This window comes from Mustelus asterias (genome assembly GCF_964213995.1).
Source record: "Mustelus asterias chromosome 26 unlocalized genomic scaffold, sMusAst1.hap1.1 SUPER_26_unloc_28, whole genome shotgun sequence".
Lineage (NCBI taxonomy): Eukaryota > Metazoa > Chordata > Chondrichthyes > Carcharhiniformes > Triakidae > Mustelus > Mustelus asterias.
Window position 1 is genome coordinate 1 of NW_027590096.1, and position 247,500 is coordinate 247,500.

At 51.5% G+C, this 247,500-nt stretch overlaps 1 long non-coding RNA gene across 2 annotated transcripts; it reads right to left on the reverse strand.

Annotated features, from left to right (window-relative positions):
• Positions 1 to 25,798: 25,798 nt before the first annotated feature.
• Positions 25,799 to 209,180, reverse strand: LOC144482133 (uncharacterized). 2 transcript variants are annotated; one of them, XR_013495869.1, is made up of 3 exons: positions 209,124 to 209,180; positions 208,569 to 208,707; positions 25,799 to 25,857 (listed from the first exon to the last, which is right to left on the reverse strand). It is a non-coding gene; the product is annotated as an uncharacterized LOC144482133 (long non-coding RNA). The 2 variants fall into 2 exon arrangements; XR_013495868.1 differs by lacking the exon at positions 25,799 to 25,857 and adding an exon at positions 26,062 to 26,266.
• Positions 209,181 to 247,500: the final 38,320 nt, after the last annotated feature.

Sequence of the window (247,500 nt, forward strand, 5' to 3'; positions counted from 1 at the left end):
CTTATTGAAAGAAATGTCAGAGGTAATAGTGGATGCGTTCGTGATTATTTATCAAAACTCGTTGCATTCTGGGGTAGTGCCGGTTGATTGGAAAACGGCTAATGTTACGCCGCTGTTTAAAAAAGGAAGGAGACAAAAGGCGGGTAACTATAGGCCGGTCAGCTTAACGTCTGTAGTCGGGAAAATGCTGGAATCCATTATTAAAGAGGAGATAGCAGGGCATCTGGATAGAAATGGTTCGATCAATCAGACGCAGCATGGATTCATGAGGGGAAAGTCGTGCTTGACGAACATGTTGGATTTTTATGAAGTTGTGACTAGGGCGGTTGATGGAGGAGAACCGGTGGATGCGGTGTTTTTGGATTTCCAAAAGGCGTTTGATAAGGTGCCCCATAAAAGGCTGCTGAAGAAGATTAGGGCACACGGAGTTGGGGGTAGTGTGTTAAAGTGGATTGGGGACTGGCTATCCGACAGGAAGCAAAGAGTCAGAATAAATGGGTGTTTTTCTGGTTGGAGGAAGGTAACTAGTGGCGTGCCGCAGGGATCGGTACTCGGGCCGCAACTGTTTACCATTTATATAGATGATCTGGAGGAGGGGACGGAGTGTAGGGTAACGAAGTTTGCAGACGACACAAAGATAAGTGGAAAAGTGAATCGTGTGGAGGACGGAGAAGATCTGCAGAGAGATTTGGACAGGCTGAGTGAGTGGGCGAGGATATGGCAAATGGAGTATAACGTTGAGAAATGCGAGGTTATACACTTTGGAGGAAATAATAACAAATGGGATTACTATCTCAATGGAAACAAATTAAAACATGCTACCGTGCAAAGGGACCTGGGGGTCCTTGTGCATGAGACGCAAAAGCCCAGTCTGCAGGTACAACAGGTGATCAAGAAGGCAAATGGGATGTTGGCCTATATTGCGAAGGGGATAGAATATAAAAGCAGGGATGTCTTGATGCACCTGTACAGGGCATTGGTGAGGCCGCAGCTGGAATACTGTGTGCAGTATTGGTCCCCTTATATGAGGAAGGATATATTGGCATTGGAGGGAGTGCAGAGAAGGTTCACCAGGTTGATACCGGAGATGAGGGGTTTGGATTATGAGGAGAGGCTGAGGAGATTGGGTTTGTACTCGTTGGAGTTTAGAAGGATGAGGGGGGATCTTATGGAGACTTATAAGATAATGCGGGGGCTGGATAGGGTGGAGGCGGAGAGATTCTTTCCACTTAGTAAGGAAGTTAAAACTAGAGGACACAGCCTCAAAATAAAGGGGAGTCGGTTTAAGACAGAGTTGAGGAGGAACTTCTTCTCCCAGAGGGTGGTGAATCTCTGGAATTCTCTGCCCACTTAGGTGGTGGAGGCTACCTCGCTGAATATGTTTAAAGCGCGGATGGATGGATTCCTGATCGGTAAGGGAATTAAGGGTTATGGGGATCAGGCGGGTAAGTGGTACTGATCCACGTCAGATCAGCCATGATCTTATTGAATGGCGGGGCAGGCTCGAGGGGCTAGATGGCCTACTCCTGCTCCTATTTCTTATGTTCTTATATTCCTTCTTCACCACCTTCTCCACCTCTACTGCCGCCTTCAAGGATTTGTGGACTTGCACACCGAGGTCCCTCTGTGTTTCTATACTCTTGATGGCTCTGCCATTTATTGTATACGGCCCCCCGACATTTGTTCTTCCACTGAGAGACAATTGTGCATGGCCAATGCATCTAACCAGCACGTCGGTCGGACTGTGGGAGGAAAGCAGAGCACCCGGAGGAAACCCATGGAGACACAGACATGGGGACAACGCGGCACGGTGGCACAGTGGTTAGCAGTGCCGTCTCACAGCGCCAGGGACCCGTGTTCAATTCCAGCCTTGGGTCACTCTCTGTGCGGAGTCTGCATGTTCTCCCCCTGTCTGTATGCGTTTCCTCCAGGTGTTCCGCTTTCCTCCCACACGCCAAAGATGTCTGGGTTACGTGGATTGGCCATGCTAAATTACCCCTGAGTGTCAGGAGGACTAGCAGAATAGATATGTAGGGTTGCGGGGACAAGGTCTGTGTGGGATTGTGGTCGGTGCAGATGTGATGGGCTGCATGGCCTCCTTCTGCTGTGTAGGGATTCTGTAACTATTCTCTATCAACATGCAGATTCAGCACAGACATTGACCCAAGCCAGGAATCAAACCCAGGTCCCTGGCGCTGTGATGCAGCAGTGCTAACCACTCTGGGATAGCAGCATTTGATGCACAGTTTGTGATAAATCTTTTAGAATGTGAGTTATTGTTTACTGTATCAGACAGGTTCTGATTACATTGCAAGGTCTCAAGCGCCAGTGAATGACTGGGCCATACGGTGACACAATGGTTAGCACTACTGCCTCACAGCACAGGAACCCGGGTTCAATTCCCAACTTGGGTCACTGTCTGTGTGATGTCTGCACGTTCTCCCCGTGTCTGCGTGGGTTTCCTCAGGGTGCCTCAGCTTCCTCCCACACTCCAAAGATGTGCGGGTTAGGTGGATTGGCCATGCCTAAATTCCCCCTCAGTGCCAGGGGGCACTAGCAAGGGTAAATAGGGATTACCGGCATGGGGGCTGGGTGGGTTTGTGGTCAGTGCAGGCGTGACGGGCCGAATAGACACCTTCTGCACTGCAATCGGCATGTCTTTCATACTGTGGGAGGAAACCAGAGCACCCGGACAAAACACACGCTGATATGGGGGAGAACATGCAAACTCCACACAGTGACCCAAGCCGGGAATCGAACCTGGGTCCCTGGCGCTGTGAGGTAGCAGTGCTGACCACTGTGCTGCCCCAATGAAGTCCCCAGTGATTTTGCACTCTATGTTTCAAGTATTCTCAAACTTGAAACAAACTGAGTGAATTATTTGAGCGCTTAATCAATCACCTCACGAATTTATTGGAGGAGATGAATGGCAAAATGTTCAATGAAGTTTGTTATCCTCACTGTAATATTTAGGGACATATCCTGATACAGAACAAACAGATTTATGTTAAAGTTTGCAGGAAATGATGTTGAAACGAACAATATTTGTGCATTGAGAGGCGTTCAGGTCTTCACATTTAAATATTAACTTTGGTCTTAAAAGAAAACATGTCCGCGGATCATTCCAATGCAGATAAGATGCTCTGTCAGAGAGTCGGTGCAGACTCGATGGGCCGTAGGGCCTCCTTCTGCACTGCCGTGGGTTCGATGGTTCACGGGAATGGTGTGATCTTGGAATTCAGCATGTATAATGCACTCTTTAAGATTCATCTCTTAGATTGTGACTCGCTTTTGCTAAGTGAATATGTGCTGGTCACATTGTCGTCTTTTCACACTCCAGTACCAGTCAGTTAAAGGAAACTGAGTAGTTTACAGAGATTATGATGCCGTTTATATTTCTTCACTGTCTGTCTGAATGTTGTGAAATCAATATTGTGCAATAAATATTGTACAATCAGTATTGTGTAATCAATGTTGTGTAATCAATGTTGTGTAATCAATGTTGGATCGTCAATATTGTGTAATCAAAGTTGTGTAATCAATATTCTGTAATCAAAGTACTGTAATCAATACTGTGTAATCAAAGTTGTGTAATCAATATTGTTTAATCAATATTGTGTAATCAATATTGTGGAATCAATATTGTGCAATCAATACTGTGTAATCAGTATTGTGTAATCAATATTCTGAATATTCCGGGGTACAAGTGTTTTAGGCGAGACAAAGGAGGGACCAAAAGAGGTGGGGGAGTAGCAGTATTAGTTGGAGAGCATATTACAGCGGTGCAGAGGGAGGACAATTCAGAGGGGTCGTGTAACGAGTCACTGTGAGTGGAGCTTGGAAACAGGAAGGGCACAGTCACGGTTTTGGGGGTATACTACAGACCCCCCAACAGCCCAAGGGAAGTGGAAGAACGGATATGTCAGGAGATACTGGATAGGTGCAGGAAAAATAGGGTTGTTGTAGTGGGAGACTTCAATTTCCCTGGTATAGACTGGAAATCGCTAAGGGCTGGGAGTCTGAATGGGGAGGAATTTGTAAAATGTGTACAGGAAGGTTCTTTGGAACAATATTTAGATAGCCCGACTAGAGAGGGGGCTATACCGGACCTCGTACTGGGGAATGAGCCCGGTCAGGTCTTCAAAGTTTCGGTAGGGGAACATGTGGCAAATAGTGACCACAATTCTGTTAGCTTTAGGATAGTGATGGAAAATGATGAGTGGTGTCCCAAGGGTAAGGTGTTGGAATGGGGGAAGGCTAACTTAAGTGGGATTAGGCAGAAATTGGCAGCTGTTGATTGGGAGAGGCTGTTTGAGGGTAAATCCACATCTGGCATGTGGGAGCCTTTTAAGGAAGATTTGTTAGGGCTGCAGGATAGGCATGTGCCTGTGAAAAAGGATAGGAAGGGTAGGATTCGAGAACCGTGGATAACCAGGGAAATTGAGGGATTGGTCAAAAAGAAAAGAGTGGCGTACATTCGGTCCAGGCAGCTAAAAACGGAGGGAGCTCTGGAGGAATACAAAGAAAGAACGAAATAACTCAAACGAGGAATTAGAAGGGCAAAAAGGGGTCACGAAATGTCCTTGGCAGACAGGATTAAGGAGAATCCCAAGGCATTTTATTCATACGTTAGGAACAAAAGGGTTGTCAGGGAAAAAATCGGACCTCTCATGGACAAAAGTGGGGAATTATGCTTAGAGCCCAAAGAAGTAGGGGAGATCGTAAATGAATACTTTGCGCCAGTATTCGCAAAGGAGAGGGATGCGTTGACTGGGAGTGTCTCGGAGGGGAGTGTTGACCCGTTGGAGAAAATCTCCATTACAAGGGAGGAATATAAAGACTGACAAATCCCCAGGGCCAAATGGGATCTATCCAAGGCTGCTCAGGGAGACAAGAGATGAAATCGCTGGGCCTCTGACGCAAATCTTTGTCTCGTCACTGACACAGGTGAGGTCCCAGAGGATTGGAGGATAGCTAATGTGGTCCCGTTATTTAAGAAGGGTAGGAAGGATAACCCGGGAAATTATAGGTCAGTGAGCTTGACATCCGTGGTAGGGAAGTTGTTGGAGAGGACTCTTAGAGATAGGATGTATGCGCATTTAGAAAGGAATAAACTCATTAACGATAGTCAGCATGGTTTTGTGAGAGGGAGGTCATGCCTCACTAACCTGGTGGAGGTTTTTGAAGAATTGACGAGAATGGTTGACGAGGTTAGGGCCATGGATGTCGTCCATATGGACTTTAGTAAAGGGTTTGACAAAGTCCCTCATGGTAGGTTGGTGCAAAAGGTTGGATCTCATGAGATAAAGGGGGAGGTGGCTAGATGGGTGGAGAACTGGCTTGGTCACAGAAGTGGAGATACCGGCGTTGGACTGGGGTAAGCACAGTAAGAAGTCTCACAACACCAGGTTAAAGTCCAACAGGTTTATTTGGTAGCAAATACCATAAGCTTTCGGAGCGATGCCCCTTCATCAGATGGAGTAGTTATCTGTCCTCCAACAGTACACAGACACAAAAATCAAGTTACAGAATACTAATTAGAATGCAAATCTCTACAGCCAGCCAGGTCTTAAAAGGTACAGATAATATGGGTGGAGGGAACATTAAACACAGGTTAAAGAGATGTGTATTGTCTCCAGACAGAACAGCCAGTGATATTATGCAAGATCAGGGGGAAAGCTGTGGCGAGCTGTGGGGGTTACTGATAATGTCACATAAATCCAACATCCCGGTTTAGGCCATCCTCATGTGTTCGGAACTTGGCTATCAGTTTCTGCTCAGCAACTCTGCTGACAGAGGGTGGTAGTGGAAGGGTCTTTTTCCGGCTGGATGCCTGTGACTAGTGGTGTTCTGCAGGGCTCTGTATTGGGACCTCTGCTATTTGTGATGTGTATAAACGATCTGGAAGAAGGTGTAATTGTTCCACAGGAGCAGGCTGAGGGTAAGGGAGCTTGTTTGTGCACTAATGTATTTAATTATTTTTCAGTTAAATTTGTGAAAAAAATCGGAGGTTTTTTTTCAAAACAGGAAATAGGCCCAGCAGCAGCCTGGGAAGGTTTTGGAGGGTTTAAAAGTAGGCCGCACCTTTGAGCGGGCAGCGTCGTGAGCGGGCAGCGGAGTGAGCAGGGGACAGAGTGAGAGCTGAAGGGCTTTGGCTCACAGGGCTTCGGCGAAGGCGAGGAAGGTTGTTTGTTTTTCTTCTGTTACACCCCCTTTTTTGTTTTATCTCCCAAAAACTAAAAAGGACATGGCTGGTATGAGTGGGAGGCCAGTATACTGCATTCAGTGTTGGATGTGGGAGTTCCTGGAGACAACTTGCCTCCCGGAAGTCCATATCTGTGCCAGATGTGTGGAACTGCAACTCCTGAAGGATCGTGTAAGGGAGCTGGAGCTGAGGCTCGATGAACTCAGTTTAGTTAGGGAAAATGAGAGATTAATAGATAAAAGTTATAGTCAGGTAGTGACACCAGGGTCTCGGAAGGAAGACACGTGGGTCACAGTTAGGAGGGGTAATAGTCAGAAGGGTGATGTGCCAGAAAGTACCGCAGTGGCAGTCTCCCATAAAAGAAAGGGATGGGCAACAGATGGGAGAAGGGAAGGGAGTGAGCAGTCTGTGGAGGGAACCCCTGTTTTTGTCCCCCTCCAAAATAGGTATATTGTTTTGGATTCTGTGGAGGGGGATGACCCTCCAGGGGTAAGCCACGAGGACCAGATCGCCTCCACGGAGACAGGCTCAGGGGTCCAGAAGGGAAAGAAGGGGTTTCGGAGAGCGATAGTTGTGGGGGACGCAATGGTTAGAGGCACGGACAGGCGGTTCTGTGGGAGTGAACGAGAATCCAGGATGGTAGTCTGCCTCCCTGGTGCCGGGGTACTGGATGTCTCCGAGAGGGTAGGAAGCATATTTAAAAAGGAAGGTAGTTAAACGAATGTGATTGTACACATTGGTGAAAATGATGTAGGTAGGAAGAGCAGGGGGGTCATACGAGAGAAATTCAGGGAGTTGGGTGCTAGGCTAAAAAGTAAGGCCTCCAGGGGAGCAATCTCTGGACTGCTCCCGGTGTCTAGTGCAAGTGAGGCTCGGAACAGGGAGATTCTACAGTTGAACGCGTGGCTAAAGGACTGGTGCAAGAGGGAGGGTTTTAAATTCATAGATAACTGGGAAATCTTCAAGTCAGGATGGCAACTGTACAGAAAGGATGGGTTAAACCTTAACTGGAAGGGCGCAAATATCCTGGCTGGGAGATTTGCTAGAGTGTTTCAGCAGGATTTAAACTAGTGTGGCAGGGGGGTGGGGAACAAAACAGGAGGTCAGTAAATACTGAGGCTGGGGTTGAGCTGGGGGCCAGGGCAAGGCTAGCTAAGAAGAGGAGCACTCTGGAGGAGGATGTCCTGACTGGGCCTGGAGGTCTGGAGTGCATCTGCTTCAATGCGTGGAGCGTAACGGGTAAAACAGACGAACTTAGGGCCTTAATGCTTATGCGGAATTTGGATGTGGTTGCGGTGACGGAAACTTGGTTAAAAGAAGAACAGGACTGGCAGCTGAATATTCCAGGGTATAAGTGTTTTAGGCGAGACAGAGGAGGGGCTAAAAAAGGTGGGGGAGTAGCGATATTAGTTAGGGAGCATATTACCGCGGTGCAGAGGGTAGACAACTTAGAGGGGTCATGTACTGAGTCGCTGTGGGTGGAACTCAGAAACAGGAAGGGTGCAGTCACTATGCTGGGGGTGTACTACAGACCACCCAACAGCCCACGGGAAGTGGAGGAAAGGATATGTCAGGAGATTCTGGATAGGTGCAGAAAAAATAGGGTTGTTGTAGTGGGGGACTTTAATTTCCCTGGCACAGACTGGAAAGTGCTTAGAGCTGGGGGTCCGGACAGGGAGGAATTTGTTAAATGCGTACTGGAAGGTTCTTTGGAACAGTATGTAGATAGCACGACGAGAGAGGGGGCTATACTGGACCTAGTTCTGGGAAATGAGCCCGGTCAGGTCGTCAAAGTTTCTGTAGGGAAACATGTGGTAAATAGTGACCACAACTCTGTTAACTTTAGGATAGTAATGGGCAAGGATGAGTGCTGTCCTACGGGCAGGGTGCTAAATTGGGGGAAGGCTGACTATAGCCGGATTAGGCAGTAATTGGTGGATGTTGATTGGGAGAGGATGTTCGAGGGTAAGTCCGCGTCTGGCATGTGGGAGTCTTTTAAGGAACTATTGATAAGGCTGCAGGATAGGCATGTGCCTGTAAAAAGGAAAGATCGGAAAGGTAGGATTCGAGAGCCGTGGATAACCAGGGAAATTGAGGATCTGATTAAAATGAAAAGGGAGGCGTACGTTAAGTCCAGGCAACTGAAAACAGATGGAGCTCTGGAGGAATACAGAGAGAGTAGGAAAGTACTCAAACGGGGAGTTAGAAGGGCAAAAAGAGGTCACGAAATGTTCTTGGCAGGCAGGATTAAGGAGAATCCTAAGGCATTCTATTCATACGTTAGGAACAAAAGAGTTGTCAGGGAGAAAATCGGACCTCTCAGGGACAAAGGAGGGGAATTATGCTTAGAACCCAAGGGAATAGGGGAGATCCTAAATGAATACTTTGCATCGGTATTCACGAAGGAGAGGGGCGTGTTAACCGGGAGTGTCTCGGAGGGAGGTGTTGAACCGTTAGAGAAAATCTCCATTACAAGAGAGGAAGTGTTAGGTTTTTCAGGGAACATTAAAACTGACAAAGCCCCAGGGCCTGATGGCATCTATCCTCGACTGCTCAGGGAGACGAGAGATGAAATTGCTGGGCCTCTGACGGAAATCTTTGTCGCTTATTTGGACATGGGTGAGGTCCCTGAGGATTGGAGGATAGCGAATGTGGTGCCGTTGTTTAAGAAGGGTAGCAGGGATAACCCACGAAATTATAGGTCGGTGAGCTTGACGTCCGTGTTAGGGAAGTTGTTGGAGAGGATTCTTAGAGACAGGATGTATGTGCATTTAGAACGGAACAATCTCATTAGTGACAGACAACATGGTTTTGTAAGAGGGAGGTCGTGCCTTACAAATTTGGTGGAGTTTTTTGAGGAAGTGACAAAAACGGTTGATGAAGGAAGCGCCGTGGATGTCGTCTATATGGATTTCAGTAAGGCATTTGACAAAGTCCCACATGGCAGGTTGGTTAAGAAGGTTCAGGCTCATGGGATACAAGGAGAAGTGGCAAGATGGGTGGAGAACTGGCTTGGCCATAGGAGACAGAGGCTAGTGGTCGAAGGGTCTTTTTCCGGCTGGAGGTCTGTGACCAGTGGTGTTCCGCAGGGCTCTGTACTGGGACCTCTGCTATTTGTGATATATATAAATGATTTGGAAGAAGGTGTAACTGGTGTAATCAGCAAGTTTGCGGATGACACAAAGATGGATGGACTTGCGGATAGCGAAGAGCATTGTCGGGCAATACATCAGGATATAGATAGGCTGGAAAGTTGGGCAGAGAGGTGGCAGATGGAGTTTAATCCGGATAAATGCGAAGTGATGCATTTTGGAAAAAATAATGTAGGGAGGAGTTGTAGAATAAATGGCAGAGTCATCAGGAGTATAGAAACACAGAGGGACCTAGGTGTGCAAGTCCACAAATCCTTGAAGGTGGCAACACAGGTGGAGAAGGTGGTGAAGAAGGCATATGGTATGCTTGCCTTTATAGGATGGGGTATAGAATATAAAAGCTGGAGTCTGATGATGCAGCTGTATAGAACGCTGGTTAGGCCACATCTGGAGTACTGCGTCCAGTTCTGGTCGCCGCACTACCAGAAGGACGTGGAGGCATTGGAGAGAGTGCAGAGAAGGTTTACCGGGATGTTGCCTGGTATGGAGGGTCTTAGCTATGAGGAGAGATTGGGTAGACTGGGGTTGTTCTCCTTGGAAAGACGGAGAATGAGGGGAGATCTAATAGAGGTGTACAAGATTATGAAGGGTATAGATAGGGTGAACAGTGGGAAGCTTTTTCCCAGGTCGGAGGTGACGATCACGAGGGGTCACGGGCACTAGGTGAGAGGGGCGAAGTATAACTCAGATATCAGAGGGACGTTTTTTACACAGAGGGTGGTGGGGGCCTGGAATGCGCTGCCAAGTAGGGTGTTGGAGGCAGGCACGCTGACATCGTTTAAGACTTACCTGGATAGTCACATGAGCAGCCTGGGAATGGAGAGATACAAACGATTGGTCCAGTTGGACCAAGGAGCGGCACAGGCTTGGAGGGCCGAAGGGCCTGTTTCCTGTGCTGTACTGTTCTTTGTTCTTTGTAACTGGGGTGATCAGTAAGTTTGCGGATGACACGAAAATGGCTGGACTTGCAGATAGTGATGAACATTGTCAGAGGCTACAGAAGGATACAGATAGGCTGGAAATTTGGGCAAAGAAATGGCAAATGGAGTTCAATCCAGATAAATGCGAAGTGATGCATTTTGGTAGAACGAACGTAGGGGGGAGCTATACGATAAATGGCAGAACCATAAAGGGTGTAGCAACGCAGAGGGACCTGGGTGTGCAAGTCGACAGATCCTTGAAGGTGACGTCACAGGTGGAGAAGGTAGTGAATAAGGCACATGGCATGTTTGCCTTCATTGGAAGGGGCACAGAGTATAAAAGTTGGGGTCTGATGTTGCAGTTGTCTCGAACGTTGGTTTGGCCGCATTTGGAATACAGCGCCCAGTTCTGGTCGCCATACTACCAGAAGGACGTGGAGGCTTTAGAGAGAGTGCAGAGGAGGTTTACCAGGATGTTGCCTAGTATGGAAGGGCTCAGTTATGAGGAGAGATTGGGGAAACTGGGGTTGTTCTCACTGGAATGACGGAGGATGAGGGTGACCTAATCGAGGTGTATAAAATTATGAAAAGCATTCTTAGGGTGAACGGTGGGAAGCTTTTTCCCAGGCCGGTGGTGAAATTCACGAGGGGTCATAGGTTCAAAGTGAGGGGGGAGGGGAGGGTTTAACACAGATATCAGAAGGACGTATTTTGCACAGAGGGTGATGGGAGCCTGGAATGCGCTGCCAGGCAAGGTGGTGGAGGTGGACACACTGGGAACGATTAAGACTTATCTGGTTAGCCACATGAACGGAGTGGGAATGGAGGGATACAAAAGAATGGTCTAGTTTGGACCAGGGAGTTGCGCGGACTTGGAGGGCCGAAGGGCCTGTTCCTGTGCTGTATTGTTCTTTGTTCTTTGTAATATTGTGTAATCAATGTTGTGTAATCATTACTGTCTAATCAATGTTGTGTAATCAATGTTGTGTAATCATTACTGTGTAATCAATGTTGTGTAATCATTACTGTGTAATCAATGTTGTGTAATCATTACTGTGTAATCAATGTTGTGTAATCAATACTGTGTAATCAGTATTGTGTCATCAATATTGTGTAATCAATGTTGTGCAATCAATATTGTGTAATCAGTATTGTGTCATCAATATTGTGGAATCAATGTTGTGCAATCAATATTGTGTAATCAATGTTGTGTAATCAATATTGTGTAATCAGTATTGTGTAATCAATATTGTATAATCAATATTGTGAATTGAAGGTATTTGACCCAGATTATTTTAACGTGCGTCACTGAACACAGTACTTTAATTTAACAGCAAAGTTCCTTTTCTGACTGTCGATTCTGGGCAGTGGTTCGAGAATCGCCATTTTGTTATGAAATAAGGGACCTTCTGTTTCCACTGTCTGTTTACTTTGGGAGGTATAACTTTATCAAAAACAGGAAATACTGGAAAATCTCAGCAGGTCTGACAGCATCTGTGAATCATAGAATCCCGACAGTGCAGAAGGAGGCCATTTGGCCCATCGAGCCTACACCAACAACAGTCCCACCCAGGCCCTATCCCCGTAGCCCCACATATTTCCCCTGCTAGTCCCCCTGACACTAAGTGACGATTTGTCATGGTCGATCCACCTAACCTGCAGATCTTTGGACTGCGGGAGGAAACCGGAGCACCCGGAGGAAGCCCACACAGACACGGAGGTAATGTGCAAACTTCACACAGAAAGAAGAGAGAATAGAGACAACGCTTTGAGTCGAACGAAGGGTCATCCAGAGTTGAAACATTTGCTCAATTCTCTCCCCACAGATGCTGTCGGACCTGCTGAGTTTTTCCAGCATTTCCTGTTTTTATTTCAGATTCCAGCATCCACGGTATTTTGCTTTTATCTGACTCTTCATCAAAGATGCCACCGTTTACAGATTAAAGTTTATTTATTGGTCACAAGTAGGCTTATATTAACTCTGCAATTAAGTTATTTTTGTTGAAAAGTCACTTAACGCAAACGAGGTGCCAGAGGCAGTAGTGGAGGGGGTACAATTTTGCCTTTCAAAAAGCATTTAGACAGTTACATGGGTAAGATGGGCTGCACGGTGGCACAGTGGTTGGCATTGCTGCCTCACAGCGCCAGGGACCCGGGTTCAATTCCAGCCTCAGGTCTCTGGCTGTGTGGAGTCTGCACATTCTCCCCGTGTCTGCGTGGGTTTCCTCCGGGTGCTCCAGTTCCCTTCCACAGTCCAAAGGTGAGCAGGTTAGGTTGATTGGCCATCGTAAATTGCCCCTTAGTGTCAGGTGGACGAGCATGATAAATGGGTGGGGTTACAGGGATAGGGTCTGGGTGGGATTGTGATTGGTGCAGACACGATGGGCCAAATGGCCTCCTTCTGCACATTAGGGATTCTATGATTTCTATGGGTATAAAGGGGTATGGGCCAAATGCGGGCAATTGGGACTCGCTTATTGGTGAAAACTGGGATGTGTGGACATGTTGGGCCAAAGGGCCTGTTTCCATGCTGTAAATCTCTATGAATCAACTGTGAAAATCCCCAAGTCGCCACACTCCGGCACCTGTTCGCATGTACTTAGGGAGAATTTAGCATGGTCAATGCACCTGACCAGCATGTATTTGGACACTTCGGGAGAAGTTAGCATGGGCAATGCACCTGACCAGCATGTCTTTGGACATTAAGGGGCAATTTAGCATGGCCAATGCGCCTGACCAGCATGTCTTTGGACACTAAGGGGCAATTTAGCATGGCCAATCCCCCTGACCTGTACACCTTTGTACACTAAAGGCCCGCTTTTACCATTTTGATTCCAAGCGCTGAATCTGGACGCAATTCAGATCTGACTTGGAAATCTGTTCTCCGGGGGCCCCATACGCACTTACCCTGGAAAAAAACATTGTGAGTCTGAATGGCTCTGTGGGCGGGGCTTCTCGCTCTCGAAACGCTGCAACTCCGATCGGAGCTCTGAACTGCGCGTGCGCAGTGAGAAATACATCTGAAATGGGCGCCCCTGTCACATCGCTCCCGGGCAGCAACAAGCGGATAAAGTGACCTGGGAGCGAAAAGTGGGAGTGATGGCCCCCACAGACATCGCCCCACCCCACACCATAACTGTCCCCCTTTACACCCACCTCCCCCACTACCCAGACCGATCGCGACCCCTTACCCCCCCACCCCCGCACCGATCACCCGCAGAATGGCAACAGCAACCCTCCCACCCCTGCCCCCTTCACCAGAGAATGATCTGATCCACCTCCCTCCCCTCCCCCCATGACCAGAGAATGATCTGATCCACCTCCAGCCTCCCGCACCCCCACCCCCCTCTCCCCCCACCACTGATCTGAGTCAGAGAGCCGCCAGAAGCTCTGATCTTACCTCCTCAGAGCTGGACTGCCCGAAACAGACCTTTCCCGAGCACATCTGTTCCGCGCCGAATCTGGACGGGCGAACGCGATGGTAAGGGGGGAAATGCAGGTAAGATTGGGCATCCAGCTCATTAAGTCAATTTAAATGCATCACCCATTTCGGGCGCGGTTCGGATCGCGGCCATTCTCGGGCCTTGGTAAAGTGGACATCTGCACGGATTGTACTAATCGCCTCACACCTGACTTTACCAAGTTTTCGCGCCCGTTAAGGCAATTTAACATGGCCAATCAACCGATCCTCCATATCTTTGGACACGAAGGGGCAAGTTAGCATGGTTAATCCACCTATCCTTCTCATCTTTGGACACGAAGGGGCAATTTAGCATGGCCAATCCACCCAACCTGCACATCTTTGGACACTACACAACCTGCTGTTCTGAGGCTTTATCCCGCTGGCAAATCAGACCATGAGGCCCTTAGTGTGGTGTAACATAACCGATGTTTCGTGCCAAAATCAGTATTGTTCATTCTCAGTGTGTGGGCATTGCTGACTTTAGTGTCCATCCTTGGAAATTCATCGTTGGAGCTTTCTTACAAACACAGGGCAGACTCAGTCACTTCAGAGGACAGTTGAGTCAACCACATTGGTGTGGGGCTGGAGTCACGTAGAGCTGAGCCTGGGTAAGGACCTCTCCTGAAGTACATCAGTGAACTGGTCAGGTTTTTAAAACAACCCATCAACTTCACCGCTATTTTCACTGACTTATTTCCAGATTTTACAAACTGAATTGAAATGTTTAAAGCCCCGTTCTCTGGCCCAGCTCAACACGAAGGTGCCCGAAAATCCTCTTATTCTGCTCACACTCTGTACCCCCAACATTAATTAATCTTCATATTCAGAAATAGATTGATACTTCGTGGGGTGGCACAGCGCCAGGGACCCTGGTTCGATTCCTGGCCTCGGGTCACTGTCTGTGTGGAGTTTGCACGTTCTCCCCGTGTCTGCGTGGGTTTCCTCCGGGTGCTCCGGTTTCCTCCCACAGTCCAAAGATATGCAGGTTCGGTGGATTGGCCATGCTAAATTGCCCCTTAGTGTCAGGGAGACTTGCTAGAGTAAATGCATGGGGTTACAGGGACAGGGCCTGGGTGGGATTGTGGCCGGTGCAGACTCGATGGGCTGAATGGCCTCCTTCTGCACTAGAATTATACGATTCAGCGTGGCATGAGTGCTAAATTTAGCATGACCAATTCACCTAACCTGCAAATCTTTGGATAGTAAGGGGCAATTAGCATGGCCAATACACCTAACCCGCACATCTGTGGACACTGAGGGGCAATGTAGAATGGCCAATCCACCGAACCAGTACATCTGTGGACACTAAGAGGCAATGTAGAATGGCCAATCCACCGAACCAGTACATCTGTGGACACTAAGGGGCAAGGTAGAATGGCCAATCCACCTATCCAGTACATCTGTGGACACTAGGGGGCAATGTAGAATGGCCAATCCACCTATCCAGTACATCTGTGGACACTAAGGGGCAATGTAGAATGGCCAATCCACCTATCCAGTACATCTGTGGACACTAAGGACACTTTAGCATTGCCAATCCACCTAACAGCACGTTTTTCAGACTGTGGGAGGAAACCGGAGCAGCCGGAGGAAACCCATGCAGACATGGGGAGAACATGCAGACTCCGCACAGACAGTGACCCAAGCCGGGAATCGAACCTGTGTCCCTGGTGCTGTGAGGCAACATAGCTAATCCAATTAGCCAGGCAGCAGGTTATTTTAGTCTTGGCATTCTGCAATGTGATCGGATTCATTGAACTGTCATGATTTTTTCACTATCTGTTTAAATTTCCAAGGATTATCACATTAAAAGCATCTTAGGGAAATGTCTGAGTGAATAACCCATCGCCCCCATGACTGTTTTGGAGGAGTTGAACAACAGGAACTGAACTGAAGGATGTTTTTCTTACCATAAAAGTCAGATCCATAACCTGATGTGAAGAAGACAGATTTATGTTAAATCTTGGATAAAATTATTTCAAAATCAACATGCTTAAAGATATTTATGCCTTAAGAACAAAGAAAAGTGCTGCAGAGGAACAGACCCTTCGATGTTCACTCTCCCATGTATCTCTTGGAATGGGATTGATTTTGCTGTGTAAACAAGTGTTGATTGTATCGGGAGGTTTAACACTCAAGCATCAGTGAATAAGTATAAAGGTTATTTATTCGTGTCACAAGTAGGCTTACATCAACACTGCAATGAAGTTACTGTGAAAATCCCACAGTTGCTACACTCCGGCGCCTGTTTGGATAACACTGAGGGAGTATTTAGCATGGCCAATGTACCTAACCAGCACTTCTATGGGACTTTGGAAGGAAACCGGAGCGCCCGGAGAAAACTCATGCAGACACGGGGAGAACGTGCAGACTCCACACAGACAGTGACCCGAGCCGGGAATCAAACCCAGGTCCCTGGAGCTGTGAAGCAGCAGTGCTAACCACTGTGCTACCGTGCCGGATTCACCACCCTCTGGCTGAAGAAATTCCTCCTCGTCTCAGTTCTGAACTAAGAAGTCTCACAACAGCAGGTTAAAGTCCCACAGGTTTATTTCGAATCACGAGCTTTCGGAACGCTGCTCCTTCATCAGGTGAGTGGGAAACTGGTGTTGTGAGACTTCTTACTGCGCACACCCCAGTCCAACACCGCCATCTCCACATCACATTTCTAAAGGGCCGTCCCTTTCCTCTGAGTCTGTGCCCTCGGGTCCAAGTCTCCCCTCCTCATGGAAACATCTTCCCCAAGTGCACTCTATCCAGGCCTTTCATTATTCTGTAAGTTTCAATGTGATCCCCTTCCTCATACTTCCAAACTGCATCGAGTATGGACCCCCAGTCCTCAGACGCTCCTCATGCGTCAAGTCTTTCATTCCCCGGATCATTCTTGTGAACCTGCTCTGGACCCTCTCCAAGGCCAGCACATCCTTCCTTAGATACCGGGACCAAAATTGCTGACAATATTCTGAATGCGGTCAGACCAGTGTCTTATAACCCCTCAGCAGTACACCCCTGCTTTTGTATTCTCGTCGTCTCGAAATTAACACTAGCAGAGTGATCTCTGCTATATCGAATTAATATTGACCCTACATTATTTCCAACTTTCCATCCCTCCCTGACCCTCAACACCCCATCGAGGCTGTAACTATTCTACGTTGGGGATAAAAAAGTGTTGGATTGAAGGGGGTTAAGTGAAGCTGTTTGTTTAGTGACTGGAATTGATGTGAGTCTCCATGGATCCGATTAGTGTGCCTGGAGGGATTCCCCTCTTCTATTAATGAGGGATTCCGTTCAATGTGTTGCCCCATTGAGTCAGCGGGAGCGGCAACTCCGACAGCAACAGAGATCAGCGGCTGTGGAGAGAGAGGGAGGGAGAGGAGAGATCAGAATCTGGGAGCAATGGATTGGAGTCTTCCAACAATGGATCAGAATCTGGGAACAATGGATTGGAGTCTTCCAACAATGGATCAGAACAGAGTCATAGAGGTTTACAGCATGGAAACAGGCCATTCGGCCCAACTTGTCCATGCCACCCTTTTTTTTAAACTCATAAACTAACCCCAATTGCCCGCATTTGGCCCATATCCTTCTGTACCCATGTAACTATCTAAATGCTTTTTAAAAGACAAAATTGGACCCGCCTCTACTACTACATCTGGCAGCTTGTTCCAGTCACTCACCACCCTCTGTGTGAAAACATTGCCCCTCTGGACACTTTTGTATCGCTCCCGTCTCACCTTAAACCTGTGCCCTCTAGAATCTGAGAACAATGAACCGGAATGTTCCAACAATGGATCAGAATCTGGGAACAATTGATTGGAATCTTCCAACAATGGATCAGAATCTGGGAACAATGAACCGGAATGTTCCAACCAAGGACAGGAGTTTATTCTATTGGATTTCGGAGTTTACTGATGATTATTGGTGGTTGACATCAGCTGATCGCTTTGAATCTCTACTGAGGGTGATTCAATGCTTTTACTATCCCCTCCTGGCGATTGTTGGTGTTCCGGGTAAGTCTCTGGCTGGAATTGGACCGGCCCGACCGCCACGGGAATCGGTGCAGACGAAGGGCGGAGAATGGGAAGGTCTGTTGAACACGGGTGGGATTTTGCAGCTTGGGGAAGAGTGAGGCTGTAAACTCCCGTCCCCTGTGTCCAGTTCCTAATTCTAGAAAGGCTGCTTAACTGTATTGATTTTCTTGTCATTTACTGTCCTGTGTTTGCTGCTCTTGTTGAATCTCTGTATCCGGTTATTAATTATTTCAGCCACTGACAATTGTCTCAGTGTCTATGGGCTGGGATGTTTTCTGAGTGCTGTGATTTTCCATAGACATGCGACCTCAAACACTATTCCTTCGTGCGTAAAAGATTGAGACAGAATCCTTTTCACCCTCTGCATATAACACCAGTTCACCCACCCAATCACCAGGCCGCAGAATCAATTTTATTGGTCATATCTGCACAGCAGGATCTCACAGAGAGAGAACATATTTCATTAAATTTGAAATTTATTCATCAGTGTCACAAGTGTGCGAACATTAACATTGCAATGAAGTTACTATAAAAATCCCCGAGTCACCACACTCCAGCGCCTGTTCAGGTACACTGAGGGAGAATTTAGCACGGCCAATGCACCCAACCAGCACAACTTTCAGATAGTGGGAGGAAACTGGAGCACCCGGAGGAAACCCACGCAGACATGGGGAGAACATGCAGAATTTGCACAGACAGTGGCCAAGCCTGCAATTGAACCAGGACCTCTGGTGCTGTGAGGCAGCAATGCTATCCCGTGTGCCACCACAAGCTCTCCGAGAGCAACAGGAACACAAACACACAGACACACCCAAACGCACATACATTAATGCACACATTTGTTGATAGAAGCAATCAGACTTAGACACTTACTCCCACTCACACAAATTCAAGAACCAAAATTGCTGCAACACTCCAGAATAACGCACACTTAGGAACACTCGTCAGGTACTCTGTTGCTCACACACAAACACGCACACACACACATGCATACTGGTACAGACAATATAGACACACGCAACACACACACGGTAGGGGGGCAGGATAACAGCTACTCCCTGTCCATTGATGGTGGGGTGATCAAGTAAAACCGCGTGACAGCCTGGAACTCAGGTCCACGTCCCATTTCTCACCTCTTGCAACCTTCACCGGCAATGGATAAACAGCGGATTCAGTCTCCTGAATTCAGCCCATTTCCGGCAAGAGGCTGAATAAATTATTTCAATTAATATTAAAACAAATTTAAATGAAATTAGCGAGCCTGGGATGGAATTGTGCGCCACACTTGCCTTCGCAGCCTCACCGGGAGAGGTTGGGTCCGGTGAGGAAAACAGCTGGCCACATGTATGAGGACGAGTCATGATGACCTCACCGGGAGAACTGAAGGCCATTGAGGACACCGGGCAAGGTCGAGGGCAAAGGTAGGTGCCCCTTGGGCAATGCCCACCGGGCAGTACCAGGGACTGGGGCATGAGGTGGCGGGGTCTACAGGGGCGGAGCCTGAAGGCAGCGGGGCCGACTCTGAACGGAGTTGCTGGGTCGGAGAGGGTCCCGTTACCACTCTGCCCGCTGTCTGTGGGGTGGGGTGGTCCCCGCTGCCACTCTGCACGTGATTGGTGTTGGGAGGGAGGGGGACATCACTGCCTCTCTGCGTGGACTGTAGGGGTAGGGAGGGGGTCTCGCTGCCTCTCTGCATGCACAGTGGGGTAGGCAGGGGGTTTCGCTGCCTCTCTGCATGCACAGTGGGTTAGGGAGGGGTTCTCGCTGCCTCTCTGAATGGACAGTGGGGGTAGGGAGGGGGGCATCACTGCCTCTCTGCATGCACAGTGGGGTAGGGAGGGGATCTCGCTGCCACTCTGCATGCACAGTGGTGTAGGGAGGGGGTTTCGCTGCCTCTCTGCATGCACAGTGGTGTAGGGAGGGAGTTTCGCTGCCTCTCTGCATGCACAGTGGGGTAGGGAGGGGTTCTCGCTGCCTCTCTGCATGGACATTGGGGGTAGGGAGGGGGGCATCACTGCCTCTCTGCATGCACAGTGGGGTAGGGAGGGGGTCTCGCTGCCACTCTGCATGCACAGTGGGGTAGGGTGGGGGTGGGTTTCGCTGCCTCTCTGCATGCACAGTGGGGTAGGGAGGGGTTCTCGCTGCCTCTCTGCATGGACAGTGGGGGTAGGGAGGGGGCATCACTGCCTCTCTGCATGCACAGTGGGGTAGTGAGGGGGTCTCGCTGCCACTCTGCATGCACAGTGGGGTAGGGAGCGGGTTTCGCTGCCTCTCTGCATGCACAGTGGGGTAGGGAGGGGGTCTCGCTGCCTCTCTGCATGCACAGTGGGGTAGGGAGGGTTCTCGCTGCCTCTCTGCATGCACAGTGCGGTAGGAAGGGTTCTCCCTGCCTCTCTGCATGCACAGTGGGGTAGGAAGTGTCCTCGCTGCCTCTCTGCATGCACAGTGGGTTAGGGAGACGTGCCCTGCTGACACTCTGCATGCAATTGGTATGGGGGAATGGAGGGTGATTGGTCCAGGTGGTGGGGAGGGGGCTGGGTCTATATCTGGTCGGGGGCTGCTCAGAAAGAGCTGAGGAGCCCCGGACTACCTGGAGGCAGCTGTTGTGTTGAAGCTCGCTGCAGCAGCAGAGAGCTGACAGATGTCTCTCTCAGACCAGGCAGCTCACTGCTGGCTGCAATTGCGCATTTGCAACCAGATAGGTTTGGTACATGGTCGGTATCCCAGCCAGCGCTGCGAGAGCTGCAAGTGATGGGGCCACTGCTGTGGGTGGCCTAACAGCCATCGAGTTTTAACAGCCCAAAATGAGGCCATTCGGCCATTATGTCTGAACTGGTCATCAAACACCTATCCAATCGAATCCCATTTTCCAGCACTCGATCCACAGCCTTGTCATAGAGTTTACAGAATGGAAACAGGCCCTTCGGCCCATCTGATCCATGCTGCCCTTTCTTTTAAAACTCCTAAACTAATCCCAATTGCCCACATTTGCCCGATATCCCTCTATACCCATCGTGCCCATTTAACTATCTAAACGCTTTTTAAAAAATAAAATTGTACCCGCCTCTACTACTGCCTCTGGCAGCTTGTTCCAGACACTCACCACCCTCTGTGTGAAAAAATTGCCCCTCTGGACCCTTTTGTATCTTTCCCCTCTCACCTTAAATCTATGCCGTCTAGTTTTAGACTCCCCTACCTTTCGGAAAAGATATTGACTATCGAGCTGATCTGTGCCCCTCATTATTTTATAGTCCTCTATAAGTTAACCCCTCAGCCTCCTACGCTCCAGGGGAAAAAGTCCCAGTCTATTCAGACTCTCCTTATAACTCAATCCATCAAGTCCCAGTAGCATCCGAGTAAATCTTTTCTGCACTCTTTCTAGTTTAATAATTATATGCTCTGGCGTTTGAATTGCTGATCTAAATGCCTATTGTGGTTGTTCCCGCTTCTACCATCCTTTCAGGCCGTGAGCTGTAGATCCCAGCACCCTGTGGATGGAAACATTTTCCCTCAAATCCACACAAAAATCTGCCCTTTACCTTAAATCCACGCCCCTCTGGTTATTGACACCTCTACGAAAGGGAAAAGGTTTCTTCCTATCCGTGTGACACATAATTTTGTTCATATCACTCAGTTCCCCCCGCCCCCCCCCCCCGCCCCCACCTGAAAGCATTCCCCACCACCACCCACTACACCCACTCCACCTCCAGCCGTCTCTGCTCTAAGGTAATAAACCCAGCCTAACCAGCCTCTCCTCATAGCTGAAACTCTCCAGCCCAGGCAGCATCCTGGTGAATCTCCTCTCCACCGTCTCCAGTGTAATCACATCCTTCCTGTAGTGTGATGACCAGAGCTGCACACAGTTCTCTTGCTCTGGTCTAACCAGCGTTTTATAAACTTCCATCATCACCTCCCGGCTCTTATATTCTATGCTGCGGCTGCTAAAGGCAAGTATCCTACATGTCGTCTTAACCACCTCATCTACCTGTCTTGCTGCTTTTAAGGATCCACATATCTGCACCCCAAATTCATTCTGGTCCTCTGCACTTCCTCACACTCGACCGGACATGGTGCATTTCCTTGCCCGGATAGTCGTCCCAAATGCATGGCCTCACATTCGTCAGGTGTAAATTACATTTGCCCATTTGCCCAGCCTTTCAGTTCCCTCAGCACGGTGGCACAGTGGTTAGCACTGCTGCCCCACAGCGCCAGGGACGTGTGTTCCATTTCTGGCTTGGACCACATTTGTGTGGATTTTGCACATTCTCCTCGTGTCTGCATGGGTTTCCTCTGGGTGCTCCAGTTTCCGCCCACAGTCGGAAGACTTGTGGGTTAGGTGGATTGGCCAGGATACACTGGACTTACTGTCAGGGAGAATTGCTTGGGTAAATGTATGGGGTTCAGGGGATATCGCCTGGGTGGGATTGTGCTCAGTGCAGACTCGATGGGCTGAATGGCCTCCTTCTGCACTGTATGATTCTATGATTCCTGAAATCTAAGGCTTTCCTCCTCAATATTTACCACACCACCAATTTTTGTATCATCTGCAAACTTACTGTTCACACCTCACACATTCATGTCCAGACCATCAATGTACACTACAAACAGCAAGGGACCCAACATCGATCGCTGTGGAACCCCACTGAACACAGGCGAGCAGTCACAAAAACAACCTTCCACCATCACCCTCTGCCCTCTGCCACTCAGCCATTTTGAATATAATTTACCAAATTGACCTGGTTCCAATCGGAATCACTTCCTTGTTCAGTCTTCCATATTTGTCAAAAGCTTTTCTGAAGAACACGTAGGCTACATCGACTGCACTTCCCTCATCTCCTCATCCAGTCACCTCCTCAATATATTCCAGCGAATTGTTAGACATGATCTCCCCCTGTCAAAGGCACGCTGACTATTGTTCATAAATCCTTACCTCTCGAAGTGGAGATTAATTCTGTCCCTCAGGTTGTTTTCCAATCATTTCCCGAACACGGAGATGGTGATGGTGGTGTCCTGGCCGTGATCTTGGGTATCTCCAGGGCACCTTGCAGGATGGCAGTATGGCACAGTGGTTAGCACTGCTGCCTCACAGCATCAGGGATCCCATTTCAATTCCTGGGATTCCATCAGCACCAGTGAAGCTTCTTTTTAAACTTTGTTCCATTCTCACATCTCGCCTGTTGGGATTTCTCCTATTACAAGAACGTGTGGTGTTCCTCTGGAAAGAATCCACTGTGAGCAAGTCCAGTTTCTCGCAGCTCCCCAATGTCCACATTCAGCCTTGTAAATTCAGTCTCGATCACAGCCGTCCCGTCTACATCATCAACCTGCATAAGTTCATTGGTAAGGTCAGGGCACATCGTGCTGATGTTTCAGCTTGAGATGCGAAAGACTGATTTGATTTGGTTTATTATTTTCACATATAATAAATATGTGATCCAAGCCGGGAATCGAACTCAGGTCCCTGTGAGACAGCAGTGCTAACCATTGTGCCACCATGTTGCCGACTCAAGAACAGCTTCTCTGCTGCCATCTGACGTTTTAATGGACCCACATCGCATTCAGATGATCTTATTCTACACCCCAGCTCTGAGTCCAACATTACATTCTGCACTCTCTCCTTCTCTATGTTCAGGGTTACAGTGTTACAGAGTTCAGTGTTGGGCCAGGGAGATAGTGTATGTGGACCTGTTGGGGAGGTAGGTGAACTGTAGTGTATCCAGGCAATCTGGGAGGCCGGAATTGATTCATGCCATGACTAACCTTTTGATGCATTTCATAACATTGGATATACAGTGAAAAGTGTTGTTGCTTGAGTGCCATACAGACAAAGCATACTGTACATAGAGAGGGAGAGAGGGCAGAATGTAATGTTGCAGTCATAGCTCGGGTGTACTAAAAGATCATCTTAATGCAATGTGGGTCCATTCAAACGTCAGATGGCAGCAGAGAAGCTGTTCCTGAGTCGGCAGCATGGTGGCACAATGGTTAGCACTGCTGTCTCACAGGAACCTGAGTTCGAATCCCGGCTTGGATCACTGTCTGTGTGGAATTTGCACATTCTACCCGTGTCGGCATGGGTTTGCTCTGGATGCTGCGGTTTTCACCCACAGTCCAAAATGTGCAGGTTAGGTTGATTGGCCATGTTAACTGCCCATTAGCGTCCTGGGATATGTATGTTTGGGGGATTAGCAGGCTACATATGTGGGATTTCGGGGATAGGGCCTGGGTGGGATTGTTGTCGGTGTTGACTCGATGGGTCAAATGGCCCCCTTCTGCACTGTAGTGTTTCTATGATTCTATGAGTCGGTTGGTCCATGTCCTCACACATTTTTTATCTTTTTCTCCAATGGAACAAGTGGGAAGAGTTGATGTCTGTGTTGCGCTATTCCTGAATTAGGCTGGTTACTTTTGTGAGGCAACGGGAAGTTTAGACAGAGTTAATGAGTGGGAGGTTGGTTTGAGTGATGGACTGGTCTGCATTCATCAAGCTTTGAAGTTTCTTGCAGTCTTGGACAGAGCAGGAGCCATACCAAGCTAGAATGTTATTTATGGTGCATCTGTAAAAGTTGGTGAGAGTCGCAGCTGACATGCCAAATGTCTGTAAACCTCTGAGAAAATAGAGACGTTCGGATACTTTTTTAATGATAGGGACATCATGGAGGAACCAGGAAAGGTTTTTCGTGATGTGGACCCTAAAACGTGAAGCTCTCGACTATTTCAACTTCATCCCATTGATGTAGATAGTGGCATGTACTCCACTAGGCTTCCAGAAGTCAATTTGCTTTGTTGACATTGAGGAAGAGATTGTTGTTGTCGCCCCAGTTCACCAGATTCTCTGTCTCTTCCTCCGACCCACTGCAGGTGTCATCAGCAAACTTGGAAATCGAGTTGGAGGGTAATTTGGCCACACAGTCACCAGTGTATAAGGAGTACAGTAAGGGGCTGAGGACGCAGCCTTACGGCGACCGCTGTTCAGGATGATTGTGGAGGAGATGTAGTTGATTGTCCTTAATTTTGCTGTCTATGGATTCGGAAGTTCAGGATCCAATTGCAGAGGCAGGAGCCAAGCCCAGGGCCACGGACTTTGGACATGAGTTTCGGAGGACTAATGGTGTTGCAGGCTGAGCTGTAGTTGATAAACACGAGTCTGTGTTCCAGGATTCACTGTCGGGCCAGGGAGATGGCATTGTGGACCTGTTGTGGATGTCGGTGAACTGTCGTGGATCCAGGCAATCTGGGAAGCCGGAACTGATTCATGCCATGACTAACCTTTTGCTGCATTTCATAATATTGGACATCAGAGTCACCGGACGATAGGCATTAAGGCAGCCTGCTTGGCTTTTCCTTTGGTACTGGCCTTTGTTTGAGTTTTACCTGGTGCATAGATTGGCAACCTTCCTGCCGAGAGAGGACTGATGCAGCTGCACTGGTCCAGTAGACCAACGTGGGACAGCAGTAATCGCACTGAGCATTATGGACGATAGCGATTCGCTGAACCCTGAAGCTTTCTCCCACTCTTGAAAGCAAACACTGGAAGTTGTGTTCTGTGCCAATCGAGTGTGAGATTACTAATTTTTCCTGTGTTGTGCTAACAGTGGCCACAATGCTGTGATCTCCTCTCCAGGGTACAGTTCTGTGTAAATATAATAGAGATTATGTGCTGTCAAGGCATCAGGATCTCCCTCTGCCAATTGTTAGTATTGTCCAGAGGCAAGGGTCAAACCAGCCCTCTTTGGTACCAGCTCTGTTGCAGGGGTTGTCAGTAAACTGTCTGAGAGACGACAGATTACCATCTACAGGACTCCAGTCTGGATTTTCTGTCAGGGTTTACTCCCTCATCCTTGTAGCTGAGTGAGGGTCAATGTTGTGGACTCTCCGGAAAGCTCCCTCCCAAATGTATACCACTGTGTTGCTACCATGGAGCAGCACGGTGACACAGTGGTTAGCACTGCTGATTCACAGCGTCAGGGACCTGGGTTCAATTCCAGGCTTGGGTCACTGTCTGTGTGGAGTTTGGACCTTCTCCCCGTGTCTGTGTGGGTTTCCTCCGGATGCTCCACTTTCCTCTCACACTGCAAAAGACGTGCTGGTTTAAAAACAATAAGTGAATTTATGTGTGTCCATTCTTTTTTATTTCAACCCATCCTCAGTCCAAATGGTAACTTCTTTCCCTGACTCCTGTCTAATTTTATTCTTTATTTCCCTTCCTGACAGTGAACATAATCACAATTGTGACTCTGACGAGCAGAAACTGTGGTCTGTCCAAATGTGTGACTCGTTACCTGGTGGCCATGTCAGCGGGGGATCTGCTGGTCGTTGTCCTCGACCTGATATTCAGACACATTCCCATTCTTTATCGGGAACAGTTTTATTTCCTCTACTGGGTCCCCGTGTGTAACATCCACGCCGTCCTGCTTTTTGCAGCCACTGACTGTTCTGTCTGGTTCACCGTCACTTTCACCTTTGATCGATTTGTGGCCATTTGCTGCCCCAAGCTGAAAAGTAAATATTGCAGTGAGAAATCGGCGGCTGTGGTTCTGGGAACAGTGACGGTGCTGAGCTGTTTAAAGAACATTTTCTGGTATTTTATTTTATTTAATAGATATCTGCTGGGGAACGTCCCCTGGTTTTGTGAGGTCACAATGGATGTTGTGGAATCTCCGGTCTGGGGTACAATCGAGTTCCTCCACAACATTCTAACCCCGACTGTCCCGTTCGTCCTGATTCTGCTGCTCAACGTTTTCACCGTCAGACACATTTTAATGAGCAGCAGAGCCCGCAGGAGACTCCGGACTCACAGCAGTGGGGAGAATCCCAGAGACCCTGAGATGGAGAGTCGCAGGAAATCCATCATTTTACTGTTTGTGATCTCAGCAAATTTCATCCTCTTATGGTCGACATTCATGGTTTATTCAATATGGAGTCGGATGTATAATTTGGGCTATCGGTCGGTATGGTTAGATTACTATGTTCTGGAATTTGGTTTCATGTTGCAACTCACAAGTTGTTGTACAAACACTGCCATTTATGCTGTGACACAGACTCACTTCAGGCAGCAGCTCATAAATCTGCTGAAATATCCCCTTACTGCAATTCTTCAACTCATTAGACCCTGACAGGAAACTACAACTACAAGACCCCTGACTCTTTCTATTGGACTTTCAAAAATAAATCACAAACAGCCTCACAGAGACAGAGAGAGTGACAGATAAAGAGAGAGAGAGGGCAGTGAGAGCAAAACTGGGAGTGACAGAGAGACGGAGGTTGACAGAGAGAGGGAAGGGTACAAATACATGGAGCGTGACACAGTTTGAAAGAGTTTCTAACAGATACAGGGAGAGAAGCAGAGAGAGCGAGAGAGAGAGAGAGAGAAAGAACAGAGACAGATAGGGACTCTCCCAGAGCGAGAACACCAGGGATAGAGATTGGGGGAAATGGGGAGGGAGACGGACAGGGAATGAGAAAGGGATACAGATGGAAGGATGTAACGAGAGAGGGAGACTAAAACGGAAAGGGAGACAGAAAGAGAGGCAGAGAGAAACAGAGACAGAGACAGAGAGCGTCAGCGAATTTGAAACAGTGAGACTGAATGAGTACAATGGACACAGCAAGAGCAAAAGACGGAGCGAGGTAGAGAGAGAGAGAAAGACAGAGAAATAAGAAAAGGGGGACAGAGAAGGAGAGGGAGGAGGAGAGTGAGACTGAGAGGGAGGAGGAGACACGGAGGAAGAGTGTAAAGAGGTGAATGAGGGAGATGCAGAGAGACAGTAAGAGACACAGAGAAACAGGCAGAGAGAGAGAGACAGAGAGTGAGATACAGAGAGAGGCATGCACAGAAAGACAGAAAGAGACAGACAGAGAGACATACTGAATGACTTTAACGATAACCATCAGGTGGAGTTATTGGAATATGAGCTCCCTGATTGAGACAGTTAATGCTGTCCAATCCGGGAGCCCTGCAGACGTATATAATATGGTGTGTCTCGGTTACCGGAAGTCAGGGTGTGTACACTCTGGGTGTGGATGTGATGGACTGGTGGTTTTATCACTAGACTACTAATACAGAAACTCAGCTAAAGTTCTGTGCATCCGGGTTCGAATCCCGTCACAGCAGATGGTGGAATTTGAATAAATATATCTGGAATTCAGAATCAGCTGGTGACCATAAAAGCATTGTCGATTTTCGGAAAAACCCATCTGGTTCACCAATGTCCCAGGGAAGGAAATCTGTCGTCCTTATGTGGTCAGGACTAAATGTGACTCCAAGTGGTTGACACTTCATTGCCCTCTGAACATGGGCAACTAGGGATGGGCAATAAATGCTGGCCGGCCAGTGACACACAAGTCCCAAGAGTGAATACAAATACTTTGTACTGGGAAATTTTAAACAAACGGTAAACTGTTTCTCACAGCTGGATAAATACCCAATCCCTCTGATCGAGCACCTAAACTCAAAGCTGGCAGGAGGATTCTTGTTTCCAATTATGAACTTATTCACGTGCACTTATACTGACAGCGAGATGAGGATTCCCAGCGATATTCAACAATTCATACTCAGAGGAAGTTTCACATTTATAAAGTGTCAAATGTAGGCTTACATTAACACGGCAATGAAGTTGCAGCGCTAACCACTGTGACACCTCGTCTACGGTGATCGTTTGGGCAAAGAAATTCCAGAAGGAACTGCATGACAGTGCAGCCCATAATATTGGCCCATATCCAGCTGTGGGCTTTATTACTGTCCGCCTATCATTATTGATTGGAACACCTTCCAGGAGGCCGAATCGTTCAGGTAGGTGCCTTGAGTTGGCTACGATTAACAGACACTCGTCATATTCCCAATGGAAGAGACGGTAATCATGAACTTTCTCAAAACTCTCCCAGTGGCAGCCAATAAGATTCGGCTGTGGACGTAAGATTACCCATTCCTGAATGAATTGAAGCAGCGAGTGCTGATGGGGGAATCCACAAGGCCGTTACAGCCTGAATTGCACCCATATTGGAATGGCAGACAGCAGCTGACTGTGGAAGATGGCACACGCCTTTGGGGTTCAAGAGTGCCATCCTGAGCCAGGGTCACCATCCCATGGTGAACTTTACCATGGCCACCCAGGAGTGGCAAACTGAAGATCCTCCAAGTTGTCATGTCTGGTGGCCAGGTATGGCTACGAATATTTGCCCGTGGGTCAGTGTTGACAATATCAACAAGGGCAGAAGTACCACCAATTACTACTCTTCACACTTGGGAATGGCCAGGACATCCATAGACGTGGCTGCACACGGAGAGTGCCGGTCCGTTCATGGGGTCTATGTTCCTGATAATGGTAGATGCTGATTCAAAATGAATGGCCGTACACAGGGTGAGTTACTCAAACACAAGGACAAGAGTGGAGAAACTTCACACCTCTTTCATGACACCCGGGATCCCGCAGGTGTTTGTTTCTGAAAATGGACCAACCTTCATCAGTCAGGAATTTGTGCATTCGATGAAGTTGGACAGAATTTGACACGTTAGGGCAGTGTCATATTACCCATCATCCAACGGCCTGGCAGAAAGAGCGGCCCAAACAGTAAAAGCAGGTTCAAAATTCCATCCCTCAGTCTCTTTGGACACCAAACCATCCAGATTTCATCTTCAATTACAGAATGACACCCTCCAACCTCCCCCCGACCTCCCCTCTTCAATAACTGGAATAGCCCCAGCAGAGTTGGTCATAGGAAGTTCACTCCACCCAGTGTTAAGTCTGACCTTCTGAGGGCGGGAGCTGACACCCAGTGCCGTTCCCACCAGCCGGGAGAGGCACCGAAAGGCAGGTGATAGGTTATTGCTAAAGAATCATGGCAATGGATCCACGTGGTTATGAGGCACGGTCGAGTCTGGAACAGGGCCAGTTTCCTATCAAGTCCGCTTGGGAGATACCATCCTATGGGAATGCTTCAATCATCTGCAAGCCATGAAGCCCCAAGCCGTGCAGGAAAAATCAATTCCCAGCAGACCGGGAACTTTGGAAAGAATTCCAGGCTCTCCGGCTCCTGTTCCCCATCTCCGCCAGTGGGAACCTCGGAGTCTGAAATGGACACAGTGGGTTTAGCCTCTCGATCACATTGTCACCCGATAAAGGGAACTCGGGCCACACGCTCATGGTGGAAGAGGCGAGCTCCGGTCTGCTGAACCCCACTCACTTCCGAGGCTGAGCAGCAGGAACCGGACCCAGCATTGAAACTCCAAAAAAGGCTTCCAAGGTGGTCAGCCCTCGGCGGTTACTCAGACCTAGAGGGGGAGGGGGTGCAGTGACTTCAATCAGGTTCATGTGTTGGACACGGGCAAATATAAACTACCAAACTGAGGCCTGTGAAATGTGCCCACTCAGGGAGCTCCACAGAGTGCAAGCTGCAGAGAGTGAAGCACTGAGAGCTGGGCTAAGTGTGGGAGTTTAGGGAAGTGGGTGGAGAGGTATTGCTGTGTCTTGTGTCCCTTACTGCCCGGTCCCTTACGGCCAGGTCCAGGGCGGGTAGGTGTCCCCCAGACATTACAGTTCAGAAAGTGACGTGAGCAGATGTGTTTATTGAGACTTTCAGAAGGCTTTCGACAAGGTCTCACATCGCAGACTGCCATGTAAAGTGAAAGCACATGGGATTACAGGCAATGTTTTGAGACGGATAGAAAGCTGGTTCGCAGATAGAAAGCAAAGAGTTGGCAATAAATGGGCCTTTTTCTGATTAGCAGTCAGTGTCTAGTGGGGTTCTGCAGGAATCTGTGCACGGACCCCAACTGCTCACATTATATATTAATTATTCTGAAAATGGAAATAAATGTATCATCTCCAAATTTGCAGATGATAAAAGGTGTGTGAGGGTGAGCTGTGAGAAACATGCAGACATGCTTCAGTGTGATTTGAACAGGCTCAATGTGTGGGCATGTGCAAAGCAGTTGCAGTAAAATGTGGGTAAATGTGAGGTTATCCACTTTAGCATCAATAATAGGAAGACAGATTATTATTTGAATGGGTGTAAATTGAGAGAGGCCTTGGTGTCCGTATGCATCAGGAAGTGAAAGTAAGCGCGCATGTACAACAGGCAGTAAAGAAGACAACTGTAATGCTGCCCTTTATAGGGATAAGATTGGAGTACAGGAAGAGAGATGTGTCACTGCAGTTGTACAGGGCATTGCTGAGGCCACACTTCGAGTACTGTGTGCAGTTTTGGTGTCCTTATCTGAGGAAGGATATCCTCGCTATAGAGGGAGTACAGCGAATGTTTACCAGGCTGATTCCTGGGATGGCAAGTCTGTGATATGAAGAGAGACTCAGTCGGTTAGGGCTTTATTCATTGCAGTTCATTCGAGTGAAACATATATTATTGGACCATGTTTAGACAGGGTAGATTCAGAAAGAATGTTCCTGATGATTAGGGAGTTGAGGACTAGGGTTCATGGTTTGAGGATAAGCATCAACCTTTTAGAACAGAGGTGAGGAGAAATTTCTCCACTCTGATGATCTATGGACTTCGCTACCACAGAAAGTAGCTGAGGCCAAAACCTATCGTGATTTCAGGAAGAAATTATGTATCGCTCTTGGGGCTAAAATGATCACGGGATATGGGAACAAGGGATGGTCAGGATATTGAAGTTGATGATGATCCATGATCAAACTGAATGTCGGAGCTGGGTCGAAGGGCCGAATGGCCTGCTCCTGCTGTTCCTATATTTCAATGTTTCTATGATTGTGAAGCTGAGGTGAGTCTGTACACGGTGTGAATCTGAACATGATCCGAGTCCGAACCTTGTGTGAATCTGAACAGCGTCTCTGTCTGAACCTGGGTGGGTCTGAACCTGGTGCGGGGCCTCTCGACATGATTGCCAGCATTCGACTTGCCTTCCTAACTGCCGATTCAACCTGCAGGTTAACCTTTAGAGAATCTTGAACAAGGCCTCCCAAATTCCTTTGTGCATCTGATTTTCTCAGCATATCCCCATTTAGAAAATAGTCTATGCCTCCATTCCTCCTTCCAAAGAGCATAACCTCACACTTTTCCTCATTGTATTCCATCTGCCCCCTCTTTATCCACTGTCCTAACCTGTCCAAGTCCTTCTGCAGCCCTCCTCCTCCCCCTCCCACTTCCGCAATACTCCCTGTCCCTCTGCATATCATTGTATCATCACCAAACTTAGCAACAGTGCCTTCATTTCGTTTTTCCAAATTATTAATGTGTATTGTGAAAAGTTGTGGTCCCAGCACCGACCCCTGAGGCGCGCCACTTGTCACCGGCTGCTATCCTGAAAGAAGATCCCTTCATCCCCACTCTCTGCCTTCTGCCAGTCAGCCAATCCTCTATCCATGCCAGGATCTTACCCTCAACACCATTGGCACTTAACTTATATAACAGTCTCCGATGCTGCGCCTTATCAAAGAAAGATCACCACCAATGCCACCACAATTTCCTCAGCTATGTCTTTATGAAACCTAGGGTGTACTCCATCCGGTCCAGGTGATTTATCCACCCACAGACCTTTCAGTTTCCCCAGAACCTTCTCCTGAGTAATGGCCACTACACTCACCTGTGTCCCCCGACTCTCCTGGAGCTCTGGCATCCCACTGGTGTCTTCAACCGTGAAGACTGATGCAAACTATTCAGTTCCTCTGTCATTTCTTTGTTTCCTATTATTCCTTCTCCAGCCTCATTTTTCAGTGATCCAATGGGTATTTTTGCCTCTCTCTTAACTTATATTGGAAAACCTCCTCCTCTCCTCTTTTATAATACAAGCTCGCTTACACTCATATTTCATCTTCTCCCCTCTTATTGCTTTTTTAAGTTGTCCTCTCCTTGCTTTCAAAAGCTTCCCAATCTTCTGCCTTCCCACTAATCCTTGCCACTAAGGATGCTTTCCCTTTTGTGTTTTTGCTGTCCTTGGCTTCCCCGTCCGCCATGGATTCCTCGTCCTCCCTGTGGCATGTTTCCTCCTCCTTGGGATGAATTCCTGTTGTGCCTCCCAAATAACTCACAAGAACTCCTGCCATTGCTGTTCCACTGTCTTCCCTGCTCGGCTCCCTTTCCAATCAACTCTGGCCAGCTCCACCTTCATGTCCTTGTAGTTATCTTTATTTAATTCAAATATCTTTTCATCTGATTCCAGGTTCTTCCTCTCAAACTGCAGGGTAAATTCTATCATATTGTGGTCACTCCTCCCTAAGGGTTCCTTCACCTTAAGTTCCCTAATCAAGTCTGTCTCATTACACATCGCCAAATCCAGAATTGCCTGTTTCGTAGTAGGCTCTGTCACAAGCTGCTCCAAAAACCATCTCTGAGACATTCCACAAATTCCTTTTCTTGGGATCCACGACCTACCTGATTTTCCCAGTCCACCTTAGAATCTTAGAAACCGACATATTGAAGTCCCCCATAATTATTGTAACATTGCCTTTTCTATCTCCTGATGTATTTTCTGCCCCTCATTCTCTCACTATCCTCATCCCTACCCTCAGACTGTACTTTACCCTTTACCTCCGCCAATCAGACACGATGTTTACATTTGAAGGCCAGTTTCCAATGTTCAAAGTCTCTCTATTTTTCCCTTGCCTCCTTTTTCCCTTTTGCCTGTAATTCAGATTGATTCAATTATTTTGCTTGCTGTTCCTCCCTTTCCTTTTCTTTTCCCTGTAATTCAAATAGTTTTAATTATTTTTTATATTGAGTCAGTTTCATTTGTAACTGAATTTCCAACGGTTCAGACTGAGCTTCTGACAATTCCAAATGTTGTGCTATTGCCACAATTATCTCTCCTTTCTGTACTCTGTCAGGCAATGTCAACTGGAATGTGTTTCCAATTCCAAAAGCTTTGCTTTAGTCACTATCTGTCAGGTAACTTGCGTGACTTCCTCCACCCGCAGAAACTTCTGAGCCTCTGAAAGAGACATTAATCCAAACCACACTCCCTATTTAAACTGGAATACAACACCTGAAAAGGAAACACAAATCTGCTCACCGCTCACTGTCTTTGAGTTCAAAAATCCCAAATCAATCAAGAAATACAGGTTTCAATCCCGGAGCCCCCAGTTGTTCTCAGTCAGGTTGGATACTCCCAGTTGTTCCATGAAGCTCGAGTGACCTGTAACTCTTTACCTTGAATCTGGCTAGAAGGAGCATGGGAGGTTTCACTTCAGGTGGGAGTGACCTGACCCAGGAAGAACTCTTATTCAATACAAAGTTTAATTGAGAATATTGTTGACATGTATAGTAAGACAATTAGCAAGAACTTTTAACAATTACAAACAAGAAACACAACAACCTCGATAATATACAACTCTGAAGGAAATATCTCTGGTGTGTTCCAACCAAAGCCAACATCCAATCCACAAAACCCTCCAAATCACCACAATACAACAGAGGTTAATGCCGAATTATTACACGTGTCCAGCCTCCTGGGCTGAATGCTCAAAATCCCTTGAGAAACTCAGCAGAAGTTGCAGTCGAGTCTGTTCCACAAAACACAGCCTTTTCAAAAGAGAAGGACAGGGAGAGGGAGAGAGATTGCTTCTGAGCTTGCTGCTAAACTGCTTCCCAAAACAAAACTAAAAGACCAAAAGAAAACCACCACCTGACTGCCCACAGCTTATCTACACCTCCATGGAAGCTGCACGATTTAAACAAAATTGCTTAAAGGTCCACTCACATGACAACATTAACACTCTCACTCTCAACTCAGCACTCCCCATTACCCCAACACTCTCTCTCTCACACCAACACTATCCTGTCACGTCAACACACTCCCTCACCTCAACACACTCCCGCTCACCTCAATACTCCCCTTCCCATCTCTACACAATCTCCATCACACAGACATTACACCCTTTCTCCTCAACACGATCCGTCTCGCTTCTAAGTTCTCCCTCTCACATTTACATTGTCCCATAGAGGGTTAACATCAATTCCTCTCACCAGAACACGTGCTCTCAATTCAACACTCTCCCAATCAACAGAACTCTCCCCCTCTCACCTTAACATGTTCCCTCCTCACATCAATCCTCCCACTCACCTCTACATTACCCCACGCACCACAACACTACCCATCTCATCTCGACGCTGCTCACCTCAAGATCCCCAAGATATGAATTTCCCGTCCCACACCGCATGGGAGTCGGAGCAGATGGGCACAGACCGTGTCAAGATCCAATTACCTCTGGTGGGATTATCCGAATTTGGGGAGAGCGCGGGGCCAAATCCTACACTCTGTCTCACATCAACATTCTCCCTCTCTCATATCAGCTCTCTCTTCTCATCTCAGCACTCTGTCTCGCCTCAGCTCCCGCCATCTCATTTTAACTTTCCCCCTCACCTCAACAAACTCCCCCTCATCTCAATACACCGCCTCTCAACTCATCACTCTCCCCCTCACTTCCAAAATAAACTTTCACTCCACACACAGCCCCCCCACTCCACACAACTCAAACATCCGTCCGCTGTCCCTGCCCTGGGTGTGTTTGCTGGGGAAATTGCAGATGGAGTTTTATCTTGTGTTTCCCCGATGCTACACCTGTCCCTGCAGATGCAGAAATAACCTGATTCTTATTGGAACCAGGTATTTAGGAACAGCAGTGACCGCACTCTCCTTTCACAACCTGTACAGATACATTACTGAATTGCTCTGATTGTCAATACACATCCAGGTGCATGGCTAACCTCATCCCTACTGCCTTTACCTTCCAGGTGTATCACCGACTTCATTCTTATTACCAACTGACAAACAGATACATCACTGACCTCACTCTTATTGTCGCTACTGATTCCCTGCGACCCCCACGTTACAAAACGAATAAAGGCAACACAGCAGCAGCGTCACACAAACTGTCTCAAAAACCTTCCGCTCCTTCAATCATTCTAATCCTGGGCTGATCTCAACAACATAAAGTTTGAATGCAGAATGTAAGTTTGTTCCTCCACGAATACACTTGGTTTAAATAATTGCGGAACAGAGCATCTATTTCAGGTCAAGCAGAGCTGGCAGTGTGGGAGCATGGTGCTAAATATCAGAATTATCTGTATCAATATCTGACTGCTCAGAGACCGGAATTAAAATAAATATATTCACTGCATGTGAAACATGTATAAAATGATATGCATTAAAAAGTTACTGCTGGTGTTCAGTGACTGCAACTAATGTTATTCACCTTGAGATGTCTATAAATGTACCTCTTCTGTTCTGTACAGTCAGTTCGAGAAACGGATTTCGAAATGTTTTTCAATTAGATTGTATAAGATCTCCACATGCATTTTCACAAATTCCCTCAATAAATCCCCAGCTGAATTTAACAAGGCAATCCCCACCAATTGAATTCTGGTTTTCACTCTGCGTGAGATGTCAGCACCACCGGGAATGTCACCCCGCTTGGTTAACGCTGACACACAGACTCACTGTTACTGGGAGATATTGCAAAGTGTTCTTGTGTTGGATCGGGTCATCTCACTGTCCCAATACTGCAAACAATCACAATATGGAACGGGTTCTCACTTCTACACGGGACAATTATTCCCCATTTGGCATTGATTGCAACCAGTTGATCAATCTGATTTACTTAACTGGGGCAGTTTTCACCTGGCCTTCATCAATCGAGGGATTGAGTTTAGGAGTCCGGGGATAATGATGCAGCTATATAAGACCCTCGTCAGACCCCACTTGGAGTACTGTGCTCTGTTCTCGTCGCCTCATTACAGGAGGGACGTGGAAATTATTGAAAGGGTGCAGAGAAGATTTACAAGGATGTTGCCTGGATTGGTTGGCATGCCTTATGAGGATATGTTGAGAGAGTTCGGTCTTTTCTCCTTGGAGAGAAGAAGGATGAGAGGTGACCTGATAGAGGGATATAAGATGTTGAGTGGTATAGATCAGGTGGACTCACAGAGGCTTTTTCCCAGGGCTGAAATGGCTGCTACGAGAGGACACAGGTTAAAGGTGCTGGGGAATAGGTACAGAGGAGATGTGAGGGGTAAGTTTTGCACTCAGAGGGTGGTGGGTGAGTGGAATCGGCTGCCGTCAGTGGTGGTGGAGGCAAACTCGATGGGGTATTTTAAGAGACTCCTGGATGAGTACATGGGACTTAATAGGATTGAGGGTTCTAGGTAAGCCTATATATAAGCCTAGGTGGGTAGGGACATGACCGGCGCAACTTGTGGGCCGAAGGGCCTGTTTGTGCTGTAGCTTTCCTATGTTCTATACAACAGAAAATGTTTGCAATTAATTCATTCGAATTCCCAAATGTCTGAACTGTATTTCGGAAAGATCTGAAGGAGTAATTCACAAACTATAACAACAAATTAACAGAAGACCGTTATTATAAAAGCACAAATGGAAAATATCAATATCAGTGGGGCTGTTTTGGGATTACTTCATGGACAGTGATGGAAACGTGTTTGATACAGAAGATACACGTCCCTTTTATCAGCCTGTTTGAATTGGCAGTGCAGCAAGACCGTATACTTTACCCAGTGCTGTCCCTATCCTTGGAAATGTTCAATGGAAGCACAATTTACAGTAACCCAATGGCAAATACAGAAACATGGTTCAGAATGGGGTTCGACACAGACTAAACACCCTTTGCAGTGAACTATTCAATGGGACACTGCAGAGTGAGCTTTGCTCTGTCTGCAATCCCATGTGTAACTGTTCTGGGAGGGTTTCAGAGGGCAGTATCAAGAGGAGATGTATCTGTATTGAACTTTTCTTTACCAAAATCTGGGATAGATTCCCACACAGACAGGGGAGAACGTGCACACTCCACACAGAGAGTGAGCCGAGGCTGGAATCAAACCCGGGTCTTTGGCGCCATGAGGCAGCAGCGTCAACCAGTGTGTTACAGAACCTCACCGCCACCACAAAATTCCCCTCTCACCTCCACACTCCCACTGTCACCTCGACGCTCCCCCCCTCGCCTCGACGCTCTCCCCCCTCGCCTCGACGGTCTCCCCCCCCCCCTCGCATCGACGCTCTCCCCCCCTCGCCTCAACCCTCTCCCCCCCTCGCCTCAACCCTCTCCCCCCCTCTCGCCTCGACCCTCTCCCCCCCTCGCCTCGACGCTCTCCCCCCTCGCCTCAACCCTCTCCCCCCCTCGCCTCAACCCTCTCCCCCCCTCGCCTCAACCCTCTCCCCCCCTCGCCTCAACCCTCTCCCCCCCTCGCCTCAACCCTCTCCCCCCTCGCCTCAACCCTCTCCCCCCTCGCCTCAACCCTCTCCGAACTCGCCTCAACCCTCTCCCCCCCTCGCCTCAACCCTCTCCCCCCTCGCCTCAACCCTCTCCCCCCTCGCCTCAACCCTCTCCCCCCCTCGCCTCAACCCTCTCCCCCCCTCGCCTCAACCCTCTCCCCCCCTCGCCTCAACCCTCTCCAAACTCGCCTCAACCCTCTCCCCCCCTCGCCTCAACCCTCTCCCCCCTCGCCTCAACCCTCTCCCCCCTCGCCTCAACCCTCTCCCCCCCTCGCCTCAACCCTCTCCCCCCTCGCCTCAACCCTCTCCCCCCCTCGCCTCAACCCTCTCCCCCCCTCGCCTCAACCCTCTCCCCCCCTCGCCTCAACCCTCTCCCCCCTCGTCTCAACCCTCTCCCCCCCTCGCCTCAACCATCTCCCCCCCTCGCCTCAACCCTCTCCCCCCCTCGCCTCAACCCTCTCCCCCCCTCGCCTCAACCCTCTCCCCCCCTCGCCTCAACACTCTCCCCCCTCGTCTCAACCCTCTCCCCCCCTCGCCTCAACCCTCTCCCCCCCTCGCCTCAACCCTCTCCCCCCCTCGCCTCAACCCTCTCCCCCCCTCGCCTCAACCCTCTCCCCCCCTCGCCTCAACCTTCTCCCCCCCTCGCCTCAACCCTCTCCCCCCTCGCCTCAACCCTCTCCCCCCCTCGCCTCAACCCTCTCCCCCCCTCGCCTCAACCCTCTCCCCCCTCGCCTCAACGCTCTCCCCCCCTCGCCTCAACGCTCTCCCCCCCTCGCCTCAACGCTCTCCCCCTCTCGCCTCAACCCTCTCCCCCCTCGTCTCAACCCTCTCCCCCCCTCGCCTCAACCATCTCCCCCCCTCGCCTCAACCCTCTCCCCCCCTCGCCTCAACCCTCTCCCCCCCTCGCCTCAACCCTCTCCCCCCCTCGCCTCAACCTTCTCCCCCCTCGTCTCAACCCTCTCCCCCCCTCGCCTCAACCCTCTCCCCCCCTCGCCTCAACCCTCTCCCCCCCTCGCCTCAACCCTCTCCCCCCCTCGCCTCAACCCTCTCCCCCCTCGCCTCAACGCTCTCCCCCCCTCGCCTCAACGCTCTCCCCCCCTCGCCTCAACCCTCTCCCCCCCTCGCCTCAACGCTCTCCCCCCCTCGCCTCAACGCTCTCCCCCTCTCGCCTCAACGCTCTCCCCCTCTCGCCTCAACGCTCTCCCCCTCTCGCCTCAACGCTCTCCCCCTCTCGCCTCAACCCTCTCCCCCTCTCGCCTCAACCCTCTCCCCCTCTCGCCTCAACCCTCTCCCCCTCTCGCCTCAACCCTCTCCCCCTCTCGCCTCAACCCTCTCCCCCTCTCGCCTCAACCCTCTCCCCCTCTCGCCTCAACCCTCTCCCCCTCTCGCCTCAACCCTCTCCCCCTCTCGCCTCAACCCTCTCCCCCTCTCGCCTCAACCCTCTCCCCCTCTCGCCTCAACCCTCTCCCCCTCTCGCCTCAACCCTCTCCCCCTCTCGCCTCAACGCTCTCCCCCTCTCGCCTCAACCCTCTCCCCCTCTCGCCTCAACCCTCTCCCCCTCTCGCCTCAACCCTCTCCCCCTCTCGCCTCAACCCTCTCCCCCTCTCGCCTGAGCCCTCTCCCCCTCTCACCTGTACACACTGTGTATCTCACCCTCTGCTATACCTGCACTGGAGATTCGTGTTTGGACAGTGTAGAGGGAGATAGTTTGTGTATCTGGGCCTGTGCTGCATCTACAATGAGGGTATTTGATGGGAGTGTAGAGGCAGCTTATCCTTGTAAATGTCTGATGGGCGCAAGCTTACGGATATCGAGCCTGAAGGTTGCCTGACAAAGTTGAACCTTCACTTTAGCAGCCATGAGACAGCCTGGTCACATAGTTAAGATGGGGTGGGAGTGACACTGGACCTCTGTCGCTGACATTGGAGTGTTTGATGGGATGTTGCAGATGATGTTTGCTCCGTGTTTAAGGGCTGTCACCGTTCCCTCCGCACTCTGGCTGGCAGCGTGAGGGGACAGACTGACTTCGCACCTAATCCCTGCAGTAAATATCCTGGGAGTGTTTGTTGGATCAGTGTGTATTGATATAACACCATGTTGTTCCCCTCTCATCTGAAAGCTCCCTCCTCACATCAACACACTCCCTCTCACCTCAGTAACCGCCTCTCACCTCCACTCCCAACGTCCACAGCAACACCCTCACCTCAACACTGACCCTCTCACCTCAAAATTCCCCTTCACCTCAACACTCTCTCTCTCACCCCACTCACATCAAAAATAGGATTGATCTTGTGAGTTCCTTCAATCTTTCTGATTCTAGGCTGCCATCAACAGCATAAAGTTTCACTGTGCACCGTCCATCTGTTCCTCCAGGACTAGCCGAGTGTTAAATAATTTCTGAATAGAGCATCTATTTCAGGTCAGGGAAAGGTAGCGGCGTTGAAGCATGATGCTAAATACCAGCATTAACTATACCAATGTCTGATTTCTCCATGTCCCGTGTTACATTGATTTGGATGAGAATTTAGGAGGCATGGTTCGTAAGTTTGCAGATGACACCAAGATTGGTGGCATAGTGGACAGTGAAGGTTATCTCCGATTGCAACGGGATCTTGATCAATTGGGCCAGTGGGCTGACAAATGGCAGATGAAGTTTAATTTAGATAAATGCGAGATGATGCATTTTGGTTGATCGAATCAGGGCAGGATTTACTGAGTTAATGGTAGGGCGTTGGGGAGATTACAGAACAAAGAAATCGAGAGCGGGGGTAAGGGGAATACAGACATTGACAGCAAAACAGAGGGTTGAAGTGAGATGGTGGGATGAGACACAGGATCTGGGGGGGGGGGCGGGGGGGCGGTGTCCAGTGTGGGCTCAGAACAAAGAACAATTAAGCACAGGAAAAGGCCCTTCGGCCCTCCAAGCCTGCCCCGATCTATTCCCAGTCTGTTAGAACCGAGAACCATAGAACATTACAGCACAGAAACAGACCTTTTGGTCCTTCTTGCCTGTGCCGAACCATTGTTCTGCCGAGTCCCACTGACCTGCACCTGGACCATATCCCTCCACACACCTCTCATCCATGTACATGTCCAAGTTTTTCTTAAATGGTAAAAGTGAGCCCGCATTCACCACTTCATCTGACAGCTCATTCCACACTCGCACCACTCTCTGTGTGAAGAAGCCCCCTGCCCCCTGATGTTCCCTTCAAACTTTTCCCCCTTCACCCTTAACCCACATCCTCTAGTTTTTTTCTCCCCTAGCCTCAGTGGAAAAAGCCTGCTTCCATTCACTCTATCTATATCCATCACAATTTTATACACCTCCATCAAATCTCCCCTCATTTGTCTCTGCTCCAGGGAATAAAGTCCTCACCTATTCAACCTTTCTCTGTAACTCAGTTTCTCAAGTCCCGGCAACATCCTTGTAAACCTTCTCTGCACTCTTTCAACCTTATTAATATCCTTCCTGTAATTAGGTGCCCAAAACTGCTCACAATACTCTAAATTCGGCCTCACCAATGTCTTATACAACCTCACCATAACATTCCAACTCGTATACTCAATACTTTGATTTGTAAAGGCCAATGTACCAAAAGCACTCTTTCCGGCCTTAACTACCTGTGACGCCACTTTTATGTATTATGTATCTATATTCCCAGATCCCTCTGTTCTACTGCACTCTTCAGTGTCCTACCATTTACCTTGTATGTTCTACCTTGGTTTGTCCTTCCAAAGTGCAACACCTCACACTTGTCTGCATTAAACTCCATCTGCCATTTTGCAGCCCATTTTGCGAGCAAATCCCTCTGCAAGCTTTGAAAACCTTCCTCAATGTCCACGACACCTCCAATCTTTGTATCGTCAGCAAATTTGCTGATCCAATTTACCACATTATCATCCAGATCATTGATTTAGATGACAAACAACAATGGACCCAGCACTGATCCCTGTGGCACACCACTAGTCACAGGCCTCCACTCAGAGAAGCAATCCTCCACTACCACTCTCTGGCTTCTTCCATTGAGCCAGTGTCTAAGCAAGTTTACGACCTCTCCATGTTTCCCTCGCGACTGAAACTTCCTAACTAACCTCCCATGTGGGACTTTGTCAAAGGCCTTACTGAATTCCATGTAGACAACATCCACTGCCTTCCCTTCATCCACTTTCCTGGTAACCTCCTCGAAAAACTCTAATAGATTGGTCAAACATGACCTACCACGCACAAAGCCATGTTGACTCTCCCTAATAAGTCCCTGTCTATCCAATTATTTGTCGATCCTATCTCTTCGTACTCCTTCCATTAATTTACCTCCTGCTGACGTCAAACCTACCGGCCTATAATTTCCCGCATTACGTTTTGAGCCTTTTTTAAACAACGGAACAACATGACCTATCTTCCAATCATCCAACAACTCACCCCGTGGATACCGACATTTTAAATATATCTTCCAGGGCCCCTGCAATTTCAACATTAGACTCCTTCAAGGTCCGAGGGAATACCCTGTCCGGTCCTGGGGATTTATCAACTCTGATTTGCCTCGAAACAGCAAGCACCTCCTCCCCTTTAATCTGTATCGGTTCCAGGACCTCCCTACTTATTTGCCTTATTTCCAGAGAGTCCATGCCAGTTTCCTTAGTAAATACGGATGCAAAACGCCCATTTAATATCTCCCCCATTTCTTTCGGTTCCGTACATAGCCGACCACTCTGATATTCAAGAGGACCAATTTTATCCCTTACTATCCTTTTGCTCTTAATACACCTGCAGAAGCTCTTAGGATTATCCTTCACCTTGTCTGCCAAAGCAACCTCATGTCTTCGTTTAGCCCTCCTGATTTCTTTCTGAAGTAGTTTCTTGCACTTTTTATACTCCTCAAGCATCTTATTTGCTCCCTGTTGCCGATACATGTCATACATCTCTCTCTTCTTCTTCATCAGAGTTCCAATATCCTTCGAGAACCAAGGTTCCTTATTCTTATTCACTTTGCCTTTAGTCCTGACAGGAACATACAAACTCTGCACTCTCACAATTTCTCCTTTGAAGGCCTCCCAATTACCAATCACATCCTTGCCAGAGAAGAGCCTGTCCCAATCCACGCTTTTTAGATCCTTTCTCATTTCTTCAAATTTGGCCTTTTTCCGGTTTAGAACCTCAACCCGAGGACCAGATCTATCTTCATCCATGACCAAGAACAAAACAAAGAACAAAGAACGATACAGCACAGGAACAGGCCCGTGGGCCCTCCAAGCCCGCGCCGCTCTCTGGTCCAAACTAGACCATTATTTTGTATCCCTCCATTCCCACTCCGTTCATATGTCTGTCTAGATAAGTCTCAAACATTCCCAGTGTGTCCGCCTCCATCACCTTGCCCGGCAGCGCAGTCCAGGCCCCCACCACCCTCTGTGTAAAATACGTCCTTCGGATATCCCTGTTAAACCTCCACCCCCCCCCCTCACCTTGAACCTATGACCCCTTGTGAACGTAAGCACCGATCTGGGAAAAAGCTTCCCACCGTTCACCCTATCTAATCCTTTCATAATTTTATACACCTCTATCAGTTCACCCCTCATCCTCCATCTTTCCAGTGAGATCAACCCCAGTTTACCCAATCTCTCCTCATAGCTAAGCCCCTCCATACCAGGCAACATTCTGGTTAACCTCCTCTGTACTCTCTCCAAAGCCTCCACGTCCTTCTGGTAGTGTGGCGACCAGAACTGGATGCAGTATTCCAAATGCGGCCGAACCAACGTTCTATACATCTGCAATATCAGACCCCAACTTTTATACTCTATGCCCTGTCCTATAAAGGCAAGCATGCCCTATGCCTTATTCCCTACCTTCTCCACCTGTGACATCACCTTCAAGGATCTGTGGACTTGCACACCCAGGTCCTACTGCGTATCTACACCCTTTATGGTTCTGCCATTTATCATATAGCTCCCCTTACGTTAGTTCCACCAAAATGCATCACTTCGCATTTATCAGGATTGAACTCCATCTGCCACTTCTTTGCCCAAATTTCCAGCCTATCTATATCCTTCTGTAGCCTCTGACAATGTTCCTCACTATCTGCATGTCCAGCCATTTTCGTGTTGTCCGCAAACTTACTGACCACCCCAGTTACACCTTCTTCCAGATCGTTTATATAAATCACAAACAGCAGAGGTCCCAATACAGAGCCCTGCGGAACACCACTAATCACAGGCCTCCAGCCGGAAAAAGACCCTTCCACGACCACCCTCTGTCTTCTGTGACCCAGCCAGTTCTCCACCCATCGAGCCACCTCCCCCTTTATCCCATGAAATACAATCTTTTGCACCAACCTGCCATGAGAGACTTTTTCAAACGCTTTACTAAAGTCCATATAGACGACATCCACGACCCTTCCCTCGTCAACCATTCTAGTCACTTCTTCAAAAAACTCCACCAGGTCAGTGAGGCATGACCTCCCTCTCACAAAACCATGCTGACTATCGTGAATGAGTTTATACCTTTCTAAATGCGCATACATCCTATCTCTAAGAATCTTCTCCAACAACTTCCCTACCACGGACGTCAAGCTCAACGGCCTATAATTTCCCGGCTTATCCTTCCTACCTTTCTTAAATAACAGGACCACATTAGCTATCCTCCAATCCTCTGGGACCTCACCTGTGTCCAGTGACGAGACAATGATTTGCGTCAGAGGCCCAGCGATTTCATCTCTCGTCCCCCTGAGCAGCCTTGGATAGATTCCATCAGGCCCTGGGGATTTGTCAGTCTTTATATTCCCTAAAAAAACCTAACACTTCCTCCCTTGTAATGGAGATTTTCTCCAACGGGTCAACAGTCCCCTCCGAGACACTCCCAGTCAACACATCCCTCTCCTTTGTGAATACCGACGCAAAGTATTCATTTAGGATCTCAAGTTGAAACTAATGGCGTTATGATCACTGGAACCAAAGTGTTCCCCTACACACACCTCTGTCACTTGTCCGAACTCGTTTCCTAAAAGGAAATCTAATTTTGCATCCTCTCTGGTTGGTACCTCTATATATTGATTTAGAAAATTTTCCTGAACACATTTTACAATCTCTAACCCGTCTAGACCTTTAACAGTATGGGAATCCCGATCTAGATGTGGAAAATTAAAATCCCCTCCGATCACAACTTTATGTTTCCTGCAGTTGTCTGCTATCTCTCTGCAGATTTGCTCCTCCAATTCTCGCTGACTATTGGGTGGTCTATAATACAACCCCATTAATGTAGTCATAAAGAACAAAGAACAGTACAGCACAGGAAACAGGCCCTTCGGCCCTCCAAGCCTATGCCGCTCCTTGGTCCAACTGGACCAATCGTTTGTATCCCTCCATTCCCAGACTGCTCATGTGACTATCCAGGTAAGTCTTAAACGATGTGAGCGTGCCTGCCTCCATCACCCTACTTGGCAGCGCATTCCAGGCCCCCACCACCCTCTGTGTAAAAAACGTCCCTCTGATATCTGAGTTATACTTCGCCCCTCTCACCTTGAGCCCGTGACCCCTCGTGATCGTCACCTCCGACCTGGGAAAAAGCTTCCCACTGTTCACACTTTCTATACCCTTCATAATCTTGTACACCTATATTAGATCTCCCCTCATTCTCCGTCTTTCCAGGGAGAACAACCCCAGTTTACCCAATCTCTCCTCATAGCTAAGACCCTCCATACCAGGCAACATCCTGGTAAACCTTCTCTGCACTCTCTCCAATGCCTCCACGTCCTTCTGGTAGTGCGGCGACCAGAACTGGACGCAGTACTCCAAATGTGGGCTAACCAGCGTTCTATACAGCTCCATCATCAGACTCCAGCTGTTATACTCTATACCCCGTCCTATAAAGGCATGCATACCATATGCCTTCTTCACCACCTTCTCCACCAGTGTTGCCACCTTCAAGGATTTGTGGACTTGCACACCTAGGTCCCTCTGTGTTTCTATACTCCTGATGACTCTGCCATTTATTGTATAACTCCTCCCTACATTATTTCTTCCAAAATGCATCACTTTGCATTCATCCGGATTAAACTCCATCTGCCACCTCTCCGCCCAATTTTCCAGCCTATCTATATCAAAGAACAAAGAACAAAGAACAATACAGCACAGGAACAGGCCCTTCGGCCCCCCAAGCCCGCGCCGCTCCCCGGTCCAGGATTGAATCCTGAATCCAGGATCCCCGCCCAATTTTCCAGCCTATCTACATACCAATATCCTATCCACCGAGCTGTCCCTCACAGCTACGATGCTTTGTTCATTACAACCTATTAACTCACCCCCACCCCCCCATTCCAGACCATGTGATCTCCAGGGAGAGGCGAAAACCCAGAGTGAAAAACCCCAGGGCCAATATGGGGAAAGAAAATCTGGGAAATTCCTCTCCGACCCCCTGAGGCGATCGAAACGAGTCCAGGAGATCACAATGGCCCCGATCGGAAAATGCTTCCCAACCCTAGTCATTTCCACTTCCACGAACACCATATGAATTCCCTGCCCCCGAGACAGGTTCCCAACTATCCGCAGTCTCACTCTGTACTGGCACCAGCAAGATGATCATAGAATGAAGCCTTGAAACGAGAAACCAGGAACAATTAGCCCGCGCCGCTCCCTGGTCCAAACTAGACCACTCTTTTGTATCCCTCCATTCCCACTCCATTCATATAGCTGTCTAGATAAGTCCTGCTGTATTGCCCGACAATGCTCTTCGCTGTCCGCAAGTCCAGCCATCTTCGTGTCATCCGCAAACTTGCTGATTACACCAGTTACACCTTCTTCCAAATCATTTATTTTTATCACAAATAGCAGAGGCCCCAGTACAGAGCCCTGCGGAACACCACTGGTCACAGATCTCCAGCCGGAAAAAGACCCTTCGACCACTACCCTCTGTCTCCTGTGGCCAAGCCAGTTCTCCACCCATCTCGCCACTTCTCCTTGTATCCCATGAGCCCTAACCTTCTTAACCAACCTGCCATGTGGAACTTTGTCAAATGCCTTACTGAAATCCATATAGACGACATCCACGGCCCTTCCTTCATCAACCGTTTTTGTCACTTCCGCAAAACACTCCACCAAATTTGTAAGGCACGACCTCCCTCTTACAAAACCATGCTGTCTGTCACTAATGAGATTGTTCAGTTCTAAATGCACATACATCCTGTCTCTAAGAATCCTCTCCAACAACTTCCCTACCACGGACGTCAAGCTCACCGGCCTATAATTTCCTGGGTTATCCCTGCTACCCTTCTTAAACAACGGGACCACATTCGCTATCCTCCAATCCTCAGGGACCTCACCCGTGTCCAAAGAAGCGACAAAGATTTCCGTCAGAGGCCCAGCTACTTCATCTCTCGTCTCCCTGAGCAGTCGAGCATAGATGCCATCAGGCCCTGGGGCTTTGTCAGTTTTAATGTTCCCTAAAAAACCTAACACTTCCTCTCTTGGATTCATGAGGGGAAAGTCGTGCTTGACGAACATGTTGGATTTTTATGAAGATGTGACGAGGGCGGTTGATGGAGGAGAACCGGTGGATGCGGTGTTTTTGGATTTCCAAAAGGCGTTTGATAAGGTGCCCCATAAAAGGCTGCTGAAGAAGATTCGGGCACACGGAGTTGGGGGTAGTGTGTTAAAGTGGATTGGGGACTGGCTATCCGACAGGAAGCAAAGAGTCGGAATAAATGGGTGTTTTTCCGGTTGGAGGAAGGTAACTAGTGGCGTGCCGCAGGGATCGGTACTCGGGCCGCAACTGTTTACCATTTATATAGATGATCTGGAGGAGGGGACGGAGTGTAGGGTAACGAAGTTTGCAGACGACACAAAGATAAGTGGAAAAGTGAATCGTGTGGAGGACGGAGAAGATCTGCAGAGAGATTTGGACAGGCTGAGTGAGTGGGCGAGGATATGGCAAATGGAGTATAACGTTGAGAAATGCGAGGTTATACACTTTGGAGGAAATAATAACAAGTGGGATTACTATCTCAATGGAAACAAATTAAAACATGCTACCGTGCAAAGGGACCTGGGGGTCCTTGTGCATGAGACGCAAAAGCCCAGTCTGCAGGTACAACAGGTGATCAAGAAGGCAAATGGGATGTTGGCCTATATCGCGAGGGGGATAGAATATAAAAGCAGGGATGTCTTGATGCACCTGTACAGGGCATTGGTGAGGCCGCAGCTGGAATACTGTGTGCAGTATTGGTCCCCTTATATGAGGAAGGATATATTGGCATTGGAGGGAGTGCAGAGAAGGTTCACCAGGTTGATACCGGAGATGAGGGGTTTGTATTATGAGGAGAGGCTGAGGAGATTGGGTTTGTACTCGTTGGAGTTTAGAAGGATGAGGGGGGATCTTATGGAGACTTATAAGATAATGCGGGGCTGGATAGGGTGGAGGCGGAGAGATTCTTTCCACTTAGTAAGGAAGTTAAAACTAGAGGACACAGCCTCAAAATAAAGGGGGGTCGGTTTAAGACAGAATTGAGGAGGAACCTCTTCTCCCAGAGGGTGGTGAATCTCTGGAATTCTCTGCCCACTGAGGTGGTGGAGGCTACCTCGCTGAATATGTTTAAAGCGCGGATGGACGGATTCCTGAGCGGTAAGGGAATTAAGGGTTATGGGGATCAGGCGGGTAAGTGGTACTGATCCACGTCAGATCAGCCATGATCTTATTGAATGGCGGGGCAGGCTCGAGGGGCTAGATGGCCTACTCCTGCTCCTATTTCTTATGTTCTTATGTTCTTATGTTCTTGTAATGGAGATTTTCTCTAACGGGTCAACAGTCCCCTCCGAGACACTCCCAATCAACACATCAATCTCCTTTGTGAATACCGACGCAAAGTATTCATTTAGGATCTCAAGTTGAAACTAATGGCGTTATGATCACTGGAACCAAAGTGTTCCCCTACACACACTTCCGTCACTTGTCCTAACTCGTTTCCTAAAAGGAAATCTAATTTTGCATCCTCTCTGGTTGGCACCTCTATATATTGATTTCGAAAATTTTCCTGAACACGTTTTACAAACTCTAATCCGTCTAGACCTTTAACAGTATGGGAGTCCCAATCTATATGGGGAAAATTAAAATCCCCTCCGATCACAACTTTATGTTTCCTGCAGTTGTCTGCTATCTCTCTGCAGATTTGCTCCTCCAATTCTCGCTGACTATTGGGTGGTCTATAATACAACCCCATTAATGTGGTCATACCACCCATATGGCCTCGGGAGACAAACCCTCGAATCTGTCCTGCCTGAGCACTGCTGTAACAGTTTCCCTGACTAGCAATACCACCCCCCACCCTTCATCCCTCTGCCTCTATCCCGCCTGAAACATTGGAACCCTGGAACATTGAGCTGCCAGTCCTGCCCCTCCTGCAGCCAAGTTTCACTGATGGCTATAATGTCATAATTCCATGTGTCATTCCACGCCCTCAGCTCATCTGCCTTCCCCACAATACTCCTGGCATTGAAATAGACACACCTCAGAAGATTATTACCACCACACACAACCCTTCTATTTGTGATATTTCATGAACTATTAACATCATTTACTTTCACCCCTGCTCCACTATCTGTTCTGGCACTCTGGTTCCCATCCCCCTGCAAATCTAGTTTAAACGCTCCCCAATAACACTGGCAAACCACCCTGCAAGTATATTGGTCCCCTTGTAGTTCAGGTGCATCCCGTCTCTCTTGTACCGGTCCCACCTGCCCCAGAAGAGGTCCCAGTGACCTAGAAATCTGGAACCCTACCTCCTACACCAGTTCCTCAGCCACGTGTTCATCCGTCCGAGCATCCTACTCTTACCCTCACTGGCACGTGGCACAGGTAGCAATCATGTGGCTATCTAGATAAGTCTTAAATGATCCGAGCGTGTCTGCCTCAACCACCTTGCTTGGTCGAACATTCCAGGCCCCCACCACCCTCTGTGTAAAATACATCGCCCGTATATCTGTCTTGAACCTTGCCCCCCCTTACCCGAACTTGTGACCCCTTGTGTTTGTCATTTCTGACCTGGGAAAATGCTTCCACCTGTTCACCCTATCTATGCCCTTCATAATTTTGAAAACTTCTACTAGGTCGCCCCTCAACCTCCGTCTTTCCAGGGAGAACAATCCCAGTTTACTCAATCTCTCCTCACAGCTAATACCCTCCATCCCAGGCAACATCCTGGTAAACCTCCTCTGTACTCTGTCCAAAGCCTCCACGTCCTTCTGGTAGTGTGGCGACCAGAACTGGATGCAGTGTTCCAAATGTGGCCTAGTCAACGTTGTATAGAACCGCAACTTCAGACCCCAACTTTTATACTCTATGCCCCGTCCAATAAAGGCAAGCATGCCATATGCCGTATTCACTACCTTCTCCACCTGTGCTGCCACCTTTAAGGACCTGTGGAGTTATGGACTCAGTGCCCAGCTCCCTGTCTCTGGAGAACAGTCTCAGTCACAGCCCTCTGGGATTCCTGATTTACAGAATTAAACAACTAAATAAACAAAGAAATAAATGTTGGGAGGCTGACTTTAAAAAGTCTCCAAGGAATGGACACAGCTTGTTCCCAGTTTAAAGAGAGGAGTTTATCTCTTTCTGTGACTGAGATGTTGTCTATTCAGACTCGGAATATACGTGGCGTTCAGTGTCTGGGTGGGAGGATTACACCAGGCATGAAGCTGGGAGAATTACATTTCTCCCCTTTGTCCCATCCGGATATCGTCAAATTATTGCCCATGGGATCTGGCTGTGCATCAATAACCAGCTGCCTTTCCTGAACTCCAACTTGTAAACATGCAAATTTAAAATGGAACTGGCTCAGTGACTGTAAAACACTTGGGAAGGAGGAGGGAGGGATGAAATTAAAATTCCCCGGCCTTGGAAATGGCTTGTTCCCAATTCCAGAGTCTGGATTGTGTTTTTAGATGGGGTGGTGTGAATTGGAGAATTGCCAGGGGCAGGGGGTCAGGACAGGGGTTTAATATCACTGCCTCTGTCACTCCAGCTTTCAGGATTGTTGTGTTTCACTGGAGTGGAGCGAATCCAGCTCTTTGGCCCAAGTTTTATTGCAGCCTCTGTGACTAGGCCTCAATTCAAGCTCTAATCTCACAGGGCCCTCAGGAAGCCTCCTCCATTTGCTTCATCCCCAAACAGTGTCTGTGCTAAATTGGATGGGATGAATGATTCAATAAAAACTGTAGCAGCCTCTTTAATTCTTCTTTTGGGATGTTATTGAGGGTTTTACTCGCTCTCTCGCTCTCTCTGCGTCCCTTTGTGTATCTTTGTGATTGAAGGAGATGAAGGAAAGGTGACAGAGAGAGAGATTGTGAAAACAGTGGTGGAAATGTGGTTTCTTCACAGATTCCAACATGACAACAAATGCAGCAGAAACAGGTGGAGAGAGAGAGAGAGGGAGAGGAGAAACGAGGCGGATGTGGAAACAGCTGGATGTGGTGGGTTAAACTGAGGCTGTTAGTGGGAGGGGGCTTCAATGAGGGACACACCCTCCAAATTAATTCTGAGGGTCGTGTTGGGATCGTGTCTCAGTCTCTTTTTCCCACGCTCTCTCAGACTGATTCTCTGTCAGTCTCAGTCTCTCTCTCAGTCTGATTCTCTGTCAGTCTCAGTCTCTCTCTCAGTCTGATTCTCTGTCAGTCTCAGTCTCTCTCTCAGTCTGATTCTCTGTCAGTCTCAGTCTCTCTCTCAGTCTGATTCTCTGTCAGTCTCAGTCTCTCTCTCAGTCTGATTCTCTGTCAGTCTCAATCTCTCTCTCAGTCTGATTCTCTGTCAGTCTCAGTCTCTCTCTCAGTCTGATTCTCTGTCAGTCTCAATCTCTCTCTCAGTCTGATTCTCTGTCAGTCTCAATCTCTCTCTCAGTCTGATTCTCTGTCAGTCTCAGTCTCTCTCTCAGTCTGATTCTCTGTCAGTCTCAATCTCTCTCTCAGTCTGATTCTCTGTCAGTCTCAGTCTCTCTCAGTCTGATTCTCTGTCAGTCTCAGTCTCTCTCTCAGTCTGATTCTCTGTCAGTCTCAGTCTCTCTCTCAGTCTGATTCTCTGTCAGTCTCAGTCTCTCTCTCAGTCTGATTCTCTGTCAGTCTCAATCTCTCTCTCAGTCTGATTCTCTGTCAGTCTCAGTCTCTCTCTCAGTCTGATTCTATCTCTGTTTGTCGCATTCTCTTTCTCTCTGCCTCATTCTCTCGGTGTGTTGATGTCTGTAAACATTTACTCAAAAATAAAATATTTCCAATTTATATGCCTGCTGTCATTTTCGACATTACAGCAATCCTGCAGAAACTGAGAGAGGTAAGATCCACTGTGAGAAAGCTGAATTTTAAAAATCCCACTATTTTGGTGATCTTTGTGTACGCAGGGTGATTGCAGAATTCCAAAATTACAATACTGAGGTCACATTATACGCTGCACCCGGAGGAAACCCCTGCAGACACGGGGAGAACGTGAAAACTCCACACAGACAGTGACCAAAGCCGAGAATCGAACGCAATACACTGGCGATGTGAGGCAGCAGTGTTAACCTACTGTGCCACCGTGTCACTGTGAGGCAGCAGAGTTAACCCACTGTGTCACCGTGTCACTGTGAGACAGCAGTGTTAACCCACTGTGTAACCATGTCACTGTGAGGCAGCAGTGTTAACCCACTGTGTCACCGTGTCACTGTGAGGCAACAGTGTTAACGCACTGTGTCACTGTGAGACAGCAGTGTTAACCCACTGTGCCACCGTGTCACTGTGAGGCAGCAGAGTTAACCCACTGTGTCACCGTGTCACTGTGAGACAGCAGTGTTAACCCACTGTGTAACCATGTCACTGTGAGGCAGCAGTGTTAACCCACTGTGTCACCGTGTCACTGTGAGGCAACAGTGTTAACGCACTGTGTCACTGTGAGACAGCAGTGTTAACCCACTGTGTCATCGTGTCACTGTGAGACAGCAGTGTTAACCCACTGTGTAACCATGTCACTGTGAGGCAGCAGTGTTAACCCACTGTGTCACCGTGTCACTGTGAGGCAACAGTGTTAACCCACTGTGTCATCGTGTCACTGTGAGACAGCAGTGTTAACCCACTGTGTAACCATGTCACTGTGAGGCAGCAGTGTTAACCCACTGTGCCACCGTGTCACTGTGAGGCAACAGTGTTAACCCACTGTGTCACCGTGTCACTGTGAGACAGCAGTGTTAACCCACTGTGTCACCGTGTCGCTGTGAGGCAGCAGTGTTAACCACTGTGTCACCGTGTCGCTGTGAGGCAGCAGTGTTAACCCACTGTGTCACCGTGTCGCTGTGAGGCAGCAGTGTTAACCCACTGTGTCACCGTGTCGCTGTGAGGCAGCAGTGTTAACCCACTGTGTCACCGTGTCACTGTGAGACAGCAGTGTTAACCCACTGTGTCACTGTGAGACAGCAGTGTTAACCCACTGTGCTACCGTGTCACTGTGAGACAGCAGTGTTAACCACTGTGTCACCGTGTCACTGTGAGACAGCAGTGTTAACCCACTGTGTCACTGTGAGACAGCAGTGTTAACCCACTGTGTCACCGTGTCACTGTGAGACAGCAGTGTTAACCACTGTGTCACCGTGTCACTGTGAGACAGCAGTGTTCACCCACTGTGTCACTGTGAGACAGCAGTGTTAACCCACTGTGTCACTGTGAGACAGCAGTGTTAACCCACTGTGTCACCGTGTCACTGTGAGACAGCAGTGTTAACCCACTGTGTCACCGTGTCACTGTGAGACAGCAGTGTTAACCCACTGTGTCACCGTGTCACTGTGAGACAGCAGTGTTAACCCACTGTGTCACCGTGTCACTGTGAGACAGCAGTGTTGACCCACTGTGTCACCGTGTCACTGTGAGGCAGCAGTGTTAACCCACTGTGTCACCGTGTCGCTGTCAGACAGCAGTGTTAACCCACTGTCACCGTGTCACTGTGAGGCAGCAGTGTTAACCCACTGTGTCACCGTGTCACTGTGAAACAGCAGTGTTAACCCACTGTGTCACCGTGTCACTGTGAGGCAGCAGTGTTAACCCACTGTGTCACCGTGTCGCTGTGAGACAGCAGTGTTAACCCACTGTCACCTTGTCACTGTGAGGCAGCAGTGTTAACCCACTGTGTCACCATGTCATGATGAGGGAGCAGTGTTAACCCACTGTGCCACCGTGTCACTGTGAGGCAGCAGTGTTAACCCACTGTGTCACCGTGAGGCAGCAGTGTTAACCCACTGTGTCACCGTGTCGCTGTGAGGCAGCAGTGTTAACCCACTGTGTCACCGTGTCATGTCGAGGGAGCAGTGTTAACCCACTGTGTCACCGTGTCGCTGTGAGGCAGCAGTGTTAACCCACTGTGTCACCGTGTCGCTGTGAGACAGCAGTGTTAACCCACTGTGTCACCGTGTCACTGTGAGACAGCAGTGTTTACCCACTGTGTCACCGTGTCACTGTGAGGGCGCAGTGTTAACCCACTGTGTCACCGTGTCACTGTGAGACAGCAGTGTTAACACACTGTGTCACCGTGTCACTGTGAGACAGCAGTGTTAACCCACTGTCACCGTGTCACTGTGAGGGAGCAGTGTTAACCCACTGTGTCACCGTGTCGCTGTGAGGCAGCAGTGTTAACCCACTTTTTCACCGTGTCGCTGTGAGGCAGCAGTGTTAACCCACTGTGTCACCGTGTCACTGTGAGGCAGCAGTGTTAACCCACTGTGTCACCGTGTCACTGTGAGACAGCAGTGTTAACACACTGTGTCACCGTGTCACTGTGAGGCAGCAGTGTTAACCCACTGTGTCACCGTGTCACTGTGAGGCAGCAGTGTTAACCCACTGTGTCACCGTGTCACTGTGAGACAGCAGTGTTAACACACTGTGCCACCGTGTCACTGTGAGACAGCAGTGTTAACCCACTGTGTCACTGTGAGGGCGCAGTGTTAACCCACTGTGTCACCGTGTCGCTGTGAGACAGCAGTGTTAACCCACTGTGCCACTGTGAGACAGCAGTGTTAACCCACTGTGCAACCGTGTCACGGTGAGGCAGCAGTGTTAACCCACTGTGCCACCATGTCACTGTGAGACAGCAGTGTTAACCCACAGTGTCACCGTGTCACTGTGAGACAGCAGTGTTAACCACTGTGTCACCGTGTCACTGTGAGACAGCAGTGTTAACCCACTGTGTCACTGTGAGACAGCAGTGTTAACCCACTGTGGCACCGTGTCACTGTGAGGCAGCAGTGTTAACCCACTGTGCCACCGTGTCGCTGTGAGGCAGCAGTGTTAACCCACTGTGTCACCGTGTCACTGTGAGACAGCAGTGTTAACCCACTGTGTCACCGTGTCACTGTGAGACAGCAGTGTTAACCCACTGTGCCACCGTGTCACTGTGAGACAGCAGTGTTAACCCACTGTGTCACCGTGTCACTGTGAGGCAGCAGTGTTAACCACTGTGTCACCGTGTCACTGCGAGGCAGCAGTGTTAACCCACTGTGCTACCGTGTCACTGTGAGACAGCAGTGTTAACCCACTGTGCCACCGTGTCGCTGTGAGACAGCAGTGTTAACCCACTGTGTCACCGTGTCACTGTGAGGCAGCTGTGTTAACCCACTGTGTCACCGTGTCACTGTGAGACAGCAGTGTTAACCCACTGTGTCACCGTGTCGCTGTGAGGCAGCAGTGTTAACCCACTGTGCTACCGTGTCACTGTGAGGCAGCAGTGTTAACCCACTGTGTCACCGTGTCACTGTGAGGCAGCAGTGTTAACCCACTGTGTCACCGTGTCACGGTGAGGCAGCAGTGTTAACCCACTGTGTCACCGTGTCACTGTGAGGCAGCAGTGTTAACCCACTGTGCCACTGTGTCACTGTGAGACAGCAGTGTTAACCCACTGTGTAACCGTGTCACGGTGAGGCAGCAGTGTTAACCCACTGTGCCACCATGTCACTGTGAGGCAGCAGTGTTAACCCACGGTGCCACCGTGTCACTGTGAGGGTGCAGTGTTAACCCACTGTGCTACCGTGTCACTGTGAGGCAGCAGTGTTAACCCACTGTGTCACCGTGTCACTGTGAGACAGCAGTGTTAACCATTGTGTCACAGTGAGGCAGCAGTGTTAACCCACTGTGTCACTGTGAGGGCGCAGTGTTAACCCACTGTGTCACCGTGTCGCTGTGAGACAGCAGTGTTAACCACTGTGTCACAGTGAGGCAGCAGTGTTAACCCACTGTGTCACCGTGTCATGTCGAGGGAGCAGTGTTCACCCACTGTGTCACCGTGTCACTGTGAGGCAGCAGTGTTAACCCACTTTTTCACCGTGTCGCTGTGAGACAGCAGTGTTAACCCACTGTGTCACCGTGTCACTGTGAGGCAGCAGTGTTAACCCACTGTGTCACCGTGAGGGAGCAGTGTTAACCCACTGGGTCACCGTGTCACTGTGAGGCAGCAGTGTTAACCCACTGTGTCACCGTGTCGCTGTGAGGCAGCAGTGTTAACCCACTGTGCTACCGTGTCACTGTGAGACAGCAGTGTTAACCCACTGTGTCACCGTGTCACTGTGAGGCAGCAGTGTTAACCCACTGTGCTACCGTGTCACTGTGAGGCAGCAGTGTTAACCCACTGTGTCACCGTGTCACTGTGAGACAGCAGTGTTAACCCACTGTGTCACTGTGAGACAGCAGTGTTAACCCACTGTGTCACTGTGAGACAGCAGTGTTAACCCACTGTGTCACTGTGAGACAGCAGTGTTAACCCACTGTGTCACCGTGTCACTGTGAGACAGCAGTGTTAACCCACTGTGTCACCGTGTCATGTCGAGGGAGCAGTGTTCACCCACTGTGTCACCGTGTCACTGTGAGACAGCAGTGTTGACCCACTGTGTCACCGTGTCACTGTGAGCCAGCAGTGTTAACCCACTGTGTCACCATGTCATGATGAGGGAGCAGTGTTAACCCACTGTGCCACCGTGTCACTGTGAGGCAGCAGTGTTAACCCACTGTGTCACTGTGTCACCGTGAGGCAGCAGTGTTAACCCACTGTGTCACCGTGTCATGTCGAGGGAGCAGTGTTCACCCACTGTGTCACCGTGAGGCAGCAGTGTTAACCCACTGTGCCACCGTGTCACTGTGAGGCAGCAGTGTTAACCCACTTTTTCACCGTGTCGCTGTGAGGCAGCAGTGTTAACCCACTGTGTCACCGTGTCGCTGTGAGGCAGCAGTGTTAACCCACTGTGTCACCGTGTCACTGTGAGGCAGCAGTGTTAACCCAATGTGTCACCGTGTCGCTGTGAGACAGCAGTGTTAACCCACTGTGTCACCGTGTCACTGTGAGGCAGCAGTGTTAACCCACTGTGCTACCGTGTCACTGTGAGACAGCAGTGATAACCACTGTGTCACCGTGTCACTGTGAGGCAGCAGTGTTAACCCACTGTGTCACCGTGTCACTGTGAGGCAGCAGTGTTAACCACTGTGTCACCGTGTCACTGTGAGGCAGCAGTGTTAACCCACTGTGTCACCGTGTCGCTGTGAGGCAGCAGTGTTAACCCACTGTGTCACCGTGTCACTGTGAGGCAGCAGTGTTAACCCACTGTGCTACCGTGTCACTGTGAGACAGTAGTGTTAACCCACTGTGTCACCGTGTCACTGTGAGACAGCAGTGTTAACCCACTGTGCCACCGTGTCACTGTGAGACAGCAGTGTTAACCACTGTGTCACCGTGTCACTGTGAGGCAGCAGTGTTAACCCACTGTGTCACCGTGTCACTGTGAGACAGCAGTGTTAACCCACTGTCACCGTGTCACTGTGAGGCAGCAGTGTTAACCCACTGTGTCACCATGTCATGATGAGGGAGCAGTGTTAACGCACTGTGCCACCGTGTCACTGTGAGGCAGCAGTGTTAACCCACTGTGCCACCGTGTCACTGTGAGGCAGCAGTGTTAACCCACTGTGTCACCGTGAGGCAGCAGTGGTAACCCACTGTGTCACCATGTCATGATGAGGGAGCAGTGTTAACCCACTGTGCCACCGTGTCACTGTGAGGCAGCAGTGTTAACACACTGTGTCACCGTGTCACTGTGAGACAGCAGTGTTAACCCACTGTGTCACTGTGAGACAGCAGTGTTAACCCACTGTGTCACCGTGTCACTGTGAGACAGCAGTGTTAACCACTGTGTCACCGTGTCACTGTGAGACAGCAGTGTTCACCCACTGTGTCACTGTGAGACAGCAGTGTTAACCCACTGTGTCACTGTGAGACAGCAGTGTTAACCCACTGTGTCACCGTGTCACTGTGAGACAGCAGTGTTAACCCACTGTGTCACCGTGTCACTGTGAGACAGCAGTGTTAACCCACTGTGTCACCGTGTCACTGTGAGACAGCAGTGTTAACCCACTGTGTCACCGTGTCACTGTGAGACAGCAGTGTTGACCCACTGTGTCACCGTGTCACTGTGAGGCAGCAGTGTTAACCCACTGTGTCACCGTGTCGCTGTCAGACAGCAGTGTTAACCCACTGTCACCGTGTCACTGTGAGGCAGCAGTGTTAACCCACTGTGTCACCGTGTCACTGTGAAACAGCAGTGTTAACCCACTGTGTCACCGTGTCACTGTGAGGCAGCAGTGTTAACCCACTGTGTCACCGTGTCGCTGTGAGACAGCAGTGTTAACCCACTGTCACCTTGTCACTGTGAGGCAGCAGTGTTAACCCACTGTGTCACCATGTCATGATGAGGGAGCAGTGTTAACCCACTGTGCCACCGTGTCACTGTGAGGCAGCAGTGTTAACCCACTGTGTCACCGTGAGGCAGCAGTGTTAACCCACTGTGTCACCGTGTCGCTGTGAGGCAGCAGTGTTAACCCACTGTGTCACCGTGTCATGTCGAGGGAGCAGTGTTAACCCACTGTGTCACCGTGTCGCTGTGAGGCAGCAGTGTTAACCCACTGTGTCACCGTGTCGCTGTGAGACAGCAGTGTTAACCCACTGTGTCACCGTGTCACTGTGAGACAGCAGTGTTTACCCACTGTGTCACCGTGTCACTGTGAGGGCGCAGTGTTAACCCACTGTGTCACCGTGTCACTGTGAGACAGCAGTGTTAACACACTGTGTCACCGTGTCACTGTGAGACAGCAGTGTTAACCCACTGTCACCGTGTCACTGTGAGGGAGCAGTGTTAACCCACTGTGTCACCGTGTCGCTGTGAGGCAGCAGTGTTAACCCACTTTTTCACCGTGTCGCTGTGAGGCAGCAGTGTTAACCCACTGTGTCACCGTGTCACTGTGAGGCAGCAGTGTTAACCCACTGTGTCACCGTGTCACTGTGAGACAGCAGTGTTAACACACTGTGTCACCGTGTCACTGTGAGGCAGCAGTGTTAACCCACTGTGTCACCGTGTCACTGTGAGGCAGCAGTGTTAACCCACTGTGTCACCGTGTCACTGTGAGACAGCAGTGTTAACACACTGTGCCACCGTGTCACTGTGAGACAGCAGTGTTAACCCACTGTGTCACTGTGAGGGCGCAGTGTTAACCCACTGTGTCACCGTGTCGCTGTGAGACAGCAGTGTTAACCCACTGTGCCACTGTGTCACTGTGAGACAGCAGTGTTAACCCACTGTGCAACCGTGTCACGGTGAGGCAGCAGTGTTAACCCACTGTGCCACCATGTCACTGTGAGACAGCAGTGTTAACCCACAGTGTCACCGTGTCACTGTGAGACAGCAGTGTTAACCACTGTGTCACCGTGTCACTGTGAGACAGCAGTGTTAACCCACTGTGTCACTGTGAGACAGCAGTGTTAACCCACTGTGGCACCGTGTCACTGTGAGGCAGCAGTGTTAACCCACTGTGCCACCGTGTCACTGTGAGACAGCAGTGTTAACCCACTGTGTCACCGTGTCACTGTGAGGCAGCAGTGTTAACCACTGTGTCACCGTGTCACTGCGAGGCAGCAGTGTTAACCCACTGTGCTACCGTGTCACTGTGAGACAGCAGTGTTAACCCACTGTGTCACCGTGTCACTGTGAGACAGCAGTGTTAACCCACTGTGTCACCGTGTCACTGTGAGGCAGCTTTGTTAACCCACTGTGTCACCGTGTCACTGTGAGGCAGCAGTGTTAACCCACTGTGTCACCGTGTCACTGTGAGACAGCAGTGTTAACCCACTGTGCCACCGTGTCGCTGTGAGACAGCAGTGTTAACCCACTGTGTCACCGTGTCACTGTGAGGCAGCAGTGTTAACCCACTGTGTCACCGTGTCACTGTGAGACAGCAGTGTTAACCCACTGTGTCACCGTGTCACTGTGAGACAGCAGTGTTAACCCACTGTGTCACCGTGTCGCTGTGAGGCAGCAGTGTTAACCCACTGTGCTACCGTGTCACTGTGAGGCAGCAGTGTTAACCCACTGTGTCACCGTGTCACTGTGAGGCAGCAGTGTTAACCCACTGTGTCACCGTGTCACGGTGAGGCAGCAGTGTTAACCCACTGTGTCACCGTGTCACTGTGAGGCAGCAGTGTTAACCCACTGTGCCACTGTGTCACTGTGAGACAGCAGTGTTAACCCACTGTGTAACCGTGTCACGGTGAGGCAGCAGTGTTAACCCACTGTGCCACCATGTCACTGTGAGGCAGCAGTGTTAACCCACGGTGCCACCGTGTCACTGTGAGGGTGCAGTGTTAACCCACTGTGCTACCGTGTCACTGTGAGGCAGCAGTGTTAACCCACTGTGTCACCGTGTCACTGTGAGACAGCAGTGTTAACCACTGTGTCACAGTGAGGCAGCAGTGTTAACCCACTGTGTCACTGTGAGGGCGCAGTGTTAACCCACTGTGTCACCGTGTCGCTGTGAGACAGCAGTGTTAACCACTGTGTCACAGTGAGGCAGCAGTGTTAACCCACTGTGTCACCGTGTCATGTCGAGGGAGCAGTGTTCACCCACTGTGTCACCGTGTCACTGTGAGGCAGCAGTGTTAACCCACTTTTTCACCGTGTCGCTGTGAGACAGCAGTGTTAACCCACTGTGTCACCGTGTCACTGTGAGGCAGCAGTGTTAACCCACTGTGTCACCGTGAGGGAGCAGTGTTAACCCACTGGGTCACCGTGTCACTGTGAGGCAGCAGTGTTAACCCACTGTGTCACCGTGTCGCTGTGAGGCAGCAGTGTTAACCCACTGTGCTACCGTGTCACTGTGAGACAGCAGTGTTAACCCACTGTGTCACCGTGTCACTGTGAGGCAGCAGTGTTAACCCACTGTGCTACCGTGTCACTGTGAGGCAGCAGTGTTAACCCACTGTGTCACCGTGTCACTGTGAGACAGCAGTGTTAACCACTGTGTCACCGTGTCACTGTGAGACAGCAGTGTTAACCCACTGTGTCACTGTGAGACAGCAGTGTTAACCCACTGTGTCACTGTGAGACAGCAGTGTTAACCCACTGTGTCACTGTGAGACAGCAGTGTTAACCCACTGTGTCACCGTGTCACTGTGAGACAGCAGTGTTAACCCACTGTGTCACCGTGTCACTGTGAGACAGCAGTGTTAACCCACTGTGTCACCGTGTCACTGTGAGACAGCAGTGTTGACCCACTGTGTCACCGTGTCACTGTGAGGCAGCAGTGTTAACCCACTGTGTCACCATGTCATGATGAGGGAGCAGTGTTAACCCACTGTGCCACCGTGTCACTGTGAGGCAGCAGTGTTACCCCACTGTGTCACTGTGTCACCGTGAGGCAGCAGTGTTAACCCACTGTGTCACCGTGTCATGTCGAGGGAGCAGTGTTCACCCACTGTGTCACCGTGAGGCAGCAGTGTTAACCCACTGTGCCACCGTGTCACTGTGAGGCAGCAGTGTTAACCCACTTTTTCACCGTGTCGCTGTGAGGCAGCAGTGTTAACCCACTGTGTCACCGTGTCGCTGTGAGGCAGCAGTGTTAACCCACTGTGTCACCGTGTCACTGTGAGGCAGCAGTGTTAACCCAATGTGTCACCGTGTCGCTGTGAGACAGCAGTGTTAACCCACTGTGTCACCGTGTCACTGTGAGGCAGCAGTGTTAACCCACTGTGCTACCGTGTCACTGTGAGACAGCAGTGTTAACCACTGTGTCACCGTGTCACTGTGAGGCAGCAGTGTTAACCCACTGTGTCACCGTGTCACTGTGAGGCAGCAGTGTTAACCACTGTGTCACCGTGTCACTGTGAGGCAGCAGTGTTAACCCACTGTGTCACCGTGTCGCTGTGAGGCAGCAGTGTTAACCCACTGTGTCACCGTGTCACTGTGAGGCAGCAGTGTTAACCCACTGTGCTACCGTGTCACTGTGAGACAGTAGTGTTAACCCACTGTGTCACCGTGTCACTGTGAGACAGCAGTGTTAACCCACTGTGCCACCGTGTCACTGTGAGACAGCAGTGTTAACCACTGTGTCACCGTGTCACTGTGAGGCAGCAGTGTTAACCCACTGTGTCACCGTGTCACTGTGAGACAGCAGTGTTAACCCACTGTCACCGTGTCCCTGTGAGGCAGCAGTGTTAACCCACTGTGTCACCATGTCATGATGAGGGAGCAGTGTTAACGCACTGTGCCACCGTGTCACTGTGAGGCAGCAGTGTTAACCCACTGTGCCACCGTGTCACTGTGAGGCAGCAGTGTTAACCCACTGTGTCACCGTGAGGCAGCAGTGGTAACCCACTGTGTCACCATGTCATGATGAGGGAGCAGTGTTAACCCACTGTGCCACCGTGTCACTGTGAGACAGCAGTGTTAACCCACTGTGTCACCGTGTCGCTGTGAGGCAGCAGTGTTAACCCACTGTGTCACTGTGAGACAGCAGTGTTAACCCACTGTGCCACCGTGTCGCTGTGAGGCAGCAGTGTTAACCCACTGTGTCACCGTGTCACTGTGAGACAGCAGTGTTAACCCACTGTGTCACCGTGTCACTGTGAGACAGCAGTGTTAACCCACTGTGTCACCGTGTCGCTGTCAGACAGCAGTGTTAACCCACTGTGTCACCGTGTCACTGTGAGACAGCAGTGTTAACCCACTGTGCCACCGTGTCACTGTGAGACAGCAGTGTTAACTCACTGTGTCACCGTGTCACTGTGAGGCAGCAGTGTTAACCCACTGTGCCACCATGTCACTGTGAGGCAGCAGTGTTAACCCACTGTGTCACCGTGTCACTGTGAGACAGCAGTGTTAACCCACTGTGCCACCGTGTCACTGTGAGACAGCAGTGTTAACTCACTGTGTCACCGTGTCACTGTGAGGCAGCAGTGTTAACCCACTGTGTCACCGTGTCACTGTGAGGCAGCAGTGTTAGCCCACTCTGTCACCGTGTCACTGTGAGACAGCAGTGTTAACCCACTGTGTCACCGTGTCACTGTGAGGCAGCAGTGTTAACCCACTGTGTCACCGTGTCACTGAGAGGCAGCAGTGTTAACCCACTGTGTCACCGTGTCTCTGTGAGGCAGCAGTGTTAACCCACTGTGTCACCGTGTCACTGTGAGGCAGCAGTGTTAACCCACTGTGTCACCGTGTCACTGTGAGGCAGCAGTGTTAACCCAATGTGTCACCGTGTCACTGTGAGGCAGCAGTGTTAACCCACTGTGTCACCGTGAGGCAGCAGTGTTAACCCACTGTGTCACCGTGTCATGTCGAGGGAGCAGTGTTCACCCACTGTGTCAACGTGTCACTGTGAGGCAGCAGTGTTAACCACTGTGTCACCGTGTCGCTGTGAGGCAGCAGTGTTAACCCACTGTGTCACTGTGAGACAGCAGTGTTAACCCACTGTGCCACCGTGTCGCTGTGAGGCAGCAGTGTTAACCCACTGTGTCACCGTGTCACTGTGAGACAGCAGTGTTAACCCACTGTGTCACCGTGTCACTGTGAGACAGCAGTGTTAACCCACTGTGCCACCGTGTCACTGTGAGGCAGCAGTGTTAACCCACTGTGTCACCGTGTCGCTGTGAGGCAGCAGTGTTAACCCACTGTGTCACCGTGTCGCTGTCAGACAGCAGTGTTAACCACTGTGTCACCGTGTCACTGTGAGACAGCAGTGTTAACCACTGTGTCACCGTGTCACTGTGAGGCAGCAGTGTTAACCCACTGTGTCACCGTGTCACTGTGAGGCAGCAGTGTTAACCCACTGTGTCACCGTGTCACTGTGAGACAGCAGTGTTAACCCACTGTGTCACCATGTCACTGTGAGACAGCAGTGTTAACCCACTGTGTCACCGTGTCACTGTGAGGCAGCAGTGTTAACCACTGTGTCACCGTGTCACTGTGAGACAGCAGTGTTAACCCACTGTGTCACCGTGTCGCTGTCAGACAGCAGTGTTAACCCACTGTGTCACCGTGTCACGGTGAGGCAGCAGTGTTAACCCACTGTGTCACCGTGTCACTGTGAGGCAGCAGTGTTAACCCACTGTGTCACCGTGTCACTGTGAGACAGCAGTGTTAACCCACTGTGCCACCGTGTCACTGTGAGGCAGCAGTGTTAACCCACTGTGCTACCGTGTCACTGTGAGGCAGCAGTGTTAACCCACTGTGTCACCGTGTCAATGTGAGACAGCAGTGTTAACCCACTGTGTCACCGTGTCACTGTGAGACAGCAGTGTTAACCCACTGTGTCACCCTGTCGCTGTCAGACAGCAGTGTTAACCCACTGTGTCACCGTGTCACTGTGAGACAGCAGTGTTAACCCACTGTGTCACCGTGTCGCTGTCAGACAGCAGTGTTAACCCACTGTGTCACCGTGTCGCTGTCAGACAGCAGTGTTAACCCACTGTGTCACCGTGTCGCTGTGAGGCAGCAGTGTTAACCCACTGTGTCACTGTGAGGCAGCAGTGTTAACCCACTGTGTCACCGTGTCGCTGTGAGGCAGCAGTGTTAACCCACTGTGTCACCGTGTCACTGTGAGACAGCAGTGTTAACCACTGTGTCACCGTGTCACTGTGAGGCAGCAGTGTTAACCCACTGTGCCACCGTGTCACTGTGAGGCAGCAGTGTTAACCCACTGTGCTACCGTGTCACTGTGAGACAGCAGTGTTAACCCACTGTGTCACCGTGTCACTGTGAGACAGCAGTGTTAACCCACTGTGCCACCGTGTCACTGTGAGGCAGCAGTGTTAACCCACTGTGCTACCGTGTCACTGTGAGACAGCAGTGTTAACCCACTGTGTCACCGTGTCACTGTGAGACAGCAGTGTTAACCCACTGTGTCACCGTGTCACTGTGAGACAGCAGTGTTAACCCACTGTGCCACCGTGTCACTGTGAGGCAGCAGTGTTAACCCACTGTGTCACCGTGTCACTGTGAGACAGCAGTGTTAACCCACTGTGTCACCGTGTCACTGTGAGACAGCAGTGTTAACCCACTGTGTCACCGTGTCGCTGTCAGACAGCAGTGTTAACCACTGTGTCACCGTGTCACTGTGAGACAGCAGTGTTAACCCACTGTGTCACCGTGTCACTGTGAGGCAGCAGTGTTAACCCACTGTGTCACCGTATCACTGTGAGGCAGCAGTGTTAACCCAATGTGTCACCGTGTCACTGTGAGACAGCAGTGTTAACCCACTGTGTCACCGTGTCACTGTGAGGCAGCAGTGTTAACCCACTGTGTCACCGTGTCGCTGTGAGGCAGCAGTGTTAACCCACTGTGTCACCGTGTCACTGTGAGACAGCAGTGTTAACCCACTGTGTCACCGTGTCACTGTGAGGCAGCAGTGTTAACCCACTGTGCCACCGTGTCACTGTGAGGCAGCAGTGTTAACCCACTGTGCTACCGTGTCACTGTGAGACAGCAGTGTTAACCCACTGTGTCACCGTGTCACTGTGAGGCAGCAGTGTTAACCCACTGTGTCACCGTGTCACTGTGAGGCAGCAGTGTTAACCCACTGTGTCACCGTGTCACTGTGAGACAGCACTGTTAACCCACTGTGCCACCGTGTCACTGTGAGACAGCAGTGTTAACTCACTGTGTCACCGTGTCACTGTGAGACAGCAGTGTTAACCCACTGTGCCACTGTGTCACTGTGAGACAGCAGTGTTAACCCACTGTGTAACCGTGTCACGGTGAGGCAGCAGTGTTAACCCACTGTGCCACCATGTCACTGTGAGGCAGCAGTGTTAACCACTGTGTCACCGTGTCACTGTGAGACAGCAGTGTTAACCCACGGTGCCACCGTGTCACTGTGAGGGTGCAGTGTTAACCCACTGTGCTACCGTGTCACTGTGAGGCAGCAGTGTTAACCCACTGTGTCACCGTGTCACTGTGAGACAGCAGTGTTAACCACTGTGTCACCGTGTCACTGTGAGACAGCAGTGTTAACCCACTGTGTCACCGTGTCGCTGTGAGACAGCAGTGTTAACCCACTGTGTCACCGTGTCACTGTGAGGCAGCAGTGTTAACCCACTGTGTCACTGTGAGGGAGCAGTGTTAACCCACTGTGTCACCGTGTCACTGTGAGGCAGCAGTGTTAACCCACTGTGTCACCGTGTCACTGTGAGACAGCAGTGTTAACCCACTGTGTCACCGTGTCACTGTGAGACAGCAGTGTTAACCCACTGTGTCACCGTGTCACTGTGAGGCAGCAGTGTTAACCCACTGTGTCACTGTGAGGGAGCAGTGTTAACCCACTGTGTCACCGTGTCTCTGTGAGGCAGCAGTGTTAACCCACTGTGTCACCGTGTCACTGTGAGGCAGCAGTGTTAACCCACTGTGCCACCGTGTCACTGTGAGACAGCAGTGTTAACCCACTGTGTCACCGTGTCACTGAGAGGCAGCAGTGTTAACCCACTGTGTCACTGTGAGGGAGCAGTGTTAACCACTGTGTCACAGTGAGGCAGCAGTGTTAACCCACTGTGTCACCGTGTCGCTGTCAGACAGCAGTGTTAACCCACTGTGTCACTGTGAGGGAGCAGTGTTAACCACTGTGTCACAGTGAGGCAGCAGTGTTAACCCACTGTGTCACCGTGTCGCTGTGAGACAGCAGTGGTAACCACTGTGTCACAGTGAGGCAGCAGTGTTAACCCACTGTGCTACCGTGTCACTGTGAGGCAGCAGTGTTAACCCACTGTGTCACCGTGTCACTGTGAGACAGTAGTGTTAACCACTGTGTCACCGTGTCACTGTGAGGCAGCAGTGTTAACCACTGTGTCACCGTGTCACAGTGAGACAGCAGTGTTAACCCACTGTGTCACTGTGTCACTGTGAGGGAGCAGTGTTAACCCACTGTGCCACCGTGTCACTGTGAGACAGCAGTGTTAACCCACTGTGTCACCGTGTCACTGAGAGGCAGCAGTGTTAACCCACTGTGTCACCGTGTCACTGTGAGACAGCAGTGTTAACCCACTGTGCCACCGTGTCGCTGTGAGACAGCAGTGTTAACCCACTGTGCCACTGTGTCACTGTGAGACAGCAGTGTTAACCCACTGTGTAACCGTGTCACGGTGAGGCAGCAGTGTTAACCCACTGTGCTACCGTGTCACTGTGAGACAGCAGTGTTAACCCACTGTGTCACCGTGTCACTGTGAGGCAGCAGTGTTAACCCACTGTGCTACCGTGTCACTGTGAGGCAGCAGTGTTAACCCACTGTGTCACCGTGTCACTGTGAGGCAGCAGTGTTAACCACTGTGTCACCGTGTCACTGTGAAACAGCAGTGTTAACCCACTGTGTCACTGTGAGGGAGCAGTGTTAACCCACTGTGTCACCGTGTCACTGTGAGACAGCAGTGTTAACCCACTGTGTCACCGTGTCACTGTGAGACAGCAGTGTTAACCCACTGTGTCACCGTGTCACTGAGAGGCAGCAGTGTTAACCCACTGTGTCACCGTGTCACTGAGAGGCAGCAGTGTTAACCCACTGTGTCACCGTGTCACTGTGAGGCAGCAGTGTTAACCCACTGTGCCACCGTGTCACTGTGAGGCAGCAGTGTTAACCCAATGTGTCACCGAGTCACTGTAAGACAGCAGTGTTAACCCACTGTGTCACCGTGTCACTGTGAGGCAGCAGTGTTAACCCACTGTGTCACCGTGTCACTGAGAGGCAGCAGTGTTAACCCACTGTGTCACCGTGAGGCAGCAGTGTTAACCCACTGTGTCACCGTGTCACTGCGAGGGAGCAGTGTTAACCCACTGTGTCACCGTGTCAACCCACTGTGTCACCGTGTCACTGTGAGACAGCAGTGTTAACCCACTGTGTCACCGTGTCACTGTGAGGCAGCAGTGTTAACCCACTGTGCTACCGTGTCACTGTGAGGCAGCAGTGTTAACCCACTGTGTCACCGTGTCACTGTGAGACAGCAGTGTTAACACACTGTGCCACCGTGTCACTGTGAGACAGCAGTGTTAACCCACTGTGTCACTGTGAGGGCGCAGTGTTAACCCACTGTGTCACCGTGTCGCTGTGAGACAGCAGTGTTAACCACTGTGTCACCGTGTCACTGTGAGACAGCAGTGTTAACCCACTGTGCCACTGTGTCACTGTGAGACAGCAGTGTTAACCCACTGTGTCACCGTGTCACTGTGAGGTAGCAGTGTTAACCCACTGTGTCACCGTGTCACTGTGAGACAGCAGTGTTAACCCACTGTGTCACCGTGTCACTGTGAGACAGCAGTGTTAACCCACTGTGTAACCGTGTCACGGTGAGGCAGCAGTGTTAACCCACTGTGCCACCATGTCACTGTGAGACAGCAGTGTTAACCCACTGTGTCACCGTGTCACTGTGAGACAGCAGTGTTAACCACTGTGTCACCGTGTCACTGTGAGACAGCAGTGTTAACCCACTGTGTCACTGTGAGACAGCAGTGTTAACCCACTGTGCCACCGTGTCGCTGTGAGGCAGCAGTGTTAACCCACTGTGTCACCGTGTCACTGTGAGACAGCAGTGTTAACCCACTGTGTCACCGTGTCACTGAGAGACAGCAGTGTTAACCCACTGTGTCACCGTGTCACTGTGAGACAGCAGTGTTAACCCACTGTGTCACCGTGTCGCTGTCAGACAGCAGTGTTAACCCACTGTGTCACCGTGTCACTGTGAGACAGCAGTGTTAACCCACTGTGTCACCGTGTCACTGTGAGACAGCAGTGTTAACCCACTGTGTCACCATGTCACTGTGAGGCAGCAGTGTTAACCCACTGTGTCACCGTGTCACTGTGAGACAGCAGTGTTAACCCACGGTGCCACCGTGTCACTGTGAGACAGCAGTGTTAACCCACTGTGTCACCGTGTCGCTGTGAGGCAGCAGTGTTAACCCACTGTGTCACCGTGTCGCTGTGAGGCAGCAGTGTTAACCCACTGTGTCACCGTGTCACTGTGAGACAGCAGTGTTAACCCACTGTGTCACCATGTCACTGTGAGGCAGCAGTGTTAACCCACGGTGCCACCGTGTCACTGTGAGGGTGCAGTGTTAACCCACTGTGCTACCGTGTCACTGTGAGACAGCAGTGTTAACCCACTGTGTCACCGTGTCGCTGTGAGACAGCAGTGTTAACCCACTGTGTCACCGTGTCACTGTGAGGCAGCAGTGTTAACCCACTGTGTCACCGTGTCGCTGTGAGACAGCAGTGTTAACCCACTGTGTAACCGTGTCACTGTGAGACAGCAGTGTTAACCCACTGTGTCACCGTGTCACTGTGAGGCAGCAGTGTTAACCACTGTGTCACCGTGTCACTGTGAGACAGCAGTGTTAACCCACTGTGTCACCGTGTCGCTGTGAGGCAGCAGTGTTAACCCACTGTGCCACCGTGTCACTGTGAGACAGCAGTGTTAACCCACTGTGTCACCGTGTCACTGTGAGACAGCAGTGTTAACCCACTGTGTCACCGTGTCACTGTGAGGCAGCAGTGTTAACCCACGGTGCCACCGTGTCACAGTGAGGCAGCAGTGTTAACCCACTGTGTCACCGTGTCACTGTGAGAAAGCAGTGTTAACCCACTGTGTCACCGTGTCACTGTGAGGCAGCAGTGTTAACCACTGTGTCACCGTGTCACTGTGAGACAGCAGTGTTAACCCACTGTGTCACCGTGTCGCTGTGAGGCAGCAGTGTTAACCCACTGTGCCACCGTGTCACTGTGAGACAGCAGTGTTAACCCACTGTGTCACCGTGTCACTGTGAGACAGCAGTGTTAACCCACTGTGCTACCGTGTCACTGTGAGGCAGCAGTGTTAACCCACTGTGTCACTGTGAGGCAGCAGTGTTAATCCACTGTGCTACCGTGTCACTGTGAGACAGCAGTGTTAACCCACTGTGTCACCGTGTCACTGTGAGACAGCAGTGTTAACCCACTGTGTCACCGTGTCACTGTGAGGAAGCAGTGTTAACCCACTGTGCTACCGTGTCACTGTGAGGCAGCAGTGTTAACCCACTGTGTCACTGTGAGGCAGCAGTGTTAACCCACTGTGCTACCGTGTCACTGTGAGGCAGCAGTGTTAACCCACTGTGTCACCGTGTCACTGTGAGGCAGCAGTGTTAACCCACTGTGTCACTGTGTCACTGTGAGGCAGCAGTGTTAACCCACTGTGTCACCGTGTCACTGTGAGACAGCAGTGTTAACCACTGTGTCACCGTGTCACTGTGAGGCAGCAGTGTTAACCCATTGTGTCACCGTGTCACTGTGAGACAGCAGTGTTAACCCACTGTGTCACCGTGTCACAGTGAGGCAGCAGTGTTAACCCACTGTGTCACCGTGTCACTGTGAGGCAGCAGTGTTAACCCACTGTGTCACCGTGTCACTGTGAGACAGCAGTGTTAACCCACGGTGCTACCGTGTCAATGTGAGACAGCAGTGTTAACCACTGTGTCACCGTGTCACTGTGAGGCAGCAGTGTTAACCCACTGTGTCACCGTGTCACTGTGAGACAGCAGTGTTAACCCACTGTGTCACCGTGTCACTGTGAGGCAGCAGTGTTAACCCACGGTGCCACCGTGTCACTGTGAGGGTGCAGTGTTAACCCACTGTGTCACCGTGTCACTGTGAGACAGCAGTGTTAACCCACTGTGTCACCGTGTCACTGTGAGGCAGCAGTGTTAACCCACTGTGTCACCGTGTCACTGTGAGGCAGCAGTGTTAACCCACGGTGCCACCGTGTCACTGTGAGGGTGCAGTGTTAACCCACTGTGCTACCGTGTCACTGTGAGGCAGCAGTGTTAACCCACTGTGTCACCGTGTCGCTGTGAGTCAGCAGTGTTAACCCACTGTGTCACCGTGTCACTGTGAGGCAGCAGTGTTTACCCACTGTGTCACCGTGTCACTGTGAGGCAGCAGTGTTAACCCACTGTGCCACCGTGTCACTGTGAGGCAGCAGTGTTAACCCACTGTGTCACCGTGTCGCTGTGAGACAGCAGTGTTAACCCACTGTGCTACCGTGTCACTGTGAGGCAGCAGTGTTAACCCACTGTGTCACCGTGTCGCTGTGAGACAGCAGTGTTAACCCACTGTGCTACCGTGTCACTGTGAGGCAGCAGTGTTAACCCACTGTGTCACCGTGTCGCTGTGAGACAGCAGTGTTAACCCACTGTGCTACCGTGTCACTGTGAGGCAGCAGTGTTAACCCACTGTGTCACCGTGTCGCTGTGAGACAGCAGTGTTAACCCACTGTGTCACCGTGTCACTGTGAGGCAGCAGTGTTAACCCACTGTGTCACCGTGTCACTGTGAGGCAGCAGTGTTAACCCACTGTGTCACCGTGTCACTGTGAGACAGCAGTGTTAACCACTGTGTCACCGTGTCACTGTGAGGCAGCAGTGTTAACCCATTGTGTCACCGTGTCACTGTGAGACAGCAGTGTTAACCCACTGTGTCACCGTGTCACAGTGAGGCAGCAGTGTTAACCCACTGTGCTACCGTGTCAATGTGAGACAGCAGTGTTAACCACTGTGTCACCGTGTCACTGTGAGGCAGCAGTGTTAACCCACTGTGTCACCGTGTCACTGTGAGACAGCAGTGTTAACCCACTGTGTCACCGTGTCACTATGAGGCAGCAGTGTTAACCCACTGTGTCACCGTGTCACTGTGAGGCAGCAGTGTTAACCCACTGTGTCACCGTGTCACTGTGAGACAGCAGTGTTAACCCACTGTGTCACCGTGTCACTGTGAGGCAGCAGTGTTAACCACTGTGTCACCGTGTCACTGTGAGGCAGCAGTGTTAACCCACTGTGTCACTGTGTCACTGTCAGACAGCAGTGTTAACCACTGTGTCACCGTGTCACTGTGAGACAGCAGTGTTAACCCACTGTGTCACCGTGCCACTGTGAGGCAGCAGTGTTAACCCACTGTGTCACCGTGTCACTGTCAGACAGCAGTGTTAACCACTGTGTCACAGTCAGGCAGCAGTGTTAACCCACTGTGTCACTGTGAGGGCGCAGTGTTAACCCACTGTGTCACCGTGTCGCTGTGAGACAGCAGTGTTAACCACTGTGTCACAGTGAGGCAGCAGTGTTAACCCACTGTGCTACCGTGTCAATGTGAGACAGCAGTGTTAACCACTGTGTCACAGTGAGGGAGCAGTGTTAACCCACTGTGCTACCGTTTCACTGTGAGGCAGCAGTGTTAACCCACTGTGTCACCGTGTCACTGTGAGACAGTAGTGTTAACCACTGTGTCACCGTGTCACTGTGAGGCAGCAGTGTTAACCACTGTGTCACCGTGTCACAGTGAGACAGCAGTGTTAACCCACTGTGTCACCGTGTCACTGTGAGGCAGCAGTGTTAACCCACTGTGTCACCGTGTCACTGAGAGGCAGCAGTGTTAACCCACTGTGTCACCGTGTCACTGTGAGACAGCAGTGTTAACCCACTGTGTCACCGTGTCACTGTGAGACAGCAGTGTTAACCCACTGTGCCACCGTGTCGCTGTGAGGCAGCAGTGTTAACCCACTGTGCCACTGTGTCACTGTGAGACAGCAGTGTTAACCCACTGTGTAACCGTGTCACGGTGAGGCAGCAGTGTTAACCCACTGTGCTACCGTGTCACTGTGAGGCAGCAGTGTTAACCCACTGTGTCACCGTGTCACTGTGAGACAGCAGTGTTAACCCACTGTGTCACTGTGAGGGAGCAGTGTTAACCCACTGTGCCACCGTGTCACTGTGAGACAGCAGTGTTAACCCACTGTGTCACCGTGTCACTGAGAGGCAGCAGTGTTAACCCACTGTGTCACCGTGTCACTGTGAGACAGCAGTGTTAACCCACTGTGCCACCGTGTCGCTGTGAGGCAGCAGTGTTAACCCACTGTGCCACTGTGTCACTGTGAGACAGCAGTGTTAACCCACTGTGTAACCGTGTCACGGTGAGGCAGCAGTGTTAACCCACTGTGCTACCGTGTCACTGTGAGACAGCAGTGTTAACCCACTGTGTCACCGTGTCACTGTGAGACAGCAGTGTTAACCCACTGTGTCACCGTGTCGCTGTCAGACAGCAGTGTTAACCCACTGTGTCACCGTGTCACTGTGAGACAGCAGTGTTAACCCACTGTGCCACCGTGTCACTGTGAGACAGCAGTGTTAACTCACTGTGTCACCGTGTCACTGTGAGGCAGCAGTGTTAACCCACTGTGCCACCATGTCACTGTGAGGCAGCAGTGTTAACCCACTGTGTCACCGTGTCACTGTGAGACAGCAGTGTTAACCCACTGTGCCACCGTGTCGCTGTGAGGCAGCAGTGTTAACCCACTGTGCCACTGTGTCACTGTGAGACAGCAGTGTTAACCCACTGTGTAACCGTGTCACGGTGAGGCAGCAGTGTTAACCCACTGTGCCACCGTGTCGCTGTGAGGCAGCAGTGTTAACCCACTGTGCCACTGTGTCACTGTGAGACAGCAGTGTTAACCCACTGTGTAACCGTGTCACGGTGAGGCAGCAGTGTTAACCCACTGTGCTACCGTGTCACTGTGAGACAGCAGTGTTAACCCACTGTGTCACCGTGTCACTGTGAGACAGCAGTGTTAACCCACTGTGTCACCGTGTCGCTGTCAGACAGCAGTGTTAACCCACTGTGTCACCGTGTCACTGTGAGACAGCAGTGTTAACCCACTGTGCTACCGTGTCACTGTGAGACAGCAGTGTTAACCCACTGTGTCACCGTGTCACTGTGAGGCAGCAGTGTTAACCCACTGTGCTACCGTGTCACTGTGAGGCAGCAGTGTTAACCCACTGTGTCACCGTGTCACTGTGAGGCAGCAGTGTTAACACACTGTGTCACCGTGTCACTGTGAGACAGCAGTGTTAACCACTGTGTCACCGTGTCACTGTGAAACAGCAGTGTTAACCCACTGTGTCACTGTGAGGGAGCAGTGTTAACCCACTGTGTCACCGTGTCACTGTGAGACAGCAGTGTTAACCCACTGTGTCACCGTGTCACTGTGAGACAGCAGTGTTAACCCACTGTGTCACCGTGTCACTGAGAGGCAGCAGTGTTAACCCACTGTGTCACCGTGTCACTGTGAGACAGCAGTGTTAACCCACTGTGTCACCGTGTCACTGTGAGACAGCAGTGTTAACCCACTGTGCCACCGTGTCACTGTGAGACAGCAGTGTTAACCCACTGTGTCACCGTGTCACTGAGAGGCAGCAGTGTTAACCCACTGTGCCACCGTGTCACTTTGAGGCAGCAGTGTTAACCACTGTGTCACCGTGTCACTGTGAGGCAGCAGTGTTAACCACTGTGTCACCGTGTCACTGTGAGACAGCAGTGTTAACCCACTGTGTCACCGTGTCACTGTGAGGCAGCAGTGTTAACCCACTGTGTCACCGTGTCACTGTGAGACAGCAGTGTTAACCCACTGTGTCATCGTGTCACTGTGAGGCAGCAGTGTTAACCCACTGTGTCACCGTGTCACTGTGAGGCAGAAGTGTTAACCCACTGTGTCACCGTGTCACTGTGAGGCAGCAGTGTTAACCCACTGTGTCACCGTGTCACTGTGAGGCAGCAGTGTTAACCCAATGTGTCACCGTGTCGCTGTGAGACAGCAGTGTTAACCCACTCTGTCACCGTGTCGCTGTGAGGCAGCAGTGTTAACCCACTGTGTCACCGTGTCGCTGTGAGGCAGAAGTGTTAACCCACTGTGTCACCGTGTCACTGTGAGACAGCAGTGTTAACCCACTGTGTCATCGTGTCACTGTGAGGCAGCAGTGTTAACCCACTGTGTCACCGTGTCACTGAGAGGCAGCAGTGTTAACCCACTGTGTCACCGTGAGGCAGCAGTGTTAACCCACTGTGTCACCGTGTCACTGCGAGGGAGCAGTGTTAACCCACTGTGTCACCGTGTCAACCCACTGTGTCACCGTGTCACTGTGAGACAGCAGTGTTAACCCACTGTGTCACCGTGTCACTGTGAGGCAGCAGTGTTAACCCACTGTGTCACCGTGTCACTGTGAGGCAGCAGTGTTAACCCACTGTGTCACTGTGTCACTGTGAGGCAGCAGTGTTAACCCAATGTGTCACCGTGTCGCTGTGAGACAGCAGTGTTAACCACTGTGTCACCGTGTCGCTGTGAGGCAGCAGTGTTAACCCACTGTGTCACCGTGTCGCTGTGAGGCAGAAGTGTTAACCCACTGTGTCCCCGTGTCACTGTGAGACAGCAGTGTTAACCCACTGTGTCACCGTGTCACTGTGAGGCAGCAGTGTTAACCCACTGTGTCACCGTGTCACTGAGAGGCAGCAGTGTTAACCCACTGTGTCACCGTGAGGCAGCAGTGTTAACCCACTGTGTCACCGTGTGACTGCGAGGGAGCAGTGTTAACCCACTGTGTCACCGTGTCAACCCACTGTGTCACCGTGTCACTGTGAGACAGCAGTGTTAACCCACTGTGTCACCGTGTCACTGTGAGACAGCAGTGTTAACCCACTGTGTCACTGTGAGGGCGCAGTGTTAACCCACTGTGTCACCGTGTCACTGTGAGACAGCAGTGTTAACCACTGTGTCACAGTGAGGCAGCAGTGTTAACCCACTGTGTCACCGTGTCACTGTGAGGCAGCAGTGTTAACCCACTGTGTCACCGTGTCGCTGTCAGACAGCAGTGTTAACCCACTGTCACCGTGTCACTGTGAGGCAGCAGTGTTAACCCACTGTGTCACCGTGTCACTGTGAGGCAGCAGTGTTAACCCACTGTGTCACCGTGTCGCTGTGAGACAGCAGTGTTAACCCACTGTCACCGTGTCACTGTGAGGCAGCAGTGTTAACCCACTGTGTCACCATGTCATGATGAGGGAGCAGTGTTAACCCACTGTGCCACCGTGTCACTGTGAGGCAGCAGTGTTAACCCACTGTGTCACCGTGAGGCAGCAGTGTTAACCCACTGTGTCACCGTGTCGCTGTGAGGCAGCAGTGTTAACCCACTGTGTCACCGTGTCATGTCGAGGGAGCAGTGTTAACCCACTGTGTCACCGTGTCGCTGTGAGGCAGCAGTGTTAACCCACTGTGTCACCGTGTCGCTGTGAGACAGCAGTGTTAACCCACTGTGTCACCGTGTCACTGTGAGGCAGCAGTGTTAACCCACTGTGTCACCGTGTCACTGTGAGACAGCAGTGTTAACACACTGTGTCACCGTGTCACTGTGAGACAGCAGTGTTAACCCACTGTCACCGTGTCACTGTGAGGGAGCAGTGTTAACCCACTGTGTCACCGTGACGCTGTGAGGCAGCAGTGTTAACCCACTTTTTCACCGTGTCGCTGTGAGGCAGCAGTGTTAACCCACTGTGTCACCGTGTCACTGTGAGGCAGCAGTGTTAACCCACTGTGTCACCGTGTCACTGTGAGACAGCAGTGTTAACACACTGTGTCACCGTGTCACTGTGAGGCAGCAGTGTTAACCCACTGTGTCACCGTGTCACTGTGAGGCAGCAGTGTTAACCCACTGTGTCACCGTGTCACTGTGAGACAGCAGTGTTAACACACTGTGCCACCGTGTCACTGTGAGACAGCAGTGTTAACCCACTGTGTCACTGTGAGGGCGCAGTGTTAACCCACTGTGTCACCGTGTCGCTGTGAGACAGCAGTGTTAACCCACTGTGCCACTGTGTCACTGTGAGACAGCAGTGTTAACCCACTGTGCAACCATGTCACGGTGAGGCAGCAGTGTTAACCCACTGTGCCACCATGTCACTGTGAGACAGCAGTGTTAACCCACTGTGTCACTGTGAGACAGCAGTGTTAACCCACTGTGGCACCGTGTCACTGTGAGGCAGCAGTGTTAACCCACTGTGCCACCGTGTCGCTGTGAGGCAGCAGTGTTAACCCACTGTGTCACCGTGTCACTGTGAGACAGCAGTGTTAACCCACTGTGTCACCGTGTCACTGTGAGACAGCAGTGTTAACCCACTGTGCCACCGTGTCACTGTGAGACAGCAGTGTTAACCCACTGTGTCACCGTGTCACTGTGAGGCAGCAGTGTTAACCACTGTGTCACCGTGTCACTGTGAGACAGCAGTGTTAACCCACTGTGCCACCGTGTCGCTGTGAGACAGCAGTGTTAACCCACTGTGTCACCGTGTCACTGTGAGGCAGCAGTGTTAACCCACTGTGTCACCGTGTCACGGTGAGGCAGCAGTGTTAACCCACTGTGTCACCGTGTCACTGTGAGGCAGCAGTGTTAACCACTGTGTCACCGTGTCACTGTGAGACAGCAGTGTTAACCCACTGTGTCACCGTGTCACTGTGAGACAGCAGTGTTAACCCACTGTGTCACCGTGTCGCTGTGAGGCAGCAGTGTTAACCCACTGTGTCACCGTGTCACTGTGAGACAGCAGTGTTAACCCACTGTGTCACCGTGTCACTGTGAGGCAGCAGTGTTAACCCACTGTGTCACCGTGTCACGGTGAGGCAGCAGTGTTAACCCACTGTGTCACCGTGTCACTGTGAGGCAGCAGTGTTAACCCACTGTGCCACTGTGTCACTGTGAGACAGCAGTGTTAACCCACTGTGTAACCGTGTCACGGTGAGGCAGCAGTGTTAACCCACTGTGCCACCATGTCACTGTGAGGCAGCAGTGTTAACCCACGGTGCCACCGTGTCACTGTGAGGGTGCAGTGTTAACCCACTGTGCTACCGTGTCACTGTGAGGCAGCAGTGTTAACCCACTGTGTCACCGTGTCACTGTGAGACAGCAGTGTTAACCACTGTGTCACAGTGAGGCAGCAGTGTTAACCCACTGTGTCACTGTGAGGGCGCAGTGTTAACCCACTGTGTCACCGTGTCGCTGTGAGACAGCAGTGTTAACCACTGTGTCACAGTGAGGCAGCAGTGTTAACCCACTGTGTCACCGTGTCATGTCGAGGGAGCTGTGTTAACCCACTGTGTCACCGTGTCATGTCGAGGGAGCAGTGTTAACCCACTGTGTCACCGTGTCATGTCGTGGGAGCAGTGTTCACCCACTGTGTCACCGTGTCACTGTGAGGCAGCAGTGTTAACCCACTTTTTCACCGTGTCGCTGTGAGACAGCAGTGTTAACCCACTGTGTCACCGTGTCACTGTGAGGCAGCAGTGTTAACCCACTGTGTCACCGTGAGACAGCAGTGTTTACCCACTGTGTCACCGTGTCACTGTGAGGCAGCAGTGTTAACCCACTGTGTCACCGTGTCGCTGTGAGGCAGCAGTGTTAACCCACTGTGCTACCGTGTCACTGTGAGACAGCAGTGTTAACCCACTGTGTCACCGTGTCACTGTGAGGCAGCGGTGTTAACCCACTGTGCTACCGTGTCACTGTGAGGCAGCAGTGTTAACCCACTGTGTTACCGTGTCACTGTGAGACAGCAGTGTTAACCCACTGTGCTACCGTGTCACTGTGAGACAGCAGTGTTAACCCACTGTGTCACCGTGTCACTGTGAGGCAGCAGTGTTAACCCACTGTGCTACCGTGTCACTGTGAGGCAGCAGTGTTAACCCACTGTGTCACCGTGTCACTGTGAGACAGCAGTGTTAACCACTGTGTCACCGTGTCACTGTGAGACAGCAGTGTTAACCCATTGTGTCACTGTGAGACAGCAGTGTTAACCCACTGTGTCACTGTGAGACAGCAGTGTTAACCCACTGTGTCACTGTGAGACAGCAGTGTTAACCCACTGTGTCACCGTGTCACTGTGAGACAGCAGTGTTAACCCACTGTGTCACCGTGTCACTGTGAGACAGCAGTGTTAACCCACTGTGTCACCGTGTCACTGTGAGACAGCAGTGTTGACCCACTGTGTCACCGTGTCACTGTGAGGCAGCAGTGTTAACCCACTGTGTCACCATGTCATGATGAGGGAGCAGTGTTAACCCACTGTGCCACCGTGTCACTGTGAGGCAGCAGTGTTAACCCACTGTGTCACTGTGTCACCGTGAGGCAGCAGTGTTAAACCACTGTGTCACCGTGTCATGTCGAGGGAGCAGTGTTCACCCACTGTGTCACCGTGAGGCAGCAGTGTTAACCCACTGTGCCACCGTGTCACTGTGAGGCAGCAGTGTTAACCCACTTTTTCACCGTGTCGCTGTGAGGCAGCAGTGTTAACCCACTGTGTCACCGTGTCGCTGTGAGGCAGCAGTGTTAACCCACTGTGTCACCGTGTCACTGTGAGGCAGCAGTGTTAACCCAATGTGTCACCGTGTCGCTGTGAGACAGCAGTGTTAACCCACTGTGTCACCGTGTCACTGTGAGGCAGCAGTGTTAACCCACTGTGCTACCGTGTCACTGTGAGACAGCAGTGTTAACCACTGTGTCACCGTGTCACTGTGGGGCAGCAGTGTTAACCCACTGTGTCACCGTGTCACTGTGAGGCAGCAGTGTTAACCCACTGTGTCACCGTGTCGCTGTGAGGCAGCAGTGTTAACCCACTGTGTCACCGTGTCACTGTGAGGCAGCAGTGTTAACCCACTGTGCTACCGTGTCACTGTGAGACAGCAGTGTTAACCCACTGTGCCACCGTGTCACTGTGAGACAGCAGTGTTAACCACTGTGTCACCGTGTCACTGTGAGGCAGCAGTGTTAACCCACTGTGTCACCGTGAGGGAGCAGTGTTAACCCACTGTGTCACCGTGTCACTGTGAGGCAGCAGTGTTAACCCACTGTGTCACCGTGTCACTGTGAGACAGCAGTGTTAACCCACTGTCACCGTGTCACTGTGAGGCAGCAGTGTTAACCCATTGTGTCACCGTGTCACTGTGAGACAGCAGTGTTAACCACTGTGTCACCGTGTCACTGTAAGGCAGCAGTGTTAACCCACTGTGTCACCGTGTCACTGTGAGGCAGCAGTGTTAACCCACTGTGTCACCATGTCATGATGAGGGATCAGTGTTAACCCACTGTGCCACCGTGTCACTGTGAGGCAGCAGTGTTAACCCACTGTGTCACCGTGTCGCTGTGAGACAGCAGTGTTAACCCACTGTGTCACCGTGTCACTGTGAGGCAGCAGTGTTAACCCACTGTGTCACCGTGTCACTGTGAGGCAGCAGTGTTAACCCACTGTGTCACCGTGTCACTGTGAGACAGCAGTGTTAACCCACTGTGTCACCGTGTCACTGTGAGGCAGCAGTGTTAACCCACTGTGTCACCGTGTCACTGTGAGACAGCAGTGTTAACCCACTGTGTCACCGTGTCACTGTGAGACAGCAGTGTTAACCCACTGTGTCACTGTGAGGGCGCAGTGTTAACCCACTGTGTCACCGTGTCACTGTGAGACAGCAGTTTTAACCACTGTGTCACAGTGAGGCAGCAGTGTTAACCCACTGTGTCACCGTGTCACTGTGAGGCAGCAGTGTTAACCCACTGTGTCACCGTGTCGCTGTCAGACAGCAGTGTTAACCCACTGTCACCGTGTCACTGTGAGGCAGCAGTGTTAACCCACTGTGTCACCGTGTCACTGTGAGGCAGCAGTGTTAACCCACTGTGTCACCGTGTCGCTGTGAGACAGCAGTGTTAACCCACTGTCACCGTGTCACTGTGAGGCAGCAGTGTTAACCCACTGTGTCACCATGTCATGATGAGGGAGCAGTGTTAACCCACTGTGCCACCGTGTCACTGTGAGGCAGCAGTGTTAACCCACTGTGTCACCGTGAGGCAGCAGTGTTAACCCACTGTGTCACCGTGTCGCTGTGAGGCAGCAGTGTTAACCCACTGTGTCACCGTGTCATGTCGAGGGAGCAGTGTTAACCCACTGTGTCACCGTGTCGCTGTGAGGCAGCAGTGTTAACCCACTGTGTCACCGTGTCGCTGTGAGACAGCAGTGTTAACCCACTGTGTCACCGTGTCACTGTGAGGCAGCAGTGTTAACCCACTGTGTCACCGTGTCACTGTGAGACAGCAGTGTTAACACACTGTGTCACCGTGTCACTGTGAGACAGCAGTGTTAACCCACTGTCACCGTGTCACTGTGAGGGAGCAGTGTTAACCCACTGTGTCACCGTGACGCTGTGAGGCAGCAGTGTTAACCCACTTTTTCACCGTGTCGCTGTGAGGCAGCAGTGTTAACCCACTGTGTCACCGTGTCACTGTGAGGCAGCAGTGTTAACCCACTGTGTCACCGTGTCACTGTGAGACAGCAGTGTTAACACACTGTGTCACCGTGTCACTGTGAGGCAGCAGTGTTAACCCACTGTGTCACCGTGTCACTGTGAGGCAGCAGTGTTAACCCACTGTGTCACCGTGTCACTGTGAGACAGCAGTGTTAACACACTGTGCCACCGTGTCACTGTGAGACAGCAGTGTTAACCCACTGTGTCACTGTGAGGGCGCAGTGTTAACCCACTGTGTCACCGTGTCGCTGTGAGACAGCAGTGTTAACCCACTGTGCCACTGTGTCACTGTGAGACAGCAGTGTTAACCCACTGTGCAACCATGTCACGGTGAGGCAGCAGTGTTAACCCACTGTGCCACCATGTCACTGTGAGACAGCAGTGTTAACCCACTGTGTCACTGTGAGACAGCAGTGTTAACCCACTGTGGCACCGTGTCACTGTGAGGCAGCAGTGTTAACCCACTGTGCCACCGTGTCGCTGTGAGGCAGCAGTGTTAACCCACTGTGTCACCGTGTCACTGTGAGACAGCAGTGTTAACCCACTGTGTCACCGTGTCACTGTGAGACAGCAGTGTTAACCCACTGTGCCACCGTGTCACTGTGAGACAGCAGTGTTAACCCACTGTGTCACCGTGTCACTGTGAGGCAGCAGTGTTAACCACTGTGTCACCGTGTCACTGTGAGACAGCAGTGTTAACCCACTGTGCCACCGTGTCGCTGTGAGACAGCAGTGTTAACCCACTGTGTCACCGTGTCACTGTGAGGCAGCAGTGTTAACCCACTGTGTCACCGTGTCACGGTGAGGCAGCAGTGTTAACCCACTGTGTCACCGTGTCACTGTGAGGCAGCAGTGTTAACCACTGTGTCACCGTGTCACTGTGAGACAGCAGTGTTAACCCACTGTGTCACCGTGTCACTGTGAGACAGCAGTGTTAACCCACTGTGTCACCGTGTCGCTGTGAGGCAGCAGTGTTAACCCACTGTGTCACCGTGTCACTGTGAGACAGCAGTGTTAACCCACTGTGTCACCGTGTCACTGTGAGGCAGCAGTGTTAACCCACTGTGTCACCGTGTCACGGTGAGGCAGCAGTGTTAACCCACTGTGTCACCGTGTCACTGTGAGGCAGCAGTGTTAACCCACTGTGCCACTGTGTCACTGTGAGACAGCAGTGTTAACCCACTGTGTAACCGTGTCACGGTGAGGCAGCAGTGTTAACCCACTGTGCCACCATGTCACTGTGAGGCAGCAGTGTTAACCCACGGTGCCACCGTGTCACTGTGAGGGTGCAGTGTTAACCCACTGTGCTACCGTGTCACTGTGAGGCAGCAGTGTTAACCCACTGTGTCACCGTGTCACTGTGAGACAGCAGTGTTAACCACTGTGTCACAGTGAGGCAGCAGTGTTAACCCACTGTGTCACTGTGAGGGCGCAGTGTTAACCCACTGTGTCACCGTGTCGCTGTGAGACAGCAGTGTTAACCACTGTGTCACAGTGAGGCAGCAGTGTTAACCCACTGTGTCACCGTGTCATGTCGAGGGAGCTGTGTTAACCCACTGTGTCACCGTGTCATGTCGAGGGAGCAGTGTTAACCCACTGTGTCACCGTGTCATGTCGAGGGAGCAGTGTTCACCCACTGTGTCACCGTGTCACTGTGAGGCAGCAGTGTTAACCCACTTTTTCACCGTGTCGCTGTGAGACAGCAGTGTTAACCCACTGTGTCACCGTGTCACTGTGAGGCAGCAGTGTTAACCCACTGTGTCACCGTGAGACAGCAGTGTTTACCCACTGTGTCACCGTGTCACTGTGAGGCAGCAGTGTTAACCCACTGTGTCACCGTGTCGCTGTGAGGCAGCAGTGTTAACCCACTGTGCTACCGTGTCACTGTGAGACAGCAGTGTTAACCCACTGTGTCACCGTGTCACTGTGAGGCAGCAGTGTTAACCCACTGTGCTACCGTGTCACTGTGAGGCAGCAGTGTTAACCCACTGTGTTACCGTGTCACTGTGAGACAGCAGTGTTAACCCACTGTGCTACCGTGTCACTGTGAGACAGCAGTGTTAACCCACTGTGTCACCGTGTCACTGTGAGGCAGCAGTGTTAACCCACTGTGCTACCGTGTCACTGTGAGGCAGCAGTGTTAACCCACTGTGTCACCGTGTCACTGTGAGACAGCAGTGTTAACCACTGTGTCACCGTGTCACTGTGAGACAGCAGTGTTAACCCATTGTGTCACTGTGAGACAGCAGTGTTAACCCACTGTGTCACTGTGAGACAGCAGTGTTAACCCACTGTGTCACTGTGAGACAGCAGTGTTAACCCACTGTGTCACCGTGTCACTGTGAGACAGCAGTGTTAACCCACTGTGTCACCGTGTCACTGTGAGACAGCAGTGTTAACCCACTGTGTCACCGTGTCACTGTGAGACAGCAGTGTTGACCCACTGTGTCACCGTGTCACTGTGAGGCAGCAGTGTTAACCCACTGTGTCACCATGTCATGATGAGGGAGCAGTGTTAACCCACTGTGCCACCGTGTCACTGTGAGGCAGCAGTGTTAACCCACTGTGTCACTGTGTCACCGTGAGGCAGCAGTGTTAAACCACTGTGTCACCGTGTCATGTCGAGGGAGCAGTGTTCACCCACTGTGTCACCGTGAGGCAGCAGTGTTAACCCACTGTGCCACCGTGTCACTGTGAGGCAGCAGTGTTAACCCACTTTTTCACCGTGTCGCTGTGAGGCAGCAGTGTTAACCCACTGTGTCACCGTGTCGCTGTGAGGCAGCAGTGTTAACCCACTGTGTCACCGTGTCACTGTGAGGCAGCAGTGTTAACCCAATGTGTCACCGTGTCGCTGTGAGACAGCAGTGTTAACCCACTGTGTCACCGTGTCACTGTGAGGCAGCAGTGTTAACCCACTGTGCTACCGTGTCACTGTGAGACAGCAGTGTTAACCACTGTGTCACCGTGTCACTGTGAGGCAGCAGTGTTAACCCACTGTGTCACCGTGTCACTGTGAGGCAGCAGTGTTAACCCACTGTGTCACCGTGTCGCTGTGAGGCAGCAGTGTTAACCCACTGTGTCACCGTGTCACTGTGAGGCAGCAGTGTTAACCCACTGTGCTACCGTGTCACTGTGAGACAGCAGTGTTAACCCACTGTGCCACCGTGTCACTGTGAGACAGCAGTGTTAACCACTGTGTCACCGTGTCACTGTGAGGCAGCAGTGTTAACCCACTGTGTCACCGTGAGGGAGCAGTGTTAACCCACTGTGTCACCGTGTCACTGTGAGGCAGCAGTGTTAACCCACTGTGTCACCGTGTCACTGTGAGACAGCAGTGTTAACCCACTGTCACCGTGTCACTGTGAGGCAGCAGTGTTAACCCATTGTGTCACCGTGTCACTGTGAGACAGCAGTGTTAACCACTGTGTCACCGTGTCACTGTAAGGCAGCAGTGTTAACCCACTGTGTCACCGTGTCACTGTGAGGCAGCAGTGTTAACCCACTGTGTCACCATGTCATGATGAGGGATCAGTGTTAACCCACTGTGCCACCGTGTCACTGTGAGGCAGCAGTGTTAACCCACTGTGTCACCGTGTCGCTGTGAGACAGCAGTGTTAACCCACTGTGTCACCGTGTCACTGTGAGGCAGCAGTGTTAACCCACTGTGTCACCGTGTCACTGTGAGGCAGCAGTGTTAACCCACTGTGTCACCGTGTCACTGTGAGACAGCAGTGTTAACCCACTGTGTCACCGTGTCACTGTGAGGCAGCAGTGTTAACCCACTGTGTCACCGTGTCACTGTGAGGCAGCAGTGTTAACCCACTGTGTCACCGTGTCGCTGTGAGGCAGCAGTGTTAACCCACTGTGTCACCGTGTCACTGTGAGGCAGCAGTGTTAACCCACTGTGCTACCGTGTCACTGTGAGACAGCAGTGTTAACCCACTGTGCCACCGTGTCACTGTGAGACAGCAGTGTTAACCACTGTGTCACCGTGTCACTGTGAGGCAGCAGTGTTAACCCACTGTGTCACCGTGTCACTGTGAGACAGCAGTGTTAACCCACTGTCACCGTGTCACTGTGAGGCAGCAGTGTTAACCCAATGTGTCACCATGTCATGATGAGGGAGCAGTGTTAACCCACTGTGCCACCGTGTCACTGTGAGGCAGCAGTGTTAACCCACTGTGTCACCGTGAGGCAGCAGTGTTAACCCACTGTGTCACCATGTCATGATGAGGGAGCAGTGTTAACCCACTGTGCCACCGTGTCACTGTGAGGCAGCAGTGTTAACCCACTGTGTCACCGTGAGGCAGCAGTGTTAACCCACTGTGTCACCGTGTCGCTGTGAGGCAGCAGTGTTAACCCACTGTGTCACTGTGAGACAGCAGTGTTAACCCACTGTGCCACCGTGTCGCTGTGAGGCAGCAGTGTTAACCCACTGTGTCACCGTGTCACTGTGAGACAGCAGTGTTAACCCACTGTGTCACCGTGTCACTGTGAGACAGCAGTGTTAACCCACTGTGTCACCGTGTCGCTGTCAGACAGCAGTGTTAACCCACTGTGTCACCGTGTCACTGTGAGGCAGCAGTGTTAACCCAATGTGTCACCGTGTCACTGTGAGACAGCAGTGTTAACCCACTGTGTCACCGTGTCACTGTGAGGCAGCAGTGTTAACCCACTGTGTCACCGTGTCACTGTGAGGCAGCAGTGTTAACCCACTGTGTCACCGTGAGGCAGCAGTGTTAACCCACTGTGTCACCGTGTCATGTCGAGGGAGCAGTGTTAACCCACTGTGTCACCGTGTCGCTGTGAGACAGCAGTGTTAACCCACTGTGTCACCGTGTCGCTGTGAGACAGCAGTGTTAACCCACTGTGTCACCGTGTCACTGTGAGGCAGCAGTGTTAACCCACTGTGTCACCGTGTCACTGTGAGGCAGCAGTGTTAACCCACTGTGTCACCGTGTCACTGTGAGGGAGCAGTGTTAACCCACTGTGTCACCGTGTCGCTGTGAGACAGCAGTGTTAACCCACTGTGTCACCGTGTCACTGTGAGGCAGCAGTGTTAACCCACTGTGCCACCGTGTCACTGTGAGACAGCAGTGTTAACCCACTGTGTCACTGTGAGACAGCAGTGTTAACCCACTGTGTCACTGTGAGACAGCAGTGTTCACCCACTGTGTCACCGTGTCACTGTGAGGTAGCAGTGTTAACCCACTGTGTCACCGTGTCGCTGTGAGGCAGCAGTGTTAACCCACTTTTTCACCGTGTCGCTGTGAGGCAGCAGTGTTAACCCACTGTGCCACCGTGTCGCTGTGAGGCAGCAGTGTTAACCCACTGTGTCACCGTGTCACTGTGAGACAGCAGTGTTAACCCACTGTCACCGTGTCACTGTGAGGCAGCAGTGTTAACCCAATGTGTCACCATGTCATGATGAGGGAGCAGTGTTAACCCACTGTGCCACCGTGTCACTGTGAGGCAGCAGTGTTAAACCACTGTGTCACCGTGAGGCAGCAGTGTTAACCCACTGTGTCACCATGTCATGATGAGGGAGCAGTGTTAACCCACTGTGCCACCGTGTCACTGTGAGGCAGCAGTGTTAACCCACTGTGTCACCGTGAGGCAGCAGTGTTAACCCACTGTGTCACCGTGTCGCTGTGAGGCAGCAGTGTTAACCCACTGTGTCACTGTGAGACAGCAGTGTTAACCCACTGTGCCACCGTGTCGCTGTGAGGCAGCAGTGTTAACCCACTGTGTCACCGTGTCACTGTGAGACAGCAGTGTTAACCCACTGTGTCACCGTGTCACTGTGAGACAGCAGTGTTAACCCACTGTGTCACCGTGTCGCTGTCAGACAGCAGTGTTAACCCACTGTGTCACCGTGTCACTGTGAGGCAGCAGTGTTAACCCAATGTGTCACCGTGTCACTGTGAGACAGCAGTGTTAACCCACTGTGTCACCGTGTCACTGTGAGGCAGCAGTGTTAACCCACTGTGTCACCGTGTCACTGTGAGGCAGCAGTGTTAACCCACTGTGTCACCGTGAGGCAGCAGTGTTAACCCACTGTGTCACCGTGTCATGTCGAGGGAGCAGTGTTAACCCACTGTGTCACCGTGTCGCTGTGAGACAGCAGTGTTAACCCACTGTGTCACCGTGTCGCTGTGAGACAGCAGTGTTAACCCACTGTGTCACCGTGTCACTGTGAGGCAGCAGTGTTAACCCACTGTGTCACCGTGTCACTGTGAGGCAGCAGTGTTAACCCACTGTGTCACCGTGTCACTGTGAGGGAGCAGTGTTAACCCACTGTGTCACCGTGTCGCTGTGAGACAGCAGTGTTAACCCACTGTGTCACCGTGTCACTGTGAGGCAGCAGTGTTAACCCACTGTGCCACCGTGTCACTGTGAGACAGCAGTGTTAACCCACTGTGTCACTGTGAGACAGCAGTGTTAACCCACTGTGTCACTGTGAGACAGCAGTGTTCACCCACTGTGTCACCGTGTCACTGTGAGGTAGCAGTGTTAACCCACTGTGTCACCGTGTCGCTGTGAGGCAGCAGTGTTAACCCACTTTTTCACCGTGTCGCTGTGAGGCAGCAGTGTTAACCCACTGTGCCACCGTGTCGCTGTGAGGCAGCAGTGTTAACCCACTGTGTCACCGTTTCACTGTGAGGCAGCAGTGTTAACCCACTTTTTCACCGTGTCACTGTGAGACAGCAGTGTTAACCCACTGTGCCACCGTGTCGCTGTGAGGCAGCAGTGTTAACCCACTGTGTCACCGTGTCACTGTGAGACAGCAGTGTTAACCCACTGTGTCACCGTGTCGCTGTGAGGCAGCAGTGTTAACCCACTGTGCCACCGTGTCGCTGTGAGGCAGCAGTGTTAACCCACTGTGTCACCGTGTCACTGTGAGGGAGCAGTGTTAACCCACTGTGTCACCGTGTCACTGTGAGACAGCAGTGTTAACCCACTGTGTCACCGTGTCACTGTGAGACAGCAGTGTTAACCCACTGTGTCACTGTGAGGGAGCAGTGTTAACCCACTGTGTCACCGTGTCACTGTGAGACAGCAGTGTTAACCCACTGTGTCACCGTGTCGCTGTCAGACAGCAGTGTTAACCCACTGTGTCACCGTGTCACTGAGAGGCAGCAGTGTTAACCACTGTGTCACCGTGTCGATGTGAGGCAGCAGTGTTAACCCACTGTGTCACCGTGTCGCTGTCAGACAGCAGTGTTAACCCACTGTGTCACCGTGTCACTGTGAGGCAGCAGTGTTAACCCAATGTGTCACCGTGTCACTGTGAGACAGCAGTGTTAACCCACTGTGTCACCGTGTCACTGTGAGGCAGCAGTGTTAACCCACTGTGTCACCGTGTCACTGTGAGGCAGCAGTGTTAACCCACTGTGTCACCGTGAGGCAGCAGTGTTAACCCACTGTGTCACCGTGTCATGTCGAGGGAGCAGTGTTAACCCACTGTGTCACCGTGTCGCTGTGAGACAGCAGTGTTAACCCACTGTGTCACCGTGTCGCTGTGAGACAGCAGTGTTAACCCACTGTGTCACCGTGTCACTGTGAGGCAGCAGTGTTAACCCACTGTGTCACCGTGTCACTGTGAGGCAGCAGTGTTAACCCACTGTGTCACCGTGTCACTGTGAGGGAGCAGTGTTAACCCACTGTGTCACCGTGTCGCTGTGAGACAGCAGTGTTAACCCACTGTGTCACCGTGTCACTGTGAGGCAGCAGTGTTAACCCACTGTGCCACCGTGTCACTGTGAGACAGCAGTGTTAACCCACTGTGTCACTGTGAGACAGCAGTGTTAACCCACTGTGTCACTGTGAGACAGCAGTGTTCACCCACTGTGTCACCGTGTCACTGTGAGGTAGCAGTGTTAACCCACTGTGTCACCGTGTCGCTGTGAGGCAGCAGTGTTAACCCACTTTTTCACCGTGTCGCTGTGAGGCAGCAGTGTTAACCCACTGTGCCACCGTGTCGCTGTGAGGCAGCAGTGTTAACCCACTGTGTCACCGTGTCACTGTGAGACAGCAGTGTTAACCCACTGTCACCGTGTCACTGTGAGGCAGCAGTGTTAACCCAATGTGTCACCATGTCATGATGAGGGAGCAGTGTTAACCCACTGTGCCACCGTGTCACTGTGAGGCAGCAGTGTTAAACCACTGTGTCACCGTGAGGCAGCAGTGTTAACCCACTGTGTCACCATGTCATGATGAGGGAGCAGTGTTAACCCACTGTGCCACCGTGTCACTGTGAGGCAGCAGTGTTAACCCACTGTGTCACCGTGAGGCAGCAGTGTTAACCCACTGTGTCACCGTGTCGCTGTGAGGCAGCAGTGTTAACCCACTGTGTCACTGTGAGACAGCAGTGTTAACCCACTGTGCCACCGTGTCGCTGTGAGGCAGCAGTGTTAACCCACTGTGTCACCGTGTCACTGTGAGACAGCAGTGTTAACCCACTGTGTCACCGTGTCACTGTGAGACAGCAGTGTTAACCCACTGTGTCACCGTGTCGCTGTCAGACAGCAGTGTTAACCCACTGTGTCACCGTGTCACTGTGAGGCAGCAGTGTTAACCCAATGTGTCACCGTGTCACTGTGAGACAGCAGTGTTAACCCACTGTGTCACCGTGTCACTGTGAGGCAGCAGTGTTAACCCACTGTGTCACCGTGTCACTGTGAGGCAGCAGTGTTAACCCACTGTGTCACCGTGAGGCAGCAGTGTTAACCCACTGTGTCACCGTGTCGCTGTGAGACAGCAGTGTTAACCCACTGTGTCACCGTGTCGCTGTGAGACAGCAGTGTTAACCCACTGTGTCACCGTGTCGCTGTGAGACAGCAGTGTTAACCCACTGTGTCACCGTGTCACTGTGAGGCAGCAGTGTTAACCCACTGTGTCACCGTGTCACTGTGAGGCAGCAGTGTTAACCCACTGTGTCACCGTGTCACTGTGAGGGAGCAGTGTTAACCCACTGTGTCACCGTGTCGCTGTGAGACAGCAGTGTTAACCCACTGTGTCACCGTGTCACTGTGAGGCAGCAGTGTTAACCCACTGTGCCACCGTGTCACTGTGAGACAGCAGTGTTAACCCACTGTGTCACTGTGAGACAGCAGTGTTAACCCACTGTGTCACTGTGAGACAGCAGTGTTCACCCACTGTGTCACCGTGTCACTGTGAGGTAGCAGTGTTAACCCACTGTGTCACCGTGTCGCTGTGAGGCAGCAGTGTTAACCCACTTTTTCACCGTGTCGCTGTGAGGCAGCAGTGTTAACCCACTGTGCCACCGTGTCGCTGTGAGGCAGCAGTGTTAACCCACTGTGTCACCGTTTCACTGTGAGGCAGCAGTGTTAACCCACTTTTTCACCGTGTCACTGTGAGACAGCAGTGTTAACCCACTGTGCCACCGTGTCGCGGTGAGGCAGCAGTGTTAACCCACTGTGTCACCGTGTCACTGTGAGACAGCAGTGTTAACCCACTGTGTCACCGTGTCGCTGTGAGGCAGCAGTGTTAACCCACTGTGCCACCGTGTCGCTGTGAGGCAGCAGTGTTAACCCACTGTGTCACCGTGTCACTGTGAGGGAGCAGTGTTAACCCACTGTGTCACCGTGTCACTGTGAGACAGCAGTGTTAACCCACTGTGTCACCGTGTCACTGTGAGACAGCAGTGTTAACCCACTGTGTCACTGTGAGACAGCAGTGTTAACCCACTGTGTCACCGTGTCACTGTGAGACAGCAGTGTTAACCCACTGTGTCACCGTGTCGCTGTCAGACAGCAGTGTTAACCCACTGTGTCACCGTGTCACTGAGAGGCAGCAGTGTTAACCACTGTGTCACCGTGTCGATGTGAGGCAGCAGTGTTAACCCACTGTGTCACCGTGTCACTGTGAGACAGCAGTGTTAACCCACTGTGTCACCGTGTCACTGTGAGACAGCAGTGTTAACCCACTGTGTCACCGTGTCACTGTGAGGGAGCAGTGTTAACCCACTGTGTCACCGTGTCGCTGTCAGACAGCAGTGTTAACCCACTGTGTCACCGTGTCACTGTGAGGCAGCAGTGTTAACCCACTGTGTCACCGTGTCACTGTGAGGCAGCAGTGTTAACCCAATGTGTCACCATGTCACTGTGATACAGCAGTGTTAACCCACTGTGTCACCGTGTCACTGTGAGGCAGCAGTGTTAACCCAATGTGTCACCGTGTCACTGTGAGACAGCAGTGTTAACCCACTGTGTCACCGTGTCACTGTGAGGCAGCAGTGTTAACCCACTGTGTCACCGTGTCACTGTGAGGCAGCAGTGTTAACCCACTGTGTCACCGTGTCACTGTGAGACAGCAGTGTTAACTCACTGTGTCACCGTATCACTGTGAGGCAGCAGTGTTAACCCACTGTGTCACCGTGTCACTGTGAGACAGCAGTGTTAACCCACTGTGTCACCGTGTCACTGTGAGACAGCAGTGTTAACCCACTGTGCCACCGTGTCACTATGAGGGAGCAGTGTTAACCACTGTGTCACCGTGTCACTGTGAGGCAGCAGTGTTAACCCACTGTGTCACCGTGTCACTGTGAGACAGCAGTGTTAACACACTGTGCCACCATGTCACTGTGAGACAGCAGTGTTAACCCACTGTGTCACCGTGTCACTGTGAGACAGCAGTGTTAACCCACTGTGTCACTGTGAGGGCGCAGTGTTAACCCACTGTGTCACCGTGTCGCTGTGAGACAGCAGTGTTAACCCACTGTGCCACTGTGTCGCTGTGAGACAGCAGTGTTAACCCACTGTGCCACTGTGTCACTGTGAGACAGCAGTGTTAACCCACTGTGTCACCGTGTCACTGTGAGACAGCAGTGTTAACCCACTGTGTCACTGTGAGGGCGCAGTGTTAACCCACTGTGTCACCGTGTCGCTGTGAGACAGCAGTGTTAACCCACTGTGCCACTGTGTCACTGTGAGACAGCAGTGTTAACCCACTGTGTCACCGTGTCACTGTGAGGCAGCAGTGTTAACCACTGTGTCACCGTGTCACTGTGAGGCAGCAGTGTTAACCCACTGTGCCACCATGTCACTGTGAGACAGCAGTGTTAACCCACTGTGTCACCGTGTCACTGTGAGACAGCAGTGTTAACCACTGTGTCACCGTGTCGCTGTGAGACAGCAGTGTTAACCCACTGTGCCACCGTGTCGCTGTGAGGCAGCAGTGTTAACCCACTGTGTCACCGTGTCACTGTGAGACAGCAGTGTTAACACACTGTGTCACCGTGTCACTGTGAGACAGCAGTGTTAACCCACTGTGTCACCGTGTCGCTGTGAGACAGCAGTGTTAACCCACTGTGCCACCGTGTCGCTGTGAGACAGCAGTGTTAACCCACTGTGTCACCGTGTCACTGTGAGACAGCAGTGTTAACCCACTGTGTCACCGTGTCACTGTGAGACAGCAGTGTTAACCCACTGTGTCACCGTGTCACTGTGAGACAGCAGTGTTAACCCACTGTGCCACCGTGTCACTGTGAGACAGCAGTGTTAACTCACTGTGTCACCGTGTCACTGTGAGACAGCAGTGTTAACCCACTGTGCCACCATGTCACTGTGAGACAGCAGTGTTAACCCACTGTGTCACCGTGAGACAGCAGTGTTAACCCACCGTGTCACTGTGTCACTGTGAGACAGCAGTGTTAACCCACTGTGTCACCGTGTCACTGTGAGACAGCAGTGTTACCCCACTGTGTCACCGTGTCACGGTGAGGCAGCAGTGTTAACCCACTGTGCCACCATGTCACTGTGAGGCAGCAGTGTTAACCACTGTGTCACCGTGTCACTGTGAGACAGCAGTGTTAACCCACGGTGCCACCGTGTCACTGTGAGGGTGCAGTGTTAACCCACTGTGCTACCGTGTCACTGTGAGGCAGCAGTGTTAACCCACTGTGTCACCGTGTCACTGTGAGACAGCAGTGTTAACCACTGTGTCACCGTGTCACTGTGAGACAGCAGTGTTAACCCACTGTGTCACCGTGTCGCTGTGAGACAGCAGTGTTAACCCACTGTGTCACCGTGTCACTGTGAGGCAGCAGTGTTAACCCACTGTGTCACCGTGTCACTGTGAGGCAGCAGTGTTAACCCACTGTGTCACTGTGAGGGAGCAGTGTTAACCCACTGTGTCACCGTGTCACAGTGAGGCAGCAGTGTTAACCCACTGTGTCACCGTGTCACTGTGAGGCAGCAGTGTTAACCCACTGTGTCACTGTGAGGGAGCAGTGTTAACCCACTGTGTCACCGTGTCACTGTGAGGCAGCAGTGTTAACCCACTGTGCCACCGTGTCACTGTGAGACAGCAGTGTTAACCCACTGTGTCACCGTGTCACTGAGAGGCAGCAGTGTTAACCCACTGTGTCACTGTGAGGGAGCAGTGTTAACCACTGTGTCACAGTGAGGCAGCAGTGTTAACCCACTGTGTCACCGTGTCGCTGTGAGACAGCAGTGTTAACCACTGTGTCACAGTGAGGCAGCAGTGTTAACCCACTGTGTCACCGTGTCGCTGTGAGACAGCAGTGTTAACCCACTGTGCTACCGTGTCACTGTGAGGCAGCAGTGTTAACCCACTGTGTCACCGTGTCACTGTGAGACAGTAGTGTTAACCACTGTGTCACCGTGTCACTGTGAGGCAGCAGTGTTAACCACTGTGTCACCGTGTCACAGTGAGACAGCAGTGTTAACCCACTGTGTCACTGTGTCACTGTGAGGGAGCAGTGTTAACCCACTGTGCCACCGTGTCACTGTGAGACAGCAGTGTTAACCCACTGTGTCACCGTGTCACTGAGAGGCAGCAGTGTTAACCCACTGTGTCACCGTGTCACTGTGAGACAGCAGTGTTAACCCACTGTGCCACCGTGTCGCTGTGAGGCAGCAGTGTTAACCCACTGTGCCACTGTGTCACTGTGAGGCAGCAGTGTTAACACACTGTGCTACCGTGTCACTGTGAGGCAGCAGTGTTAACCCACTGTGTCACCGTGTCACTGTGAGGCAGCAGTGTTAACCATTGTGTCACCGTGTCACTGTGAGACAGCAGTGTTAACCACTGTGTCACCGTGTCACTGTGAAACAGCAGTGTTAACCCACTGTGTCACTGTGAGGGAGCAGTGTTAACCCACTGTGTCACCGTGTCACTGTGAGACAGCAGTGTTAACCCACTGTGCCACCGTGTCACTGTGAGACAGCAGTGTTAACCCACTGTGTCACCGTGTCACTGAGAGGCAGCAGTGTTAACCCACTGTGTCACCGTGTCACTGTGAGGGAGCAGTGTTAACCCACTGTGTCACCGTGTCACTGTGAGACAGCAGTGTTAACCCACTGTGTCACCGTGTCACTGTGAGACAGCAGTGTTAACCCACTGTGCCACCGTGTCACTTTGAGGCAGCAGTGTTAACCACTGTGTCACCGTGTCACTGTGAGGCAGCAGTGTTAACCACTGTGTCACCGTGTCACTGTGAGACAGCAGTGTTAACCCACTGTGTCACCGTGTCACTGTGAGGCAGCAGTGTAAACCCACTGTGTCACCGTGTCACTGTGAGACAGCAGTGTTTACCCACTGTGTCATCGTGTCACTGTGAGGCAGCAGTGTTAACCCACTGTGTCACCGTGTCACTGTGAGGCAGAAGTGTTAAGCCACTGTGTCACCGTGTCACTGTGAGGCAGCAGTGTTAACCCACTGTGTCACCGTGTCACTGTGAGGCAGCAGTGTTAACCCAATGTGTCACCGTGTTGCTGTGAGACAGCAGTGTTAACCCACTCTGTCACCGTGTCGCTGTGAGGCAGCAGTGTTAACCCACTGTGTCACCGTGTCGCTGTGAGGCAGAAGTGTTAACCCACTGTGTCACCGTGTCACTGTGAGACAGCAGTGTTAACCCACTGTGTCACCGTGTCACTGTGAGGCAGCAGTGTTAACCCACTGTGTCACCGTGTCACTGAGAGGCAGCAGTGTTAACCCACTGTGTCACCGTGAGGCAGCAGTGTTAACCCACTGTGTCACTGTGTCACTGTGAGGCAGCAGTGTTAACCCAATGTGTCACCGTGTCACTGTGAGACAGCAGTGTTAACCCACTGTGTCACCGTGTCACTGCGAGGGAGCAGTGTTAACCCACTGTGTCACCGTGTCAACCCACTGTGTCACCGTTTCACTGTGAGACAGCAGTGTTAACCCACTGTGTCACCGTGTCGCTGTGAGGCAGAAGTGTTAACCCACTGTGTCACCGTGTCACTGTGAGACAGCAGTGGTAACCCACTGTGTCACCGTGTCACTGTGAGGCAGCAGTGTTAACCCACTGTGTCACCGTGTCACTGAGAGGCAGCAGTGTTAACCCACTGTGTCACCGTGAGGCAGCAGTGTTAACCCACTGTGTCACTGTGTCACTGTGAGGCAGCAGTGTTAACCCAATGTGTCACCGTGTCACTGTGAGACAGCAGTGTTAACCCACTGTGTCACCGTGTCACTGCGAGGGAGCAGTGTTAACCCACTGTGTCACCGTGTCAACCCACTGTGTCACCGTTTCACTGTGAGACAGCAGTGTTAACCCACTGTGTCACCGTGTCACTGTGAGGCAGCAGTGTTAACCCACTGTGTCACCGAGTCACTGTGAGGCAGCAGTGTTAACCCAATGTGTCACCGTGTCACTGTGAGGCAGCAGTGTTAACCCACTGTGTCACCGTGTCACTGAGAGGCAGCAGTGTTAACCCACTGTGTCACCGTGAGGCAGCAGTGTTAACCCACTGTGTCACCGTGTCACTGCGAGGGAGCAGTGTTAACCCACTGTGTCACCGTGTCAACCCACTGTGTCACCGTGTCACTGTGAGACAGCAGTGTTAACCCACTGTGTCACCGTGTCACTGTGAGGCAGCAGTGTTAACCCACTGTGCTACCGTGTCACTGTGAGGCAGCAGTGTTAACCCACTGTGTCACCGTGTCACTGTGAGACAGCAGTGTTAACACACTGTGCCACCGTATCACTGTGAGACAGCAGTGTTAACCCACTGTGTCACTGTGAGGGCGCAGTGTTAACCCACTGTGTCACCGTGTCGCTGTGAGACAGCAGTGTTAACCACTGTGTCACCGTGTCACTGTGAGACAGCAGTGTTAACCCACTGTGCCACTGTGTCACTGTGAGACAGCAGTGTTAACCCACTGTGTCACCGTGTCACTGTGAGGTAGCAGTGTTAACCCACTGTGTCACCGTGTCACTGTGAGACAGCAGTGTTAACCCACTGTGTCACCGTGTCACTGTGAGACAGCAGTGTTAACCCACTGTGTAACCGTGTCACGGTGAGGCATCAGTGTTAACCCACTGTGCCACCATGTCACTGTGAGACAGCAGTGTTAACCCACTGTGTCACCGTGTCACTGTGAGACAGCAGTGTTAACCACTGTGTCACCGTGTCACTGTGAGACAGCAGTGTTAACCCACTGTGCCACCGTGTCGCTGTGAGGGAGCAGTGTTAACCCACTGTGTCACCGTGTCACTGTGAGGCAGCAGTGTTAACCCACTGTGTCACTGTGAGACAGCAGTGTTAACCCACTGTGTCACCGTGTCGCTGTGAGGCAGCAGTGTTAACCCACTGTGCCACCATGTCACTGTGAGGCAGCAGTGTTAACCCACGGTGCCACCGTGTCACTGTGAGGGTGCAGTGTTAACCCACTGTGCTACCGTGTCACTGTGAGGCAGCAGTGTTAACCCACTGTGTCACCGTGTCACTGTGAGGCAGCAGTGTTAACCCACTGTGTCACCGTGTCGCTGTGAGACAGCAGTGTTAACCCACTGTGTAACCGTGTCACTGTGAGACAGCAGTGTTAACCCACTGTGTCACCGTGTCACTGTGAGGCAGCAGTGTTAACCACTGTGTCACCGTGTCACTGTGAGACAGCAGTGTTAACCCACTGTGTCACCGTGTCGCTGTGAGGCAGCAGTGTTAACCCACTGTGCCACCGTGTCACTGTGAGACAGCAGTGTTAACCCACTGTGTCACCGTGTCACTGTGAGACAGCAGTGTTAACCCACTGTGTCACCGTGTCACTGTGAGGCAGCAGTGTTAACCCACTGTGCTACCGTGTCACTGTGAGGCAGCAGTGTTAACCCACTGTGTCACTGTGAGGCAGCAGTGTTAACCCACTGTGCTACCGTGTCACTGTGAGACAGCAGTGTTAACCCACTGTGTCACCGTGTCACTGTGAGACAGCAGTGTTAACCCACTGTGTCACCGTGTCACTGTGAGGCAGCAGTGTTAACCCACTGTGCTACCGTGTCACTGTGAGGCAGCAGTGTTAACCCACTGTGTCACCGTGTCACTGTGAGGCAGCAGTGTTAACCCACTGTGTCACCGTGTCGCTGTGAGACAGCAGTGTTAACCCACTGTGTCACCGTGTCACTGTGAGGCAGCAGTGTTAACCCACTGTGTCACCGTGTCGCTGTGAGGCAGCAGTGTTAACCCACTGTGCTACCGTGTCACTGTGAGGCAGCAGTGTTAACCCACTGTGTCACCGTGTCACTGTGAGGCAGCAGTGTTAACCCACTGTGTCACTGTGTCACTGTGAGACAGCAGTGTTAACCCACTGTGTCACCGTGTCACTGTGAGACAGCAGTGTTAACCCACTGTGTCACCGTGTCGCTGTGAGACAGCAGTGTTAACCCACTGTGTCACCGTGTCACTGTGAGGCAGCAGTGTTAACCCACTGTGTCACCGTGTCACTGTGAGACAGCAGTGTTAACCACTGTGTCACCGTGTCACTGTGAGGCAGCAGTGTTAACCCATTGTGTCACCGTGTCACTGTGAGACAGCAGTGTTAACCCACTGTGTCACCGTGTCACAGTGAGGCAGCAGTGTTAACCCACTGTGTCACCGTGTCACTGTGAGACAGCAGTGTTAACCCACTGTGTCACCGTGTCACTGTGAGGCAGCAGTGTTAACCCACTGTGTCACCGTGTCACTGTGAGACAGCAGTGTTAACCCACTGTGCTACCGTGTCACTGTGAGACAGCAGTGTTAACCCACTGTGTCACCGTGTCGCTGTCAGACAGCAGTGTTAACCCACTGTGTCACCGTGTCACTGTGAGGCAGCAGTGTTAACCCACGGTGCCACCGTGTCACTGTGAGGGTGCAGTGTTAACCCACTGTGTCACCGTGTCACTGTGAGACAGCAGTGTTAACCCACTGTGCCACCATGTCACTGTGAGGCAGCAGTGTTAACCCACGGTGCCACCGTGTCACTGTGAGGGTGCAGTGTTAACCCACTGTGCTACCGTGTCACTGTGAGGCAGCAGTGTTAACCCACTGTGTCACCGTGTCGCTGTGAGGCAGCAGTGTTAACCCACTGTGTCACCGTGTCACTGTGAGACAGCAGTGTTAACCCACTGTGTCACCGTGTCACTGTGAGACAGCAGTGTTAACCCACTGTGTCACCGTGTCACTGTGAGACAGCAGTGTTAACCCACTGTGTCACCGTGTCACTGTGAGGCAGCAGTGTTAACCCACTGTGTCACCGTGTCACTGTGAGGCAGCAGTGTTAACCACTGTGCCACCGTGTCACTGTGAGGCAGCAGTGTTAACCCACTGTGTCACCGTGTCGCTGTGAGACAGCAGTGTTAACCCACTGTGCTACCGTGTCACTGTGAGGCAGCAGTGTTAACCCACTGTGTCACCGTGTCACTGTGAGGCAGCAGTGTTAACCCACTGTGTCACCGTGTCACTGTGAGGCAGCAGTGTTAACCCACTGTGTCACCGTGTCACTGTGAGGCAGCAGTGTTAACCCACTGTGTCACCGTGTCACTGTGAGACAGCAGTGTTAACCACTGTGTCACCGTGTCACTGTGAGGCAGCAGTGTTAACCCATTGTGTCACCGTGTCACTGTGAGGCAGCAGTGTTAACCCACTGTGCTACCGTGTCAATGTGAGGCAGCAGTGTTAACCCACTGTGCTACCGTGTCAATGTGAGACAGCAGTGTTAACCCACTGTGTCACCGTGTCACTGTGAGGCAGCAGTGTTAACCCACTGTGTCACCGTGTCACTGTGAGGCAGCAGTGTTAACCCACTGTGTCACCGTGTCACTGTGAGACAGCAGTGTTAACCACTGTGTCACCGTGTCACTGTGAGGCAGCAGTGTTAACCCATTGTGTCACCGTGTCACTGTGAGGCAGCAGTGTTAACCCACTCTGTCACCGTGTCACTGTGAGGCAGCAGTGTTAACCACTGTGTCACCGTGTCACTGTGAGGCAGCAGTGTTAACCCACTGTGTCACCGTGTCACTGTGAGACAGCAGTGTTAACCCACTGTGTCACCGTGTCACTGTGAGGCAGCAGTGTTAACCCACTGTGTCACCGTGTCACTGTGAGGCAGCAGTGTTAACCCACTGTGTCACCGTGTCACTGTGAGACAGCAGTGTTAACCCACTGTGTCACCGTGTCACTGTGAGGCAGCAGTGTTAACCACTGTGTCACCGTGTCACTGTGAGGCAGCAGTGTTAACCCACTGTGTCACCGTGTCACTGTCAGACAGCAGTGTTAACCACTGTGTCACAGTGAGGCAGCAGTGTTAACCCACTGTGTCACTGTGAGGGCGCAGTGTTAACCCACTGTGTCACCGTGTCGCTGTGAGACAGCAGTGTTAACCACTGTGTCACAGTGAGGCAGCAGTGTTAACCCACTGTGTCACCGTGTCAATGTGAGACAGCAGTGTTAACCCACTGTGTCACCGTGTCAATGTGAGACAGCAGTGTTAACCACTGTGTCACAGTGAGGCAGCAGTGTTAACCCACTGTGCTACCGTGTCACTGTGAGGCAGCAGTGTTAACCCACTGTGTCACCGTGTCACTGTGAGACAGTAGTGTTAACCACTGTGTCACCGTGTCACTGTGAGGCAGCAGTGTTAACCACTGTGTCACCGTGTCACAGTGAGACAGCAGTGTTAACCCACTGTGTCACTGTGTCACTGTGAGGGAGCAGTGTTAACCCACTGTGCCACCGTGTCACTGTGAGACAGCAGTGTTAACCCACTGTGTCACCGTGTCACTGAGAGGCAGCAGTGTTAACCCACTGTGTCACCGTGTCACTGTGAGACAGCAGTGTTAACCCACTGTGTAATGTAAGGGAAATTGTATGAGTTTAGTATGAAATTCAGATTCACTTGTAAGGGAAATTGTATTAGATATTGTATGAGCTAGGTATGAAATTCAGATTCACAGGTTTTAGTAAAATGATATAGCAGATTTAGGTGAGTAGTGAGATGGGTATATAACCTAAAGTAACTTCGTGTGAACTAATATAATCAAGTGTAGTCGATATGATCAAAGTGGAGGAACTAGAGAAGTAATATAGCAATCACTAATTAAGGAAAGCAGACAACAGTCACTTAAGAAAACAAGGAAGACTGCTCGGTGGTTCAACTTAATAGTGGACCATAAAACCATAAAATCAGCAGAGAGAATGTCCTTTCTAACACTTTCGGCCTAAATCAACAAAACTACGATTATAGTACAAGCAGAAAAGGTCAGATAAAGGTAAGAGCCATAACCACCATGATTTAAGAGACACAGAGATATAACAGGGAACGACTAATTGCCAATACAACAGATAAAGGGTCTAAAGTAAGATGAGAACCAAGGACAGGCAATAAAAGTAAGATAAGAATCTTGAGATAGGGAGCTGAAATGTACATAAAAGACTGTAAGCCCAAGGGCTCTTTGGAGTGTTCCGGACGCTCCCGGCTTTATCTCTTATGCTGAGAAATAAAGTCTTTTGCTTGAAAGATCGCTGCTCAGACTCTCTGTTTTAAACCGATGTAAACGAATTGTCGTCCTGGGGAACCACGACAAAATTGGCGCTGCTTAGCAGGGTTGGTGAGAGATCGCCCAGAAAAGCATCTGGAAGGAGTAGCGGAGACGGTGGTCCAACCGGAACCGAGAAGTCCCCAGCCGGCCTTCTGTCAACAAGGTAAGCAGACTTGCATGCATGTAAATCCTTGTTGTCAGAAAGGGGTTTTCTCGAGGCCCGGTGCACCCGGCTCTCTGCTGGTCCTGGATCTCCCCAACCCAAAAAGATATCCTGCACAGGTAAAACCAAATTGTGTAAAAATTTTGAGAGACTGAGTCTGATCCGAAGAGCAGAATTTTTGCATGCAAAAGCGCGCTGCGAATACTGTATTGTCTGTGAATGGGTAAAAAGTGAGACGGGAAAAAGGCCGAAAGCTAAAGTAATGCAATTAGGTTAAGTCAAGCGGTTTGGAGCGGGTTTTTCAGGTCACGACTTGCCCAGAAGAGAGTAAGTGTGGGAAAATCTGCCAGTCCAAACCTACCCAGGACCTCGGGTAAGGGACGTCAACCGAGAGGGAGAGAGATCAGTGAGAGATCACTCTCTGACCTAATACAGTAGCCAAAAGCACAGGAGTGGATTTTAACCACAGGAAAGGGGAGTAGCAGCTAGAATAGAGGAAGTAAAAGACCAGTTTGAACAAACTGGTCTGAGACAACAGCGTGAAGGACAGAAATAAGAGAGAGAGTCGGAATATAGGTAGGGTAATAACTAACAACTTGAAAAATTACCCTGACAAAACTGCCTGGTGACAAGATTGAAAATAACTAATCTTTGAATAATAACAAAAACGGAAGCAACACTGGATTGGAAAAAGATTACACACATAATTAACTTAGAGGAGATAAAGAATGAGTGGCCGTATGTAAAGTGGGAAAGAGTAGTCGATAGGAATTGGATAGACGAAATAAAATTGGAAACCCTAGAGAAATTAATAAAGGGATCTGACCGATACAGGATTCTTATACACATAGACGAGCAAGTGAAAACCTACTACCCTCTGGCCCGGGAGAGGAAGATAGTGCCGGGACAGGGGACTACGGGGAAGTGGATATCAGGACCCCGGTTAGAATTACAGATATTGGCAAAAGAAATCCAAAGGAAAGGTAAACAGGGGACTGAGCACGGAAAAACAATACAGCAAGTAATAATCACTGTGATACCTAACTCTGACAGACTAAGTGACAAAAATTGTGACAGTGATCCAAAAAGATGAGTAATGGCGCACCAAGTTAAGACACCAGTGGAGATGTTAGGGGATAAGTTCCCAGCCCTTAGGGGAGATATAGAACACGTCTCTAAAAAATGGGCCAAAAGAACAAATAAGACCAATACACAGTGGCCGGAGGAAGGCACATGGTCCATAGAGAGGTGTGAGGACCAGAAGGGAATGATAAAGAACTATAAGATTAAGGATAAAACGAGCAAAAGAAGGGAAAAGCGAGAAAAGGAGTTAGAGATATTAGCCCTATTCCAACAAGAAGGGAAAGAGAGAAGAGGGGTATGGAGGGGAGGTAGAATGCAGATGCCAGTACAACTTGAGGAAAAAGCAAAATTGGAAGATCCAAACGTAGCCCCACCCCCATACTTAGAGAAACAGAGCTCCACGGGACTGTACCCAGTTATATCAGGCACAGTTGGAGGAGATCAAAAGCAAGGATAAGCTAAAGGCAAAAGAGGATCTCGCACCCAGAAAAATAGCACCAATGATGGTGGAGCAAAAGCCAGAGGAAATACCTGCACTAATCAAAGGGGGGAGCGGAGATGGAGGCCAGCCCGTCATAACCTATAACATTTCTGCCTTCCCACTGTCCATGAACCCAGGAGCCTATGGCCTAAATTATCAAAACCCATACGCCCTGCAAAGTCAGACTGACTGGAATAGAAATGGGAAAGGACAGGGAGGTGGTAGGCCACCCTATCAGAATCAGAGAGGACAGGGACAGGTTAATCATCAGACTCCGAGACAGGGACCACTGCCTGGCCCTTCAGGTGTGTTGGGGGTGCGGGGAGGCAGGGCACATAAAAAGGAATTGCCCGCGGAATTTCCCCAGACAGGGAGAAAACCAGCAGCAGACAGGCCAACAACTGATCCAAGGATCGCCAAACAGCATCCCGATGTTTCAAGGGCCGGTAAACCATCAGAATTCCCCATAGGGAGGCCCAGAGAACCCCGAAATGGTAGGACAGTACGTACAGATAACAGAAACTGCAGAGCAGGAACCTATAGTTAACGTTAGAGTAGGAGGGATCGAGGTCCCCATGATGATAGACACCGGCGCCACATGTACGTGCATGCAAACGAAATATGCGGATCACTTACCATTGTCAAACCAGTTTGTAAAAACTGTGGGGTTCTCGGGGAAAGTAATATTAGCTCGAATGACGACGCCGGTGCCTGTTACCATTGGAAATAAGACAACCCATGTACCTATTTTAGTATGTGATAAAACTCCTTTAAATCTATTGGGAAGGGATGCAATCCTAGGTTTAGGACTGAAATTAGAATGCACTGAACAAGGAATTGATTTGATGGGAATGTATCCACTTGAAATACCAGGAAAGGAAGGGGTTAATGTATATTGGTTGGGAGATATAGAGGAACAAGTTAAAAAACAGATATGGGAAGTTTGGGGAAAGCTTATAAACACTTGGGTTCCACAAGCCAAATGGCCAAGAACAGAATTACACAGTACAATGATATTTGATGAAGGGCAAGAACCTGAGATACAGGAGAAATGGGAAAGGGAGGCAGGACGAGAACAGGAAATAAAGTCAGGAAGTATTTTAATCGGACTAGAGGGAGTAGCCCTCACCATTGTTAGGAATGAATGGGTTAACAAATGGTTCTCTGTATCTGGGGCGGAGCCACATGTCACATTGAAAGTGAATCCGGGATACAGATCAAAAGACCTAGGACCAATGGTGTTGAGAGCACAAGATTTAGAATTTGTCCAGACAGACAATGTAGATATTTGGACGTCCAGCAATGGACAAATGACGAAAATAATTTTGGATGTTAAAATGCTTGGGAAACCGAAGCAGATAACAATAGGAGTGCAAATCGAGAAACAGGAACTGGAGTGGAGAGAGAGGTTAGAGCAGGATTTGAACTCTCTCCCGCAGGAGTTGTGGTCCAGACAGGACACGGATGTAGGGAGGGTCAAAAACGCTAATCCAGTTGAAGTCAGATTAAAGATAGGACGTCAGGGGCCGTATAGGCCGCAATACCCAATCAAGACAGAAGCAATTGAAGGAATTAGAGGGACGATTAAGGGATTGATAGAAGCAGGGGTATTAAAAGAAACCCGGAGCAGGTGTAATACACCGCTACTACCAGTGAAAAAGGCGGACGGAGAAAAATGGAGATTGGTGCATGATCTAAGGGCAATTAATGAGGTAGTGGAAGATATGCCAGCAGAGGTTCCAAACCCTTATACCTTGATGACAAATATACCACCTGAAAGTAGATGGTTTACTGTAATAGACCTATGTTCGGCATTTTTTAGTGTGCCACTAGCTCAAGAAAGTCAGTATCTCTTTGCATTTACGTACGAGGGGAAACAATACACATACAATAGGATGCCCCAAGGATTTAAACATTCCCCACATGTATTCAATCAGGTGTTGAGAGCAGATTTAGAAGGAATACAGTTGGAAGGAACACTGATACAATATGTGGATGATTTATTATTATGCACAGGAACACAAGAACAGTGCAGGAAGGATAGTTTAAAACTATTGGAAAGACTAGCAGAAGGGGGTCATAAAGTTTCCAGGAAAAAGCTGCAGCTGTGCCAGAAAAAGGTAGAATACTTGGGAAGAGAAATATCAGCAGGACAGAAGGAGATAGCTTCACAGCAAATAGAAGCAGTACTAAAAGTTCCGAAACCACAGACGGTGGGACAAATGATGACATTTTTGGGAATGACAGGATTCAGTTCAGAATGGGTGGAAAGCTATGCCGAAAAAACGCAGGCACTACGAAAGATAATGAAGGAGGCAGGGTGTGACGAATTAAAAGCCAAACTAAAATGGGATAAAGATGCTTCAGACGCATTTGAAAACGTGAAAAGAGAAATGGCACAGGCACCAGCATTGGCCTTACCGACCTATGACAAGCCCTTTGACTTATTTGTGAGTAACAGAGAAGCCGGATTTGCTACAGCAATGTTAATGCAGGAAAATTGCAAGGGTAGACGAAGGCAGGCTGTAGCATATTACAGTACCAAGCTAGACGACGTAGCGATGGGATACCCTCCGTGCCATCAAGGCCTGGCAGCAGCTTGGTGGGCGTACGAAAAGGCAGCCACGGTCACAATGGGATATCCGATAAACATACATGTATACCATAAGGTAGCTGAATTGATTGAGCAAGGAAAATTTGTGCTGACACCTGCTAGGATCCATCATTATCGAATGCTAACCACATTTCCAGATATCACGATAATAAAGTGCAACAGAGTAAATCCAGCTGATTACATGCCATTACCTCATGAGGGAGAAGAACATGAATGCTTAAGAGAAGCAAAAACATTTATGAAACTGAGAAAAGATTTAAGAGCAGAGGGACTAGTGACAGAAGGGAAAAGGATACTGTATGTAGATGGCTCATGTTACAGGGATCACTTAGGAAACCACGCAGGCTATGCCATAGTTGAACAGAAAGGGGAAACACTTGAAGTCATAGAAGCAGAGAAATGTGAACAGCCCTGTTCAGCCCAACTGGCAGAACTTAAAGCATTGACCAGAGCATGTGAGCTAACAAACGGGGAAGCGGTGGAAATTTATACTGATTCGGCCTATGCCCACGGGGTCTGCCATCTGTTCGGGGCAATATGGAAGCAAAGGGGATTTATGAAAAGCGGAGGAGGACCAATACAACACGAAGGTCAAATCAGGGCTTTAATAAGGGCCATGATGGGTCCAAGGGAATTAGCCATAATTAAGTGTCAGGCGCATAAAAAGGGAGCAGACAGCATCACACAGGGAAACACCAAAGCCGACAAGGCAGCTAAAGAAGCGTCAGGATGCATTGAGGCTACGATAGCCCCAGTAGAAATAGCAAGGCCGCACCCAGGGCCAGGTACGGGGGATATCGAACCTCAGATCACATTAGAGGATGTAGCACAGTTACAGGAGGAAACCTCTGTAGCTGAAAAGGCAATGTGGAAAGATAGAGGAGCACTACAGGGACAACAGGACAGGATATGGAGAAATGGGGAGGGATTAGTCATAGCACCCACATCATTACTAACCGTACTAATTAGCGAAGCGCATGGAGTGGACCACTGTGCAAGAGGAGAAGTGGCGAGAAAGATCAAGAAGGAAGGATTCTGGTCACCATACCTGCAAAACTCGATTGACTACATACTAAGTCAGTGTGAGGTGTGTGCTCAGAATAACATCAGGAAGGGCATTACTGCCCCAATAGGGCATATACCCATTCCTGAAGGACCATTTAAACATCTATGCATGGACTATGTGGATATGGGAAAGGTGGTAAGAGGGAAAAGATACATGTTAGTGATTATTGATAGATTCAGCAGATGGATAGAAGCAACGCCATCCAAAGATCAAGGATCTGGAACGGTGATTAACTTCCTGTCAAAAGAAATTATCCCAAGATTTGGCATACCCACGCAATTAAGTTCAGACAATGGATCTGCTTTTATAGGAAGGGCACTGAGAGAGACACTCTCGGCACTCCGAATAAAGCAGAAGTTTGGATGCGTATATCACCCTCAATCCCAAGGAATGGTGGAGAGAGCAAACGGGACCCTTAAGGCTAAAATAAGCAAAATTTGCAATGAAACAGGGAAAAACTGGATAGATGCTCTGCCATTGGCTCTAATGCAATACAGGAGTCAGGAAAACAGAATCACACATTTGAGCCCACATGAAATGATGACAGGAAGAGTAATGCCGGTACCTAAGATCAGGGGATCAGGAGGTCCTACGCTAGAATGTTTAGAGCAAAGCACAAAAGAATATATACAACAATTAACTGTTATACATAGAACTATATTTGAACAGGAAAAAGCCAAGGAGGAGGAGAATCCGGTAACAGAACATCAGATCAAGCCTGGAGATCGAGTATACATCAGAAAGTTCCGGAGACGTTGGAACGAACCGAGACGAGAAGGACCGTTTGAAGTCACCAAAGTGTCTCCCACGGCGTTGCAAGTAGAAGGCAGTACACTGTGGTATCACTTGAACCATTGTACCAGAACAGTACCAGGGGTAGGGGAGAGAAGGGAAATTGAAGAAGTACACAGAGTGGACAGAAGTGATAGCGAGGAAGAAATAGAAATACACGGGGAGAATCGTGGGGAGGAGGAACAGAGCCAAGGAAGAACAAAAAGAATAGAGGATGATGAAAGTAGTTCTGTACATGAGCTGGCTGATGATACAAATGCCCAGCCTGAGCCTATTAGTCAAGGTGCCGAGGGAGGTGAGGACAGGGAAGGGGCCCCATTCCCCACCTGGGAGTTGGAAACTATTTCCCTTAGGAACTTCCGTGACCCATAGAAAAGGAGAATGGGATACAGAAGACATAAGGGTGCAAAATCAGGAAGATAGAGTATTAAGACGAACAAAACGTGAACGATTAGTGAGCACAAATACTATTTGGGAAAAAGCGCAGAAAAACAAATGGTGGAAATGGGCTGAGTATACAGGTCAGAGAAACAGTGATGGGAAAGAGTGTGTAGTATGTGCATCAGAGAAACCTAACACCCAAGTAACTGATATACCATGGGGATCAGGAGACTGTAGAACCAGGCAACAAAGCTGGAGAAAGGAAAATTGCCGTCCATATACCACATATATACGGTATCATATGATAGGGAATCGGAACTACTCGTATGAGAATATAGACTGTTCCGGATCCGCATGTGATAACCTTTGTAAAGGTGAGCCGCCGTTGTGTCAATACCACTGCATCCTGTTTGCTGGGGTAAAAAAGGGCATCTACAACTTGACCCACAGATGTCCAAAGTGGCCAAAAACGACAGTAGACGCGGTCCCAAAGGAATGGAGTGTAGAGCCCAACTTACAAATCCAAGATTGCTATTGGAAGGAAAGTAGCACAGGAAGTAGTGTGGGAAATTACACAGGAAAGTGTGAAAGGATTTGGAATATAACCGATGCTCTTAATCTGATCCTCTAAGGAGAGGGATGGGCACCCCCTCCTTATGTGTTAGACTATCAAGAAAATCAACTGGCCGATCTCTGGTGGCTTTGTGGCCCGGAGAAAGGGCTATTGGCAAAACTACCACAGAATTGGAAGGGACTATGTGCCCGAGTTATGCTTGCCCAGAGCACTGTGATACTACCGGTGGAAAAAGAAATTAAGTCACAAAAAGTTAAGAGGGCATATACCCCTGACCCTACGGTAAAATTGGACGCAATCGGACAGCCCCGCGGCATCCCGAATGAGTTCAAAGCTAGGAACGAAATAGCTGCAGGGTTTGAATCCCTCTTTGTTTGGATCACACCCAGCAAGAATACTGAGTGGATCAATTACATCTATTATAATCAGCAGAGGTTTATTAATTATACGAATGATGCCCTGGAGGCCTTAGGAGAGCAGTTGGATGCGACCAGCAAAATGGCGTGGCAAAATCGACAGGCGTTAGATTGGCTCCTGGCAGAGAAAGGAGGGGTGTGTGTTATGTTTGGGGATCAGTGCTGCACATTTATCCCTAATAACACTAATCCAGAGGGGTCATTTACACAAGCCATGAATAAGTTAAGAAATCTTAAGAAAGAAGTGAAAGAAAATGCTGGGTTTGGGCATGAGGTATGGAGTTGGCTGGACAGAATATTAGGAAGATGGGGGGCGTGGTTTGCCAAAGCTGGAGCTGTAGCAATCGCAACAATAATCATTCTGGGATTGATATTTTGTTGTTTTTTACCCGCCCTGAGATCCTTCCTTACCAGAGTGGCAGCGCGGCAGATGGTGACGCGGGTGATAAGCAGCTCACGCTCGAGAGAAAAAACAGAGGAATGGGAAAATCTTGAGCCGCCCCCGCTGAGTGGATTCACAATGACCTTGGTCGAAGTTGAAACTCGTCACTCTGTAAAATAACTACAATAGTGGAAGATCACCTTGTGGAAACAACAGCACCTTGCTGAAGTCCGCACGAAACCAGGAGAACTTAGTCTGTACACAGGAATCAGTCTTTTTCCCTTCCCTAGACAAGAGTGGGAAGGTTTTTGGCTGATGACTGTCAGGGGCAGGCAATCTGGAGGAGCAACCCAAAAATCAGAACCGGGATAGACAAATTATGATAAAGTTAGAATAGGGACACTGATCCCTGACCAAAATAGTCGGCTCCTCCACATCGCCTGAAAAAGTGATTAAAATGAAATGCAAATGGAATTGAGCGAGGGGATTATTTGAGCTTGGTAATTGGGATGAGGCTAGGGAATAGCCTCAAAGGGGGGACTTGTAAGGGAAATTGTATGAGTTTAGTATGAAATTCAGATTCACTTGTAAGGGAAATTGTATTAGATATTGTATGAGCTAGGTATGAAATTCAGATTCACAGGTTTTAGTAAAATGATATAGCAGATTTAGGTGAGTAGTGAGATGGGTATATAACCTAAAGTAACTTCGTGTGAACTAATATAATCAAGTGTAGTCGATATGATCAAAGTGGAGGAACTAGAGAAGTAATATAGCAATCACTAATTAAGGAAAGCAGACAACAGTCACTTAAGAAAACAAGGAAGACTGCTCGGTGGTTCAACTTAATAGTGGACCATAAAACCATAAAATCAGCAGAGAGAATGTCCTTTCTAACACTTTCGGCCTAAATCAACAAAACTACGATTATAGTACAAGCAGAAAAGGTCAGATAAAGGTAAGAGCCATAACCACCATGATTTAAGAGACACAGAGATATAACAGGGAACGACTAATTGCCAATACAACAGATAAAGGGTCTAAAGTAAGATGAGAACCAAGGACAGGCAATAAAAGTAAGATAAGAATCTTGAGATAGGGAGCTGAAATGTACATAAAAGACTGTAAGCCCAAGGGCTCTTTGGAGTGTTCCGGACGCTCCCGGCTTTATCTCTTATGCTGAGAAATAAAGTCTTTTGCTTGAAAGATCGCTGCTCAGACTCTCTGTTTTAAACCGATGTAAACGAATTGTCGTCCTGGGGAACCACGACAGTAACCGTGTCACGGTGAGGCAGCAGTGTTAACCCACTGTGCTACCGTGTCACTGTGAGACAGCAGTGTTAACCCACTGTGTCACCGTGTCACTGTGAGGCAGCAGTGTTAACCCACTGTGCTACCGTGTCACTGTGAGACAGCAGTGTTAACCCACTGTGTCACCGTGTCGCTGTGAGGCAGCAGTGTTAACCCACTGTGTCACCGTGTCACTGTGAGGCAGCAGTGTTAACCCACTGTGTCACCGTGTCACTGTGAGGCAGCAGTGTTAACCCACTGTGCTACCGTGTCACTGTGAGGCAGCAGTGTAAACCCACTGTGTCACCGTGTCACTGTGAGGCAGCAGTGTTAACACACTGTGTCACCGTGTCACTGTGAGGCAACAGTGTTAACGCACTGTGTCACTGTGAGACAGCAGTGTTAACCCACTGTGTCATCGTGTCACTGTGAGACAGCAGTGTTAACCCACTGTGTAACCATGTCACTGTGAGGCAGCAGTGTTAACCCACTGCGTCACCGTGTCACTGTGAGGCAACAGTGTTAACCCACTGTGTCATCGTGTCACTGTGAGACAGCAGTGTTAACCCACTGTGTAACCATGTCACTGTGAGGCAGCAGTGTTAACCCACTGTGTCACCGTGTCACTGCGAGGGAGCAGTGTTAACCCACTGTGTCACCGTGTCAACCCACTGTGTCACCGTGTCACTGTGAGACAGCAGTGTTAACCCACTGTGTCACCGTGTCACTGTGAGGCAGCAGTGTTAACCCACTGTGCTACCGTGTCACTGTGAGGCAGCAGTGTTAACCCACTGTGTCACCGTGTCACTGTGAGACAGCAGTGTTAACACACTGTGCCACCGTATCACTGTGAGACAGCAGTGTTAACCCACTGTGTCACTGTGAGGGCGCAGTGTTAACCCACTGTGTCACCGTGTCGCTGTGAGACAGCAGTGTTAACCACTGTGTCACCGTGTCACTGTGAGACAGCAGTGTTAACCCACTGTGCCACTGTGTCACTGTGAGACAGCAGTGTTAACCCACTGTGTCACCGTGTCACTGTGAGGTAGCAGTGTTAACCCACTGTGTCACCGTGTCACTGTGAGACAGCAGTGTTAACCCACTGTGTCACCGTGTCACTGTGAGACAGCAGTGTTAACCCACTGTGTAACCGTGTCACGGTGAGGCAGCAGTGTTAACCCACTGTGCCACCATGTCACTGTGAGACAGCAGTGTTAACCCACTGTGTCACCGTGTCACTGTGAGACAGCAGTGTTAACCACTGTGTCACCGTGTCACTGTGAGACAGCAGTGTTAACCCACTGTGCCACCGTGTCGCTGTGAGGGAGCAGTGTTAACCCACTGTGTCACCGTGTCACTGTGAGGCAGCAGTGTTAACCCACTGTGTCACTGTGAGACAGCAGTGTTAACCCACTGTGTCACCGTGTCGCTGTGAGGCAGCAGTGTTAACCCACTGTGCCACCATGTCACTGTGAGGCAGCAGTGTTAACCCACGGTGCCACCGTGTCACTGTGAGGGTGCAGTGTTAACCCACTGTGCTACCGTGTCACTGTGAGGCAGCAGTGTTAACCCACTGTGTCACCGTGTCACTGTGAGGCAGCAGTGTTAACCCACTGTGTCACCGTGTCGCTGTGAGACAGCAGTGTTAACCCACTGTGTAACCGTGTCACTGTGAGACAGCAGTGTTAACCCACTGTGTCACCGTGTCACTGTGAGGCAGCAGTGTTAACCACTGTGTCACCGTGTCACTGTGAGACAGCAGTGTTAACCCACTGTGTCACCGTGTCGCTGTGAGGCAGCAGTGTTAACCCACTGTGCCACCGTGTCACTGTGAGACAGCAGTGTTAACCCACTGTGTCACCGTGTCACTGTGAGACAGCAGTGTTAACCCAATGTGTCACCGTGTCACTGTGAGGCAGCAGTGTTAACCCACTGTGCTACCGTGTCACTGTGAGGCAGCAGTGTTAACCCACTGTGTCACTGTGAGGCAGCAGTGTTAACCCACTGTGCTACCGTGTCACTGTGAGACAGCAGTGTTAACCCACTGTGTCACCGTGTCACTGTGAGACAGCAGTGTTAACCCACTGTGTCACCGTGTCACTGTGAGGCAGCAGTGTTAACCCACTGTGCTACCGTGTCACTGTGAGGCAGCAGTGTTAACCCACTGTGTCACCGTGTCACTGTGAGGCAGCAGTGTTAACCCACTGTGTCACCGTGTCGCTGTGAGACAGCAGTGTTAACCCACTGTGTCACCGTGTCACTGTGAGGCAGCAGTGTTAACCCACTGTGTCACCGTGTCGCTGTGAGGCAGCAGTGTTAACCCACTGTGCTACCGTGTCACTGTGAGGCAGCAGTGTTAACCCACTGTGTCACCGTGTCACTGTGAGGCAGCAGTGTTAACCCACTGTGTCACTGTGTCACTGTGAGACAGCAGTGTTAACCCACTGTGTCACCGTGTCACTGTGAGACAGCAGTGTTAACCCACTGTGTCACCGTGTCGCTGTGAGACAGCAGTGTTAACCCACTGTGTCACCGTGTCACTGTGAGGCAGCAGTGTTAACCCACTGTGTCACCGTGTCACTGTGAGACAGCAGTGTTAACCACTGTGTCACCGTGTCACTGTGAGGCAGCAGTGTTAAACCATTGTGTCACCGTGTCACTGTGAGACAGCAGTGTTAACCCACTGTGTCACCGTGTCACAGTGAGGCAGCAGTGTTAACCCACTGTGTCACCGTGTCACTGTGAGACAGCAGTGTTAACCCACTGTGTCACCGTGTCACTGTGAGGCAGCAGTGTTAACCCACTGTGTCACCGTGTCACTGTGAGACAGCAGTGTTAACCCACTGTGCTACCGTGTCACTGTGAGACAGCAGTGTTAACCCACTGTGTCACCGTGTCGCTGTCAGACAGCAGTGTTAACCCACTGTGTCACCGTGTCACTGTGAGGCAGCAGCGTTAACCCACGGTGCCACCGTGTCACTGTGAGGGTGCAGTGTTAACCCACTGTGTCACCGTGTCACTGTGAGACAGCAGTGTTAACCCACTGTGCCACCGTGTCACTGTGAGGCAGCAGTGTTAACCCACGGTGCCACCGTGTCACTGTGAGGGTGCAGTGTTAACCCACTGTGCTACCGTGTCACTGTGAGGCAGCAGTGTTAACCCACTGTGTCACCGTGTCGCTGTGAGGCAGCAGTGTTAACCCACTGTGTCACCGTGTCACTGTGAGACAGCAGTGTTAACCCACTGTGTCACCGTGTCACTGTGAGACAGCAGTGTTAACCCACTGTGTCACCGTGTCACTGTGAGACAGCAGTGTTAACCCACTGTGTCACCGTGTCACTGTGAGGCAGCAGTGTTAACCCACTGTGTCACCGTGTCACTGTGAGGCAGCAGTGTTAACCACTGTGCCACCGTGTCACTGTGAGGCAGCAGTGTTAACCCACTGTGTCACCGTGTCGCTGTGAGACAGCAGTGTTAACCCACTGTGCTACCGTGTCACTGTGAGGCAGCAGTGTTAACCCACTGTGTCACCGTGTCACTGTGAGGCAGCAGTGTTAACCCACTGTGTCACCGTGTCACTGTGAGGCAGCAGTGTTAACCCACTGTGTCACCGTGTCACTGTGAGGCAGCAGTGTTAACCCACTGTGTCACCGTGTCACTGTGAGACAGCAGTGTTAACCACTGTGTCACCGTGTCACTGTGAGGCAGCAGTGTTAACCCATTGTGTCACCGTGTCACTGTGAGGCAGCAGTGTTAACCCACTGTGCTACCGTGTCAATGTGAGGCAGCAGTGTTAACCCACTGTGCTACCGTGTCAATGTGAGACAGCAGTGTTAACCCACTGTGTCACCGTGTCACTGTGAGGCAGCAGTGTTAACCCACTGTGTCACCGTGTCACTGTGAGGCAGCAGTGTTAACCCACTGTGTCACCGTGTCACTGTGAGACAGCAGTGTTAACCCACTGTGTCACCGTGTCACTGTGAGGGTGCAGTGTTAACCCACTGTGCTACCGTGTCACTGTGAGGCAGCAGTGTTAACCCACTGTGTCACCGTGTCACTGTGAGGCAGCAGTGTTAACCCACTGTGTCACCGTGTCGCTGTGAGACAGCAGTGTTAACCCACTGTGTAACCGTGTCACTGTGAGACAGCAGTGTTAACCCACTGTGTCACCGTGTCACTGTGAGGCAGCAGTGTTAACCACTGTGTCACCGTGTCACTGTGAGACAGCAGTGTTAACCCACTGTGTCACCGTGTCGCTGTGAGGCAGCAGTGTTAACCCACTGTGCCACCGTGTCACTGTGAGACAGCAGTGTTAACCCACTGTGTCACCGTGTCACTGTGAGACAGCAGTGTTAACCCACTGTGTCACCGTGTCACTGTGAGGCAGCAGTGTTAACCCACTGTGCTACCGTGTCACTGTGAGGCAGCAGTGTTAACCCACTGTGTCACTGTGAGGCAGCAGTGTTAACCCACTGTGCTACCGTGTCACTGTGAGACAGCAGTGTTAACCCACTGTGTCACCGTGTCACTGTGAGACAGCAGTGTTAACCCACTGTGTCACCGTGTCACTGTGAGGCAGCAGTGTTAACCCACTGTGCTACCGTGTCACTGTGAGGCAGCAGTGTTAACCCACTGTGTCACCGTGTCACTGTGAGGCAGCAGTGTTAACCCACTGTGTCACCGTGTCGCTGTGAGACAGCAGTGTTAACCCACTGTGTCACCGTGTCACTGTGAGGCAGCAGTGTTAACCCACTGTGTCACCGTGTCGCTGTGAGGCAGCAGTGTTAACCCACTGTGCTACCGTGTCACTGTGAGGCAGCAGTGTTAACCCACTGTGTCACCGTGTCACTGTGAGGCAGCAGTGTTAACCCACTGTGTCACTGTGTCACTGTGAGACAGCAGTGTTAACCCACTGTGTCACCGTGTCACTGTGAGACAGCAGTGTTAACCCACTGTGTCACCGTGTCGCTGTGAGACAGCAGTGTTAACCCACTGTGTCACCGTGTCACTGTGAGGCAGCAGTGTTAACCCACTGTGTCACCGTGTCACTGTGAGACAGCAGTGTTAACCACTGTGTCACCGTGTCACTGTGAGGCAGCAGTGTTAACCCATTGTGTCACCGTGTCACTGTGAGACAGCAGTGTTAACCCACTGTGTCACCGTGTCACAGTGAGGCAGCAGTGTTAACCCACTGTGTCACCGTGTCACTGTGAGACAGCAGTGTTAACCCACTGTGTCACCGTGTCACTGTGAGGCAGCAGTGTTAACCCACTGTGTCACCGTGTCACTGTGAGACAGCAGTGTTAACCCACTGTGCTACCGTGTCACTGTGAGACAGCAGTGTTAACCCACTGTGTCACCGTGTCGCTGTCAGACAGCAGTGTTAACCCACTGTGTCACCGTGTCACTGTGAGGCAGCAGTGTTAACCCACGGTGCCACCGTGTCACTGTGAGGGTGCAGTGTTAACCCACTGTGTCACCGTGTCACTGTGAGACAGCAGTGTTAACCCACTGTGCCACCATGTCACTGTGAGGCAGCAGTGTTAACCCACGGTGCCACCGTGTCACTGTGAGGGTGCAGTGTTAACCCACTGTGCTACCGTGTCACTGTGAGGCAGCAGTGTTAACCCACTGTGTCACCGTGTCGCTGTGAGGCAGCAGTGTTAACCCACTGTGTCACCGTGTCACTGTGAGACAGCAGTGTTAACCCACTGTGTCACCGTGTCACTGTGAGACAGCAGTGTTAACCCACTGTGTCACCGTGTCACTGTGAGACAGCAGTGTTAACCCACTGTGTCACCGTGTCACTGTGAGGCAGCAGTGTTAACCCACTGTGTCACCGTGTCACTGTGAGGCAGCAGTGTTAACCACTGTGCCACCGTGTCACTGTGAGGCAGCAGTGTTAACCCACTGTGTCACCGTGTCGCTGTGAGACAGCAGTGTTAACCCACTGTGCTACCGTGTCACTGTGAGGCAGCAGTGTTAACCCACTGTGTCACCGTGTCACTGTGAGGCAGCAGTGTTAACCCACTGTGTCACCGTGTCACTGTGAGGCAGCAGTGTTAACCCACTGTGTCACCGTGTCACTGTGAGGCAGCAGTGTTAACCCACTGTGTCACCGTGTCACTGTGAGACAGCAGTGTTAACCACTGTGTCACCGTGTCACTGTGAGGCAGCAGTGTTAACCCATTGTGTCACCGTGTCACTGTGAGGCAGCAGTGTTAACCCACTGTGCTACCGTGTCAATGTGAGGCAGCAGTGTTAACCCACTGTGCTACCGTGTCAATGTGAGACAGCAGTGTTAACCCACTGTGTCACCGTGTCACTGTGAGGCAGCAGTGTTAACCCACTGTGTCACCGTGTCACTGTGAGGCAGCAGTGTTAACCCACTGTGTCACCGTGTCACTGTGAGACAGCAGTGTTAACCACTGTGTCACCGTGTCACTGTGAGGCAGCAGTGTTAACCCATTGTGTCACCGTGTCACTGTGAGGCAGCAGTGTTAACCCACTGTGTCACCGTGTCACTGTGAGGCAGCAGTGTTAACCACTGTGTCACCGTGTCACTGTGAGGCAGCAGTGTTAACCCACTGTGTCACCGTGTCACTGTGAGACAGCAGTGTTAACCCACTGTGTCACCGTGTCACTGTGAGGCAGCAGTGTTAACCCACTGTGTCACCGTGTCACTGTGAGGCAGCAGTGTTAACCCACTGTGTCACCGTGTCACTGTGAGACAGCAGTGTTAACCCACTGTGTCACCGTGTCACTGTGAGGCAGCAGTGTTAACCACTGTGTCACCGTGTCACTGTGAGGCAGCAGTGTTAACCCACTGTGTCACCGTGTCACTGTCAGACAGCACTGTTAACCACTGTGTCACAGTGAGGCAGCAGTGTTAACCCACTGTGTCACTGTGAGGGCGCAGTGTTAACCCACTGTGTCACCGTGTCGCTGTGAGACAGCAGTGTTAACCACTGTGTCACAGTGAGGCAGCAGTGTTAACCCACTGTGTCACCGTGTCAATGTGAGACAGCAGTGTTAACCCACTGTGTCACCGTGTCAATGTGAGACAGCAGTGTTAACCACTGTGTCACAGTGAGGCAGCAGTGTTAACCCACTGTGCTACCGTGTCACTGTGAGGCAGCAGTGTTAACCCACTGTGTCACCGTGTCACTGTGAGACAGTAGTGTTAACCACTGTGTCACCGTGTCACTGTGAGGCAGCAGTGTTAACCACTGTGTCACCGTGTCACAGTGAGACAGCAGTGTTAACCCACTGTGTCACTGTGTCACTGTGAGGGAGCAGTGTTAACCCACTGTGCCACCGTGTCACTGTGAGACAGCAGTGTTAACCCACTGTGTCACCGTGTCACTGAGAGGCAGCAGTGTTAACCCACTGTGTCACCGTGTCACTGTGAGACAGCAGTGTTAACCCACTGTGTAACCGTGTCACGGTGAGGCAGCAGTGTTAACCCACTGTGCTACCGTGTCACTGTGAGACAGCAGTGTTAACCCACTGTGTCACCGTGTCACTGTGAGGCAGCAGTGTTAACCCACTGTGCTACCGTGTCACTGTGAGACAGCAGTGTTAACCCACTGTGTCACCGTGTCGCTGTGAGGCAGCAGTGTTAACCCACTGTGTCACCGTGTCACTGTGAGGCAGCAGTGTTAACCCACTGTGTCACCGTGTCACTGTGAGGCAGCAGTGTTAACCCACTGTGCTACCGTGTCACTGTGAGGCAGCAGTGTAAACCCACTGTGTCACCGTGTCACTGTGAGGCAGCAGTGTTAACACACTGTGTCACCGTGTCACTGTGAGGCAACAGTGTTAACGCACTGTGTCACTGTGAGACAGCAGTGTTAACCCACTGTGTCATCGTGTCACTGTGAGACAGCAGTGTTAACCCACTGTGTAACCATGTCACTGTGAGGCAGCAGTGTTAACCCACTGCGTCACCGTGTCACTGTGAGGCAACAGTGTTAACCCACTGTGTCATCGTGTCACTGTGAGACAGCAGTGTTAACCCACTGTGTAACCATGTCACTGTGAGGCAGCAGTGTTAACCCACTGTGTCACCGTGTCACTGCGAGGGAGCAGTGTTAACCCACTGTGTCACCGTGTCAACCCACTGTGTCACCGTGTCACTGTGAGACAGCAGTGTTAACCCACTGTGTCACCGTGTCACTGTGAGGCAGCAGTGTTAACCCACTGTGCTACCGTGTCACTGTGAGGCAGCAGTGTTAACCCACTGTGTCACCGTGTCACTGTGAGACAGCAGTGTTAACACACTGTGCCACCGTATCACTGTGAGACAGCAGTGTTAACCCACTGTGTCACTGTGAGGGCGCAGTGTTAACCCACTGTGTCACCGTGTCGCTGTGAGACAGCAGTGTTAACCACTGTGTCACCGTGTCACTGTGAGACAGCAGTGTTAACCCACTGTGCCACTGTGTCACTGTGAGACAGCAGTGTTAACCCACTGTGTCACCGTGTCACTGTGAGGTAGCAGTGTTAACCCACTGTGTCACCGTGTCACTGTGAGACAGCAGTGTTAACCCACTGTGTCACCGTGTCACTGTGAGACAGCAGTGTTAACCCACTGTGTAACCGTGTCACGGTGAGGCAGCAGTGTTAACCCACTGTGCCACCATGTCACTGTGAGACAGCAGTGTTAACCCACTGTGTCACCGTGTCACTGTGAGACAGCAGTGTTAACCACTGTGTCACCGTGTCACTGTGAGACAGCAGTGTTAACCCACTGTGCCACCGTGTCGCTGTGAGGGAGCAGTGTTAACCCACTGTGTCACCGTGTCACTGTGAGGCAGCAGTGTTAACCCACTGTGTCACTGTGAGACAGCAGTGTTAACCCACTGTGTCACCGTGTCGCTGTGAGGCAGCAGTGTTAACCCACTGTGCCACCATGTCACTGTGAGGCAGCAGTGTTAACCCACGGTGCCACCGTGTCACTGTGAGGGTGCAGTGTTAACCCACTGTGCTACCGTGTCACTGTGAGGCAGCAGTGTTAACCCACTGTGTCACCGTGTCACTGTGAGGCAGCAGTGTTAACCCACTGTGTCACCGTGTCGCTGTGAGACAGCAGTGTTAACCCACTGTGTAACCGTGTCACTGTGAGACAGCAGTGTTAACCCACTGTGTCACCGTGTCACTGTGAGGCAGCAGTGTTAACCACTGTGTCACCGTGTCACTGTGAGACAGCAGTGTTAACCCACTGTGTCACCGTGTCGCTGTGAGGCAGCAGTGTTAACCCACTGTGCCACCGTGTCACTGTGAGACAGCAGTGTTAACCCACTGTGTCACCGTGTCACTGTGAGACAGCAGTGTTAACCCAATGTGTCACCGTGTCACTGTGAGGCAGCAGTGTTAACCCACTGTGCTACCGTGTCACTGTGAGGCAGCAGTGTTAACCCACTGTGTCACTGTGAGGCAGCAGTGTTAACCCACTGTGCTACCGTGTCACTGTGAGACAGCAGTGTTAACCCACTGTGTCACCGTGTCACTGTGAGACAGCAGTGTTAACCCACTGTGTCACCGTGTCACTGTGAGGCAGCAGTGTTAACCCACTGTGCTACCGTGTCACTGTGAGGCAGCAGTGTTAACCCACTGTGTCACCGTGTCACTGTGAGGCAGCAGTGTTAACCCACTGTGTCACCGTGTCGCTGTGAGACAGCAGTGTTAACCCACTGTGTCACCGTGTCACTGTGAGGCAGCAGTGTTAACCCACTGTGTCACCGTGTCGCTGTGAGGCAGCAGTGTTAACCCACTGTGCTACCGTGTCACTGTGAGGCAGCAGTGTTAACCCACTGTGTCACCGTGTCACTGTGAGGCAGCAGTGTTAACCCACTGTGTCACTGTGTCACTGTGAGACAGCAGTGTTAACCCACTGTGTCACCGTGTCACTGTGAGACAGCAGTGTTAACCCACTGTGTCACCGTGTCGCTGTGAGACAGCAGTGTTAACCCACTGTGTCACCGTGTCACTGTGAGGCAGCAGTGTTAACCCACTGTGTCACCGTGTCACTGTGAGACAGCAGTGTTAACCACTGTGTCACCGTGTCACTGTGAGGCAGCAGTGTTAACCCATTGTGTCACCGTGTCACTGTGAGACAGCAGTGTTAACCCACTGTGTCACCGTGTCACAGTGAGGCAGCAGTGTTAACCCACTGTGTCACCGTGTCACTGTGAGACAGCAGTGTTAACCCACTGTGTCACCGTGTCACTGTGAGGCAGCAGTGTTAACCCACTGTGTCACCGTGTCACTGTGAGACAGCAGTGTTAACCCACTGTGCTACCGTGTCACTGTGAGACAGCAGTGTTAACCCACTGTGTCACCGTGTCGCTGTCAGACAGCAGTGTTAACCCACTGTGTCACCGTGTCACTGTGAGGCAGCAGTGTTAACCCACGGTGCCACCGTGTCACTGTGAGGGTGCAGTGTTAACCCACTGTGTCACCGTGTCACTGTGAGACAGCAGTGTTAACCCACTGTGCCACCATGTCACTGTGAGGCAGCAGTGTTAACCCACGGTGCCACCGTGTCACTGTGAGGGTGCAGTGTTAACCCACTGTGCTACCGTGTCACTGTGAGGCAGCAGTGTTAACCCACTGTGTCACCGTGTCGCTGTGAGGCAGCAGTGTTAACCCACTGTGTCACCGTGTCACTGTGAGACAGCAGTGTTAACCCACTGTGTCACCGTGTCACTGTGAGACAGCAGTGTTAACCCACTGTGTCACCGTGTCACTGTGAGACAGCAGTGTTAACCCACTGTGTCACCGTGTCACTGTGAGGCAGCAGTGTTAACCCACTGTGTCACCGTGTCACTGTGAGGCAGCAGTGTTAACCACTGTGCCACCGTGTCACTGTGAGGCAGCAGTGTTAACCCACTGTGTCACCGTGTCGCTGTGAGACAGCAGTGTTAACCCACTGTGCTACCGTGTCACTGTGAGGCAGCAGTGTTAACCCACTGTGTCACCGTGTCACTGTGAGGCAGCAGTGTTAACCCACTGTGTCACCGTGTCACTGTGAGGCAGCAGTGTTAACCCACTGTGTCACCGTGTCACTGTGAGGCAGCAGTGTTAACCCACTGTGTCACCGTGTCACTGTGAGACAGCAGTGTTAACCACTGTGTCACCGTGTCACTGTGAGGCAGCAGTGTTAACCCATTGTGTCACCGTGTCACTGTGAGGCAGCAGTGTTAACCCACTGTGCTACCGTGTCAATGTGAGGCAGCAGTGTTAACCCACTGTGCTACCGTGTCAATGTGAGACAGCAGTGTTAACCCACTGTGTCACCGTGTCACTGTGAGGCAGCAGTGTTAACCCACTGTGTCACCGTGTCACTGTGAGGCAGCAGTGTTAACCCACTGTGTCACCGTGTCACTGTGAGACAGCAGTGTTAACCACTGTGTCACCGTGTCACTGTGAGGCAGCAGTGTTAACCCATTGTGTCACCGTGTCACTGTGAGGCAGCAGTGTTAACCCACTGTGTCACCGTGTCACTGTGAGGCAGCAGTGTTAACCACTGTGTCACCGTGTCACTGTGAGGCAGCAGTGTTAACCCACTGTGTCACCGTGTCACTGTGAGACAGCAGTGTTAACCCACTGTGTCACCGTGTCACTGTGAGGCAGCAGTGTTAACCCACTGTGTCACCGTGTCACTGTGAGGCAGCAGTGTTAACCCACTGTGTCACCGTGTCACTGTGAGACAGCAGTGTTAACCCACTGTGTCACCGTGTCACTGTGAGGCAGCAGTGTTAACCACTGTGTCACCGTGTCACTGTGAGGCAGCAGTGTTAACCCACTGTGTCACCGTGTCACTGTCAGACAGCAGTGTTAACCACTGTGTCACAGTGAGGCAGCAGTGTTAACCCACTGTGTCACTGTGAGGGCGCAGTGTTAACCCACTGTGTCACCGTGTCGCTGTGAGACAGCAGTGTTAACCACTGTGTCACAGTGAGGCAGCAGTGTTAACCCACTGTGTCACCGTGTCAATGTGAGACAGCAGTGTTAACCCACTGTGTCACCGTGTCAATGTGAGACAGCAGTGTTAACCACTGTGTCACAGTGAGGCAGCAGTGTTAACCCACTGTGCTACCGTGTCACTGTGAGGCAGCAGTGTTAACCCACTGTGTCACCGTGTCACTGTGAGACAGTAGTGTTAACCACTGTGTCACCGTGTCACTGTGAGGCAGCAGTGTTAACCACTGTGTCACCGTGTCACAGTGAGACAGCAGTGTTAACCCACTGTGTCACTGTGTCACTGTGAGGGAGCAGTGTTAACCCACTGTGCCACCGTGTCACTGTGAGACAGCAGTGTTAACCCACTGTGTCACCGTGTCACTGAGAGGCAGCAGTGTTAACCCACTGTGTCACCGTGTCACTGTGAGACAGCAGTGTTAACCCACTGTGTAACCGTGTCACGGTGAGGCAGCAGTGTTAACCCACTGTGCTACCGTGTCACTGTGAGACAGCAGTGTTAACCCACTGTGTCACCGTGTCACTGTGAGGCAGCAGTGTTAACCCACTGTGCTACCGTGTCACTGTGAGACAGCAGTGTTAACCCACTGTGTCACCGTGTCGCTGTGAGGCAGCAGTGTTAACCCACTGTGTCACCGTGTCACTGTGAGGCAGCAGTGTTAACCCACTGTGTCACCGTGTCACTGTGAGGCAGCAGTGTTAACCCACTGTGCTACCGTGTCACTGTGAGGCAGCAGTGTTAACCCACTGTGTCACCGTGTCACTGTGAGGCAGCAGTGTTAACACACTGTGTCACCGTGTCACTGTGAGGCAACAGTGTTAACGCACTGTGTCACTGTGAGACAGCAGTGTTAACCCACTGTGTCATCGTGTCACTGTGAGACAGCAGTGTTAACCCAATGTGTAACCATGTCACTGTGAGGCAGCAGTGTTAACCCACTGCGTCACCGTGTCACTGTGAGGCAACAGTGTTAACCCACTGTGTCATCGTGTCACTGTGAGACAGCAGTGTTAACCCACTGTGTAACCATGTCACTGTGAGGCAGCAGTGTTAACCCACTGTGTCACCGTGTCACTGTGAGGCAGCAGTGTTAACCCACTGTGTCACCGTGTCACTGTGAGGCAGCAGTGTTAACCCACTGTGCCACCGTGTCACTGTGAGGCAACAGTGTTAACCCACTGTGTCACCGTGTCACTGTGAGACAGCAGTGTTAACCCACTGTGTCACCGTGTCGCTGTGAGGCAGCAGTGTTAACCACTGTGTCACCGTGTCGCTGTGAGGCAGCAGTGTTAACCCACTGTGTCACCGTGTCGCTGTGAGGCAGCAGTGTTAACCCACTGTGTCACCGTGTCGCTGTGAGGCAGCAGTGTTAACCCACTGTGTCACCGTGTCACTGTGAGACAGCAGTGTTAACCACTGTGTCACCGTGTCACTGTGAGACAGCAGTGTTAACCCACTGTGTCACTGTGAGACAGCAGTGTTAACCCACTGTGTCACCGTGTCACTGTGAGACAGCAGTGTTAACCACTGTGTCACCGTGTCACTGTGAGACAGCAGTGTTAACCCACTGTGTCACTGTGAGACAGCAGTGTTAACCCACTGTGTCACTGTGAGACAGCAGTGTTAACCCACTGTGTCACCGTGTCACTGTGAGACAGCAGTGTTAACCCACTGTGTCACCGTGTCACTGTGAGACAGCAGTGTTAACCCACTGTGTCACCGTGTCACTGTGAGACAGCAGTGTTAACCCACTGTGTCACCGTGTCACTGTGAGACAGCAGTGTTGACCCACTGTGTCACCGTGTCACTGTGAGGCAGCAGTGTTAACCCACTGTGTCACCGTGTCGCTGTCAGACAGCAGTGTTAACCCACTGTCACCGTGTCACTGTGAGGCAGCAGTGTTAACCCACTGTGTCACCGTGTCACTGTGAAACAGCAGTGTTAACCCACTGTGTCACCGTGTCACTGTGAGGCAGCAGTGTTAACCCACTGTGTCACCGTGTCGCTGTGAGACAGCAGTGTTAACCCACTGTCACCGTGTCACTGTGAGGCAGCAGTGTTAACCCACTGTGTCACCATGTCATGATGAGGGAGCAGTGTTAACCCATTGTGCCACCGTGTCACTGTGAGGCAGCAGTGTTAACCCACTGTGTCACCGTGAGGCAGCAGTGTTAACCCACTGTGTCACCGTGTCGCTGTGAGGCAGCAGTGTTAACCCACTGTGTCACCGTGTCGCTGTGAGACAGCAGTGTTAACCCACTGTGTCACCGTGTCACTGTGAGACAGCAGTGTTTACCCACTGTGTCACCGTGTCACTGTGAGGGCGCAGTGTTAACCCACTGTGTCACCGTGTCACTGTGAGACAGCAGTGTTAACACACTGTGTCACCGTGTCACTGTGAGACAGCAGTGTTAACCCAATGTGTCACCGTGTCACTGTGAGACAGCAGTGTTAACCCACTGTGTCACCGTGTCACTGTGAGACAGCAGTGTTAACCCACTGTGTCACCGTGTCGCTGTGAGGCAGCAGTGTTAACCCACTTTTTCACCGTGTCGCTGTGAGGCAGCAGTGTTAACCCACTGTGTCACCGTGTCACTGTGAGGCAGCAGTGTTAACCCACTGTGTCACCGTGTCACTGTGAGACAGCAGTGTTAACACACTGTGTCACCGTGTCACTGTGAGGCAGCAGTGTTAACCCACTGTGTCACCGTGTCACTGTGAAGCAGCAGTGTTAACCCACTGTGTCACCGTGTCACTGTGAGACAGCAGTGTTAACACACTGTGCCACCGTGTCACTGTGAGACAGCAGTGTTAACCCACTGTGTCACTGTGAGGGCGCAGTGTTAACCCACTGTGTCACCGTGTCGCTGTGAGACAGCAGTGTTAACCCACTGTGCCACTGTGTCACTGTGAGACAGCAGTGTTAACCCACTGTGCAACCGTGTCACGGTGAGGCAGCAGTGTTAACCCACTGTGCCACCATGTCACTGTGAGACAGCAGTGTTAATCCACAGTGTCACCGTGTCACTGTGAGACAGCAGTGTTAACCACTGTGTCACCGTGTCACTGTGAGACAGCAGTGTTAACCCACTGTGTCACTGTGAGACAGCAGTGTTAACCCACTGTGGCACCGTGTCACTGTGAGGCAGCAGTGTTAACCCACTGTGCCACCGTGTCGCTGTGAGGCAGCAGTGTTATCCCACTGTGTCACCGTGTCACTGTGAGACAGCAGTGTTAACCCACTGTGTCACCGTGTCACTGTGAGACAGCAGTGTTAACCCACTGTGCCACCGTGTCACTGTGAGACAGCAGTGTTAACCCACTGTGTCACCGTGTCACTGTGAGGCAGCAGTGTTAACCACTGTGTCACCGTGTCACTGCGAGGCAGCAGTGTTAACCCACTGTGCTACCGTGTCACTGTGAGACAGCAGTGTTAACCCACTGTGTCACCGTGTCACTGTGAGACAGCAGTGTTAACCCACTGTGTCACCGTGTCACTGTGAGGCAGCAGTGTTAACCCACTGTGTCACCGTGTCACTGTGAGACAGCAGTGTTAACCCACTGTGCCACCGTGTCGCTGTGAGACAGCAGTGTTAACCCACTGTGTCACCGTGTCACTGTGAGGCAGCAGTGTTAACCCACTGTGTCACCGTGTCACGGTGAGGCAGCAGTGTTAACCCACTGTGTCACCGTGTCACTGTGAGGCAGCAGTGTTAACCACTGTGTCACCGTGTCACTGTGAGACAGCAGTGTTAACCCACTGTGTCACCGTGTCACTGTGAGACAGCAGTGTTAACCCACTGTGTCACCGTGTCACTGTGAGACAGCAGTGTTAACCCACTGTGTCACCGTGTCGCTGTGAGGCAGCAGTGTTAACCCACTGTGCTACCGTGTCACTGTGAGGCAGCAGTGTTAACCCACTGTGTCACCGTGTCACTGTGAGGCAGCAGTGTTAACCCACTGTGTCACCGTGTCACGGTGAGGCAGCAGTGTTAACCCACTGTGTCACCGTGTCACTGTGAGGCAGCAGTGTTAACCCACTGTGCCACTGTGTCACTGTGAGACAGCAGTGTTAACCCACTGTGTAACCGTGTCACGGTGAGGCAGCAGTGTTAACCCACTGTGCCACCATGTCACTGTGAGGCAGCAGTGTTAACCCACGGTGCCACCGTGTCACTGTGAGGGTACAGTGTTAACCCACTGTGCTACCGTGTCACTGTGAGGCAGCAGTGTTAACCCACTGTGTCACCGTGTCACTGTGAGACAGCAGTGTTAACCACTGTGTCACTGTGAGGGCGCAGTGTTAACCCACTGTCTCACCGTGTCGCTGTGAGACAGCAGTGTTAACCACTGTGTCACAGTGAGGCAGCAGTGTTAACCCACTGTGTCACCGTGTCGCTGTGAGACAGCAGTGTTAACCCACTGTGTCACCGTGTCATGTCGAGGGAGCAGTGTTCACCCACTGTGTCACCGTGTCACTGTGAGGCAGCAGTGTTAACCCACTTTTTCACCGTGTCGCTGTGAGACAGCAGTGTTAACCCACTGTGTCACCGTGTCACTGTGAGGCAGCAGTGTTAACCCACTGTGTCACCGTGAGGGAGCAGTGTTAACCCACTGTGTCACCGTGTCACTGTGAGGCAGCAGTGTTAACCCACTGTGTCACCGTGTCGCTGTGAGGCAGCAGTGTTAACCCACTGTGCTACCGTGTCACTGTGAGACAGCAGTGTTAACCCACTGTGTCACCGTGTCACTGTGAGGCAGCAGTGTTAACCCACTGTGCTACCGTGTCACTGTGAGGCAGCAGTGTTAACCCACTGTGTCACCGTGTCACTGTGAGACAGCAGTGTTAACCACTGTGTCACCGTGTCACTGTGAGACAGCAGTGTTAACCCATTGTGTCACTGTGAGACAGCAGTGTTAACCCACTGTGTCACTGTGAGACAGCAGTGTTAACCCACTGTGTCACTGTGAGACAGCAGTGTTAACCCACTGTGTCACCGTGTCACTGTGAGACAGCAGTGTTAACCCACTGTGTCACCGTGTCACTGTGAGACAGCAGTGTTAACCCACTGTGTCACCGTGTCACTGTGAGACAGCAGTGTTGACCCACTGTGTCACCGTGTCACTGTGTGGCAGCAGTGTTAACCCACTGTGTCACCATGTCATGATGAGGGAGCAGTGTTAACCCACTGTGCCACCGTGTCACTGTGAGGCAGCAGTGTTAACCCACTGTGTCACTGTGTCACCGTGAGGCAGCAGTGTTAACCCACTGTGTCACCGTGTCATGTCGAGGGAGCAGTGTTCACCCACTGTGTCACCGTGAGGCAGCAGTGTTAACCCACTGTGCCACCGTGTCACTGTGAGGCAGCAGCGTTAACCCACTTTTTCACCGTGTCGCTGTGAGGCAGCAGTGTTAACCCACTGTGTCACCGTGTCGCTGTGAGGCAGCAGTGTTAACCCACTGTGCCACCGTGTCGCTGTGAGACAGCAGTGTTAACCCACTGTGCCACCGTGTCACTGTGAGACAGCAGTGTTAACCCACTGTGCCACCGTGTCACTGTGAGACAGCAGTGTTAACCACTGTGTCACCGTGTCACTGTGAGGCAGCAGTGTCAACCCACTGTGTCACCGTGTCACTGTGAGGCAGCAGTGTTAACCACTGTGTCACCGTGTCACTGTGAGGCAGCAGTGTTAACCCACTGTGTCACCGTGTCGCTGTGAGGCAGCAGTGTTAACCCACTGTGTCACCGTGTCACTGTGAGGCAGCAGTGTTAACCCACTGTGCTACCGTGTCACTGTGAGACAGCAGTGTTAACCCACTGTGCCACCGTGTCACTGTGAGACAGCAGTGTTAACCACTGTGTCACCGTGTCACTGTGAGGCAGCAGTGTTAACCCACTGTGTCACCGTGTCACTGTGAGACAGCAGTGTTAACCCACTGTCACCGTGTCACTGTGAGGCAGCAGTGTTAACCCACTGTGTCACCATGTCATGATGAGGGAGCAGTGTTAACGCACTGTGCCACCGTGTCACTGTGAGGCAGCAGTGTTAACCCACTGTGCCACCGTGTCACTGTGAGGCAGCAGTGTTAACCCACTGTGTCACCGTGAGGCAGCAGTGTTAACCCACTGTGTCACCATGTCATGATGAGGAAGCAGTGTTAACCCACTGTGCCACCGTGTCACTGTGAGGCAGCAGTGTTAACCCACTGTGTCACCGTGAGGCAGCAGTGTTAACCCACTGTGTCACCGTGTCGCTGTGAGGCAGCAGTGTTAACCCACTGTGTCACTGTGAGACAGCAGTGTTAACCCACTGTGCCACCGTGTCGCTGTGAGGCAGCAGTGTTAACCACTGTGTCACCGTGTCGCTGTCAGACAGCAGTGTTAACCCACTGTGTCACCGTGTCACTGTGAGACAGCAGTGTTAACCCACTGCGCCACCGTGTCACTGTGAGACAGCAGTGTTAACTCACTGTGTCACCGTGTCACTGTGAGACAGCAGTGTTAACCCACTGTGTCACCGTGTCACTGTGAGACAGCAGTGTTAACCACTGTGTCACCGTGTCACTGTGAGGCAGCAGTGTTAACCCACTGTGTCACCGTGTCACTGTGAGACAGCAGTGTTAACCCACTGTCACCGTGTCACTGTGAGGCAGCAGTGTTAACCCACTGTGTCACCATGTCATGATGAGGGAGCAGTGTTAACGCACTGTGCCACCGTGTCACTGTGAGGCAGCAGTGTTAACCCACTGTGCCACCGTGTCACTGTGAGGCAGCAGTGTTAACCCACTGTGTCACCGTGAGGCAGCAGTGTTAACCCACTGTGTCACCATGTCATGATGAGGGAGCAGTGTTAACCCACTGTGCCACCGTGTCACTGTGAGGCAGCAGTGTTAACCCACTGTGTCACCGTGAGGCAGCAGTGTTAACCCACTGTGTCACCGTGTCGCTGTGAGGCAGCAGTGTTAACCCACTGTGTCACTGTGAGACAGCAGTGTTAACCCACTGTGCCACCGTGTCGCTGTGAGGCAGCAGTGTTAACCACTGTGTCACCGTGTCGCTGTCAGACAGCAGTGTTAACCCACTGTGTCACCGTGTCACTGTGAGACAGCAGTGTTAACCCACTGTGCCACCGTGTCACTGTGAGACAGCAGTGTTAACTCACTGTGTCACCGTGTCACTGTGAGACAGCAGTGTTAACCCACTGTGCCACCGTGTCACTGTGAGACAGCAGTGTTAACCCACTGTGTCACCGTGTCACTGTGAGACAGCAGTGTTAACTCACTGTGTCACCGTGTCACTGTGAGGCAGCAGTGTTAACCCACTGTGCCACCATGTCACTGTGAGGCAGCAGTGTTAACCCACTGTGTCACCGTGTCACTGTGAGACAGCAGTGTTAACCCACTGTGCCGCCGTGTCACTGTGAGACAGCAGTGTTAACTCACTGTGTCACCGTGTCACTGTGAGGCAGCAGTGTTAACCCACTGTGTCACCGTGTCACTGTGAGGCAGCAGTGTTAGCCCACTCTGTCACCGTGTCACTGTGAGACAGCAGTGTTAACCCACTGTGTCACCGTGTCACTGTGAGGCAGCAGTGTTAACCCACTGTGTCACCGTGTCACTGAGAGGCAGCAGTGTTAACCCACTGTGTCACCGTGCCACTGTGAGGCAGCAGTGTTAACCCAATGTGTCACCGTGTCACTGTGAGACAGCAGTGTTAACCCACTGTGTCACCGTGTCACTGTGAGGCAGCAGTGTTAACCCACTGTGTCACCGTGTCACTGTGAGGCAGCACTGTTAACCCACTGTGTCACCGTGAGGCAGCAGTGTTAACCCACTGTGTCACCGTGTCATGTCGAGGGAGCAGTGTTCACCCACTGTGTCACCGTGTCACTGTGAGGCAGCAGTGTTAACCACTGTGTCACCGTGTCGCTGTGAGACAGCAGTGTTAACCCACTGTGCCACCGTGTCGCTGTGAGGCAGCAGTGTTAACCCACTGTGTCACCGTGTCACTGTGAGACAGCAGTGTTAACCCACTGTGTCACCGTGTCACTGTGAGACAGCAGTGTTAACCCACTGTGCCACCGTGTCACTGTGAGGCAGCAGTGTTAACCCACTGTGTCACCGTGTCGCTGTGAGGCAGCAGTGTTAACCCACTGTATCACCGTGTCGCTGTCAGACAGCAGTGTTAACCACTGTGTCACCGTGTCACTGTGAGACAGGAGTGTTAACCCACTGTGTCACCGTGTCGCTGTCAGACAGCAGTGTTAACCCACTGTGTCACCGTGTCACGGTGAGGCAGCAGTGTTAACCCACTGTGTCACCGTGTCGCTGTGAGGCAGCAGTGTTAACCCACTGTGTCACCGTGTCACTGTGAGGCAGCAGTGTTAACCCACTGTGTCACCGTGAGGCAGCAGTGTTAACCCACTGTGTCACCGTGTCATGTCGAGGGAGCAGTGTTCACCCACTGTGTCACCGTGTCACTGTGAGGCAGCAGTGTTAACCACTGTGTCACCGTGTCGCTGTGAGGCAGCAGTGTTAACCCACTGTGTCACTGTGAGACAGCAGTGTTAACCCACTGTGCCACCGTGTCGCTGTGAGGCAGCAGTGTTAACCCACTGTGTCACCGTGTCACTGTGAGACAGCAGTGTTAACCCACTGTGTCACCGTGTCACTGTGAGACAGCAGTGTTAACCCACTGTGCCACCGTGTCACTGTGAGGCAGCAGTGTTAACCCACTGTGTCACCGTGTCGCTGTGAGGCAGCAGTGTTAACCCACTGTGTCACCGTGTCGCTGTCAGACAGCAGTGTTAACACACTGTGTCACCGTGTCACTGTGAGACAGCAGTGTTAACCCACTGTGTCACCGTGTCACTGTGAGGCAGCAGTGTTAACCCACTGTGTCACCGTGTCACTGTGAGACAGCAGTGTTAACCCACTGTGCCACCGTGTCACTGTGAGGCAGCAGTGTTAACCCACTGTGCTACCGTGTCACTGTGAGGCAGCAGTGTTAACCCACTGTGTCACCGTGTCACTGTGAGACAGCAGTGTTAACCCACTGTGTCACCGTGTCGCTGTCAGACAGCAGTGTTAACCCACTGTGTCACCGTGTCACTGTGAGGCAGCAGTGTTAACCCACTGTGTCACCGTGTCGCTGTGAGGCAGCAGTGTTAACCCACTGTGTCACTGTGAGGCAGCAGTGTTAACCCACTGTGTCACCGTGTCGCTGTGAGGCAGCAGTGTTAACCCACTGTGTCACCGTGTCACTGTGAGACAGCAGTGTTAACCCACTGTGTCACCGTGTCACTGTGAGGCAGCAGTGTTAACCCACTGTGCCACCGTGTCACTGTGAGGCAGCAGTGTTAACCCACTGTGCTACCGTGTCACTGTGAGACAGCAGTGTTAACCCACTGTGTCACCGTGTCACTGTGAGACAGCAGTGTTAACCCACTGTGCCACCGTGTCACTGTGAGGCAGCAGTGTTAACCCACTGTGCTACCGTGTCACTGTGAGGCAGCAGTGTTAACCCACTGTGTCACCGTGTCACTGTGAGACAGCAGTGTTAACCCACTGTCACCGTGTCACTGTGAGGCAGCAGTGTTAACCCACTGTGTCACCATGTCATGATGAGGGAGCAGTGTTAACGCACTGTGCCACCGTGTCACTGTGAGGCAGCAGTGTTAACCCACTGTGCCACCGTGTCACTGTGAGGCAGCAGTGTTAACCCACTGTGTCACCGTGAGGCAGCAGTGTTAACCCACTGTGTCACCATGTCATGATGAGGGAGCAGTGTTAACCCACTGTGCCACCGTGTCACTGTGAGGCAGCAGTGTTAACCCACTGTGTCACCGTGAGGCAGCAGTGTTAACCCACTGTGTCACCGTGTCGCTGTGAGGCAGCAGTGTTAACCCACTGTGTCACTGTGAGACAGCAGTGTTAACCCACTGTGCCACCGTGTCGCTGTGAGGCAGCAGTGTTAACCACTGTGTCACCGTGTCGCTGTCAGACAGCAGTGTTAACCCACTGTGTCACCGTGTCACTGTGAGACAGCAGTGTTAACCCACTGTGCCACCGTGTCACTGTGAGACAGCAGTGTTAACTCACTGTGTCACCGTGTCACTGTGAGACAGCAGTGTTAACCCACTGTGCCACCGTGTCACTGTGAGACAGCAGTGTTAACCCACTGTGTCACCGTGTCACTGTGAGACAGCAGTGTTAACTCACTGTGTCACCGTGTCACTGTGAGGCAGCAGTGTTAACCCACTGTGCCACCATGTCACTGTGAGGCAGCAGTGTTAACCCACTGTGTCACCGTGTCACTGTGAGACAGCAGTGTTAACCCACTGTGCCACCGTGTCACTGTGAGACAGCAGTGTTAACTCACTGTGTCACCGTGTCACTGTGAGGCAGCAGTGTTAACCCACTGTGTCACCGTGTCACTGTGAGGCAGCAGTGTTAGCCCACTCTGTCACCGTGTCACTGTGAGACAGCAGTGTTAACCCACTGTGTCACCGTGTCACTGTGAGGCAGCAGTGTTAACCCACTGTGTCACCGTGTCACTGAGAGGCAGCAGTGTTAACCCACTGTGTCACCGTGCCACTGTGAGGCAGCAGTGTTAACCCAATGTGTCACCGTGTCACTGTGAGACAGCAGTGTTAACCCACTGTGTCACCGTGTCACTGTGAGGCAGCAGTGTTAACCCACTGTGTCACCGTGTCACTGTGAGGCAGCACTGTTAACCCACTGTGTCACCGTGAGGCAGCAGTGTTAACCCACTGTGTCACCGTGTCATGTCGAGGGAGCAGTGTTCACCCACTGTGTCACCGTGTCACTGTGAGGCAGCAGTGTTAACCACTGTGTCACCGTGTCGCTGTGAGACAGCAGTGTTAACCCACTGTGCCACCGTGTCGCTGTGAGGCAGCAGTGTTAACCCACTGTGTCACCGTGTCACTGTGAGACAGCAGTGTTAACCCACTGTGTCACCGTGTCACTGTGAGACAGCAGTGTTAACCCACTGTGCCACCGTGTCACTGTGAGGCAGCAGTGTTAACCCACTGTGTCACCGTGTCGCTGTGAGGCAGCAGTGTTAACCCACTGTATCACCGTGTCGCTGTCAGACAGCAGTGTTAACCACTGTGTCACCGTGTCACTGTGAGACAGGAGTGTTAACCCACTGTGTCACCGTGTCGCTGTCAGACAGCAGTGTTAACCCACTGTGTCACCGTGTCACGGTGAGGCAGCAGTGTTAACCCACTGTGTCACCGTGTCGCTGTGAGGCAGCAGTGTTAACCCACTGTGTCACCGTGTCACTGTGAGGCAGCAGTGTTAACCCACTGTGTCACCGTGAGGCAGCAGTGTTAACCCACTGTGTCACCGTGTCATGTCGAGGGAGCAGTGTTCACCCACTGTGTCACCGTGTCACTGTGAGGCAGCAGTGTTAACCACTGTGTCACCGTGTCGCTGTGAGGCAGCAGTGTTAACCCACTGTGTCACTGTGAGACAGCAGTGTTAACCCACTGTGCCACCGTGTCGCTGTGAGGCAGCAGTGTTAACCCACTGTGTCACCGTGTCACTGTGAGACAGCAGTGTTAACCCACTGTGTCACCGTGTCACTGTGAGACAGCAGTGTTAACCCACTGTGCCACCGTGTCACTGTGAGGCAGCAGTGTTAACCCACTGTGTCACCGTGTCGCTGTGAGGCAGCAGTGTTAACCCACTGTGTCACCGTGTCGCTGTCAGACAGCAGTGTTAACACACTGTGTCACCGTGTCACTGTGAGACAGCAGTGTTAACCCACTGTGTCACCGTGTCACTGTGAGGCAGCAGTGTTAACCCACTGTGTCACCGTGTCACTGTGAGACAGCAGTGTTAACCCACTGTGCCACCGTGTCACTGTGAGGCAGCAGTGTTAACCCACTGTGCTACCGTGTCACTGTGAGGCAGCAGTGTTAACCCACTGTGTCACCGTGTCACTGTGAGACAGCAGTGTTAACCCACTGTGTCACCGTGTCGCTGTCAGACAGCAGTGTTAACCCACTGTGTCACCGTGTCACTGTGAGGCAGCAGTGTTAACCCACTGTGTCACCGTGTCGCTGTGAGGCAGCAGTGTTAACCCACTGTGTCACTGTGAGGCAGCAGTGTTAACCCACTGTGTCACCGTGTCGCTGTGAGGCAGCAGTGTTAACCCACTGTGTCACCGTGTCACTGTGAGACAGCAGTGTTAACCCACTGTGTCACCGTGTCACTGTGAGGCAGCAGTGTTAACCCACTGTGCCACCGTGTCACTGTGAGGCAGCAGTGTTAACCCACTGTGCTACCGTGTCACTGTGAGACAGCAGTGTTAACCCACTGTGTCACCGTGTCACTGTGAGACAGCAGTGTTAACCCACTGTGCCACCGTGTCACTGTGAGGCAGCAGTGTTAACCCACTGTGCTACCGTGTCACTGTGAGGCAGCAGTGTTAACCCACTGTGTCACCGTGTCACTGTGAGACAGCAGTGTTAACCCACTGTGTCACCGTGTCACTGTGAGACAGCAGTGTTAACCCACTGTGCCACCGTGTCACTGTGAGACAGCAGTGTTAACCCACTGTGTCACCGTGTCACTGTGAGACAGCAGTGTTAACCCACTGTGTCACCGTGTCACTGTGAGACAGCAGTGTTAACCCACTGTGTCACCGTGTCGCTGTCAGACAGCAGTGTTAACCCACTGTGTCACCGTGTCACTGTGAGGCAGCAGTGTTAACCCACTGTGTCACCGTGTCACTGTGAGGCAGCAGTGTTAACCCACTGTGTCACCGTGTAACTGAGAGGCAGCAGTGTTAACCACTGTGTCACCGTGTCACTGTGAGGCAGCAGTGTTAACCACTGTGTCACCGTGTCACTGTGAGACAGCAGTGTTAACCCACTGTGTCACCGTGTCACTGTGAGGCAGCAGTGTTAACCCACTGTGTCACCGTGTCACTGTGAGGCAGCAGTGTTAACCCAATGTGTCACCGTGTCACTGTGAGACAGCAGTGTTAACCCACTGTGTCACCGTGTCACTGTGAGGCAGCAGTGTTAACCCACTGTGTCACCGTGTCGCTGTGAGGCAGCAGTGTTAACCCACTGTGTCACCGTGTCACTGTGAGACAGCAGTGTTAACCCACTGTGTCACCGTGTCACTGTGAGGCAGCAGTGTTAACCCACTGTGCCACCGTGTCACTGTGAGGCAGCAGTGTTAACCCACTGTGCTACCGTGTCACTGTGAGACAGCAGTGTTAACCACTGTGTCACCGTGTCACTGTGAGGCAGCAGTGTTAACCCACTGTGTCACCGTGTCACTGTGAGGCAGCAGTGTTAACCCACTGTGTCACGGTGTCACTGTGAGGCAGCAGTGTTAACCCACTGTGTCACCGTGTCACTGTGAGGCAGCAGTGTTAACCCACTGTGCTACCGTGTCACTGTGAGGCAGCAGTGTTAACCCACTGTGTCACCGTGTCACTGTGAGGCAGCAGTGTTAACCCACTGTGTCACCGTGTCACTGTGAGGCAGCAGTGTTAACCCACTGTGTCACTGTGAGGGCGCAGTGTTAACCCACTGTGTCACCGTGTCGCTGTGAGACAGCAGTGTTAACCCACTGTGCCACTGTGTCACTGTGAGACAGCAGTGTTAACCCACTGTGTCACCGTGTCACTGTGAGGCAGCAGTGTTAACCACTGTGTCACCGTGTCACTGTGAGGCAGCAGTGTTAACCCACTGTGCCACCATGTCACTGTGAGACAGCAGTGTTAACCCACTGTGTCACCGTGTCACTGTGAGACAGCAGTGTTAACCACTGTGTCACCGTGTCACTGTGAGACAGCAGTGTTAACCCACTGTGCCACCGTGTCGCTGTGAGGCAGCACTGTTAACCCACTGTGTCACCGTGTCACTGTGAGACAGCAGTGTTAACCCACTGTGTCACCGTGTCACTGTGAGACAGCAGTGTTAACCCACTGTGCCACCGTGTCACTGTGAGACAGCAGTGTTAACCCACTGTGTCACCGTGTCACTGTGAGGCAGCAGTGTTAACTCACTGTGTCACCGTGTCACTGTGAGACAGCAGTGTTAACCCACTGTGCCACTGTGTCACTGTGAGACAGCAGTGTTAACCCACTGTGTAACCGTGTCACGGTGAGGCAGCAGTGTTAACCCACTGTGCCACCATGTCACTGTGAGGCAGCAGTGTTAACCACTGTGTCACCGTGTCACTGTGAGACAGCAGTGTTAACCCACGGTGCCACCGTGTCACTGTGAGGGTGCAATGTTAACCCACTGTGCTACCGTGTCACTGTGAGGCAGCAGTGTTAACCCACTGTGTCACCGTGTCACTGTGAGACAGCAGTGTTAACCACTGTGTCACCGTGTCACTGTGAGACAGCAGTGTTAACCCACTGTGTCACCGTGTCGCTGTGAGACAGCAGTGTTAACCCACTGTGTCACCGTGTCACTGTGAGGCAGCAGTGTTAACCCACTGTGTCACTGTGAGGGAGCAGTGTTAACCCACTGTGTCACCGTGTCACTGTGAGGCAGCAGTGTTAACCCACTGTGTCACCGTGTCACTGTGAGACAGCAGTGTTAACCCACTGTGTCACTGTGAGGGAGCAGTGTTAACCCACTGTGTCACCGTGTCGCTGTGAGGCAGCAGTGTTAACCCACTGTGTCACCGTGTCACTGTGAGGCAGCAGTGTTATCCCACTGTGCCACCGTGTCACTGTGAGACAGCAGTGTTAACCCACTGTGTCACCGTGTCACTGAGAGGCAGCAGTGTTAACCCACTGTGTCACTGTGAGGGAGCAGTGTTAACCACTGTGTCACAGTGAGGCAGCAGTGTTAACCCACTGTGTCACCGTGTCGCTGTCAGACAGCAGTGTTAACCCACTGTGTCACTGTGAGGGAGCAGTGTTAACCACTGTGTCACAGTGAGGCAGCAGTGTTAACCCACTGTGTCACCGTGTCGCTGTGAGACAGCAGTGTTAACCATTGTGTCACAGTGAGGCAGCAGTGTTAACCCACTGTGCTACCGTGTCACTGTGAGGCTGCAGTGTTAACCCACTGTGTCACCGTGTCACTGTGAGACAGTAGTGTTAACCACTGTGTCACCGTGTCACTGTGAGGCAGCAGTGTTAACCACTGTGTCACCGTGTCACAGTGAGACAGCAGTGTTAACCCACTGTGTCACTGTGTCACTGTGAGGGAGCAGTGTTAACCCACTGTGCCACCGTGTCACTGTGAGACAGCAGTGTTAACCCACTATGTCACCGTGTCACTGAGAGGCAGCAGTGTTAACCCACTGTGTCACCGTGTCACTGTGAGACAGCAGTGTTAACCCACTGTGCCACCGTGTCGCTGTGAGACAGCAGTGTTAACCCACTGTGCCACTGTGTCACTGTGAGACAGCAGTGTTAACCCACTGTGTAACCGTGTCACGGTGAGGCAGCAGTGTTAACCCACTGTGCTACCGTGTCACTGTGAGACAGCAGTGTTAACCCACTGTGTCACCGTGTCACTGTGAGGCAGCAGTGTTAACCCACTGTGCTACCGTGTCACTGTGAGGCAGCAGTGTTAACCCACTGTGTCACCGTGTCACTGTGAGGCAGCAGTGTTAACCACTGTGTCACCGTGTCACTGTGAGACAGCAGTGTTAACCACTGTGTCACCGTGTCACTGTGAAACAGCAGTGTTAACCCACTGTGTCACTGTGAGGGAGCAGTGTTAACCCACTGTGTCACCGTGTCACTGTGAGACAGCAGTGTTAACCCACTGTGTCACCGTGTCACTGTGAGACAGCAGTGTTAACCCACTGTGTCACCGTGTCACTGAGAGGCAGCAGTGTTAACCCACTGTGTCACCGTGTCACTGTGAGACAGCAGTGTTAACCCACTGTGTCACCGTGTCACTGTGAGACAGCAGTGTTAACCCACTGTGCCACCGTGTCACTGTGAGACAGCAGTGTTAACCCACTGTGTCACCGTGTCACTGAGAGGCAGCAGTGTTAACCCACTGTGTCACCGTGTCACTGTGAGGGAGCAGTGTTAACCCACTGTGTCACCGTGTCACTGTGAGACAGCAGTGTTAACCCACTGTGTCACCGTGTCACTGTGAGACAGCAGTGTTAACCCACTGTGCCACCGTGTCACTTTGAGGCAGCAGTGTTAACCACTGTGTCACCGTGTCACTGTGAGGCAGCAGTGTTAACCACTGTGTCACCGTGTCACTGTGAGACAGCAGTGTTAACCCACTGTGTCACCGTGTCACTGTGAGGCAGCAGTGTAAACCCACTGTGTCACCGTGTCACTGTGAGACAGCAGTGTTTACCCACTGTGTCATCGTGTCACTGTGAGGCAGCAGTGTTAACCCACTGTGTCACCGTGTCACTGTGAGGCAGAAGTGTTAACCCACTGTGTCACCGTGTCACTGTGAGGCAGCAGTGTTAACCCACTGTGTCACCGTGTCACTGTGAGGCAGCAGTGTTAACCCAATGTGTCACCGTGTCGCTGTGAGACAGCAGTGTTAACCCACTCTGTCACCGTGTCGCTGTGAGGCAGCAGTGTTAACCCACTGTGTCACCGTGTCGCTGTGAGGCAGAAGTGTTAACCCACTGTGTCACCGTGTCACTGTGAGACAGCAGTGTTAACCCACTGTGTCACCGTGTCACTGTGAGGCAGCAGTGTTAACCCACTGTGTCACCGTGTCACTGAGAGGCAGCAGTTTTAACCCACTGTGTCACCGTGAGGCAGCAGTGTTAACCCACTGTGTCACCGTGTCACTGCGAGGGAGCAGTGTTAACCCACTGTGTCACCGTGTCAACCCACTGTGTCACCGTGTCACTGTGAGACAGCAGTGTTAACCCACTGTGTCACCGTGTCACTGTGAGACAGCAGTGTTAACCCACTGTGTCACCGTGTCACTGTGAGGCAGCAGTGTTAACCCACTGTGTCACCGTGTCACTGTGAGGCAGCAGTGTTAACCCAATGTGTCACCGTGTCACTGTGAGACAGCAGTGTTAACCCACTGTGTCACCGTGTCACTGTGAGGCAGCAGTGTTAACCCACTGTGTCACCGTGTCACTGAGAGGCAGCAGTGTTAACCCACTGTGTCACCGTGAGGCAGCAGTGTTAACCCACTGTGTCACCGTGTCACTGCGAGGGAGCAGTGTTAACCCACTGTGTCACCGTGTCACTGTGAGACAGTAGTGTTAACCACTGTGTCACCGTGTCACTGTGAGGCAGCAGTGTTAACCACTGTGTCACCGTGTCACAGTGAGACAGCAGTGTTAACCCACTGTGTCACTGTGTCACTGTGAGGGAGCAGTGTTAACCCACTGTGCCACCGTGTCACTGTGAGACAGCAGTGTTAACCCACTGTGTCACCGTGTCACTGAGAGGCAGCAGTGTTAACCCACTGTGTCACCGTGTCACTGTGAGACAGCAGTGTTAACCCACTGTGCCACCGTGTCGCTGTGAGACAGCAGTGTTAACCCACTGTGCCACTGTGTCACTGTGAGACAGCAGTGTTAACCCACTGTGTAACCGTGTCACGGTGAGGCAGCAGTGTTAACCCACTGTGCTACCGTGTCACTGTGAGACAGCAGTGTTAACCCACTGTGTCACCGTGTCACTGTGAGGCAGCAGTGTTAACCCACTGTGCTACCGTGTCACTGTGAGGCAGCAGTGTTAACCCACTGTGTCACCGTGTCACTGTGAGGCAGCAGTGTTAACCACTGTGTCACCGTGTCACTGTGAGACAGCAGTGTTAACCACTGTGTCACCGTGTCACTGTGAAACAGCAGTGTTAACCCACTGTGTCACTGTGAGGGAGCAGTGTTAACCCACTGTGTCACCGTGTCACTGTGAGACAGCAGTGTTAACCCACTGTGTCACCGTGTCACTGTGAGACAGCAGTGTTAACCCACTGTGTCACCGTGTCACTGAGAGGCAGCAGTGTTAACCCACTGTGTCACCGTGTCACTGTGAGACAGCAGTGTTAACCCACTGTGTCACCGTTTCACTGTGAGACAGCAGTGTTAACCCACTGTGCCACCGTGTCACTGTGAGACAGCAGTGTTAACCCACTGTGTCACCGTGTCACTGAGAGGCAGCAGTGTTAACCCACTGTGTCACCGTGTCACTGTGAGGGAGCAGTGTTAACCCACTGTGTCACCGTGTCACTGTGAGACAGCAGTGTTAACCCACTGTGTCACCGTGTCACTGTGAGACAGCAGTGTTAACCCACTGTGCCACCGTGTCACTTTGAGGCAGCAGTGTTAACCACTGTGTCACCGTGTCACTGTGAGGCAGCAGTGTTAACCACTGTGTCACCGTGTCACTGTGAGACAGCAGTGTTAACCCACTGTGTCACCGTGTCACTGTGAGGCAGCAGTGTAAACCCACTGTGTCACCGTGTCACTGTGAGACAGCAGTGTTTACCCACTGTGTCATCGTGTCACTGTGAGGCAGCAGTGTTAACCCACTGTGTCACCGTGTCACTGTGAGGCAGAAGTGTTAACCCACTGTGTCACCGTGTCACTGTGAGGCAGCAGTGTTAACCCACTGTGTCACCGTGTCACTGTGAGGCAGCAGTGTTAACCCAATGTGTCACCGTGTCGCTGTGAGACAGCAGTGTTAACCCACTCTGTCACCGTGTCGCTGTGAGGCAGCAGTGTTAACCCACTGTGTCACCGTGTCGCTGTGAGGCAGAAGTGTTAACCCACTGTGTCACCGTGTCACTGTGAGACAGCAGTGTTAACCCACTGTGTCACCGTGTCACTGTGAGGCAGCAGTGTTAACCCACTGTGTCACCGTGTCACTGAGAGGCAGCAGTGTTAACCCACTGTGTCACCGTGAGGCAGCAGTGTTAACCCACTGTGTCACCGTGTCACTGCGAGGGAGCAGTGTTAACCCACTGTGTCACCGTGTCAACCCACTGTGTCACCGTGCCACTGTGAGACAGCAGTGTTAACCCACTGTGTCACCGTGTCACTGTGAGACAGCAGTGTTAACCCACTGCGTCACCGTGTCACTGTGAGGCAGCAGTGTTAACCCACTGTGTCACCGTGTCACTGTGAGGCAGCAGTGTTAACCCAATGTGTCACCGTGTCACTGTGAGACAGCAGTGTTAACCCACTGTGTCACCGTGTCACTGTGAGGCAGCAGTGTTAACCCACTGTGTCACCGTGTCACTGAGAGGCAGCAGTGTTAACCCACTGTGTCACCGTGAGGCAGCAGTGTTAACCCACTGTGTCACCGTGTCACTGCGAGGGAGCAGTGTTAACCCACTGTGTCACCGTGTCAACCCACTGTGTCACCGTGTCACTGTGAGACAGCAGTGTTAACCCACTGTGTCACCGTGTCACTGTGAGGCAGCAGTGTTAACCCACTGTGCTACCGTGTCACTGTGAGGCAGCAGTGTTAACCCACTGTGTCACCGTGTCACTGTGAGACAGCAGTGTTAACACACTGTGCCACCGTGTCACTGTGAGACAGCAGTGTTAACCCACTGTGCCACCATGTCACTGTGAGACAGCAGTGTTAACCCACTGTGTCACCGTGTCACTGTGAGACAGCAGTGTTAACCACTGTGTCACCGTGTCACTGTGAGACAGCAGTGTTAACCCACTGTGTCACTGTGAGACAGCAGTGTTAACCCACTGTGCCACCGTGTCGCTGTGAGGCAGCAGTGTTAACCCACTGTGTCACCGTGTCACTGTGAGACAGCAGTGTTAACCCACTGTGTCACCGTGTCACTGAGAGACAGCAGTGTTAACCCACTGTGTCACCGTGTCACTGTGAGACAGCAGTGTTAACCCACTGTGTCACCGTGTCGCTGTCAGACAGCAGTGTTAACCCACTGTGTCACCGTGTCACTGTGAGACAGCAGTGTTAACCCACTGTGTCACCATGTCACTGTGAGGCAGCAGTGTTAACCCACTGTGTCACCGTGTCACTGTGAGACAGCAGTGTTAACCCACGGTGCCACCGTGTCACTGTGAGACAGCAGTGTTAACCCACTGTGTCACCATGTCACTGTGAGGCAGCAGTGTTAACCCACGGTGCCACCGTGTCACTGTGAGGGTGCAGTGTTAACCCACTGTGCTACCGTGTCACTGTGAGGCAGCAGTGTTAACCCACTGTGTCACCGTGTCGCTGTGAGGCAGCAGTGTTAACCCACTGTGCCACCATGTCACTGTGAGTCAGCAGTGTTAACCCACGGTGCCACCGTGTCACTGTGAGGGTGCAGTGTTAACCCACTGTGCTACCGTGTCACTGTGAGGCAGCAGTGTTAACCCACTGTGTCACCGTGTCGCTGTGAGGCAGCAGTGTTAACCCACTGTGTCACCGTGTCACTGTGAGGCAGCAGTGTTAACCCACTGTGTCACCGTGTCGCTGTGAGACAGCAGTGTTAACCCACTGTGTAACCGTGTCACTGTGAGACAGCAGTGTTAACCCACTGTGTCACTGTGAGACAGCAGTGTTAACCCACTGTGTCACCGTGTCGCTGTGAGACAGCAGTGTTAACCCACTGTGTCACCGTGTCACTGTGAGGCAGCAGTGTTAACCCACTGTGTCACCGTGTCGCTGTGAGACAGCAGTGTTAACCCACTGTGTAACCGTGTCACTGTGAGACAGCAGTGTTAACCCACTGTGTCACCGTGTCACTGTGAGGCAGCAGTGTTAACCACTGTGTCACCGTGTCACTGTGAGACAGCAGTGTTAACCCACTGTGTCACCGTGTCGCTGTGAGGCAGCAGTGTTAACCCACTGTGCCACCGTGTCACTGTGAGACAGCAGTGTTAACCCACTGTGTCACCGTGTCACTGTGAGACAGCAGTGTTAACCCACTGTGTCACCGTGTCACTGTGAGGCAGCAGTGTTAACCCACGGTGCCACCGTGTCACAGTGAGGCAGCAGTGTTAACCCACTGTGTCACCGTGTCACTGTGAGACAGCAGTGTTAACCCACTGTGTCACCGTGTCACTGTGAGGCAGCAGTGTTAACCACTGTGTCACCGTGTCACTGTGAGACAGCAGTGTTAACCCACTGTGTCACCGTGTCGCTGTGAGGCAGCAGTGTTAACCCACTGTGCCACCGTGTCACTGTGAGACAGCAGTGTTAACCCACTGTGTCACCGTGTCACTGTGAGACAGCAGTGTTAACCCACTGTGCTACCGTGTCACTGTGAGGCATCAGTGTTAACCCACTGTGTCACTGTGAGGCAGCAGTGTTAACCCACTGTGCTACCGTGTCACTGTGAGACAGCAGTGTTAACCCACTGTGTCACCGTGTCACTGTGAGACAGCAGTGTTAACCCACTGTGTCACCGTGTCACTGTGAGGCAGCAGTGTTAACCCACTGTGCTACCGTGTCACTGTGAGGCAGCAGTGTTAACCCACTGTGTCACTGTGAGGCAGCAGTGTTAACCCACTGTGCTACCGTGTCACTGTGAGGCAGCAGTGTTAACCCACTGTGTCACTGTGAGGCAGCAGTGTTAACCCACTGTGCTACCGTGTCACTGTGAGGCAGCAGTGTTAACCCACTGTGTCACCGTGTCACTGTGAGGCAGCAGTGTTAACCCACTGTGTCACTGTGTCACTGTGAGGCAGCAGTGTTAACCCACTGTGTCACCGTGTCACTGTGAGACAGCAGTGTTAACCACTGTGTCACCGTGTCACTGTGAGGCAGCAGTGTTAACCCATTGTGTCACCGTGTCACTGTGAGACAGCAGTGTTAACCCACTGTGTCACCGTGTCACAGTGAGGCAGCAGTGTTAACCCACTGTGTCACCGTGTCACTGTGAGGCAGCAGTGTTAACCCACTGTGTCACCGTGTCACTGTGAGACAGCAGTGTTAACCCACTGTGCTACCGTGTCAATGTGAGACAGCAGTGTTAACCACTGTGTCACCGTGTCACTGTGAGGCAGCAGTGTTAACCCACTGTGTCACCGTGTCACTGTGAGACAGCAGTGTTAACCCACTGAGTCACCGTGTCACTGTGAGGCAGCAGTGTTAACCCACTGTGTCACCGTGTCACTGTGAGGCAGCAGTGTTAACCCAATGTGTCACCGTGTCACTGTGAGACAGCAGTGTTAACCCACTGTGTCACCGTGTCACTGTGAGGCAGCAGTGTTAACCCACTGTGTCACCGTGTCACTGAGAGGCAGCAGTGTTAACCCACTGTGTCACCGTGAGGCAGCAGTGTTAACCCACTGTGTCACCGTGTCACTGCGAGGGAGCAGTGTTAACCCACTGTGTCACCGTGTCAACCCACTGTGTCACCGTGTCACTGTGAGACAGCAGTGTTAACCCACTGTGTCACCGTGTCACTGTGAGGCAGCAGTGTTAACCCACTGTGCTACCGTGTCACTGTGAGGCAGCAGTGTTAACCCACTGTGTCACCGTGTCACTGTGAGACAGCAGTGTTAACACACTGTGCCACCGTGTCACTGTGAGACAGCAGTGTTAACCCACTGTGCCACCATGTCACTGTGAGACAGCAGTGTTAACCCACTGTGTCACCGTGTCACTGTGAGACAGCAGTGTTAACCACTGTGTCACCGTGTCACTGTGAGACAGCAGTGTTAACCCACTGTGTCACTGTGAGACAGCAGTGTTAACCCACTGTGCCACCGTGTCGCTGTGAGGCAGCAGTGTTAACCCACTGTGTCACCGTGTCACTGTGAGACAGCAGTGTTAACCCACTGTGTCACCGTGTCACTGAGAGACAGCAGTGTTAACCCACTGTGTCACCGTGTCACTGTGAGACAGCAGTGTTAACCCACTGTGTCACCGTGTCGCTGTCAGACAGCAGTGTTAACCCACTGTGTCACCGTGTCACTGTGAGACAGCAGTGTTAACCCACTGTGTCACCATGTCACTGTGAGGCAGCAGTGTTAACCCACTGTGTCACCGTGTCACTGTGAGACAGCAGTGTTAACCCACGGTGCCACCGTGTCACTGTGAGACAGCAGTGTTAACCCACTGTGTCACCATGTCACTGTGAGGCAGCAGTGTTAACCCACGGTGCCACCGTGTCACTGTGAGGGTGCAGTGTTAACCCACTGTGCTACCGTGTCACTGTGAGGCAGCAGTGTTAACCCACTGTGTCACCGTGTCGCTGTGAGGCAGCAGTGTTAACCCACTGTGCCACCATGTCACTGTGAGTCAGCAGTGTTAACCCACGGTGCCACCGTGTCACTGTGAGGGTGCAGTGTTAACCCACTGTGCTACCGTGTCACTGTGAGGCAGCAGTGTTAACCCACTGTGTCACCGTGTCGCTGTGAGGCAGCAGTGTTAACCCACTGTGTCACCGTGTCACTGTGAGGCAGCAGTGTTAACCCACTGTGTCACCGTGTCGCTGTGAGACAGCAGTGTTAACCCACTGTGTAACCGTGTCACTGTGAGACAGCAGTGTTAACCCACTGTGTCACTGTGAGACAGCAGTGTTAACCCACTGTGTCACCGTGTCGCTGTGAGACAGCAGTGTTAACCCACTGTGTCACCGTGTCACTGTGAGGCAGCAGTGTTAACCCACTGTGTCACCGTGTCGCTGTGAGACAGCAGTGTTAACCCACTGTGTAACCGTGTCACTGTGAGACAGCAGTGTTAACCCACTGTGTCACCGTGTCACTGTGAGGCAGCAGTGTTAACCACTGTGTCACCGTGTCACTGTGAGACAGCAGTGTTAACCCACTGTGTCACCGTGTCGCTGTGAGGCAGCAGTGTTAACCCACTGTGCCACCGTGTCACTGTGAGACAGCAGTGTTAACCCACTGTGTCACCGTGTCACTGTGAGACAGCAGTGTTAACCCACTGTGTCACCGTGTCACTGTGAGGCAGCAGTGTTAACCCACGGTGCCACCGTGTCACAGTGAGGCAGCAGTGTTAACCCACTGTGTCACCGTGTCACTGTGAGACAGCAGTGTTAACCCACTGTGTCACCGTGTCACTGTGAGGCAGCAGTGTTAACCACTGTGTCACCGTGTCACTGTGAGACAGCAGTGTTAACCCACTGTGTCACCGTGTCGCTGTGAGGCAGCAGTGTTAACCCACTGTGCCACCGTGTCACTGTGAGACAGCAGTGTTAACCCACTGTGTCACCGTGTCACTGTGAGACAGCAGTGTTAACCCACTGTGCTACCGTGTCACTGTGAGGCAGCAGTGTTAACCCACTGTGTCACTGTGAGGCAGCAGTGTTAACCCACTGTGCTACCGTGTCACTGTGAGACAGCAGTGTTAACCCACTGTGTCACCATGTCACTGTGAGACAGCAGTGTTAACCCACTGTGTCACCGTGTCACTGTGAGGCAGCAGTGTTAACCCACTGTGCTACCGTGTCACTGTGAGGCAGCAGTGTTAACCCACTGTGTCACTGTGAGGCAGCAGTGTTAACCCACTGTGCTACCGTGTCACTGTGAGGCAGCAGTGTTAACCCACTGTGTCACTGTGAGGCAGCAGTGTTAACCCACTGTGCTACCGTGTCACTGTGAGGCAGCAGTGTTAACCCACTGTGTCACCGTGTCACTGTGAGGCAGCAGTGTTAACCCACTGTGTCACTGTGTCACTGTGAGGCAGCAGTGTTAACCCACTGTGTCACCGTGTCACTGTGAGACAGCAGTGTTAACCACTGTGTCACCGTGTCACTGTGAGGCAGCAGTGTTAACCCATTGTGTCACCGTGTCACTGTGAGACAGCAGTGTTAACCCACTGTGTCACCGTGTCACAGTGAGGCAGCAGTGTTAACCCACTGTGTCACCGTGTCACTGTGAGGCAGCAGTGTTAACCCACTGTGTCACCGTGTCACTGTGAGACAGCAGTGTTAACCCACTGTGCTACCGTGTCAATGTGAGACAGCAGTGTTAACCACTGTGTCACCGTGTCACTGTGAGGCAGCAGTGTTAACCCACTGTGTCACCGTGTCACTGTGAGACAGCAGTGTTAACCCACTGAGTCACCGTGTCACTGTGAGGCAGCAGTGTTAACCCACGGTGCCACCGTGTCACTGTGAGGGTGCAGTGTTAACCCACTGTGTCACCGTGTCACTGTGAGGCAGCAGTGTTAACCCACTGTGTCACCGTGTCACTGTGAGACAGCAGTGTTAACCCACTGTGTCACCGTGTCACTGTGAGGCAGCAGTGTTAACCCACTGTGTCACCGTGTCACTGTGAGGCAGCAGTGTTAACCCACGGTGCCACCGTGTCACTGTGAGGGTGCAGTGTTAACCCACTGTGCTACCGTGTCACTGTGAGGCAGCAGTGTTAACCCACTGTGTCACCGTGTCGCTGTGAGGCAGCAGTGTTAACCCACTGTGTCACCGTGTCACTGTGAGGCAGCAGTGTTTACCCACTGTGTCACCGTGTCACTGTGAGGCAGCAGTGTTAACCCACTGTGCCACTGTGTCACTGTGAGGCAGCAGTGTTAACCCACTGTGTCACCGTGTCGCTGTGAGACAGCAGTGTTAACCCACTGTGCTACCGTGTCACTGTGAGGCAGCAGTGTTAACCCACTGTGTCACCGTGTCGCTGTGAGACAGCAGTGTTAACCCACTGTGCTACCGTGTCACTGTGAGGCAGCAGTGTTAACCCACTGTGTCACCGTGTCACTGTGAGGCAGCAGTGTTAACCCACTGTGCTACCGTGTCACTGTGAGGCAGCAGTGTTAACCCACTGTGTCACCGTGTCGCTGTGAGACAGCAGTGTTAACCCACTGTGTCACCGTGTCACTGTGAGGCAGCAGTGTTAACCCACTGTGCTACCGTGTCAATGTGAGACAGCAGTGTTAACCACTGTGTCACCGTGTCACTGTGAGGCAGCAGTGTTAACCCACTGTGTCACCGTGTCACTGTGAGACAGCAGTGTTAACCCACTGTGTCACCGTGTCGCTGTGAGACAGCAGTGTTAACCACTGTGTCACAGTGAGGCAGCAGTGTTAACCCACTGTGCTACCGTGTCAATGTGAGACAGCAGTGTTAACCCACTGTGTCACCGTGTCACTGTGAGGCAGCAGTGTTAACCCACTGTGTCACTGTGTCACTGTGAGGCAGCAGTGTTAACCCACTGTGTCACCGTGTCACTGTGAGACAGCAGTGTTAACCACTGTGTCACCGTGTCACTGTGAGGCAGCAGTGTTAACCCATTGTGTCACCGTGTCACTGTGAGACAGCAGTGTTAACCCACTGTGTCACCGTGTCACAGTGAGGCAGCAGTGTTAACCCACTGTGTCACCGTGTCACTGTGAGGCAGCAGTGTTAACCCACTGTGTCACCGTGTCACTGTGAGACAGCAGTGTTAACCCACTGTGCTACCGTGTCAATGTGAGACAGCAGTGTTAACCACTGTGTCACCGTGTCACTGTGAGGCAGCAGTGTTAACCCACTGTGTCACCGTGTCACTGTGAGACAGCAGTGTTAACCCACTGTGTCACCGTGTCACTGTGAGGCAGCAGTGTTAACCCACGGTGCCACCGTGTCACTGTGAGGGTGCAGTGTTAACCCACTGTGTCACCGTGTCACTGTGAGGCAGCAGTGTTAACCCACTGTGTCACCGTGTCACTGTGAGACAGCAGTGTTAACCCACTGTGTCACCGTGTCACTGTGAGGCAGCAGTGTTAACCCACTGTGTCACCGTGTCACTGTGAGGCAGCAGTGTTAACCCACGGTGCCACCGTGTCACTGTGAGGGTGCAGTGTTAACCCACTGTGCTACCGTGTCACTGTGAGGCAGCAGTGTTAACCCACTGTGTCACCGTGTCGCTGTGAGGCAGCAGTGTTAACCCACTGTGTCACCGTGTCACTGTGAGGCAGCAGTGTTTACCCACTGTGTCACCGTGTCACTGTGAGGCAGCAGTGTTAACCCACTGTGCCACTGTGTCACTGTGAGGCAGCAGTGTTAACCCACTGTGTCACCGTGTCGCTGTGAGACAGCAGTGTTAACCCACTGTGCTACCGTGTCACTGTGAGGCAGCAGTGTTAACCCACTGTGTCACCGTGTCGCTGTGAGACAGCAGTGTTAACCCACTGTGCTACCGTGTCACTGTGAGGCAGCAGTGTTAACCCACTGTGTCACCGTGTCACTGTGAGGCAGCAGTGTTAACCCACTGTGCTACCGTGTCACTGTGAGGCAGCAGTGTTAACCCACTGTGTCACCGTGTCGCTGTGAGACAGCAGTGTTAACCCACTGTGTCACCGTGTCACTGTGAGGCAGCAGTGTTAACCCACTGTGTCACCGTGTCACTGTGAGGCAGCAGTGTTAACCCACTGTGTCACCGTGTCACTGTGAGACAGCAGTGTTAACCACTGTGTCACCGTGTCACTGTGAGGCAGCAGTGTTAACCCATTGTGTCACCGTGTCACTGTGAGACAGCAGTGTTAACCCACTGTGTCACCGTGTCACAGTGAGGCAGCAGTGTTAACCCACTGTGCTACCGTGTCAATGTGAGACAGCAGTGTTAACCACTGTGTCACCGTGTCACTGTGAGGCAGCAGTGTTAACCCACTGTGTCACCGTGTCACTGTGAGACAGCAGTGTTAACCCACTGTGTCACCGTGTCGCTGTGAGACAGCAGTGTTAACCACTGTGTCACAGTGAGGCAGCAGTGTTAACCCACTGTGCTACCGTGTCAATGTGAGACAGCAGTGTTAACCACTGTGTCACAGTGAGGCAGCAGTGTTAACCCACTGTGCTACCGTGTCACTGTGAGGCAGCAGTGTTAACCCACTGTGTCACCGTGTCACTGTGAGACAGTAGTGTTAACCACTGTGTCACCGTGTCACTGTGAGGCAGCAGTGTTAACCACTGTGTCACCGTGTCACAGTGAGACAGCAGTGTTAACCCACTGTGTCACTGTGTCACTGTGAGGGAGCAGTGTTAACCCACTGTGCCACCGTGTCACTGTGAGACAGCAGTGTTAACCCACTGTGTCACCGTGTCACTGAGAGGCAGCAGTGTTAACCCACTGTGTCACCGTGTCACTGTGAGACAGCAGTGTTAACCCACTGTGCCACCGTGTCGCTGTGAGGCAGCAGTGTTAACCCACTGTGCCACTGTGTCACTGTGAGACAGCAGTGTTAACCCACTGTGTAACCGGGTCACGGTGAGGCAGCAGTGTTAACCCACTGTGCTACCGTGTCACTGTGAGGCAGCAGTGTTAACCCACTGTGTCACCGTGTCACTGTGAGACAGCAGTGTTAACCACTGTGTCACCGTGTCACTGTGAGACAGCAGTGTTAACCCACTGTGTCACCGTGTCACTGTGAGGCAGCAGTGTTAACCCACTGTGTCACCGTGTCACTGTGAGACAGCAGTGTTAACCCACTGTGTCACCGTGTCACTGTGAGGCAGCAGTGTTAACCCACTGTGCTACCGTGTCACTGTGAGGCAGCAGTGTTAACCCACTGTGTCACCGTGTCACTGTCAGACAGCAGTGTTAACCCACTGTGTCACCGTGTCACTGTCAGACAGCAGTGTTAACCACTGTGTCACAGTGAGGCAGCAGTGTTAACCCACTGTGTCACTGTGAGGGCGCAGTGTTAACCCACTGTGTCACCGTGTCGCTGTGAGACAGCAGTGTTAACCACTGTGTCACAGTGAGGCAGCAGTGTTAACCCACTGTGCTACCGTGTCAATGTGAGACAGCAGTGTTAACCACTGTGTCACAGTGAGGCAGCAGTGTTAACCCACTGTGCTACCGTGTCACTGTGAGGCAGCAGTGTTAACCCACTGTGTCACCGTGTCACTGTGAGACAGTAGTGTTAACCACTGTGTCACCGTGTCACTGTGAGGCAGCAGTGTTAACCACTGTGTCACCGTGTCACAGTGAGACAGCAGTGTTAACCCACTGTGTCACTGTGTCACTGTGAGGGAGCAGTGTTAACCCACTGTGCCACCGTGTCACTGTGAGACAGCAGTGTTAACCCACTGTGTCACCGTGTCACTGAGAGGCAGCAGTGTTAACCCACTGTGTCACCGTGTCACTGTGAGACAGCAGTGTTAACCCACTGTGCCACCGTGTCGCTGTGAGGCAGCAGTGTTAACCCACTGTGCCACTGTGTCACTGTGAGACAGCAGTGTTAACCCACTGTGTAACCGTGTCACGGTGAGGCAGCAGTGTTAACCCACTGTGCTACCGTGTCACTGTGAGACAGCAGTGTTAACCCACTGTGTCACCGTGTCACTGTGAGGCAGCAGTGTTAACCCACTGTGCTACCGTGTCACTGTGAGACAGCAGTGTTAACCCACTGTGTCACCGTGTCACTGTGAGGCAGCAGTGTTAACCCACTGTGCTACCGTGTCACTGTGAGGCAGCATTGTTAACCCACTGTGTCACCGTGTCACTGTGAGGCAGCAGTGTTAACACACTGTGTCACCGTGTCACTGTGAGACAGCAGTGTTAACCACTGTGTCACCGTGTCACTGTGAAACAGCAGTGTTAACCCACTGTGTCACTGTGAGGGAGCAGTGTTAACCCATTGTGTCACCGTGTCACTGTGAGACAGCAGTGTTAACCCACTGTGTCACCGTGTCACAGTGAGGCAGCAGTGTTAACCCACTGTGTCACCGTGTCACTGTGAGGCAGCAGTGTTAACCCACTGTGTCACCGTGTCACTGTGAGACAGCAGTGTTAACCCACTATGTCACCGTGTCACTGTGAGGCAGCAGTGTTAACCCACTGTGTCACCGTGTCACTGTGAGGCAGCAGTGTTAACCCACTGTGTCACCGTGTCACTGTGAGACAGCAGTGTTAACCCACTGTGTCACCGTGTCACTGTGAGGCAGCAGTGTTAACCACTGTGTCACCGTGTCACTGTGAGGCAGCAGTGTTAACCCACTGTGTCACTGTGTCACTGTCAGACAGCAGTGTTAACCACTGTGTCACCGTGTCACTGTCAGACAGCAGTGTTAACCACTGTGTCACAGTGAGGCAGCAGTGTTAACCCACTGTGTCACTGTGAGGGCGCAGTGTTAACCCACTGTGTCACCGTGTCGCTGTGAGACAGCAGTCTTAACCACTGTGTCACAGTGAGGCAGCAGTGTTAACCCACTGTGCTACCGTGTCAATGTGAGACAGCAGTGTTAACCACTGTGTCACAGTGAGGCAGCAGTGTTAACCCACTGTGCTACCGTGTCACTGTGAGGCAGCAGTGTTAACCCACTGTGTCACCGTGTCACTGTGAGACAGTAGTATTAACCACTGTGTCACCGTGTCACTGTGAGGCAGCAGTGTTAACCACTGTGTCACCGTGTCACAGTGAGACAGCAGTGTTAACCCACTGTGTCACTGTGTCACTGTGAGGGAGCAGTGTTAACCCACTGTGCCACCGTGTCACTGTGAGACAGCAGTGTTAACCCACTGTGTCACCGTGTCACTGAGAGGCAGCAGTGTTAACCCACTGTGTCACCGTGTCACTGTGAGACAGCAGTGTTAACCCACTGTGCCACCGTGTCGCTGTGAGGCAGCAGTGTTAACCCACTGTGCCACTGTGTCACTGTGAGACAGCAGTGTTAACCCACTGTGTCACCGTGTCACGGTGAGGCAGCAGTGTTAACCCACTGTGCTACCGTGTCACTGTGAGACAGCAGTGTTAACCCACTGTGTCACCGTGTCACTGTGAGACAGCAGTGTTAACCACTGTGTCACCGTGTCACTGTGAGACAGCAGTGTTAACCCACTGTGTCACCGTGTCACTGTGAGGCAGCAGTGTTAACCCACTGTGTCACCGTGTCACTGTGAGACAGCAGTGTTAACCCACTGTGTCACCGTGTCACTGTGAGGCAGCAGTGTTAACCCACTGTGCTACCGTGTCACTGTGAGGCAGCAGTGTTAACCCACTGTGTCACCGTGTCACTGTCAGACAGCAGTGTTAACCCACTGTGTCACCGTGTCACTGTCAGACAGCAGTGTTAACCACTGTGTCACAGTGAGGCAGCAGTGTTAACCCACTGTGTCACTGTGAGGGCGCAGTGTTAACCCACTGTGTCACCGTGTCGCTGTGAGACAGCAGTGTTAACCACTGTGTCACAGTGAGGCAGCAGTGTTAACCCACTGTGCTACCGTGTCAATGTGAGACAGCAGTGTTAACCACTGTGTCACAGTGAGGCAGCAGTGCTAACCCACTGTGCTACCGTGTCACTGTGAGGCAGCAGTGTTAACCCACTGTGTCACCGTGTCACTGTGAGACAGTAGTGTTAACCACTGTGTCACCGTGTCACTGTGAGGCAGCAGTGTTAACCACTGTGTCACCGTGTCACAGTGAGACAGCAGTGTTAACCCACTGTGTCACTGTGTCACTGTGAGGGAGCAGTGTTAACCCACTGTGCCAATGTGTCACTGTGAGACAGCAGTGTTAACCCACTGTGTCACCGTGTCACTGAGAGGCAGCAGTGTTAACCCACTGTGTCACCGTGTCACTGTGAGACAGCAGTGTTAACCCACTGTGCCACCGTGTCGCTGTGAGGCAGCAGTGTTAACCCACTGTGCCACTGTGTCACTGTGAGACAGCAGTGTTAACCCACTGTGTAACCGTGTCACGGTGAGGCAGCAGTGTTAACCCACTGTGCTACCGTGTCACTGTGAGACAGCAGTGTTAACCCACTGTGTCACCGTGTCACTGTGAGGCAGCAGTGTTAACCCACTGTGCTACCGTGTCACTGTGAGACAGCAGTGTTAACCCACTGTGTCACCGTGTCACTGTGAGGCAGCAGTGTTAACCCACTGTGCTACCGTGTCACTGTGAGGCAGCAGTGTTAACCCACTGTGTCACCGTGTCACTGTGAGGCAGCAGTGTTAACACACTGTGTCACCGTGTCACTGTGAGACAGCAGTGTTAACCACTGTGTCACCGTGTCACTGTGAAACAGCAGTGTTAACCCACTGTGTCACTGTGAGGGAGCAGTGTTAACCCACTGTGTCACCGTGTCACTGTGAGACAGCAGTGTTAACCCACTGTGTCACCGTGTCACTGTGAGACAGCAGTGTTAACCCACTGTGTCACCGTGTCACTGAGAGGCAGCAGTGTTAACCCACTGTGTCACCGTGTCACTGTGAGACAGCAGTGTTAACCCACTGTGTCACCGTGTCACTGTGAGACAGCAGTGTTAACCCACTGTGCCACCGTGTCACTGTGAGACAGCAGTGTTAACCCACTGTGTCACCGTGTCACTGTGAGACAGCAGTGTTAACCCACTGTGTCACCGTGTCGCTGTGAGGCAGAAGTGTTAACCCACTGTGTCACCGTGTCACTGTGAGGCAGCAGTGTTAACCCACTGTGTCACCGTGTCACTGAGAGGCAGCAGTGTTAACCCACTGTGTCACCGTGAGGCAGCAGTGTTAACCCACTGTGTCACCGTGTGACTGCGAGGGAGCAGTGTTAACCCACTGTGTCACCGTGTCAACCCACTGTGTCACCGTGTCACTGTGAGACAGCAGTGTTAACCCACTGTGTCACCGTGTCACTGTGAGACAGCAGTGTTAACCCACTGTGTCACTGTGAGGGCGCAGTGTTAACCCACTGTGTCACCGTGTCGCTGTGAGACAGCAGTGTTAACCACTGTGTCACCGTGTCACTGTGAGGCAGCAGTGTTAACCACTGTGTCACCGTGTCACTTTGAGGCAGCAGTGTTAACCACTGTGTCACCGTGTCACTGTGAGGCAGCAGTGTTAACCACTGTGTCACCGTGTCACTGTGAGACAGCAGTGTTAACCCACTGTGTCACCGTGTCACTGTGAGGCAGCAGTGTTAACCCACTGTGTCACCGTGTCACTGTGAGGCAGCAGTGTTAACCCACTGTGTCACCGTGTCACTGAGAGGCAGCAGTGTTAACCCACTGTGTCACCGTGAGGCAGCAGTGTTAACCCACTGTGTCACCGTGTCACTGCGAGGGAGCAGTGTTAACCCACTGTGTCACCGTGTCAACCCACTGTGTCACCGTGTCACTGTGAGACAGCAGTGTTAACCCACTGTGTCACCGTGTCACTGTGAGGCAGCAGTGTTAACCCACTGTGTCACCGTGTCACTGTGAGGCAGCAGTGTTAACCCAATGTGTCACCGTGTCGCTGTGAGACAGCAGTGTTAACCACTGTGTCACCGTGTCGCTGTGAGGCAGCAGTGTTAACCCACTGTGTCACCGTGTCGCTGTGAGGCAGAAGTGTTAACCCACTGTGTCACCGTGTCACTGTGAGGCAGCAGTGTTAACCCACTGTGTCACCGTGTCACTGAGAGGCAGCAGTGTTAACCCACTGTGTCACCGTGAGGCAGCAGTGTTAACCCACTGTGTCACCGTGTGACTGCGAGGGAGCAGTGTTAACCCACTGTGTCACCGTGTCAACCCACTGTGTCACCGTGTCACTGTGAGACAGCAGTGTTAACCCACTGTGTCACCGTGTCACTGTGAGACAGCAGTGTTAACCCACTGTGTCACTGTGAGGGCGCAGTGTTAACCCACTGTGTCACCGTGTCGCTGTGAGACAGCAGTGTTAACCACTGTGTCACAGTGAGGCAGCAGTGTTAACCCACTGTGTCACCGTGTCACTGTGAGGCAGCAGTGTTAACCCACTGTGTCACCGTGTCGCTGTCAGACAGCAGTGTTAACCCACTGTCACCGTGTCACTGTGAGGCAGCAGTGTTAACCCACTGTGTCACCGTGTCACTGTGAGGCAGCAGTGTTAACCCACTGTGTCACCGTGTCGCTGTGAGACAGCTGTGTTAACCCACTGTCACCGTGTCACTGTGAGGCAGCAGTGTTAACCCACTGTGTCACCATGTCATGATGAGGGAGCAGTGTTAACCCACTGTGCCACCGTGTCACTGTGAGGCAGCAGTGTTAACCCACTGTGTCACCGTGAGGCAGCAGTGTTAACCCACTGTGTCACCGTGTCGCTGTGAGGCAGCAGTGTTAACCCACTGTGTCACCGTGTCACTTTGAGGCAGCAGTGTTAACCACTGTGTCACCGTGTCACTGTGAGGCAGCAGTGTTAATCACTGTGTCACCGTGTCACTGTGAGACAGCAGTGTTAACCCACTGTGTCACCGTGTCACTGTGAGGCAGCAGTGTTAACCCACTGTGTCACCGTGTCACTGTGAGGCAGCAGTGTTAACCCACTGTGTCACCGTGTCACTGAGAGGCAGCAGTGTTAACCCACTGTGTCACCGTGAGGCAGCAGTGTTAACCCACTGTGTCACCGTGTCACTGCGAGGGAGCAGTGTTAACCCACTGTGTCACCGTGTCAACCCACTGTGTCACCGTGTCACTGTGAGACAGCAGTGTTAACCCACTGTGTCACCGTGTCACTGTGAGGCAGCAGTGTTAACCCACTGTGTCACCGTGTCACTGTGAGGCAGCAGTGTTAACCCAATGTGTCACCGTGTCGCTGTGAGACAGCAGTGTTAACCACTGTGTCACCGTGTCGCTGTGAGGCAGCAGTGTTAACCCACTGTGTCACCGTGTCGCTGTGAGGCAGAAGTGTTAACCCACTGTGTCACCGTGTCACTGTGAGGCAGCAGTGTTAACCCACTGTGTCACCGTGTCACTGAGAGGCAGCAGTGTTAACCCACTGTGTCACCGTGAGGCAGCAGTGTTAACCCACTGTGTCACCGTGTGACTGCGAGGGAGCAGTGTTAACCCACTGTGTCACCGTGTCAACTCACTGTGTCACCGTGTCACTGTGAGACCGCAGTGTTAACCCACTGTGTCACCGTGTCACTGTGAGACAGCAGTGTTAACCCACTGTGTCACTGTGAGGGCGCAGTGTTAACCCACTGTGTCACCGTGTCGCTGTGAGACAGCAGTGTTAACCACTGTGTCACAGTGAGGCAGCAGTGTTAACCCACTGTGTCACCGTGTCACTGTGAGACAGCAGTGTTAACACACTGTGTCACCGTGTCGCTGTCAGACAGCAGCAGTGTTAACCCACTGTGTCACCGTGTCACTGAGAGGCAGCAGTGTTAACCCACTGTGTCACCGTGAGGCAGCAGTGTTAACCCACTGTGTCACCGTGTCACTGCGAGGGAGCAGTGTTAACCCACTGTGTCACCGTGTCAACCCACTGTGTCACCGTGTCACTGTGAGACAGCAGTGTTAACCCACTGTGTCACCGTGTCACTGTGAGGCAGCAGTGTTAACCCACTGTGTCACCGTGTCACTGTGAGGCAGCAGTGTTAACCCAATGTGTCACCGTGTCGCTGTGAGACAGCAGTGTTAACCACTGTGTCACCGTGTCGCTGTGAGGCAGCAGTGTTAACCCACTGTGTCACCGTGTCGCTGTGAGGCAGAAGTGTTAACCCACTGTGTCACCGTGTCACTGTGAGGCAGCAGTGTTAACCCACTGTGTCACCGTGTCACTGAGAGGCAGCAGTGTTAACCCACTGTGTCACCGTGAGGCAGCAGTGTTAACCCACTGTGTCACCGTGTGACTGCGAGGGAGCAGTGTTAACCCACTGTGTCACCGTGTCAACCCACTGTGTCACCGTGTCACTGTGAGACAGCAGTGTTAACCCACTGTGTCACCGTGTCACTGTGAGACAGCAGTGTTAACCCACTGTGTCACTGTGAGGGCGCAGTGTTAACCCACTGTGTCACCGTGTCGCTGTGAGACAGCAGTGTTAACCACTGTGTCACAGTGAGGCAGCAGTGTTAACCCACTGTGTCACCGTGTCACTGTGAGGCAGCAGTGTTAACCCACTGTGTCACCGTGTCGCTGTCAGACAGCAGTGTTAACCCACTGTCACCGTGTCACTGTGAGGCAGCAGTGTTAACCCACTGTGTCACCGTGTCACTGTGAGGCAGCAGTGTTAACCCACTGTGTCACCGTGTCGCTGTGAGACAGCAGTGTTAACCCACTGTCACCGTGTCACTGTGAGGCAGCAGTGATAACCCACTGTGTCACCATGTCATGATGAGGGAGCAGTGTTAACCCACTGTGCCACCGTGTCACTGTGAGGCAGCAGTGTTAACCCACTGTGTCACCGTGAGGCAGCAGTGTTAACCCACTGTGTCACCGTGTCGCTGTGAGGCAGCAGTGTTAACCCACTGTGTCACCGTGTCATGTCGAGGGAGCAGTGTTAACCCACTGTGTCACCGTGTCGCTGTGAGGCAGCAGTGTTAACCCACTGTGTCACCGTGTCGCTGTGAGACAGCAGTGTTAACCCACTGTGTCACCGTGTCACTGTGAGGCAGCAGTGTTAACCCACTGTGTCACCGTGTCACTGTGAGACAGCAGAGTTAACACACTGTGTCACCGTGTCACTGTGAGACAGCAGTGTTAACCCACTGTCACCGTGTCACTGTGAGGGAGCAGTGTTAACCCACTGTGTCACCGTGTCGCTGTGAGGCAGCAGTGTTAACCCACTTTTTCACCGTGTCGCTGTGAGGCAGCAGTGTTAACCCACTGTGTCACCGTGTCGCTGTGAGGCAGCAGTGTTAACCCACTTTTTCACCGTGTCGCTGTGAGGCAGCAGTGTTAACCCACTGTGTCACCGTGTCACTGTGAGGCAGCAGTGTTAACCCACTGTGTCACCGTGTCACTGTGAGACAGCAGTGTTAACACACTGTGCCACCGTGTCACTGTGAGACAGCATTGTTAACCCACTGTGTCACTGTGAGGGCGCAGTGTTAACCCACTGTGTCACCGTGTCGCTGTGAGACAGCAGTGTTAACCCACTGTGCCACTGTGTCACTGTGAGACAGCAGTGTTAACCCACTGTGCAACCGTGTCACGGTGAGGCAGCAGTGTTAACCCACTGTGCCACCATGTCACTGTGAGACAGCAGTGTTAACCCACTGTGTCACTGTGAGACAGCAGTGTTAACCCACTGTGGCACCGTGTCACTGTGAGGCAGCAGTGTTAACCCACTGTGCCACCGTGTCGCTGTGAGGCAGCAGTGTTAACCCACTGTGTCACCGTGTCACTGTGAGGCAGCAGTGTTAACCCACTGTGTCACCGTGTCACTGTGAGGCAGCAGTGTTAACCCACTGTGTCACCGTGTCACTGTGAGACAGCAGTGTTAACCCACTGTGTCACCGTGTCACTGTGAGACAGCAGTGTTAACCCACTGTGTCACCGTGTCACTGTGAGGCAGCAGTGTTAACCCACTGTGCCACCGTGTCACTGTGAGACACCAGTGTTAACCCACTGTGTCACCGTGTCACTGTGAGGCAGCAGTGTTAACCACTGTGTCACCGTGTCACTGTGAGACAGCAGTGTTAACCCACTGTGCCACCGTGTCGCTGTGAGACAGCAGTGTTAACCCACTGTGTCACCGTGTCACTGTGAGGCAGCAGTGTTAACCCACTGTGTCACCGTGTCACGGTGAGGCAGCAGTGTTAACCCACTGTGTCACCGTGTCACTGTGAGGCAGCAGTGTTAACCACTGTGTCACCGTGTCACTGTGAGACAGCAGTGTTAACCCACTGTGTCACCGTGTCACTGTGAGACAGCAGTGTTAACCCACTGTGTCACCGTGTCGCTGTGAGGCAGCAGTGTTAACCCACTGTGTCACCGTGTCACTGTGAGACAGCAGTGTTAACCCACTGTGTCACCGTGTCACTGTGAGGCAGCAGTGTTAACCCACTGTGTCACCGTGTCACGGTGAGGCAGCAGTGTTAACCCACTGTGTCACCGTGTCACTGTGAGGCAGCAGTGTTAACCCACTGTGCCACTGTGTCACTGTGAGACAGCAGTGTTAACCCACTGTGTAACCGTGTCACGGTGAGGCAGCAGTGTTAACCCACTGTGCCACCATGTCACTGTGAGGCAGCAGTGTTAACCCACGGTGCCACCGTGTCACTGTGAGGGTGCAGTGTTAACCCACTGTGCTACCGTGTCACTGTGAGGCAGCAGTGTTAACCCACTGTGTCACCGTGTCACTGTGAGACAGCAGTGTTAACCCCTGTGTCACAGTGAGGCAGCAGTGTTAACCCACTGTGTCACTGTGAGGGCGCAGTGTTAACCCACTGTGTCACCGTGTCGCTGTGAGACAGCAGTGTTAACCACTGTGTCACAGTGAGGCAGCAGTGTTAACCCACTGTGTCACCGTGTCATGTCGAGGGAGCAGTGTTAACCCACTGTGTCACCGTGTCATGTCGAGGGAGCAGTGTTCACCCACTGTGTCACCGTGTCACTGTGAGGCAGCAGTGTTAACCCACTTTTTCACCGTGTCGCTGTGAGACAGCAGTGTTAACCCACTGTGTCACCGTGTCACTGTGAGGCAGCAGTGTTAACCCACTGTGTCACCGTGAGGGAGCAGTGTTAACCCACTGTGTCACCGTGTCACTGTGAGGCAGCAGTGTTAACCCACTGTGTCACCGTGTCGCTGTGAGGCAGCAGTGTTAACCCACTGTGCTACCGTGTCACTGTGAGACAGCAGTGTTAACCCACTGTGTCACCGTGTCACTGTGAGGCAGCAGTGTTAACCCACTGTGCTACCGTGTCACTGTGAGGCAGCAGTGTTAACCCACTGTGTTACCGTGTCACTGTGAGACAGCAGTGTTAACCCACTGTGCTACCGTGTCACTGTGAGACAGCAGTGTTAACCCACTGTGTCACCGTGTCACTGTGAGGCAGCAGTGTTAACCCACTGTGCTACCGTGTCACTGTGAGGCAGCAGTGTTAACCCACTGTGTCACCGTGTCACTGTGAGACAGCAGTGTTAACCACTGTGTCACCGTGTCACTGTGAGACAGCAGTGTTAACCCATTGTGTCACTGTGAGACAGCAGTGTTAACCCACTGTGTCACTGTGAGACAGCAGTGTTAACCCACTGTGCCACCGTGTCACTGTGAGACAGCAGTGTTAACCCACTGTGTCACTGTGAGACAGCAGTGTTAACCCACTGTGTCACCGTGTCACTGTGAGACAGCAGTGTTAACCCACTGTGTCACCGTGTCACTGTGAGACAGCAGTGTTAACCCACTGTGTCACCGTGTCACTGTGAGACAGCAGTGTTGACCCACTGTGTCACCGTGTCACTGTGAGGCAGCAGTGTTAACCCACTGTGTCACCGTGTCATGTCGAGGGAGCAGTGTTAACCCACTGTGTCACCGTGTCACTGTGAGACAGCAGTGTCAACCCACTGTGTCACCGTGTCACTGTGAGGCAGCAGTGTTAACCCACTGTGTCACCGTGTCACTGTGAGACAGCAGTGTTAACCCACTGTGTCACTGTGTCACCGTGAGGCAGCGGTGTTAACCCACTGTGCCACCGTGTCACTGTGAGGCAGCAGTGTTAACCCACTGTGTCACTGTGTCACCGTGAGGCAGCAGTGTTAACCCACTGTGTCACCGTGTCATGTCGAGGGAGCAGTGTTCACCCACTGTGTCACCGTGAGGCAGCAGTGTTAACCCACTGTGCCACCGTGTCACTGTGAGGCAGCAGTGTTAACCCACGTTTTCACCGTGTCGCTGTGAGGCAGCAGTGTTAACCCACTGTGTCACCGTGTCGCTGTGAGGCAGCAGTGTTAACCCACTGTGTCACCGTGTCACTGTGAGGCAGCAGTGTTAACCCAATGTGTCACCGTGTCGCTGTGAGACAGCAGTGTTAACCCACTGTGTCACCGTGTCACTGTGAGGCAGCAGTGTTAACCCACTGTGCTACCGTGTCACTGTGAGACAGCAGTGTTAACCACTGTGTCACCGTGTCACTGTGAGGCAGCAGTGTTAACCCACTGTGTCACCGTGTCACTGTGAGGCAGCAGTGTTAACCCACTGTGTCACCGTGTCACTGTGAGACAGCAGTGTTAACCACTGTGTCACCGTGTCACTGTGAAACAGCAGTGTTAACCCACTGTGTCACTGTGAGGGAGCAGTGTTAACCCACTGTGTCACCGTGTCACTGTGAGACAGCAGTGTTAACCCACTGTGTCACCGTGTCACTGTGAGACAGCAGTGTTAACCCACTGTGTCACCGTGTCACTGAGAGGCAGCAGTGTTAACCCACTGTGTCACCGTGTCACTGTGAGACAGCAGTGTTAACCCACTGTGTCACCGTGTCACTGTGAGACAGCAGTGTTAACCCACTGTGCCACCGTGTCACTGTGAGACAGCAGTGTTAACCCACTGTGTCACCGTGTCACTGTGAGACAGCAGTGTTAACCCACTGTGTCACCGTGTCGCTGTGAGGCAGAAGTGTTAACCCACTGTGTCACCGTGTCACTGTGAGGCAGCAGTGTTAACCCACTGTGTCACCGTGTCACTGAGAGGCAGCAGTGTTAACCCACTGTGTCACCGTGAGGCAGCAGTGTTAACCCACTGTGTCACCGTGTGACTGCGAGGGAGCAGTGTTAACCCACTGTGTCACCGTGTCAACCCACTGTGTCACCGTGTCACTGTGAGACAGCAGTGTTAACCCACTGTGTCACCGTGTCACTGTGAGACAGCAGTGTTAACCCACTGTGTCACTGTGAGGGCGCAGTGTTAACCCACTGTGTCACCGTGTCGCTGTGAGACAGCAGTGTTAACCACTGTGTCACCGTGTCACTGTGAGGCAGCAGTGTTAACCACTGTGTCACCGTGTCACTTTGAGGCAGCAGTGTTAACCACTGTGTCACCGTGTCACTGTGAGGCAGCAGTGTTAACCACTGTGTCACCGTGTCACTGTGAGACAGCAGTGTTAACCCACTGTGTCACCGTGTCACTGTGAGGCAGCAGTGTTAACCCACTGTGTCACCGTGTCACTGTGAGGCAGCAGTGTTAACCCACTGTGTCACCGTGTCACTGAGAGGCAGCAGTGTTAACCCACTGTGTCACCGTGAGGCAGCAGTGTTAACCCACTGTGTCACCGTGTCACTGCGAGGGAGCAGTGTTAACCCACTGTGTCACCGTGTCAACCCACTGTGTCACCGTGTCACTGTGAGACAGCAGTGTTAACCCACTGTGTCACCGTGTCACTGTGAGGCAGCAGTGTTAACCCACTGTGTCACCGTGTCACTGTGAGGCAGCAGTGTTAACCCAATGTGTCACCGTGTCGCTGTGAGACAGCAGTGTTAACCACTGTGTCACCGTGTCGCTGTGAGGCAGCAGTGTTAACCCACTGTGTCACCGTGTCGCTGTGAGGCAGAAGTGTTAACCCACTGTGTCACCGTGTCACTGTGAGGCAGCAGTGTTAACCCACTGTGTCACCGTGTCACTGAGAGGCAGCAGTGTTAACCCACTGTGTCACCGTGAGGCAGCAGTGTTAACCCACTGTGTCACCGTGTGACTGCGAGGGAGCAGTGTTAACCCACTGTGTCACCGTGTCAACCCACTGTGTCACCGTGTCACTGTGAGACAGCAGTGTTAACCCACTGTGTCACCGTGTCACTGTGAGACAGCAGTGTTAACCCACTGTGTCACTGTGAGGGCGCAGTGTTAACCCACTGTGTCACCGTGTCGCTGTGAGACAGCAGTGTTAACCACTGTGTCACAGTGAGGCAGCAGTGTTAACCCACTGTGTCACCGTGTCACTGTGAGGCAGCAGTGTTAACCCACTGTGTCACCGTGTCGCTGTCAGACAGCAGTGTTAACCCACTGTCACCGTGTCACTGTGAGGCAGCAGTGTTAACCCACTGTGTCACCGTGTCACTGTGAGGCAGCAGTGTTAACCCACTGTGTCACCGTGTCGCTGTGAGACAGCTGTGTTAACCCACTGTCACCGTGTCACTGTGAGGCAGCAGTGTTAACCCACTGTGTCACCATGTCATGATGAGGGAGCAGTGTTAACCCACTGTGCCACCGTGTCACTGTGAGGCAGCAGTGTTAACCCACTGTGTCACCGTGAGGCAGCAGTGTTAACCCACTGTGTCACCGTGTCGCTGTGAGGCAGCAGTGTTAACCCACTGTGTCACCGTGTCACTTTGAGGCAGCAGTGTTAACCACTGTGTCACCGTGTCACTGTGAGGCAGCAGTGTTAATCACTGTGTCACCGTGTCACTGTGAGACAGCAGTGTTAACCCACTGTGTCACCGTGTCACTGTGAGGCAGCAGTGTTAACCCACTGTGTCACCGTGTCACTGTGAGGCAGCAGTGTTAACCCACTGTGTCACCGTGTCACTGAGAGGCAGCAGTGTTAACCCACTGTGTCACCGTGAGGCAGCAGTGTTAACCCACTGTGTCACCGTGTCACTGCGAGGGAGCAGTGTTAACCCACTGTGTCACCGTGTCAACCCACTGTGTCACCGTGTCACTGTGAGACAGCAGTGTTAACCCACTGTGTCACCGTGTCACTGTGAGGCAGCAGTGTTAACCCACTGTGTCACCGTGTCACTGTGAGGCAGCAGTGTTAACCCAATGTGTCACCGTGTCGCTGTGAGACAGCAGTGTTAACCACTGTGTCACCGTGTCGCTGTGAGGCAGCAGTGTTAACCCACTGTGTCACCGTGTCGCTGTGAGGCAGAAGTGTTAACCCACTGTGTCACCGTGTCACTGTGAGGCAGCAGTGTTAACCCACTGTGTCACCGTGTCACTGAGAGGCAGCAGTGTTAACCCACTGTGTCACCGTGAGGCAGCAGTGTTAACCCACTGTGTCACCGTGTGACTGCGAGGGAGCAGTGTTAACCCACTGTGTCACCGTGTCAACTCACTGTGTCACCGTGTCACTGTGAGACCGCAGTGTTAACCCACTGTGTCACCGTGTCACTGTGAGACAGCAGTGTTAACCCACTGTGTCACTGTGAGGGCGCAGTGTTAACCCACTGTGTCACCGTGTCGCTGTGAGACAGCAGTGTTAACCACTGTGTCACAGTGAGGCAGCAGTGTTAACCCACTGTGTCACCGTGTCACTGTGAGACAGCAGTGTTAACACACTGTGTCACCGTGTCGCTGTCAGACAGCAGCAGTGTTAACCCACTGTGTCACCGTGTCACTGAGAGGCAGCAGTGTTAACCCACTGTGTCACCGTGAGGCAGCAGTGTTAACCCACTGTGTCACCGTGTCACTGCGAGGGAGCAGTGTTAACCCACTGTGTCACCGTGTCAACCCACTGTGTCACCGTGTCACTGTGAGACAGCAGTGTTAACCCACTGTGTCACCGTGTCACTGTGAGGCAGCAGTGTTAACCCACTGTGTCACCGTGTCACTGTGAGGCAGCAGTGTTAACCCAATGTGTCACCGTGTCGCTGTGAGACAGCAGTGTTAACCACTGTGTCACCGTGTCGCTGTGAGGCAGCAGTGTTAACCCACTGTGTCACTGTGTCGCTGTGAGGCAGAAGTGTTAACCCACTGTGTCACCGTGTCACTGTGAGGCAGCAGTGTTAACCCACTGTGTCACCGTGTCACTGAGAGGCAGCAGTGTTAACCCACTGTGTCACCGTGAGGCAGCAGTGTTAACCCACTGTGTCACCGTGTGACTGCGAGGGAGCAGTGTTAACCCACTGTGTCACCGTGTCAACCCACTGTGTCACCGTGTCACTGTGAGACAGCAGTGTTAACCCACTGTGTCACCGTGTCACTGTGAGACAGCAGTGTTAACCCACTGTGTCACTGTGAGGGCGCAGTGTTAACCCACTGTGTCACCGTGTCGCTGTGAGACAGCAGTGTTAACCACTGTGTCACAGTGAGGCAGCAGTGTTAACCCACTGTGTCACCGTGTCACTGTGAGGCAGCAGTGTTAACCCACTGTGTCACCGTGTCGCTGTCAGACAGCAGTGTTAACCCACTGTCACCGTGTCACTGTGAGGCAGCAGTGTTAACCCACTGTGTCACCGTGTCACTGTGAGGCAGCAGTGTTAACCCACTGTGTCACCGTGTCGCTGTGAGACAGCAGTGTTAACCCACTGTCACCGTGTCACTGTGAGGCAGCAGTGTTAACCCACTGTGTCACCATGTCATGATGAGGGAGCAGTGTTAACCCACTGTGCCACCGTGTCACTGTGAGGCAGCAGTGTTAACCCACTGTGTCACCGTGAGGCAGCAGTGTTAACCCACTGTGTCACCGTGTCGCTGTGAGGCAGCAGTGTTAACCCACTGTGTCACCGTGTCATGTCGAGGGAGCAGTGTTAACCCACTGTGTCACCGTGTCGCTGTGAGGCAGCAGTGTTAACCCACTGTGTCACCGTGTCGCTGTGAGACAGCAGTGTTAACCCACTGTGTCACCGTGTCACTGTGAGGCAGCAGTGTTAACCCACTGTGTCACCGTGTCACTGTGAGACAGCAGAGTTAACACACTGTGTCACCGTGTCACTGTGAGACAGCAGTGTTAACCCACTGTCACCGTGTCACTGTGAGGGAGCAGTGTTAACCCACTGTGTCACCGTGTCGCTGTGAGGCAGCAGTGTTAACCCACTTTTTCACCGTGTCGCTGTGAGGCAGCAGTGTTAACCCACTGTGTCACCGTGTCGCTGTGAGGCAGCAGTGTTAACCCACTTTTTCACCGTGTCGCTGTGAGGCAGCAGTGTTAACCCACTGTGTCACCGTGTCACTGTGAGGCAGCAGTGTTAACCCACTGTGTCACCGTGTCACTGTGAGACAGCAGTGTTAACACACTGTGCCACCGTGTCACTGTGAGACAGCATTGTTAACCCACTGTGTCACTGTGAGGGCGCAGTGTTAACCCACTGTGTCACCGTGTCGCTGTGAGACAGCAGTGTTAACCCACTGTGCCACTGTGTCACTGTGAGACAGCAGTGTTAACCCACTGTGCAACCGTGTCACGGTGAGGCAGCAGTGTTAACCCACTGTGCCAACATGTCACTGTGAGACAGCAGTGTTAACCCACTGTGTCACTGTGAGACAGCAGTGTTAACCCACTGTGGCACCGTGTCACTGTGAGGCAGCAGTGTTAACCCACTGTGCCACCGTGTCGCTGTGAGGCAGCAGTGTTAACCCACTGTGTCACCGTGTCACTGTGAGGCAGCAGTGTTAACCCACTGTGTCACCGTGTCACTGTGAGGCAGCAGTGTTAACCCACTGTGTCACCGTGTCACTGTGAGACAGCAGTGTTAACCCACTGTGTCACCGTGTCACTGTGAGACAGCAGTGTTAACCCACTGTGTCACCGTGTCACTGTGAGGCAGCAGTGTTAACCCACTGTGCCACCGTGTCACTGTGAGACACCAGTGTTAACCCACTGTGTCACCGTGTCACTGTGAGGCAGCAGTGTTAACCACTGTGTCACCGTGTCACTGTGAGACAGCAGTGTTAACCCACTGTGCCACCGTGTCGCTGTGAGACAGCAGTGTTAACCCACTGTGTCACCGTGTCACTGTGAGGCAGCAGTGTTAACCCACTGTGTCACCGTGTCACGGTGAGGCAGCAGTGTTAACCCACTGTGTCACCGTGTCACTGTGAGGCAGCAGTGTTAACCACTGTGTCACCGTGTCACTGTGAGACAGCAGTGTTAACCCACTGTGTCACCGTGTCACTGTGAGACAGCAGTGTTAACCCACTGTGTCACCGTGTCGCTGTGAGGCAGCAGTGTTAACCCACTGTGTCACCGTGTCACTGTGAGACAGCAGTGTTAACCCACTGTGTCACCGTGTCACTGTGAGGCAGCAGTGTTAACCCACTGTGTCACCGTGTCACGGTGAGGCAGCAGTGTTAACCCACTGTGTCACCGTGTCACTGTGAGGCAGCAGTGTTAACCCACTGTGCCACTGTGTCACTGTGAGACAGCAGTGTTAACCCACTGTGTAACCGTGTCACGGTGAGGCAGCAGTGTTAACCCACTGTGCCACCATGTCACTGTGAGGCAGCAGTGTTAACCCACGGTGCCACCGTGTCACTGTGAGGGTGCAGTGTTAACCCACTGTGCTACCGTGTCACTGTGAGGCAGCAGTGTTAACCCACTGTGTCACCGTGTCACTGTGAGACAGCAGTGTTAACCACTGTGTCACAGTGAGGCAGCAGTGTTAACCCACTGTGTCACTGTGAGGGCGCAGTGTTAACCCACTGTGTCACCGTGTCGCTGTGAGACAGCAGTGTTAACCACTGTGTCACAGTGAGGCAGCAGTGTTAACCCACTGTGTCACCGTGTCATGTCGAGGGAGCAGTGTTAACCCACTGTGTCACCGTGTCATGTCGAGGGAGCAGTGTTCACCCACTGTGTCACCGTGTCACTGTGAGGCAGCAGTGTTAACCCACTTTTTCACCGTGTCGCTGTGAGACAGCAGTGTTAACCCACTGTGTCACCGTGTCACTGTGAGGCAGCAGTGTTAACCCACTGTGTCACCGTGAGGGAGCAGTGTTAACCCACTGTGTCACCGTGTCACTGTGAGGCAGCAGTGTTAACCCACTGTGTCACCGTGTCGCTGTGAGGCAGCAGTGTTAACCCACTGTGCTACCGTGTCACTGTGAGACAGCAGTGTTAACCCACTGTGTCACCGTGTCACTGTGAGGCAGCAGTGTTAACCCACTGTGCTACCGTGTCACTGTGAGGCAGCAGTGTTAACCCACTGTGTTACCGTGTCACTGTGAGACAGCAGTGTTAACCCACTGTGCTACCGTGTCACTGTGAGACAGCAGTGTTAACCCACTGTGTCACCGTGTCACTGTGAGGCAGCAGTGTTAACCCACTGTGCTACCGTGTCACTGTGAGGCAGCAGTGTTAACCCACTGTGTCACCGTGTCACTGTGAGACAGCAGTGTTAACCACTGTGTCACCGTGTCACTGTGAGACAGCAGTGTTAACCCATTGTGTCACTGTGAGACAGCAGTGTTAACCCACTGTGTCACTGTGAGACAGCAGTGTTAACCCACTGTGCCACCGTGTCACTGTGAGACAGCAGTGTTAACCCACTGTGTCACTGTGAGACAGCAGTGTTAACCCACTGTGTCACCGTGTCACTGTGAGACAGCAGTGTTAACCCACTGTGTCACCGTGTCACTGTGAGACAGCAGTGTTAACCCACTGTGTCACCGTGTCACTGTGAGACAGCAGTGTTGACCCACTGTGTCACCGTGTCACTGTGAGGCAGCAGTGTTAACCCACTGTGTCACCGTGTCATGTCGAGGGAGCAGTGTTAACCCACTGTGTCACCGTGTCACTGTGAGACAGCAGTGTCAACCCACTGTGTCACCGTGTCACTGTGAGGCAGCAGTGTTAACCCACTGTGTCACCGTGTCACTGTGAGACAGCAGTGTTAACCCACTGTGTCACTGTGTCACCGTGAGGCAGCGGTGTTAACCCACTGTGCCACCGTGTCACTGTGAGGCAGCAGTGTTAACCCACTGTGTCACTGTGTCACCGTGAGGCAGCAGTGTTAACCCACTGTGTCACCGTGTCATGTCGAGGGAGCAGTGTTCACCCACTGTGTCACCGTGAGGCAGCAGTGTTAACCCACTGTGCCACCGTGTCACTGTGAGGCAGCAGTGTTAACCCACGTTTTCACCGTGTCGCTGTGAGGCAGCAGTGTTAACCCACTGTGTCACCGTGTCGCTGTGAGGCAGCAGTGTTAACCCACTCTGTCACCGTGTCACTGTGAGGCAGCAGTGTTAACCCAATGTGTCACCGTGTCGCTGTGAGACAGCAGTGTTAACCCACTGTGTCACCGTGTCACTGTGAGGCAGCAGTGTTAACCCACTGTGCTACCGTGTCACTGTGAGACAGCAGTGTTAACCACTGTGTCACCGTGTCACTGTGAGGCAGCAGTGTTAACCCACTGTGTCACCGTGTCACTGTGAGGCAGCAGTGTTAACCCACTGTGTCACCGTGTCGCTGTGAGGCAGCAGTGTTAACCCACTGTGTCACCGTGTCACTGTGAGGAAGCAGTGTTAACCCACTGTGTCACCGTGTCACTGTGAGGCAGCAGTGTTAACCCACTGTGTCACCATGTCATGATGAGGGAGCAGTGTTAACCCACTGTGCCACCGTGTCACTGTGAGGCAGCAGTGTTAACCCACTGTGTCACCGTGTCGCTGTGAGACAGCAGTGTTAACCCACTGTGTCACCGTGTCACTGTGAGGCAGCAGTGTTAACCCACTGTGTCACCGTGTCACTGTGAGGCAGCAGTGTTAACCCACTGTGTCACCGTGTCACTGTGAGACAGCAGTGTTAACCCACTGTGTCACCGTGTCACTGTGAGACAGCAGTGTTAACCCACTGTGTCAACGTGTCACTGTGAGGCAGCAGTGTTAACCCACTGTGTCACCGTGTCACTGTGAGACAGCAGTGTTAACCCACTGTCACCGTGTCACTGTGAGGCAGCAGTGTTAACCCACTGTGTCACCGTGTCACTGTGAGGCAGCAGTGTTAACCCACTGTGTCACCGTGAGGCAGCAGTGTTAACCCACTGTGTCACCATGTCATGATGAGGGAGCAGTGTTAACCCACTGTGCCACCGTGTCACTGTGAGGCAGCAGTGTTAACCCACTGTGTCACCGTGAGGCAGCAGTGTTAACCCACTGTGTCACCATGTCATGATGAGGGAGCAGTGTTAACCCACTGTGCCACCGTGTCACTGTGAGGCAGCAGTGGTAACCCACTGTGTCACCGTGAGGCAGCAGTGTTAACCCACTGTGTCACCGTGTCGCTGTGAGGCAGCAGTGTTAACCCACTGTGTCACTGTGAGACAGCAGTGTTAACCCACTGTGCCACCGTGTCGCTGTGAGGCAGCAGTGTTAACCCACTGTGTCACCGTGTCACTGTGAGACAGCAGTGTTAACCCACTGTGTCACCGTGTCGCTGTCAGACAGCAGTGTTAACCCACTGTGTCACCGTGTCACTGTGAGACAGCAGTGTTAACCCACTGTGTCACCGTGTCACTGTGAGGCAGCAGTGTTAACCCAATGTGTCACCGTGTCACTGTGAGACAGCAGTGTTAACCCACTGTGTCACCGTGTCACTGTGAGGCAGCAGTGTTAACCCACTGTGTCACCGTGTCACTGTGAGGCAGCAGTGTTAACCCACTGTGTCACCGTGAGGCAGCAGTGTTAACCCACTGTGTCACCGTGTCATGTCGAGGGAGCAGTGTTAACCCACTGTGTCACCGTGTCGCTGTGAGACAGCAGTGTTAACCCACTGTGTCACCGTGTCGCTGTGAGACAGCAGTGTTAACCCACTGTGTCACCGTGTCACTGTGAGGCAGCAGTGTTAACCCACTGTGTCACCGTGTCACTGTGAGGCAGCAGTGTTAACCCACTGTGTCACCATGTCATGATGAGGGAGCAGTGTTAACCCACTGTGCCACCGTGTCACTGTGAGGCAGCAGTGTTAACCCACTGTGTCACCGTGTCGCTGTGAGACAGCAGTGTTAACCCACTGTGTCACCGTGTCACTGTGAGGCAGCAGTGTTAACCCACTGTGTCACCGTGTCACTGTGAGGCAGCAGTGTTAACCCACTGTGTCACCGTGTCACTGTGAGACAGCAGTGTTAACCCACTGTGTCACCGTGTCACTGTGAGACAGCAGTGTTAACCCACTGTGTCAACGTGTCACTGTGAGGCAGCAGTGTTAACCCACTGTGTCACCGTGTCACTGTGAGACAGCAGTGTTAACCCACTGTCACCGTGTCACTGTGAGGCAGCAGTGTTAACCCACTGTGTCACCGTGTCACTGTGAGGCAGCAGTGTTAACCCACTGTGTCACCGTGAGGCAGCAGTGTTAACCCACTGTGTCACCATGTCATGATGAGGGAGCAGTGTTAACCCACTGTGCCACCGTGTCACTGTGAGGCAGCAGTGGTAACCCACTGTGTCACCGTGAGGCAGCAGTGTTAACCCACTGTGTCACCGTGTCGCTGTGAGGCAGCAGTGTTAACCCACTGTGTCACTGTGAGACAGCAGTGTTAACCCACTGTGCCACCGTGTCGCTGTGAGGCAGCAGTGTTAACCCACTGTGTCACCGTGTCACTGTGAGACAGCAGTGTTAACCCACTGTGTCACCGTGTCGCTGTCAGACAGCAGTGTTAACCCACTGTGTCACCGTGTCACTGTGAGACAGCAGTGTTAACCCACTGTGTCACCGTGTCACTGTGAGGCAGCAGTGTTAACCCAATGTGTCACCGTGTCACTGTGAGACAGCAGTGTTAACCCACTGTGTCACCGTGTCACTGTGAGGCAGCAGTGTTAACCCACTGTGTCACCGTGTCACTGTGAGGCAGCAGTGTTAACCCACTGTGTCACCGTGAGGCAGCAGTGTTAACCCACTGTGTCACCGTGTCATGTCGAGGGAGCAGTGTTAACCCACTGTGTCACCGTGTCGCTGTGAGACAGCAGTGTTAACCCACTGTGTCACCGTGTCGCTGTGAGACAGCAGTGTTAACCCACTGTGTCACCGTGTCACTGTGAGGCAGCAGTGTTAACCCACTGTGTCACCGTGTCACTGTGAGGCAGCAGTGTTAACCCACTGTGTCACCGTGTCACTGTGAGGGAGCAGTGTTAACCCACTGTGTCACCGTGTCGCTGTGAGACAGCAGTGTTAACCCACTGTGTCACCGTGTCACTGTGAGGCAGCAGTGTTAACCCACTGTGCCACCGTGTCACTGTGAGACAGCAGTGTTAACCCACTGTGTCACTGTGAGACAGCAGTGTTAACCCACTGTGTCACTGTGAGACAGCAGTGTTCACCCACTGTCTCACCGTGTCACTGTGAGGCAGCAGTGTTAACCCACTGTGTCACCGTGTCACTGTGAGGCAGCAGTGTTCACCCACTGTGTCACCGTGTCACTGTGAGGCAGCAGTGTTAACCCACTGTGTCACCGTGTCGCTGTGAGGCAGCAGTGTTAACCCACTTTTTCACCGTGTCGCTGTGAGGCAGCAGTGTTAACCCACTGTGTCACCGTGTCACTGTGAGGGTGCAGTGTTAACCCACTTTTTCACCGTGTCACTGTGAGGCAGCAGTGTTAACCCACTGTGCCACCGTGTCGCTGTGAGGCAGCAGTGTTAACCCACTGTGCTACCGTGTCAATGTGAGACAGCAGTGTTAACCACTGTGTCACCGTGAGGCAGCAGTGTTAACCCACTGTGCTACCGTGTCACTGTGAGGCAGCAGTGTTAACCCACTGTGTCACCGTGTCACTGTGAGACAGTAGTGTTAACCACTGTGTCACCGTGTCACTGTGAGGCAGCAGTGTTAACCAATGTGTCACCGTGTCACAGTGAGACAGCAGTGTTAACCCACTGTGTCACTGTGTCACTGTGAGGGAGCAGTGTTAACCCACTGTGCCAATGTGTCACTGTGAGACAGCAGTGTTAACCCACTGTGTCACCGTGTCACTGAGAGGCAGCAGTGTTAACCCACTGTGTCACCGTGTCACTGTGAGACAGCAGTGTTAACCCACTGTGCCACCGATTCGCTGTGAGGCAGCAGTGTTAACCCACTGTGCCACGGTGTCACTGTGAGACAGCAGTGTTAACCCACTGTGTAACCGTGTCACGGTGAGGCAGCAGTGTTAACCCACTGTGCTACCGTGTCACTGTGAGACAGCAGTGTTAACCCACTGTGTCACCGTGTCACTGTGAGGCAGCAGTGTTAACCCACTGTGCTACCGTGTCACTGTGAGACAGCAGTGTTAACCCACTGTGTCACCGTGTCACTGTGAGGCAGCAGTGTTAACCCACTGTGCTACCGTGTCACTGTGAGGCAGCAGTGTTAACCCACTGTGTCACCGTGTCACTGTGAGGCAGCAGTGTTAACACACTGTGTCACCGTGTCACTGTGAGACAGCAGAGTTAACCACTGTGTCACCGTGTCACTGTGAAACAGCAGTGTTAACCCACTGTGTCACTGTGAGGGAGCAGTGTTAACCCACTGTGTCACCGTGTCACTGTGAGACAGCAGTGTTAACCCACTGTGTCACCGTGTCACTGTGAGACAGCAGTGTTAACCCACTGTGTCACCGTGTCACTGAGAGGCAGCAGTGTTAACCCACTGTGTCACCGTGTCACTGTGAGACAGCAGTGTTAACCCACTGTGTCACCGTGTCACTGTGAGACAGCAGTGTTAACCCACTGTGCCACCGTGTCACTGTGAGACAGCAGTGTTAACCCACTGTGTCACCGTGTCACTGTGAGACAGCAGTGTTAACCCACTGTGTCACCGTGTCGCTGTGAGGCAGAAGTGTTAACCCACTGTGTCACCGTGTCACTGTGAGGCAGCAGTGTTAACCCACTGTGTCACCGTGTCACTGAGAGGCAGCAGTGTTAACCCACTGTGTCACCGTGAGGCAGCAGTGTTAACCCACTGTGTCACCGTGTGACTGCGAGGGAGCAGTGTTAACCCACTGTGTCACCGTGTCAACCCACTGTGTAACCGTGTCACTGTGAGACAGCAGTGTTAACCCACTGTGTCACCGTGTCACTGTGAGACAGCAGTGTTAACCCACTGTGTCACTGTGAGGGCGCAGTGTTAACCCACTGTGTCACCGTGTCGCTGTGAGACAGCAGTGTTAACCACTGTGTCACCGTGTCACTGTGAGGCAGCAGTGTTAACCACTGTGTCACCGTGTCACTTTGAGGCAGCAGTGTTAACCACTGTGTCACCGTGTCACTGTGAGGCAGCAGTGTTAACCACTGTGTCACCGTGTCACTGTGAGACAGCAGTGTTAACCCACTGTGTCACCGTGTCACTGTGAGGCAGCAGTGTTAACCCACTGTGTCACCGTGTCACTGTGAGGCAGCAGTGTTAACCCACTGTGTCACCGTGTCACTGAGAGGCAGCAGTGTTAACCCACTGTGTCACCGTGAGGCAGCAGTGTTAACCCACTGTGTCACCGTGTCACTGCGAGGGAGCAGTGTTAACCCACTGTGTCACCGTGTCAACCCACTGTGTCACCGTGTCACTGTGAGACAGCAGTGTTAACCCACTGTGTCACCGTGTCACTGTGAGGCAGCAGTGTTAACCCACTGTGTCACCGTGTCACTGTGAGGCAGCAGTGTTAACCCAATGTGTCACCGTGTCGCTGTGAGACAGCAGTGTTAACCACTGTGTCACCGTGTCGCTGTGAGGCAGCAGTGTTAACCCACTGTGTCACCGTGTCGCTGTGAGGCAGAAGTGTTAACCCACTGTGTCACCGTGTCACTGTGAGGCAGCAGTGTTAACCCACTGTGTCACCGTGTCACTGAGAGGCAGCAGTGTTAACCCACTGTGTCACCGTGAGGCAGCAGTGTTAACCCACTGTGTCACCGTGTGACTGCGAGGGAGCAGTGTTAACCCACTGTGTCACCGTGTCAACCCACTGTGTCACCGTGTCACTGTGAGACAGCAGTGTTAACCCACTGTGTCACCGTGTCACTGTGAGACAGCAGTGTTAACCCACTGTGTCACTGTGAGGGCGCAGTGTTAACCCACTGTGTCACCGTGTCGCTGTGAGACAGCAGTGTTAACCACTGTGTCACAGTGAGGCAGCAGTGTTAACCCACTGTGTCACCGTGTCACTGTGAGGCAGCAGTGTTAACCCACTGTGTCACCGTGTCGCTGTCAGACAGCAGTGTTAACCCACTGTCACCGTGTCACTGTGAGGCAGCAGTGTTAACCCACTGTGTCACCGTGTCACTGTGAGGCAGCAGTGTTAACCCACTGTGTCACCGTGTCGCTGTGAGACAGCTGTGTTAACCCACTGTCACCGTGTCACTGTGAGGCAGCAGTGTTAACCCACTGTGTCACCATGTCATGATGAGGGAGCAGTGTTAACCCACTGTGCCACCGTGTCACTGTGAGGCAGCAGTGTTAACCCACTGTGTCACCGTGAGGCAGCAGTGTTAACCCACTGTGTCACCGTGTCGCTGTGAGGCAGCAGTGTTAACCCACTGTGTCACCGTGTCACTTTGAGGCAGCAGTGTTAACCACTGTGTCACCGTGTCACTGTGAGGCAGCAGTGTTAATCACTGTGTCACCGTGTCACTGTGAGACAGCAGTGTTAACCCACTGTGTCACCGTGTCACTGTGAGGCAGCAGTGTTAACCCACTGTGTCACCGTGTCACTGTGAGGCAGCAGTGTTAACCCACTGTGTCACCGTGTCACTGAGAGGCAGCAGTGTTAACCCACTGTGTCACCGTGAGGCAGCAGTGTTAACCCACTGTGTCACCGTATCACTGCGAGGGAGCAGTGTTAACCCACTGTGTCACCGTGTCAACCCACTGTGTCACCGTGTCACTGTGAGACAGCAGTGTTAACCCACTGTGTCACCGTGTCACTGTGAGGCAGCAGTGTTAACCCACTGTGTCACCGTGTCACTGTGAGGCAGCAGTGTTAACCCAATGTGTCACCGTGTCGCTGTGAGACAGCAGTGTTAACCACTGTGTCACCGTGTCGCTGTGAGGCAGCAGTGTTAACCCACTGTGTCACCGTGTCGCTGTGAGGCAGAAGTGTTAACCCACTGTGTCACCGTGTCACTGTGAGGCAGCAGTGTTAACCCACTGTGTCACCGTGTCACTGAGAGGCAGCAGTGTTAACCCACTGTGTCACCGTGAGGCAGCAGTGTTAACCCACTGTGTCACCGTGTGACTGCGAGGGAGCAGTGTTAACCCACTGTGTCACCGTGTCAACCCACTGTGTCACCGTGTCACTGTGAGACCGCAGTGTTAACCCACTGTGTCACCGTGTCACTGTGAGACAGCAGTGTTAACCCACTGTGTCACTGTGAGGGCGCAGTGTTAACCCACTGTGTCACCGTGTCGCTGTGAGACAGCAGTGTTAACCACTGTGTCACAGTGAGGCAGCAGTGTTAACCCACTGTGTCACCGTGTCACTGTGAGGCAGCAGTGTTAACCCACTGTGTCACCGTGTCGCTGTCAGACAGCAGCAGTGTTAACCCACTGTGTCACCGTGTCACTGAGAGGCAGCAGTGTTAACCCACTGTGTCACCGTGAGGCAGCAGTGTTAACCCACTGTGTCACCGTGTCACTGCGAGGGAGCAGTGTTAACCCACTGTGTCACCGTGTCAACCCACTGTGTCACCGTGTCACTGTGAGACAGCAGTGTTAACCCACTGTGTCACCGTGTCACTGTGAGGCAGCAGTGTTAACCCACTGTGTCACCGTGTCACTGTGAGGCAGCAGTGTTAACCCAATGTGTCACCGTGTCGCTGTGAGACAGCAGTGTTAACCACTGTGTCACCGTGTCGCTGTGAGGCAGCAGTGTTAACCCACTGTGTCACCGTGTCGCTGTGAGGCAGAAGTGTTAACCCACTGTGTCACCGTGTCACTGTGAGGCAGCAGTGTTAACCCACTGTGTCACCGTGTCACTGAGAGGCAGCAGTGTTAACCCACTGTGTCACCGTGAGGCAGCAGTGTTAACCCACTGTGTCACCGTGTGACTGCGAGGGAGCAGTGTTAACCCACTGTGTCACCGTGTCAACCCACTGTGTCACCGTGTCACTGTGAGACAGCAGTGTTAACCCACTGTGTCACCGTGTCACTGTGAGACAGCAGTGTTAACCCACTGTGTCACTGTGAGGGCGCAGTGTTAACCCACTGTGTCACCGTGTCGCTGTGAGACAGCAGTGTTAACCACTGTGTCACAGTGAGGCAGCAGTGTTAACCCACTGTGTCACCGTGTCACTGTGAGGCAGCAGTGTTAACCCACTGTGTCACCGTGTCGCTGTCAGACAGCAGTGTTAACCCACTGTCACCGTGTCACTGTGAGGCAGCAGTGTTAACCCACTGTGTCACCGTGTCACTGTGAGGCAGCAGTGTTAACCCACTGTGTCACCGTGTCGCTGTGAGACAGCAGTGTTAACCCACTGTCATCGTGTCACTGTGAGGCAGCAGTGTTAACCCACTGTGTCACCATGTCATGATGAGGGAGCAGTGTTAACCCACTGTGCCACCGTGTCACTGTGAGGCAGCAGTGTTAACCCACTGTGTCACCGTGAGGCAGCAGTGTTAACCCACTGTGTCACCGTGTCGCTGTGAGGCAGCAGTGTTAACCCACTGTGTCACCGTGTCATGTCGAGGGAGCAGTGTTAACCCACTGTGTCACCGTGTCGCTGTGAGGCAGCAGTGTTAACCCACTGTGTCACCGTGTCGCTGTGAGACAGCAGTGTTAACCCACTGTGTCACCGTGTCACTGTGAGGCAGCAGTGTTAACCCACTGTGTCACCGTGTCACTGTGAGACAGCAGAGTTAACACACTGTGTCACCGTGTCACTGTGAGACAGCAGTGTTAACCCACTGTCACCGTGTCACTGTGAGGGAGCAGTGTTAACCCACTGTGTCACCGTGTCGCTGTGAGGCAGCAGTGTTAACCCACTTTTTCACCGTGTCGCTGTGAGGCAGCAGTGTTAACCCACTGTGTCACCGTGTCGCTGTGAGGCAGCAGTGTTAACCCACTTTTTCACCGTGTCGCTGTGAGGCAGCAGTGTTAACCCACTGTGTCACCGTGTCACTGTGAGGCAGCAGTGTTAACCCACTGTGTCACCGTGTCACTGTGAGACAGCAGTGTTAACACACTGTGCCACCGTGTCACTGTGAGACAGCAGTGTTAACCCACTGTGTCACTGTGAGGGCGCAGTGTTAACCCACTGTGTCACCGTGTCGCTGTGAGACAGCAGTGTTAACCCACTGTGCCACTGTGTCACTGTGAGACAGCAGTGTTAACCCACTGTGCAACCGTGTCACGGTGAGGCAGCAGTGTTAACCCACTGTGCCACCATGTCACTGTGAGACAGCAGTGTTAACCCACTGTGTCACTGTGAGACAGCAGTGTTAACCCACTGTGGCACCGTGTCACTGTGAGGCAGCAGTGTTAACCCACTGTGCCACCGTGTCGCTGTGAGACAGCAGTGTTAACCCACTGTGTCACCGTGTCACTGTGAGACAGCAGTGTTAACCCACTGTGTCACCGTGTCACTGTGAGGCAGCAGTGTTAACCCACTGTGCCACCGTGTCACTGTGAGACAGCAGTGTTAACCCACTGTGTCACCGTGTCACTGTGAGGCAGCAGTGTTAACCACTGTGTCACCGTGTCACTGTGAGACAGCAGTGTTAACCCACTGTGCCACCGTGTCGCTGTGAGACAGCAGTGTTAACCCACTGTGTCACCGTGTCACTGTGAGGCAGCAGTGTTAACCCACTGTGTCACCGTGTCACGGTGAGGCAGCAGTGTTAACCCACTGTGTCACCGTGTCACTGTGAGGCAGCAGTGTTAACCACTGTGTCACCGTGTCACTGTGAGACAGCAGTGTTAACCCACTGTGTCACCGTGTCACTGTGAGACAGCAGTGTTAACCCACTGTGTCACCGTGTCGCTGTGAGGCAGCAGTGTTAACCCACTGTGTCACCGTGTCACTGTGAGACAGCAGTGTTAACCCACTGTGTCACCGTGTCACTGTGAGGCAGCAGTGTTAACCCACTGTGTCACCGTGTCACGGTGAGGCAGCAGTGTTAACCCACTGTGTCACCGTGTCACTGTGAGGCAGCAGTGTTAACCCACTGTGCCACTGTGTCACTGTGAGACAGCAGTGTTAACCCACTGTGTAACCGTGTCACGGTGAGGCAGCAGTGTTAACCCACTGTGCCACCATGTCACTGTGAGGCAGCAGTGTTAACCCACGGTGCCACCGTGTCACTGTGAGGGTGCAGTGTTAACCCACTGTGCTACCGTGTCACTGTGAGGCAGCAGTGTTAACCCACTGTGTCACCGTGTCACTGTGAGACAGCAGTGTTAACCACTGTGTCACAGTGAGGCAGCAGTGTTAACCCACTGTGTCACTGTGAGGGCGCAGTGTTAACCCACTGTGTCACCGTGTCGCTGTGAGACAGCAGTGTTAACCACTGTGTCACAGTGAGGCAGCAGTGTTAACCCACTGTGTCACCGTGTCATGTCGAGGGAGCAGTGTTAACCCACTGTGTCACCGTGTCATGTCGAGGGAGCAGTGTTCACCCACTGTGTCACCGTGTCACTGTGAGGCAGCAGTGTTAACCCACTTTTTCACCGTGTCGCTGTGAGACAGCAGTGTTAACCCACTGTGTCACCGTGTCACTGTGAGGCAGCAGTGTTAACCCACTGTGTCACCGTGAGGGAGCAGTGTTAACCCACTGTGTCACCGTGTCACTGTGAGGCAGCAGTGTTAACCCACTGTGTCACCGTGTCGCTGTGAGGCAGCAGTGTTAACCCACTGTGCTACCGTGTCACTGTGAGACAGCAGTGTTAACCCACTGTGTCACCGTGTCACTGTGAGGCAGCAGTGTTAACCCACTGTGCTACCGTGTCACTGTGAGGCAGCAGTGTTAACCCACTGTGTTACCGTGTCACTGTGAGACAGCAGTGTTAACCCACTGTGCTACCGTGTCACTGTGAGACAGCAGTGTTAACCCACTGTGTCACCGTGTCACTGTGAGGCAGCAGTGTTAACCCACTGTGCTACCGTGTCACTGTGAGGCAGCAGTGTTAACCCACTGTGTCACCGTGTCACTGTGAGACAGCAGTGTTAACCACTGTGTCACCGTGTCACTGTGAGACAGCAGTGTTAACCCATTGTGTCACTGTGAGACAGCAGTGTTAACCCACTGTGTCACTGTGAGACAGCAGTGTTAACCCACTGTGCCACCGTGTCACTGTGAGACAGCAGTGTTAACCCACTGTGTCACTGTGAGACAGCAGTGTTAACCCACTGTGTCACCGTGTCACTGTGAGACAGCAGTGTTAACCCACTGTGTCACCGTGTCACGGTGAGACAGCAGTGTTAACCCACTGTGTCACCGTGTCACTGTGAGACAGCAGTGTTGACCCACTGTGTCACCGTGTCACTGTGAGGCAGCAGTGTTAACCCACTGTGTCACCGTGTCATGTCGAGGGAGCAGTGTTAACCCACTGTGTCACCGTGTCACTGTGAGACAGCAGTGTCAACCCACTGTGTCACCGTGTCACTGTGAGGCAGCAGTGTTAACCCACTGTGTCACCGTGTCACTGTGAGACAGCAGTGTTAACCCACTGTGTCACTGTGTCACCGTGAGGCAGCGGTGTTAACCCACTGTGCCACCGTGTCACTGTGAGGCAGCAGTGTTAACCCACTGTGTCACTGTGTCACCGTGAGGCAGCAGTGTTAACCCACTGTGTCACCGTGTCATGTCGAGGGAGCAGTGTTCACCCACTGTGTCACCGTGAGGCAGCAGTGTTAACCCACTGTGCCACCGTGTCACTGTGAGGCAGCAGTGTTAACCCACTTTTTCACCGTGTCGCTGTGAGGCAGCAGTGTTAACCCACTGTGTCACCGTGTCGCTGTGAGGCAGCAGTGTTAACCCACTGTGTCACCGTGTCACTGTGAGGCAGCAGTGTTAACCCAATGTGTCACCGTGTCGCTGTGAGACAAAAGTGTTAACCCACTGTGTCACCGTGTCACTGTGAGGCAGCAGTGTTAACCCACTGTGCTACCGTGTCACTGTGAGACAGCAGTGTTAACCACTGTGTCACCGTGTCACTGTGAGGCAGCAGTGTTAACCCACTGTGTCACCGTGTCACTGTGAGGCAGCAGTGTTAACCCACTGTGTCACCGTGTCGCTGTGAGGCAGCAGTGTTAACCCACTGTGTCACCGTGTCACTGTGAGGCAGCAGTGTTAACCCACTGTGTCACCGTGTCACTGTGAGGCAGCAGTGTTAACCCACTGTGTCACCATGTCATGATGAGGGAGCAGTGTTAACCCACTGTGCCACCGTGTCACTGTGAGGCAGCAGTGTTAACCCACTGTGTCACCGTGTCGCTGTGAGACAGCAGTGTTAACCCACTGTGTCACCGTGTCACTGTGAGGCAGCAGTGTTAACCCACTGTGTCACCGTGTCACTGTGAGGCAGCAGTGTTAACCCACTGTGTCACCGTGTCACTGTGAGACAGCAGTGTTAACCCACTGTGTCACCGTGTCACTGTGAGACAGCAGTGTTAACCCACTGTGTCAACGTGTCACTGTGAGGCAGCAGTGTTAACCCACTGTGTCACCGTGTCACTGTGAGACAGCAGTGTTAACCCACTGTCACCGTGTCACTGTGAGGCAGCAGTGTTAACCCACTGTGTCACCGTGTCACTGTGAGGCAGCAGTGTTAACCCACTGTGTCACCGTGAGGCAGCAGTGTTAACCCACTGTGTCACCATGTCATGATGAGGGAGCAGTGTTAACCCACTGTGCCACCGTGTCACTGTGAGGCAGCAGTGTTAACCCACTGTGTCACCGTGAGGCAGCAGTGTTAACCCACTGTGTCACCATGTCATGATGAGGGAGCAGTGTTAACCCACTGTGCCACCGTGTCACTGTGAGGCAGCAGTGGTAACCCACTGTGTCACCGTGAGGCAGCAGTGTTAACCCACTGTGTCACCGTGTCGCTGTGAGGCAGCAGTGTTAACCCACTGTGTCACTGTGAGACAGCAGTGTTAACCCACTGTGCCACCGTGTCGCTGTGAGGCAGCAGTGTTAACCCACTGTGTCACCGTGTCACTGTGAGACAGCAGTGTTAACCCACTGTGTCACCGTGTCGCTGTCAGACAGCAGTGTTAACCCACTGTGTCACCGTGTCACTGTGAGACAGCAGTGTTAACCAACTGTGTCACCGTGTCACTGTGAGGCAGCAGTGTTAACCCAATGTGTCACCGTGTCACTGTGAGACAGCAGTGTTAACCCACTGTGTCACCGTGTCACTGTGAGGCAGCAGTGTTAACCCACTGTGTCACCGTGTCACTGTGAGGCAGCAGTGTTAACCCACTGTGTCACCGTGAGGCAGCAGTGTTAACCCACTGTGTCACCGTGTCATGTCGAGGGAGCAGTGTTAACCCACTGTGTCACCGTGTCGCTGTGAGACAGCAGTGTTAACCCACTGTGTCACCGTGTCGCTGTGAGACAGCAGTGTTAACCCACTGTGTCACCGTGTCACTGTGAGGCAGCAGTGTTAACCCACTGTGTCACCGTGTCACTGTGAGGCAGCAGTGTTAACCCACTGTGTCACCGTGTCACTGTGAGGGAGCAGTGTTAACCCACTGTGTCACCGTGTCGCTGTGAGACAGCAGTGTTAACCCACTGTGTCACCGTGTCACTGTGAGGCAGCAGTGTTAACCCACTGTGCCACCGTGTCACTGTGAGACAGCAGTGTTAACCCACTGTGTCACTGTGAGACAGCAGTGTTAACCCACTGTGTCACTGTGAGACAGCAGTGTTCACCCACTGTCTCACCGTGTCACTGTGAGGCAGCAGTGTTAACCCACTGTGTCACCGTGTCACTGTGAGGCAGCAGTGTTCACCCACTGTGTCACCGTGTCACTGTGAGGCAGCAGTGTTAACCCACTGTGTCACCGTGTCGCTGTGAGGCAGCAGTGTTAACCCACTTTTTCACCGTGTCGCTGTGAGGCAGCAGTGTTAACCCACTGTGTCACCGTGTCACTGTGAGGGTGCAGTGTTAACCCACTTTTTCACCGTGTCACTGTGAGGCAGCAGTGTTAACCCACTGTGCCACCGTGTCGCTGTGAGGCAGCAGTGTTAACCCACTGTGTCACCGTGTCACTGTGAGGCAGCAGTGTTAACCCACTTTTTCACCGTGTCACTGTGAGGCAGCAGTGTTAACCCACTGTGCCACCGTGTCGCTGTGAGGCAGCAGTGTTAACCCACTGTGTCACCGTGTCACTGTGAGACAGCAGTGTTAACCCACTGTGTCACCGTGTCGCTGTGAGGCAGCAGTGTTAACCCACTGTGCCACCGTGTCGCTGTGAGGCAGCAGTGTTAACCCACTGTGTCACCGTGTCACTGTGAGATAGCAGTGTTAACCCACTGTGTCACCGTGTCGCTGTCAGACAGCAGTGTTAACCCACTGTGTCACCGTGTCACTGAGAGGCAGCAGTGTTTACCCACTGTGCCACCGTGTCACTGTGAGACAGCAGTGTTAACCCACTGTGTCACCGTGTCACTGTGAGGGAGCAGTGTTAACCCACTGTGTCACCGTGTCGCTGTCAGACAGCAGTGTTAACCCACTGTGTCACCGTGTCACTGTGAGGCAGCAGTGTTAACCCACTGTGTCACCGTGTCACTGTGAGGCAGCAGTGTTAACCCAATGTGTCACCATGTCACTGTGAGACAGCAGTGTTAACCCACTGTGTCACCGTGTCACTGTGAGGCAGCAGTGTTAACCCAATGTGTCACCGTGTCACTGTGAGACAGCAGTGTTAACCCACTGTGTCACCGTGTCACTGTGAGGCTGCAGTGTTAACCCACTGTGTCACCGTGTCACTGTGAGACAGCAGTGTTAACCCACTGTGTCACCGTGTCACTGTGAGGCAGCAGTGTTAACCCAATGTGTCACCGTGTCACTGTGAGACAGCAGTGTTAACCCACTGTGTCACCGTGTCACTGTGAGGCAGCAGTGTTAACCCACTGTGTCACCGTGTCACTGTGAGACAGCAGTGTTAACTCACTGTGTCACCGTGTCACTGTGAGGCAGCAGTGTTAACCCACTGTGTCACCGTGTCACTGTGAGACAGCAGTGTTAACCCACTGTGTCACCGTGTCACTGTGAGACAGCAGTGTTAACCCACTGTGCCACCGTGTCACTGTGAGGGAGCAGTGTTAACCACTGTGTCACCGTGTCACTGTGAGGCAGCAGTGTTAACCCACTGTGTCACCGTGTCACTGTGAGACAGCAGTGTTAACACACTGTGCCACCATGTCACTGTGAGACAGCAGTGTTAACCCACTGTGTCACCGTGTCACTGTGAGACAGCAGTGTTAACCCACTGTGTCACTGTGAGGGCGCAGTGTTAACCCACTGTGTCACCGTGTCGCTGTGAGGGCGCAGTGTTAACCCACTGTGCCACTGTGTCACTGTGAGACAGCAGTGTTAACCCACTGTGTCACCGTGTCACTGTGAGGCAGCAGTGTTAACCACTGTGTCACCGTGTCACTGTGAGGCAGCAGTGTTAACCCACTGTGCTACCGTGTCACTGTGAGACAGCAGTGTTAACCCACTGTGCCACCGTGTCACTGTGAGACAGCAGTGTTAACCACTGTGTCACCGTGTCACTGTGAGGCAGCAGTGTTAACCCACTGTGTCACCGTGTCACTGTGAGACAGCAGTGTTAACCCACTGTCACCGTGTCACTGTGAGGCAGCAGTGTTAACCCACTGTGTCACCGTGTCACTGTGAGGCAGCAGTGTTAACCCACTGTGTCACCGTGAGGCAGCAGTGTTAACCCACTGTGTCACCGTGTCGCTGTGAGGCAGCAGTGTTAACCCACTGTGTCACTGTGAGACAGCAGTGTTAACCCACTGTGCCACCGTGTCGCTGTGAGGCAGCAGTGTTAACCCACTGTGTAACCGTGTCACTGTGAGACAGCAGTGTTAACCCACTGTGTCACCGTGTCACTGTGAGACAGCAGTGTTAACCCACTGTGTCACCGTGTCGCTGTCAGACAGCAGTGTTAACCCACTGTGTCACCGTGTCACTGTGAGACAGCAGTGTTAACCCACTGTGTCACCGTGTCACTGTGAGGCAGCAGTGTTAACCCAATGTGTCACCGTGTCACTGTGAGACAGCAGTGTTAACCCACTGTGTCACCGTGTCACTGTGAGGCAGCAGTGTTAACCCACTGTGTCACCGTGTCACTGTGAGGCAGCAGTGTTAACCCACTGTGACACCGTGAGGCAGCAGTGTTAACCCACTGTGTCACCGTGTCATGTCGAGGGAGCAGTGTTAACCCACTGTGTCACCGTGTCGCTGTGAGACAGCAGTGTTAACCCACTGTGTCACCGTGTCGCTGTGAGACAGCAGTGTTAACCCACTGTGTCACCGTGTCACTGTGAGGCAGCAGTGTTAACCCACTGTGTCACCGTGTCACTGTGAGGCAGCAGTGTTAACCCACTGTGTCACCGTGTCACTGTGAGGGAGCAGTGTTAACCCACTGTGTCACCGTGTCGCTGTGAGACAGCAGTGTTAACCCACTGTGTCACCGTGTCACTGTGAGGCAGCAGTGTTAACCCACTGTGCCACCGTGTCACTGTGAGACAGCAGTGTTAACCCACTGTGTCACTGTGAGACAGCAGTGTTAACCCACTGTGTCACTGTGAGACAGCAGTGTTCACCCACTGTCTCACCGTGTCACTGTGAGGCAGCAGTGTTAACCCACTGTGTCACCGTGTCACTGTGAGGCAGCAGTGTTAACCCACTGTGTCACCGTGTCGCTGTGAGGCAGCAGTGTTAACCCACTTTTTCACCGTGTCGCTGTGAGGCAGCAGTGTTAACCCACTGTGTCACCGTGTCACTGTGAGGGTGCAGTGTTAACCCACTTTTTCACCGTGTCACTGTGAGGCAGCAGTGTTAACCCACTGTGCCACCGTGTCGCTGTGAGGCAGCAGTGTTAACCCACTGTGTCACCGTGTCACTGTGAGGCAGCAGTGTTAACCCACTTTTTCACCGTGTCACTGTGAGGCAGCAGTGTTAACCCACTGTGCCACCGTGTCGCTGTGAGGCAGCAGTGTTAACCCACTGTGTCACCGTGTCACTGTGAGACAGCAGTGTTAACCCACTGTGTCACCGTGTCGCTGTGAGGCAGCAGTGTTAACCCACTGTGCCACCGTGTCGCTGTGAGGCAGCAGTGTTAACCCACTGTGTCACCGTGTCACTGTGAGACAGCAGTGTTAACCCACTGTGTCACCGTGTCGCTGTCAGACAGCAGTGTTAACCCACTGTGTCACCGTGTCACTGAGAGGCAGCAGTGTTTACCCACTGTGCCACCGTGTCACTGTGAGGCAGCAGTGTTAACCCAATGTGTCACCATGTCACTGTGAGACAGCAGTGTTAACCCACTGTGTCACCGTGTCACTGTGAGGCAGCAGTGTTAACCCACTGTGTCACCGTGTCACTGTGAGACAGCAGTGTTAACCCACTGTGTCACCGTGTCACTGTGAGGCAGCAGTGTTAACCCAATGTGTCACCGTGTCACTGTGAGACAGCAGTGTTAACCCACTGTGTCACCGTGTCACGGTGAGGCAGCAGTGTTAACCCACTGTGTCACCGTGTCACTGTGAGACAGCAGTGTTAACTCACTGTGTCACCGTGTCACTGTGAGGCAGCAGTGTTAACCCACTGTGTCACCGTGTCACTGTGAGACAGCAGTGTTAACCCACTGTGTCACCGTGTCACTGTGAGACAGCAGTGTTAACCCACTGTGCCACCGTGTCACTGTGAGGGAGCAGTGTTAACCACTGTGTCACCGTGTCACTGTGAGGCAGCAGTGTTAACCCACTGTGTCACCGTGTCACTGTGAGACAGCAGTGTTAACACACTGTGCCACCATGTCACTGTGAGACAGCAGTGTTAACCCACTGTGTCACCGTGTCACTGTGAGACAGCAGTGTTAACCCACTGTGTCACTGTGAGGGCGCAGTGTTAACCCACTGTGTCACCGTGTCGCTGTGAGACAGCAGTGTTAACCCACTGTGCCACTGTGTCACTGTGAGACAGCAGTGTTAACCCACTGTGTCACCGTGTCACTGTGAGGCAGCAGTGTTAACCACTGTGTCACCGTGTCACTGTGAGGCAGCAGTGTTAACCCACTGTGCCACCATGTCACTGTGAGACAGCAGTGTTAACCCACTGTGTCACCGTGTCACTGTGAGACAGCAGTGTTAACCACTGTGTCACCGTGTCGCTGTGAGACAGCAGTGTTAACCCACTGTGCCACCGTGTCGCTGTGAGGCAGCAGTGTTAACCCACTGTGTCACTGTGTCACTGTGAGACAGCAGTGTTAACACACTGTGTCACCGTGTCACTGTGAGACAGCAGTGTTAACCCACTGTGTCACCGTGTCGCTGTGAGACAGGAGTGTTAACCCACTGTGCCACCGTGTCGCTGTGAGACAGCAGTGTTAACCCACTGTGTCACCGTGTCACTGTGAGACAGCAGTGTTAACCCACTGTGCCACCGTGTCACTGTGAGACAGCAGTGTTAACTCACTGTGTCACCGTGTCACTGTGAGACAGCAGTGTTAACCCACTGTGCCACCATGTCACTGTGAGACAGCAGTGTTAACCCACTGTGTCACCGTGAGACAGCAGTGTTAACCCACTGTGTCACCGTGTCACTGTGAGACAGCAGTGTTAACCCACTGTGTCACCGTGTCACTGTGAGACAGCAGTGTTAACCCACTGTGTAACCGTGTCACGGTGAGGCAGCAGTGTTAACCCACTGTGCCACCATGTCACTGTGAGGCAGCAGTGTTAACCACTGTGTCACCGTGTCACTGTGAGACAGCAGTGTTAACCCACGGTGCCACCGTGTCACTGTGAGGGTGCAGTGTTAACCCACTGTGCTACCGTGTCACTGTGAGGCAGCAGTGTTAACCCACTGTGTCACCGTGTCACTGTGAGACAGCAGTGTTAACCACTGTGTCACCGTGTCACTGTGAGGCAGCAGTGTTAACCACTGTGTCACCGTGTCACTGTGAGACAGCAGTGTTAACCACTGTGTCACCGTGTCACTGTGAGACAGCAGTGTTAACCCACTGTGTCACCGTGTCGCTGTGAGACAGCAGTGTTAACCCACTGTGTCACCGTGTCACTGTGAGGCAGCAGTGTTAACCCACTGTGTCACCGTGTCACTGTGAGGCAGCAGTGTTAACCCACTGTGTCACTGTGAGGGAGCAGTGTTAACCCACTGTGTCACCGTGTCACTGTGAGGCAGCAGTGTTAACCCACTGTGTCACCGTGTCACTGTGAGGCAGCAGTGTTAACCCACTGTGCCACCGTGTCACTGTGAGACAGCAGTGTTAACCCACTGTGTCACCGTGTCACTGAGAGGCAGCAGTGTTAACCCACTGTGTCACTGTGAGGGAGCAGTGTTATCCACTGTGTCACAGTGAGGCAGCAGTGTTAACCCACTGTGTCACCGTGTCACTGTGAGGCAGCAGTGTTAACCCACTGTGTCACTGTGAGGGAGCAGTGTTAACCCACTGTGTCACCGTGTCACTGTGAGGCAGCAGTGTTAACCCACTGTGCCACCGTGTCACTGTGAGACAGCAGTGTTAACCCACTGTGTCACCGTGTCACTGAGTGGCAGCAGTGTTAACCCACTGTGTCACTGTGAGGGAGCAGTGTTAACCACTGTGTCACAGTGAGGCAGCAGTGTTAACCCACTGTGTCACCGTGTCGCTGTGAGACAGCAGTGTTAACCACTGTGTCACAGTGAGGCAGCAGTGTTAACCCACTGTGTCACCGTGTCGCTGTGAGACAGCAGTGTTAACCACTGTGTCACAGTGAGGCAGCAGTGTTAACCCACTGTGCTACCGTGTCACTGTGAGGCAGCAGTGTTAACCCACTGTGTCACCGTGTCACTGTGAGACAGTAGTGTTAACCACTGTGTCACCGTGTCACTGTGAGGCAGCAGTGTTAACCACTGTGTCACCGTGTCACAGTGAGACAGCAGTGTTAACCCACTGTGTCACTGTGTCACTGTGAGGGAGCAGTGTTAACCCACTGTGCCACCGTGTCACTGTGAGACAGCAGTGTTAACCCACTGTGTCACCGTGTCACTGAGAGGCAGCAGTGTTAACCCACTGTGTCACCGTGTCACTGTGAGACAGCAGTGTTAACCCACTGTGCCACCGTGTCGCTGTGAGGCAGCAGTGTTAACCCACTGTGCCACTGTGTCACTGTGAGACAGCAGTGTTAACCCACTGTGTAACCGTGTCACGGTGAGGCAGCAGTGTTAACCCACTGTGCTACCGTGTCACTGTGAGACAGCAGTGTTAACCCACTGTGTCACCGTGTCACTGTGAGGCAGCAGTGTTAACCCACTGTGTCACCCTGTCACTGTGAGGCAGCAGTGTTAACCACTGTGTCACCGTGTCACTGTGAGACAGCAGTGTTAACCACTGTGTCACCGTGTCACTGTGAAACAGCAGGGTTAACCCACTGTGTCACTGTGAGGGAGCAGTGTTAACCCACTGTGTCACCGTGTCACTGTGAGACAGCAGTGTTAACCCACTGTGCCACCGTGTCACTGTGAGACAGCAGTGTTAACCCACTGTGTCACCGTGTCACTGAGAGGCAGCAGTGTTAACCCACTGTGTCACCGTGTCACTGTGAGGGAGCAGTGCTAACCCACTGTGTCACCGTGTCACTGTGAGACAGCAGTGTTAACCCACTGTGTCACCGTGTCACTGTGAGACAGCAGTGTTAACCCACTGTGCCACCGTGTCACTGTGAGGCAGCAGTGTTAACCACTGTGTCACCGTGTCACTGTGAGGCAGCAGTGTTAACCACTGTGTCACCGTGTCACTGTGAGACAGCAGTGTTAACCCACTGTGTCACCGTGTCACTGTGAGGCAGCAGTGTAAACCCACTGTGTCACCGTGTCACTGTGAGACAGCAGTGTTTACCCACTGTGTCATCGTGTCACTGTGAGGCAGCAGTGTTAACCCACTGTGTCACCGTGTCACTGTGAGGCAGAAGTGTTAACCCACTGTGTCACCGTGTCACTGTGAGGCAGCAGTGTTAACCCACTGTGTCACCGTGTCACTGTGAGGCAGCAGTGTTAACCCAATGTGTCACCGTGTCGCTGTGAGACAGCAGTGTTAACCCACTCTGTCACCGTGTCGCTGTGAGGCAGCAGTGTTAACCCACTGTGTCACCGTGTCGCTGTGAGGCAGAAGTGTTAACCCACTGTGTCACCGTGTCACTGTGAGACAGACAGTGTTAACCCACTGTGTCACCGTGTCACTGTGAGGCAGCAGTGTTAACCCACTGTGTCACCGTGTCACTGAGAGGCAGCAGTGTTAACCCACTGTGTCACCGTGAGGCAGCAGTGTTAACCCACTGTGTCACCGTGTCACTGTGAGGCAGCAGTGTTAACCCAATGTGTCACCGTGTCACTGTGAGACAGCAGTGTTAACCCACTGTGTCACCGTGTCACTGCGAGGGAGCAGTGTTAACCCACTGTGTCACCGTGTCAACCCACTGTGTCACCGTGTCACTGTGAGACAGCAGTGTTAACCCACTGTGTCACCGTGTCACTGTGAGACAGCAGTGTTAACCCACTGTGTCACCGTGTCACTGTGAGGCAGCAGTGTTAACCCACTGTGTCACCGTGTCACTGTGAGGCAGCGGTGTTAACCCAATGTGTCACCGTGTCACTGTGAGGCAGCAGTGTTAACCCACTGTGTCACCGTGTCACTGAGAGGCAGCAGTGTTAACCCACTGTGTCACCGTGAGGCAGCAGTGTTAACCCACTGTGTCACCGTGTCACTGCGAGGGAGCAGTGTTAACCCACTGTGTCACCGTGTCAACCCACTGTGTCACCGTGTCACTTTGAGACAGCAGTGTTAACCCACTGTGTCACCGTGTCACTGTGAGGCAGCAGTGTTAACCCACTGTGCTACCGTGTCACTGTGAGGCAGCAGTGTTAACCCACTGTGTCACCGTGTCACTGTGAGACAGCAGTGTTAACACACTGTGCCACCGTGTCACTGTGAGACAGCAGTGTTAACCCACTGTGTCACTGTGAGGGCGCAGTGTTAACCCACTGTGTCACCGTGTCGCTGTGAGACAGCAGTGTTAACCACTGTGTCACCGTGTCACTGTGAGACAGCAGTGTTAACCCACTGTGCCACTGTGTCACTGTGAGACAGCAGTGTTAACCCACTGTGTCACCGTGTCACTGTGAGGTAGCAGTGTTAACCCACTGTGTCACAGTGTCACTGTGAGACAGCAGTGTTAACCCACTGTGTCACCGTGTCACTGTGAGACAGCAGTGTTAACCCACTGTGTAACCGTGTCACGGTGAGGCAGCAGTGTTAACCCACTGTGCCACCATGTCACTGTGAGACAGCAGTGTTAACCCACTGTGTCACCGTGTCACTGTGAGACAGCAGTGTTAACCACTGTGTCACCGTGTCACTGTGAGACAGCAGTGTTAACCCACTGTGCCACCGTGTCGCTGTGAGGGAGCAGTGTTAACCCACTGTGTCACCGTGTCACTGTGAGACAGCAGTGTTAACCCACTGTGTCACTGTGAGACAGCAGTGTTAACCCACTGTGCCACCGTGTCGCTGTGAGGCAGCAGTGTTAACCCACTGTGTCACCGTGTCACTGTGAGACAGCAGTGTTAACCCACTGTGTCACCGTGTCACTGAGAGACAGCAGTGTTAACCCACTGTGTCACCGTGTCACTGTGAGGCAGCAGTGTTAACCCACTGTGTCACCGTGTCACTGTGAGACAGCAGTGTTAACCCACGGTGTCACCGTGTCACTGTGAGGCAGCAGTGTTAACCCACTGTGTCACCATGTCACTGTGAGGCAGCAGTGTTAACCCACGGTGCCACCGTGTCACTGTGAGGGTGCAGTGTTAACCCACTGTGCTACCGTGTCACTGTGAGGCAGCAGTGTTAACCCACTGTGTCACCGTGTCGCTGTGAGGCAGCAGTGTTAACCCACTGTGCCACCATGTCACTGTGAGGCAGCAGTGTTAACCCACGGTGCCACCGTGTCACTGTGAGGGTGCAGTGTTAACCCACTGTGCTACCGTGTCACTGTGAGGCAGCAGTGTTAACCCACTGTGTCACCGTGTCACTGTGAGGCAGCAGTGTTAACCCACTGTGTCACCGTGTCGCTGTGAGACAGCAGTGTTAACCCACTGTGTAACCGTGTCACTGTGAGACAGCAGTGTTAACCCACTGTGTCACCGTGTCACTGTGAGGCAGCAGTGTTAACCACTGTGTCACCGTGTCACTGTGAGACAGCAGTGTTAACCCACTGTGTCACCGTGTCGCTGTGAGGCAGCAGTGTTAACCCACTGTGCCACCGTGTCACTGTGAGACAGCAGTGTTAACCCACTGTGTCACCGTGTCACTGTGAGACAGCAGTGTTAACCCACTGTGTCACCGTGTCACTGTGAGGCAGCAGTGTTAACCCACTGTGCTACCGTGTCACTGTGAGGCAGCAGTGTTAACCCACTGTGTCACTGTGAGGCAGCAGTGTTAACCCACTGTGCTACCGTGTCACTGTGAGACAGCAGTGTTAACCCACTGTGTCACCGTGTCACTGTGAGACAGCAGTGTTAACCCGCTGTGTCACCGTGTCACTGTGAGGCAGCAGTGTTAACCCACTGTGCTACCGTGTCACTGTGAGGCAGCAGTTTTAACCCACTGTGTCACCGTGTCACTGTGAGGCAGCAGTGTTAACCCACTGTGTCACCGTGTCGCTGTGAGACAGCAGTGTTAACCCACTGTGTCACCGTGTCACTGTGAGGCAGCAGTGTTAACCCACTGTGTCACCGTGTCGCTGTGAGGCAGCAGTGTTAACCCACTGTGCTACCGTGTCACTGTGAGGCAGCAGTGTTAACCCACTGTGTCACCGTGTCACTGTGAGGCAGCAGTGTTAACCCACTGTGTCACTGTGTCACTGTGAGACAGCAGTGTTAACCCACTGTGTCACCGTGTCACTGTGAGACAGCAGTGTTAACCCACTGTGTCACCGTGTCGCTGTGAGACAGCAGTGTTAACCCACTGTGTCACCGTGTCACTGTGAGGCAGCAGTGTTAACCCACTGTGTCACCGTGTCACTGTGAGGCAGCAGTGTTAACCCACTGTGTCACCGTGTCACTGTGAGACAGCAGTGTTAACCCACTGTGCTACCGTGTCACTGTGAGACAGCAGTGTTAACCCACTGTGTCACCGTGTCACTGTGAGGCAGCAGTGTTAACCCACGGTGCCACCGTGTCACTGTGAGGGTGCAGTGTTAACCCACTGTGTCACCCTGTCACTGTGAGACAGCAGTGTTAACCCACTGTGCCACCATGTCACTGTGAGGCAGCAGTGTTAACCCACGGTGCCACCGTGTCACTGTGAGGGTGCAGTGTTAACCCACTGTGCTACCGTGTCACTGTGAGGCAGCAGTGTTAACCCACTGTGTCACCGTGTCGCTGTGAGGCAGCAGTGTTAACCCACTGTGTCACCGTGTCACTGTGAGACAGCAGTGTTAACCCACTGTGCTACCGTGTCACTGTGAGGCAGCAGTGTTAACCCACTGTGTCACCGTGTCACTGTGAGACAGCAGTGTTAACCCACTGTGTCACCGTGTCACTGTGAGACAGCAGTGTTAACCCACTGTGTCACCGTGTCACTGTGAGACAGCAGTGTTAACCCACTGTGTCACCGTGTCACTGTGAGGCAGCAGTGTTAACCCACTGTGTCACCGTGTCACTGTGAGGCAGCAGTGTTAACCACTGTGCCACCGTGTCACTGTGAGGCAGCAGTGTTAACCCACTGTGTCACCGTGTCGCTGTGAGACAGCAGTGTTAACCCACTGTGCTACCGTGTCACTGTGAGGCAGCAGTGTTAACCCACTGTGTCACCGTGTCACTGTGAGGCAGCAGTGTTAACCCACTGTGTCACCGTGTCACTGTGAGGCAGCAGTGTTAACCCACTGTGTCACCGTGTCACTGTGAGGCAGCAGTGTTAACCCACTGTGTCACCGTGTCACTGTGAGACAGCAGTGTTAACCACTGTGTCACCGTGTCACTGTGAGGCAGCAGTGTTAACCCATTGTGTCACCGTGTCACTGTGAGGCAGCAGTGTTAACCCACTGTGCTACCGTGTCAATGTGAGGCAGCAGTGTTAACCCACTGTGCTACCGTGTCAATGTGAGACAGCAGTGTTAACCCACTGTGTCACCGTGTCACTGTGAGGCAGCAGTGTTAACCCACTGTGTCACCGTGTCACTGTGAGGCAGCAGTGTTAACCCACTGTGTCACCGTGTCACTGTGAGACAGCAGTGTTAACCACTGTGTCACCGTGTCACTGTGAGGCAGCAGTGTTAACCCATTGTGTCACCGTGTCACTGTGAGGCAGCAGTGTTAACCCACTGTGTCACCGTGTCACTGTGAGGCAGCAGTGTTAACCCACTGTGTCACCGTGTCACTGTGAGGCAGCAGTGTTAACCCACTGTGTCACCGTGTCACTGTGAGACAGCAGTGTTAACCCACTGTGTCACCGTGTCACTGTGAGGCAGCAGTGTTAACCACTGTGTCACCGTGTCACTGTGAGGCAGCAGTGTTAACCCACTGTGTCACCGTGTCACTGTCAGACAGCAGTGTTAACCCACTGTGTCACCGTGTCACTGTCAGACAGCAGTGTTAACCCACTGTGTCACCGTGTCACTGTCAGACAGCAGTGTTAACCACTGTGTCACAGTGAGGCAGCAGTGTTAACCCACTGTGTCACTGTGAGGGCGCAGTGTTAACCCACTGTGTCACCGTGTCGCTGTGAGACAGCAGTGTTAACCACTGTGTCACAGTGAGGCAGCAGTGTTAACCCACTGTGTCACCGTGTCAATGTGAGACAGCAGTGTTAACCCACTGTGTCACCGTGTCAATGTGAGACAGCAGTGTTAACCACTGTGTCACTGTGAGGCAGCAGTGTTAACCCACTGTGCTACCGTGTCACTGTGAGGCAGCAGTGTTAACCCACTGTGTCACCGTGTCACTGAGAGGCAGCAGTGTTAACCCACTGTGTCAACGTGTCACTGTGAGACAGCAGTGTTAACCCACTGTGTAACCGTGTCACGGTGAGGCAGCAGTGTTAACCCACTGTGCTACCGTGTCACTGTGAGACAGCAGTGTTAACCCACTGTGTCACCGTGTCACTGTGAGGCAGCAGTGTTAACCCACTGTGCTACCGTGTCACTGTGAGACAGCAGTGTTAACCCACTGTGTCACCGTGTCACTGTGAGGCAGCAGTGTTAACCCACTGTGCTACCGTGTCACTGTGAGGCAGCAGTGTTAACCCACTGTGTCACCGTGTCACTGTGAGGCAGCAGTGTTAACACACTGTGTCACCGTGTCACTGTGAGACAGCAGTGTTAACCACTGTGGCACCGTGTCACTGTGAAACAGCAGTGTTAACCCACTGTGTCACTGTGAGGGAGCAGTGTTAACCCACTGTGTCACCGTGTCACTGTGAGACAGCAGTGTTAACCCACTGTGTCACCGTGTCACTGTGAGACAGCAGTGTTAACCCACTGTGTCACCGTGTCACTGAGAGGCAGCAGTGTTAACCCACTGTGTCACCGTGTCACTGTGAGACAGCAGTGTTAACCCACTGTGTCACCGTGTCACTGTGAGACAGCAGTGTTAACCCACTGTGCCACCGTGTCACTGTGAGACAGCAGTGTTAACACACTGTGTCACCGTGTCACTGAGAGGCAGCAGTGTTAACCCACTGTGCCACCGTGTCACTTTGAGGCAGCAGTGTTAACCACTGTGTCACCGTGTCACTGTGAGGCAGCAGTGTTAACCACTGTGTCACCGTGTCACTGTGAGACAGCAGTGTTAACCCACTGTGTCACCGTGTCACTGTGAGGCAGAAGTGTAAACCCACTGTGTCACCGTGTCACTGTGAGACAGCAGTGTTTACCCACTGTGTCATCGTGTCACTGTGAGGCAGCAGTGTTAACCCACTGTGTCACCGTGTCACTGTGAGGCAGAAGTGTTAACCCACTGTGTCACCGTTTCACTGTGAGGCAGCAGTGTTAACCCACTGTGTCACCGTGTCACTGTGAGGCAGCAGTGTTAACCCAATGTGTCACCGTGTCGCTGTGAGACAGCAGTGTTAACCCACTCTGTCACCGTGTCGCTGTGAGGCAGCAGTGTTAACCCACTGTGTCACCGTGTCGCTGTGAGGCAGAAGTGTTAACCCACTGTGTCACCGTGTCACTGTGAGACAGCAGTGTTAACCTACTGTGTCACCGTGTCACTGTGAGGCAGCAGTGTTAACCCACTGTGTCACCGTGTCACTGAGAGGCAGCAGTGTTAACCCACTGTGTCACCGTGAGGCAGCAGTGTTAACCCACTGTGTCACCGTGTCACTGCGAGGGAGCAGTGTTAACACACTGGGTCACCGTGTCAACCCACTGTGTCACCGTGTCACTGTGAGACAGCAGTGTTAACCCACTGTGTCACCGTGTCACTGTGAGGCAGCAGTGTTAACCCACTGTGTCACCGTGTCACTGTGAGGCAGCAGTGTTAACCCAATGTGTCACCGTGTCGCTGTGAGACAGCAGTGTTAACCACTGTGTCACCGTGTCGCTGTGAGGCAGCAGTGTTAACCCACTGTGTCACCGTGTCGCTGTGAGGCAGAAGTGTTAACCCACTGTGTCACCGTGTCACTGTGAGACAGCAGTGTTAACCCACTGTGTCACCGTGTCACTGTGAGGCAGCAGTGTTAACCCACTGTGTCACCGTGTCACTGAGAGGCAGCAGTGTTAACCCACTGTGTCACCGTGAGGCAGCAGTGTTAACCCACTGTGTCACCGTGTGACTGCGAGGGAGCAGTGTTAACCCACTGTGTCACCGTGTCAACCCACTGTGTCACCGTGTCACTGTGAGACAGCAGTGTTAACCCACTGTGTCACCGTGTCACTGTGAGACAGCAGTGTTAACCCACTGTGTCACTGTGAGGGCGCAGTGTTAACCCACTGTGTCACCGTGTCGCTGTGAGACAGCAGTGTTAACCACTGTGTCACAGTGAGGCAGCAGTGTTAACCCACTGTGCTACCGTGTCAATGTGAGACAGCAGTGTTAACCACTGTGTCACAGTGAGGCAGCAGTGTTAACCCACTGTGCTACCGTGTCACTGTGAGGCAGCAGTGTTAACCCACTGTGTCACCGTGTCACTGTGAGACAGCAGTGTTAACCCACTGTGTCACCGTGTCACTGTGAGGCAGCAGTGTTAACCCACTGTGTCACCGTGTCACTGTGAGACAGTAGTGTTAACCACTGTGTCACCGTGTCACTGTGAGGCAGCAGTGTTAACCACTGTGTCACCGTGTCACAGTGAGACAGCAGTGTTAACCCACTGTGTCACTGTGTCACTGTGAGGGAGCAGTGTTAACCCACTGTGCCACCGTGTCACTGTGAGACAGCAATGTTAACCCACTGTGTCACCGTGTCACTGAGAGGCAGCAGTGTTAACCCACTGTGTCACCGTGTCACTGTGAGACAGCAGTGTTAACCCACTGTGCCACCGTGTCGCTGTGAGGCAGCAGTGTTAACCCACTGTGCCACTGTGTCACTGTGAGACAGCAGTGTTAACCCACTGTGTAACCGTGTCACGGTGAGGCAGCAGTGTTAACCCACTGTGCTACCGTGTCACTGTGAGACAGCAGTGTTAACCCACTGTGTCACCGTGTCACTGTGAGGCAGCAGTGTTAACCCACTGTGCTACCGTGTCACTGTGAGACAGCAGTGTTAACCCACTGTGTCACCGTGTCACTGTGAGGCAGCAGTGTTAACCCACTGTGCTACCGTGTCACTGTGAGGCAGCAGTGTTAACCCACTGTGTCACCGTGTCACTGTGAGGCAGCAGTGTTAACACACTGTGTCACCGTGTCACTGTGAGACAGCAGTGTTAACCACTGTGTCACCGTGTCACTGTGAAACAGCAGTGTTAACCCACTGTGTCACTGTGAGGGAGCAGTGTTAACCCACTGTGTCACCGTGTCACTGTGAGACAGCAGTGTTAACCCACTGTGTCACCGTGTCACTGTGAGACAGCAGTGTTAACCCACTGTGCCACAGTGTCGCTGTGAGGCAGCAGTGTTAACCCACTGTGCCACTGTGTCACTGTGAGACAGCAGTGTTAACCCACTGTGTAACCGTGTCACGGTGAGGCAGCAGTGTTAACCCACTGTGCGACCGTGTCACTGTGAGACAGCAGTGTTAACCCACTGTGTCACCGTGTCACTGTGAGGCAGCAGTGTTAACCCACTGTGCTACCGTGTCACTGTGAGACAGCAGTGTTAACCCACTGTGTCACCGTGTCACTGTGAGGCAGCAGTGTTAACCCACTGTGCTACCGTGTCACTGTGAGGCAGCAGTGTTAACCTACTGTGTCACCGTGTCACTGTGAGGCAGCAGTGTTAACACACTGTGTCACCGTGTCACTGTGAGACAGCAGTGTTAACCACTGTGTCACCGTGTCACTGTGAAACAGCAGTGTTAACCCACTGTGTCACTGTGAGGGAGCAGTGTTAACCCACTGTGTCACCGTGTCACTGAGAGGCAGCAGTGTTAACCCACTGTGCCACCGTGTCACTGTGAGGCAGCAGTGTTAACCCACTGTGTCACCGTGTCACTGTGAGACAGCAGTGTTAACCCACTGTGTCACCGTGTCACTGTGAGACAGCAGTGTTAACCCACTGTGTCACCGTGTCACTGTGAGACAGCAGTGTTAACCCACTGTGCCACCGTGTCACTGTGAGACAGCAGTGTTAACCCACTGTGTCACCGTGTCACTGAGAGGCAGCAGTGTTAACCCACTGTGCCACCGTGTCACTTTGAGGCAGCAGTGTTAACCACTGTGTCACCGTGTCACTGTGAGGCAGCAGTGTTAACCACTGTGTCACCGTGTCACTTTGAGGCAGCAGTGTTAACCACTGTGTCACCGTGTCACTGTGAGGCATTAGTGTTAACCACTGTGTCACCGTGTCACTGTGAGACAGCAGTGTTAACCCACTGTGTCACCGTGTCACTGTGAGGCAGCAGTGTAAACCCACTGTGTCACCGTGTCACTGTGAGACAGCAGTGTTTACACACTGTGTCATCGTGTCACTGTGAGGCAGCAGTGTTAACCCACTGTGTCACCGTGTCACTGTGAGGCAGAAGTGTTAACCCACTGTGTCACCGTGTCACTGTGAGGCAGCAGTGTTAACCCACTGTGTCACCGTGTCACTGTGAGGCAGCAGTGTTAACCCAATGTGTCACCGTGTCGCTGTGAGACAGCAGTGTTAACCCACTCTGTCACCGTGTCGCTGTGAGGCAGCAGTGTTAACCCACTGTGTCACCGTGTCGCTGTGAGGCAGAAGTGTTAACCCACTGTGTCACCGTGTCACTGTGAGACAGCAGTGTTAACCCACTGTGTCACCGTGTCACTGTGAGGCAGCAGTGTTAACCCACTGTGTCACCGTGTCACTGAGAGGCAGCAGTGTTAACCCACTGTGTCACCGTGTCGCTGTGAGACAGCAGTGTTAACCCAATGTGTCACCGTGTCACTGTGAGGCAGCAGTGTTAACCCACTGTGTCACCGTGTCACTGCGGGGGAGCAGTGTTAACCCACTGTGTCACCGTGTCAACCCACTGTGTCACCGTGTCACTGTGAGACAGCAGTGTTAACCCACTGTGTCACCGTGTCACTGTGAGGCAGCAGTGTTAACCCACTGTGTCACCGTGTCACTGTGAGGCAGCAGTGTTAACCCAATGTGTCACCGTGTCGCTGTGAGACAGCAGTGTTAACCACTGTGTCACCGTGTCGCTGTGAGGCAGCAGTTTTAACCCACTGTGTCACCTTGTCGCTGTGAGGCAGAAGTGTTAACCCACTGTTTCACCGTGTCACTGTGAGGCAGCAGTGTTGACCCACTGTGTCGCTGTGAGACAGCAGTGTTAACCCACTGTGTCACCGATTCACTGTGAGGCAGCAGTGTTAACCACTGTGTCACCGTGTCACTGTGAGGCAGCAGTGTTAACCCACTGTGTCACCGTGTCACTGTGAGACAGCAGAGTTAACCCACTGTGTCACCGTTTCACTGTGAGACAGCAGTGTTAACCCACTGTGTCACCGTGTCACTGTGAGGCAGCAGTGTTAACCACTGTGCCACCGTGTCACTGTGAGGCAGCAGTGTTAACCCACTGTGTCACCGTGTCGCTGTGAGACAGCAGTGTTAACCCACTGTGCTACCGTGTCACTGTGAGGCAGCAGTGTTAACCCACTGTGTCACCGTGTCACTGTGAGGCAGCAGTGTTAACCCACTGTGTCACCGTGTCACTGTGAGGCAGCAGTGTTAACCCACTGTGTCACCGTGTCACTGTGAGGCAGCAGTGTTAACCCACTGTGTCACCGTGTCACTGTGAGACAGCAGTGTTAACCACTGTGTCACCGTGTCACTGTGAGGCAGCAGTGTTAACCCATTGTGTCACCGTGTCACTGTGAGGCAGCAGTGTTAACCCACTGTGCTACCGTGTCAATGTGAGGCAGCAGTGTTAACCCACTGTGCTACCGTGTCAATGTGAGACAGCAGTGTTAACCCACTGTGTCACCGTGTCACTGTGAGGCAGCAGTGTTAACCCACTGTGTCACCGTGTCACTGTGAGGCAGCAGTGTTAACCCACTGTGTCACCGTGTCACTGTGAGACAGCAGTGTTAACCACTGTGTCACCGTGTCACTGTGAGGCAGCAGTGTTAACCCATTGTGTCACCGTGTCACTGTGAGGCAGCAGTGTTAACCCACTGTGTCACCGTGTCACTGTGAGGCAGCAGTGTTAACCCACTGTGTCACCGTGTCACTGTGAGGCAGCAGTGTTAACCCACTGTGTCACCGTGTCACTGTGAGACAGCAGTGTTAACCCACTGTGTCACCGTGTCACTGTGAGGCAGCAGTGTTAACCACTGTGTCACCGTGTCACTGTGAGGCAGCAGTGTTAACCCACTGTGTCACCGTGTCACTGTCAGACAGCAGTGTTAACCCACTGTGTCACCGTGTCACTGTCAGACAGCAGTGTTAACCCACTGTGTCACCGTGTCACTGTCAGACAGCAGTGTTAACCACTGTGTCACAGTGAGGCAGCAGTGTTAACCCACTGTGTCACTGTGAGGGCGCAGTGTTAACCCACTGTGTCACCGTGTCGCTGTGAGACAGCAGTGTTAACCACTGTGTCACAGTGAGGCAGCAGTGTTAACCCACTGTGTCACCGTGTCAATGTGAGACAGCAGTGTTAACCCACTGTGTCACCGTGTCAATGTGAGACAGCAGTGTTAACCACTGTGTCACTGTGAGGCAGCAGTGTTAACCCACTGTGCTACCGTGTCACTGTGAGGCAGCAGTGTTAACCCACTGTGTCACCGTGTCACTGAGAGGCAGCAGTGTTAACCCACTGTGTCAACGTGTCACTGTGAGACAGCAGTGTTAACCCACTGTGTAACCGTGTCACGGTGAGGCAGCAGTGTTAACCCACTGTGCTACCGTGTCACTGTGAGACAGCAGTGTTAACCCACTGTGTCACCGTGTCACTGTGAGGCAGCAGTGTTAACCCACTGTGCTACCGTGTCACTGTGAGACAGCAGTGTTAACCCACTGTGTCACCGTGTCACTGTGAGGCAGCAGTGTTAACCCACTGTGCTACCGTGTCACTGTGAGGCAGCAGTGTTAACCCACTGTGTCACCGTGTCACTGTGAGGCAGCAGTGTTAACACACTGTGTCACCGTGTCACTGTGAGACAGCAGTGTTAACCACTGTGGCACCGTGTCACTGTGAAACAGCAGTGTTAACCCACTGTGTCACTGTGAGGGAGCAGTGTTAACCCACTGTGTCACCGTGTCACTGTGAGACAGCAGTGTTAACCCACTGTGTCACCGTGTCACTGTGAGACAGCAGTGTTAACCCACTGTGTCACCGTGTCACTGAGAGGCAGCAGTGTTAACCCACTGTGTCACCGTGTCACTGTGAGACAGCAGTGTTAACCCACTGTGTCACCGTGTCACTGTGAGACAGCAGTGTTAACCCACTGTGCCACCGTGTCACTGTGAGACAGCAGTGTTAACACACTGTGTCACCGTGTCACTGAGAGGCAGCAGTGTTAACCCACTGTGCCACCGTGTCACTTTGAGGCAGCAGTGTTAACCACTGTGTCACCGTGTCACTGTGAGGCAGCAGTGTTAACCACTGTGTCACCGTGTCACTGTGAGACAGCAGTGTTAACCCACTGTGTCACCGTGTCACTGTGAGGCAGAAGTGTAAACCCACTGTGTCACCGTGTCACTGTGAGACAGCAGTGTTTACCCACTGTGTCATCGTGTCACTGTGAGGCAGCAGTGTTAACCCACTGTGTCACCGTGTCACTGTGAGGCAGAAGTGTTAACCCACTGTGTCACCGTTTCACTGTGAGGCAGCAGTGTTAACCCACTGTGTCACCGTGTCACTGTGAGGCAGCAGTGTTAACCCAATGTGTCACCGTGTCGCTGTGAGACAGCAGTGTTAACCCACTCTGTCACCGTGTCGCTGTGAGGCAGCAGTGTTAACCCACTGTGTCACCGTGTCGCTGTGAGGCAGAAGTGTTAACCCACTGTGTCACCGTGTCACTGTGAGACAGCAGTGTTAACCTACTGTGTCACCGTGTCACTGTGAGGCAGCAGTGTTAACCCACTGTGTCACCGTGTCACTGAGAGGCAGCAGTGTTAACCCACTGTGTCACCGTGAGGCAGCAGTGTTAACCCACTGTGTCACCGTGTCACTGCGAGGGAGCAGTGTTAACACACTGGGTCACCGTGTCAACCCACTGTGTCACCGTGTCACTGTGAGACAGCAGTGTTAACCCACTGTGTCACCGTGTCACTGTGAGGCAGCAGTGTTAACCCACTGTGTCACCGTGTCACTGTGAGGCAGCAGTGTTAACCCAATGTGTCACCGTGTCGCTGTGAGACAGCAGTGTTAACCACTGTGTCACCGTGTCGCTGTGAGGCAGCAGTGTTAACCCACTGTGTCACCGTGTCGCTGTGAGGCAGAAGTGTTAACCCACTGTGTCACCGTGTCACTGTGAGACAGCAGTGTTAACCCACTGTGTCACCGTGTCACTGTGAGGCAGCAGTGTTAACCCACTGTGTCACCGTGTCACTGAGAGGCAGCAGTGTTAACCCACTGTGTCACCGTGAGGCAGCAGTGTTAACCCACTGTGTCACCGTGTGACTGCGAGGGAGCAGTGTTAACCCACTGTGTCACCGTGTCAACCCACTGTGTCACCGTGTCACTGTGAGACAGCAGTGTTAACCCACTGTGTCACCGTGTCACTGTGAGACAGCAGTGTTAACCCACTGTGTCACTGTGAGGGCGCAGTGTTAACCCACTGTGTCACCGTGTCGCTGTGAGACAGCAGTGTTAACCACTGTGTCACAGTGAGGCAGCAGTGTTAACCCACTGTGCTACCGTGTCAATGTGAGACAGCAGTGTTAACCACTGTGTCACAGTGAGGCAGCAGTGTTAACCCACTGTGCTACCGTGTCACTGTGAGGCAGCAGTGTTAACCCACTGTGTCACCGTGTCACTGTGAGACAGCAGTGTTAACCCACTGTGTCACCGTGTCACTGTGAGGCAGCAGTGTTAACCCACTGTGTCACCGTGTCACTGTGAGACAGTAGTGTTAACCACTGTGTCACCGTGTCACTGTGAGGCAGCAGTGTTAACCACTGTGTCACCGTGTCACAGTGAGACAGCAGTGTTAACCCACTGTGTCACTGTGTCACTGTGAGGGAGCAGTGTTAACCCACTGTGCCACCGTGTCACTGTGAGACAGCAATGTTAACCCACTGTGTCACCGTGTCACTGAGAGGCAGCAGTGTTAACCCACTGTGTCACCGTGTCACTGTGAGACAGCAGTGTTAACCCACTGTGCCACCGTGTCGCTGTGAGGCAGCAGTGTTAACCCACTGTGCCACTGTGTCACTGTGAGACAGCAGTGTTAACCCACTGTGTAACCGTGTCACGGTGAGGCAGCAGTGTTAACCCACTGTGCTACCGTGTCACTGTGAGACAGCAGTGTTAACCCACTGTGTCACCGTGTCACTGTGAGGCAGCAGTGTTAACCCACTGTGCTACCGTGTCACTGTGAGACAGCAGTGTTAACCCACTGTGTCACCGTGTCACTGTGAGGCAGCAGTGTTAACCCACTGTGCTACCGTGTCACTGTGAGGCAGCAGTGTTAACCCACTGTGTCACCGTGTCACTGTGAGGCAGCAGTGTTAACACACTGTGTCACCGTGTCACTGTGAGACAGCAGTGTTAACCACTGTGTCACCGTGTCACTGTGAAACAGCAGTGTTAACCCACTGTGTCACTGTGAGGGAGCAGTGTTAACCCACTGTGTCACCGTGTCACTGTGAGACAGCAGTGTTAACCCACTGTGTCACCGTGTCACTGTGAGACAGCAGTGTTAACCCACTGTGCCACAGTGTCGCTGTGAGGCAGCAGTGTTAACCCACTGTGCCACTGTGTCACTGTGAGACAGCAGTGTTAACCCACTGTGTAACCGTGTCACGGTGAGGCAGCAGTGTTAACCCACTGTGCGACCGTGTCACTGTGAGACAGCAGTGTTAACCCACTGTGTCACCGTGTCACTGTGAGGCAGCAGTGTTAACCCACTGTGCTACCGTGTCACTGTGAGACAGCAGTGTTAACCCACTGTGTCACCGTGTCACTGTGAGGCAGCAGTGTTAACCCACTGTGCTACCGTGTCACTGTGAGGCAGCAGTGTTAACCTACTGTGTCACCGTGTCACTGTGAGGCAGCAGTGTTAACACACTGTGTCACCGTGTCACTGTGAGACAGCAGTGTTAACCACTGTGTCACCGTGTCACTGTGAAACAGCAGTGTTAACCCACTGTGTCACTGTGAGGGAGCAGTGTTAACCCACTGTGTCACCGTGTCACTGAGAGGCAGCAGTGTTAACCCACTGTGCCACCGTGTCACTGTGAGGCAGCAGTGTTAACCCACTGTGTCACCGTGTCACTGTGAGACAGCAGTGTTAACCCACTGTGTCACCGTGTCACTGTGAGACAGCAGTGTTAACCCACTGTGTCACCGTGTCACTGTGAGACAGCAGTGTTAACCCACTGTGCCACCGTGTCACTGTGAGACAGCAGTGTTAACCCACTGTGTCACCGTGTCACTGAGAGGCAGCAGTGTTAACCCACTGTGCCACCGTGTCACTTTGAGGCAGCAGTGTTAACCACTGTGTCACCGTGTCACTGTGAGGCAGCAGTGTTAACCACTGTGTCACCGTGTCACTTTGAGGCAGCAGTGTTAACCACTGTGTCACCGTGTCACTGTGAGGCATTAGTGTTAACCACTGTGTCACCGTGTCACTGTGAGACAGCAGTGTTAACCCACTGTGTCACCGTGTCACTGTGAGGCAGCAGTGTAAACCCACTGTGTCACCGTGTCACTGTGAGACAGCAGTGTTTACACACTGTGTCATCGTGTCACTGTGAGGCAGCAGTGTTAACCCACTGTGTCACCGTGTCACTGTGAGGCAGAAGTGTTAACCCACTGTGTCACCGTGTCACTGTGAGGCAGCAGTGTTAACCCACTGTGTCACCGTGTCACTGTGAGGCAGCAGTGTTAACCCAATGTGTCACCGTGTCGCTGTGAGACAGCAGTGTTAACCCACTCTGTCACCGTGTCGCTGTGAGGCAGCAGTGTTAACCCACTGTGTCACCGTGTCGCTGTGAGGCAGAAGTGTTAACCCACTGTGTCACCGTGTCACTGTGAGACAGCAGTGTTAACCCACTGTGTCACCGTGTCACTGTGAGGCAGCAGTGTTAACCCACTGTGTCACCGTGTCACTGAGAGGCAGCAGTGTTAACCCACTGTGTCACCGTGTCGCTGTGAGACAGCAGTGTTAACCCAATGTGTCACCGTGTCACTGTGAGGCAGCAGTGTTAACCCACTGTGTCACCGTGTCACTGCGGGGGAGCAGTGTTAACCCACTGTGTCACCGTGTCAACCCACTGTGTCACCGTGTCACTGTGAGACAGCAGTGTTAACCCACTGTGTCACCGTGTCACTGTGAGGCAGCAGTGTTAACCCACTGTGTCACCGTGTCACTGTGAGGCAGCAGTGTTAACCCAATGTGTCACCGTGTCGCTGTGAGACAGCAGTGTTAACCACTGTGTCACCGTGTCGCTGTGAGGCAGCAGTTTTAACCCACTGTGTCACCTTGTCGCTGTGAGGCAGAAGTGTTAACCCACTGTTTCACCGTGTCACTGTGAGGCAGCAGTGTTGACCCACTGTGTCGCTGTGAGACAGCAGTGTTAACCCACTGTGTCACCGATTCACTGTGAGGCAGCAGTGTTAACCACTGTGTCACCGTGTCACTGTGAGGCAGCAGTGTTAACCCACTGTGTCACCGTGTCACTGTGAGACAGCAGAGTTAACCCACTGTGTCACCGTTTCACTGTGAGACAGCAGTGTTAACCCACTGTGTCACCGTGTCACTGTGAGGCAGCAGTGTTAACCCACTGGGTCATCGTGTCGCTGTGAGGCAGCAGCGTTAACCCACTGTGTCACCCGTGTCACTGTGAGGCAGCAGTGTTAACCCACTGTGTCACCGTGAGGGAGCAGTGTTAACCCACTGTGTCACCGTGTCACTGTGAGGCAGCAGTGTTAACCCACTGTGCCCTTGAACAAAATGGCTTGCTATGCAATTTGGGAGGACAGTTTAGAGTCAGACATGTTGCTGTGGCTCTGGAATGGCATGTAGACCAGACCAGGTAAGGACGGCAGATTTCCGTCCCTGAAGGGCATGAGTGAGGCAGGGGGAGGATGAAGGTCTGGAGAGAGAAATTGAGAGTGCGTGGGAGTGATAGTGAAGAGAGTGATGGGGACAGGAAAGAGTGCGAGGGAACACAATAAATTGATTGAAAGCAAAGCAAAGCAAGGGGGGGCGGTGCAGTGAAAAAAGACACAGAGTCTCCAGTGTGAGCTCAGTTCTCAGCTCCCACTCTTTGGAAAAAAGCCTCAGCCACAACCCACTGGGATTCCTGAATCATAGAAATAAACAAATGAATGGTGGGAGGCTGATTTCCAGACCAGACCACATCCTGGTAAATCTTTTCTATTCCCTCTCCAAAGCCTCCACATCCTTGTGCTGGTGTGGCGACCAGAATTGAACACTATATTCCAAGTGCGGTCTAACTAAGCTTCTATAAAGCTGCAACACGACTTGCCAATTTTTAAACTCAATGTCCCGGCCGATGAAGGCAAGCATGCCGTATGCCTTCTTGAATACCTTCTCCAGCTGCATTGCCGCTTTCAGTGACCTGTGTACCTGGAAACCCAGATCCCTCTGCCTATCAATACTCTGAAGGGTTCTGCCATTTACTGTAAGTTTCCTATCTGTGTTAGACCTTCCAAAATGCATTACTTCACACTTGCCCGGACGAAACTCCATCTGCCACCTCTCTGCCCAAGTCTTGGACTGATCGATATCCTGCTGTATCCTCTGATGGTCCTCATCGCTATCCACAAATCCACCAAACATTGTGTCATCAGCAAACTTACCTTCCCCCACCACCCCTCATCCCTTGCCCCCGCAACCCCTCACCCCCTCCCCACAACCTTCAACCCCCCCCACAACCCCTCACCCACTCCCCACAACCTCTCGCACCCTTCAACCCCTCCCCCTTGCCCCACTTCCCCCCACAACTCGCCCCCTCAATACCAATTGAGTCCAATCAATGTACTTGGACTATCAGCGACGATACCTTGTGTATTGATGTGTTTGTCCAGAAGCTTCTTCAATCAGAGAGTCCCTGCCTCCAACAGCCACTCAGGCAGCGAGTTCCAGATTTGCAACACAGTCTGCTCAACAATCTGTCATGATGTGGAGATGCCGGCGTTGGACTGGGGAAGACACAGTAAGAAGTTTAACAACACCAGGTTAAAGTCCAACAGGTTTATTTGGTAGCAAAAGCCAAACAAGCTTTCGGAGCTGCAAGCCCCTTCTTCAGCCCCCCTCAACATTGTCCCCACATCCCCTCTGAAACACTCTCACCTTTAACCTCTGCCCTTTGGTCAAACCCAGACCAAGATGGCACTGGGCATGCGCTCTCCTGACATTGCCCCTCACAAACATGGCACTAGGCATACGCTCACTTCACATTGCCCCTCACAAAGATGGCGGCGGCGCAGGCGCACAGCCCCGCTGGAAACATGGCGGCGGTGAACTCGGGGCAGAAACGGGGAACAATACTGGGCTCCCGCTGGGTACAAACGGGGAACCGGCGATTTCATTCTCTGAGTTTCCGCTGTACACAAACCTGGTTATGAATCCTCTCCGCCCACCCGCCGGATCCATCGCTCCCCCCGAGCCGCCATTCCACTCACTGCACATCAAATCACCCATTGGCATCCCGCACACTGCGCATGCTCCACTCCCAGCCCCGCCCCTCATTCACTCCGATTGGTTGGAGGACTAGCCCCTCCTGCTCGGTAATCCAGCCCCGCCCCCTTCTCCTCCTATTGGTCCGGAGCTGCCGTCAATCAGCCGGGCATTGTGACGGTGTGAGATGGTGGGCGGGGCCACAGCACCAGGTTAAAGGTCAACAGGTCTATTTGGCAGCACAAGACACGAGCTTTCGGAGCACTGCTCTTTGATCAGGGGAGTGGGAGATGTGTTCACAAACAGGGCCGACAGAGACACTAACTCAATTTACACAATAACGGTTGGAATGTGAGTCTTCGGGGAAGCGTTCTCCAAGGCTGCCTTCACCACACACGCCAGCGCAGAGTCACTGAGCAGAGACTGATAGTCAAGTTCCACACACATGAGGACGGCCCCAACCGCCATCGTGGGTTCATGTCACACTATCTGGATGACCTGGATGAGGAAGCGGAGGGATGGGTTGGTACGTTTGCCGATGACACGAAGGTTGGTGGGGTTGTGGATAGTCTGGAGGGATGTCAGAAGCTACAGAGGGACATAGATAGGATGCAACACTGGGCGGAGAAGTGGCAGATGGACTTCAACCCAGATAAATGCGTCGTGGTCCATTTTGGCAGGTCAAATGGGATGAAGGAGTACAATATAAAGGGAAAGACTCTGAGTACGGTAGAGGATCAGAAGGACCTTGGGGTCCGGGTCCATAGGACTCTAAAATTGGCCCCGCAGGTGGAGGAGGTGGTTAAGAAGGCGTATGGTGTGCTGGCCTTTATCAATCGAGGGATTGAGTTCAGGAGTCCGGGGATAATGATGCAGCTATATAAGACCCTCGTCAGACCCCACTTGGAGTACTGTGCTCAGTTCTGGTTGCTTCATGACAGGAAGGATGTGGAAAAGATTGAAAGGGTGCAGAGGCGATTTACAAGGATGTTGCCTGGATTGAGTGGCATGTCATTTGAGGTTAGGCTGAGGGAGCTCGGTCTTTTCTCCTTGGAGAGACGTAGGATGAGAGGAGACCTAATAGAGGTATATAAGGTGTTGAGAGGCTCAGAGGCTTTTTCCCAGGGTGGAAATGGCTGCTATGAGAGGACACAGGTTCAAGTTGCTGGGGGGGGGGGGCGGGGGTAGGTACTGGGGAAATGTTAGGGGCAGTTTTTTCACACAGAGGGTGGTGGGCGAGTGGAATCGGCTGCCGTCAGTGGTGATGGAGGCAAACTCAATAGGGTCTTTTAAGAGACTCCTGGATGAGTACATGGGACTTAATAGGATGGAGGGTTATAGGTAGGCCTAAAAGGTAGGGATATGTTCGGCAAAACTTGTGGGGCCGAAGGGCCTGTTTTGTGCTGTAGTTTTCTATGTTTCTATCTGTAACCCCCACGACTTGCCTGGCCTTGCAGAATCTCACTAACTGTCCTGTCTGGAGACAATACACATCTTTCACCGCTGCTTAACCCTCTCTCCACTCACATTGTCTGTACCTTTCAGACTTGCTTACCTGTAAAGACTCACATTCCAACCGTTATAATGCACTGGCTAAAGCCATACACAGTAAGATGTTTAACAACACCAGGTTAAAGTCCAACAGGTTTATTTGGTAGCAAAAGCCACACAAGCTTTCGGAGCTCCAAGCCCCTTCTTCAGGTGAGTGGAAATTCTGTTCACAGACAGGGCATATAAAGACACAGACTCAATTTTCATGAATAATGGTTGGAATGCGAATACTTACAGCTAATCAAGTCTTTAAGATACAAAGAACGTGAGTGGAGAGAGCATTAAGACAGGCTAAAAAGATGAGTATTGTCTCCAGACAAGACAGCCAGTGAAACTTTGCAGGTCCAGGCAAGCTGTGGGGGCTACAAATAGTGTGACATGAACCCAATATCCCGGTTGAGGCCGTCCTCGTGTGTGGGGAACTTGGCTATCGTTTTCTGCTCAGCGACTCTGCGCTGTCGTGTGTCGTGAAGGCCGCCTTGGAGAACGCTAACCTGAAGATCCAAGGCTGAATGCCCGTGACTGCTGAAGTACATAAACATTAGGAGAGAAACAGTCAGTAACACAGGGTGCTGGGGGAGAGGGGTTACTGAGTGACAGTGTGAGGGAGCTGTATTAACATCAGTAGAGATACAGTCAGTAACACAGGGTGCTGGGGAGAGGGGTTACAGAGTGACAGTGTGAGGGAGCTGGATTAACATCAGTACAGATACAGTCAGTAACACAGGGTGCTGGGGGAGAGGGGTTACTTGGTGACACTGAGGGAGCTGGATTAACATCAGTAGAGATACAGTCAGAAACACAGGGTGCTGGGTGGAGAGGGGTTACTGAGTGACAGTGTGAGGGAACTGGATTAACATGAGTAGAGACACAGTCAGTAACACAGGGTGCTGGGGGAGAGGGGTTACTGAGTGACAGTGTGAGGGAGCTGGACAAACATTCGTAGCGACACAGTCAGTAACACAGGGTGCTGGGGGGAGCGGGGATACTGAGTGATAATTTGAGGGAGTTGGATTAACATCAGGAGAGATACAGTCAGGAACACAGGGTGCTGGGGGAGGGGGTTACTGAGTGACAGTGTGAGGGAGCTGTATTAACATCAGTAGAGATACAGTCAGTAACACAGGGTGCTGGGGGAGAGGGGTTACTGAGTGACAGTGTGAGGGAGCTGTATTAACATCAGTAGAGATACAGTCAGTAACACAGGGTGCTGGGGAGAGGGGTTACAGAGTGACAGTGTGAGGGAGCTGGATTAACATCAGTACAGATACAGTCAGTAACACAGGTGCTGGGGGAGAGGGGTTACTGAGTGACAGTGTGAGGGAGCTGGATTAACATCAGTACAGATACAGTCAGTAACACAGGGTGCTGGGGGAGAGGGGTTACTGAGTGACAGTGTGAGGGAGCTGGATTAACATCAGTACAGATACAGTCAGTAACACAGGGAGCTGGGGGAGAGGGGTTACTGAGTGACAGTGTGAGAGAGCTGGATTAACATCAGTACAGATACAGTCAGTAACACAGGGTGCTGGGGGAGAGGGGTTACTGAGTGACAGTGTGAGGGAGCTGAATTAACATCAGTACAGATACAGTCAGTAACACAGGGTGCTGGGGGAGAGGGGATACTGAGTGACAGTGTGAGGGAGCTGGATTAACATCAGTACAGACACAGTCAGTAACACAGGGTGCTGGGGGGAGAGGGTTTACTGAGTGACAGTGTGAGGGAGCTGGATTAACATCAGTACAGATACAGTCAGTAACACAGGGTGCTGGGGAGGAGGGTTACTGAGTGACAGTGTGAGGGAGCAGGACTAACATCAGTAGATATACAGTCAGTAACACAGGGTGCTGGGGAAGAGGGGTTACTGAGTGACAGTGTGAGGGAGCTGGATTAACATCAGTAGAGATACAGTCAGTAACACAGGGTGCTGGGTGGAGAGGGGTTACTGAGTGACAGTGTGAGGGAACTGGATTAACATCAGTAGAGGTACAGTCAGTAACACAGGGTGCTGGGTGGAGAGGGGTTACTGAGTGACAGTGTGAGGGAGCTGGATTAACATCAGTAGAGATACAGTGAGTAACACAGGGTGCTGGGGGGAGAGGGTTACTGAGTGACAGTGTGAGGGAGCTGGATTAACATCAGTACAGATACAGTCAGTAACACAGGGTGCTGGGGGAGAGGGGTTACTTGGTGACACTGAGGGAGCTGGATTAACATGAGTAGAGACACAGTCAGTAACACAGGGTGCTGGGGAGAGGGGTTACTGAGTGACAGTGTGAGGGAGCTGGACAAACATTCGTAGCGACACAGTCAGTAACACATGGTGCTGGGGGGAGCGGGGATACTGAGTGATAATTTGAGGGAGTTGGATTAACATCAGGAGAGATACAGTCAGGAACACAGGGTGCTGGGGGAGAGGGGTTACTGAGTGACAGTGTGAGGGAGCTTTATTAACATCAGTAGAGATACAGTCAGTAACACAGGGTGCTGGGGGAGAGGGGTTACTGAGTGACAGTGTGAGGGAGCTGGATTAACACCAGTACAGATACAGTCAGTAACACAGGGTGCTGGGGGAGAGGGGTTACTTGGTGACACTGAGGGAGCTGGATTAACATCAGTACAGATACAGTCAGTAACACAGGGTGCTGGGGGGAGAGGGGTTACTAAGTGACAGTGTGAGGGAGCTGGACTAACATCAGTACGGATACAGTCAGTAACACAGTGGCTGGAGAAGGGGGGGCGACTGAGTGTGAGGGAGCTGGGTTAACATCAGTTGAACAAAGAACAAAGAACAAAACAGCACAGGAACAGGTCCTTCGGCCCTCCAAGCCCGTGCCGCTCCCTGGTCCAAACTAGATCATTCTTTTGTATCCCTCCATTCCCACTCCGTTCATGTGGCTATCTCGATAAGTCTTAAACGTTCCCAGTGTGTCCGCCTCCACCACCTTGCCTGGCAGCGCATTCCAGGCCCCCACCACCCTCTGTGTAAAATATGTCCTTCTGATATCTGTGTTAAACCTCCCCCCACTTCACCTTGAACCTGTGACCCCTCGTCAACGTCACCACCGACCTGGGGAAAAGCTTCCCACCGTTCACCCTATCTGTGCCTTTCATAATTTTATACACCTCTATTCAGTCTCCCCTCATCCTCCGTCTTTCCAGGGAGAACAACCCCAGTTTACCCAATCTCTCCTTATAACTAAGCCCCTCCATACGAGGCAACATCCTGGAAACCTCCTCTGTACTCTCTCCAAAGCCTCCACGTCCTTCTGGTAGTGTGGCGACCAGAACTGGACGCAGTATTCCAAATGCGGCCGAACCAACGTTCTATACATCTGCAACATCAGACCCCAACTTTTATACTCGATGCCCCGTCGCATAAAGGCAAGCATGCCATATGCCTTCTTCACCAGCTTCTCCCCCTGTGACGTTAACTTGAAGGATCTGTGGAATTGCACACCCAGAGATACAGTGAGGAACACAGGGTGCTGGGGGAGAGGGGATACTGAGTGACAGTGTGAGGGAGCTGGATTAACATCAGTACAGATACAGTCAGTAACACAGGGTGTGTAAGGGAAATTGTACTGGATATTGTATGAGTTTAGTATGAAATTCAGATTCACTTGTAAGGGAAATTGTACTGGATATTGTATGAGTTTAGTATGGAATTCAGATTCATAGGTTTTAGTGAAATAAAAAAGCAGATTTAGATAAGTAGTGAAAATGGATATGTAACCTAAAATAACTTCGTGTGACCTAATATAATCAAGTGTAGTCGATATGATCAAAGTGGAGAAACTAGAGAAGTAATATAGCAATCACTAATTAAGGAAAGCAGACAATAGTCACTTAAGAAAACAAGGAAGACTGCTCGGTGGTTCAACTTAATAGTGGACCATAAATCAGCAGAGAGAATGTCTTTTCTTCTAAACACATTAGTGGACCATAAATTAGCAGAGAGAATGTCTTTTTCTTCTAAACACATTCGGCCTTAGCTTACAAAACCACGATTATTGTACAAACAGAAAAGTTCAGATAAGAGCAAGAGTTATAACCACCATGGTTTAAGAGACAACGAGATATAACAGGGAGCGACCAATTGCAAAGAAAACAGATAAAGGGTCAACTAAAACTAATGGTGGCCAAAGAAAGGTCGGGCTGTAGGGTAAGATAACAACCAAGGACAGGCTGTAAAAGGGAGAGGAGGATCTTGAGATATGAGGCTGAAATGTACATAAAAGAGTGTAAGCCCAAGGGCTCTTTGGAGTGTTCCGGACGTTCCCGACTTTATCTCTTGTGCTGAGAAATAAAGTCTATTGCTTGGAAGATCGCTGCTCAGACTCTCTGTTTTAATTGATGTGAATAAATTGTCGTCCTGGGGAACCACGACAAAATTGGCGCTGCTTAGCAGGGTTGGTGAGAGATCGCCCAGAAAAGCATCTGGAAGGAGTGGCGGAGACGGTGGTCCAACCGGAACCGAGAAGTCCCCAGCCGGCCTTCTGTCAACAAGGTAAGCAGACTTGCATGCATGTAAATCCTTGTTGTCAGAAAGGGGTTTTCTCGAGGCCCGGTGCGCCCGGCTCTCTGCTGGTCCTGGATCTCCCCAACCCAAAAAGATATCCTGCACAGGTAAAACCAAATTGTGTAAAAATTTTGAGAGACTGAGTCTGATCCGAAGAGCAGAATTTTTGCATGCAAAAGCGCGCTGCGAATACTGTATTGTCTGTGAGTGGGTAAAAAGTGAGACGGGAAAAAGGCCGAAAGCTAAAGTAATGCAATTAGGTTAAGTCAAGCGGTTTGGAGCGGGTTTTTCAGGTCACGACTTGCCCAGAAGAGAGTAAGTGTGGGAAAATCTGCCAGTCCAAACCTACCCAGGACCTCGGGTAAGGGACGTCAACCGAGAGGGAGAGAGATCAGTGAGAGATCACTCTCTGACCTAATACAGTAGCCAAAAGCACAGGAGTGGATTTTAACCACAGGAAAGGGGAGTAGCAGCTAGAATAGAGGAAGTAAAAGACCAATTTGAACAAACTGGTCTGAGAAAACAGCGTGAAGGACAGAAATAAGAGAGAGAGTCGGAATATAGGTAGGGTAATAACTAACAACTTGAAAAATTACCCTGACAAAACTGCCTGGTGACAAGATTGAAAATAACTAATCTTTGAAAAATAACAAAAACGGAAGCAACACTGGATTGGAAAAAGATTACACACATAATTAACTTAGAGGAGATAAAGAATGAGTGGCCGTATGTAAATTGGGAAAGAGTAGTCGATAGGAATTGGATAGACGAAATAAAATTGGAAACCCTAGATAAATTAATAAAGGGATCTGACCGATACAGGATTCTCATTCACATAGACGAGCAAGTGAAAACCTACTACCCTCTGGCCCGGGAGAGGAAGATAGTGCCGGGACAGGGGACTACGGGGAAGTGGATATCAGGACCCCGGTTAGAATTACAGATATTGGCAAAAGAAATCCAAAGGAAAGGTAAACAGGGGACTGAGCACGGAAAAACAATACAGCAAGTAATAATCACTGTGATACCTAACTCTGACGGACTAAGTGACAAAAATTGCGACAGTGATCCAAAAAGACGAGTAATGGCGCACCAAGTTAAGACACCAGTGGAGATATTAGGGGATACGTTCCCAGCCCTTAGGGGAGATATAGAACACGTCTCTAAAAAATGGGCCAAAAGAACAAATAAGACCAATACACAGTGGCCGGAGGAAGGCACATGGTCCATAGAGAGGTGTGAGGACCAGAAGGGAATGATAAAGAACTATAAGATTAAGGATAAATCGAGCAAAAGAAGGGAGAAGCGAGAAAAGGAGTTAGAGATATTAGCCCTATTCCAACAAGAAGGGAAAGAGAGAAGAGGGGTATGGAGGGGAGGTAGAATGCAGATGCCAGTACAACTTGAGGAAAAAGCAAAATTGGAAGATCCAAACGTAGCCCCACCCCCATACTTAGAGAAACAGAGCTCCACGGGACTGTACCCAGTTATATCAGGCACAATGAATTTTGAGGGAGAATATGACATAGAACAGATGACGAAGGAGGAATGGGCACGAAAGGAGGGAGAAAAGAAACAAGGTATAGAGGAAGCAGCTAGGAAAACAGAAGAGGTTTTGGAGGAGCTGAATCTCAGGAGGAAGGAGTTAGAGGATGAAGTAAAGGTGGTAGAACTTTTGGAATGGGCAAAGAAGGTAATGGAAAAGGAAAAAGAACGAGAAGAGGGAGGAGAAAATGTTAGAAATAAATATGAGGGGAAAACAGGAAATGATTTTTGCGAGTATGCAAGTGAGACATCACAAGGATGGAGGTGGAAGCACCCAGAGGAAGGTAGAATGGCGAGAGAGACGGAAGGAGAAACAGAAGAGAGTAGTGAAGACGAAGGGAGGCAATCAATGTTAGGGGTGCAAAGAAAATCAAGGCGGGAAAGGCACCCACCTGTAAAGTTTCCAGATGTGGATAGGAGAGGGAAAAGGGTATTCCCGGTGATTCTGAAGGGTGGCAGACCGCAGTATATCCCTTGGTCAGGTCAGGATTTGCCTAATTTAATTAATGAATTACCCAATATTTTGGATGGGGCTGGAAGGTGGATTGGACAGTTGGAGGCGGGAATGGTGGGAAAAAGGATGGCACTGGGCGACATCAAAGCTCTCCTGACAAAGGTGCTAGGAATGGACCAAATGGCGGAAGTAATGAGACGTGCTGGCATCCCGACCGCAGCTTATGACCCAGCGGTGGATGGGACACTAATGGACCAGTACCGCCAAGTCATCTGGCAGGCACTGCGGGATATGTACCCCAATCGAATGGATGTAAAAACCCTAAAGGGAGAGCCACTGGGTGAGGAGGAGAATGCAGCGGTGTATGTGGAGAATAAATTAAAAAGGTGGAGAAGGGACACGGAGAGGGACATTCTAATAGACCCACTGACCAACTCCATGTTCCGGGCTGCAATCCTAGAGGGCTTGCCAGCCCCAGCTAAGACAAGGCTGGAGGAAGTGGTGGGCTTGGACTCAAAAAATTACCGAGAGTTTGTGGATTATGTTGCCCATGCAGTAGAGAGACATCGCAAAGATGAAAAGAATGCAGACAAACAGCTGAAGGAGGTACAACGTAAACTCCTTCAGGCACAGTTGGAGGAGATCAAAAGCAAGGATAAACTGAAGGCAAAAGAGGATCTCGCACCCAGAAAAATAGCACCAATGATGGTGGAGCAAAAGCCAGAGGAAATACCTGCACTAATCAAAGGGGGGAGCGGAGATGGAGGCCAGCCCGTCATAACCTATAACATTTCTGCCTTCCCACTGTCCATGAACCCAGGAGCCTATGGCCTAAATTATCAAAACCCATACGCCCTGCAAAGTCAGACTGACTGGAATAGAAATGGGAAAGGACAGGGAGGTGGTAGGCCACCCTATCAGAATCAGAGAGGACAGGGACAGGTTAATCATCAGACTCCGAGACAGGGACCACTGCCTGGCCCTTCAGGTGTGTGTTGGGGGTGCGGGGAGGCAGGGCACATAAAAAGGAATTGCCCGCGGAATTTCCCCAGACAGGGAGAAAACCAGCAGCAGACAGGCCAACAACTGATCCAAGGATCGCCAAACAGCATCCCGATGTTTCAAGGGCCGGTAAACCATCAGAATTCCCCATAGGGAGGCCCAGAGAACCCCGAAATGGTAGGACAGTACGTACAGATAACAGAAACTGCAGAGCAGGAACCTATAGTTAACGTTAGAGTAGGAGGGATCGAGGTCCCCATGATGATAGACACCGGCGCCACATGTACGTGCATGCAAACGAAATATGCGGATCACTTACCATTGTCAAACCAGTTTGTAAAAACTGTGGGGTTCTCGGGGAAAGTAACATTAGCTCGAATGACGACGCCGGTGCCTGTTACCATTGGAAATAAGACAACCCATGTACCTATTTTAGTATGTGATAAAACTCCTTTAAATCTATTGGGAAGGGATGCAATCCTAGGTTTAGGACTGAAATTAGAATGCACTGAACAAGGAATTGATTTGATGGAAATGTATCCACTTGAAATACCAGGAAAGGAAGGGGTTAATGTATATTGGTTGGGAGATATAGAGGAACAAGTTAAAAAACAGATATGGGAAGTTTGGGGAAAGCTTATAAACACTTGGGTTCCACAAGCCAAATGGCCAAGAACAGAATTACACAGTACAATGATATTTGATGAAGGGCAGGAACCTGAGATACAGGAGAAATGGGAAAGGGAGGCGGGACGAGAACAGGAAATAAAGTCAGGAAGTATTTTAATCGGACTAGAGGGAGTAGCCCTCACAATTGTTAGGAATGAATGGGTTAACAAATGGTTCTCTGTATCTGGGGCGGAGCCACATGTCACATTGAAAGTGAATCCGGGATACAGATCAAAAGACCTAGGACCAATGGTGTTGAGAGCACAAGATTTAGAATTTGTCCAGACAGACAATGTAGATATTTGGACGTCCAGCAATGGACAAATGACGAAAATAATTTTGGATGTTAAAATGCTTGGGAAACCGAAGCAGATAACAATAGGAGTGCAAATTGAGAAACAGGAACTGGAGTGGAGAGAGAGGTTAGAGCAGGATTTGAACTCCCTCCCGCAGGAGTTGTGGTCCAGACAGGACACGGATGTAGGGAGGGTCAAAAACGCTAATCCAGTTGAAGTCAGATTAAAGATAGGACGTCAGGGGCCGTATAGGCCGCAATACCCAATCAAGACAGAAGCAATTGAAGGAATTAGAGGGACGATTAAGGGATTGATAGAAGCAGGGGTATTAAAAGAAACCCGGAGCAGGTGTAATACACCGCTACTACCAGTGAAAAAGGCGGACGGAGAAAAATGGAGATTGGTGCATGATCTAAGGGCAATTAATGAGGTAGTGGAAGATATGCCAGCAGAGGTTCCAAGCCCTTATACCTTGATGACAAATATACCACCTGAATGTAGATGGTTTACTGTAATAGACCTATGTTCGGCATTTTTTAGTGTGCCACTAGCTCAAGAAAGTCAATATCTCTTTGCGTTTACGTACGAGGGGAAACAATACACATACAATAGGATGCCCCAAGGATTTAAACATTCCCCACATGTATTCAATCAGGTGTTGAGAGCAGATTGAGAAGGAATACAGTTGGAAGGAACACTGATACAATATGTGGATGATTTATTATTATGCACAGGAACACAAGAACAGTGCAGGAAGGATAGTTTAAAACTATTGAAAAGGTTAGCAGAAGGGGGTCATAAAGTTTCCAGGAAAAAGCTGCAGCTGTGCCAGAAAAAGATAGAATACTTGGGAAGAGAAATATCAGCAGGACAGAAGGAGATAGCTTCACAGCAAATAGAAGCAGTACTAAAAGTTCCGAAACCACAGACGGTGGGACAAATGATGACATTTTTGGGAATGACAGGATTCAGTTCAGAATGGGTGGAAAGCTATGCCGAAAAAACGCAGGCACTACGAAAGATAATGAAGGAGGCAGGGTGTGACGAATTAAAAGCCAAACTAAAATGGGATAAAGATGCTTCAGGCGCATTTGAAAATGTGAAAAGAGAAATGGCACAGGCACCAGCATTGGCCTTACCGACCTATGACAAGCCCTTTGACTTATTTGTGAGTAACAGAGAAGCCGGATTTGCTACAGCAATGTTAATGCAGGAAAATTGCAAGGGTAGACGAAGGCAGGCTGTAGCATATTACAGTACCAAGCTAGATGACGTAGCAATGGGATACCCTCCGTGCTACCAAGGCCTGGCAGCAGCTTGGTGGGCGTACGAAAAGGCAGCCACGGTCACAATGGGATATCCGATAAACATACATGTATACCATAAGGTAGCTGAATTGATTGAGCAAGGAAAATTTGTGCTGACACCTGCTAGGATCCATCATTATCGAATGCTAACTACATTTCCAGATATCACGATAATAAAGTGCAACAGAGTAAATCCAGCTGATTACATGCCATTACCTCATGAAGGAGAAGAACATGAATGCTTAAGAGAAGCAAAAACATTTATGAAACTGAGGAGAGATTTAAGAGCAGAGGGACTAGTGACAGAAGGGAAAAGGATACTGTATGTAGATGGCTCATGTTACAGGGATCACTTAGGAAACCACGCAGGCTATGCCATAGTCGAACAAAGACCAGGAGGACTTGAAGTTATAGAAGCAGAGAAATGTGAACAGCCCTGTTCGGCCCAATTAGCAGAGCTTAAAGCATTGACCAGAGCATGTGAGCTAGCAAACGGGGAAGCAGTGGAAATTTATACTGATTCGGCCTATGCCCACGGGGTCTGCCATCTGTTCGGGGCAATATGGAAGCAAAGGGGATTTATGAAAAGCGGAGGAGGACCAATACAACACGAAGGTCAAATCAGGGCTTTAATAAGGGCCATGATGGGTCCAAGGGAATTAGCCATAATTAAGTGTCAGGCGCATAAAAAGGGAGCAGACAGCATCACACAGGGAAACACCAAAGCCGACAAGGCAGCTAAAGAAGCGTCAGGATGCATTGAGGCTACGATAGCCCCAGTAGAAATAGCAAGGCCGCACCCAGGGCCAGGTACGGGGGATATCGAACCTCATATCACATTAGAGGATGTAGCACAGTTACAGGAGGAAACCTCTGTAGCTGAAAAGGCAATGTGGAAAGATAGAGGAGCACTACAGGGACAACAGGACAGGATATGGAGAAATGGGGAGGGATTGGTCATAGCACCCACATCATTACTAACCGTACCAATTAGCGAAGCGCATGGAGTGGACCACTGTGCAAGAGGAGAAGTGGCTAGAAAGATCAAGAAGGAAGGATTCTGGTCACCATACCTGCAAAACTCGATTGACTACATACTAAGTCAGTGTGAGGTGTGTGCTCAGAATAACATCAGGAAGGGCATTACTGCCCCAATAGGGCATACACCCATTCCTGAAGGACCATTTAAACATCTATGCATGGACTATGTGGATATGGGAAAGGTGGTGAGGGGGAAAAGATACATGTTAGTGATTATTGATAGATTCAGCAGATGGATAGAAGCAACGCCATCCAAAGATCAAGGATCTGGAACGGTGATTAACTTCCTGTCAAAAGAAATTATCCCAAGATTTGGCATACCCACGCAATTAAGTTCAGACAATGGATCTGCTTTTATAGGAAGGGCACTGAGAGAGACACTCTCGGCACTCCGAATAAAGCAGAAGTTTGGATGCGTATATCACCCTCAATCCCAAGGAACGGTGGAGAGAGCAAACGGGACCCTTAAGGCTAAAATAAGCAAAATTTGCAGTGAAACAGGGAAAAACTGGATAGATGCTCTGCCATTGGCTCTAATGCAATACAGGAGTCAGGAAAACAGAATCACACATTTGAGCCCACATGAAATGATGACAGGAAGAGTAATGCCGGTACCCAAGATCAGGGGATCAGGAGGTCCTACGCTAGAATGTTTAGATCAAAGCACAAAAGAATATATACAACAATTAACTGTTATACATAGAACTATATTTGAACAGGAAAAAGCCAAGGAGGAGGAGAATCCGGTAACAGAACATCAGATCAAGCCTGGAGATCGAGTATACATCAGAAAGTTCCGGAGACGTTGGAACGAACCGAGACGAGAAGGACCGTTTGAAGTCACCAAAGTGTCTCCCACGGCGTTGCAAGTAGAAGGCAGTACACTGTGGTATCACTTGAACCATTGTACCAGAACGGTACCAGGGGTGGGGGAGAGAAGGGAAATTGAAGAAGTACACAGAGTGGACAGAAGTGATAGCGAGGAAGAAATAGAAATACACGGGGAGAATCGTGGGGAGGAGGAACAGAGCCAAGGAAGAACAAAAAGAATAGAGGATGATGAAAGTAGTTCTGTACATGAGCTGGCTGATGATACAAATGCCCAGCCTGAGCCTATTAGTCAAGGTGCCGAGGGAGGTGAGGACAGGGAAGGGGCCCCATTCCCCACCTGGGACTTGGAAACTATTTCCCTTAGGACTTCCGTGACCCCTAGAAAAGGAGAATGGGATACAGAAGACATAAGGGTGCAGAATCAGGAAGATAGAGTATTAAGACGAACAAAACGTGAACGGTTAGTGAGCACAAATACTATTTGGGAAAAAGCGCAGAAAAACAAATGGTGGAAATGGGCTGAGTATACAGGTCAGAGAAACAGTGATGGGAAAGAGTGTGTAGTATGTGCATCAGAGAAACCTAACACCCAAGTAACTGATATACCATGGGGATCAGGAGACTGTAGAACCAGGAAACAAAGCTGGAGAAAGGAAAATTGCCGTCCATATACCACATATATACGGTATCATATGATAGGGAATCGGAACTACTCGTATGAGAAGATAAACTGTTCCGGATCCGCATGTGATAACCTTTGTAAAGGTGAGCCGCCGTTGTGTCAATACCACTGCATCCTGTTTGCTGGGGTAAAAAAGGGCATCTACAACTTGACCCACAGATGTCCGAAGTGGCCAAAAACGGCAGTAGACGCGGTCCCAAAGGAATGGAGTGTAGAGCCCAACTTACAAATCCAAGATTGCTATTGGAAGGAAAGTAGCACAGGAAGTAGTGTGGGAAATTACACAGGAAAGTGTGAAAGGATTTGGAATATAACCGATGCTCTTAATCTGATCCTCTCAGGAGGGGGATGGGCACCCCCTCCTTATGTGTTAGACTATCAAGAAAATCAACTGGCCGATCTCTGGTGGCTTTGTGGCCCGGAGAAAGGGCTATTGGCAAAACTACCACAGAATTGGAAGGGACTATGTGCCCGAGTTATGCTTGCCCAGAGCACTGTGATACTACCGGTGGAAAGAAAAATTAAATCACAAAGAATTAAGAGGGCATATACCCCTGACCCTACGATAAAATTGGACGCAATCGGACAGCCCCGCGGCATCCCGAATGAGTTCAAAGCTAGGAACGAAATAGCTGCAGGGTTTGAATCCCTCCTTTTTTGGATCACACCCAGCAAGAATACTGAGTGGATCAATTACATCTATTATAATCAGCAGAGGTTTATTAATTATACGAATGATGCCCTGGAGGCCTTAGGAGAGCAGTTGGATGCGACTGGCAAAATGGCGTGGCAAAATCGACAGGCGTTAGATTGGCTCCTGGCAGAGAAAGGAGGGGTGTGTGTTATGTTTGGGGATCAGTGCTGCACATTTATCCCTAATAACACTAATCCAGAAGGGTCATTTACACATGCCATGAATAAGTTAAAAAATCTTAAGAAAGAAGTGAAAGAAAATGCTGGGTTTGGGCATGAGGTATGGAGTTGGCTGGACAGAATATTAGGAAGATGGGGGGCGTGGTTTGCCAAAGCTGGAGCTGTAGCAATCGCAACAATAATCATTCTGGGATTGATATTTTGTTGTTTTTTACCCGCCCTGAGATCCTTCCTTACCAGAGTGGCAGCGCGGCAGATGGTGACGCGGGTGCTAAGCAGCTCACGCTCGAGAGAAAAAACAGAGGAATGGGAAAATCTTGAGCCGCCCCCGCTGAGTGGATTCACAATGACCTTGGTCGAAGTTGAAACTCGTCACTCTGTAAAATAACTACAATAGTGGAAGATCACCTTGTGGAAACAACAGCACCTTGCTGAAGTCCGCACGAAACCAGGAGAACTTAGTCTGTACACAGGAATCAGTCTTTTTCCCTTCCCTAGACAAGAGTGGGAAGGTTTTTGGCTGATGACTGTCAGGGGCAGGCAATCTGGAGGAGCAACCCAAAAATCAGAACCGGGATAGACAAATTATGATAAAGTTAGAATAGGGACACTGATCCCTGACCAAAATATTCGGCTCCTCCACATCGCCTGCAAAAAGTGATTAAAATAAAATACAAATGGGATTGAGCGAGGGGATTATTTGAGCTTGGTAATTGGGATGAGGCTAGGGAATAGCCTCAAAGGGGGGACTTGTAAGGGAAATTGTACTGGATATTGTATGAGTTTAGTATGAAATTCAGATTCACTTGTAAGGGAAATTGTACTGGATATTGTATGAGTTTAGTATGGAATTCAGATTCATAGGTTTTAGTGAAATAATAAAGCAGATTTAGATAAGTCGTGAAAATGGATATGTAACCTAAAATAACTTCGTGTGACCTAATATAATCAAGTGTAGTCGATATGATCAAAGTGGAGAAACTAGAGAAGTAATATAGCAATCACTAATTAAGGAAAGCAGACAATAGTCACTTAAGAAAACAAGGAAGACTGCTCGGTGGTTCAACTTAATAGTGGACCATAAATCAGCAGAGAGAATGTCTTTTCTTCTAAACACATTAGTGGACCATAAATTAGCAGAGAGAATGTCTTTTTCTTCTAAACACATTCGGCCTTAGCTTACAAAACCACGATTATTGTACAAACAGAAAAGTTCAGATAAGAGCAAGAGTTATAACCACCATGGTTTAAGAGACAACGAGATATAACAGGGAGCGACCAATTGCAAAGAAAACAGATAAAGGGTCAACTAAAACTAATGGTGGCCAAAGAAAGGTCGGGCTGTAGGGTAAGATAACAACCAAGGACAGGCTGTAAAAGGGAGAGGAGGATCTTGAGATATGAGGCTGAAATGTACATAAAAGAGTGTAAGCCCAAGGGCTCTTTGGAGTGTTCCGGACGTTCCCGACTTTATCTCTTGTGCTGAGAAATAAAGTCTATTGCTTGGAAGATCGCTGCTCAGACTCTCTGTTTTAGAACATAGAACATAGAACATTACAGCGCAGAACAGGCCCTTCGGCCCACGATGTTGCACCGACCAGTTAAAAAAAAACTGTGACCCTCCAACCTAAACCAATTTCTTTTCGTCCATGAACCTATCTACGGATCTCTTAAACGCCCCCAAACTAGGCGCATTTACTACTGATGCTGGCAGGGCATTCCAATCCCTCACCACCCTCTGGGTAAAGAACCTACCCCTGACATCGGTTCTATAACTACCCCCCCTCAATTTAAAGCCATGCCCCCTCGTGCTGGATTTCTCCATCAGAGGAAAAAGGCTATCACTATCCACCCTATCTAAACCTCTAATCATCTTATATGTTTCAATAAGATCCCCTCTTAGCCGCCGCCTTTCCAGCGAAAACAATCCCAAATCCCTCAGCCTCTCCTCATAGGATCTCCCCTCCATACCAGGCAACATCCTGGTAAACCTCCTCTGCACCCTCTCCAAAGCCTCCACATCCTTCCTGTAATGTGGGGACCAGAACTGCACACAGTACTCCAAGTGCGGCCGCACCAGAGTTGTGTACAGTTGCAACATAACGCTACGACTCCTAAATTCAATCCCCCTACCAATAAACGCCAAGACACCATATGCCTTCTTAACAACCTTATCTACTTGATTCCCAACTTTCAGGGATCTATGCACACATACACCTAGATCCCTCTGCTCCTCCACACTATTCAAAGTCCTCCCGTTAGCCCTATACTCAACACATCTGTTATTCCTACCAAAGTGAATTACCTCACACTTCTCCGCATTAAACTCCATCCGCCACCTCTGGGCCCAACTTTGCAACCTGTCTAAGTCTTCCTGCAAACTACGACACCCTTCCTCACTGTCTACCACACCACCGACTTTGGTGTCATCAGCAAATTTGCTAATCCACCCAACTATACCCTCATCCAGATCATTAATAAATATTACAAACAGCAGTGGCCCCAAAACAGATCCCTGAGGTACACCACTTGTAACCGCACTCCATGATGAATATTTACTATCAACCACTACCCTCTGTTTCCTATCCGCTAGCCAATTCCTGATCCAATTTCCTAGATCACCCCCAATCCCATACATCTGCATTTTCTGCAGAAGCCTACCATGGTGAACTTTATCAAACGCCTTACTAAAATCCATATATACCACGTCCACTGCCTTGCCCCCATCCACCTCCTTGGTCACTTTCTCAAAAAACTCAATAAGGTTAGTAAGGCACGACCTACCTGCCACAAAACCATGCTGACTATCACCTATCAATTCATTACTCTCCAAATAACTATAAATCCTATCCCTTATAATTTTTTCCAACATTGATGTTTTAATTGATGTGAATAAATTGTCGTCCTGGGGAACCACGACAGGTGCTGGGGGAGAGGGGATACTGAGTGACAGTGTGAGGGAGCTGGATTAACATCAGTACTGATACAGTCAGTAACATAGGGTGCTGGGGGAGAGAGAGGTCACTGAGTGACAGTGTGAGGGAGCTGGATTAACATCAGTAGAGATACAGTCAGTAACACAGGGTGCTGTGGGAAGAGGGGTTACTGAGTGACAGTGTGAGGGAGCTGGATTAACATCAGTACAGATACAGTCAGTAACACAGGGTGCTGGGGGAGAGGGGTTACTGAGTGACAGTGTGAGGGAGCTGGATTAACATCAGGACAGATACAGTCAGTAACACGGTGCTGGGGGAGAGGGGTTACTGAGTGACAGTGTGAGGGAGCTGGATTAAGATCAGTACAGATACAGTCAGTAACACAGGGTGCTGGGGGAGAGGGGTTACTGAGTGACAGTGTGAGGGAGCTGCATTAACATCAGTACAGATACAGTCAGTAACACAGGGTGCTGGGGAGAGAGGGGTTACTGAGTGACAGTGTGAGGGAGCTGGATTAACATCAGTACAGACACAGTCAGTAACACAGGGTGCTGCGGGGAGAGGGGTTACTGAGTGACAGTGTGAGGGAGCTGGATTAACATCAGTACAGACACAGTCAGTAACACAGGGTGCTGCGGGGAGAGGGGTTACTGAGTGACAGTGTGAGGGAGCTGGATTAACATCAGTACAGATACAGTCAGTAACACAGGGTGCTGGGGGAGAGGGGTTACTGAGTGACAGTATGAGGGAGCTGGACTAACATCAGTAGAGATGTAGTCAGTAGCAAAGGGTGCTGGGGGAGAGGGGTTACTGAGTGATAGTCTCAGGGATCTGGATTAACATCTGTACAGATACAGTCAGTCACACAGTGTGCTGGGGGAGAGGGGTTACTGAGTGACAGTGTGATGGAGCTGGATTAACATCAGTACAGATACAGTCAGTAACACAGGGTGCTGGGGAGAGAGGGGTTACTGAGTGACAGTGTGAGGGAGCTGGATTAACATCAGTACAGACACAGTCAGTAACACAGGGTGCTGCGGGGAGAGGGGTTACTGAGTGACAGTATGAGGGAGCTGGATTAAGATCAGTACAGATACAGTCAGTAACACAGGGTGCTGGGGGGAGAGAGGTTACTGAGTGACAGTGTGAGGGAGCTGGATTAACATCAGTACAGATAAAGTCAGTAACACAGTGTGCTGGGGGAGAGGGGTTACTGAGTGACAGTGTGAGGGAGCTGGATTAACATCAGTAGAGATACAGTCATTAACACAGGGTGCTGGGGGAGAGGGGTTACTGAGTGACAGTGTGAGTGAGCTGGATTAACATCAGTACAGACACAGTCAGTAACACAGGGTGCTGGGGGAGAGGGGTTCCTGAGTGACAGTGTGAGGGAGCTGGATTAACATCAGTACAGACACAGTCAGTAACACAGTGTGCTGGGGGGAGAGTGGATACAGAGTGACTGTGTGAGGGAGCTGGATTAACATCAGTTCTGATACAGTCAGTAACACAGGGTGCTGGGGGGAGAGGGTTTACTGAGTGACAGTGTGAGGGAGCTGGATTAACATCAGTACAGACACAGTCAGTAACACAGGGTGCTTGGGGGAGAGGGGTTACTGAGTGACAGTGTGAGGGAGCTGGATTAACATCAGTACTGATACAGTCAGTAACACAGGGTGCTGGGGAGAGAGGGGTTACTCAGTGACAGTGTGAGGGAGCTCATTGTTCCATAGGAGCTGGCTGAGGGTGAGGGAGCTTGTTTGTGCAATATTTTTATTTATTTATTTTTCAGTTAAATTTGTGAAAAAATTCAGAGGGTTTTTTCAAAACAGGAAGTAGGCCCAGCAGCATCCTGGGAAGGTTTTGGAGAGTTTAAAAGTAGGCCGCACATTTGAACGGGCAGCGTTGTTAGCGGGCAGCGGACTGAGCAGGGGGCAGAGTGAGAGCTGAAGGACTTTGGCTCAAAACAGGCTTCGGCGAGAACAGGCAGAGGCGAGAGTAGGTTTTTTTCTTTTTCAGAAAGTTTATTCCTGTTTTTCCCCAGAGTTAAAAAAAATGCCAGGCAAGATGTTGGAATGCTCCTCCTGCAGGATGTGGGAGATCAGGGAGACCTCCGGTGTCCCTGACGACAACACCTGCAAAAGATGCATTCAGCTGCAGCTGCTAGCAAAGCGTGTTAGGGAACTGGAGAAGGAGCTTGATGACTTCCATCTAATTCGGGAGAATGAGTAGTTTATCGACAGTAGCTTTAGGGAGGTAGTTACACCTAAGCAGCAGCGCACAGGAAATTGGGTTACTGTAAGGAGAGGAAATGGCAGTGTGAAAGGACAGACAGAGCAGGGTTCCCCTGTGGCCATACCCCTCCACAACAGGTATACTGAATTGGATACTGTTGTGGGAGATGCTTTACCTGGGACAAGCTGCGACAGCCGGAACTCTGATACTGAGTCTGGTTTGACAGTGCAAAAGGGTGGGATGAAGAAGAGGAGAGCAGTAGTGATAGGGGACTCAATGGTCAGAGGTACGGACAGGAGGTTCTGTGGTCGGGACAGAGACTCCCGCATGGTTTGTTGCCTCCCGGGTGCCAGGGTCAGGGATGTCTCTGATCACGTGCACAGCGTTCTAAAGTGGGAAGGTGATCAGCCAGATGTCGTGGTACACATCGGTACAAATGACGTGGGAAGGAAGAGTGAGGAGGTCCTAAAGAGTGGGTACAAAGAGCTTGGAAGGAAGTTAAAAAGCAGGACCCCGAGGGTAGTAATCTCAGGATTGCTACCTGAGCCACATGCCAGTGAGGGCAGGAGGCGGATGCTTGGGCGGATGAACACGTGGCTGAGGAACTGGTGCAGGGGGCAGGGTTTCCAATTCTTGGATCATTGGGACCTCTTCTGGGGCAGGTGGGACCTGTACAAGAGAGACGGGTTACACCTAAACTACAAGGGATCCAATATACTTGCATGGAGATTTGCCAGTGTTATTGGGGAGCGTTTAAACTAGATTTGCAGGGGGATGGGAACCAGAGTGCCAGAGCAGATAGTGGAGCAGGGGTAAAAAGACAGGTTAGTTCATGCAAAATCACAAATGGAAGGGTTGAGTGCGGTGGAAATAATTTTTTGAGGTGTGTCTATTTCAATGCCAGGAGTATTGTGGGGAAGGCAGATGAGCTGAAGGCGTGGATCGACACATGGAAATATGACATTATAGCCATTAGTGAAACTTGGCTACAGGAGGGGCAGGACTGGCAGCTCAATGTTCCGGGGTTCCAATGTTTCAGGCGGGATAGAGGCAGAGGGATAAAAGGTGAGGGGGGTGGCATTGTTGGTCAGGGAAAATGTTACAGCGGTACTCAGGCAGGATAGATTAGGGAGCTTGTCGACAGAGGCCCTATGGGTGGAGCTGAGAAACAGGAAAGGTATGACCACATTAATGGTGTTGTGTTATACACCACCCAATAGTCAGCGAGAATTGGAGGAGCAAATCAGCAGAGAGATAGCTGACAACTGCAAGAAACACAAAGTTGTGATAGTTGGGGATTTTAATTTTCCACATATAGATTGGGACTCACATACTGTTAAAGGTTTAGATGGGGTAGAGTTTGTAAAATGTGTTCAGGAGAATTTTCTACACCAGTATATAGAGGTGCCAACGAGAGAGGATGCGATATTGGATCTCCTATTGGGAAATGAGTTAGGGCAGGTGATGAAATTTAACGCAAACAAGTGTGAGATATTGCACTTTGGAAGGACAAACCAAAGAAGAACGTACAGGGTAAATGGTAGGACTCTGAAGAGTGCAGTTGAACAGAGGGATCTGGGAATACAGGTACAGAGTTCCCTAAAAGTGACGTCACAGGTGGATAGGGTCGTAAAGAGTGCCTTTGGTACATTGGCCTTTATAAATTGGAGTATCGAGTATAAAAGTTGGAGTGTTAAGGTAAGGTTATATAAGGCATTGGTGAGGCCGAATTTGGGGTATTGTGTCCAGTTTTGGTCACCTAGTTACAGGAAGGATGTAAATAAGATTGAAAGAGTGCAGAGAAGGTTCACAAGGATGTTGCCGGGACTTGAGAAGCTGAGTTACAGAGAGAGATTGAATAGGTTGGGACTTAATTCCCTGGAGCGTAGAAGATTGAGGGGAGATTTGATAGAGGTGTATAAGATTTTGATGGGTATAGATAGAGTGAATGCAAGCAGGCTTTTTCCGCTGAGGCGAGGGGAGGAAAAAACCAGAGGGCATGGGTTAAGGGTGAAAGGAGAAAGGTTTAAAGGGAATATTAGAACATAGAACATAGAACATAGAAAGCCACAGCACAAACAGGCCCTTCGGCCCACAAGTTGCGCCGATCACATCCCCACCTCTAGGCCTATCTATAGCCCTCAATCCCATTAAATCCCATGTACTCATCCAGACGTCTCTTAAAAGACCCCAACGAGTTTGCCTCCACCACCACCGACGTCAGCCGATTCCACTCACCCACCACCCTCTGAGTGAAAAACTTACCCCTGACATCCCCCCTGTACCTACCCCCCAGCACCTTAAACCTGTGTCCTCTCGTAGCAACCATTTCAGCCCTTGGAAATAGCCTCTGAGAGTCCACCCTATCCAGACCCCTCAACATCTTGTAAACCTCTATCAGGTCACCTCTCATCCTTCGTCTCTCCAGGGAGAAGAGACCAAGCTCCCTCAACCTATCCTCATAAGGCATGCCCCCCAATCCAGGCAACATCCTTGTAAATCTCCTCTGCACCCTTTCAATGGCTTCAACATCTTTCCTGTAATGAGGTGACCAGAACTGCGCGCAGTACTCCAAGTGGGGTCTAACCAGGGTCCTATAAAGCTGCAGCATTATCTCCCGACTCCTAAACTCAATCCCTCGATTAATGAAGGCCAGTACGCCGTACGCCTTCTTGACCGCATCCTCCACCTGCGAGGCCGATTTAAGAGTCCTATGGACCCGGACCCCAAGGTCCTTCTGATCCTCTACACTGCTAAGAATGGTACCCTTCATTTTATACTGCTGCTCCATCCCATTGGATCTGCCAAAATGGATCACTACACACTTATCCGGGTTGAAGTCCATCTGCCACTTCTCCGCCCAGTCTTGCATTCTATCTATGTCTCGCTGCAACTTCTGACATCCCTCCAAACTATCCACAACACCACCTACCTTGGTGTCATCAGCAAACTTACCAACCCATCCCTCCACTTCCTCATCCAGGTCATTTATGAAAATGACAAACAGCAAGGGTCCCAGAACAGATCCCTGGGGCACTCCACTGGTCACTGACCTCCATGCAGAGAAAGACCCCTCCACAGCCACTCTCTGCCTTCTGCAGGCAAGCCAGTTCTGGATCCACAAGGCAACAGCCCCTTGGATCCCATGCCCTCTCACTTTCTCAAGAAGTCTTGCATGGGGGACCTTATCGAACGCTTTGCTGAAGTCCACAGAGACCACATCCACCGCTCTTCCTTCGTCAATGTGCTTGGTCACATTTTCAAAGAACTCAACCAGGCTCGTAAGGCACGACCTGCCCCTGACAAAGCCGTGCTGACTACTTTTGATCATACTAAACTTCTCTAGATGATCATAAATCCTGTCTCTCAGGATCCTCTCCATCAACTTACCAACCACTGAGGTTAGACTCACCGGTCGGTAATTTCCCGGGCTGTCCCTGTTCCCTTTCTTGAATATAGGGACCACATCCGCAATCCTCCAATCCTCCGGAACCTCTCCCGTCTCCATCGACGATGCAAAGATCATCGCCAAAGGCTCCGCAATCTCCTCCCTCGCCTCCCACAGTAACCTGGGGTACATCCCATCCGGTCCCGGCGACTTACCAACCTTGATGCCATTCAATAGTTCCAACACATCCTCTTTCTTTATGTCCACATGCTCGATCCTTTCTGTCCTCCGCAATCCAGCAGTACAACCACCCAGATCCCTTTCCACCGTGAATACAGAGGTAAAGTATTCATTAAGCAGCTCCGCCATTTCTAACGGTTCCGCACAAACTTTTCCCCCTTCACCTTTTAAGGGTCCTATGCCTTCACATCTCATCCTTTTACTCTTGACATATTTGTAGAAAGCCTTGGGATTCTCCTTAATCTTACCCGCCAAGGTCTTCTCATGACCCCTTCTCGCTCTCCTAATTTCCTTCTTAAGCTCCTTCCTACATCGCGTATACTCCTCTAAATCCTTAACACCTCCTAGCTCTCTGAACCTTCTGTACGCCTCTCTTTTCTTATTCACCAGGTTCATCACAACCTTCGTGCACCACGGTTCCCGTACCCTACCAACACCCCCCTGTCTCATCGGAACGTTGTCATGCAGAGCTCCAGACAAACATTCCTTGAAAATCCTCCACTTTCCTTCGGTACTTTTCCCCAAGAATGCCTCCTTCCAATTTACCCGTCTAATTTCCTCCCTGATGACACTGTATTTCCCTTTACTCCAGAGAAACACTTTCCTAGCCTGCCTGACCCTATCTCTTTCCAATGCTATCGTGAAGGAGATAGAATTATGATCGCTATCCCCAAGATGCTCACCCACCGAGAGATCCTCCACCTGTCCAGGTTCATTAGCCAGCACCAGATCAAGAACAGCCTCTCCTCTAGTAGGCTTATCCACATACTGTGTCAGGAAACTCCCCCCGATTGCCCCCCCCCCGATTGCCCGCCCCCCGATTGCCCGCCCCCCGATTGCCCGCCCCCGATTGCCCGCCCCCGAATTGCCCGCCCCCGGATTGCCCGCCCCCGGATTGCCCGCCCCCGGATTGCCCGCCCCCGGATTGCCCGCCCCCGGATTGCCCGCCCCCGGATTGCCCGCCCCCGGATTGCCCGCCCCCGGATTGCCCGCCCCCGGATTGCCCGCCCCCGGATTGCCCGCCCCCGGATTGCCCGCCCCCGGATTGCCCGCCCCCGGATTGCCCGCCCCCGGATTGCCCGCCCCCGGATTGCCCGTCCCCGGATTGCCCGTCCCCGGATTGCCCGTCCCCGATTGCCCGTCCCCGATTGCCCGCCCCCGATTGCCCGCCCCCGATTGCCCGCCCCCGAATTGCCCGCCCCCGAATTGCCCGCCCCCGATTGCCCGCCCCCGAATTGCCCGCCCCCGAATTGCCCGCCCCCGAATTGCCCCGCCCCGAATTGCCCGCCCCCGAATTGCCCCGCCCCCGAATCCCACTCTAATCACCCCCCCACTCACTCTCTCTCAGGAACTCACCGCCAAAGCCCTCTGAGCCACTCCCAATCCTTCTCAACCCGCTGCCCTCAATCTCCACTAATTCCCCCCCAAAACTCCCCTTTCCCCCACCTGATTCCCTGTCCCTCTGCCCGATCTGCTTCAATCCGACTCTGTAAGCACCCCCTCCCCCCGCTCAATCTCTCTGACACCCACTGCCAATCTGACTCTCAGCCCCCTGAATCCTCCAAGTTCCTGCCCCAAATCCTCAGCCCCCCCCCCAAAGGCTCCCTTTGCCCCCCCTGCCAAAATCAAGCCACCCAATCCTTCCTCAGTCCTCCCCACCCCTGAATCCCTCTGAGTCACCACCCCACTCCGAATCGCTCGACACCCCCCCCAATTCTAACCCTGATGCAAGGCCCCACCCTAAATCCCTCTCTGAATTTCCCCCCTCCCAAATCCCTATAAATCCACCCCGCCCTCAATCCCTTTCCCTCCACCCCGACTCGCCCCCCCGCCATCTCCCTCTGACTCCCTACCCCATCCAGACCCTCCCCAGATTCTAAGCCCCTGAGATTCCTCTGGAATCCCCCCTGAATGTCTCCCGAGATCGCCCCCACCCTCGCCACATTCCTCTGCCCCCGAATCCTGCTCCCTCTCCAATCCCACCCCTTCAATCTGTCTGAGCACCAAACCATGTCTTTTAATCCCCGTAAACCCCCCAATCCCTCCTGTATCCCTCAGAACCCCAGAAATTCCCCTCTGAGCCCCCTCCTCCCAAATCCCCCTCAATTCCCCCCGATTCCCTCCCTCTCAGCCCCGCTAAATCCCAAAGTCCCCATGAGACCCTTAAATCCCCCTGAATCCCTCTAATTCCCGACCACAATCCCTGAGTCTACCCCTACATCCCTCTCCACTCTCCCCCTTTAATCCCCCTCAATCCCCCCCCCACTCCAGCCAAATCTGTCGTCCCTCCTCACAATCCCTCTAAATCTCCCGATCCTTCCCTCTGAGCCCCGTATCCCTCTAAGTTCCCCTCTTTCCCCCCCCGCCCCTCTCAACCTGGCAAATTCCCACTCCCTCCCTGTGAACAGCCTCTGGACTGACAGATCCCCCCCTTTCTAATTAGTACCCCCCCCCCCCCCGCCTGTCCATCCCCGTCCACCACCCCCCTGTAAACAGCTCCTGGTGGAGTTGGATGTGGAAACTCTGCCCATTTTAAACATTAACGTTCAAATGACTAATTCCCTTGACACTGAGCAGCCTGTGTTATAACATCCCCCACCCCCATCCTGTACAACAGACCCCCTGTCTGATTCCCCCTCCCCCCTCCTCCATTGCCCCCTTTCTCTGATAACCCCTGACTCTGGTCAGCCCTTTCAGCAGTGCTGAATACCTCTGAATTGCCCCCGATTCCCTCCCTCTGCGTTCCTGGGCCCTTGCTGCTTGTGAACAGCAAACCCGTGATCTGGCCCGTCCCCCACGAGAGAGCAGAGAGAGAGAGAGATATAAGAGACAGAGAAGTAGAGATATGGAGATAGAGAGAATGCTGCTGTAATTCAGACAGAATGATTCACAGAGAGGGGGAAGCAGAGATCAGAGAGATGGAGATGGGGAGGATGCGACTGTAATTCAGACTGATTCACAGAGAAGGAAGCAGAGATCAGAGAGAGGGGGAAGCAGATAGAGAGAGGGAAGCGATAGAGAGAGAGATAAGAGACAAATAAAAGCAGAGTTAATGTTAAAATTTTATTTGTTAATCACAAGTAGGCTTACATTAACACTGCAATGAAGTTATTGTGAAAAGATATAGAGATGGGGAGTGAGAGAGAATGCTGCTGTACTTCAGACAGAATGAGTCACAGAGAGGGAGCAGAGATAGACAGAGGGGGGAGCAGAGATAGAGAGAGAGAGACGGAGAGGAGGCTGCTGTGATTGAGATAAAATGATCCACAGAGAGAGAGAGAGACGGAGAGGCTGAGATACAAAGTGAGATGTCGAGATAAATAGAAAGTGGGGCTTTGGCAAGACAGAGTGACAAAGTTTCAGAGAGAGAGTGAAAGATAGAGAGAAGGAGAGAAAAAGGGAAAGATGCTGCCATTGTGAGAGGCTGAGGTATAAAGGATGGGGAGAGACCGGGATTGGAAAGATGTGGAGAAACAGTTCTGAGGATGGGGGAGTTGCACAGACAGAGCTTCAGGGAGAGGGATTGAAATCTGTGGGATTACATTGGAGCAGGGATCACTGGGAATGCCCCCTCCCCCTGACACACAGACCACTAACCCTCCGTGTAAAAGCCCCACCAGTCTATCTGTGAATAAAAATGAACGACAAAGACACGGGGACTTTTATTAATATTTTTCTCTCTGGTTATAGCTCTTGTCCGAGGATTCCTCACGGCAAAACTATTCGCTCTCTGCATCGCCAAAGTTTCCAAAGGAATTCTCCTTGGAAGAGAGAAAGAGAAAATAAAGTGAAATTTGATTAAACACAAAACAAAAGCTGATTATAAACAATAAAAGGCACAGCAAGATCCCAGGACTTGCTGAAATTCACAATCTCACTGGGGGGGGGAGGGGGGGGGAAACATTCATTTTCACCTCCTCATTATTAAACCCTGACAAAATGGGAACAAGTTTCAAATGCAATGAACTTCCAACTGCCCCCTGACTGTCCCGATATTGAATTTATTAAACACGTCAAAGCATTCTGGGGGCTTTACTCCAGAGACAGGCCAGTGAATAAACACAGGAGGCCCCAATGATGTTCCCACTTCTATCAGTCACCTCTCTCCGCCCCCCCCCCCCCTCTGTTTCTCCCTCTCCGTCTCCTACACACTTCCCCCAGATCTATATCTGTCCAATACCCCGTCTCTGCTCCTGTCTCTGGATAACCTGTCCTGATCTCTGCTCTGTTTCTCTATCTCAGGGTGAATCTGGATTGAAATGCTCTCTCTAAGTTTCTGTCTGACCGTTTAAAATGAAACTCACAATCAAAAGGGAAATGAGAGGGGGGGCGGGAGCAGGAAAACCCACAATCCCACCCTGAAGCGGCTGCTTCACATTTTATTGAACCATTGAATTCAGCCACTTAAACCCTGTTGGGGAATTAAGCAAACGCAAAAGTGCTCCTGAGATTTAGGCCGTGAAGTGCGGCCTAGTCACAGAGGCTGCATTATTCCTCAGGTAGAAAGAACAAACCCCCCTCTCTCCCACCGCCCCCCCCCCCCCCCCCCCCGCAGTTAAACAGAACAATCTTCTCCATCCACACCCTCAAATCCCAGCGCCCTGTCTAAAAACACAAGCAGGACTCTGGGATTGAGAACAAGCCTTTCCCCCAGGCTCAGGAATTTGAATTTCAGCTCCCTCTCTCTCCCGAGTGCTTCACAGTGAGAGGGAGAGAGAGAGAGAGAGACTGGGAATGCTGCAATCAGGATCCCACAGGGAGTCCCACACTGCAGGAGGGCACACCCCCGAGCCTCTGTCTCTATCCCCCTACCCCCCTCCACTAAGCCCCCGACACTCCCCACCCCTTCTCTGTTCCTCTCTCTGTTCCCCACCCTCCTTCCCCTCCATCTTTTCATGTTTAAAGTGTGGGGTGATGTCACAGTGCGGGGAATATGGGGCGAGGAGGAGGGGGGACAGAGAGCATGAGGGCACAGCAAGATCCCACACACACAGTCTGAGCAGGGCCAGATACAAAGTGATTTTTAAGTGAGGATTGGGTTAAAGTGAGTGGGCAATGAGGGGAACCACACGTCTCCCTCTCTCTCCCTCGCTCCCCCCCCCCTCCATCTCTCCCCCATCCCAAATAAAAATAATGACAAGTCACTCCAGGATTGGGGCTGTTTGTACATTCGATATGAACAGGGAACCTTCCACTTCGAGCACAGTCACACCTCTCTCTCCGATTCCCTCTGTCTCTCACTGTTTCTTTCTCTCTGCCTGTTTCTCTGCCTCTATCTCTGAACCTGTCCAGCCCCCTCTGTGTCTCTTTTGCTTTCCCCCCAGATCTATATATATATCCAATACCCCATCTCTGCCCAGGTCTCTCCTACTCTGGATAATCTGTCCTGATCTCTGCTCTGTTTCCACCGTCTGGGGATGAATGGGGATTAAAATGCTCTCTCTGATAAGTTTCTGTCTGACCGTTTCAAATAATGACGTGTTGTGGGCCACGTTTGCTATTTCTCAGTGATTTCCATGGGGAAATGGGGAGGGAAGCTCCTTCTGCAAAGCCAGATCTCTCTCTCACTGCAATGTGGCAGCAGCCAGATTCCAATATCTTTATATTGGGAAAAAATCTATTCAAACACAACAGCCCAGATTCAGCCTCAGTCACACAGCCGCTGGTTACAAATCCCACCTTCTGGGAGGGTGTGAGTGAGGGTCTTTTCCCCAGAGACTGGGGAGCTGGGCTGTAAGTGCAGAGCAGAGGACCCCCCCCCCCTAACCCAGCCCCCCTCCAGTGTGTCTCCTCTCCCTGCCCCTCTGCCTTTGATCTCCCTCTGTTACCCTCCCTTTTTCTCTCTCCCTCCCTGTCTCCCTCTCTCTCTCCCTCTCTTTCTCTCCCTCCCTCCCTGTCTCTCTCTGTCTTTCCCTCCCTGAAATTAAATGAACAACAATTCACATTGGTGTTTTCCTTCACATTTTATTGAAAGATGAAATATAGACAGGAATGTCTGGAGAGAGAGAGAGAGGGGAGGGTTGCTGGGATTGGTAAGAACGCTGGAGAGACAGAGACAGGGAAATTCTATACCCCCCCACATCCAAATAGAAATTCCTGGGAAAAGAGAGAGGAGAATCTGGAGTCACACAGCACAGAAACAGGCCCTTCGGCCCACCAGCTCGATGCAGGCCATCAAATCCCAATCTATCCTCCCCCCATTCCCCAGCGCTTGCTGCACAGCCTACGATGCCTCGGTGATTGAAGTGCTTGAATTTACCCGACCCCGTTTCCACTTTCTTTCCTTGAACTAACTTTGCGGTCCGTGAGTGAGATTTTGTTTCATAAAGTGTGGTCGCCTCACATGCTCCAGGGACCCGGGTTCAATTCCCAGCTCGGGTCACTGTGATCCTGTGTCTCTTCCCCCACCCCCTCACTGCACCCCCCACAAACCTCACCTCTTGCTGTCTTTTCCTGTTTTCCCCCTCTTTCCCTCCCTCCATCTTTCTCTGTCTTTCTCTCTCTCTGTCTGTCCGTCTCTCTCTCCTCCCTCCATCTTTCTCTGTCTTTCTCTCTCTCTCCCTCCCTCCATCTTTCTCTGTCGTTCTCTCTCTCTCTCTCACTCCCTCCATCTTTCTCTGTCTTTCTCTCTCTCTCTCTCTCTCACTCCCTCCATCTTTCTCTCTCTCTCTCTTCCGCTCCCTCCATCTTTCTCTCCCTCCCTGTCTTTCTCTCTCTCTCTCTTTCCACCCCTCCCTGTCTGTCTTTCTCTCTGTCTCTCCCCCTCCCTCCATCTTTATCTGTCTCTCTCTCTCTCTCACTCACACTGTTTCTCTCTCTCTTTCTCCCTGCCTGTCTCTTTCTCTCCCTGTCTTTCCCCCTCTCTTTCTCTCTCTCTGTCTTTCCCCCTCTCTCTCTCTGTCTTTCCCCCTCTCTCTCCCTCTCTGCCTCTTTCTCTCTCCCCCTCTCTGTCTCTTTCTCTCTCTCCCCCTCTCTGTCTCTTTCTCCCTTTCTCTCTCTCTCCCTTTCTCTCTCTCTCCCCCCCACTCTGCCTCTTTCTCTCTCCCCCTCTCTGTCTCTCTCACACACTGTCTCTCTCTAATATGGTTATGAAGTTGCATATATAAGGTTAAAGATGTGGTGTTTGACAAATGTAAATATTGAAAAGAAATGCTGAGAAAACCAAAACGAACCATCCAGCGTTGTGTCTTTAGAAAGCCTGTGTCTTTGTGCTGGGGATTTTAAACTGCAGAAAGCAGGGCTGCAGAAGACAACTTTACAACATTTGTGTCCAAAGCAGCAGCCAGAGTCCCAGCAGAGCAAAACAGGCTTTGAATTGGGTCAATGATTTTAAAACAAGCTCTCAAACACACACAACCAATTGCATTCAAATTGGAGCGTTGGTGACAGCCTCAAGCCACTCAAATTGCAGGAATACTGTGAGGAAATTCTGGGTATTTAAACCCGGGACAGGGGGAAATAACGGGGAGGGAGCGACCTTGCTGCCTCTTTAGATTGAAGGAGGGAGAGTCTGATACTGAATCCTGCAGTAATATATACAGCTTCATCACATCACCATCTAAATAGAAGCAGAAACCAACTCAGAAAGTATTCCAGACCCAAGCAGCAGAAGAAAGTTCACACTTCCAACAGACGCCTGGTATTATATTATTTGAGAGTGACTCTATTCTGTAATGATTTATTTCATTATTCCTGAGTGAGTCTTGTCATTGGAACAGCATTCTACTGGGGTGTTTATTCAGTTTGTTCATTGTTTTAATAAGGTTGTCACCCAGTCTAAATTAAAGACCTGTTAGTTGTTCCTGATACAGAGAGTGTCAGATCCTGCTTTAATTTACCAATTCCTCCGACAGCACAAAGCTGTGCGGGTTCGGTGGATTGGCCGTGTTAAATTGACCCTAGTGTCAGGGGGATTAGCAGGTTAAAAGTGTGGGGTCATGGGAATAGGGCCTGGTTGGGATTGTGGTCGGTACAGACTAGATGGGCCGAATGACCTCCTTCTGCACATCTGTCTAAAACCAGTAGCTTCCTCCTGTCTCACACACACTTAAGATTACGAGGCAAGGTGTATCTCTTTGGGGGGGTTACAAAATAGCGCAGAGGGAAACATCACCTCAGCGTGGTAACAATATTTATAATCCCACAATCACACCCCCACCCTCCCTTAGTCAATGAATGAATGATTCAAATTACAATGAAGGTAATTCTGCACAGCAAGATCCCACTGCCAGTCCCACGATGGAGGAGGGCAGCCCCAGACTCTGTGTCTCTTTCCCCCTGCCCCTCCTGAGACCCTCTCACACCCCTCCCCCCCACACCCTCTCTGTTTAGCTCTCCCTCCATTTCTCTGTCTCTCTCTCTGCCTCCTCCGCCTCCCCAACATCTTTCCTGTTTAAAGTTCTGCTCACGGTCACAGTGCGAGGAATAGGGAGCCAGACCCACCTGTGTGCACAGCAAGATCCCACACACACAACCTGGTGAGGGCCAGATTAAATAAATGTTGTGGGTGAGGACTGCAGGAGAGTGTGTGGGAAATGGGATCCACTCCTCTCTCTCTCTCTCTTCCCAAATTAAATTGACAACAATTCACATTGGTGTTTTCTTAAACATTTTATTGAAAGATGAAATATGGACAGGAATGTCTGGGGAGAGAGAGAGAGGGGAGGGGTGCTGGGATTGGTAAGAACGCTGGAGAGACAGAGACAGGGAAATTCTATACCCACCCCCCATCCAAATAGAAATTCCTGGGAAAAGAGAGAGAGAAAAGAATCTGGAGTCACACAGCACAGAAACAGGCCCTTCGGCCCACCAGCTCCATGCTGGCCATCAAATCCCAATCTATCCTCCTCCCATTCCCCAGCACTTGCTCCAGAGCCTACGATGCCTCGGCGATTAAAGTGCTTGAATTTACCCGACCCCTTTTCAAGCTTTTTCCTTGAACCCACTTTGCGGTCCCTGGGCCAGATTTTGTTTGAAAATAAAAAGTGCGGTCGCTGTTGCAGTGCAGCCAAAGGCCACAGGCCCAGTGTGTGCACAGCAAGATCCCACAGCAGCAGCAGCAATGTGAACCTGAATCAGATGGGACAAAGTCCTCCCCCCACCCCCACTCTCTCGCCTGCTGTGAGCCCCCTTCCCCACTCACTACCCTGTGTGTGTGTGTGTGTGTGTGTGTGTCTGCATCATCCCAAATCTCCAGAAAGGCCGGAACTCCCTCTTAAAAGTAACCCTTTTTAAAACTAAAATCACTGTGGTGCACAGCAAGATCCCACAAAGTGCAGTCAGCTGTGTTCAGCGTTTTTTAAATTTGGGAATTGTTTATACAGAGTGAGGGAGCCAGAGAGGGGCTGAGACAGTGAAATCCCTCTCTCAGGACCCTCAGAATTAAACTGGAGACCCTGTCCCTCACTGAAACCCCCCCTCCCTCTAACAGCCTGTGTCTCTCTAACCCACAACTCCAGCTGTTTCCATCCCTCCCTCTTCCTCTCTCTCCCTGCCTCTCTGTCTCCACCTGTTTCTGCTCGAGAAGAGACAGGGAGAGAGAGAACAGGGAGAGAGAGAGACGGGGAGAGACAGAGATAAAGCGAGAGAGACAGATATTTGATAATTAATTGTGTATGGTCGCATTATTGAGTGTGGTTTAATTTGGTGATTTTTTTATACAGAGAGGCAGAGAGAGAGGTGAAGACAGTGACATTCTCTCCCTGGCACCCTCGCAAGTTCAAAGACACAAAAGCTGCAGACACTCTCACACACAAACTGGGTTTGGTAAGTTTCCCAATCTCTGCAGCTTCCCATGTGGCCCAGGGTTTGAATTGAAATTTAAAAGCAGCTTGGAGAGACTGCAGGATTTTTGAGTTGAGTTTCTCCCCCCCCTCACCCTGTAAATATAAAATAGAAATTCCTGGATTACAATATTCCCTTGGACAGAGCAGAGGGAATGTGTGAGTGGTGTGTGTGTGTGTCTGAGACCTAGGCTGGATTTGGGAATATCTGCCTGCTGAAGAGGGTCAGTGAAACCATCCTGGCTGAATATCTCATCGCTGAAGAGTCACAGAGAGAGGTATCTGATAAATAAATGTGTTACTGAACCCACTCTGGATGCTCCCTCTATCTCTGTCTCTCTCAGTAACTTCATTGCAGTGTTAATGTAAGCCTTGTGACACTAGTAAATAAACTTTAAATCTTTCAACTTTATAACCTCTGTCTCTTTCTGTCTCTCTCAGTAACTGCAGCGTTAATGTGAGCCTTACTTATGACACTAATAAACAAATTTTAAAACTTTAAACATCCTCTCTGTCTCTTTATCTCTATGTCTCTATCTCTGTCTCTGTGTGTCTCTCTGTCTCTCTCTCAGTAACTTCATTGCAGTGTTAATGTAAGCCTTACTTGTGACACTAATAATCAAACTTTAAAACTTTCAGCTTTAAAAACTCTGTCTGTGTGTCTCTGTCTCAATTCAGACACTAGTTCAGTGCCAGGTTGAGAGGGGGTCAGTATTGAGCAGAATGGGAGGCAGTTTGATACAAAGTTTGCAGAAACTGCAGCGAGTGTTTGTAAACATGTTGGGTTTGTGGAAAGGTCAGTGTGTAACAAGCTGAGGGAAGGTGTTTCCACTTCACATGTGGCTACTTTTTGGCAATGGGAGTTACCTTTGCATCTACAGGGAGCTCTGAAGCCTCATGGCTTTCTGCCTGCCTCTGTTTGAACAGTTTAATATGTTTCAGCACTGAGACCTCTGGCCCTTGTTGGGAATATCAGTCTCCCAGAATACCAGTATACCTGACTGCCCACCTCCCCCCCGCCCGCCACCCCCAGCCCCCAACCCTGTGTGTGTGTTGTCCCAAGTCTGGAGACTTCCCCACAGTCCCCTGAAAGGTTTAAACTGCCTCTGAGAAAACACCCTTTTTAAAACAAAATCCCCAGCAAGATCCCACAAGGTGCAGTCAGCTGTGTTGAGTGTTTTGTAATTTGGGAAAAGTTTATACAGAGAGAGAGAGAGAGAGGCAGAGAGGGGCTGAGACAGTGAAATCAAACCCCCCGGGACACCCAGAATGAAAATCACACAGCACAAAATCCCAGGATTGCCCCTTTCCAGGTTTTACTGAGAGATTGTCCAACTAAATATTAATTCCTGGGAAAAAGAGGGAGAGAGAGAGAATAAAGAGAGGCAGATAGCGGAAGGAAATGGAGAGAAAAGCAGAGAGAAATAGACAGAATGGGGGAAAAGCTGTGGAGAGGATGAAATGAAAATCTGAACATCTGTAAACTGAATTGTAAAGGCCTCTGTGAATTTTATTCAACAATTAGGTTCATTGCTCTGTCTCCGACCCCTGTTATTTTAGATTTAAAACAAACTTATAGACAGTTTCATACATAATTTACTCTGCCACCCACCAAAGGGTTAACGTGTTTGTGACTAATTGCAAAGCCGGGATATTTTAACCCCAGCATTTTAAACTCCAGCCCCCCACACATCCCACAATCGAACCAGAACTGGTTCATCCGAGGAAGCGAGATTAAATTTAAACCTGGATCAGGGTAATAAAGAGACGACAACTCACTTGCAGCCTATAGAACAGGCCTCAGTCCATCCATCCTCCTCTGGAGAAAAGCCCCTTGTCCAAGGATCCCGAGTCATGTTGCAGTCTTCAAAATTCAAATTCCTGGGGAGAAGAGAAAATAATTAATTAAAGTACAAGAAAATGTTTAAATTAAATAGCACAAGAGCCCAGGATTCCCCCTTCTAAGATTTCACTGAGAGATTGTCTAACTAAATATGAATTCCTTGGGAAGAGATAGAATATAATTAATTTAAATACAAGAAAATGTTTAAATTGAATCCACAAGAGCCCAGGATTCCCCTTTCTCAGTTACACAATCTCTCAGTAAAATCTAAATATTAATTCTTGGGTAAAAGAGAGAGAAATATATTAAAATACCAGAAAATGTTTAAATTAAATCGCACAAGAGCCCAGGATTCCCCTTTCTCAGATTTTACTGAGAGATTGTCCAACAAAATATTATTTCCTGGGAAAAAGAGGGAGAGAGAGGGAATAAAAAAGAGAGACAGATAGAGGAAGGAAAGGAATGGAGAGAGAGAAAACAGAGAGGAAATAGACAGAATGGGGGAAAAGCTGCAGAGAGGACGAAATGAAATTCTGAACTTCTGAAAACTGAATTGTAAAGGCCTCTGTGAATTTTATTCAACAATTAGGAGCAGCGGTCTGTCACCCATCCCTGTTACCTTGGATTTAAAACAAATTGAGACAGTTTCATATCACAGACATTTAATTTACTCTTTGCCACCCACCTAAGGGTTAATGTGTTTGTAACTAATTGCAAAGCCGGGATATTTTAACCCCAGGGTTTCAAACTCCAGCCCCCCCACACCCCACAATCGAACCAGAACTGGTTCATCCGAGGAAGCGAGATTAAAATTAAACCTGGATCAGGGTAATAAAGAGACGACAACTCACATGCGGCCTATAGAACAGGCCTCAGTCCATCCATCCTCCTCTGGAGAAAAGCCCCTTGTCCAAGGATCCCGAGTCATGTTGCAGTCTTCAAAATTCAAATTCCTGGGGAGAAGAGAAAATAATTAATTAAAGTACAAGAAAATGTTTAAATTAAATAGCACAAGAGCCCAGGATTCCCCCTTCTAAGATTTCACTGAGAGATTGTCTAACTAAATATGAATTCCTTGGGAAGAGATAGAATATAATTAATTTAAATACAAGAAAATGTTTAAATTTAATCCACAAGAGCCCAGGATTCCCCTTTCTCAGTTACACAATCTCTCAGTAAAATCTAAACATTAATTCTTGGGTAAAAGAGAGAGAGATATATTAAAATACCAGAAAATGTTTAAATTAAATCGCACAAGAGCCCAGGATTCCCCTTTCTCAGATTTTACTGAGAGATTGTCCAACAAAATATGACTTCCTGCGAAAAAGAGGGAGGGAGAGGGAGGGAATAAAAAAGAGAGACAGATAGAGGAAGGACAGGGAGAGAAAGAGAGAGAGAAATAGACAGAATGGGGGAAAAGCTGCAGAGAGGACACAATGAAAGTCTGAACATCTGAAAACTGAATTATAAAGGCCTCTATGAATTTTATTCAACAATTAGGAACAGCGCTCTGTCTCCCATCCCTGTTATCTTGGATTTAAAACTAACTTTTAGACAGTTTCATATTACAGATATTTAATTCACTCTTTGCCACCCAGCAAAGGGTTAACCTGTTTGTGACTAATTGCAAAGCCGGGATATTTTAACCCCAGGGTTTTAAACTCCAGCCCACCCCACAATCGAACCAGAACTGGTTCGTCCGAGGAAGCGAGATTAAAATTAAACCTGGATCAGGATAATAAAGAGACAACAACTCACATGCGGCCTATAGAACAGGCCTCAGTCCATCCATCCTCCTCTGGAGAAAAGCCCCTTGTCCAAGGATTCCGAGTCATGTTGCAGTCTTCAAAATTCAAATCCCTGGGGAACAGAGAAAATAATTAATTAAAATACAAGAATTCTTTAAATTAAATAGCACAAGAGGCCAGGATTCCCCCTTCTCAGTTACACAATCTCTCAGTAAAATCTAAATATTAATTCTTGGGGAAAGAGAGAGAAAATAATTAAAATACAAGAAAATATTTAAATTAAATAGCACAGCAAAAACCCAGGATCTCCTCTCAGTTACACAATCTCTCAGTAACACCCAAACACAACAAGTCAGTTGTAAAGCAGAGACTAAAGAGTTAGGGTGGCACGGTAGCACAGTGGTTAGCACTGCTGCTTCACAGCTCCAGGGACCTGGGTTCGATTCCCGGCTTGGGTCACTGTCTGTGTGGAGTTTGCACATTCTCCTCGTGTCTGCATGGGTTTCCTCCGGGTGCTCCGGTTTCCTCCCACAGTCCAAAGATGTGCGGGTTAGGTTGATTGGCCATGCTAAACATTGCCCTTAGTGTCCTGAGATGCCTAGGTTAGAGGGACTAGTGGGTAAATATGTAGGGATATGGGGGTAGGGCCTGGGTGAGATTGTGGTCGGTGCAGACTCGATGGGCCGAATGGCCTCTTTCTGTACTGTAGGGTTTCTATGATTCTATGAGACAGTTCCCTCCCTGTGTGTTTCTCTCTCTCTCTCTATTCCACTCTCATTCAGATCTCGCTCCCTCTGATATGAAACATTAAATCTGGATCAGGTTAATAAACAGACACAACTCACTCAGGGTGAAGCCTGAGCAACAGGCCTCAGTCAGCCCTCCCTCTGGAAGAAGCTCCTCTCCTTCATCCTGGTCACAAACATTCCCGTCCTTTGGATCCTCGACACATCCCCAGTTTTCAAAATTCCTCAGGAGAAAAAGAGATAAAAATTGGTTAAAAAGAGAGAGAAAAAGAGACACGGCCATTTTAACAATAAGACACACAACATATCACAGCGAGGAGTCCAGCATTTCCATTCAAGTCCATTCAGCATCATGTCCACACAAGCAAAGCACAGGTCAAAAAGCAGATTGACAAACACACTGACACACACACACACTGAATCAGAGTGGGAATGTTTTCAGTGCAGGGGGATTATTGGTGTGGGGACTGAAGTCTCTCAGATTCACATTTATCCTGAGTGTGCTGGATGCAAACCCCACCCTGAGTCTCTGACATGTTTACAATGTCTGTCTCTCTATTGAGATGCTAATTCACCCCCCCTCCCCCTCTCACCCCAGAGGAGTTTGTGGCAATGTCAGACTG